Source organism: Loxodonta africana, chromosome 1 (genome assembly GCF_030014295.1).
Source record: "Loxodonta africana isolate mLoxAfr1 chromosome 1, mLoxAfr1.hap2, whole genome shotgun sequence".
In the NCBI taxonomy this organism is placed as follows: domain Eukaryota; kingdom Metazoa; phylum Chordata; class Mammalia; order Proboscidea; family Elephantidae; genus Loxodonta; species Loxodonta africana.
This window is the reverse complement of record NC_087342.1, coordinates 96,523,245-96,805,015: the sequence shown is the minus strand read 5'-3', so window position 1 is coordinate 96,805,015 and position 281,771 is coordinate 96,523,245. Positions and strand designations below refer to the sequence as shown.

Below are 281,771 nucleotides of genomic sequence, written 5' to 3'. Positions count from 1 at the left end.
CTCTGTTTCTACTCTGAGTCTTTGGGAAGCTGGAAGCTGGACTCTCTTCTCTGGTTAAACTGAGACTGTGAATGTCTCACTGTGGAGGGCCCAGAGGACCCGGGGTGGGGGGTGATGCTGTACTGAGGCAGAGGTGGGCTTTTTTTTTTTTTAATAATTTTTATTGTGCTTTAAGTGAGAGGTGGGCTTTTTGTGCGGAGGAGCTGTCTAAGCAGCTGGTTCTGCATAGCATGCTGCCTCTGGGAGGCAGTGAGCTCCCTGTGCCCAGACAAGTGTAAATGGAGGCTGGGGACTTAATGCATAAGGGAATTCCTGACTGCTAGAGGCCACACTGCATACCTGAGCAGTCCTTCCAGCTCAGACTCACCCCGATTCTGTGAAAACCCATGAAGTCCCACAGTAGCATCATTTGTCACATGAAAAAAAATTTTTTTTTTTTACTGTCTAAAGGAGACACCATGTTCTTGTCTCATTCTCTGTACCCCTCCTCCCCCAACCCTCATCTTCCAAGTGGAGAGCTCCGTGAGGGCAAAAGCTGAGCTCAAATCCCATTTTTAGTTCTTGCAGCCAGAGCCCAGCAGCCACAAAGGGCTTCGTTCAACCAACAATTGAGAAGCCCCTGTTATGAATTAAATTGTGTACTTTCAAATATGTGTTGGAATCCTAACCCCTAAATCTGTGGATGTCATCCTGTTTGGAAATAGGGTCTTCTTTGTTATGTTAATAGATCATGCCTGAGTGGGGTGGGCTCTAAACCTAATCACTTCTGAGTTATAAAAAGAGCAGACTAGACACCGAGACACCCGCACACAAGGGAAGATAGTCATCATGTAAGGATCGTCCACAAGCCATGCACCAAAGAACACCTGGGGCTACCAACTAGGAAGGAATGGACATGGCTAAGACCGTGATTTGGACTTTTAGCCTCCAGAACTTTGAGAAAATAAATCTCTGTTCTTTAAAGCCACCCACTTGTGGTACTTCTGTTACATCAGCACTTAGGAAATGGAGACAGAATCTCTGTGGACCACACTCCACTGCTCCAGGACTTTGAGGTGGACCTGGGCTCTGGAGAGCCTGGCCTGATTCCAGCCTTCTCACTGCCCGCCATGGGACCCTGAGAAATGAAGATGAGAACACTAGACCTGGCACTGGAAGTCTAGGGTTGACTAAGAGAAACATCCTTCTAGAATAGTCTGCCAGCAGCTGCGTGAGGCCAACAAAAGCGTAGTGGCTAGAAGAAGCCTGAGATAACCTCAACAAAATAAAGCCGACAGAAATCAGCCATTTCAAAGCTCAGACCTGTTTTCTATTTTGCACGAACCTGGACTCACCTGGGGCAGCGGGAGTTTCCTGGTTTCTGATAAGCCCATTGAAGGAATCTTTTCCAGGTGCAGATGTATTTTGCCAGATTGAGAAATTTTATTTTAGGGCAAGAGGCTCCCAGCAAGGGGGAAAGCTTGCCCAAGGTCACCCAGCTGGGAAGTGGTGAAGCAGGAAGGCTGGGTCTATTCTGGGCAAAATCCCCAACTTTTAGCCATTGCTTCGCATGTTCCCCAGAGACCCTCCTTTCACCCTGCGCCACTTAAGCTGAGCCAGGGAGAGCTGGGTTTTAGTTTCTCCTGAAGGACTTGAGCCTCAGTTTCCTTATCGGTGAGATGAAGTTAAATCAATGCTTAGTTGATGTTCTTGGACACCTGCCAGGCACTGTTAAGCACTGTACACATACCAGTCTATTTAATTCTCACAACCTTCGCAACGTGGGCCCTCATTATTCATGGATTCCGCATTTGTGAACTAGCCTAGTCATTAATATTTATTTATGACCCCAAGATCAATACTTGCAGCACTTTTGCTAGATTTGAGAGCAGATGCATGCTCAGAGCAGTGAAAATGTTGAGCTGCCCGATGAGGCTGGTTCAGTATTGGCTAACTCCGTGTTGTTGTTGTTGGCTGCCATCTGGTACATGTTAGTGGGGACTTTATAAACCACGTGGTTGTGTTGTTAGATGCCAGTTGATTTCAACTCATCACAACCGCATGGGACAGTATAACTGCCCCCCCATAGGGTTTCCTAGACTGTAATCTTTACTGGATCAGATTGCCAGGTCTTTCTCCTGAGGAGCTGCTAGGTGGGCTTGAACTGCCAACCTTTGTGTTAGCAGCCGAGCGCTTAACCATTGCACCATCAAGGTCTTTTATAGACCATAACTACTGTGAATAATGAGAATCAACTACACAGTTTTTGCCACTACTCCGCCGGGAAGAAGCAGAGACGTAGGTTAAGTAATGAGCCCACAAGCCTTTCAAAGTTTCTGTAGAGACCAGAGATAACACATGTAAATAGCAGACACCTACTAGGTATTCAATGGTATGGCTCCACCAAACACCAGCTGTGTGAACTTGAGCAAGTTACTTAGCTTCTCTGAGCCACAGATGTGCAAATGTGCTGTGTGAATGAGTTGAGATAATCCAGGTGGAGCACTGGGCACATGGTTTGGAGCCATTATTTATCAGCTTTATCATTGGTGGTAGTAGCAAATCTTTGTCTTCTGAAAGTGGATTTAATTTTAGAAAACAGCTAAAACTCATGTAGAATTGAGTCTGGTTACTAATACTGGTGATGAAGCTGAGAAATGTCATTTTTGGACTCAAACAAGGTATAATTATAGAGCATGGAGCCTGTTTTTCTTTGATGTCAGATCAGAAGGTACTAGGCTTTATCTACATCCCTAATCTGAATCTTACCCCAAAACCTAACCCTATTTTAATCAAAACCTTGACTGGCCATCACCATGCCACCCCTGGCCCAAAGCTAAGCATTTACGCTGCCCCTAAGTTCCCTACACACACTCACCACTCTGTTGTTGTTAGATGCCATTGAGTAAATTTCAACTTATAGGGACCCTATAGGACAGAGTGAAACTGCCCCATACGGTTTTCTAGGCTGTAATCTTTTCGGGAGCAGATTACCAGACCTTCCTCCCATGGAGTGGCTGAGTGGGTGCAAACCACCATCCTTCCAGTTAGCAGCCACCAAGGCTCCTTTCTCACTGCTAAAACCAAAAAACCAAACCCACTGCTTTGGAGTCTATTCCAACTCATAGCAACCCTGTATATAGCCTCACCAAAATCCTAAAGTTGCAGTGCCAGGAACTTGACCTGCCTATTCATTTCTCCATACTTTTACACAGGCTGTTACATGGCTCCACCCCTACCCCCACCCACCGCACCCCAACTTGAAACCATGGCCTCCACTTTCTCCTCCCCTCTAGTGTGAGTTCCTTGAAAACAGTGATTGGGTCTTGTTCATCTTTGTGTCCTCAAGACCTAGGGCAGAGTCTGGCATATAATAAGGGCTCCATACAAGTTTGCTGAAGGCATAAATGAATGAGTGTGTTTACAAATGAGGCTAAAGATACAGAACACCATGAGGCACTGGTGTGTGGCAGAAGGAATGTGGACTTTGGTGTGGAGTTGGGTTTGAATCCTGGCTCTGCCATTTATTAGCTGTGTGGCTGTAGCTGGCGCCACCACCAGGCCTGGAGTAACCAGCTGGCCTGCTAAGCCCCTCCCTGTCACCTCCCCCAACTCTGGCCCTTCACAAATCCAGTCTCCACACAGCAGCCAGAGGGACCACTTAATAAAAAGTGGCCACCCTCAGGTCCTCAAATGCAGTCCTGCCCCTGACACTGGGAGCAAATGGAGGCCCACATATCATGAGTCTAATATTTAACATTATAATCAAACTCTTCAACTGTTAGTCCAAGCATGTTCCACTACTCTACCTTGACAAATTGGCTTCATAACAACAGAACTTGTATATATTTCTTCTGTTAACTTTTTTCTCTTTTCTTAGTTTCACTGTTGTATTTTCTGTTTCTAACGTAATCTCAACCTGTACTCATTCTCGAAGGATTAAAAAAAAAAAATGTAATTGCACTCGTCAAGCGCCTGGATTGGTGAGAACATCTATGAACGGAAGAGAGTAACATGTCCCTGGGGGCAATGGAGATTCCGTGCTGGGAACTCTCCCAGACTTTGCCTGCTGTGTCTCTTCACTTGTATCCTTTCTGGTGATGATAAATGTGTAACTGTAAGGGTATAAAAGAAAAACATAACCGCAGTCAAAGTGTACAAAATTTGAATAAATTTTTTCGTAAAGTAACTAACATAAATGTAAAGACTGCAAACATTAAAGTTATTTGTCATATTTTCAAAAGTGACCTTTCTTCTAATCTATTTAAATTTTTAATTATGCATTAAAATTAAAGAAAAGTCCCCTTTATGATTAACAAATACTGAATTTTTAATCAAATTTAAATGGTTTTTGAAATTTTTATTCTCCTTAAACGGTTTTAGAAAAATAGAACTGTTTGCCAAACAGTGTTCCATGTCTGATGCGCTGCCAATATAAAGAATCGTCATCATGCTTCACACATGTTCTGTCCAGACCTATATATACATGCAAATTTAACAGTAATATGGATTATTTAATATCATAAAATGTTCCTCAGCTGCCAGTGTACCTCTTGTGAATACTGTGTTAATTCATGAGAACCTTCAGAACAGGCAAAGAAGAAAATGGACACTTCGTTATGCACGAATCTCTCACGCCCATGCAACCTGAGAGGAGAGAGGTGAGAAATTAACTTATCTTCTCTTTCACCTCTGAGCTTCATATCCCCCCCCAACACGCCAAAGCAGTGTCCATCTCTGACATCGGCAGCAGCTCAGCCCACGTACCTCTCCTGCATCTGGGTACGGGCTCCTTTGGTTTTGAGGGCAGATAAGGAAAGATATGGAGAAGTGTTCCCTGGGGCCTAAGCAGTGTTAGAATGTGGATGTTCACGTTTATAGCCCTGCTGAGCCAGCGCTGAGCCCAGGCCCTGGAGTGAGACAGATGCCCTGTGGTAGCTAGCGATAAGTCTGGAGTTTGAGATCCCCAAGAGCCCTCTGAAGTATAGGTCTTGGGCAGGCCCTGCTTGCCCTGACATAGGGGCAGCACTGCTCCAATGTGCCACGTTCTTTGCTGCCTGGAAATATTCTGCACTTGCTGTGCCTTGTGCCCTGGAACACTCATTTTCATTGTCTCTGGAAACCCTGGTGGCGTAGTGGTTAAGAGCTACGGCTGCTAACCAAGATGTCTGCAGTTCGAATCCGCCAGGTGCTCCTTGGAAACTCTATGGGGCAGCTCTACTCTGTCCTATAGGGTCACTACGAGCTGGAATCGACTCGACAGCAGTGGGTTTGGTTTTTGGTTTTCTGGAATCCTTCAAGTCTCAGTTCGAATACTCCGTCCTCAGACAACTTTGTCTGTCCTATAGATCCAGACTGGAACCCACCTCTCTCATGGGACCCAGTTCTTTTCTTTCTCAGTATTTATCACAAGTAATAACAGTGAGATCAATGTAACTAATTTGTGGGCTCATGTTCATGTCTATCTGTCTTTCTCATGAGAATGTAAGATCCATGAGGGCAGGAACCACATTGTTTTGTCCATCGCTGTACAATCATTGCTTAGCATAGTGCTTGGCACATAGTAGGTGCTCAGGAAATATTCTCTGACTCTCTCTGAGCCTCAAGTTTCCTCTCCTTTAGAATCAGGATGTTAACATGTACCTCATCAGTATTGTTGAGAAGGTAGAGAGAATGGAAGCAAGAGGCCTGGCACAAACTAGGTGATCAGTAAATGCTGTCGTTATTACATGTTCAGAGGCAGGGGAGGACTGGGGAATCTTGGAATTGGGGACTTGAGGATTGTTTCGATTTGAATAAGTTTCTTTGCGTAGAGAAGGCATTCCAGGAGGGAATTTGAACAAAGGCAGGAGGAGAGAAATTGTAAGGGCAGCAAGGAAACCCATAGGGCTGGGTAAAGAGTAGGGTCTAACAAACCTGTAGTTAGAAAGGCTGATTAGGGGTGCATCAGGGAGAGCCTTGAATGCCAACCCGGCACATTTAAACTTGGTCTTTAGGTAGTAGGGAGCCAGTGAATGCTTTTGAGTGGGAAAGTCAACTAAGGAAGTAGTATTTCCGAAAGATTAATTACGGCAAATCTATTATCAGGTAGACCAATAAAGTGAAGGGAGACAAAAAGCATGACTGTTTCCTTCAAACTCATCTCTAATTGCTATGACTGTATAATATAAGCAAGGGTTAGTAGCAAATCTCTAACAGGAGACAGTGCTAGATTCAAGCCCTGGCTCAACAAATTTTCTACCTGGCTGACACTGAGCAATTCTATTCACTTTGTTGAGCCTCAGGTTCTTCACCTGTAAAATGGAGATAATAACCTTAGCCTGCCTACCTCACTGAAATCAAATGAAATAAAGAATGCATTCATTCATTCACTCATTCCAAATTGAACTCTGATCATGTGTCAAGCTGTGTTGTCCTTGCTGGGAGAACAGAGATAGAGTGGAAGTGCTCTGGAAAAGGGCACATTTGCCAATTATTGACCACATACTGTATGCAGCTTTCTACCTATCGTCTCATTTAATCTGCACAGCATTCCTACCAGGCTGATACTATTATCAAACCCATTTTATAAATGTGGGGCTCAGAGAGGCTAAGTAACTTCTAAGTGGTAGAGCTCAGGGCTTAGACTCAGGGTTGACCCACACTGGAGTTGACCGTCTCCCCACTAGTGCTCGTTCCACGTCCTCTTATGAATCCTGCTTGAGTTTTTGGCAATTCTCTGTCAATGTACTGCTGCAGCCATTTTTTGAATTATCTTTAGCAAAATTCTGCTTGCATGCGATATTAATGATAAAAACCAAACCAAACCCAGTGCCGTCAAGTCGATTCCGACTCATAGCGACCCTATAGGACAGAGTAGAACTGCCCCACAGAGTTTCCAAGGAGCGCCTGGTGGATTCAAACTGCTGACCGTTTGGTTAGCAGCCATAGCACTTAACCACTACGCCACCAGGGTTTCTGATATTAATTATATTGCTCAATCATTTCCACATTCCATTGGATCACCTTTTTGGGGATGGGCACAAATATGGATCATTTCCAGTTGGTTAGCCAGCTAGCTGTCTTCCAAATTTCTTGGCATAGGCAAGTGAGTGAAAAAGAGGCAGGCCTTCAATGAGACAGGTTAACAGTGGCTGCAGTAATGGGCTCAAACATACCTTCTATTGTTAGGATGGCACAGGGCCAGGCAACTTTTGGTTCTGTTATACGTTGGGTCACTATCAGTTGGAATCGACTCAAGGGCCCCTAACAACAACTTCTAGTGTTAGACCTTTGAACACAACAAGCCATTTCCTACCTTTGCTCCTGCTGTTCTCTTTCCAGATACCCACCCCATCTTTTTTTGCCTGACAAGTCCTTCCTTTTCTTAATCTTTCAAGCTTTGTCTTGGGCTTCAGGAAGCCTCTAAGACCCTTCCTCAGGTGGACTCTTTCTCAGGCTTCTCAGCTCTCAACCAGCCCCCTCCCATGACATTAATCACACAGACACTATATCGCTGGTCTCCAACCTTTTTAAAAATCATTTTCCCTATCAGTTAAAAATACTTGCATGCATACTCTCAATATAGGGATATTTCTTTATAACTTGTATACACATGCTGACTCCCCAGACCATTGCCCTGAGATAACTCTTCAAACTCTGAACTGATATTCTGAGGTCACTGTCTTAGTCATCTAGTACCGCTATAACAGAAATACTACAAATGGATGGATTTTTTGAAGAGAAATTTATTTTCTCACAGTCTAGTAGGCTAGAAGCCCAAATTCAGGGCATCAGCTCCAGGAGAAGTCTTTCTCTCTCTGTCTGCTCTGGAGGAAGATCCTTGTCATCAATCTTCCTCTGGACTAGGAGATTCTCTGTGCAGGAACCGCGGGTCCAAAGGAAGGGCTCTGCCCTCAGCACTGCTTTCTTGGTGGTATGAGGTCCTCAACTCTCTGCTTGCTTCCCTTGCCTTTTATCTCTTCTAAGATGAAAGATGGCACAGGCCATACCCCAGGGAAACTCCCTTTACATTGGATCAGGGATGTGACCCCAGCAAGGGTGTTACATCCAACTCTAATCCTCTTTAACCACAGGCAGAGATTATGATTTATCACACATAGGAAAATCACACAATGGAGGACAACCACACAATACTGGGAATCACGGCCTAACCAAGTTGACACATATTTTGGGGAGACACGATTCAATCCATGACACCCACCTTGTGGTTAAATAACAAACTGGCTCAAAAAATAATGAATACCACCTATAAGTATTGTGCTCCTTTTAAAAATCACCTATACAAGACCAAATGGCCAAGAATTTCTTTAAAACAAAGATGAGAATATAAGGGGGCAGGGAAACTAGATTAATGGAAATGGAACAACCAGAACAGAAATAATGAGAATTGTTCACGCATTGTGACGAATGTAGCCAATGTGACTGAACAACTTGTAGAAATTATTGAGTGGGAACCTAAACTGCCATGTAAACCTTCACCGAAAACACAGTAAAATATTATTATTATTATTATTGATAGTACATACATGCTCCTGTCAATTTATTAAAGAATAATACAAGATTCCACCTAATATTTCCTTCCCACACTTCCATTGACCACTGAGACTGCTGGGGCTTTGAGAATAACTTGGGGGTCAAGTGCCCGGGGCCTGGGGAGGCCAGGTGGTGGATGGGGCAGGAGCACCTCCCACAGTGCTGCCGGGCTTTCACAGCTTCAGCCAGGCCTGGCAGGAGAGGGGAGGGAGGTTGAGCCGGGATTAGCCGGAGTGGGGTGGGAGGTTCCTAGAGACTCACGGTAGCCAGAGAAGGGGTGCAGATCAAGACAGTGCATCATGCCTCTGCAGGATGACACCCTCCGAGAGGTGTGGGCCTCAGACAGGTTCGAAAGCCCCCCATGTTGTCCCCTCCTGAACCCTGAGGAGCACAGATGCAGGGGCTAATTGGGGACCAGCAGGGAAGGGGAAGGGGGACTGGCTGATTCTTTTGCCACCCTCAGTGGGCATGAGGAGGAAGGCGGAAGCCCAGAGGTCCACAGGCGCCCCAAGCAGGTATGTCACCCCTCCTTGCAAAGGAGGCAGAAGAACCCCAGCGCGGGACCTAAGTCCATGCAAGTTGGGGAATCAGCGGGTGGGGAGACTCTCCCTTAGCAGCATCGGGGGTAGGGTGTCTGAACTTTTGTGGGGGAAAGCAGTGTTTGGGGTCATGGGGAGTGGAGGGAGGAATTTGGGCTTTGGGGCATTGGAGGTGGGTATGATGCACGGGAGGGGTCACCCTCTCTCACTCAGCAGAGGGGGCTGCAGCTCCTCTCCGGATAATCTGAGGTTATTTCTGGCAGCTCAAGGGATTAGAAGGTGATGGGCAGCCCTCCAAGCCCCCCTTCCTTCCTCTCCTTCTCCTGTATCCCCTCTTCGGCAGAGACCCGCCACAGGACAGAAGCTGAGGAAGAAGAAGACAGAGGCCCCCGAGTCCCCCTGCCCCATAGGATCCAAGCCCCGGAGACCTGGAGGCACGCAGAGGGTTGAGCTGGGGGGCGTCCCCCAGGATGAGGGACGTGGGAGAGGGGGGTCTGAGAGCAGGCGAGGGGTGTTGCTGAGCCACGGATTCCACTCCAGGGAAAGAGGGGAGGAGGTAGACTGGAGGGGTAGAAGCTGGGGAGGCTGAGAGCTCCGGAGGAGTCCCTCGGGGTAAGGCACCTCAGGCTTGGGAAGCCTTGGGGAGGGGAGGAGGTAGGGAGGGGCTCTGTCTCCTGGGCCCCCGCCGGGACCTGCCTGACCCTCGCTTCCCGGTTCAGCGGGGAGGAGGGGGAAGCAGCGGGAGGAGCCTGTCCCTGACCCTGCAGAGGCCCGGGTGCCTCACACCCTCTACACCAAGTTCCTCAGGGACCCCGAAGCCAAGAAGCGCGACCCCCGGGAAACATTCCTGGTATCCCGTGCCCCTGACGCGAAGGACGGTGAGAGAAGGCCTGAGGGGGGCAGGGGGAGAGAGGGCAAGGTGGAGAGAAGCAGGGAGGGGGCTAAACAGGAGCCACAGACAAAGAGAGAAAACTAGTGCAAACAGCCTCTGCTCCTCTGTCCTTGTCTTTGTGCCAGGCAAAAACCTTGTGAGGTTTTGTTGTTGTTGTTGTTTTCTCATTTTACAGATGGAGAAACTGAGGCATAGAGAGGGTACTTAAGGGTTTTGCCTTAGACTACATCTAGAAGCCAGAGAAGCCCTGGTGGCCCCAGCAGTTAAGAAGTAAGGGCTGCTAACCAAAAGGTCAACAATTGGATTCTACCAGCCACTCCTTGGAAACCTTATTGAGGCAGTTCTACTCTGTCCTACAGGTCACTATGAGTCAGAATCAAATCTACTCAATGGAATTGGATTTTTTAAAGGAGCCAGAGGTATCCCAGATGGGTTGTCAAAACAGAGAGACAAACAAGGACAGGGAGGCGCAGGTGTAGTGAGAAGGTGGACAAGGAGAAAGCAGGGAGGCACAGGAGACTGTCCAGAGAAATGAGGGGCTTGCAGAGAAGGTCCTTTCTCCAGAAGGAGATTCCCAAGCCCCAGAATTTCCCCGACTCCAGTTCACTCTCCTAACTAGGGAAAACCTGAGGACTTTGGGGTCACTCCCATTCTTCAAGGAATGTGCCAAGACTCTCTCCTCTTCCTCCTGTTTCTGAAGTGTGGGCTCCTACCCCTGGCACTATTCGCCACTTCCCAGCAATCTGCAGGGTCTAGGCTCCCCAGACAAGGCAGTCCCACCCCAACCCCTTTATGAAGAGTTTCTCCATACAGAGGATGATGATGAGGAAGAGGACAACCAGGGCAACGAGGAAGAGGAGGACGAGGAAAAGAAAGAGAAAATCCCTCTGCCTCCCAAAAAGCCCCCTAAAGAGAAAACTTCTGCAGACACCAAGGAGAGGAAGGCCAAGGCCCAGGGTACAAGGGGTGGGTGTTGAGGGTCAGAGAAAGCACACAGGCACTTAAAAACAAACCCCTGCCCAAATGGGGCTTGAAGTCTCATTGACATAGGAGTTGAGACACCAGAAAGTTACCCAGTGCCTCGCCCAGGGGATTTCTTCCTCTGATGATTTCTTCACCCTGGTGACACAATGGTTAAGCGTTTGGCTGCTAACCAAAAGGTCAACACTTGGAATCCACCAGGCACTCCTTGGAAACCCTATGGGGCAATTCTGCTCTGTCCTATAGGGTTGCTATGGGTCAGAATCAACTCAACGACAATGGGTTTGGTTTGGTTTTTTGTATGGTCCTAAAGGAGTCCTGGTGGTGCAGCAGTTAAAGTGCTTGGCTGCTAACTAAAAGGTTGGCAGTTTGAACCCACCAAATGCTCTTTGGGAGAAAGATGTGGCAGTCTGCTTCTGTAGAGATTTACAGCCTTGGAAGCCCTATGGAATCTCTACAAGTCAGAATTGACTTAGTGGCAGTGGGTTTGGTGGGCTTGGGATGGCCGTTAAGGATGTAGATCAATATGTATTCCCTCACCCCTTGCGCCACTTGCCCAGGGTGCTCTGTGAGCCAGGCAAGAATAGGGGATTTTAGTTTTCTTTGCAATTTTTTTTAACTCAATGTGAATTATTGTTGTAATTCCTATAAAAGTATCAGAGTGATTACAGTGCTGACCAAAAGGTTGGCCGTTGGAACCCACCCAACAGCTCCACAGGAGAAAGACCTGGTGATCTGCTCCCATAAAGATTACAGCCTAGAAAACCCTATGGGGCAGTTCTAATCTGTCACACGAGGTCTCTATAAGTCAAAAATGGACTCGACAGCACCTAACAACAATAACAGTGAAAATAAAACAATGAATAAATACTGTGATGGCCTGGCCTGGGTACCTGGCCCTACAGGTGACAGCAACCTGTCTTAAACACATACAAGCAACTAGAACCTTGGGCCTCTGAGGGAAGGAGAAGATGGGGTGAGAGCTGGGATTCAGAGGCTCAGTTAAAAGCCCTGACATTCATTAACCCATCTATTCACTCATTCATCCACTCGTTCAGCAATTGCTTGCTAAGCTCCTAGTATTTGACCTGCCTGTTCCTGGACTGGAGGGGGGTGGTGTTCAGGGTCCTAGAAAGCAGAGGCTTGGGAACTAGAGGAAGGATGAGTGGGTTGGAAGGTGGCCTTCAGCTCCAATAGGCCCCTTATTTGTCTAACACCCACCATGCATTTCCAGGGGACCTGGAAAGTCCTGTCCCCCCATCAAAACCTCTTCGAATTAAGAAGAAAGAGTCTCCAGCAGGGGAAGGGACCAAGATAAGAAAGACAAGGAAGAAAGGTGAGCCTGGTCTGAGGAGGAGCAGGGGACCCTGTGTGTGGGGAATTGTGACCCTTTCCCACCCACACATGCAGGGCCTGGAGAGGCTGACAAGGACCCCTCGGTGAGCCCAGCTAGAGTGAGGAAGAAGATCCCAGCAGCCATGTTTCTGGTTGGAGAAGGTGTTCCAGCTGAGAAGGCTTGGAAGAAGAAAGGTGAGTGCCAGTAACCTCTGGTGCCCTGACATCATGAGGCAGTCCTGGGGACAGGGATCTGGGGGACCCACACATCACATGGTGCAGTGAAGGGTAAAGAGTATGGGATCTAAAGTCAGAAGCTTTGGGGCACCTGGATACCCACTTTAATAACTGCGTGGCCATGAGCAAGTGTCTTAGCCTTTCTGAGTCTCTGACAATAATAATATAGGCTTGAGCCTCTAGGGTTGTGGGAAAGGTCCAAGTGACACATGGGTGTTAAAAGTTCTTTGTAAACCATCAAATGCTTCAGCAGGGTAAGAGATCAACAGGCTTGTCTCCCACCCTCCCTGCCCATACCCAGGTACTTCCAAAGGCCCAGAAGCGGAAAGGAAGGAGGAAGAAGATAAGGAGGAAGAGATGGCAACTGTGGCAACCAAGAATAGCAATCAGAAGGGAAAAGCAAAAGGAAAAGGCAAAAAGGTTGGGACCCAGAGGTGAAGGACCTACACACGTGGGGTTGCCATGAGTCAGAATTGACTCAAGGGCAACTAACACAGCAATGATAGCAGTAGTAGCTAACCCTTCCATAGCACTTACCATTGCCATCAGCTTCAGTCCCCTTGGGAAGCGATGGCAGGGACCTGAACTTGGTGGGCTAGATTCTAGGACCTCCTGGGCTAGGATTTTGGAGTTACTTGGGGTTAGAATCTTGGCTCCCCATCATGTGATGGATAGGATATGAATGAGGACCAAGGGCACCAGGACCTCCCAAACCTTCTCACGATCTAGCAACTAAAGGGCTAACTGTCGGGGCTATTAACAGTCTTCAACTGGAGGCTGTCGGCGGCCTTCAACAACCTCCTCCAGGTTGCCCAGTATCCATTCTGATCGGGGACTCCCCATGGGCACAAAACAGGGTGTTAAACCTTTTTTAATACTGTGCCTGCCCATCAACAGGGCTCAGGCCCAAGCAGGAGAGAAGGGTCCAACTGGGGAGAGAAAATGACAAAAGTCTTTGAGAAACAAGCTTCCACCAGTGGAGGTGTCACTCCTCGAGCAGGACTCAGGTCTTAGCTTTGTAGGTTTATTGATTTGTACAGGAGTAGTCAGGTCTTGGGGGGTTGATACACATTAACCAAGATCACCAGATGCTGATGTATAAACTGAAAGGCCAGTTTAGTATCTCCCAGAAGGAATATAACTGCAAAGCAACCTTCACACAGTAGACCCTTGAGATTCACAGCCATGGAAGGGTTTGAGAAAGCTCTGCTTTCTCCAAATCACAATCCAGACATAGTCTAGCATTTCTCAAGTTTCTTCTGGAGCAGCTTGGAGTGGAGAATGGACACGCTGGACCCAATGACTAAGGGCCTGCTCCCCCACACCAGCCTCACCTCACACAAAGGGCAGACCTACCCTTAGCAAAAACAACAACCACAACACATCAGGGCTTCCTAGTGGCTCACAAATAGCATTTAATTCTCCAATGCACATATGCAGGCTTGCAGTCCATTCTCTCCCTGTGGGAAAAATGGAGTTAGAATCTTGGTTCTCCTTCTGGTGAAAGATATGATATGAGGGCAAAGGGCACAGGTTCATGAGAACAGAAGGGGAGTCATGAGGTCCCCAGGCCAGGCCAGGCAACCCAACAGTCTTAAGCCAGAAAATTGTTATTGGGGGTTTCTCAGTGAGCAGACGAAAACCAAACCCGTTACCATCAAATTGATTCCAACTCACGGCGACCCCACGTTACATTGTAGAACTTCTTCATAGGATTTTCTTGGCTGTAATCTTTTTTGTGTGTGTGTGCTTTAGGTGAAGGTTTACAGGGCAAATTAGTTTCTCATTAAACAGTTAATACACATATCTTGTGACATTGGTTGCCAACCCCACAATGTGTCAACACTCTCTCCTTCTGGACCTCAGGTTCCCCATTTCCATTTGTCCAGCTCTCCTGTCCCCTCCTACCTTCTCATCCTTGTCTTTGGGCTGGTGTGTCCATTTAGTCTTGTATATATGATTGAGCTAAGGGTATTATTATTTGTTTTATGGGCCTGTCTAATCTTTGGCTGAAGGGTGAATTTCGGGAGGGATTTCAGTACTGAGTTAAAAGGGCATCTGGGGGCCATACTTTCGGGGTTTCTCCAGTCTCTGTCAGACCAGTAAATCTGGCCTTTTTTTTGTGAGTTTAAATTTTGTTCTACATTTTTCTCCAGCTCTGTCCAGGACCCTCTATTTTGATCCCCATCAGAGCAGCTGGTGATGGTACCCAGGCACCATCTAGCTATGCTGGACTCAGTCTGGTGGAAGCTGTCGTAGTTGTGGTCCATTAGTCCTTTGGACTAATCTTTCTCTGGTGTCTTTGATTTTCTTCATTCTCCCTTACTCCAGATGTATATTAGGACCCCTAGCGTTGACCCTGTTTTTTCTTCCATGATCTTTATAGTTTTTGGTTTTATATTTAGGTCTTTGATCCATTTTGCATTAGTTTTTGTGTATGACGTGAGGTATAGGCCCTGTTTCATTTTTTTATAGATGGACATCCAGTTTTGCCAGCACCATTTGTTAAAAAGACTGTCTTTTCCCCAGTTGATGGATTTGGGCCTTTGTCAAGGATCAAGTGACCGTAGGTGGATTGATTTACATCGGAGTTCTCGATTCTCATTGGTCAATGTGTCTGTCATGGTACCAGTACCAAACTGTTTTTGACTACCATAACTGTGTAGTAGGTTCTGAGGTCAGGCACTTGGTTGTTTTTCTTCAATGATGCTTGAATTATCCAGGGCCTCTTTCCTTTGGCTGTAATCTTTACAGAAGTAGGTCACCAGGTTTTTTTTTTCCCATTGAGCCACTGGGTGGGTTTGAATCACCAACTTTTAGGTTAGCAGCCGATTGCAAACCGTTTGTGTCACCCAGGCTCCAAGTTATATCATTCTTCACATAAGTTATCTATTGCTGTGTAATAAATCACCCCAAAATTTAACATCTTAAAAAAAAACATTTGTTATTGCATTCAATTTCTGTGGGTCACGAGTCTAGGAGAAGCCTAGCAGGGTAGTTCTAGCTCAGAGTATCTCATGCCATTGCAGTGAAGATATCAGCTATGGATGTGGCCACTCTGAAGGCTTGACTGGGAATGGAGGACTCACATCTAAGATGGTTCACTCACATGGTTGTTGGCTGGAGGCCTCAGTTTCATGCTACATGGACTTCTCCATAGGGCTGCTTGAGTGTTCTTACAACATGGCAGCTAACTTCCCCCAGAGCAAGTGGTCTGAGAGAGGGGTCAGACTGAAGCCACAATAGCTTTTATGACCTAGCCTTAGAAGTGACACACCATCACTTCTGTCATATTCTATTGATCACAGAGACCAACTCTGATACCCAGGGCATGAATATTAGGAGGCAGAGTTCACTGGGAGCCATCTTGGTGGCTGGCCGCTGTATTCATTAAGTATTTACTAGATGCAAATAATAATAGTGGAGTCCCTGGGTGGTGTAAAAGGTTAAGCACTCAACTGCTAGCCAAAAAGTTGGAGGTTCAAACCCATCCAGAGGCACCTGGAATTCAGGCCTTGCGATCTTCTTCTGAAAGGTCACAGCCTTGAAAACCGTATGGAGCAATTATACTCTGCACACATGGGGATTCCATGAATTGGAATTAACTCAACAGGAACTAACAAACACAACAATAATCGTAGCTAACCCTTCTATAGTGCTTACTATGCCCTCAGCTTCAGTAAACGCCCTGAGATAGTATCTACATGACAGAAGGTCTTTCTGAAGGCTCTAGATCTGACAGGAGACTGGACAGGATTCAAATTCCAACTCCTCTTCTTACTACCTATGTAAACTTAAAGTTACCTAACCACTCAAAGTCTCAGTTTCTTCATCTGTAAAATGAGGGCAACTACCTCAGTGGGTTGACAGGAGGACTAAGTGAGTTAATATTTGCAAAGTGCTTAGAACTATGCCTGGCCCCCTGCTAGACTTTATAAAAGAGTTTGTTAAATGTATCAATTAAGTAAGGTCTGTCCCAGGTGTCTACTGCCACCCCTGCCTACTTCTCAGTCACAGTGTGGTTAAAACTTGGCCAACATGGCAGTCAGTGGTAGAATTAGGATTTGAACCCAGGCTATCTGGCTCCAGAGCCTGGTCTCAGCCACAAGCTACACAAAATAATAATAAAGCACAAAGCTCCCAGAGCCTTCTAACATGGCCTTACTGGACTGGCTGTTGGGAAAGTGTGAGGGAGTAAAGTGGCCCAGCCTTAGGGGGCCCAGGCCAGTGCTTAGCCAGCCTCTCTGCTCTCTCCCCCAACAGAAAGCGGTGAGTTGTCCTGCCCATGTCCCAGCACCATGGACCAGCTGGAGGCTGGGCTGTTGATCTGGGGCTGATGCACCCTCTGCCTCCACCCAGAAGGAAGAGAGGGCCCTGTCCCCACCTGTGGAGGTGGATGAACCTGGAGAGTTTGTGCTGCGGCCTGCCCCCCAGGGCCGGACGGTGCGCTGCCGGCTGACCCGCGACAAGAAGGGCATGGATCGGGGCCTGTATCCCTCCTATTTTCTGCATCTGGACACCGAGAAGAAGGTTGGTAGGGGCGAGGTGACAGGAGATAGAGCATGGAGGTGCCAGGACCTGGGCTGAGGGAGAATCTAAGACCAGAAGGATTGAGGGGCTACAGGGCAAAAAGACCTTCTCTTTCCCTTCAGCCCACCTCCTTCCTTCACCTTGTCTTCTTTTCCCATCCTCTCACCTGTCTCTCTGTCCCCAGGTGTTCCTCTTGGCTGGCCGGAAACGCAAACGGAGCAAAACAGCCAATTACCTCATCTCCAGTGACCCTACCAATCTGTCCCGAGGAGGGGAGAATTTCATTGGGAAGCTGAGGTGGGGCTGGGCTTCCCGGGGCGGGGAAGCTTGGGTCAGCAAGAGGGCCACAGGCAGTCATCTCTGCCCGCTGTGCCTGGCACAGCGACCACCATGTTGAACATTCAGGAAATGTCCACTAGCCCAGGGTTCTTCACACTCTGATGAGCACAACTCACCTGGGGGTCTTATTAAAATGAGTCCGTGAGTCTGGAGTGGGCCTGAGGGTCTGCATTTTTACCAAGCGCTGAGGTGATGCGGACACTGCTGATTAAGGAACCTAACTTGGAGCAGGGCTTAAGCACCATGAAGGCAGGGACCGTGGCTGTTTTGTTCATACTTGAACACCTGGCACATAGCAGCTACTCAGTATTTACGGAGTAAATGAATGAATGAATGAACAAATAGTCAGCACCTACTCTATCTAAGGAGCCCTTGTGGTGCAGTGGTTAAGCACTCAGCTACGAACTGAAAGTTCAGCACTTCAAACCCACCAGTTGGAAAGATTTGGCAGTCTTAAAGATTACAGCCTTGGAAACCCTATGGGGCAGTTCTACTCAGAATTGAATCCAGGGCAGCAGGTTTGGTTTGGTTTGGTTACTCCATGCTATATCTCTGCATCTGTTATCTCATGGAGTCCTCACCACAAATCTAAGAGGTTGTGTGAGTGAACCCCTCAGCCAGGCCTGATTTATTTTATTTATATGTTTAACTAACACTTATATAAGATCTACCTATGTATCAAGGAGCCCTGGTGGTACAACAGTTAAGCACTCGGCTGCTAATCAAAAGGTTGGTGGTTCGATCTGACCCAGTGGCTATGCAGAAAAAAAAAAGTCTGGCGATCTGCTCCCGTAAAGATTAAAAAAACAAACAAACTTGCTTTCCAGTCAATTCCAACTCATTGAGAGCCTATAGGACAGAATAGAACTGCCCTGTAGGGTTTCCAAGGCTGTAATTTTACAAAAGCAGACTGCCACATCTTTCTACCACAGAGCTGCTGGTGGGTTCAAATCACCAAGTTTTCGGTTAGCAGCCGAGCTCTTAACCTCTGCGTCAGGGCTCCTTCAGTAAAGATTAAAAAAACCACAGTGTCATCGATTAGAGCCTAGAAATTCTATGGGACACTTCTACTCTGTCACATGAGGTCTCTATGAGTCAAAAATTGACTCAATGGCACCTAACGACAACAACCTTTGTATCAGATATAGTTCAAGGTATCTTCCAAATACTAACTCATTTAATCCTTTTATCAACCAAATGAGGTAGCTAGTGTTGTTATGGAAACCCTGGTGGTGTAGTGGTTAAGTGCTACTGCTGCTAACCATAGGGTCGGCAGTTCGAATCCACCAGGTGCTCCTTGGAAACTCTATGGGGCAATTCTACTCCATCCTATAGGGTCACTATGAGTCGGAATCGACTCGAGGGCACTGGGGTTTTAGTGTTGTTATGGTCATTTTACAGATGGGGAAACCGAGGCTCGGAGAGGCCAAGTAGCCTGCTTACGGTCACCCAGCTAGTAAGAGATGGAACTGGAATTTGAACACTGTGCAGTCTCCTTCTAGATCCAAACCTTTTAAAAAGAACTTCCAAATATCAGGGGACATGGATTGCTCTGTCCCAAGACATCCCCACCCTTGATTTAGGAAGTTCTTAAAACTGCTTGGCTGTAAGGAAGGGCCCTGGGACAGGCATATGGAATCCCCTCAGCCCTGCCCTGGTTGCAGGTCTAACCTCCTGGGGAACCGTTTCACCGTCTTTGACAATGGGAGGAACCCACACCGTGGAGGAGGGGGCGCTGATGTGGGGAGCCTGCGTCAGGAGCTGGCAGCCGTGATCTATGTGAGAACTCCCCGTGTCCCCCATGACAGGCCCTTCCCCTTGCATGGTCCAGCCTAATGGCCATCTCCCTCCCAGGAAACAAACGTGCTGGGCTTCCGTGGACCACGGCGCATGACTGTCATCATTCCGGGCATGAGTACAGACGACGAGAGAGTCCCCATCCGGCCCCGAAACGTGAGCCTTGTACCTCCCTAATCCCTATCCCTGAGGGTCCTGCTCCTGTGTGACCTACCCCCACCCAACCCTGGGAGGGCTGAGGGGTGAGGGCTTCCTTTACTCAATGCCCAACCGCTCTGAGCACGCTCATCACCTGCACCCACAATCCATTCTCTCTGGGATTCTTACTGCAGCCTGTTGAATGAATTCAGGTTTTTTGTAATTGAATTCACTAAGACAATCACAGCAGGTTTTTTTCATAGCTTACATCAAATCATTCATTGATATATTCATGCAACACCCATATTGGAGTGCCAAGTACTAGTCTAGGCACCTGGAAGACATCAGTGAGCAAAACAAGATCTCTGCCTCGAGGAGCTGGTATTCTAGTGGAGGGAGACAGACAGCAGACAATAATCATGACCAATAAGTAAATTATGAAGTATGTAAGAAGGTGATAAGTGCTACGGAAAAAAAGAAACAAGGGAGATGGGAAGTGTGTGTATACTTCTCAGTATTAAACATAGTGGTCAGAGGGGGCCTCACTGAGAAGGTGAGACTTGAGTAAAGTCTTGAAGGAGGTGAAAAAGCGAGACTGCAGATATCTGGGGGAAGAGCATCTAGGCAGAGAGAGAAGCCAGTACAAAGGCCGTGAGGCAGGAGGGTGCCTGGTGGGCTTCAGAGATAGCAAGGTGGCTAGAATGGCTGGAAGAAGACGAGGTCAGAGAGGCAAGGGGAAGGGGAAGACCAGGCCCTTATAACCATGATTTTTACTCTGAGAGAAATGGAAAGCTACGATGCTGATTTCAGCAGGGCTTCCAGACTAAGACAAACTAGGAAGAAAGGCCTGGTGATCTACTTCCGAAAATCAGCCTGTGAAAACCCTACGGATCACGATGGTCTGATCTACAACCTATCACGGGTATGGCATGGGACCAGGCAGTGTTTTGTTCCGTTGTGCATAGGGTCACCAGGAGTAGGGGCCGACTTGGTGGCAGCTAACAACTATGACAACAAGCAGAGTTTTGAGCAAAGAAGTGACATGACTTGACTGACATTTTAAAAAGCAAATTGTTGTTTGTTTTGTGTGCATGTGTGTGTGTGGAAGAGCCCTGGTGACGCAGTTGTTAAAGCACTTGGCTTCTAACAGAAAGATCGGCAGTTCAAATCCACCAGCTACTCCCCAGGAGAAAGACGTGTCAGTCTGCTTCTGTAAAGATCACAGCCTTGGAAACCCTATGGGGCAGCTCTACTCTGTCCTGTAGGGTTGCTATGAGTCAGAATCAATTCAACAGCAGTGGGTTTGGTTTTTGTATGTGCGTGTGGGTGGCTGGGTGGGTAAAACGGAGAGATGTCCAGGAAAGAGGTGGTTTCCTGCAGGATGTCAGCACTACAGGTCAGGTAAGCCAGGATGTCAGAGACTGAATGGCTTACGTGTCCCCTACTCACAGGAGACCAATGTCGCTTTACTAATTTACAATGAAAAATACCCCTGCCAGCAGTTCATACATCCATCCCTGCTGGAAAGTCACGCCATAAATAAAGGTCCAGCTGACCCCTACGGCACCAGTGTAGGAGGTGATGGTCTTGAGGGACAGTTCCCTCAACTAGATGCCACTTATATGGCAGGCCCAAGCTTTTATTTCCTCGCCCTCCATTTTGGCATCCCACAGATCATAAAGCCCCATCTTCACAGATGTCCATGCTACCTGTGTCTAGAGTAAACACTCAACTCCTCCAGAGGCAGTGCCTCCTGCCCTTTCTTGGGCTTGATAAGAACTACCTGGTGCTGCTTTGGGTCTCTCCTCTTCACCCCACAGTTTATTCATTCTGTAGTCAGTTATCATGAGGGCTGTGGTGGTTCGGTGGTAGAATTCTCATTTTCCATGCAGAAGACTTGAGTACGATTCCTAGACAACGCACCTCATGTGCAGCCACCACCCGTTGTCAGCAGAGCCTTGCATGTTGCTATGATGCTGAACAGGTTTCGACCAGGGCTTTGAACTGGTCAAAAAGATCCAGACTGGAATCTTGTTAAAATCTATATTCCAATTCAGTGTATTTGGGGTGGAAAGGCAAATTTTCAGCAGGGGTCAAACCAAAACGAACCAGTTCGAAGCCCTGGTTTCAGTGGAGCTTCCAAACTAAGACAGACTAGGAAGGCCTGGTGACCTATTTCCAAAGATCGGCCACTGAAAACCCCATGGATCACAATGGTCCAATCTTCAACAGATCAGAGGAATGATCCGTTCTGTTGTGCATGGGATAGCCCTGAGTCAGAGGCCAATGGCAGTTAACAACATAGTCATTTGTTAAACATGTTACTCTGTGCCGAGCACTGGAGATCCATAATCAACCCAACAAGCCTGCCTGTTGCCGTCAAGTCAATTCCGACTCATAGCGACCCTATAGGACAGAGTAGAACTGCCCTATAGAGTTTCCAAGGAGCGCCTGGTGGATTCAAACTGCAAACCTTTTGGTTAGCAGCTGTAGCACTTAACCACTATGCCACCAGGGTTTCCATCAACCCAACAGTCAACATCAAAATAATATGTTTACTGAGCCCCTACTCTGTGCCAGGAAGTGCTCTAAATAACACTTTGTGTGCTATTATTTAATCCTCACAACACTCCCATTGTGAGGGAAACAGGCACAGAGACATTAATAAAATACTGTTCCTGCCCTCATAGCATCTAATTCAGTCCATTACAATGCAGGGGGTAGGAGCAAGGTGTTGTGGAAGCTTAGAGCTGGGATGTCTAAATCTAGGGTCAGGAAGGCTTCTTGGAGGAGGTGATCTTGAGGGACCCACTCCAAGTCAAGAACGTGAACAGGTGACAAGGAGAGTCAAGAGAATATTTCAAAAGCACCATCATACCGACCCTGCTCCCTCTTTCAGAAGCTCCTGCAAGAACGCTGTATTTTAACCGCTGTTTACCTGTCCATCTCCCCAAGCTCGACTGTGAGCTCCTTGAAGTCCTAGAATGTCTGTAATCAGGTGCTGGCATTCAGCCATTTCCTGTGGCCCCTTGAGTCCTGATGGCACGGAGCACCCACTGTGTGCCAGATACCACTTATAAGACAGGGCCAAGTTTCCATTTCCTCTCCCTCCGCTTTGCCATCCCACAGACCATAAAGCCCCAACTTCACAGATGTCCATCCCACCCACAAGGACACCACAGAGACCAGGCATGCTTTCAAGGACTCTCTGAGCAGATGTAGACATGCAGGCTGCAAGGCCACATACTCGCAAAGGCAGGCACAGGCCCCGGGTCTAGCACACAGATGCTCTCTGTAGGCCCTTCCCACAGTGGGTCCTGAGCTATCTTGCCTGTCGCCTTCTTACCTACTTGCCTGGGCACCCAGGCCAGTGACGGGCTGCTGGTGCGCTGGCAGAACAAGACTCTGGAGAGCCTCATTGAGCTGCACAACAAACCACCTGTCTGGAATGAGGACAGTGGCTCCTACACCCTCAATTTCCAAGGCCGTGTCACCCAGGCATCGGTCAAGAACTTCCAGATTGTTCACGCTGATGACCGTGAGTATCTGAGGGCCCAGGCCAGGCTCTTCACCCCACCCCCAGGACCCTGACTCTCACTCAGTCCTCTCCCACCACCTCTCTCTCTCTCACACACATATTACACACAAAGCCTGGCGCAGTCTTTTATCCCGGGAGCTGGAACATCCAGCAAGGTCACCCTCTCCTCCAGAGACGTTGGTACTGTGCTTCCAGGAGCCTCAGATATTCTGAGCAGGTCTCAGAGTTTAGAATTCCAGACCCTCATCCCAGCATTAACCAGAGCCTTGGAGTATCTACTCTAAAAAAAAAAAATTTTTTTTTTTTTTTTTGGAGTAGATACTGGGGTATTCTGGGTAAGACTGTGTTGAAGGAAGGGTTGAGCTACTAGAGTTAGAATATCACTAATACCCAACTCCTTGGTGGTCAAAGAGGGCTGGGCCTCAGAGAGAGTAGCCCCTTGCCCATCATCTCTTAGCTCCTCCAGGCAGTTAGACAGGCCCCCATTTATTTCACAAACACATCAGGATTTCACAGATGTTGAATCACTTGATCATGACAACAACCTGTAAGGAAGGTACTATTATTATGCTTATTTGACAGATAGGAATATTGAGGCACAAAGAGATTAAGTGGCTTGCCCAAGGTCACATAGCTAATGAGAGAGAGCTGGGTTAGAACCCAGGTAGTTTGACTCTAGTGCTTGAGCTCTTAACTTCTTCAAGATGGCTGCCTTTTAAGAAGCAGGGAATATAGATCAAGAATTTCTGAGTGTCTATGTCTTCTCTCAAGTGAGGTCAAATGCCTGCCCTCTAGGAGTTAGGGAAACAAGATGTGCCCAGAACACAATTAAGTAAAAATGTCCCTGTTACAAGCCAGGGGGAGAGGCCCCCACTGGGGTGAGGAAGTTTGGAGATAGAAGGATATCTCCCAAGAGATTCCAGGTTCACAGGGTTGGGCTGACACTGAGTAAGTCCCCATCCCCCACTCTGTCCTAGGGCTGTCCCCTCCTTGTCACCTGTCCTGGGGCCTTGGAAAACTGCTCTCCAGATCACATTTCTGGTGGAGCCTGGCCTGCGGAGGTTGGGGGTATTTTTAGCAGCTTCCTGTCCCTATAGATGCTGGGGGAGGTGTTGGGATGGAGCTGGGAACCTGGGCCAGAGATGAGATGGAGGCTGAGTTGGGAGACTGGCTGAGGAAGGAAGTAGGGGGCTAGTCAAGGAATCAAGCCTTGAAGGTCTAAGGCGGGACTGGGGCCTGGGAATGGGAAGAAGAAATGGGGCCAGAAGACAAGAGAAGTTAGAATAGAAGGGTTCTGGGCTTGGGGAAATTTGACAAGGTCCTTTATGTGATTATTTACTTGCTGTATGCATGGCCCTGAGTGGCCCACAGATAAGGCAGTGTTCTTGCCTTTAGGGGCTTACAGTCTGATGGAAGGTAAAGCTGCAGGTGGGGCTGATTGGGGAGATAGGTACGAGGGGGGGATGGGTGGAGGGTAAATAACTGAATGGTGGCTGAGGGTTGGGGTCTCAATGCAAGGAAGACTTCTCGCAATGCTGGGGGCACTGCCTGCTAGAACGGTGGTCCCAGGAAGTTTCGGCCGCCCCTACCCCTGTCTGTGCCTACAGCTGACTACATCGTGCTGCAGTTCGGCCGCGTGGCCGAGGACGCCTTCACCCTGGACTACCGGTATCCGCTGTGCGCCCTGCAGGCCTTCGCCATCGCCCTCTCCAGCTTCGACGGGAAGCTGGCCTGCGAGTGACCTCAGCACCCCCTCAGCGCCCCCAGAGCCCGCCGGGGGGGGGAAGAATTCAGTGGGGTCCCTTTTATGAAAGCCCCCAAGGAAGACTCCTCCCTTGTCGGGGGCCGACCCTCACTGCCTCCCGGTGACCTCCGTCCACTCCCCAGCCTGGCACAGGGCGAGGCAGAGGAGGAGCGCAGAGCAGGGGTTGGACGGAGATGAAGAACATCTGGAGTTGGAGTTGCACATCTGGTCGCGGAGCTCGCCTGCCCCGCCTATCTCCCCCCCTCCCCGCGTCCCAGTCACTTCCTGTCCGGGAGCAGTAGTCCGTGTTGTTTTAACCCCCTCCGGGACCGCGCTAGGGCTCCGAGGAGCTGGGGCGGGCTCGGAGGAGGGGGTAGGTGATGGGGGACTACGGCCGGGTACCCGCATCCCGAATAAAAGCCCTGTAGACCAAGCAGAGCTGTGGTTCTTCAAGGCGTGCGGCGAGCGAGGCGACGGGAGGGTCCGGGCGCGGGAGGGGTCCGGAGGGCGGGCTGCACGCCTTCCCCCACCAGCTCCCGCCCAGGCCTCGGGCGCTCCCGCGTCCCCTCCCCCGCGCCCTCGGCGGGTCCTACCGAAACTCGGCGGGCGCGCAGAGTCCAGACGCCCCCCGCGGGGGCCCCGGGCTGAAAGGGAGGCCCCGGAGGTCCGGGAAGAGGGAGAAAGGGGGGAAATTCGAGAAACAAGCCACTCGAGGAGAACCAGACAAACCGGGTCCGGGCGAGGCGGGCGCAGCCGCCAGGGCGGGGCCGAGTCTGGGGCCCCGGGAGTGGGGGGCGGGCTGCGGGCGGGAGGGGGCGCTCCGCCCCGGCGGTTCGGGACTGGGGTGGGTAGAGCCCCGAGGCCCGTGCGCTACGGCTCGGCCCGGCTTCTTGTGACGCGGCACCCCGGGCCCCAGCACGGACGGGAGCCCTGCCCCCGAAGCGGGAGCTCTGCCCTCGGCCCCGCCCCAGGCCGGAGCCCCCAATTCCGGCGGGGCACTGGGGAGAGGCTGCAAGGCCCAGCGTTCACGGGGAGATTGGGAGCGTCGCACTGGCGGGGACGTGGGGGTGCTGCCGGGCGCGAAGGGCGGTGAGCGGCCCGAGGTCTGGAGGCCGTAGGGTAGAGGGTAGGCAGCCCGAGCCCCGGTTGGGGGCGGCCCCGCGCGGCCCCGCCTCTCCCGGCAGGTGCCCGCCCCCGGCGCGCCCCGCCCCCTGCTTCCCCGCAGCCCCCGCCCCCCGCCCCGGCTCCTCAACACAAACTTTCCGTCCCGCTCGCTCCCTCCTCCGCGCCGGGCGCCTCCTGCTCCAGCCCAGCTCATTCCGCACATTCCGGCCAGCCCCCTCCCCACGACCCCCCTCCCCGGCCCCCCTCTCAGCTCCCTCGGGCCCGGCGGAGCGGCCCGGCCGGAGCGCCCCCCGGAGCTCGGACCAGGTAAGCCGGGCGAAAGCCGGAGGAGGCCCTGCTGGGAGAGGAGGTTTGGTTGGTCCGTTCTGGATAGAGGGGGGCAGCTGAGGGGGGCTGGAGCCTCGAGCTATTGTCCAGCCTGAACCCGAGCCCTGTATCTGGGTGCCGGGAAGTTTGGAGGGAAGGGGGAGATCTCTCCGGGAAGCCCCGCCCACTACCACCCCGCGATCGGGACAAGCTGATCCGGGGAAGTAGGGGAACCAGGAGAGTGTGTCGGTGCCATCACCTGCCCGGCTGTCCGTGCTTGCGGTGCCTGGGCGAGGGTCTGGGGGCCACAAGGTTTGGGGGGCCTGCCACCGGGGAGCTTTTACCGGGGGCGCCCAGTCCCGGGCCCCGCCGCCCTTTGGACTCCCGGCTCCCCGTCCGCGCTCGCCCGGCGCCGGCTCGGCCCCAGCTCCACGCAGGCCTCGGGCCGGGCCTCTAGGCGCCCAGGCCGGCTTGGGCGCGCGGTGCCCGCGGCTGCGCTGGAGTGGGGAGGGCGTCTGGGAGCAAAGCTGCGAGTCCTGAGCGTGAGTCCCCGAGAGGCAGGGGCTTCAGTTTCCCAGCAGATCTGTCGCCTGTGTCGGGGTGAGGGTACTGAGAGCTTCCAGCGCTAAGCTCGGTCAGCCGGGTCCCAAGGGGGCTGGATTTTGGGCCTTCTCTTTGCCACACTTCCTCAGGGCCCTTGCTTAAACTTTAGAGGGTTGGAGAGCGGCTGCCCCCCCACCTCCCACTCCGGTCCCCGCCATTGTCTGTCATGTCCTTTACTCCTGCTTGGGGCGGGAGGGCAAGGAGGTGCCTTCCTGTGTCTTGTTTCCCAACCCAGCCAGGCCCTAGGGCAGTGTCATTGAGACCCTATCCTGTCACCTTTCCGGGAAAGGGGCCCTGCTTCAAAGCGGAGAGATTGTTTTGGGGCAAAGGAGAATGAGGCCTTGGTGAGGGCTTCTCAGGGGCCGCCTCTGTCTGTGTCTTCCCTCTCTCCAGGTGGAGGCAGAACCAGGTCAGGCCCAGACTTGTAGTCCAGGAGAGCATGGGATGGGGGTAGGCGCTGGACACAGCCTCAAGGGGCTAGTGCCCCTGGCGGCTCTGTGTATCTGGTCTCCTGCGGCCTACTTCTGTGTACACATGCTCCACCCCAATGCAGGGGCAAGACACCTCCATGGTGAGGATGCTGGGGGCACCCTGGGGCAAGGAGGGAAAGTGGAGCTCCCAAAAGGTTGGAAATTTGGGGGAACTATGTCCCCAACCCTTCCAAACTCCTGTAACCTCCAGTTCCAAGACCCCTTCTCTAGGGCGTACCCCTCAGGACGTGGATCTGTGGCCTTCTGGTTCCCTGCCTACTCTGTGGGCAGAGGATGGACAGATGTATCTTCCCAGGACTAGGCTGTCTGGTGAGGGTAACTTAAGGGGTCCTGGGTGCCCCCTCCTGAGGGAGGGGTGGGAGCCAGTGGGAGTCTCAGCCTCATGGGCCTTCCCTGACTCCCTGGGGAAAAAGCCATAATTAATCCTCATTAGCCCATTTGGGCTGGGGAATGACTGAGTGGGATGGTCAGTGGTTGGCAGGAGAGAGCTGTCTGGAGTGGGGGGGTGGGGTCCTCCTGGACTGTGTGCATTAGGGGCCCTGGGCCCTGCTGTCCACTCTCAGCCTCAAGTTTGCAGACCCCGGTACATATACCCTGCCAGTTGGGAACACATTAAAACCAAGAGACATCTCAACCAGGGCTTCCAACCTGTTCATTCTGATTCGAACCCCTGCTGAGAATTTGCATTTCTAACAAGTTCCCAGGCCATGCTAGTACTACTGGTTAGGGACCAATTCTGAGAATCACTAGTAGAGCCCAAACCCATTGCCATCGAGTATTCTGACTCATAGCAACTCTAGTGGTTCTCAAAATGTATTATACATAAGAATTATCTAGGGACCTTGTTAACATGTAGACTCTGATTCAGTATATCTGGGGTGGGGATGCAAATTTTCAGCAAGGGTTCAAACCGTAAGGAATCTCAACTGAGGAAGTCAAATTAGGGATCTGTTCTCATCTGGGCTTTCACCAGCTCTGTCATCTTGGTGGGCCCCTTTGGGCCTCAGTTTCCCTGCTTGGAATAGATGACTTCTCAGGTCCCTTTTTTCTGAGCTCCTCCAGGAGTCCCTGTCTCCCAGTCTGCCTTCTTTCTCCTCCCATTATGGAATCTGAACCTGCTAGGGTCTGGAGAGGAGAATGAGGTGATGGAAGGAAGATGGGGAGGACAAACCAGGGGGGCGACTGAGGAGTAACTAGATCAGCTGAGTTGGCTGAAAAGGTTGCAGGCAGCAGGTGTCCAGGGACAGGGTAGCGGGATGAAGTAGGAGAACTTACCCTCTGAAGTGGCAGTAGGGCCTGGCCGTGATGGGGTCTGGCAGGGCAGATGGCATAGATGGTAGTCAGAGGCCACTTGAATGGCCAGTCCCCCTACCCTAATCCCAGACCTTGCTGGGGGTCCTCTTGAGGGTCAGAGTGTGGAAGCTGGAAGGGAACAGAAGCTGGCAGTCCTGCCCATCTCTTTCTTGCTCAGGAAGGGGAGAGGTTTCAGCTCACAGTAAGGAGGGTGGAGAAGGTCCCTGGGGGTACGAGGCCAAGGGAGGGCTCTAAATGCTGCAGCTTTCTGTGGAGATGGCCAGAAGGTCACAATCTCTTCTTCCCACAGAGATCTGCAAAAGCTGTGGGGTCCAAGAGGTGGCCTTGAGGTTCCAGGTCTCCAGGGACCTCTGGGGCAGCCCTGGGGCCATGGAGGGAGCTTCTCTAGTCAGAGTTAAAAAGTCAGAGTTAGGGAGGTCAAAAGGTCACACTCAGCCCTGTCCCTATGCTGTTGCCCTGCCCTCCACTCCTGGTGTGTGCCAGGCTGAGGGGGGTCTGCAGGAGAGGCTGCTGCCCCTCTGGGGAGGAGGCTGAAGGAGAGACAGCTCTGCATATTCCCTCAGGGACCCCACAGGGAACTAGATGTTGGGGCCAGAGAATTCCATCCCTCTACAGATCCCCAAAGCCTCAGCCTTTGGGGTTTCCTAGAGTGCTGATTGTTTCCTGTACTCCCTGCCAGGCCTGAAAGGACAGGAAGTGATAGAGGGAAATGAGAGTACCACTGTGTGTGACATTGGATGTGTGTGTGAGAGAAACTGTGAGTGGGACTTTCTGTGTGAGAGACTGTGGTGCTGGAAGTGTGTGAGAAAGAAAAGGTAAAAAGTTTGTGTGTGTGTCTGTGTATGAGGCTGGATAGATACATGAGAGAATATGTGACATTTTCTGTGACTTTGTGGCATTCAGGCCTGTAAGAGAAACTGACATTCTCTGTGACCGAGATTGCATGGGTATGAGAGAAACTGTATAGGGGACATTCTTAGCGTGTGACTGACTGTCACACTTCATATATATGTGAGAGAAACTGAATGGGTGATGTTCTGTGTGTGAGTGGGTGTCACACTCTATATGTGTGTGAAAGAAGCTGTGTGCTTGACCCTGTGTGTATGTGCCCTGTGGTTATGATGATGTTTGTGTGTGTGATGTTCATACCATCACAGTGTTTATGGGACACTGTGATTGTATGATGCCATGTGTGTGGCTATATATAACGCTATATGCGTGTCAGAAGCAGAATGCATGACAGTGTGTGTGATGTACGATGCTGTGGTGTGACCACTTACAATGCGATATGTGTGTGAAACAGTATGTGAGATAGGCTCAGGCTGGTGAGAGACGGATGATGGTCTGTGTGTGTGACTCCAGGTGACACTACATATGAGAAAAACTATGTGAGAAGCTCTTTGATACCATGCTAATATGTGTGTATGAGAGAGAGAGAGAAACCATTGTGACAGTATGGACTATATATGGCATGGCATTTGTGTGCTGAGAGATGGTTGTGATAAGCTGAGTGTGAAATAAGGTGTGTAGGTGAAAATGTGAGCACCAGAAAGAAATTCTATGAGCAGCCCTGCATGCGAGGGAAACTGTGTGGGGTGTGACTGAGGCTGCCTCTGTGGGTGGCCACTATCAGAGATTGTTTGGGACTGTTGGACAGTATGGGTGACACGCTCTAGGGCTGTGCAAGAGAGGGTGTGGAATATGGTGTGACACATTTGGGGACCTGTGAACCTGATATATATGGTACCTACATGGAGGATAGTGAAAAAGCACTGTTAAAAGTAGAAGGGAGAGAGATGGAGAGAGGGGCAGGTAATAGGTGAGAGAGGAGGGGCAGGGAGACACTAGGACTGTGGGGGGGGGGCTTGACTGAGTGACTGGTGGCAGCTCAGTGGGTGACCCAGAGTACAAGGAGGCTGAGGTGTGGCCCACTGATGTGTGAATTGAGAGACTGACCTCAAGAGTTACCTGTTGGCTACAACCCTGCCCCGTCCCCCAACTTGTCCTCACTGGATGCCTGGCCCTGGCTGGGAGTGGGACAAGATGAGGTGACAGCACAGAGTCCAGAATGGAGCCTGAGGGCTCTGAATCTGCCCCCCACACACATACACACCTTCACTGCTCTGGGGGGAAGTGACAGTGAGGTTGAGCTTTGGAGAAGAAAGTGGACGCCCCCCCCCCGCCCCTGCCAGAAGCCCCTTCCCCAAGTAGAGGTGGTGGTGGGAGGGCGGTGGCAGAGAGCCTTGATTCCCAAATTGGAAGCATATTAGTAGGCGGGGGAGGGGGAGGAGGCCCTCACCTCCCTCCTAGTGGGCTCTGCAAATTGCTTCCTCCTGTAAAAATCTAGACCCTGCTCCAGGGAGGAGGGTGCTGCCTCCCCAGTCTGGTGGGGTGTGGCCATTTGGCAGGGTCCCTCAGGAGTCCTTGGGCTGGAGGTGGGGGAGGCAGGCACTACCCCACCCCATCCCCTGCCCCAGTCTGGTCCCAACCAGAGCGTGGCCACTTCTGGGGTGGGAGCCTCTGGCAGCTGGAGAACAGCTGGGCCTGCTGAGGAGGTGGGTAGGGAGGAGGGAGGGAAAGGCAGAGGGGATAGGAGGCTCTTCTAGCCCTCATGACTACCCTCCCCATCCCCACTCTCCTGATTGGTCAACCCAGCCCAGGTTTGGGGGCTAGGGCTTCAGGAAGCAACTGCTGATTTTACCCACATTCCCCATCGAGAGCACTTTGGGGTCTGAGGTCCCTGCAAGAGGACAACTGCTGGCCACTGGACCCTGTCAGGTCACTGGCTCAGCTTGCCCTCCCAGTGGGGCTGGCGGAGGGGGAGGGTGGGGAGGTGCCCACCTGCCCCACTTGCCTGGTCTGTGCCCCCTCCAGGGCAGCGGCTCTGGGAGAGGCCCCACTTCAGGCTTGTCCTTCCTTCCTCCTTGGAAGGGAAGACTAGGGCTGGGAGGTCTGGAGCCTGCAGGGCCCCCTGGGGACGGGGGTCCAGGGCCCCTACAGCAGCCCCAGCTCTGGCCTAGCTCCCTGGAGCTGTCCAGCCAGTTCTTCCAGCAAGTCTGGCCCCAGGGTCGGGAGTGGACAACCAGGTGCCCCTTACCTCCCCCAGGGCCCCAAAGCCTGCTCACCTAGCCTGCTAGCCCCCATCCCTGTCGCCACTCAGGGCGCCTTCTGACCCTGAGGGCTGAGGGCCCTGGAGAGGGGAAGCGGGTGTGGCAGGGTCAGGCTGAGGGTGCAGGCAGAGTGAGCTCCCAGGAGGGCTGCAGCCCTGTTGGTGGGTGTGCAGGTGGGACATGTGATAATGGGCCCTCTGCAGAGGGATATGGGAGCAAGTAGGACATGAGTGGGGAGGTTCTGGACATGACCCTGTGGTGACTGATCCTGGCCCCCAACAGTGGCCTCCCTGTCACTCTCTCCTTGTGGGTCTGCTGGTTTGCCCCTCCCTGGCTCCTCTGTGCCTGAGTCTCTTGGCCTCTCCCCCTCTGTGTGTGTCCCCTCTCTCTGGATCTTGGTCTGTACCTCTGCCTTTCTGGGTCTCTGTTGGCTGACCACTCTGTCTTTTCTCTCTCCCTTCACTCCAGCCCCACTGACGCTGTCTGTCTGTAGAGCTGATATTTTCCTCTCTATGCCGCCTGCTCTGTCCATCTCTCTCAAGATCTCCCCATTTTTGGATCTCTGTCTCTCCCAATGAGTCTCACTCCATGGTTCTCTCTCCAGGTGTCTTGTCTCTTATCTGTCTCTCCCTGGGTTGGTTGTTTTTTGTCCTCCACTCTGGGGCTCTCGCCCTCTCTCCTGTTCTTTCTTCTGTTCTCTTGTCAGTCTGTCTCTCTGGGTCTATCCATTTATCCTTCTCTCTCTCTCCATTTATCCTTCTCTGTCTCTCCATTTATCCTTCTCTGTCTCTCCGAGTCTATCTCCCCTCTCTTTACCCCACCCTAGGCTTTACCGCCTCCGCTCCTATCTGTCTCAGGCTCCAGCCCGCCTCAGTCTCCACCCACCCCCCACTTGTGTCTTCTCCCTCTTCCCACCTAGCCCAGCAAGGCAGAGGTTCTAGACACCCAGGCAAGCATCAACAAGCAGCCTGGGGACTGCCACCCTCCCAACCCCTGTCAGCACAAGGAAGAGGTGAGACCCTACCCCTGGGCTGAGGCTCTCACCTCACCCTAGGGTGGCCTGCCCTCTTGCCCCAGCCAGCCCCCTCTTGATTCCTTGCCCCTTCCCTGTGCCTGAGTTCCACATTTGTCTCAGTACAGCCCTGTCAATGTCCCCATGGGCCCACAGCCTCCTTCCTCACTCTGGACTGTGTCCCAGTGCTTTGAGATCAAGGAAGAGGAGACTGGGCACACACTGGGCCTTGCTCCCCATCCTGCAGCAGTGACTCTGGGAAGACCAGAGCAAGCAGCCCTTGTCCCTCACACAGACCACTCCCACCCCTCATGAGGGATGCGGTGGGACCTCAGTTCAGCCCAGCCTGGTGCTGCTTCTGCTGCGATGGCCCACGTGAATACCTCGCCTTGGGGGGCACAAATATTCTCATTCAAGTGTCACCCTGGGCACCACACGGCATACTTGCACATGTGTGCTCTCGTGCGTGGCTGTGTATGGGGTCACCTGCAGGCCACCGTGTTGGTGCCACTGCCCACAGGCATGTTCCTGGGAAGTGAGGCATAGTCTGCTGAAGGGACGGTGGTCCCATTTCTCTCCTTGACTCGTCCTGTAGCCGCCCCCTCAGCTCCCCTCCCCCTCACCAGCTGCCAGCGGTCCCAGCCAGGGGCCGCCTGCCCCGCCCCCCCAGTCTGTCCCAGCTCCCAAGTGCTGCTGTGTTCGCCATATTTGGCCACAGTGCTCCCGCGGGGGGCGGGGCGGGGCTGACATCACCCTGAGAAGGGGGGGCCACAGCCTGGATGAGGGGAGGTAGGCAGAGACTTGGGGGAGGCAGGAAAGTTGCTTTTAAAAGTCTGGGGCTGCCAGAGCCCCCCATGTGACCAGACCCCTGCTGCTCTGAGGGAGGCCTCAGGAAAGGATTTGGGGGGAACTGGGTTGAAGACTCCACTCGGAGGGATCAGGGATTGTAGCTCATTGTAGCTTTTCTTCTCCCTCCCCTCTGACAGACCCATGGCAACTGTCACCTGGATAGGCTCTGTATCTCTACCTCAACAAGGGAGTCCCTGGGCCACCCAGCACACCCCTACCCCCTCACATTTTTATTCTAGGAACTTTGCCCCAGGGGCTGATGAGAGGACAGAAGATCTAGATCTAGCTACAGGCTTCCTGAAGTGAGGGACAGGCTAGGAGTGGGGGCACCCTGAGCATGGCCCTCTAACCAGTCAGGGGCACAGCTTCCTTTCCCCCTGGCTGCCCACAGTCCACAGAAGGTACTTCTGGTGCCCTTGGAGGCTTTATAGTAAGCTATACACCAGTGTGGGGGTCCCTGAAGTTGCTCCAGCCACTCGGGCTAAAGCGGACTCCTGGTCTGGACCCCACTTGTCAGACTCAGGGTGGTTGCTGTGACAGCTGGACCTTCTTTCTGTCTTTAGGGATAGCTTTTCTCAACCCCAAACCCTTGCCCCACTTGGATAAGAGACTGAAGCCAGATTGCCTAGATTCAGATCCTAGCTCTAGCGCTTAGTGGCTGTGTGTCCTTGGGCAAGCTACTTAACCTCTCTGTTTCTTGGCTTCCTCATCTTTAAAGTGGGAATAATAATAGCGTCTATACCACAGGGTGATTGTGAGGATTAAACAAGTCAATGTGTGTAAAATCCCAAAGCAGTTCCTGGCATTCAGCAGGCACTGCGATGCGATTAATAGTTACATTAACTCTAAACTCTACATCTGTCTGACATTCAGGCCCTCAGACCCTCTCATTCCTCAAGTGACTGCCTCTCACGCCTCCCTCAACAATTAGCAGAATCCAGCCCCCACTCACTCGGCAGGACCTGGAATTCATGTCAGAGGGAAAAAGAGTTTCCATCTCTATCTTCTAGGGGGTTCCCTACCTCATCCCCTGCTTTCTAGGAGCCCAGGGCAGAGACCCCAGGGTCTAGTCATCATGGGCTGTAAGACACTCCAAGACCCTATATATGTTTTGGGCTCATGGGCTCTGAGGCTGAAGTGGGCTTGGGGTGGGCCAAGTGTGTTGGGACTGACTGGGTGTGGTCTAACTAATAATCCAGCCTCACATGTGCAGGGATCTCTACAGTTTACAGAGCCCTGGCCCATCCTCAATGTGGGTCAGGGCAGGGGCGGGAGTGTGGGTGGTTTATGGGCTGCTGTGGGGCCGGGGAGGTGCGGGAACAGGAAGTGGGATGGAGGGAGAGGGTGGGGTTGAGCAAGGCTGTTGGCCCAGTACCTTCTCAGCTGCTCCCTCATCGGGCTCCCTTCTTGAAGTTCCTGGAGGAGTTGCTGCCCCAAGTTTAGGTTCCTTAGCCAGTATCTCCTTAGTTATCCATTTGGGAAGGTCAAGACCATGCCTTTACTAAGTCAGAACCCCTCTTATCCCTCAGCAGGGTCACACTGATGCTGGGGGAGAGTTGAGAGGTGGGGGTCCCTGGTTGGGAATGCAGAGGAGGAGCTGACAGAATGAGAGCCCAGGAGCCCCTTTGAGAGCCACAGAAACAGCCCTGCCCCCCTCCTGTTCCTCCTGTCTTTGCTCATCATGATGCCTTTGGCAACTGGTGATCTCTTGGACCTCAGTTTTCCTCATCTGAATAATGAGGCATCTTCCTTGTCCTCTCTGCCTTACAATTTGTGAGGATTGAATGAACAGAAAAGTGCTTTTCCCCCACAAAAGTGCTGTGTAGATATTAGGGATTGTTGTTGATGATGATGATGGTCACCTTCTTGAGTGTTATGTGCCAGACATTGTGGTTAGTACTTTGATCTTATTTAAATTTTAATCCTTAACAACCTCCAGGAGAACCTTTCCTCCTTTATAGGACCAAGGCTCAGAGAGGTGAAGTAACTCACCCAAGGTCACACAGCTTTGAATAAACATGACTTCTGATGACCTCCACCCCACCCTGAAGCACCTGACCCCCGCCCCCCCCCAGGGGTGGGAGGGTGGGCCAAGGTGCAGAGCCAGCATCTGGGGGCCAGTTTGGTCTGAGAGGACACAGGCCCTGATCCCTCTGTGTCTGCTCCCCAGGCTCAGGCTGCCCAGTGGGCTCAGGCCCAGAGCCCAGAGCAACCAGCACAATAGCGTCCAACAGCTGGAACACCAGCAGCAGCCCCGGGGAGGCCCGGGAGGATGGGCCCGAGGGCCTGGACAAGGGGCTGGACAACGATGCAGAGGGTGTGTGGAGCCCGGATATCGAGCAGAGCTTCCAGGAGGCCCTGGCCATCTATCCACCCTGTGGCCGGCGTAAGATCATCCTGTCCGACGAGGGCAAGATGTATGGTACGTGTGGGTAGGCAAAGGGACACTGGACAGGCCTGGAGGAGGTGGCCTGACCCTCGCTGCCCGTCCTTTGGCCCCACCCTTTTCTGCTCTCTGCCCCTCACCTAACCGGTTTGGCGAAGTCCTGCAAAGAGGCTGGAGGCTGCCAGCCCGCCACGGGCGAGTCTGGGCGTGCAAGCCTGTGTGTCTGGATCCTCCTCCACCCGCTGCCTCCTCATAAACAAGCCAGGCTTGCCACCTCTGCCAGAGCGCAGCCCACACCTCTACACCCAGGCAGCTCCTCCTCTCTCTTCCATCCCCCCACTGGCCTGGAGGTTTCAGGATGACTCAGTGGGCCCAGGAAACTGGGTCAGTCCAGCCTGCTGCAGCTAGGCCTGGAAGAGGGTCCCTCCTCTGGGAGGAGGTGGGGAAGCCCCAGGGGTGAGGCCTGCGTGCAAGTTCCACACAACCGAGGTTCCCACTGGGCAAGTGCCCAGCCACCCTCCACAGTGTATGTTAGGGGATGGTGGGGCTGTAGGGGGAAAAGCTGGAGAAAGAGGGGACTCAGTCACTCCTTAGGCCCCCCCCCAGTCTACTGCTCTCCCATCCCCTTTCCTTGCCACCTTGCCCACCTCCTGCCTCCAGAAGGGAGTGTCCCCTCTTGTCCAGCCCTGAGAGGGCTCTCCCAGAGCTGCATTTTTGGGATAACTCAGCCCCTCTGGGCCTGGCTGCTTGCCAGCTCTCTCCAGCTATCCCTAATAGCCTATGGCTGGGTGAGACAGGCCCTTGGCTTCCCCTCTGGTGTCCAGGTCCACAGCGGGCTGGAGGGTGCAGCAGCTGGGTAATGTGGTCTGGGCCCCTCAGGTCCCTTGATCCCACTTCCTTCGCCATACTTGCTCTCAGAGCCCCACTCACGGACAGGCAGGTGTTCCCGGGTGCCTTCTGTAGGCGGGGGCTGCACACCCCCACTGCTACCTCCCAGATGGCTGGGGCAGCCCCACAGGGTATTTTTAGACAGGGTGGAGGGAGTGGAGTGGATAGGGGCCTGTGGGAAGGGAGGAGCAGCGGGGCTGGTTCTGTCATTGAAGAGGAATTTGGAGAATGTGGCCCATTCTGGGGACACCATGGGGTTGGGGGACAGGGGGCCTGGATTTAAGGGGTGAGAGGTATATGCCCTGAAGATGCAACATCCACTGAGCCCTGTGTCCCTAGCACCCTCCTCATGGTTCTGAGCCCCTGGACACTGGCCAACTTCTTTCTGTACCCCAAAAGCCCTCAGGGGTCCATGGTGCTGAGCAGAATCCCCACCCCAAGGCTGATTGATAGCTGGGCTCTCTCTCATAGGGTGGGAGAGACACTGGTAACTGGTGACATGAGGTAACAGGCACAAGGACATGGTGACATGCTCAGTGACACAAGGACAGGGTGATATACTCAGTGACACATCTTGACACAGGCTGTCAGAGCAGGAGGCATGTTGGAGACTGTCCAGTCCTTCCTGCCTCTCACCAGAGGGAAAGGGACTTGTCCAGAGTCTCCCTCCATGGCAGGGACAGGGCTGGGACAGGAACCCAGTCCAAAACTCTTTCAGAAACTCATGGGGACATGTGCTGAGAGGTCTACCACCCAGGGTGGGGCTCGTTCACATGCATGCCTGCGCGCACATGTGCGCGCGCTCACACACACACACACACACACACTTAGAGTTGGCATCACATACAGGGAGGGAGGCCGCACTGCTGGGGGCTGGGTGTGAAGGGGTGCTGTGCCAGGAGAGGCCCCCTTTGGCCCACACATACAGCCAGCTGTCCTGCTGACCTGCGGCCACACCTGGCCCTGTCTGTCTGTGGGGAAACCTGTCAGGGCCACTAAATATTGTTCTGCTCTTCCTTCGTCTGCTCTGCTCCTGAAGCCACCCCTGTGACCCCCCACTCGGCCCCCTCCCCTATGAGCAGCTTCCCAGGTCCTGGAGGAGACAGATGGGAGGGAATGACATACTCCCTTTGCCTGCCCTGCTTGTGCCTCCTGAGGGCAGTTGGGGTGAAGAGGGTGGGGGAGTGAATAGAGAGCAGTGTTTTGTGGAGAGTCCTGAAGTGGGGGGTTTCTAGCTACCAGCTCCACCCTTTGCCCACTCCTCATTTTTTCTCTCACCCCAATCCAGGTCGGAATGAGTTGATTGCCCGCTATATTAAACTGAGGACAGGGAAGACTCGGACGAGAAAACAGGTAAAGAGACGATTTATGCTGTGCCCCCCTCCTCCAGCCCACACGCACTCCTTCAGCGCCTCATTCAGCCCCTCTCGCCACCCTCCCAGGGCTGTCCGGTCCAGAACTGCCCCTGTCTCTGCCTGTTCTCTGGCCCATCACTCCCAGCCTCTGCCCCTCCCTTGCCTCAGCTTGGCTCCTGCCCTCACTCCTCCAAGCAGCTTCCTCATCCTTGCCACTTCTCTTAAAGAGATGATCCCACTGTCCCAGAGAAAGGGGCATCATCCCCGCTGACTACCCACCACCCCTCCCACGCCTTTGTTTCGGGGACTATAGAGAAACCCCATGGGCTTCAGAGGCAGCTACATGGTCACTGCCCTGAGGAGTCCACCGACCAGTCAGGGAGACAGACAGTTAGGTGGACCAGGGCCAGGCAGGGCAGCACAGCCTACGATCACAGTGTGTGCAGGGCACTGTTGGACACGCAGCTAACTCAGACCTGGAGAGAGAGCCGGGAAGGCTTCCCAGAGGAAGTGACACATGAGAAGCAATTTTATTTTTATTATCGTGGTAAAATATTTTTAACACAGTCTTTGCCATTTCAGCCATTTTTACATGTACAGTGACATTGATTACATTCACTGTAATGTGCAACCATCACCACTACCTGTTTCAAGATACATTTTTGAAAAAAAATTTTTTAATGTGGTAAAAATATACACGTCAAAACATCCACCAATTCACCCAGATGCATTGTGAAGGAGGGATGGTAGTCAGCCAGGCAGAGAAAAGGGAAAGGGTCCTTCCAGGCTGAGCCGCTGCACAGACGAAGAATAATCATGGTGAACCCATACAGAGCTTACTGTGTATTAATTTATTGAATCCTTACAGCAACCTTACAAGATAGGTAGAGTAATGATGTCCAGTTTGCAGATGAGGAAACTGAGGCACGGGAAAGTTAAGTAACTTCCTCAGGGTCACTCAGCTGGAAGGTAGTGGATCTAGGGTTCAGCCCACTGGGCAGGAAAGGGCCCTCTGTCAGCAGTGTGGTGTGGTTGAGGGAAGGGAGGAAGGGTTGAGAAGACCCAAGAGATGTGAGTGGAGGCAGGTTTCCCCTGGGGGCAGCTGGGGGCCACAGAAGGGTAAAGCAGGGAGTGGTGGTATAAAGATGGCCTTGGGGCTGCTCAGGGAATGGATTGGAAAAGGCCAGGCAGGAGACTGGCCTGGAGGCAGGGGCAGGAACTTGAATCAAAGGTGATAGGGACCTGGGAAGTGGCAGTGGGAATGGAGAAAAATGGTGATTTGAGAGATGACTGGTGGCCTTGGGTCCAGGGAGGGTGGCATGTAGCAACAAGAACCCAAAGGGGAGTATGTTGGGGTGAATTCCACTTGGGGTGCCTGGGAGTCATCCAAGGAAGTATCTCTGAAAGGCCTGGAGCTGGGAGAGGGAGGCCTGGAGGCCAGCACCCAGAGCCCTAGGATAGCCTGACCCCCCAACCTTCAGGTCTGGGTGGGACTTGGACCACACACCCATATTCCCCAGGTCCCCATAAGACAAGCTTGACCTATCCGAACCCCGCCTCAGAGGAAGGTTCTGAGGCCCCACCCAGGGCAGGAGGGGAAAGGATCCCTCATTTGTTTAAGCATTTATTAACCACCCTCCCAGGTCTTGTTACACAGCATTTATTCATTCAGCAATTTATTGAGCAAATACTATGTTCTAGGCACTAGGGATACAGCAGGGAACTGGACAGACCAGGGCCCTGTTTCCTAGGAGCCTGGAGCAATAAGAGAAGTAGTACCTGATGGGTAAGAGTCAAAACTCAGAGGTCAGACCCTGAGCTCAGTGGAGTCACTAGGGGACTGTCGGGGTGAGGTCCACACCTGGTGACACTGTGAGTGTCACTGTGACATCTATAAAAATATCCTTGTAGTGCCTCTCTGCCCTTAGCAACCATCTCAAAGATGTCACAGCTCCCATCTCTGCTTTCTGTGCTTCTGAACTTGGCAATTTGTTTCACCTGGAAAAGCCCCTGTCCCCCGTCCTAAAAATTGCTCAAAGTATCTGCAGCATAGATGCAGAAAGGAGCTGTGGTGGCACAACAGTTAAGCTCTCAGCTGCTAACCAAAAACGTCAGTGTTTCAAACCCACAGAGTGGCTCTGCAGGAGAAAGACCTGTCACAGCCAAGAAAACTCTATAAAGCGGTTCTACTCTGTCCTATAAACCTATCGCCACCGAGTCATTTCCGACTCTGCGACCCTACAGGCAGAGTAGAACTGCCCCATAGAGTTTACAAAGAGCGCCTGGTTGAACTGCCGACCTTTTGGTTAGCAGCCGTAGCACTTAGCCACTACGCCAGCAGGGTTTCTACTCTGTCCTATAGGGTCCTCTCTATGAGTTGGAATTAACTTGGCTGCACCTAACAACTATATACCTATGGATGCAATTCCATTTGGAATAGGGTTTTCCTTGTGATGTTATTGAGGCCATATCAGTGTAGGGTGTATCTTAAACCAGCCACTTTTGAGGTATAAAAGAGCAGATTGGGCATAGAGGCAAAGAAGCACAGATGGGGGAAGACAGATACCACCTGGAGATCACCAAGGAGAGCAGGAACCGAAGCTGAAAAGAGACAAGGACCTTCCCCCAGAACCAAAAGAAAGAGAAGGCCTTCTCCTAGAGCCAGTGCCCTGAATTTGGTCTTCTAGCTTCCTGAACTGTGCGAAAATAAATTTCTGTTGGTGAAAACCAAAAAACAAAAATCCCTGTAGTTAGTTGTAACAATAAAAACATTTTTCATAAGCCTTTTACATGTATCAATATACCTACAAGGCTAAAACTCTATGCTAATTTACTTTTTGAACCTTCAAATGCACTCTGGTCAGAGCTGTCATTATTACCCATGTGCCTTTGTCTGCATATGCTACAAGCACGCTCTGTTGTTTTCATTGCTGCCAGCGTTTTGATAGTTGCCGATTTTGTCAAATTCTCTGGTGTTTTAGCTACAATATTGTGATAATTAGTATGTGTGAACCTATATCAATAACTTTTTTGAGAACGAAGTAGTAATTACAGAAGGAGTGATATATGGGAATTACAATTTACAAGTAACATTAGTACAAAAAACATGACTAAGGATTCTGTTTGGTCTGGTACAGGAGGAGCTCCATGCAGGGGCTGGGGTGACGCCATGAGTTACTATGTTGGGTGACACCAACCCTAGTGACGCCACTGCCTGTGGGCTTAAATGCCAGCTCTGCTACCTAGAGGACGGGTGCTTTCCTCCAGCCTCCACTTCTTCAGCCGTTAAATTAGTTAATATGTGAAGACACTTAGAGTAAGCACTGTATAAGAATTTGCTGCTGCTGCTGTTATTACTGTAATTATTATAAACAAAGTGGCACGAACAGTCTGCACTGAACTACTAACCGAAAGGTTAGCAGTTTGAACCTACCCAGCAGCATAGTGGAAGAATGACCTGGCGATCTGTTTCTATAAAGATGACAGCCCAGAAAACCCTACGGAGCAGTTCTACTCTATAACACATGGGGTTGCCATGAGTCAGAATCGACTTCATGGTAACTGTTTTTTGTTTTTAAATTACTATAAGGGCATTGAAGGTCCCTGGGTGGTGCAAGTGTTTCAGGCTGCTATCCTAAAGTTTGGCAATTTGAACCCATCCAGCAGCACTGCAGAAGAAAGGCCTGGCAATCTGCTTCAGTAAAGATTACAGCCAGGAAAACGCTGTGGGGCAGTTACTCGGCAACACATGCAGCCGCTGTGAGTCAGAATTGACTCGATAGCAAGGAGTTTTGTTTGTTTGGTTTTAATAGTCGAAGCCAGGAGCAGATCACCCTCAGCATGCCCCTCTTCCCCTAGGAGATAGATTTACAGGAATGTGCTTGTCAGAGTGGGAAAGGCAAGAGATCAAGACATCCAGTCATTTTGTCATTATGGTAAAAGAACTCAGGCCCAGAGGTGGGACATTGCCCCAGCCTCTTCATTCTCAGTCCAGCGTCATTCCGGCTCCTGAGAAGGCTGCCTGTACTTCGAGGTTTTACAAGCCCACTGTTGGCAAGCTCAGAATTAAAAAAACCACTGTCTTTAATCGTTTTGCAAGGCCAAGCCTCTCTCATGTTCATCTTTCTTAGAACTCTGGATCTCAGTATCTAATATTCCCTTTAAAGGGGACTCAGCCTATGGTTATGAAGACAAGGCATGTCTTTATGTGTTGCAAAGAGCAGCCAGCTGACAAACAAGGTTTATTTGGTTGTTTTTATGTTGGTAAGGAAATATAGTTTTAGGTTTTTTTAGATACATACCGAGTGTAAGTCCCAGGTAACTTTCAGCTGTCAGAGAGTTAACATTTGAGATGTCAACCATCTGGAGGTGATCTCTCTGCTAACGGTTTAAAGGAGAGGCCTCAAGTAGCATAGCTTGCTGTTGAAGCAAGTGGGCTCTGGGGTCAGATTGCTTGAGTTCAAATCCAAGCTCTAGCACTCAGCTGTGTGACCTTGGATAAAGTTGTTTAGCCTCTCTGTGCTTCTATTTCATCATCTGTAAATGGAAATAATATTAGTTCCCATGATGTGAAGATCAAATGAGTTGGTTCGTGTGAAGTGCTAGGAACAGTAGGATCAGTGCTCAGTAAATGTCAGCTGTTGTCATGAAATACTTAGTAATTTTGCTGGGTTATGAGTCTGGTTCCCATGTGCTGTGGGCAGCGTGAGGAGAGCTCAAGTCCTAACCAAGCTTCAGGGGCTGCCCAGCATCGCATACATAGTAACTTCCAGTCTGTGATTAGAAAGCAAAAGAAACTGTTTCTTTGCGGATATCAAAGCTACTTGTCAGGAAAGCCTACAGCAATCGCTTATAATGAAAGTGTGAAGCAGCCTAGAGAATCAGGTGTTTCCTAGTCTTTCCTGCTGAAAGCTGTGCCGTTTAGGTTCTCCCAGGCTCAGGGTCAAGTCCTTGACAATGTCTAGGGTCTGCTGTGCGAGCCAGGCATGAGAGCCCGTGGCACACACCAAGAGCGTGAGTAGCTCAGGTATGCCAGCGGAGGCTTCAGGGAGGAGGTTGCTGGGGAAGAAATGCAATTAAAAGCACCTACTGTATACATGTGGGGTCATTGGTAGTTCAGCGGTAGAGTTCTTGCCTTTCACGCGGGAGACCCGGGTTTGATTCCACCTCATCCGTAGCCACCACCCACCAGTCAGTGGAGGCTTGCATGTTGCTATGATGCTGAACAGTTTTCAGTGGAGCTTCCAGACTAAGACAGGCTAGGGAGAACGACCTAGAAATCTACTTCTGAGGATCAGCCAGTGAAAACCCCATGAATCACAATGGCCTGATCCCATTGTGAATGGGGTCGCCAAGAGTCGGGGGCCATCATCAACAACACTGTATACATATAAATACACACATTAGTCCAAGGAAAAGGAAGGCATGCTGAGGAAGAAGCTGTATGAGCAAAGCAGGGGCAGGGGCAGGACCAGGGCTGGCTTGACAGGCCAGCAAGCTGTTGGGGTTGATGGAAGGATGTAGGCAGTGGTACAGGGGGAGCGCTGGTAAAGAACGTGGCCCTAATGCACTAATCCAGTGCTCAGCAGGAGTGCCATGGCCATTGCTAGCCTCTCTGGTGCCAGTTAGAAAAAGATGCCTCTTCCAAGGACAACAGTGAGAAAACTCCACTTTTTGGGGAAGAAAAAAAAAAAAAAAAAGAGTCCTCTGGGGCAGAGGAATCCCTGCACCAGGGCACATAGCTTGGCCAGGAAAGCTTGGGCTGGATTTCAGCCCTTGCTCATGCCCTCTGGGCCAGGTGAACAGCCTACACAAGTGTACATGGTACTCCTGGAAGCCACTGTAGGCTCTTGATCAAGGCAAGGCCGAGAGCAGAATTGGCAGGGCCAAGGGGTATCTGCCCACAGGGGCCCACAGTCCCCACCCCCACTTATATTTGGTCCCCCTAGAGATGAGGGCTGGGGTGCCCCTTGCCTGTGGCCCTGCCGCAGCTGTGCCTCCTCACTGTCTGTGTTTTCCTCTCTGGCGGGGCGCGGGGCGGCCCCTAGGTGTCCAGCCACATACAGGTTCTAGCTCGGAAGAAGGTGCGGGAGTACCAGGTTGGCATCAAGGTACGTTGGGCACCTGGCTGGGGCCTGCAGCCCCTCCGCGGCCTCCACGCTCTGTCTGCACAGCTCAGGCCTCCGCCTTGGCCAGCTCTCCGGCTCCATATGCCTCTTTTCTGGCTGAAGCTCTGTTCTTGCCTCTCCTGCTCTTTCTGCTCTTTTTCTCTCTCTTTCTCTACAGGTCTCTAGCCACTTGCAGGTTCTAGCCAGGCGGAAATCTCGGGAGATTCAGTCCAAGCTGAAGGTACGGGGTCCCCCGCCATCTGGCCTAGCCCTACCATGCACCCTCCCTGGCCCAGGCCTATTGCTACTCTCAGACCCCAGCCTGGAGCAGGGAGAGAAATGGGAGACTATAAGAGGGCCTCAGAAACACAGCGACAGCAGGAAGCCCAGAGGCTACCTCAGGCTACACCAGGCCACAGCTCCTGGGGACGGAGCAGAAGCCCAAGGCAATAGCCATTCCTACAGTGAGGGAGAGGGAGACCATCTGGGGGCCACTAAGGCCCATCTCTCCTTTTCTCCATTTTCCTTTTCCTCCTTCCTCCTAACTGCTGCTTGCTAATTGCATGGGGACTTCAGGTGGGCAGGCAGGAGGCACTGGGGGTACTGGCTGGCAGGGCTACAGTGGTGGGCATGGTAACTCCTTGCGTCAGACTCTCAGTCCTGGCTGCTCTGTGGCTGAGGATCTCAGAGCCGGGGGTTTATGCCTGGGCTGGTGTCCAGGGTCCCCAGTAGGCAGCGTCCTTGTCTCCCTGCCCACAGCTGCCTGGCTGACTGGGCCTCCCACCCTCAGGCCCCCATGTCTGTAGCACAGCTCCAGAGAACATGGCCAGACCCAAAGGGGAGCCAGCTTGGACAACTGTCCAGATCTCCAACCTGTTCCTTCCCTAGCCACCCTTTCCAGGGCACCCCTAACTGGCAAGCACTCCCTCTAGGGGGCATGTTGTGGCGGGGTGGGAGGTGGTCCATAGCTGCTTCTAAGCTTTCCTGGCCTCTTCAAGAGCTGAGAGCCAGGTGGGCACTGGGTGGAGGGAGCGGAAAGGCCGTGCCCCCTACCCTTCTCGTACAGGTGTCTCCTCTAATCCATCCTCCCTCTTTCCTTTTCAGGCCATGAACCTGGTAAGTGGCTCTGCCCCTCCCCAGGCTGGGGGTGGAGGGTAGGGAGGAAGAGTCATAGCACCTGGTATAGAATTTTCAAACTATGGACTGTGAAAACAATTATTAGCCTACAAGCAGCATTTTTTTTTTTTTTTGGTGAAAATATACACAGCAAAACCCGTTCCCATTCCGCAGTTTCTAAACGTAATGATCAGGGACATTGGTTACATTCTTCACATTGTGTCAACATTCTCATTATTTCTGTTCTAGTTGTTTCACTTCCATTTGCTTAATTTCTCTGTTGATGCTTTGGTCTTATATAGATTTTTTTTTTTTTTAAAGTAATGTAATACTTAAAGGTATTTTGGGGCTAAACTGTTATTTAGTTTAAAGGTGGGAGCATTTTTTTGAAAATAACTTATTTTTCATTATTAAAAATATACAAAGCAAAACATACACCAATTCAGTAATTTCTACATGTACAACTCAGTGACATTGATTACATTCTTTCAAGCTATGCAGCCATTCTCACCCTCCTTTTCTGAGCTGTTTCTCCCCCATTAACATGAACTCAAACTGCCCTCTAAGCTTCCTATCTAACCTTTCGAGTTTCAAGCAGCATTTTTTAAAAAAATGAAACACAGTGGTTCTCCAACTTTAGCACACATCAGAATACCCTGGGCTTGTTAAAACGGGTTGCTGAGCCCCACCCAGAGAGTCTCTGATTCAGTAAGTCTGGGGCCTGAGAATTGGCATTTCTAACAATTTCTCAGGTGATACTGATGCTGCGGGTCTACAGACCATACTTTGAGAACCACTGATGAAATAGAATAGAAAATATCAGAAATGTTGTGGTATGTATGTATTGGGTTACAGAATAAAATAATTTCTTACTGTGAGTTGGGTTGATACATAGGGATGACATACTCTTAGGGGACAGACTTAGAGAGGGGTAGAGACTCTCCTGAGAACACACAGCAGAGCCAAACTAGAATCAAGACCTGGACTCCCAAAGCCCAGATGGCCTGCTCAGACCTGCCCTCCCACAGCAAAGCCCTGGTCTCTGGCCTGGCCCACACCTCACCTGGCTCCTCCCTTCTCCAGGACCAGGTCTCCAAGGATAAAGCCCTCCAGAGCATGGCGTCCATGTCCTCTGCCCAGATCGTCTCTGCCAGTGTCCTGCAGAACAAGTTCAGCCCACCCTCCCCTCTGCCCCAGGCCGTCTTCTCCACTTCCTCACGGGTACAGGGGTCTTGGGAGGTGGGATTGGGGTGGGGTGTATCTTAAGGGCTGGGTGCTGGTGGAGGTCATGGACACTGAGGGGCCCCTTGGCTTTGTCCTGTCTCTGCAGTTCTGGAGCAGCCCCCCTCTCCTGGGACAGCAGCCTGGACCCTCTCAGGAGTGAGTATTGTAGTTCATTCTTTCCACATCTCTTTCTTCCTCCTGGGGGCCAGGCTGGGCTTTCTCCCCATCTGGATCCCAGAATCAGCTGCACAGTTTTCAATCAAAAATAAAGGGGTGGAAAATGCAAGTAAAAAGAGCTAATCCATCTGTCTGTTTATTCAAGTGTTTGTTCATTCATTAACCCACCCATTCACTTATCATCCATCCCTTTGTTTATTTTTCCCTCAGTTAATCTCCGAGTCAATCTCTCAGCTGAGTTAGGTAGTCAAATATGTCCATACTCAGTTTCGTCAATTCTAAGACAACTTTCATCGTAAGACACACCCTCTAAAAGTTTAATGAACAGCTGTTCAGGATGGGGCTGGGGTGGACGGGGTTGAAATGCTACCTTAAATATGAGATGCAGCAGGACTTCATAAGTGTTAAAATGTGAACAAGACAAAAAGCTTGTGAGTTAGCATGTCAGCATGCATTTCTGAGCTTCAGCGGAAAGGCTCAGTGTCTTGCTCTTGGGGTCTTAGATGAGGGACTGGGCCAGGTGGAAGCCTCTAACCAGGCTGTGCTCTTGTTCGCAGCATCAAGCCCTTTGCACAGCCAGCCTACCCCATCCAGCCAACCCTGCCGCCGACACTCAGCAGTAAGTTCCCCACACAGGCTGCCACCCCCACCTCTCTCCCTTGATACCTACCCCCCTGCTCAGGAGAACTAGGGACCAACTGTGTGTGTGTGTATTTGCACTGGGAGGGAGGAGTGGATGGCATCCATAGGGGGTGGGGGTAGACCAGGAACTGTCCCTTTACCTTTCACAATGTTGCTTCTAGATCTCTGGCACAAAATTACACAGCCAACACACAGTTATAAGCACACCCACCAAAAAAAAAAAATTTTATTTATATATGTGCATGCATGTGTGCATGTGTACGCACACAGATATATGAATAGAAAAAGTCCCTGTGAAGAAGTACCCCACAACTTAACAAGGCTTCATTCTGTCTAGGTGCTAGGATTCTGGGTATTTTTTTTATTTTTCCCCTTTTTACTTCTGTGTTTTCTGTCTGAACATATATCAATAGTGAGTTAATTGATGTACACACATGGCTGTATAGGTAGTACACTGTGTAAGGACACCTGGCCCAGGAGGCTGGTGGAAGTAATCATCCAACTTGTGTTCCTACTCAAAGGGGTGCCATTTTCTGTTTACACAAAGGCTCTGTGCAGGCTGGGTCAGATCCATATGTGGCCACACACCCATGCAGATGTGGGTCATCTCACCTTCCAGGTTACGAGCCCCTGGCCCCGCTGCCCCCAGCTGCTGCCTCTGTGCCTGTGTGGCAGGACCGCACCATCGCCTCCTCCCGGCTGCGGCTCCTTGAGTATTCGGCCTTCATGGAGGTGCAGCGAGACCCTGACACGGTAAAGTGTTGGGGGGGCAAGAGTTCGTTCATGCAATCGTGGACGCATTCTGGCACGGTGACCTGTGGCCACAGCTCCTGGCTAAAGATGAAGGCCCTTCAGGGTCACAGGGTGGGGGTCTGGCCTGTTCAGGAAGCCACAGGACAGCTCTATCCCAGTGCAGCCCCCGGGCCTCCAGTGCTCTCCTGACCCTGTCCTGGGCCCTCCCCACAGTACAGCAAACACCTGTTTGTGCACATCGGCCAGACGAACCCTGCCTTCTCTGACCCACCCCTGGAGGCGGTGGATGTGCGCCAGATCTACGACAAGTTTCCCGAGAAGAAGGGTGGGCTGAAGGAGCTCTATGAGAAGGGGCCCCCTAACGCCTTCTTCCTTGTCAAGTTCTGGGTGAGTGCACTCATCCCGCTCTGCTCCCAATATCCCCCCCACCCCCACCCTTACCTCCCACCCTGTGCAGCACCCCAGGCCTACCTGCTGACCCTGACCTGCCCCGAGGCCTGTGGGCAGAGCTGTCACAGAGAGATGGGGGGGGATGCTGATGCAGCTTGGTGGGATGCCTCCTTTGGCCTCTGCCAGCATGTGACACCCTTGCTGCCCTACCTCCAGGCTGACCTCAACAGCACTATCCAGGAGGGCCCAGGAGCCTTCTATGGGGTCAGCTCCCAGTACAGTTCAGCTGACAGTATGACCATCAGCGTCTCCACCAAGGTGTGCTCCTTTGGCAAGCAGGTGGTAGAGAAGGTGGAGGTAAGTGGGGGTCTGGGAGGCATGGTGGGGCTGGGAGCAGGCACACCCAGGTAACACCTTCCCTTTGGCTCTCTGTAGACGGAGTATGCCCGGCTGGAGAACGGGCGCTTCGTCTACCGCATTCATCGCTCGCCCATGTGCGAGTACATGATCAACTTCATCCACAAGCTGAAGCACCTGCCTGAGAAGTACATGATGAACAGTGTCCTGGAGAACTTCACCATCCTGCAGGTGAGCCAGGTGCCAGGGGAGTTATGGGACAGCCACAGGCTGGGGCCTCCAAGGGTGGGTGGCCAGACCCATTGCTCAGATGAGGAGAGTGAGACCCAGAAAGGAGAAGGGTCTGCTGAGCCCCCCTTCCCTCTGGCCCTGTTCTGCCTGACCTCTGGAATCTCCCTGCCTATTCCCTAGGTGGTAACGAGCCGGGACTCTCAGGAGACCCTGCTTGTCATTGCTTTCGTCTTTGAAGTCTCCACCAGCGAGCACGGGGCCCAGCACCACGTCTACAAGCTTGTCAAAGACTAGGATGCCTTCTGCCCCCCAGCACCAAGATCCAGGATGAGCATCCTTTCCACACACCCACCTGGCACCCCTGGGGGGTCCAGGATTGAGGACACATCTGTCTGCCAGGCCCCAGGCCCAGGACCCAGGAGCCTCCCCACCTACCCCCACCACACACACTCCCTGCCACTGTTCTGCGCTTTAATTGTGGGAGAAGCCGGGAGGGCTCAGCCGTGGGGCAGCCTGCCTGGGCCACCGAACCACCAGCCTCCGGCTCTGTTCCACCTCAAATAACCTTGGAGAGGTGGGATGGGAGGGTACCTTCTGGCCCCCAGGGGAGCGTGATGGGCAGTGAGGGTGAAACAGAGGCGGAGGGAGTCGGGGTGAAGAGGCCTCAAGAAGGAGAGTGTCAAGTTGGGGTTGGCTTGAGAAGAGAGGGGCCCACACTCCTTTTGCTCCTGCTATGTGCTAGGACCCCTGCACAGCTGGTGGCCCCCTCAGACCCTGCAAGGCAAGCATGGGGTCTCCATGTTTCAGATGAGATACGGAGACTCGGAGAAGTTGCAGGACCCCCAGGAGGCGCGGACAGAGTTGGAGTTATCATCCCAGGGTGCCTGTCCCCAGAGCCCAGGTTGACCTACCTCCCTGGACCAGGGGCTGGCCATGGGGATGGGGAGAGGCTGCACTAGGGGGTTGAGACAGACAGGAATGAGGACAGGAGCCTCCTAGGGGGTGACTTGGGGCAGAACAGAGCATCTCCTCCCAGAGTCCTCCAGTACAGGAGAGCAGGCACTTGTGACAAGGCAGGAAAAGGGGAGCCCATACAAGGCACCTGCTTATCAGCCCACAAGCCAGCCAGGGACTGCAGAAGCCCCTACTGACCCCTCCAAGCCCCCCAGCTCAGATGGGGTACCAAGGCCCCCAGCAGCCTCCTGAACAGGGAAGGCCCCGGGGCAGGCTTGGGCTCAGAAACAGGGTCCAGGGCCAGGTAGGGAGGTAGAGTCCCAGCCTCTGGGCAGACCAACCACCCTGGGACAAGGGTAGCAGAAGGCTTTGATATTCTCTGTTGCCCTAGATTTGGGTCTGGTGACCCCCTCGGTGGGTACCACTCCCTTATTTCCTATCCCTACCCCCCAGTCTCCTTGGCCTAGAGCAGCAGCTCCTGAGACCCAGTTCTGGGACTGAAGGTTAACCCTTCCCCTGCTGCCCCTTCTCAACACCCAGGCCCCTCAGAGCTGGCTCAGCCTGTCCAACAGCCGCCTTTGGGCGGCGCCGGCCCCCAGGCACCAGCAACCTCTGGGTATTTATGAGTTTCATATGAAGTACTGTGCCCTTTCCCTTCCTTACCCCCCACCCACCCCACCCCTGAGCTTCCTGAAGGTCCTCACAGTTTGCATATCGCTCAGGCCACCTCCAAACCCAACCTAGGTTTTATAATGTATATTATATATATTTTTGTGTATTTTTTAAATCCAGCTGTGATGGGTTGTATCATAAATGCGGCGCAGGGCTGGGGCAGGGGCCCTCCAGGCCCGGCTCCTGCTCAAAAAAAAAAAAAAAAAAAGATTAAAGTTATTTGTTTGTGGGTTAATCGTGGCCAGCCTTGTGCCAGACCTCTGGGTTAGAACACCTTCAGGTTCCCGCTGGATAAAGCTGGGGAGGACCTGGGTGCTTCTGCGTGCCGGTGTGTCACCCCCTCCCAGCTCACCCCATCTATGACAGGGGGACAGGGGCAAGCACTACTCACACAAAATAGACATGACTTGAGGGCCCCATAAAAGCTTTGCCAACTCCAAAGCATTTTCACTTACTCATACAAAGTGCAGATATAAATTTATCAATTCAGTTCAAAGAAGGGTTATTTGGGTTTTAGATTCAGATTTTTAACAACTTTATGACCTTAGGTGAGTCACCAGTCTCTGAGGCTCACTTCCACATCTGTTAGAGAACATTTTTGTGGGTTATTGAGAGAATTAAATAAGATGATGACTATAAAAATCCCCTGCTCTAAGTCTATGTGCATGGCAAACTTAATCTATCCCCTCGAGGAATTTAAAATCTAGTGTAAGTGCCCGTTGCAAGAAATTTTAGTAACTCTGGAAGGAAAAAGTTAAAATGATTTGGTTACAATGCTTTAAAAAAAGAAGCTTTGCCGACTGCAAAATTTCTCCCATCCCATTGGTGAGCCGCTAGTGAGCACCCACTGTGTGCCCAGTATGTAAGTGAGGTGACTTGCCCAAGGTCACATGGCTACCGAGATGGGAGCTGAACCACACACTCTTCACAGACCCAGGCATGGTAGCTTTTCTATTGGTTATCATCGTCCTCATTTGACATGTGAGGAGGCAATTTGCTGTCCCATGTTGATGGCTGCTGAGCAGTGGAAGCAAGACTCCAACCTGTTCATACCCAAAACACCAAACCTGTTGCCATGGAGTCGATTCCCGCTCAGTGACCCTACAGAACAGAGTAGAACTGCCCCATAGGGTTTCCAAGGAGTGACAGGTAGATTTGAACTGCCGACCTTCAGCAGAGCTCTTAACCACTGTGCTACCAAGGCTCCAACCTGCTCATACCCACATCCAAAAGTCTGCTCTTCCCCCCGGAGCCACCTTGTGCTCCAAGACCACAGAGTCTCCAGGACATCAGCTCCTGAAGATCCTCAATGGACGTTTTCCCAAAGGGGCCTGTGGTTTGGGGCATGATCTGATCCAGCCTTTTCACTGTAGTTAAATATTGGTGAATTGACTGGTCTTACTAACTTGTCACTGAAATGAGGGACCAAGCATTTGGCCCTGAGGAGCTGTGGCAACGGAATTGAGCAAGGAATGCTGAGTGAGATGAGACTGTGGGATAGCATTACATAAAATGCAGGACACCCAGTTAAATCTGAATTTCAGATAAACAACGAATAATCTTTTAGTGTGAATATATCCCATGCAACACTAAAACAAAAAGAAATTGTTTATCTGAAATTCTGAGTCTCCTGTATTTTTTCCTTTTTTTTTTTTAATTGAACTTTAGATGAAGGTTTACACAACAAACTAGTTTCTCATCAAACAGCACACACATTGTCGTATGACATTGGTTAACAACCCTACGACAAGTCAACGGTCTCCCCTCTCAACCGTGGGTTCCCTATTACCAGGTTTCCTGTTCCCTCCTGCCTTCTAGTTCCTGCCTCAGGGCTGGTGTGCCCCTTTAGTCTTGGCTGAAGGGTGAACCTCAGGAGTGACTTCATTACTGAGATGAAAGGGTGTCCAGGGGCCATACTCTCAGGGTTTTTCCAGTCTCTGTCAGGCCAGCAAGTCTGGTCTTTCTTTTTGAATTGGAATTTTGTTCTACATTTTTCTCCAGCTCTGTCTGGGACCCGCTATTGTGATTCTTGTCAGAGCCGTCAGTGGTGGTAGCCAGGCACCATCTAGTTGTACTGGTTGTCCTGTATTTTTATTTGCTAAATTTGGGAACCCTAGTCTAGACTCTTTTAAGTCATTCTGGCCCCACTCCCAGTTTTACAGCTGGAGAAACTGAGACTGAAGTTAAATGCTTTACTCATTCAGCCAGTCAGAGGCAGCTTCAGGATTTGAACTAAGTCTGCCTGACTCCAAGCCTGTGCACCTGGTTGTGATAAACCAGTTGGAGTTGATTTCCACTTCTGGTGACCCCATGTGTGTCAGAGTAGAACTGAGCTCCATTGGGTTTTCAGTGGCTGATTTTTTGGAAGTAGATCACCATGCGTTTCTTCTGAGGTGCCTCTGGGTGGAGTTGAACTTCCAACCTTCTGGTTAGTAGGCAAGTGTGTTAAGTATGGACTCCTGTGCCTGGTGATACTACAACCTAGGCTTGGTGCCAGGCCTTGGGCTGGATGCTGTCCTTCCTATTTAATCTTCACAACCATTCCTGTGAAGTAAGAATTAGTCCTGGTTTACAGAAAAAGAAATGGCTCACTAACCTTGGAAAATACAGTCTCTGCCGTGACTTGTGGGTGCTAGAAGTCCCTGGGTGGCACAAATGGTTAAGCGCTCGACTACTAACCAAAAGGTTGATGGTTTAAACCCATCCGGCGGTGCCTCAAAAGAAAGGCCTGGCAATCTGCTTCTGAAAGGTCACAATCTTGAAAACTATGGAGTGTGGTTTGACTCTGCAACACATGTGGTTACCATGAGTCAGAATTAACTCAATGGCAACTGGTTTGGTTTTTTTGTGTGTGGGTGCTTGAAGCATCACGAGGGATTTTGCCTTCACACCTTTCCTGAGTAAACAGTCTTCAAATAATTGCTTTTAGAGCAACCTGGATCTCTCATGCAGATAACTCAGAAGTGAAATATAGCCTGTGCTTGCTCATACCCACACACAAATGCATATGCACAAATGTAACAGATCCAGAAGCTGGCGATGACTAGTTCCAAGGTCCCAAAGTAGGGAAAACAAAACCAAAAACCAAACCAGTTGCTATCCAGTCATTTCCTACTCATGGTGACCCCATGTGTTACAGAGAACTCTGCTCCATAAGGTTAAGGCACCTTTTGGAAGCGGATTGTCAGGCCCTTCTTCCAAGGCACCTATAGGTAGGTTTGAACCATCAACCTTTAGGTTAGTAGTTGAGTGCATAACGATTTACACCACTCAATGACAAAGTGGGGAAGGAACTCTAACACACAAGGGTTGCCATGAGTTAGAATCTACTCAACGGTATCCAACAACCCCAATGCATAAAACCAGTTGCCACTGAGTTGATTCCAACTCATGGCAACCCCATGTGTTACAGAGAACTGTGTCCCAGAGGGCTTTCAATGGCTGATTTTTCACAAATGGATCACCGGGCCTTTCTTCCAAGGCACTGCTGGGTGAACCTTTCAGTTAGTAGCTGAGGGCTTAACCTTTTGTGCCGCCCAGGACTCCTACCCCAATACATGTGTTATTTGTCTGTTTATCATGATGCTGCTTATTGGTTCAATTGTGAGGATTTTTGTTTTCTTTATGTTGAAGTGTAATCCATACTGAAGGCTGCGGTCTTTGATCTTCTCTGTAAGTGCTTCAAGTCCTCTTCATTTTCAGCAAGCATGGTTGTGTCATCTGCATAACACGGGTTGTTAATGAGTCTTCCTCCAATGTTGATGCCCCATTCTTCTTCATATAGTCCAGCTTCTCGGATTATTTGCTCAGCATACAAACTGAAGAGGTATGGTGAAAGGATACAACCCTGATGTACACCTTTCCTGGCTTTAAATGACGCAGTATCCCCTTGTTCTGCTCGAATGCCTCTTGATCCATGTATAGATTCTTCACGAACACAATTAAGTGTTCTGCAATTCCCATTCTCCACAATGTTATCCATAATTTGTTATGGATCCACACAGTCGAATGCCTTAGCATAGTCCATAAAACACAAGTAAACATCGTTCTGGTATTTTCTGCTTTCAGCCAAGATCCATCTGACATCAGCAATGATATCCCTGGTTCCACGTCCTCTTCTAAATCCAGCTTGAATTTCTGGCTGTTCCCTGTAGATACACTGCTGCAGCCGCTTTTGAATGATCTTCAGCAAAATGTTGCTTGCATGTGATATTAATGATATTGTTCGATAATTTCCACATTCGGTTGGATGCCCTTTCTTGGGAATAGTCATAAATATGGATCTCTTCCAGTCGGTTGGCCAGATAGCTGTCTTCCAAATTTCTTGATAGACACGAGTGAGCACTTCCAGAGCTGCATCCATTTGTTGAAACATCTCAATTAGTATTCCATCAATTCCTGCAGCATTATTTTCTTACCAATGCTTTCAGTGCAGCTTGGACTTCTTCCTTCAGTACCATCGGTTCCTGATCATATGTTAACCTCCTGAAATGGATGAACGTCAGCCAATTGTTTTTGGTATAGTGACTCTGTACTCCTTCCATCTTCTTTTGATGCTTCCTGCGTCGTTTAATATTTTCTCCATAAAATCCTTCGGTATTGCAACTTGAGGCTTGAATTTTTTCTTCAGTTCTTTCAGCTTGAGAAATGCTGAGCATATTCTTCCCTTTTGGTTTTCTATCTCCAGATCTTTGCATATATCATCACAATAGTTTACTTTGTCTTTTCGAGCCGCCCTTTGAAATCTTCTGTTCAGCTCTTTTACTTCAACGTTTTTTTCTTTTATTTTAGCTACTCAACTTTCAAAAGCAAGTTTCAAAATGTCTTCTGACATCCATTTAGGTCTTTTCCCTCCTGTCTTTTTAATGACCTCTTGCTTTCTTCGTGTATGATGTCCTTCCACAACTGGTCTGATCTTAGGTATTACAGTTCAATACATCAAATCTATTCTTTAGATGGTCTCTAAATTCAGGTGGGATATACTCAAGGTCATACTTTGGGTCTCATGAACTTGTTCTAATTTTCTTCAGTTTCAACTTGAATTTATATATGAGTAGTTGATGGTCTTATCCACAGTCATATGTAGTCAATTTGATTCCTGTGCATTCCATCTGGCGAGGTCCACATGTGTATAGTCGCTTTTTATGTTGGTAAAAAAAGGTATTCTCTAAGAAGTGGTCGTTGGTCTTGCAAAATTCAATCATGCAATCTCCGGCATCGTTTCTATCACCAAGGCCATATTTTCCAATTACTGATCTGTCTTAGGCATCTAGTGCTGCTATAACAGAAATACCAGAAGTGGATGGCTTTAACAAACAGAAATATATTTCCTCACAGGAAAGTAGGCTAAAAGTCCAAATTCAGGGTATCAGCTCCAGGGGAAGGCTTTCTCTCTCTGTTGGCCTTATCATCGATCTTCCACCAGTCTAGGAGCTTCTCTGTGCAGGAACCTTGGGTCCAAAGGGCATGCTCTGCTCCTGGCACTGCTTTCTTGGTGGTATGAGGTCCTCCACTCTCTGCTTGCTTCCCTTTCCTCTCTTGGGAGATAAAAGGTGATGCAGGCCACACCCCAGGAAAACTCCCTTTACATTGGATCAGGGATGTGACATTAGTAAGGGTGTTACGGTCCCACCTTAATCCTCTTTAACATAAAATTACAATCAGAAAATGGAGGACGACCACAATACTGGGAACCATGGCCCAGCCAAACTGATACACACATTTTTGGGGAACATAATTCAATCTATGACATGATCCTTCTTTGTCTCGAACTTTCACATTCCAATCACCAGTCATTATCAGTACATCATAATTGCATGTTCGATCAATTTCAGACTGCAGAAGTTGGCAAAAATCTTCAACTTCTTCATCTTTGGCCTTATTGGTTGGTGCATAAATTTGAATGATAGTCGTATTAACTGGTTTTCCTTGTAGGCATATGGATATTATCCTATCACTGAAAGCGTTGTTCTTCAGGGCAAATCTTGAAATGTTCTTTTTGACGACGAATGCAAAGCCATTCCTCTTCAAGCTGTCATTCCTGGCATAGTAGGCCATATGATTGTCCAGTTCAAAACGATCAATATCAGTCCATTTCAGCTCAGTAATGCCTAGGCCATCTATTTTTGATGATTTCCAATATTCCTCGATTAAAACTTCATACATCTCCCTTTCCAGTTATTAATGGATGTCTGCAGCTGGCTGTTCTCATTTTGAGTCATGCCACATCAGCAAATGAAGGTCCCAAAAGCTTTACTCCACCCACGTAATTAAGGCTGGCTCTAATTTGAGGAGGCAGCTCTTCCCCAGTCACACTGAGTGCCTTCCTACCCGAGGGGGTCATCTTCTGGCACTGTATCAGACAATGTTCCGCTGCTGTTCATAAGGTTTTCACTGGCTAATTCTTTTCAGAAGTAGACGTCCTCCTTCCTAGTCTAAGTCTGGAAACTCAGCTGAAACCTGTCCGCCATGGATGACCCTGCTGGTATTTGAATACCAGTGGCATAGCTTTCAGCATCACTGCAACACACAAGCCCCCACAGTACGACAAACTGACAAACACATGGGGGTACCTTGCCTTAGTTTCCAAAATTATTTAAGAATTTTAATCCTTGGCTCATTTCAAATAGGATGGTGTGGCCAATTTTGAAGGCACTGGTGTTTGGCTGCTAACTAAAAGGTCAGCAGTTCAAATCCACCAGCCACTCCTTGGAAACCCTATGGGGCAGTTCCACTCTGTCCTATAGGGTTGGTATGAGTCAGAAATTGACTCGACGTAAACAGGTCTTGGTACATTCACGATCAAGAGTTGAGATGTTCTCAGGATTGCCTCCACTCAATCTGTCCTAAATTCAACTGAAATATTGGGGAGGACTGCTTGAATGGAATCATCTATTCCACAAGATTCACTAAAATCTATCCCCAGATTGAGCCTTACCAAGTACCTGTGTACTGTATTATCCAGCATTTATCTGTGTGCACTGTATGTATGTAATTAGGTATTAGTCACCATCAAGTAGATTCTGACTCATGGTGACCTTACGTGTGCAGAGTAGAACCGCTCCATAGAATTTCTAAGGCTGTGACCTTTCAGAAGCCTATCGCCAGGCCTGTCCTCCAAGAAGCCTCTGGGTGGGTTCAAACCATCAACCTTTCGGCTAGTAGTCAAGCCCTTAATTTTTTGCACCATCCAACCCATTGAACCCGTTGCCATTGAGTCCATTTCGACTCATAGCAACCCTACAGGACAGAGTAGAACTATAGCAACCCTACAGGACAGAGTAGAACTATCCCATAGGGTTTCCAAGAAGTGGCTGATGTATTCAAATTGCTGACCTTTTGGTTTACAGCCAAGCTTTTAACCACCAGGGCTCTGTGCACCATCCAAGGACTCCTTGTATGTTGTTACCGTTTTTTAACTGCTTGAGTACTATATGCCTGCCTGGCATTGTGCAAAGCATCATCTCCTTCACCTTAGTGTTAATAAACTCGCTCAACAGGCTCGCATGGCTCACAGAGCCATGATTCAAACCCATAGGCACCGTTGACCTTGTATGCACCAAGTTGTTGGGTATCTATCCAGGGCAAAGCTCATGAGACACGGCTCCTGAAACCTTTGTTCCACTGATGTTCCTCAAGGTGCAAACACTGTTCACTGGCTGTTCACATCCTCTTCAAGAAACACAAGAAATGCCTTTTGTGTCTTAGATTGCATGGCAGTTTGCTTTTACCTCCCGAACCTGTACATCTGTGCCCATTAAGAACCCTTAAGATATTGGCCACCACATTAACAAGTGCTCTCACACTACTTCCTCTTGCTGTACATTGTGTCTGTGACAGAGAAGGCATAAAACGTATTCACATTTGTGAATCATTGTCACCTCCTTCTAGTCATAAATTTTCTTGGCTCTTCTGATTACAAACATTATAGTACCTTTATAAAATGCAGACAAGTCCCCCAAAACAAAAGTCACTTCAAGTTCCAGTTAACCATAATTAACATTTTAGTATATAAGCTTGTTTTTACTTTGCAAACCCTTTTTCTCTCCAATAAATTTGGGTCCTATCTAGTTTTACAGCCAGTTTCTTTCCCTTGTTATCTTACTGGGAACATTGTTCTTCAGTACTAGAGGCTTATGTTTTCTGGTACTACACTAACAGACCAGAGAAAGGAGCAAATGGGGGCTATTACCTTGAAATCAAAAATCTGCCACTCATGCAGACCCAAAATTCTTGTAAAAAGACCAGACTTAATACTGAGACTGGTAGGACCCCAGTGGTCATGACCCCCAGACCTTCAGTTGGCCCAGGACAGGAACCATTCCCAAAGCCAACTCCTCAGACATGGATTGGACTGGACAAGGGGTTGCAGAGGGATGCTGGTGAGGAGTGAGCTTCTTGGGTCAGGTGGACACTTGAGACTATGTTGGCATCTCCCGCCTGGAGCAGAGATGAGGGTAGAGGGGGTTAGAAGCTGGCAAAATGGACACCAAAAGAGAGTGGAGGGAGAGAGCGGGCTGTCTCATTAAGGGGAGAGTAATTGGAAGTGTGTAGCAAGGTGTATGCAAGTTTTTGTGTGAGAAACTGACTTGACCTGTAAACTTTCACTTAAAGCACAATAAAAATTAAAAAAAATCTGCCACTCATTATGAAATGAGATTGTAGCTGTATTACCTGCATGTTTTTATAACTTAAAGGATTAAATGAATCACTCAAGGTCTTTGGTAAAGAATTCGGATTCTTCATGGTTCATGAGCAAATAAAGCTTGTTTTGAGAAGGTGCAGCATTTTAGAGCAACAATCATTATTTCAGCTTTGGAATAACCTTTCAGCTCTTAAAAAAAGTAAGGATGGACTGGTTCCTTTATTTATCTAAGTTAAACGAAGCAAATTCAAGTCAAAGTTTAAATCACAAGTATTTCCTACACCAAAAGCCACCTCGCCAGTACTGGAGGTGAGAACTCCAGGAAGTACCTCAGAAAGTTATAGAGGGGGCTGAGCCTGCGAGGGTAAAGGCCCTGGAAGTTTCCATCACTGTTGACTCCCGGTAGAAAACACCCACAGGTTCCAGGTTATGTAACTCATGCTGGTCTGTTACCTATGTTCTGAACTCTACTTGACCAATAAATGACCAATATTAAATATCCAGGTTAGAATTAGGCAACTCCACAATGCTGACTAAAGTCCTAGATTTCCCAGAGTTTGACTTGAGGACCACTCCCATCAAAAGAATCACGGAAACCCCATCCCAGCCGCACTGGAACTCAACCTCCATTTTATAACAATCTTCCTGGTGATTCCTATAGAGCAGGACCGCCAAATGGATTCTGACTCATAACAACCCTATAGGACAGAGTGGAACTGCCCCATATGATTTCCAAAGAGCAACTGATGGATCTGAACTGCCAATCTTTTGGTTAGCAGTGTAGCTCTCAGCCACTGTGCCACCAGGGCTCCGATGCACACTTTAGGGGGTGCAAAACCACCCAAGAAGCTGCTATACTGTGGAAAAAGCTTTGGGCAATCGGCTAAGAAAACTGTTAAGAGCTGTCTATGCCCTCCTTGTGAAGGTCTTACCCGTCATTCCAGTAGGCTGCCCCCTGCTAGGTATATTCAGAAAAACTTCGGGCCTGTTTGGCAGCCCTACCGTAAGTATAAAAAGAAATCTGAACTAAGATTTTGAACCTTCAAGATTTTGAAGACGGAAATGAGAATCCCCTCGAGTCTGTAGTACAGGTATTGACTACTCACCACTAGAGTGCCAAAAACTTGTACAGCTACCAGCGTAGTACTTGGCATACATTACTACGTCACAAAGGACACCCTTCTCCTGACCTCAGTCGCTCACAGACACAAAGATGACAGTAACACTAGTGTTTATTGAGCTGTGCCTTAGTACAGACGTTGGGGCTTGCCCATGGTGCTCTTGATGTACAAAGCCCGGACATTCTGCCAATTTTTCTTTAGCAGTGAAACCAGGAAGTTGACAGCCAAGTGGATGTTGTATACAAGTTCATCGTCTGTCATCTTCACATGGCCAACAGCCACTGCCAGACACAACACCTGGTGGAGGGAAAACCAGGAAAGGTCAAGCCAGGTTGGTGGATCAATGGCAGGTATGGGGGGGTAGGGTGGGCCCATACTCAAGCCAGATGGCCCATCTCAATTTCCCCAGTGACATAACAGTGTTTGCCCCAAAGGCAAACCGTGGAACACCAGGATTATTAAAAACTCTTCAATCTAAAGTTTTAAGTATCCAAAAATATGTGAATCAAGAGAAAGAGACTGCAGAGCCTCTAGTACCCTTCCCCCCGCCAACTTTAGTCTGTGACTAAGCTTCAGGGCCCTGTCACTGTCAATCCCCCTTACCTTCTTCATCTGGAACTTGATGGTGGACTTCACTTCATCTACTTTGGCCACCATGTTCTCATTGTGGGTAAGCAGGGAAGGGAATTTGCCAGCCTTATTCAGGCCTGGACCCAAGATTCGTGGGATCTGCTTGATCAGTGACTCAGAGGCCAAAAAGGCATCATATTTCTTGGCTAGTGAAGAAAGAAACCAAGTCATGAGATACTTAGGAACTGACCAATGCCTCACCCCAGGCCTTCCAAACACGGTACTCATGGTAGGGCCAAAAAAGCACCGTGAACCTTGTAATAGTGACCTTCTTACCAGCACACCCTCCAACCCCTTCCAAGAATCTTAATACCACTCCCCCCCCGCCCCCATTCCCAGCATGCTGCTTGCTTCCAGCATTGACTAGCTACATCCTCTGGGTGCTGCCTGGTCCACTGGTCACACAAAATCCAGTTTCAGAAAACCAAGCTAACCCAGCCATGCTGGTCAAGACTGCCTAGGTTCAAACTCTGCCTCCACACTTCACAGCTGTAAGACCTTGGGGCTGTGACATATCAGGGCATATACCACCCATGCCTACACCAGAGAACAGACTAAAAATAGCTAAAACTGAGACTTGGGAAACAAAAATTTCCATTTAGAAGTCAGTGACAGCAAGCCTGTTAACTCAATCTCACCTATTTAGAATCAATGCCTGGGCTCCCTCCCTTATAAAATAATCTACAGTAAACTAATGGTCACTATTTAGTTGTTCCAACCACAGATCCTTTTCCTCATGATTCTAACCACTTATTTGAAAATGTAAATGGTCATACCAGTTCTCCACTGGTTTTCTCCCATGAAAACTGTCTGCCTCCCAACCCCTCCCCAGACAGAAAATCACCAGCTGCACTCACCCAGCTTTTTGACCAGCTTCTTATTCTTGTTGAGCTTCTTCAGAGCCTCAATGTCCATGTGAGGGATATCCACAGCCTTGGCTTCATCACAGTGCTGCTGGTCCCCAAGGACACACACAGAGAACTTGGGGCGGGGGGTGGACTTAAGCCTGTGGCGAAGAGAACAGGTCATTACCGGCCCTGGGTCACAAGGGCAGGTGAAGGGGTCTGGGACCGCAGCCGTAGAGCCTTACCCAGAGTGTCCACATCACCAACAGCTAGTTTGGCTTCTCAAACTAGCCGGCGGGCTCGGCCAAGGCCTCCCCACGCCTCCCCTCATGTTTTAAGACCCAGGGTGGGGGTCCGCTCAGCCACTCCTGCCCGGAGCAGGGGGTCTGAACTACCCTGGCACGTCACTACCGCAGTGGCTGCTTGCCTCGGGCTCAGGTGAAGCCTGATGGGGCGATAACAAACACCGGGGCACTGAGGGCTGGGTGGGGTCAGAACGGTGCCAACCTGACGGTGCCCGAGAAGCGTTTGTCCTTCTGAGGATCATAGTTCTTTAGGCTAATCTGCAGCTCCACCGTTTCCAAAAACCTTAGGAAAAACGAAAACGTTAGCACCCCAGCTTTTCCAAACCTCCCCAGACCTGGCCCCCCCCGGGGAAGCCCGCACTTACTTCCGGCGCTTGCGCTGGTTCCCGTGAAGGACTTCCCGCACCGCCTCGTAGAGGGTGTCGCGAGAGACTTTGCTGCTGCGAGAGACAAGACAGGCGGACACTCAGGACCAGGGCGCCGCCGGATTCAACCGCCTCGGCGTGGTCAGAGCTTCTGAGCCCTTAGGGTCTCCAGGCTTGGAAACTGGGGACAGCCCAGGGCGGGCCGCAGGGGGCATTCCGGACACCAAGTGGGGCGATTTGGGCCCCGCAGCAAGCCCTATGGCCCAGGAAAACGGAGCCCTCTTGGGGGGCGGATCTGGCAGGAAAGGAGACAGAAGACAAGAAACGCCCAGCAGCGAAGCCGTGTAAGGGCCTCTAGATTTCACCCGTAGCATCTGCATCCCCGACCGGTTGCCTGGAGGTGCGGATGGGCACAGATGGAACTTTAAGCACCACTCACCTCATGCTTCCTAGCGCCGCAGTCACTGGAAAGAGACTAACAGAGTTCGCGCATGCGCTCAAATAGGAGTCCTGTTCTCGCGAGAAGTCCCTTGTTCTACGCGCTCCCCACCAGAGCGCGCTCGGGTTGCTCGGTCCAGAGGAGCGCCGCCGTCTACGGCCACTAGAGGGCGCTGCTGCGCACTGCACCGCTGCAAAACATGCACGGACGACCCACCCGGGATGCTGTGGTCCTGGGCGCCCGGGGGCACCCTGGCAATATCCCCATTCGTGGCGCTGCTGCATGGCCAGGGAACAGGCTGATTCCAGGACTTGAATATTAATAATCACACGTACTGTTCTACGCCTTTTGTGGTACCTTAAGAGAATATGGAATTCTGGTATGTTTGTCCCTAAAACCTCCTCTGCCCATTTCCTCCCACTCTCTGTCCCAACTTGTTCTCAAAAGGAAGCTTTATTCCTGGGCCTGACCAACATCCCTGATCATCTTGCTGTAATGGGGACTCATGGTTTCCAAGGTTTTGGTAACAGAAGTGTCAAGAAAGTTCTGTACCTGGCCCCTCAGTGCCTGCAGTGGGAAAGGGCTGGGAAGGTGCTATAAGTGACCTTTACTTAGCAGTTGTTTCAATAACATCTACCTATCAGGTGTTTACTAAGAACAAGGAGCCCAGCTAGGTGCTATGAGACTACAAAGATGTAAAACAGGTATGCCCACAGTACTGAACGCATACATTTGTTTTTCCTGCCCTTTCCTGTCCAGCAGGCCCCATCCTCTCCTCAGCCCACAGTAACCTCAGGCGTCCACATTCCTCCCCAAATGTCACCTGTGCAAAGAAGCCTTCCCTAATTCCAGCCTGAGTCACCCCCACCGTTAAGCCTCTCTTCCCGGATCCTCAATGGTAGGCCTTGCCTACCTAACAAGCAGCTCTAATAGGGCTGAGGTGGGTGGTATCACAGACTATCTGGCCAACAAAAGTTGAATGAATTACTCAACCCCTATGTTCAGAACTCGCTACCACCTTCTCACCACAGAATATTTCCCCAGGAAAAAAAATGTCCCTTGTCACTAAGTAGAAGCTGGGGTGGGGTCAACAAATACTCCACGTTAATGGGAAGGCAGACACTGCTTCTCATAAGACATCATTGAACTTGCTGCTTTTATTAAATATCTCTGATAAATTATTATTCACATCAGATATAAAAACGCAAAAGGTCGTAACATACATGTAAGCACGAAAGCTTTGAATTGAGCACACACGTCCACCCAGGGCTGCTGGAGCATCATGCATCTACTCGGGGGTCTGCTTTGACCCTGTGGTTGCTGTTATGGATTGAGTTGTGTCCCCTCAAAATGTGTGTCAACTTGGCTAGGCCATGATGCCCAGTATTGTGTGGTTGTCCACCATTTTGTGATCTAATTATTCTATGTGTTATAAATCATAACATCTATCATGTGAATAAGGCAGAATCAGAGGCAGTTATGTTAATGAGGCAGGACTCGATCTACAGGATTAAGTTATCTTGAGACAATCTCTCCTGAGATATAAAAGAGAGAATCAAGCAGAGAGGGGAGGGACCTCCTATCATCAAGAAAGATGAGTCTTGAGCAGAGCGCATCCTTTGGAACTGGGGTCCCTGCACTGAGAAGCTCCTAGACCAGGGGAAGATTTATGACAAGGACTTTCCCTCAGAGCTGAGAGAGAGAAAAAGCCTTCCCTGGAGCTGGTGCCCTGAATCTGGACTTCCAACCTCCTAAACTGTGAGAGAATAAACTTTTTTTAAAGCCATCCACGTGTGATATTTCTGTTATAGGAGCACTAGATAACTAAGGCAGATGCCTAGTGGAAAGTTTCTGTCCCTGGGGCCTAAGGTAGAAGTGATGAGGATTGAGCCCTGTGTCAACAGCCCTTGAAAAGGACAGCTCATCCAGCCCTGGCATGGGCAGCTCTGCTGGCTGGAAAACCAAGACGCTCATCCTCTCTGGAACCTCAGAAAGGAGGCAGCTGGTCTCTGGGTTGGCCAGGTTCAGTCAGCCTTTACCCTCAGGCAAGGGATCGGGGCAAGTTCATCAGGACAGAAGTGTCCTTCAGGAATCTGGTGAGGGAACACCATGAGTGGTCCCTTGGTGGATGGTCAGGAGGTGAGATGTCTTAGGGCGGCCTGTAGGGACTTCCTCAGGAAGGTGGTGTTGTGCTCTAAGGCCTTGGCCAGGCCCAGCCTCTGTGTCTCAGTGATCTAAGGAGAAGGAAGAATCATGTCAGGACTCCAGCAGCCCATCTCTCCCCTCTGCCCTCTGCCTCATGGGCTCTGTTTAGGAAGGAGAGGAAGCCAGGATGCAAGGACAATGGGAGGAGAAGACTGCCTCATTATTTTATGTGGTTAAGCAAGGTCTTTGAATTCAGGTGGACCCGGGATCAAATACTAGCTGCACAAAGTACAAAGCCAGCCATAGTAATAGGTGATGCTTATTGGGTACTTACTGTGTCAGCACTTCCCATACATTACTTCATACAATCCTCACAACCCTCCCATTTTACAGATATGTCTCAGCTCAGAGACATTCTACTGCAGCTGCCATCTTCCTTCTAGACCATACTTTTTCTTCTCTGACCTGTTACACCACCATCCTGACAGGTCTCTGGCCCTGTGTCTTCACTCTCTAATCTCCACTCCTCCCCGGGGGCCAGAGGCCTCTTTCTAAAGTGCAAATCTGACCAAGTCACTCTCCAGCTGAGGGCGCTCAAATGGCTCCCCATGGCTCACATTGGAGGTCCTTCTGGGATCCAGAGGTCCCTAGGGGATCCATGAGCCCTCTGAAATGGTGCATAAGATGTGTGTTCGTATCTCCATTTTTCTATGGGGGCAGTCTACAGCTTTTATCAAATCATCAAATGAGTCTGTGACCCCCCAAAAAACATATAAAGAGACAACAGCCAAGAACACCTGGCCTTCAGAATAGAGTCCAGAGTAGAGTTCCTACCATGACCTACAGGACCCCCCATAAATTGCTACCATGCCGTGGCAATGTGACCTTAGGCAAGTTACTTTAACCTCTCTGGGTCTCGGTTTCTTCATCTATAAAATGGGGATAATAATAATACCTCTTATAGAGCTGTCATGTGGAATAAACCATCGAGTTAACATATGTAAAGGGCTTAGAACAGCGCCTAGGACAAAGCAGGGACTAAGTAAGTATTCTCTATTTTTAGCTTTTTTTTTAACCTTACCCCCATCCCCATCCACTCTCATGTTTTTAGGCCCCAGCTACACTAACTACTTTTAGAGGTCCCTGGACATTCACTGCTTACACCATCTCTTTTGCCTGGAATGCCCCTTCCCCCATTTCTAGCCCATGACTAACTACCACTCCTCCTTTAAGAGTCAGGAAGTCTCTCCCAACTCCCAGTTACAAACAAGGCTTAGGTGCCCTCTTCCTCTGCCACCAAATACTCTATGCACACCTCCCACCTGCTCCTAGCAAATGTTACACAATTATCTGTTCATTGTATCTTTCCTCTCTCACTAGCCCAGGGTAGGGGGAGAGGGTCAACTCAAGGACAACAACTGTTATGGTCACTGTTGACTCCCCAATGCCCCAAATAGCATCTGGTCCACCGAGGCGCTGGCTGGATGAATGAGCTCCCGGGCTGTTCCATTCTCTCGAGCTGGGCCTGAACTTGTGGAGAGGCTAGGCTCTCCTGGGCCCAGCCCCCATGAACCTATTGACACTCACAATGGTCTGGTACTTGGTCATCACTGTCAGCATAAGCTTGGCATAGGCCATGGACGTTGTGGCTGCCGGTCCCTCTTCACAGAGCTTCTCCATCAGGACACTGAACTTCTCAGGGGTCATCTCCACCTGCACACAATGGGGAGATAGAGCAGTACCACAAGAAAGACCTGGGCTCTTCATTCAGCCAGCCCTGGATTTCATTCCCAATTCTACCACTTCCTAGCTGGGTGATCCTGGGAAGGTTGCTCAACCCAGCTGAGATTCAGTTCCCACATCTGTAAAACAAGGCTTGCAATATCTAACTCTGAGGACTGTGAAAAGGATTAAATGAGATAATGTACGTAAAGCTAGGTGCACAGGTCTCAGAAAATAGTGACTACACTGCAAAGGGGCAGGTTAGGACCAAGGGGAGGCAAAGGATCCTTAGCCTAGCTCAACAGTTGAAGAGATACAGGAATGAGAGGTCCCAAGGGTCACTGCCAGTATAATAACGATAACTCTTGAAAGTATTAAGTACCATTTAATAAACACCATGCATCAAGCACCAGTCTGAGCACTTTATACCAATTAACTCAATAACTCAATTATCTCACTTAAATCACACCAGTCTTATGGGGTAGATACTATCATTATACCCCTTTCCCAAATGAGGAAACTTAGGCATAAAGAGGTTAAGTCAACTACCTAAGATATAAACAAACAAGGCAGAACTTTAAGCACTCATATGGAAAAAATCACCACAATACATTGTTCAATAAAAAAAACAAAGATACAATGAGATTGTTGTTATCATTTCCATAAAAAGTAGGGGGATAAATAAATTTATACATGTCTCCTTGAATATATAAATCATCTCGGGAAGGATTTCCCTGAAACTAGTAACGCTAGTCAGCCCTGGGGAAGGGAATCTGGATGGCTGGGGGAGAGAAGTAACAGGAGTATTTTTTATTCTATATCCTTTTGAGCTTTTGAAATTGTGAACTATATGGATTTATTACCTATTCAAAAATAAAATTACATTTGAATACACACATTAAAATATATCTCCCCTGAGGCCACACAGCTAGTAAGAGGTGGAGCTGGGATTTACAAAGCAGTTAACTCTCTGCCACAGGCCTTTCAAGCCCAGGGCACAGTCACAGGGGCCCTGCTGTAAGGCAGCTGTCCTCCTTGTCCCTCCGTTCCAGAAGTAATCAGAAGCCCAGAAGCCCTATAAGCCCTATGCCCCTCCACAGCACTGCGGCATTTTCCTTGTCCACTCTTCCCCAAGGATGGATGCTCACCTGCTGCTCCAGGAGTGACTGCAGCACCAAGAAAGTCTCCTCCTTCCAGGGCAGCTCCAAGATCTGTCTGCAAAGCAGAGGCCCCAGTGAGGAAAGCCCATCCTCCCACTCCAGGCCTGGGTAACCACTGCTCCTATGCTGGGGACATCCAAGGTGCCTGGCCAACAGAGGAAGTGGTCAGAGCTGCCTGATGCTGGCAGCCATCCCGGTAGCCACTGCTACAGAGCCCATACTCAGTGCTGGGAAGGTCCAAGACCTACCCAAGATCCCCGGGAGCTGACAATGAAGGAACTGACAGTGAGATATACAAAGGCCCCCTATAAAACAAGCAGGAGTCGAGACTGCATCCGGAGTACAGAAGGTGAGGGAGAGCCCAGGGTAAAGGACGCCAGTGGAGTAAGATAACAAACATGAGGCTGCCTCAAGGAGGCCAGCCTTGCCAGCAGAGCCCAGCCCATGCTGATGTCCACTCCATCTGTGCTTCCTGTTCTGCATGATCTTCACCTTGCTTGAAGTGGGAGCACATCACAGTAGAAACAGTATAACATCTTGGGTGGAGAGACTTGGATTTGATTCCAGGCTTTATCACTTGCTGGCTGTGTGACCTTTGGCCAATTCCCTTAACCTCTCTGAGCTGCAGTCCTCCCATCTGTAAGGTAGCAGTAGTACCTATCTCATAGGATTGCAGGAAGACTAAAATGATAAATGTATAACACAGAGAAGGGGTCGATTAGGGTAAGTAATATTATTTTTGAGGTTGTCCCTTCTCATACTATCCTTAGAATTGTCTATTTCATACCTGTGTCCACTGAGTGTGTTAAGCGCTTATTCACTGTTTCATGTCTGTATCTTGATGCCCCAATTTTAATACCCAAATGTAATACCAATTTTAATACTAATTTTTGAACACTGAGTAGGTGCCAAATCACTGTGTTAAACTCTTCCCATGCATCATCACATTTAATCTCCAGAAAAATCCTACCAAGTGAATATTATCTCCATTTTTCATATAGGAAAACTGAGGCTGAGAGAGATGAAATAGCCTGTTTGAGTTCACACAATTAAATAAAAGGCAAGGATGAGATTTGAAGCCATGTACAACTCCAGAACCAGTGCTCTTAACCACTAAGATATATTCCAACTACACTGTCAACTGCTCAAAAGCAGGGACCATCAGCTTCTTCTCTGCAGTCCCCAAGGTACCTGGCATGGAGCCAGTCCCCACACCTAGCGGGGCAGAGTTAGGGAAGGCTGCAACCCTGGGCTTGAAAGGTGCATGGGATGGCAACTTGCATGAGCCCACAGGTGGGAAAACACAAGCCAGGTTCAGGCAACAGAAAGGGGAGTTTGGCTGAGCCATTGCCTATCTTTGAGGCACAGGACCCGATCCCTACCCTGCTCCAACCCCAGAGTGCCAGGAGCAGGGCTGGACTGAGGGAGGCGGTGGTGGGAGTAGGGGCAGCATGGAAGCCTACCACTCACCCCAGCATCAGAACCTGCGTGTCTGGCTCCAGAGCCTTCATAAGGCAGCACAGCAACTCCATTTGCACTGGACCTGGGCAGGGGGGAGCAGAGGGGAGAAGTCTGGGGGGGAAATGGCAGGAGAGGATGGGACTATGGTAGGGGGACAGGGGAGGGAATGCCCAGCCCATTACTGGGGGTATCATGAGGGAAGCAACACGTATATTTACCCACTAAATACCCTCCTCCTGACACGGCCACCCTGAGGTGAAGGGGCTGAGAACAGAGCAGGCAGAGCCACTAGTTCTAGGGGTAGCTCCAGAATTACCTGTGCCTGGGGCCTCGAGCACCGGGCCAAGGAGGGCTCTGCAGACAGGATAGGTATACTTGGCACAGAAGGAGATCAGGGCAGTCGTGAGCAGGCGGGAGGCTGAGGAAGTCAGGGAAAGGATCTACATTCAAGGGGGAGGAAAAAAATAATTTCTTCTTTCCTTCAGTAAATGTTTTTTCATATACATATTTCAGATGGTGGTAAGTGTTACAAAAAAAAAAAAAAAGGTTATTTTATCTGGGGTTCATATAGACTGCCCATAGTTCCCCTCTCCAGCTCCCAAAGCCCTGAAAGCCCACTGATCAGCTTCTGGAAGGGTTCTGGAGCCCAGTGGGGAGGAGTTAGACGCCATATGGGTAGACGCTCCAGGGTCCCCGACCTACCAGTTGAACAGGCATCCTTTCCTTGCCTCAGGCTGCCCAAAACCAAAACCAAACTTGTTGCCATCGTTTGTCGATTCTGACTCACAGCAACCCTATAGGTCAGAGTAGTACTGCCCCATAGGGTTTCCTTCCAAGGAGTGGCTGATGGATTCAAACTGCCAACCTTCTGATTACCAGCTGAGGTCTTAATCACTGTGCCATCAGGGCTCCTCAGGCTGCCTAGGCAGGCTAAATGTCTATAAAGTTGGGAACCCCTTCTCCCAAGCACCACCTTCTGAGAGTTCAAACTCTGCCGCCTTCATCCCTGGTGTTCCCAGTGTCTCCTAATACACCTACCCGACCAAGAAATAAGCTCCTGGTCAGCACGGTAGCATTACTGAAGCTGAGGTCCGGTGAAAGGGCCAGCAGCCAGGAGCAGAGCTGCAGGAGACTTGTGTCTGAGAGCTGGGGGAGCTGCAGCTGGGCACACAGTAGGTCCACCTGCCGGCAGGGAGGAGAGGGGAAGGAGGGAGGATACCGGGACACTCCATCTCTAGTCTGCCTCAAGCCAATTGGGCAGCAGTAAGAGCAGAGCAAGGGCACCCGAGTAAGGTAAGCCTGAGAGCTGCTCTAGGGAAGAGGGACCAAGGGCTAAAAGAAACCACTCAGAGTGACCCCTGACACTGAGGGACAGAAAAAAATCAACAAAATCCCTTCCCGAAATTCCCACATGAGATGAGAAAACATAAATGAAAAAAGGGTAGGCGTTGTGACCCCTTTTCTGGACTCAATCTTTTCTGGACTCACCTGGCTTGGACTGCATTCATGGAGAAGCTGCAGCTCAACCGGTGGGGCACCCTCCAACCCCTGGGGGGCAAATCCAGTGTTAGGGCTGACAGAGCCCTTTGAATGGTAGGGGCGGTAGCTCAGGTTCCTGAAAGTACTACCAGAGGAAGGGCCTTGCCTAGTACTAGATGGCAGACCTGTACTTGGGCCAAGAAAAGCCCCTGCAGTGACTGTACCTTCACTCCACCCTGTGCCGCCATCCCCCTCCCCCACCCGCCCCACGACTCCTCCCACCAGTCTGGGCCTCACTGCACTGGGGCTTCCCTGGGAATGGTTGAGGTCCCAGATGGAGGAATGACTATGGTAAGCAGGGCAGGGACCAGATACCTCCCCAGACGTCTTCAGCAGCTGCTGCAGCCTGGAAAGCTGGTCCTGTGGAGGAGAGTCTAGTCACTGCCAAGTCCCTACATTTGCGGCAGGGCCCCAAACCCAGGCCTGACTCCCTCTCCTGAGAAGGCCCCAGGCCATGGAAAAGATGATTCAAGAGAACCAAGAACACAAGGTCTATACATTGAAAAGTATTTAAGAACCCAAACTAGAAAAGGCCTGTGTGTGAAATTCAACTGTCTGGACTTGTCTTTTTTGCATCCAACCCTGATGAGGTAGACCCAGGCCTTGGGCTGGGAGGGCAGGCGGGATGCTGACATGACTCCTGCCCCCAAGACAGGGGACCAGAGGTGGCTCCAGAGCCTCTCCTCTTGCCTGGCACCCATAACCCCACATTATAGATCATTAGGACAAGTGTTTCCCACCTCTACTAACTCCCTTTCCCACCCCCTACTTGAATTCTGTGGAGACTAGATTCTCTCAGCCCCTCTTTTCCCCCTTGCTCTTTGAACCACAATCATCCCAATCTGGAAAGTATTCCAACCAGCTTTTGTCATAGACAAACCAACCCCCTACTCCTGAAGGCTCACCCCAAACCCTCTCCATCCCAGTACCTGGACAGCTTTGGGCAACTCCACATTCTCAACTAGGCCCTTAGCATCCTCCAGATTCTGACCAGCCTCATTGATCTCAGCCCTCAAGACAGTCTGGTTCTTAATGGGTGATGCAGCTCCTCCATCTGCCCGGGATTCCGATGATTCACGTTCAGCTCTCTCCTCCGTATGATCTTCCCCCTCCTCCCTTTCCAAACATCGGAACCTTTTGGGGGCCCTCTCCCCCTCGGGACTGGCAGGCTCCTCCTCCGGATCCTTTCTGCGTTTCCCAAGTTTCTGGGAATCTGTGTCTTCCTCCTCCTTTTCCACTTCTCCCTCTTTGGGGTCTGGGGCCTGAAGCAACTTCAACATCCTGCCCCCCTGACCCAGCCGCATACACAGGCCTCGAAGCTGTCTCTGGCACCTTGTGGACAGTGGGGATGCTCCCTCAATGGAGGCCCCAACTCCTAGATCCCTTTGCAGCAATTCCCCTAGGGCTCGTAGCCAGGGGTCAGGGTCTTGCTGGGCAATCTGCAGCACAGGGAGGAGCCTGTTTTCAGGCAGTGATGGCCAGACAGCCATCAGCAAGGACATCAGGTTCCTTTGGCATAACCGGGGCAATTGCAGCAGCAGTGGTTTCCTGGGAGGGAGCAAGCAGTTAGTGTCTTGCTGAAGTGAGCACAGGGCAGACTGGGTAGAGCTGGGAGATAGACGCAGTGGACAGGAGAAGGACTGGGAGGCAGTATTGCAGGAGTCAGTGTGGACAGACAGGGGGACAGCATGGGAATCATTCAACAAGTGTTCACTGAGCATCCTGTTCAAAATGTCGTTGACATCTTCCATTTCAGCTCAAAAATTCATGTTGGAACCTACTCTATAATAGATCCATGCTTGTTTCATGTAAAAAAAAAAAAAAATTCTATTTTTTGTGTATTTCTTTATGTACATACTTCGGCACATGTGTACAATGTATACATAAATATGCCTATGTTGGAGGCATGTGTCCATTTATTTTAGTAATGAAAGTATGCAATCAAAATCATTTGACTCCACTGACTTATTCACACCCAAAATAAGGCATGTCACGTCTTTGTATCCTCCTCGGTGTCTAGCACTGCCTGGCACACAGTAGGTGCTCAATGAAGGTCTGTTGGATGCACAGCATGGTCCCTGGGGCCAGGGCTCTACCATGTGCTCTCATGGGGGGAATCATTTAACCTGTGCCTGGAAACCCTGGTGGTGTAGCGGTTAAGAGGTATGGCTGCTAACCAAAAGGTTCGCAGTTCGAATCCACCAGGCGCTCCTTGGAAACTCTATGAGGCAGTTCTACCCTGTGAGTAGTTCTACGCTGTGAGTTGGAATTGACTCAACGACAACTAGTTTGATTTTGGTTCAGTTTCCTTGGCTATAAAAGGGGTGCAGCAGAAAGAATCCACAAAAAAACTACTGGAACTAAAAGAAGATTTCAGCAAAGTATCAGGATACATGATAACCACACAAAAATCAGTTGGATTCCTTTACACCAATAAAGAGATCTTCGAAGAGGAAATCACCAAATCAATACCATTTACAATAGCCCCCAAGAAGATAAAATATTTAGGAATAAATCTAACCAGACATAAAAGACCTATACAAAGGAAACTGCAAAACACTACTGCAAGAAACCAAAAGACCTACATAAGTGGAAAAATATACCTTGCTCATGGATAGGAAGAGTCAACATTGTGAAAATGTCTATTCTACTCAAAGCTATCTATAAATACGATACAATCCCGATCCAAATTCCAATGGCATTTTTTAATGGGATGGAGAAACAAATCACCAACTTCATATGGAAAGGGAAGAAGCCCCGGATAAGTAAAGTATTACTGAAGGAGAAGAATAAAGTGGGAAGCCTCACACTACCTGATTTTAGAACCTATTATACCGCCACAGTAGTCAAAACAGCCTGGTACTGGTACAATAGATACATAGACCAATGGAACAGAATTGAGAATCATGACATAAATTCATCCACCCATGAGCAGCTGGTATTTGACAGAGGCCCAAAGTCCACGGATTGGGGAAAATACAGTCTCTTTAACAAATGGTGCTGGCAAAACTGGATATTCATCTGCAAAAAAAAATGAAACAAGACCCATGCCTCACACCATGCACAAAAACTAACTCAAAATGGATCAAAGATCTAAATATAAAATCTAAAACGATCAAGATCATGAAAGGAGCCCTAATACGTGGCATAAACAGAATACAAAACATTACTAACAATGCACAAACACCAGAAGAGAAACTAGATAACTAGATAACTGGGAGCTCCTAAAAATCAAACACTTATGTTCATCAAAAGATTTCATCAAAAGACTAAAAAGACAACCTAAAGACTGGGAAAAAAATTTTGGCTATGATAAATCTGATCAGCGTCTAATCTCTAAAATCTGTAAGATACTGCAAAACTTCAAAAACAAAAAGGCAAAGGATATGAACAGGCACTTCACCAAAGAAGACATTTGGGGGCTACCAGATACATGAGGAAATGCTCACAATCTTTAGCCATTAGAAAAATGCAAATGAAAACCACAATGAGATAACCATCTCACCCCGACAAGGCTAGCATTAATCCAAAAAACACAACATAATAAATGTTGGAGAGGTTGTGGAGAGACTGAAACACTTATACACTGGTACAAGTGTAAATGTAAAATGGTATAACCACTTTGGAAATTGACTTGGCGCTTTCTTAAAAAGCTAGAAATAGAACTACCATACGATCCAGCAATCCCACTCCTTGGAATATATCCTAGAGAAATAAGAGCTAGCACAAGAATAGATATATGCCCACCAATGGTCACTGCAGCACTGTTCACAGTAGCAAAAGGATGGAAACAATGTAGGTGCCCATCAGAGGACAAATGGATAAACAAATAATGGTATAGTCACACAGTGGAATACTACGGAACGATAAAGAACAACGATGAATCCGTGAAACATCTCATAACATGGATGAATCTGGAAGGCATTATGCTGAGTGAAATTAGTTGCAAAAAGACAAATATTGTACGAGACTACTATTATAAGAACTCAAAAAAGGTTTAAACACAGAAGAAAACATTCTTTGATGGTTACCAGGGTGGTGAGGGAGGGAGAGAGATATTCATTAACTAGATGGTAGACAAGAATTATCTTAGGGGAAGTCAGCACAACTGGACTAAACCAAAAACTAAGATGTCTCCTGAATACAACCAAACACTTCGAGAGACAGAGTAGAGGGCTGGGGGTCTGGGGACCATGGTTTCAGGGCACTTCCAGTTCAATTGGCATAACAAAGTCTATTAGGACAATGTTCGGTGTTCCACTTTGGTGAGTGTTATCTGGGGTCTTAAAAGCTAGTGAGCAGCCATCTAAGATGCATCACTTGGTCCCAACCCACCCACAGCAAAGGAGCATGAAGAACACCAAAGACACAAGGAAAATATTAGCCCAAGAGACAGAACAAAACAAACCCATTGCCCTCGAGTCAATTCTGACTCATAGTGACTCTATAAGACAGGACAGAACTGCCCCCAGGAGCGCCTCGTGGATTTGAACTGCTAACCTTTTGATTAGCAGCTGCAGCACTTAACCACTATGCCACCAGAGTTTGCCAAGAGACAGAAAGGGCCACATAAACCAGAGACTCCATCAGCCTGAGACCAGAAGAACTAGATGGTGCCTGGCTACCACCAATGACCTGAACACAACGGAGAGTCCCTGACGGAACAGGGAAAATGTGGGGTGCAGAGCTCAAATTCTAGTAAAAAGACCAGACTTAAAGGTCTGAGACTGGAGGGACCCCAGAAGTCAATGCCCCCGGACTCTCTGCTAGCCCAGAACCGAAATTCCCGCACCCAACTCCAGACAAAGATTATACTGGACTATAGGACACGAAATGATATTCGTGAAGGGAGTGCTTCTCTTGGCTCAAGCAGATACCTGAGATTAAATGGGTAGCTCCTGTCGAGAGGCGAGATGAGAAGGCAAAAAGGGACAGGAGCTGGTTGAATAAAAAAAAAAGACACGGGAAATTCGGGTGGAAAGGAGTGTGCTGTCACATTATAGGGAAAGCAACTAGGGTCACATAACAATGTGTGTATAAATTCTTGTATGAGAAACTAACTTGAACTGTACACGTTCACGTAAAACACAATACATTAAACAAAGAAAAAAAGAAAAAGGGGGGTAACCACAGCCCTGCCTCACAGGTCGATGAAAAGAGGCGCCCCCGTTACACTAGTGAGAGCGGAGACTTACAGCTCCAGGCGGCAGTCCGGCCCCTCCACAACCGGCTCCTCCCGACACAGCGCCTCGAGGAAGCGGCCCCAGCCGAAGGGCTCCCCGCCGCCGCTGCCCAGCTTCCGCAGCACCCCGAGGCCGCCCCGCGTGCCCTCGGGCCCCGCCTGCAGCGCCTGCAGCAGGAGGCGGGCGGGGGCCTCCAGCTGCGCCCAGGGAGCCGGACCCGCGCCCTCAGCCCGGCGGATCGCCATGCCCGGGGCAGGGTGCCGCCCCGCGCTCTGGTTTTGAGCCTCAGCACGGAAGCCGGAGAAAAGGGAGAAAGGCTCCAGCGCTGGCTCTGACGCGGAGGCAGCTCCACTCCTGCGCGCACTGCGGCGCCTCCACAGCGTTTGGAAACCCGCCTCAACCCCGCGGCGGGAGCCGTGAGCCCGAGAGTGCGCGCGCGGCCGGAAGAGGAGGGGCTAGCCCCCGCTGTGGGCGGGGCCAGGGCACCGAGGGTAGGTGGGAAGGGGCGGGTCCAGTAGTGGTCAGTCCTCCCCTGGTAGGAAGAACGGCTGTGGGCGGGGCGAAACCTGAGTGTGTAGTCCCGGGACCGAGCGGAGCGAGAGTTGAGCAGTGCCGGCCCGAAAGGGGGCTGTTTGTGGGCGGGGCCAGGCGAAGCAAGCAAGGGCTTATGCTGGCAATATGTGGCTACCTACCTTCATAAGCGAGCGGAGCCTGAGTGGAGCGGTCCCTAAGCGGCTGACCCGCTGCCTCTTTCTTCCTCCAGCTATGAGTGAAATAGCGGGCAGAGTTGATGTCTTGGACTTCATTGTCCTTCAGGGCCCAAGCTGCGTTTAATTTTAACTGAGACTCACGTTGCTTGTAGATAATGGGCTTCGTGATAGGGCTTGACCACCACGTACCACCCAACCCTAACTTCACCTCTTCCATAGATCGGAAGACGGCAGCATTTAGGTTTCGGTCCTCTCCAGAATGTAAGTGGTTAAGTACTTTCAAGAAGAATATAGCAGCGTACAGACATTGTGGGAAACAGTGTGGCTGTCCTCAAAAAAAAAAAAAAAAAGCTAAGAGTAGAACTACCATATGACCCAGCAATTCCACTCCTAGGTATATGCCCAGAAGACTTGAAAGCAGAGTCAAACAGATACTTGTACACCAGTGTTCATTGCAGCGTTATTTGCAACAGCCAAAGATGAAAACCTAAATGCGCATCAACAGATTGATGGATAAACAAAATGTGGTACATATATGCAGTACTTAGTAGGAGAAATGAAGTCTTGATACATTCTACAATATGGAGCTGACGACATTATGCTGAGTGAAATAATCACAAAGGGGCAAATATTGTATGACCTCACTTATATAAAAAGACAAGAACAGGCAAATGTATAGAGACCAAAATTATTAGCGGTTACCAGGGGTGGAAGGGAGGGGAAAAGGAGGGGTTATTGCTTATGGATTACAGAGTTTCAGTTTACAGTGATGGAAAAATCGCCTTGATTAAGGGTAGGGTTAAACAGCTGATTATTGTAATTGCTTTCAATAAATTTTTTTTTCAACAAGTTATACCTGTAAAAATTTGAATTGGCAAAAGTTGTGTGATAGATATATTTGCAAGACAAGAAAAAAAAAAAAGTAGCTGCTGAGGCTGCTTCCCATTGCCGTTCAGTCAATTCCGACTCATAGAGACCCTATAGGACAGAGTAGAACTGCCCCATAAGGGTTTCCAAGGAGCGACTGGTGGATTCAAACTGCCAACCTCTTGGTTAGGAGCTGAGCTCTTTAACCACTACACCACCAGGGTGGAATTTGGTTTTGTGGTTTGGAGGTGTACCGTCATGGTTTCATGGGACATTCCAGTTAATTGGCCTAATAACGTGTTTAGTGCTTTTGTCCTACCTCCTAGTTTGCTGGGTAGTGCTTGGGGTCTTAAAAGCTTGTAAGCAGCCATCCAAGGCACAACAATTAGTCTCTATTCCTCTCAGGAATGAGAGGAAAAAACAGAATATGTGGCTACCTACCTTCATGAACAACTGCCTCCTTTGCCATGAGACCAGAACTGGATGGTGCCTAGCTACCATTACTGAACATTTTCATCAAAGATTCTATAGACGAATCCTGACCAAAAGGGGGAAAATGTAGAATGGACTTTCAAATTCTCATGGAATTCAGATTTTCTGGAGCCATGGAGGCTGGATGAACCCCCAAAACTACTGCCCTAAAATAATCCTTAAACCTTAAACTAAAAATATCCCTTGAAGTCTTAAAACCAAACAGAAGTTTAGCTTAACTAGTAAAGAATATCTGCCTCGAGCATTATACTTTAAGATCTATCTATACGGGATCAAATTGACAACAGCAACTTGAAGGATTAGACAGGAACCTTAGGGGGCAGTGAGTTTATGTTAGTGGGGGAGGAACAGCTCAGAAAAGGAGGGTAAGAATGGCTGCACAACTCAAAGAATGTAATCATTGTCACTGAATTGTACATGGAGAAATTTCAATTGGTGTATATCCATGCTGTGTATATTCTCAACAACAACAAAATAAATTATTTAAAAAAAAAAAAAGAATATAGCAGGGAAGGATCATAGGGTGAGGCAATTTTAAATAGGACAATCAGGAAAGATGAACTTGAAGAAGATAAGGGAGTAAAGCTAGGCAGATAGCTGGGGGCAGGCCTTTCCAGGGATGGGGGAACAGTAAGTGCAAAGGCCCTGGGGCAGAAGTACAGCTGAAGCAGAGGAAGCTTGATGGACAGTAACAGGAGATGAAGTCAGAGAAGTAAAGAGGCCAGATCATGCAGGGCCTTGAGTTCATAGGGAGAACTTTGGCTTTCATTCTGAATAGTATGAGAAGCCATGGGAGTATATTGAGCTCGATCTAGTTTCAAGTCAAACTTTTTTTTTCCAAAATGACTTCAAGTTGTTAATACTGCCAGGGAGGACTTAAGGAACATTTCTTAGTGTTTGCTTTGCAAAGGTCAAAATAGCAGGAAAGAAGTTACTTCCAGGCACCTTCTACCTCAGGTTAGCAGTTCTGACTTCACAGGGGATGTTTTCAGTCTTCAAATGGCTAGCTGTACAAAGTATGAAGTTGGGGTAGGGGGGTAGAGGATGAGGGTGGGGAGAGGGTAGCGGGGAGCAGGGTAAGGGGTTGGCATACTTGCTAGTAGTTGATAGGGCCAAGAATGCCCTGCCTGTCTTGAACCACCAGCTTTACTCTGTGGTTGCTATGACTTCTGCCCACCAAGGTGCATTCCAGCCAGCGCGAAGGAGGGCAGGGAAGAAGAGTTCCAAGGCAAGGATTCTCAAAGTGGGGTTAAAGGACTCTGGGGGATCCTCATGAGCCTTCCACGGGATCCATGCTGGCATCTTTTTTCATAATACTGATGTTATTTGCCCTTTCTACTCTCATTCTCTTATGATCGTACAGTGAATTCTTCCAGAGACTTCATGACATATGATGTGGCAACAGATTAAACACAGAAACTGCCTTATTCCCTTTGTCTGGGGTTGGGGGAGGGTTTGCTGGACTGACTCGGAGGAGATCACTCTTCAGACCCCAGCAGTCTGGCTCAGGTGCATTTTATTGTTTTCCTTTCAGAATTCTTCTACAAAAGAGCAAGGTTAAAAATCAAAGCCCCAGGGAACCCTCCACCCCTCCCCAAGTTCCCCAGCTGTGTCACTGTGGCAATTCATGGGGGAAAAGGGCTTGCTACTTTCACTTCCTACCATGCCCACCATAGGAAAGACCAACCACCTATGAAACTCTGCCCCTCACTCCCATAAGCTGATCTTGGTTATAGGAGGCCATGGTAAGAACTGTTGGGATCCAGGAGACGTTCTGAACCCCAGAAGGCCATGGCCAGGGCATAATCCGTGAAGACCACTTTGTCCTCCAGCTCAGAGGCCCCTAGGAATGCTGCTGGACTCAGTGCCTGGGAGTGGAGAGAGAAGTCAGGGAACACCCATCAGCTTCAACTCTAACTGTCCCAGAAACAGGGAACTCAAGGGTGATGTGTCAGCTTGGGCAGGCTGTACATGGAACAAAGATGCCATATCTAAGCCAGCACCATTAACATCATACAGAGGTTTTGCATGTATTGCAGGGGCTATAAGCCATGACCAGCAGCCTCCCCTGCCCCATATCCCTGCTGTTACCACCTCACTCCCAGAGGCCAGCTGCACACTCTCAGGCCAGGCAGGACCAGCGATCGAGGCCTCAGGAGGGAGCTGGTGCATGTAGATGCAGTCAGACTTGAAGGGGCAGCGGCCATTCCCCCGCATGAAGAACCGGCATCGGATTTGGCTATAAAAGGGCAGAAGGAGAGAACACCATCACCTTCAAGCCCTATTACCCGGGAACAAGTAGCACTCGAGGCTAGCATGAAAGGTCGAATAAGGTGTACAGAGCACAAAGGCACCACATCTAAACAGGCATCATAAAACAGCATAGATTCTATATTTATTACAACTACTTTCCAGCAGATGGCAGTACAGTGCCTTAAGGGGTAAACACCGCCCCCCCCCCCCCCAAACAAAACATTTCTATCAAGTCAATTCCGACTCACAGTGACCCTACAGGACAGAGTAGAAGTGCCCTGTAGGATTTCCAACACTGTAATCTCTGCAGAAGGTGACTGCCACATCTTTCCTTTGTGGAGTGGCTGGTGAGTTTGAACTGCCAACCTTTCCGTTAGAAGCCAAGTGTTTAACCAGTGCACCGCCAGGGCTCCTTCCTTAAGGAATAGCTTTCTCTAAGTTTCCATTTGGGCAAGCAGTGGTCCTGGGAACTTTGTTTCATTTTCCTTCCTTCCTTCCTTCCCCTCTCCTCTTTTTCTTTCTTTCCTTCACTAAAATTTCAGTAATATCACCAAAGTAGTGGCAGATAACCCTATGATGTGTCTCTGTGACCAAGTTAGAACAGTGTGCTGTTCTGAGGAACGGCTTTAGGAATTGCTGGCTAGTGAATTTGATTAAGACGTTTCCCGCTTCTGAGATTTTGACTCTCACTCTGTGAAAGGTCAGATACAGGAGGACTTTGAAGGTGACTTGTGATCTGGTTAAGTAAGACCAACTTACTTCCTGCAGAGAAGGACAGAGGAGAGGGTAGAGTGAGTGTCTGGATACTTTTTCCTGCATTATCCCCTTCTGCTTAGTTCTAATACATGGACAAACTTGTCCCGCCACGTCCTACAGTCCCAGTGTTGATGCAGGACTCCACTGACTGCCCAAGTCAGGAGCCTAGGAATCGCCCTAGATGGCTGCCCCCTTGTCTTTCTTCCCCCATCACCTGGTAGACCTAGCACCAGAACCCCCTCCCTCCAGGTGGCCTACAAAATCCCGTACTCGGTCTGTCCAAATTCCCCACCAGCTTCCCATCCCCAGCTCTCACCAGCCCCAAAGGCCACCTAAGCTAGAAATGTTAGTCATCTTAAATTTCTTCTCAACCTCATGGTCAGTTACCCTGGTCTGGGCCTTCTTCCTCTGAAGTCTATTTCTTCCCCTCCATTCCTTGAAGATTTCTACCAATTTCTGCAGTCCGAAATTGACTGAACATACAATCAGGATGCATTGATAATTACTGGTGACTGGAATGTGAAAGTTGGAGACAAAGAAGCAGTGCTGGTAGTTGGAAAATATGGCCTTGGTGATAGAAATAATACTGAAGATCGCATGATAGAACTTTGCAAGACCAACGACTTCTTCGTTGCAAATACCTTTTTTCACCAACATAAATGGTGACTATACATGTGGACCTCACCAGATAGAATACACAGGAATCAAATTGACTACATCTGTGGAAAGAGACAATGGAAAAGCTCAATATCATCAGTCAGAACAAGGCCAAGGGCCGAATGTGGAACAGACAATAAATTGCTCATACGTAAGTTCAAGTTGAAGCTGAAAAAAATTGATGAAGTCCAAAAGAGCCAAAATATAACCTTGAGCACATCCCACCTGAATTTAGAGACCATCTCAAGGACAGATCTGATGCATTAGACACTAATGACCGAAGACCAGACAAGTTGTGGAAGGACATCAAAGGCATCATACATGAAGAAAGCAAGAGGTCATTAAAAAGACAGGAAAGAAAGAAAAGACCAAAGTGGATGTCAGAAAAGACTCTGAAACTTGCTCTTGAACATTGAGTAGCTAAAGCAAAAGGAAGAAATGATGAAGTAAAAGAGCTGAACAGAAGATTTCAAAGGGTGGCTCGAGAAGACATAGCGCTATAAATGACATGTGCAAAGAGCTGGAGGTAGAAAACCAAAAGGGAAGAGCATGTTCAGCATTTCTCAAGCTGAAAGAACTGAAGAAAAACTTCAAGGCTGGAGTTGCAATATTAAAGGATTCTATGGGGGAAATATTGAATGATGCAGGAAGCATAAAAAGAAGGTGGAAAGAATACACAGAGTCACTATACCAAAAAGAATTGGTCAACATTCAACCATTTCAGGAGATAGCATATGATCAGGAACCCATGGTACTGAAGGAAGAAGTCCAAGCTGCACTGAAAGCATTGGCAAAAAACAAGGCTCCAGGAATTGACGGACTATCAATCAAGATGTTTCAAAAAAAAGATGCAGCGCTGGAAGCACTCACTCCTCTATACCAAGAAATTTGGAAGACAGCTACCTGGCCAACCAACTGAAGAGATCAGTTTTCATGCCTATTTCCAAGAAAGGTGATCCAACAGAATACAGAAATTATCGAACGATATCATTAATATCACACACAAGTGAAATTTTGCTGAAGATCATTCAAAAGCGACTGCAGCAGTATATCGACAGGGAACTGCCAGAAATTCAGGCTGGATTCAGATGAGGATGAGGAACGAGGAATATCATTGTTGATGTCAGATGGATCCTGGCTGAAAGCAGGGAATACCAGAAAGATGTTTACCTGTGTTTTCTTGACTATGCAAAGGCATTCGACTGTGTGGATCATAACAAATTATAAATAACATTGTGAAGAATGGGAATTCCAGAACACTTGTGCTCATGAGGAACCTTTACATAGATCAAGAGGCAGTCATTTGAACAGAATAAGGGGATACTGTGTGATTTAAAGTCAATAAAGGTGCACATCAGGGTTGTATTCATTCTTTCACCATACTCACTCAATCTGTATACTGAGCAAATAATCTGAGAAAGTGGATTATATGAAGAAAAACAGGGCATCAGGATTGGAAGAAGACTCATTAACAACCTGCGTTATGCAGATGACACATCCTTGGCTTGCTGAAGTGAAGAGGACTTGAAGCACTTGCTGATGAAGATTAAAGACCACAGCCTTCAGTATGGATTATACTTCAACATAAAGAAAACAAAAATCCTCACAACTGGACCAATAAGCAACATCATGATAAATGAAAAAAAAAGACCAAAGCTGTCAAGGATTTCATTTTACTTAGATCCATAATCAACACCCCTGGAAGCAGCAGTCAAGAAATCAGAAGACGCATTGCATTGGGTAAATCTGCTGCAAAAGACCTCCTTAAACTGTTGAAAAGCAGAGATGTCACCTTGAAGACTAAGGTGTGCCTAACCCAAGCCATGGTGTTTCAATTGCCTCATATGCATGCGAAAGCTGGAAGATGAATAAAGAAGACCAAAAAAGAATTGATGCCTTTGAATTATGGTATTGGTGAAGAATACTGAATATACCATGGACTGTCAGAGAATGGACAAATCTGTCTTGGAAGAAGTACAGCCAGAATGCTCCTTAAAAGCAAGGATGGTGAGACTATGTCTCACATACTTTGGACATGTTATCAGGAGGAATCAGTCCCCAGAGAAGGACATCATGCTTGGTAGAGGGTCAGCGAAAAAGAGGAAGATCCTCAACAAGATGGATTAACACAGTGGCTGCAACAATGGGTTCAAGCATGACAATTATTGTGAGGATGGCGAAGGACCAGGCAGTGTTTTGTTCTGTTGTGCATAGAGTCGCTGAGTCAGAACTGACTTGATGGTACCTAACAACAGCATTCCTTCTCGTGCAAGCTATCAGTCAGGATGCCTGGGTTCAAATCCCACTCTGTACTTAAGTCACATAGACTGTGCCTCAGTTTCTTCCTCTGCAGCAGGAGGACAGTAAGAGCCCCAGCCTCAAGGAGTTAATGTACAATGCCTGTCATCCCTTAAAAACTCTCCTCTATATTGGCTCCGTAAGGAGCCCTGGTGCTACAGTGGTTCAGTGCTTGGCTAACTGAATGGTTGGTGGTTCAAACTCACCAGCTGCTCAGTGGGAGAAAGATGTGTCAATCGACTTCTGTAAAGATTACAGCCTTGGAAACCCTATGGGACACTGTTACTCTGTCTTATAGGGTCGCTAGGAGTCAGAATCAACTGGACAGCAATGAGTTTTTATGTCGGCTCCTATCATCCCTGGTCTGGGCCCTATCCTCTAGGCTAGACCATGTGGGAGGCACTTAACTGGTGTCCTATTATCCCTGGTCTGGGCCCTATCCTCTGAGCTAGACCATGTGGGAGGCACTTAACTGGTATCCCAGTTACCAGCAGTTCTCCCACTTTGATGTCTCCCTGCCTGGAATGCTCTTATTTTTCTCCTCTTGAGAAGAATCTACTACTCATCTTGCAATACCCAGTTCAAGTGCTGGCCCTCCTGTGAGATTCTCCCACCTTAGTCTTTTCCTCAGTAACTTGGTTGAAGCAGCTATTCAGGCTCATAGGCAAACTTCAGGTGTCCCCTGAACAAGACTGAATGTCTCACAGGTAGAGACAAGATCTTCCTCTTTATCTCCACCATTTACCAAGATATCCTTTGCATATAGGAGCCCTGGTAGAGTGATGGTTAAGCGCTCGGCTGCTAACTGAAAGGTCAGTGGTTCAAAACCAGCAGCAGCTCTGCGGTAGAAAAGAGGTGGTGATCTGCTCACATAAAGATTACAGCCTAGGAAACCCCTTCAGGGTGCTGTCCTGTAGGGTTGCTATGAGTAGGAATCGACTCCACAGCCCCCAGCAATACTTTGTATATATCAAATGTAACAAACCCTTTGGGAAGACGGAATTAGGAAACCAGAATTGTAGCTAATTTCAGATTTTAGATAAATGCCTACCATCCTAAAAGATTAAAAAACCTACCCAACTTTCCCCATCTCCAACCACGGCCTTTTATTCCCGCTCTCACAAAGCCCATGTTTTGAAAGATCAGCTAAACGAGTAATATGGATTCATACCATTTTGTTTTCCTGCTTTAAAAAAAAATCAGAGATAAAAAGCAATCAGAAAAAAATCAGATTAGGGGTCCCTGGGTGGCACAAACAGTTTGTGCTCAGCCTTTTTTTACTAAATGAAAAGTAGCTGCCCTGCCCTGCATCTACACTGAGCCAAGCTAAAAGAGAAACATGGCTCCATTGTTTGTGCTGCAGTCTCAGTCACTTGCCCTTATTTGCTGGGCTTTCTGATATAGTGAAAACAGTTCACACCCTCACCTGCCATCGCAGGGTTTGGGGGACCCCAGGCCGAGAACCACATATGAGCCAGAATAGATCAGGGATCCCTTCCCCGCTTCCCTAAGCCCAGCCGCATTCCTCCGCCGGCCTCACCTGGTTCGGGCTTTGAAGCTCTGGATGAGTTGTTCCTTCTGGGGCCCCTTGCTCACCCAGAACTTGTGGGGGATGACGTAGCTGGAATGGACACGGCACTGGGGGCAGGCCCTGGGGGTGGAAGGTGGGAAGAAAAGAGTCACAAGCCCACAGCCCCACCTTTGGCACCTGCTGTCCCACCCCCCTGCCCCCATGTGCTTCCCCTCCCTCCTTCCCCCCCCCCCCCCCCGCACCACACTGACTTGATGATGTTGAGTGAGAAGTCCTGCCGGTTCATGCGCCAGGTGCGAAGACAGCCCAGGCAGTAAGAGTGGGAGCAGTTGGGCAGGATGCCAAAAACCCGCTCAGCCTCTGGCTTGCCCCACACCTTTTCCATGCAGATGCCACATACTACGTCCTGACTGTCCTGCTCCTCCTGCAGTGACAGGTGGGGTCAGATCACATCCCTTCCCACTGCCACCCCCAAATAGAGCCCTGAGGTGGGGGCTGCAGAGCCCTCCCTGGGCTCCCTCCTCCTCCAACTCATCTAGGCAGCCCAGAGGCCCAGGCATCCCAGAGGCCCAGGCATGTCATCCTCTGCCAACCTCTTCCCCCTACACCCCCAGTAAGTGCTGCACCTCAAGGTCCAGGCTCTGAAGTGAGGCCACAAGCTCCTTGGCAAGGTCTGACTTTGGCTGAGACTCCTGGGAGTAGCTGTGATCCTTGTCAGCAGCTGTTTGGGAAAACTGGATCCATTAACTCATTCATGTGAGCCTCTACTGAACACCTATTGTGTGCAAGGCTTGTGGCACAAAGTCCTGCCCCCAAGTAGCTCAGTCTAGTCAGAATTATAAGTCTCTAATATAACTATTAAACCCATTGCTGTTGAGTTGATTCCGATTCATATAGTGACCCTATAGGACAGAGTAGAACTGCCCCATAGATTTTCCAAGGAGCAGCGGGAAATATAACTATTTGGGAGTTGCTGGATGGTGCAAACAGATAAAGTGCTTGGTTGCTAACCAAAAGGTCAGAGGTTTGAGTCCATCCAGACAGATGCCTCAGAAGAAAGGCCTGGCAATCTACTTCCAAAAATCAGCCAATGAAAACCGTATGGAGCACAGTCCTACTCTGACATACGTGGGGTCACCATGAGTCAGGATCAACTCCACAGCAACTGGTTCGGTTTGGCTTGCACTGTATTTCTATCGGATAGCTCTGATTTAGAGCACTAAATAACCACTCAACATTTATTTAGTGTTTACTATGTGCCATATGGATACCCTGGTGCCATAGTGGAGAAGTGCTATGGCTGCTAACCAAAGGTCGGCAGTTTGAATCCACCAGGCGCTCCTTGGAAACTCCATGGGGCAGTTCTATCTGTCCTATAGGGTCACTGTGAGTCGGAATCTACTTGACGGCACTGGGTTTGGTTTTTTTTGGTTTTATGTGCCATATGGACAATGAATAAGGAAGACTGAAGGAGAACTGACGCCTTTGAATTGCGATGTTGGCAAATAATATCGAATATACCATGGACTGCCAAGAGAACGAACAAATCTGTCTTGGAAGAAACACAACCAGAATGCTCCTTAGAGGCAAGGATGGTGAGACTGTGTCTTACATACTTTGGACATGTTGCAAGGAGGGATCAGTCCCTGGAGAAGGACATCAAGCTTGGCAGAGTATAGGGTCAGCGGAAAATAGGAAGACGCTCAACGAGGCGGATTGACACAGTGGCTGCAACAATGAGCTCAAGCATAACAAAGATTCTAAGCATGGCACAGGACCAGGCAGTGTTTCGTTCCGTTGTACATAGGGTCGCTATGAGTTGGAACCGACTTGACGGCACCTAACAACATGTGCCAAGTGCTGTGCTAAGCACTTCACAAATATTAACTCAACATATCCTCACAACTATCCTGTGAAATAGGTACTAATATCAGTCCCTTTTTGTAGATGAGAAAGCTGAGGCCCAGAGAGGTTAAGTGACTTGTCTAAGATGACACAGCTAATAAGTGATAGAGCAGGGATTTGAAGCTAGATAGTCTGATTCCACAGCCACCATGGCATCTTGCTTCTAGAACATAGAGACCAATAGGGCCAGAGGAAAATCTCCCACCAGCTGATAATCTTGGTGAGCAGGTCAGATTACCCAACAAGCAAGGTAAGCACGGCCTTACTTGAGCTTCCTTATAAATCTGTAGGGAACAGTTTCACATGTTTTTCACCACATCTTCACAAACCGGGCAAGGCTGTGCTTATCTTGCTTACTGGGTACTCCGTCTCTGTCAGGGATTGTAAATTTAAAAAGAGGCTTTGATTCTGTAGGAAGGTGCTGTGGAGTTAGGAGACAGACAGATGCCAGCCATACTTAGAAGCAGATTCTTTGATGAGGTGGAAAAATGTGAAATTGTTCACTACAGATTATTAAGCACAAGTAAGCCCATGCTTACCTCCCTTATTAGGTAATCCACCCCTGTTGGGGAGGGATAGGGATGGAGGGAAATGTAAACTCTGCTCAGAGGCAGAGCAGAGACCTCGGTCCCAGTTCCCTGCTTGTGCCCACACCCAGTGCCCCTGGCCACTTACATGGAAGAAACAGGGGCCTCCAGGAACTGCCACCAACATCTTCCACCTTGTTAGCTGGACTGCCCAGCCTAGGCTGGGTGCCCCGCCAGGCCGGGGCCAAACTCCGACCCACAGCCGCAGAAGGCAGGTAGGTGGGCTCAGAGCTCCTCCGGGTTAGCCCCAGGCGGGGCCCCAGCAGGGCCAGGTGTGGCTCTGAATGGCATCGGCTCCACTCCAGGGGGCAGGGGGGCTGTGGGTGCTGATAGCTGTAGAGGGAAGAGAAAGGAGAGGAGACATGGTTAGCCCCTCTAGGGCCTGGAGCTAGCCCAGCCCTGAACTTGGAGCTGAGTGGGGAGAAGAGGCTCTGGGAGACGCATGGTCCAGGAAGGGATGATTCACCCAGCATCCCTCCCTCCCACCCCAGTCGGGAGAAGCAGCGATTACCTGCACTGATCTCCGTGGAAGCAGAAGCCTCGCTGGAAGTACCTGCAGACCTGGAACACCTTCTCATTATGAGCAAAGCGGCAGCTCGACCCCCAGCGACAGGCCCCACGGGCAAAGTGCCTAAGAGATCACCTGAGTCATGCCCAACCCTCAGTTTTAGGTCTTCTCTTTGTGATCCTTATGGAGAGGAGTGTGATATAGCAACAAGACCATAGGTGCTAGAGTTGGTCTTGTGTTCAAATCCTACCCCACCAGGTAACTCTGAGTGAGTAACTCAACTTCTCTAAAACTTGGTTTCTTATCCTTAAAAGTGGGGCTAACAATACCTACCCTCTCATGCGGTTGCTGCCAGGATTTTTAAAGATTTCATAAAATGCACATAGCGGTTGCTCAGTAAATCACAGCGATCACTACTTCACAGCCTGGAATCGTTGGGCTCTGGATTCAGATCATCTGGGTTCAAATTCCAGTTCCAGGGCTGGCTTCAGGGTATGGACCCACACAGTCACACAGGGCCCCACACCTGCTTTAATGTTTTGCTGAAATTCTTAATAAAATTCTTAATAAATTCTGAACAAAGGGCTCTGTATTTCATTTTGCACTGGGTCCTGCAAATTATACCACTACTTCTTGGTTGTGTGAGCTTGGATAAGTCTCTTAACCTTTCCATGCCTCAGTTTCCTTGTTTGTAAAATAGGGATAATAATAATATCTACCTCCTGGGGTGATGTCAAAAATTAAATGAAACTATATATGTAAAGTACCCGGCACATAGCAAGCTCTCCATAGATATTAGCTGTTACCATCACTCCTGTTATTATTATCATTACCTTCATCATACAGGGACCTTTGAGGGCCTGTGGCATGAGGTAGAGAAGGGTAGGGGGAGATGAGTTCAGTAAATGTTTATTAAGAAACTAGTGTATGTCTTGGGGGACATCTAGGTCAACTGGCATATCATAATTCATAGAGACTGTATTCTACATCCTACATCCTGCCTTGGTAAGTAGCGACTGGGGCCTTAAAATCTTGGGAGTGGCCATTTAAGATACAACAACTAGTTTCTTCCCATCAGGAGCAAAGAAAAGTGAAGACTGTCAAAGACTCAAAGAAAGAATTAGTCCAAAGGACTAATGGACCACATGAATCGCATAAGACCAGAAGAACTAGATGGTGTCCAGCTACCATTACTGACTCCTCTGTCCAGGACCACAATAATAGGTCATGAACAGAGTAGGACAGAAACGTAAAACAAAATTCAAACTTATAAATAAGGCCAGACTTACTGGTCTGATACAGACTGGTAGAATCCCAGAGCCTATGGCCCTTATTAGACACCCTACAAACTTGAAATTGAAATCACTCCCGGAGATCACATTATAGCCATACAATAGACAGGTCTATAAAATGAACAATAACACCAGTGAGGAATGTATACCTCAGAACAATCAACTATACAAGACCTAAAGGGCAGCATTTACCCAAAAGCAAAGTTCATAAGGATGGTAGGGGCAGGAAAGTTGGGCAAATGGACATAGGGAACCCAGGGAGGAAGTGGGGAGAGCGCTGACACATTCAGAGGTTTGCAACCAACGTCACAAAACCAGCTGTATATGAATTGTGCAGTGGGAAACTAATTTGCTCTGTAAACTTTCACTTAAACAATAATAAACTTTTTTTTTTTTTTTTTAAAGAATCTTGTGTGAATCCCGGCCTGGGCTAGAAGTCTAGGAGAGGTACAAGGTAGAGAGAATTTCTTGCCTGGAGAGGGACAAGCCCACTGGTGAAGTGGCCAGAGCACCAAGGATGGGACTTAGGCAGAATTCTACTCCCGCGAGAACATGGATTGGTCCAGCCCAAGGCTTCGAGTAGCTCCCACCTCTTCCCTGGAGCATGTCCAAGGGCAAGGCCCTGGCAGAGAAGCAGGTGGAGGGAGGGAAAGACGGGTGATAGGTCTGGGGCTTGTTGGTGACGGTGCCAGATTGCCTGTCACGTGGTCATTTACAACAGCATGTTGGAGCTCTGAATGGCTGTGGGGCTCTCGCTGTCACAAGGGAGCAGAGACCAACAAGCCAGCAGGACTAGGAAGAGATCTGTGAGGCACTCGCCTTGGGTACAGAATTTAAGGAGATGCAAAAACAAATAAATAAAACAAAAAAACCTAAGTAATTAAGATAGGTAATAGTTTAGTGCAATCTTTTCTTTTTAAATCAAAGTTAATGTAAAAAATTCCTAAACAAGCAAAATACTAAATTTTTTAAATGAAGACAGGATCCAGGTATATACAATGAATGGTGTGGACAATTCCTTCAGAGAAATTTATGTTCCTTTCATTTTTTTTATCAAACTGCAAATTTTTAGCCTGAATGTGAAAAGCATTAAAATGATAACTTTGTTTACAAAATGAAAATAATTCACTAAATTTATCTTTTTACACAAAATAAAATGTCAACATTAAAAAAAAAAAGACAGAGTGTAAACCTGCACTTGCACCCCCTCACCTTGGCCCTGCAACAAGGGCACAAATAACCATGACAGACAGACAGACTGAGCAAAGGGTTTTGACAGAAAAAAACAGGCGAGGAGCAGCTGGCAGGGTGGGGACCTACTTCAGAGGGGATGAGTAGACAGGAGGAATGGGGGGGTGGGGGTGGGCAGCAGAGACCAAGATCATTGGGTAAAGTAGGTGGGGGAGAATAGAGGTGAAGGAGTCACCATGAAAGGGGTAGGTGAGGTCATGAGAGGAGAACCCATAGGGATTGTCTTCCTAGTCCCTCATTTCATAGGGGAGGAGTCTGTAGCCCTCAGAGGAAAGGGGTTTGCCCAAAATCACAGGAGTTGGGACAAAAACCTAGGGATCCTGGCCGCAGCCCACCAATAATGAAGGCCTTGGAGACAGGGCGTATGCTCTGAAAGCTTTGCTTTCCCCCAAAAGACCACTAAGGAGGCTGTCATGGATTGAATTATGTCCCCCAAAAATGTGTGTATTAACTTGGTTAGGCCATGATTCCCAGTATTCTGTGGTTATCCTCCATTTTGTGATTGTAATTTTATGTTGAGAGGATTAGGGTGGGATTGTAACACCACCCTTGCTCAGATCCAATATAAAGGGAGTTTCCCAGTGGCATGGCCTGTACCACCTTTTATCTCTCAAGAGGAAAGGGAAGCAAGCAGAGAGTTGGGGACCTCATACCACCAAGAAAGCAGCATCAGGAGCAGAGTGCGTTCTTTGGACCTGGGGTCCCTGTGCCTGAGAAACTTTTTGATTTGACCAAGTGAAGATTGAGGACAAGGACCTCCCTCCGGAGCCGACAGAGAGAGGAAGCCTCCCCCTGGAGCCGATGCCCTGAATTTGGCCTTGTAACCTACTAGACTGTGAGAAAATTAATTTCTTTGTTAAAGCCATCCACTTGTGGTATTTCTGTTATGGCAGCACTAGATGACTAAGACAGAGGCCAACCTCCAGGAGCGCCTAGATAGGCCGCCACACTAGATCCTTCACAAGGACGTAAAGCCCAGAGACATAGCTCTTCTCAGCCCATTAGATGAACCACAAAAAAGGGGACAGGCTTTGTTAACAGGTGTTTGAGGAAAGGGCCTCTGTAATCTAAAAATAAATAAATAAACTTAACTGGACAGCACCTAACAACAGGTTTAGGCGAATTAAACAGGTTTCTTTGCAGGACTTATCAGAGCCTTTGATATGTTCATGTACAATAAACATCATACAACATGACTCTAAAAAAATATAGAAGAGTTTCTCAAATCTATTTGATCACAAAGATACCTGTTAACACACAATAAAAAAAAAAATACCAATTAAAAAACATTTGGGAAATGCTACATTAGTTCATTTGATCCTCAGAACAAGCCTTAAGTGTCAAGCCATTTTCCCTGCTTTCAAAAACTGAGGATCAGAGAGGTAAAGTAACTGGCCTTAGGCTCAGAATGAGAGCTAGGACTTGCACCCAGGTGTTCTGACTCATCCCAATACTCTCCTAGTTATCGAAGATTGACTTGTCAGGGGTTAGGACTGCTGGATTGGGGAATTTCTCAGGCCAAGGTCTGAGGCCAAGAGGTGCGGACAGAGCCAGAGGTCACAGGTAATACAGGCCTGGGGAAGCAGCAAAGGGAGTTTGGTGGCTGGGGTCCAGGAAATGGCTGGAGCAGTGGACCCCTGAGCACTGAGCCTGGGGACTCAGGACTGGACTGGGGAGTGGGGGATGAGAGATGGAAGGTGGGGGAGCATGGGGACTGATAAAGCTGGGGTTGGGGTCAGGAGCGGGGGAAGGCGGAATCTGCCAAACAAGCCTCCACTTGGGTTTTTCCAACTTGAGGGCCCCCAGACTTAGCCTAAGCTGCCAACTTCCTGGCCCTGCCCGAAGCTCAATGGAAAATCTCCTTTTAGTGAATATCCTCTTTGCCTGTCTCTTGCTACCTGTCTGCCTTTCTTCCCAGACTGGGAAAGCCACTTCATACAGAACCCCAAGATCCACAATTATCCCTCCTTTACCCAAACTCCAATTCCCTCTGGAGAACTGATCTCTTCCAGCTGTTGGCAAAATTAATTTGTGCTCAGGTATGAATGCCTGACGAAAAGCTTAGTGAGCTAGCATGCCCAGGTAGAGACGGTATACCCAAAAGAATGTATCTCTCATGGTGAAATGTCCAACCCAAAGTGTTTCTGTTCAAACATTTGTGAGCATCTAGCACTGTGCTAAGTGCTGGGGACACCAATGTGACTAGGAGATTAGATCCCACCCTCAGGGAGCTGTATGGTGTTTTGGGGCAGAGAAATCTTTGTTGGGTGGAAGAGAAGAAAGCAAGTGGAAAATTCTTGCCCTAAATGATCAGACACTGAGCTAGTCCTGAATCAGCTGTGTGGCCTTGGTATATCTTTTCCCTTCTTTGGTTTCGGTCTTGTTCTATGGATTATGAGGGGACGGGAGATGATTTCTAGTCCCCACCACTCTTGGGGTAAGGGGCAAGAAAGCCCCTTCTCCCCTCTTGTACCCTGACATTTGAGAGACTAGACTAGGCTTTCAATGGCCAGGCTGAGCTCCAAAGAATTTTTTTCCCCCACCTTCCCCATAGCCAGCCACCTACCTGCATAGCCGCTGAGAGTGAGGGCTGCTCTCCCCACCATGGCCAGTGCCATCTGCCTCTGCAAGGTCCATCCCAGCTGCAGCCACTAGTGAGAACCAGGTGGGCTGCCCTAGAGCCTTCTTTATCCCTCCCTCTCTGAGCACGACCAATGGGAGGGGGGCCCCCACAGCCAGGCCCACCCCTTCCCACAGCCTCAGACCTGCTGAGTGGAGGGCTGGAGGGTGGAGGCAGGATGGCTGGGGGTTGCAGGTGCCCAGGGGCCTATCTACAGAAAATAGCGTCCAGGGCAATTAGTGTTAAATTGCTGAATGATTTCTAACAGCTGATGATGGAAACTGTGCTGGCCAATAGAAACTGCTAGTTGGTGCCCGCCTCAGGCAGCACCCTGGGCACGTACTGGTGCCCAGGGCATGTCCTTATCTGGGCCCCCAGTCTCTTACCACATCCCCCCCAATGGCCTCTGCAGGTATCCAGTCCAGGCTGTAGGGATGTGGGCAGGGTGGGGCATGAAGGCCTTCAGGGATCCTTAATGGAAATTGGGAGATGGTCTAAGGACTTTAAATGTCTGAAATCCAAACAAAACCAGTTGCCACAGAGTCAGTTCTGACACATGGCAACCCATGTGTATCAGAGAAGAACTGTGATCCACAGGGTTTTCAATGGCTGATTTTTTTGGAAGTAGATTGCCAGGCTTTTTTTCTGAGGCACCTTTGAGTGGACTTGAATCTCTAACCTTTCAGTTAGCAGCTGAGGGCTTAGGCTTTGTGACTCAAGGGTCTGGAAAAACCAAAAGAACCAAACTCATTGCCGTCAAGTAGCTTCTGACTCATAGCGACCCTATAGGACAGAGTAGAACTGCACCATAGGGTTTCCTAGGAGTGGCTGATGGATTTGAACTGCAGACCTTTTGGTTAATGGCCGTAGCTCTTAACCACCTCACCACAAGGGTCTGGAAAGGCAGGGTGAATTGCGAGGGGCCACAAGGACCTGGGATCCAGAACCCAGGACCTGGAAGGCTGGGAGACTGGGGGTTGGAGAAGTAATTTGTGGTGCCTGACAGGGATTTCTGAGGAGGCCAGATGGGAGCCCCCTCCCCACCCCAGAGCTGCACCAACCTTTGTGAGTCGAGGTTCTGTGGAGAGATCAGAAGGTGGGCTGGGAGCCTTCAGAAGATTCCAGAAGATGGTGTGGGCCAGGCCTGGGTACAGTGGGGCGTATGTATGGAACAGAGTCCAAGGGGCTCTGGGGACCTGCCTTGAAGCCCAACATGTGCTTTTCACAACAAGTTGCTGTGGCCTGGTCTGTGCTTGTCAGTGAAACCAGCTTGGTATCTTGGCCACAAGAACTTAGGATGGTATTGTTGCCCCAGAAAGGGCCACCGTGAGAGGTGGCCAGGTAGGCTCACCTGCGGCTCTGTCCAGTGAGGACACGCCAAATTGGATAGTTGCCATCAGCCAATCAGAGCCTCTCTCTTGGGCGGTATAATTGCCTTACGCACAGAGTGAGCAGGCCACTTGGCATGGGTCTGAATCCCAAGTGATCTGAGCCTGTGTGTTGGCCCTCCACGTGGCCCGCTGCACATGTTTGCCTTGGCAGCACTTGCATGTGAGTGGCCCTAAGCCCTCCTCTCCTCCCTGTGGGTCCTCAAATAGGGTACCCACCGCATGTCTCTTCCTGGCAAACTGCTGGCTGATGCTGGTGCTGGCAGGTGGCCATGGAAACCCACCAGCCCTAAGAAACAGGCTGGACAGGACAGAGGGGAGTAGATTTAACCTCCAAAGAATATCCCTGCCCCCAGGAGGGTCAGCTTGGGCTGGGGGTGTGTAGATTCCCTATCTATCTCAGCCAGTCTGTCCCCTACAATTAGTCCTGAGAGCGGTATAATCCCCAGAATTTTGGTTCTAATAAAATAGGGCATCAGTCTTGGAGTTTTTTCACTTCTTCTTTGGAGGGAGATGTTGAGCAGTCCAGTGGGGTCACAGGGACATTGTTCTGGCTGATGAGCCTCCAAGCTTGACGACGGGGCTGCCTAAAGGTTCCATGAGCTGGTGATACCCTTTAATGACCCCTTTTTCCAGGTAAACAAGCTGATGACTTTAGTTGTTTGCAGCTAAGAGGCCTGATTATCTGATGGAGTTGTTGTGAGGATGAAATGAGGTCATGGATGAGGACTGCTTAGCACAAGGCCTGAGAGCTTGCTGCAGGGGAAAAAACGATGGGCTGGGAGCCAGGAGACCTGGTGTGACCTTGGAAAAGATACTTCCCCACTCTTGGCCTCAGTTTCTTCTATACGTGTCTGAGGGAGTAGGGAGGTGAGGGAAGGGGGGCCATGACCTCTAAGAGACCTTCCAGCTCTTAACTATTTCTAAGATCCTCTCAATTCCTGCCTTACTCCTTGAAAGCCCATGCTGTCTTCACTAGAATACACTGCCCTGTGTGGGAGAGAAGTGGAGAAGGTTACAAAAGACCAAATAAAAGGATCTCACTTAAAACTTAAAGGATATATTTTTCAATTGAATTTAAACATCTTCCTACCTATGTCTAGCAGCAAGTTGAAGTACTGGGTTGGGAACCAATAGTCTTGGGCATCTTTGTTTGTTTTACTTTTGCTAGATCCCAATCGTTTTAAAATTTTGGTAGGTGCTTCCAATCTGCCTTCCATGGTGGCTGTACCAGTTTATACTCCCACCAACAGGGGATGAGGGTGCCTGTTTGGGCAATACCCTTGCCAACCACTGTTACACTTTTTGGTATTTGTAAAGCTGATAAGTAAAACATGGTATCTTTTAGTTTCAACTTATATTTCTCTTTCTATGAGTGAGGTTGAGTATCTTATCTTACCTTTAGAGGTATTTCCTTTTTTGTTCATATCCTTTGCCCATTTTTGTATTGGATTGTTGGCCTTTTTCTCATTGATTTGTTGCTGTTGTTGTTGTTAGGTGCCATCAAGTCGGTTCCGACTCATAGTGACCCTATGCACAACAGAACGAAACCCTGCCCGGTCCTGCGCCATCCTTACAATCGTTGTTACACTTGAGCTCATTGTTGCAGCCACTGTGTCAATCCACCTTGTTGAGGGTCTTCCTCTTTTCCGCTGACCCTGTACTCTGCCAAGCAGGATGTCCTTCTCCAGGGACTCATCCCTGGGGATTTGTAGGAGCTCTTAGTATATGAGGAGCCCTGGTGGTGCAGCAGTTAAGCACCATGGCTGCTAACCAAAAGTCCGGCAGTTGGAACCCACCAGCCACTCTTTGGAAACCCTATAGGGCAGTTCTATTCTATCCTAGAGGGTCACTATTAGTCAGAATAGACTCAACAGTAATGGGTTTTTGGTTTAATACATTAAGGAAATTAGTTCTTTGCATGATTATGCCACGATGTTTTTCACACAGATAATTAAAATTTTTTTTTCCAGGTAGAATTTTTAAAATGTGCATGTAGTAAAAATTTTTGTTCTTTAATGTTAATAGACTCTAAGTCTCGTGTATACTAGAAAGGTCTATCTACTCTGCAATCACAGAAATCATTTTTCCCATCTGTCTCAGGTTGGGTTCTCTAGGAGACAGGTTTGGAAATTTACTTACAGGACACTTTCTGGGGAGTGCTCCTGAAAGGAATCGAAGGAAGCAGGGTTGAGTAAAGAGAGAACTTAACCTACAATGTAGTACAACAGAAGCCTCAGCTCTGGAGCTGCAAGGATCCTTCAAGTTGCCTCATATTGAGGCAAGGGGTCTGGGCCTTCATACCCTCAAGACCGATATAGGCTGCCGTTGAGAAATGGGGTATATACCTTTGGGTGAGGCAGCTCCCCTCAGTAAGGAACTAGCTGTGATTCCAGCAGCCAATGCTTGTAAATAGCCATGGAGATCGGTGTGTAGGCCCTGGGGGGCAGGATCTGGGTGGGACACCACAGCACGCACGGGCATATTTTAGGAGGAAAATCCTGGGTAGTAGAGTGTATGCGTCTTCAACTTTACTAGATTTTGACAAGTTGTTTTTCAAATTAGTTGTACTGAATTCTACTCCCTCCTGCTGTATATGAAAATTTTTATTGCTATTCTTCCTTTCCATATTTTTCGATATCTTGGTTTCCCTGTGCTATTTTCTGGATAATTTCTACAGATCTTTCTTGAGGTTTAAAAATTCTCTCTTTGACTGTGTCTCATCTGCTGTTTAACTCATTCCATCCCTCTGGAAGTTCCAGGCATTTCTTACAAAAAAAATTTTTTTTTCCTTAACAAGCAAATTGTTCCTTTTTATGGTTTCAAATCCTTTTATATTTTTTAAAGATATAAAACATTAATTTTCTATACCATAGTCAATTTTTTTGTTGTTTAATCCTGGTGCTCTCATTTCAGTGGTTATGTCTATTGATTTTCATGCAAGTTTTTTCATATTTGTAATTGTGATTGTGAGCACATGGTTATTTGTGGGAATTCTTACTTCTTATATCCAGCCTCGAGAAAGATTCTGCACCTTCTTCTGCCAGGCACCCTAGGGATATTACCAGCTCAGGTCCTCGTTTCTTTCTTTTTTTAATTAAAATATTTTATTGTGTTTTTGGTGGAAGTTTACATATCAAACTAGGTTCCCATTTAACAGCTTCTACACAATTTGTTCAGTGACACTCGTTACATTTTTCAGAGTGTGTCGGCTTTTTCATTATTTCTGTTTTTGTTGTTCTGTTTCTAGTAATCTGATTTCCTTGCCCCCTTGCCCTCTCATCTTTGCTTTTGAGTAAACATTGACTGTTTGGTCTCATATAGATAATTTTTTAAAGGAGCACAGTACTCACGGATGATATTATTTATTTTATGAGCCAGTCTGTTATTTAGCTAAAAGATGGCCTCATAGAATAGTTTCAGTTTAAGGTTTAAAAAGTATCTCAGGCTGCCCTGACAGGGAACATAACAGAGAACTCCTGAGGGAGCAGGAGAGCAGTGGGAAGCAGACCCCAAATTCTCCTAAAAAGACCAGACTTAATGGTCTGACTGAGACAAGAAGAACCCTGGAGGTCATGGTCCCCAGACCTTCTGTTAGCCCAAGACAGGAACCATTCCCAAAGCCAACTCTTCGGACAGGGATTGGACTGGACTATAGAAAATGATACTGGTGAAGAATGAGCTTCTTAGATCAAGTAGACACATGAGACTATGTTGGCATCTCCTGTCTGGAGGGGAGATGAGTGGGCAGAGGGAGTCAGAAGCTGGTTGAATGGACGTGAAAATAGAGGGTGGAGAGAAGGAGTGTGCTGTCTCATTAGGGGGAGAGCAATTAGGAGTATATAACAAGGTGTATATAAATTTTTATATGAGACACTGACTTGATTTGTAAACTTTTACTTAAAGCACAATAAAAAAAAAAAAAAAAAGTATCTCAGGGCGATAGTCTCAGGAAGTCCTTCAGCCTCAACTGGTCCAGGAAGTCTGGACTTTTAAAGAGTTTGAGTTCTGTTCCACATTTTGCTCCCATTCTACCAGAATCCATCTATTGTGTTCCTGATCAGAATGAGGACCTCATTTTTTTTAATTTTAGAACAGTTTTAGATTTATAGAATTATTGCAAAAATAGTAACTTCTAGTCTTTTTTTTTTTTTTCCTTCTTGTCTAGTCTTTGATTCATTTGTCCTGGGCATCATTAAAAAGAGGCTAGGAGACCAAGGATGTTCTCCCGGGTCTTGTTCATGGGTGAAATGCAGAGATCTTAAGGTCCTGGATTGAATACTTACTGGCTCTGCCTCTTAGCTATGTGACCTTGTGCACACTCCCTAATTTCTGTCATTGTACTTCCTCACAGGTAAAACGGCAGGTGATAATATTTACCTTATAAAATGTTGTGAGGATTATAAGTGATGCACCTATAACGCCTGGTACACAATAGGTGCTTAATAAAGAATAGCAATTAGTTATAGTAATCACAGGGCAAAAGAGGGACAAGACGCTATCCCTTTGCAGCACCAGAAACCAGGTATAAAAGAAACAGGCTGCTCAGCCATATTGAAAACCCCAATCAACACCCCTTCCCCCCTTTCTTTGTCTTGCTAACCACAAGCTTGTTTTGAGCAGGAAGTCACAGCAGGTAGTGGCTCCGTCCACTGACTAGCCCTAGTTATGCCTTGACGCATGCACAGATTGAAATCACATCTTTCAACTGACCCTCCTACCCCTACCCCGCCACCCATAAATATAGGCATGGGAGGGCTAAAGGCAAAAAATTCTCGGTACCAAACCCAACTGCCTGACACCATTGGAAACAAAAGGCTCTCCAGCCACCTTAGTAAGGGAGCATGCGGCCTTAAGGTCACTAGAATCCCACGTGCTCCTTGTATGCGCAAACAATAAACTTGCCGCTTTCTGTTGTAATCAGTGTCCACCTTATTTCAATCGGCTAATAAGACAGGACAAGAACCCAAGTGGTGTTTGGTTATATAACTAGAAAACTGGTACTGAGATCTAGCCTCAAGTCACTGAGCTGAATTCTATCTAATTATTAATTATTGGGTATCCTATATTCTTACTTTTCAAGACTAGAAAGAGGACTGGTCTTTAACAACTGAGACACAGTCTATTTTTCTCCCACCTGATGGTGTGGGAAGGGATAGGGAGGTGAGAAAAATGAACCAAGCAATCCAGAAAATTCCATGACAAGCAAGGCTTTCAATTTCAGAGATGCCCCTATTCCAAGTTTTCCACCTCCTCTTGCCCTCCTATTCCCCTGGTGCTGTAACTGTTCCAAGCTGTGACGAACCACATGGGACCTGACAGATTTCAGATTGCACTGCCCAGCTGGCCAGCAAAAACAGGGAGGCAAGTGTCGTATTTGACTGTCACCTTACACTGTGAGCCTGCATTTACACTTTGTGCTAGTTGTTTGCCTGCTGCTCTCATGCTCTCCTTTATAGCGCAGGGCTGGAAGCCTGCAAACTATATTCCCTAGACTCCCTTACCAGCTGACTTCTGGTTAAATTTTTTCAGTGGGAGGTACTGGCAAGAGAATGGAAGGCAGGAGAAAGGGAGAAACCGCCCTTCCACCCACCAAACTCTGGTGCCACTTTTGGCAGGAGCAGCTTCTTGCCCAAGCTGTAAGTTTCCAATGCCAGCAGCAGTGGCGAGGGCTGCACATGTTCCAGCAGCTTCAGGTGTACCTACCGTGCGCATGGACTCTGGCTCCAGCAGCTCCTACAGTCAAGTCAGTGGATGAAGTGGGTTCCTGGGTTTCTGCAGTGCCAGTGGGTATTCGAACAGCTGTGGCCTCTGAATGACACTATTTTCCATCTAGCTCTGGGGGTTGAGAGTCACTTCCTGCAGTTACTAATCTCTGGATGACCTTGCTCTGATCTTTCAGGCCTTTCTTTTCCTCATTTTAAGATATTTGCGTGGCTTTGTTTTCCTGACTAGACAAACACTGACATGCACCCTGAACTTGCCTCATACTGCAGCCAGTTTTGCAGCCAACCCCACTGGCTGCCGCGGGCTGGGCTCTCCTGGGGTCTTTATGAGGATGGTACCACGGACGTAAAGGAGGAAACTGGGGTGTTTAGCTGTCATAAGGCCAGCTGGCGGCCTACATAGTTTGCTGCCTCTACAACCATTAATTCCTCCTCGTTGCCCTTTACCAAGTTTCTGACATGGCTGGTCCTATTTTGTCACACAACATCTCAACAGTTGTGGTCTCTAATTGGCCCTCCTGGCCATGCCCCACATGGGTTCCTGAGATAAACACTTTTCCCTTGCTAATGCACTAGAAGCTTGAAAACTGACCAATACTTCAGCATGTACTAACCCCCAGACCCCACTCTGCTTACCACACATGAGTCCTCTCCTACAGTTCCAGCTTGTTGCTGGTCCCTGGGTTCGAGTGGCCCTGCGTTGAAGTGGGCTGTAGTTTCCTCTCTGGGACCCTGCGTTGAAGCAGGCTGTAGTTTCCTCTCTGGGACCTGTGCGCACTAAATTCTATTTGTTTTCTGGCCTTCCTGTCTCAGTCTCATTTTTTCATGCAGCAGCTGACCATCCAAGATACCAACAGACTCCTTTGGGTCAAAAGTAAAACATTAGCTAAGGAGGGGAACCTCAGCCTCTTGTGGGGGTGATAAAAACTGGCAGTGAATGACAGGGGTTTGGTTGTGGAGGTCCTGCATACCATTCGCGGCCCAGGGAGAGGTGCCTCCTCCAGGGCCTTCTGCCATGCCTGTCCCCCTCGCACTCTCACCCTGATTTGTGGTATCCTTTTCAGAGCTCGTGTATTCTTTTTTCCCCATCACACCCCAACTCTCTCTGCAGGGTAGGGATGGCATCTCAGCACCCCTGCAGAATCCCCACAATTCCTTGCAGACTGACAAGTGGCAAGCAGAGCAGGAGAGGGGGAGGAACAGGCAGATTCCACAAGCCAGAACTGATCCTTCCCAGCCAGCACCCCAGTCTGCTTTGCCCAACCAAGTTTCCCCTCTGTACACCAGATATGGAGGGGGAGGAGCCCAATCTGCCCCCAGGAAAAACACATGAAGGATCCAGTCAGCTTAAAGTCAACTCTTAAATATTTAATTCCCATTTAAAGTTCCGTCAGTCTGTATACACTATTTATATTAAAAACACAGGAAGCTGGGGGCTCCTAGCAAAAATATACATTTCAATTTTGGAGATTGTTCAGACACTGAGAAGAGCTGTATCCTCAGCACCAGACCCGGGTCGGGGTCGGTGCATGGGGGGAGGTCAGGTCAGGCACAGCATCTCTCCCTTTAACAGCAGTGGCCCAAAAGGGAGCACGCTGACACCCCGAACACAATCCCTGGTCAGTGAGGCTGTGGGGGTGTGGGGAGAAGGGAAGAATCTGACCAGTAGAGAGCAATCCTGGGACCTGGGAAAGCCAAAGCACGGGCAGGGGCGGGTGCTGGCGCTCGTCCTCTCTCCTGGGCATTTCCTGCCTCGAATGCAGTCAGGCTAAAAGGTCCCATGGGAAGGAGGGCCAGATAGGAACCAGGAAGCCTGTCCAGCGACAGACATGGGAATGGGGAATCAGGAGCCCTAACTCTCCCACCAGCTCTTTCTGGGACCCTAGCTACTCCCTCACTCCCCCACCCCATAGGCCAGTTTCCTCACTGATCTCCTGCTCAGACCCCCCACTTCAGGCTGCACTTCAGGCCCTCCTCTGAGGCTAGCATACTTTCACCTGGGGGAGTGGGACCCGGAAAGGTCACCAGTGACTAGAGCGTGCAGGGAGAGGTCCAGGTGACTAGCTGTGTGTGTATGGGCAGCGGGGAGAAGTGAGGGAGAGGGCAGCAGAGCTGCAGGGACAAAAGGCTGTCAGAATAAGCAGGACAAGTTTATCCCCTGTGAACAGGTGCTAGGCTGACTCAGCAGGACGCCCCTATCCCCCAGAGATCTGGCCCAGCCCTGACAACAGGGGGCACAGCTCTGCCCATCGGTCTGCAGGCCCCTCTGGATCCTCATCTGCCTCGGGAGGGGAGTGTGCAGGGTGCCAAAGCTGCAGGTAAAGTGATTTCAGTGCTTGCGGTGTGTGCTGGAGTGGCAGCTCCAGGGAGTGTGTGGGGAGGTGTGGGGCGTGTGCTTCTTCTCCTCAGCTGAAGCGAGTGCCAGTGTCTCCAAGCTAAGGAAAGGGATGGTCCTGCTTTGAGGCCAGGCCCCAGGCCTGGGTGAGGACCTGGGAGCTGCGGTGCTTACGCAATGCAGGCAGGACTAACGGCTGCTCCAGAGTAGAGGAGTGTGGGTGCTGATGGAAGGCCTACCCCACACTGTCCCTGGCCCTCAGACCCCAAGTCCTGGGTCAGGATTAAGTGTACTGCTCCCTCCTTTCCCCACCAGCCTTCACCTTCTCCCTTAGGCCTGCTCCTTGTCAATGGGGACATAGGGGGACCCCACCTGGAGGGTACCCCGCCTCCTTCCAGGCTAAGGCTGAGGGGTTCCCCCCAGCAGCCAGCGCAGAGGGCCATCAGCAACACTGGCCTGGAAGACCAGTGCAAAGAAGAACAAAAAGGATGTTGGGTGTCGTGGGCTGCAGTGCACTGTGGGAGTGGGGTGGGTGGGTCAGGGACTGCCAGGCTCATCCTTGGGAGGGCAGTGACAGTCTGGGGGAGGCATCCTGGCTCTCGACCCACGCCCCCCTCCACCCAGTGTCCTTCACAGTGGGGACCTGCTGACTACAGGCTTCTGCGTAGTCAGCCCAGGCCTTGCTTGGCTTCCCCAGGAAGCCAGGCCCAGGCTGCTTAGTGTTTCTTTGGATGGCTCCAGCCGTTGGCTCCGAAGCCAGGAGCCAGAATGAGGCCCAGCCCTGCAGGCACACTGATGGGGCAGAGGGAAGGCCCCACATCTCTGCTCCTGAGAAAAGGGGGGCAGAAGCAGAGGTCCTGTTCTATGCTGCTGGTGAAATAATACGAACGGTTTCCCAGAAAACGAAAGAAGGACAGATGTGGGAATGGGCAATCAGAGGGGGACAGGTGAGGAAGGAGGAGGGAAACCTATACAGAGAAAAGAAGAAAAAGAGCAAGAGAAGTGTAAGCACAAAGAGGAACCAAGGAAGTTGGAGAGGGGCAAGACAGAAAGAAAGAATGAGGAGGTGAGTGAAACAGAGACAGAATGAGAGTACAGGGAACAAGGGGCTGTGTGTCTGAGACCACGAGCAAGAGCTCACTGCTCCAGTCTGGTCCATACTGAGTGCCTAGGGCTGGTCAACGGCAAGTCACATGGAAAGTGCCTCTCCCACACTGTCTGCTCCCCTGGAGAGCCGTGGGGAGGCCCTGGGCACTGCGCCTCAGTACATGTCCTTGTAGATCTCCTGGAGCAGGGGGTGCAGCGAGGTCTCTGTCTCAGTCTTCTTGATGCACTGCATCATCTGGGCATGCTCAGTGACCAGCTGCCGCAGGTCAGCCATCTTTTGCAGCAGCTTGGGGAAGAGGTACTGGACGTCGGGGTGGTTGGCCTGCAGGTGGAACTCAAGGGCATGCAGAATGGTGTCCTGGATGGCCTCTACCTGTGACACGTTCATGAGGCCTGGCCGGTCTGTGGGGACACAGAGTGGAGTTGTGGGAGAACGCAGGCAACAGAGGGCCTCAGAAGGGCAGAGGGGCTCCCCAACTCCTATCCTGTGTGGGTGACTTGCCCTGGGGGACACGGTGACTGCCCCACTGAGTGCTCTAGTCCCTCTACCAGCCTTGGCCTCCTTTTTTTTTTTTTTTTTTTTGCCCATAAAGGTTTTTTGTTTTCCTGATTAGGGAGCACAGTATTGTGGTTAAGAGACTCAATGCTTGGATTTCAATCCCATCTCTACCACTTTCTAGCTATGGGGCCATGGACAGATCACTTGGCCTCTCTGGGTTTCAGTTTCCTCATCTGTAAAATGGGGATAATAAAATTATCTCCTGCACAGTGTTTTTGTGAGGATCAAATGAGTTATATAACCTATGAAAAGAAAGGAGAACAGTGCCTGGCATGAAGTAAGTTCTATGCCACTGTTAGTTATCAGTTATTATTATACTGATTGTATTAGAATTTGAAAAATACTAATAAAATACAGAAAACTTCACCAACACCCAGAAATAATCACTAAGATACCAATATAGCTTTTGGTATATTTCCTCTCAGTCTTTTTTCCACCTACAGCTATGTAACAAGATTGAGCTGATGCTACATATACAGTTAGTGCCTTGCATTTTCCACTGCCATCAGCATGTGGACATCTTCCCAACGCTGTCCAGGCTCAGGACTGGCACCCTGCAGTGAGGCAGCCCCAGATGGACTGGGTGCCCACCTGCCCCGCCCTTGCTCACCTCCACACAGGATGATGGCTGCGATGAATAGAGCCAGGTCACTGTCATCAAGTTCCAGGGCGTTGAACTTGACCGCAAACTCAAACTTGGGCTCAATGATGTCGCTGAAGGGCTTTCGGAGGCTGCGCAGGAACTCGCGGGTGACGAAGCCACTGCCATTGGCCACCAGCAGTCCGTCCTTGTTGACGATGGAGGCCAGCATGGCGAAGATGGCCTCGTGCACACCGTATTTGAGGAGGGTCACCTGGTCATTGAGGAAGAGGTTGCCGAAGCTGGGGATGCTCTTGGCGAACTCAATGAGTTCGCGCACGGTCTCCACTGTGGTGCACTGGCAGCGGTAGAAGACGTGCACGCTGATCTCCTTGTAGGGCGGCAGGCTGTTCACCAGCTGCTTCCACACCAGGCCCTTCTCTGCCTGCCACAATGTCTCGATGTCGTGGATCACAAAGGGCTGAAAACCCAGGCCCTGTTAGATGCCAGGCCTGGGAGACCCCCGCCCCATGTGTTTCCCACACCCTTGCCTGTACCAGGAAGTTAAGGGAGGAGGAGGCCTGGTTCTCCCAAGAGGCAGGCAGGAGGCAGAGGGGCCCGGAGCCCGGGGTGCTGCCAAGCTGTGCAGTGACACTCACCGCCGTGTGGCTGGCCTTGCCGGTGAGGATGGCACGGGCCTTCTTTTTGGTCATGTTGAAGTTTTTCAGGTAGGCATTGTAGATGTGCTTGGAGAAGGCCTTCAGGTCAGCCACCTGTGAGTTGTGCCGACTCCCCTCACTTGCCGTCAGCCCCGCCACCAGCTTCCTCTTCTCCGCCTCTGGCATCCGGCCAAAGCGGATGGCTGCACAAGGATGGGGGACAGTCACCAAGGCGGCCCAGGCAGGGGCCTCTCCTCCAATCTTTTAAGCCCAGGGCCCTCAGAGTCAGGAAACTGGAAATCTTGAGGGTAGCCCCTCCAGAACGCAAGCTCCAGGAAGCAGGAACCTTCTGTGTTGTTTACACTGCCCGGCACATAGGGCCCTAACTCACGGAGTGGCTGGCAGGCAGCAGAACAGGGCGGTTAGGAAGATAGCCTATGGTGTCAAAGGCCCGTGTTCTGAGTTTCAGCTTGACAGCCAACTAGCTATGTGACTTTGGGCAGGCTCCTTTACCTTCTTTTTTTCACCAGAAGAATGGGGTTGATACTCCCTAAAACTCACTGGGTTGTTGGAACAATTAAATAAGAGTATTCACAGAGTAATGAAGAACTGTAGTTATTAGTAATGGAGGAGGGTACAAACGTGACCTCTCTCAGGGAAAGAGTGAGGAGACCCCGCACCAGGAATGGGGCTGGGGCAGATATAGGCTGAGGGGGAGGACCAAACCCCACACCTGTGCAACCCCAATCACCTAGGAAAAGCTGCAGAGGGCAGATTCAGGCCCTGCCACCCTCTAAGGTGCTAGATAGTTGAGGCATCAATGGGTAAAAGCTGGCAGAGAAGCTTACCTGCCCACAAAGACATTTAAACAAGAGGCTCTCTCTTGCCCTCTGTCTGTGTGTCTGGCTCAGAGGGTAAAAAGGAGGTGAGAGGGCTTTGCAATATCCTATCCTAGGGGTCTAAAGACCAGGGTCTGCTGGAGGCCTGGAGCACCAGGCAGGGAAGGCTGTGACTCCCGAGAATGGCTAGCCTCCAGGAAACTCCCAGTCTGGCTCTGGCAGCTGACACATGTGGTCAGTTACTGGTTCCTGCCTGCCCTTAACAACCAAGAAGGGCTGAGGGGATCCCTGGCCTTGGCAGTGGCTTTTCAAACTGTGTTGGGTCATCTGAGGCAGGCCTGAGGTTCCGGGAGTGGTGTCCCCAACATCACGTGAGCTGGCATCAACTCCCAGTTCCCTTCCAGGCCAGAAAGGGTGAGTCTCAGGCACAGAGCGGGGGTGAAGGCCCCAGGACTGGGCTCTTGAGCTTCGCATGGTAGATGCTGGGCAGTCTGGGAAGTGGCAGGTCTTAGGCCAGCATGTGCTACATAAAAGCTTCAAGGCTCAGGGTCCAGAGAGGCAAAGCCATAGCCCCCTGGCCTGCTCTGGGAGCTCCCCAAACCTGACTTCAGGATGTGTGGAGCCAGCGGCCCCTGTCCTCGCCTGGCCGGCGCTCACCATTATGCGACATGCCCAGAGCTAGGCATTTCTGGAAGCGGCAGTACTGGCACTTGTTGCGGTTCTTCTTCTGGATCTTGCAGCTGCGCTCACACTTCTCGTACTCCAGCTTCATGCGGATCGTCCGGCGGAAGAAGCCCTGAGGGGCACAGGACATGGAAAAGCCATGAGGAGAGGGGAGAGGTTGAGAAGCCTGTTTGGCCCACTGGGTTATGACTTTACACATAAAGATGAAAAAATTCCTGAAATTTACAAGTAATGGGAAGAAATTTTGGGAGGGAGAAGGAAAATAAGTGATGCCAGAACCTCTAAAATAAGTAAAATAACATACCATACTTATTGTAAATGCCCAAAGAAGTCTAAAGCGTCTTGGTTAGTTTGGTAACATAAAATTGTATCATGGCTGACTTGGTTTGTGCATAAGTTTACCTGGCTCTCTGTATTTTCTAGGTGGTGGTTTGATAAATAATTTGTACAATTCTGACAGACGTGCAGTTAAGAGGAAGAACCCAAAAACAGCCTGGAAAAAGAAACACATTTCCTTTCTTCCTCAAAGAGCTCTATTCAGGCCTCACTCTGTGCTGCCAGCCTTCTCAAGTTCGGCCCCCAGGGGGCGCCAACTGCCCAGAGAGCCCAGGTGAGTGGCTGGGTCAAGGCCAGGTGCCCAGTAGGGCAGGCTCGGACAAGGGAACCCCTCCTCTCCAGCAGGACCTAGAGCTGAGGATTAGAATGGGTCCAAGGGCCTGGCTACCTCCTGGGCAGGAATTCTGCTATGGGTACCTTTAAGGCCCAGCCCTGTGGTAGGGAAGGCCTTTGTTGTAGGTCACGTCCCCATGTAACCAAAGCCCTCTACAGTCCCCTACAGCCAGCCATGCCCCCATCTCTGTACCTTGCACCCCTCGCAGGCATGGACGCCATAGTGGAAGCCTGATGCCTTGTCCCCGCACACCCGGCACTCCATGTTGAGGCTGCTACCTGAGGCCCCATCACAGCCCATCTGCAGCTGGTCCAGCAGAGACGCTGGCGAGGAGCTCTGGGAGAGGTCTGTGGACACACAAGGACAGGCAGCATCTCACTCTGCAGGGCTCGGGAGCAGGTGGGGTGACCAGAAGAGCCATGTTTCTGAATCACACAGGCCTCTGAGAGCTGTGTGGCCTCAGGGAGTCATTAACCTTTCTGGGGATCAGTTTCTTCATATGCAAGGTGGGGTTAACTAACAACAGCTTTTCTGTGAGGACAGGCAAAAGATTTTGAAAGCATTTTCTTCAGAGCTTGACACACAGCAGGTGCTCAGTAAATGGCGGCTAGCATTAGAGGGTAAGTCAGAGCCTTCCTGGGCTAAACTCACTGTTGGGGAGGAGAGTGTTGGGGGAGGGGTTGAGGGGGGCAAGAGAGAGGAAGAAGACACAGAATGTCTTTAGACAGTCTTTGGGAAACGAGTCTCTTGGCTTGGAGACTGCCACTGTGTAGGCCTACATGGAGTTTTGTGGAAATTAAAGAAGTGAAGACAGAAACAGGACAGGCCACCCTCCTAGATCCCATTTGCCTTTAAAATCTAATACCACCACCCACCCCCGGCACCAGGCCCCCCACAAAAGCCATTTCCGCCCATCAGTGGCCACATTCTGAAATGGGCGGGGGGTGGGGGGTGGTGGTGGTGGTTAGGGCTCAGGGAGCTCAACTCCCTCATCTCACAGGAAAGAACATGAGGGCCTGACCAGGAAGCGACCTCAGCAGAGCCACCTCCTGAAGGAGGTGGACCCCAGAGATGCTGTTTCCTAAAAATGGCCTGTCTAGTCCCAGTGCATAAGCTTCCTACCTTTAATCATTCCTAGGGTGTAAGCCCTGGCTCAGACCACAGACAGGGAGGGGGGCTCCCTCAGTGTCCCTGAGCCTTAGAAGGGGAAAGCTGTGCTCTGGAAGGGGGAAGCCTGCTTTACCTTTCTCAGTAGCCTGTGTCATCTGATACATTCTATGTGAGTCTACTTATTGTTGGGTGCCCCCCACTAGGACATAAGGGCCACAAGGGCCAGTATTTTGCATCACAGAGAACTGTGCACGTATCAGGCACTTGATGACTGTCTATGGAATGACTGAGTGCCTGGGAGGCAGTCCCGAAGCTGCCAGGCTGTCCTGGCCTCAGTCCCAACTGGCTAGCAGGCTGTGCAGACTCGCCACTCTGGGAGGCAATATACAGGGACAATAAACTCACATCACCAGTTGTTGGGGGAAATGAGATAACGTGGGAAAAACCCACCGTAGAGACCCGCACAGATGCTGGGGCAGGGAGGGCTTCTGGCACTTCCTCCTTTGATCTGCGTTGTCTGTATGCACTTCTTGCCATCAGTGTGGTTTTTGCGGCTCGCCTGTCAGCCTCCTCTGCTAGACTCAGAATGTCTCTAACTATGCTCTCATTACAGTTCAAAGCCCACCTCCACCACCGACCGGTCCACAGTAATCAATTGCCTTGGGTCTCTCCCATCTCATGGTGCCTTCCTTGCTCTCCCCGTGGCCCAGGATGCTTGGCAGGTGTCCGATCATTTGGCGCTGCTGGCAGTGCATGTGGCATGCCGCCCTCTCTGTTCATTCATTCAATAGACATTTGATGAGCACCTGCTGTGTGCAGGGCTGGACCCAGACCCTGCCCTCAAACAGCTGACCGCACAGGAGAGGTGGAATACTAGAACCCAAGGCAAGAACGGCAACGCCAGCGGAGGGACTGGGAGGGTGGTGAGGATTTAGAAAGAGCCATCACTCGTCCGTGGGGCTGTCCAGGAAGGTGACTGCTCCCCTGTCTGGGCTCAAGGATGAGGGCTTTGGGCGGCTTCCAAGACTGCTTCTATGTGGTAAGAGTGTGGATGCAGGAGCCATGTGGCCTCAGTTCAAACCCTGGCCACCATGTCCTAACTAGTGTTACTGAAGTAAGAGCCAGGTGCCTTTGGCTCAAATCCCAGCTCTGGCCCCCTGGGCCTCAGTACCCTCCTCTGTAAAACGAAATAAAATGGCGAGACAACAGTCTCTCTCTCAGAGAGTCAGGGTGAGGAGTAAAAGAACAGTAGGTGCTATATAAATGTCAACTGTTAGGATGATGTTTTTCAGAAAGCCACAGTTCTGTGGTTTCCAAGCTATGTGCCCTTCCCTGCTTCTGGCTGTTTGCTGCCCACCCCCAATCCCACTCCATAGAGCCCAAGGTGGGAGGACTCTGCATATGGGGCCGGGGGAGCCCCTGGAACAAGACCTACCCTCCTCTTACCTCTCCTGCCCTGCTGCAGACCCCTGGCTCAGGGGTGTCAGGACAAGGGGGAGCTGTAAAAGAAGCCAAGATGCCTGAGGGGTAGTGCCCGAGCCCACTGGCTATTTAAGACGCCCAGAGCTCTGGAGTGTAGGGAGAGACCACGGCGAGCCTCCCAGAGGGGCAGTGTGGATGGTGCCCAGGGGCATCCCGCCAGTAGGTGGTGAACAGGCATAAGCTGTCCAATCCACCAGCAGGCAGGGATGCTCTGTGAGGGCACATGCAGGCCTGTCTACTTGAGGAAAAAATGAGAACACAAATACCTGACACACAGGCAGAGAGAGGTGGGGGCCGAGGGGCTGGTGTGGGTGGGAGTATTTGCAGCCACAAGAATGCATTCTGGGCTGCATGCATATGGGGGGTACTGAGGTGCTGGTAGTTTGGGGGTAGGGTTTCCTGAAATAAAGGTTCTATTTCTTCCTGGTCAGCCACCTGGCTTAAAGGTTTATCTCAAATCACATCCTACCCAAAAGTAAAGATGGCAGAATGCTCCCCATTTTGGGGACTAGGTTCTGGAGGTCCCACCCCATCTCCCATGAGCTCCTGGTAAGAGATGGTCGCAGGGGGGCATTGAGATCAAGTAGAAAACCAAGGTTTCCGAGCCCCTCAACCAAACCGGGAATCCCTCCTCTGGGCTCTGGTGCCCCTCACACATGCTGAGTGGAAGAGAGGCTGGATTTGCTGACCTCACAGAGTCCTCTCACCGAGCCTCAGCCTCTTCCTCCCCTCAGCCTCCTTCCACTGCTCTCAGGAAGTACACTAACTCACCTGTTGAGCCATCACCCCACCCTGAGCCCTGCCTCAGAGTTTTCTCTTGAGCTACACTCTGCCCCCACTCTAGCCCCCACACATCTCCCAAAGGCCTACCTCCACTAGGAAGGGGAGGGGAACAGGAATCAGCACTTATCAGGCCCCTTCTAAATGTCAGGTATGTTACCGTTTTTATGCTTGTTATTACCATTTGTCTTTATCACCTTGGAAGACAGGATTTACCATTTTAAGATGAGGAAACTGAAGGTGAGGATGGTGGGACTGGAACTTGAACCTAAACCGGACTTGACTGCAAAGGCTCTGTGTTTGTACCAACAAGACCTCCTTTTTATCATATGCCTACTGTGCACCACAATCAATACCCATGGAAGCAGCAGTCAAGAAATCAAGCGATGCACTGCATTGGGCAAATCTGCTGCAAAAGACCTCTTTAAAGTTAAAAAGCAAAGATATCACCTTGAAGACTGAGGTATGCCCGACCCAAGCCATGACGTTTTCAATTGTCTCATGTGCATGTGAAAGCTGGACAATGAATAAGGAAGACTGAAGAAGAGTTGATGCCTTTGAATTATGGTGTTGGCAAAGAATACTGAACATACCATGGACTGCCGAAAGAACAGGAAACCCTGGTGGCATAGTGGTTAAGTGCTACAGCTGCTAACCAAAGGGTCGGCAGTTCGAATCCGCCAGGCGCTCCTTGAAAAACCTGTGGGGCAGTTGTACTCTGTCCTATAGGGTCGCTATGAGTCAGAATCGACTCGACAGCACTGGGTTTGGTTTTTGGTTTTGGCCAAAAGAACAAACAAATCTGTCTTGGAAGAAGTACAGCCAGAGTGTTCCTTAGAAGCAAGGATGGCAAGACTTGTCTCACATACTTTGGGCATGTTACCAGGAAGGACCAGCCCCTGAAGAAGGACTTGGTAAAGTAGAGGGTCAGCAGAAAAAAGGAAGGCCCTCAATGAGATGGATTGACACAGTGGCTACAACAATGGGCTCATGCATAACAACAATTGTGAGGATGGCGCAGGACCCAGCAGTGTTTTGTTCTGTCGTGCACAGGGTCGCTGTGAGTCAGAGCCCCCTTGACGGCACCTAACAACACTGTGCACCAGGCACTCTACTGGAAACTTTACACCCGTATGTCAGTCATGTAAACCTTAAAACAACCTTTCAAGCAGGTCTTCTTACCTCCTTCTACAGGTGAGGAAACTGTACCTGAGAGATGTTAAGTAACTTGTTGACAGTAGCAGAACAAGAATTATAACCTAGAACCTCCCAATTCTTGGAGCGGAGTGCTTAACCTTGGCACTGTACTACCTCCCCTATATATACGCATGTTCATTGCTACTAATCAATAATTGGTTACGATAAACAACAACCAGACGCAGTCACTGCTGAGGACGATACAGTTATCATTGGCCAAAGGCAATGACCGCTTTGTTTACAGTCAGTGTAAACACTAGCCTCTTCACCCAGAGAGTGACGTATGAGTTGCGCCATCTTTGATTACAAGTTCAGCAAATAGACACTATTGGCCTTACTCACGTAATGTTTGTGTGCTTGAGTGTTCTCCTGCATATCTTGTCTCCATCGCTGCAAGTATGTGGTTGTCATAGCTGTGAGGGCAGCCTGTTTGCAGGGCCCCATAGGTAAATGGGCCCCATAGCTTTTAGCCTTTTATGTCAGGACAAATTCTACAGGAATCTGGCGCTGGGTTACCAAGCAGCCTCCTTCCTTCTGCTATCCCACTGGCATGGACTGTGGGCTGCTCAGGGCACGTATTCACCATTGTCCAGCACTGCACTGTCGCCTCTGGCACAGTGCCTGGCCCAGCCTGGGCCCCACCAAGTGCTCACTGAGGGAGAGGAGGCACCCAGACCAGGAGGAAGGTCACTTTCTCTTCCTCAGCACCTCCCTAAGACTCTTGACCTCTTTCTTGTGTGTGGTTGGGATATATGTCACTGAAGCAGGAGAAGAGGGTGGGGTGGGGTGTGAGCACTAGCTCCTGCTGCCTGCTGCCTCTAACCAGCTGGGAACCCCAGGCAAGTGAGTCTCTCATAACCTTGGTTTCCTCATTGCTGAGTGCTAACGGGGAGGCCTGGCCTGCCTGCCTCCCGAGGGTGAGGAAGAAGTACGTGGCAGGCAGCGAGTTCTGTTCAGAGATACAGAGTCAATGCAGAGCCTCTGGAGGGCTAGAGAGGAAGCAAACTGGGCAGCTGTTCCGCTGTTTCAGGGCTTGAGGTTGCATCCCTGTCCTACGGGTCTCTAGGAGACCTGGTGGCAGTGACGGTTAAGCACGTGGCTGCTAACCAAAAGTTGGAGGTTCAAACCCACCCAGTGGCTCTATGGGAGAAAGATATGGCGATCTGCTTCTATAAAGATCATAGCCAAGAAAATCCTATGGAGCAGCTCTAGTCTATCACACAGAGTCATCACTGAGTCAGAAATGACTCAATGGCACCTAACAACAACAAGGGGACACTGGAGGCCAAAGTCATACTCGGGCTGGAGGGCAGAGCAGAGAACCAGTATGTCAGGTGTCACCCATTTAATCCTCACACCAGCCCTCAGGTGGGCAGAGTGCACCTTTTAAAGGTGAAGAGGCTGAAGCTTGAAGAGGTGCAGGCACCTGTGAGGGTCATAGGTCATAAGCATAGACCGGGGATTGCAACCCCAGATTATATAACTCAAAGCCCCCCTGCTCCCCCGAGAACAGGGGTGCCCCAACACAGGATAAGTCTGTCTCCAGGGCCCCTTACCTGCCAGCTCTTTTTTTTTTTTTTTTTTTAACAATTATTTTAACGTATTAAAGAAGGCAGTGCAATCACTTTGTAAATTACGGAACTAGTGCAGGCTTGTTGAGGGAAATACATAAGGGCATGAGTGAGAGACCCCCACCATGAGCCTACTCCTAAGTTAGCCTCACCAGTTCTTCGGCATATACTCTTCTAGCACCTTCTGTGATACACAAAGATTTTTAAACAGTGGATCTCCAGTATGTCAGGAGCTGATTTCTCTGTCAGAACCTACAAATCTACCTTACTCTTTTTAATGACCACAGAGTGTTCCACCATATGGCTCTTCCAGTTTACGTAGCGAATTCTGCACAGATGGGCGCTTGCCAATTTTTTGCTCTTATAAGCAGTGCCATGGTAAATGAGCTGGTGTGGAAACCTCTGTCACACTGAGCGAGCATTTACACAGCATACGTTCCTAGAAGTGGAACTGTGGGGCAAAATGAATGCACGTTAAAAAGCTTTAATCCACACCGCTAAGCCACCCTACCACCATCGGCAGTGGGGGCCATGTGCTCGCCCCATTACCAACACTGACCGCCAGCGTGGTCCCCTCTGCCCATCTAACAGACTAAGTAACGTCTCATCTTCAGATGCGCTTCTTGGACAGCTGATCGGGCTGAGGAACCTTTCGTGTTTTGGGGCTGTTTATACTTGTCCTCCTGTGAACTGCCTGCTTGTATTTTTCTGGCGGCTGCTTTGTCCTGTAGAAGTTGTGGGAACTTTCTATATATTATAGGTAGGGCAAATGGTTTGCACTCAACTGCTAGCCTATAGGCTGGAGGTTTGAACTTACCCAGCGGTGCTATGGAGGAAAGGCCTGGCAATCTCCCTCCATTAAGATTACAGCCAATAGAGAATCTCAACCCACCTGGATCAAAGGAGAAAGAAGAACACCAAGGACGCAATGTAATTACGAGCCCAAGAGACAGAAAGGGCCACATGAACCAGAGACTATATTATCCTGAGACCAGAAGAACTAGATGGTGCCCAGCCACAACTGATGATGGCCCTGACAGGGAACACAACAGAGAACCCCTGGGGGAGCAGGAGAGTAGTGGGGTGCAGATCCCAAATTCTCATAAAAAGACCAGACATAATGGTCTGACTGAGACTAGAAGGACCCCAGTGGTCATGGCCCCCAGGCCTTCTGTTGGTCCAGGACAGGAACCATTCCTGAAGCCAACTCTTCAGACATGGATTGGACTGGACAATGGGTTGGAAAGGGATGCTGGTGAGGAGTGAGCTTCTTGGATCTGGTGGACACTTGAGACTGTGTTGGCATCTCCTGCCTGGAGGGAAGACGAGAGGGTAGAGCGGGCTGGAAGCTGGCGAAATAGACACGAAAACAGAGAGTGGAGGGGAGCGGGCTGTCTTATTAGGAGGAGAGTAATTCGAAGTATGTAGCCAAGTGCGTATAGGTTTTTGTGTGGGAGACGGACTTGATTCGTAAACTTTCACTTAAAGCACAATAAAAATTATTAATTAAAAAGAAATTACAGCCAATACAACAAAATTCAAACTCACACACACACACAAAAAGACCAGACTTACTGGTCTGACAGAGACTGGAGAAGCCCTGAGAGTATGGCCCCCAAACACCTTCTAACTCAGTACTGAAGTCAGTCCTGAGATTCATCCTTCAGTCGAAGATTAGACAGGCCTATAAAACAAAAAATAACACACATAGTTCAACCACGTAGATGAGGCTAAATGGGCACATCAGCCCAGGGGCAAGGACAAGAAGACAGGAAAGCTGGATGAATGGCAATGGGGAACCCAAGGTCGAGAATGGGAGAGTCCTGACGTGTCCTGGGGTTGGCAACCAATGTCACAAAACGGTATGTGTACTAACTGTTTAATGAGAAACTAATCTGCTCTGTAAACTTTCACCTAAGGCATAAAAAAAAAAAAAATATTACAGCGAAGAAAATCCTCTGGGGCTCAGTTCTACTCTGTAACACATGGGGTTGCCATGAGTCGGAACTGACTTGATGGCAACTAACAACATGAACTCTCTAACACATAGTGAGGAAACTCCCTCCAGTTCACTGGCTTGTTGACAAACAGAATCTATTAGACACCACATTATACCCAGCACTGTGAGAATGACTGGGCAAGAAGGAAAAGAAACACTGCCCCAGACCTCTTCCCCAATGCCCTCAATCCCACCCACCTGATGAAGCTCCCTGAATGCCCTCACCATCCCTGCCTTACCCTGGCCTCTGCTCCCAGGTACCAGACTCTGGTTTACTTGTGAATAGTACTACGCCTACTCCTCGCTTACGGACATGGTTAGGTTCCAAAGACCAGATCATTATGTGAAAATAGGCATCATGCAAAAATGGAAGAGGACACATCAGATGACAAAATGGAGGATGACTAATCATTAACTAACTGCTGAATTACATCACTATAGAACTGCCAAATCATATCATTATGTAACTGCAAACCATTGAGAATCATGGCCCAGCCAAGCTGACAGGTAACCTTAACCATCACAGCCAGAGTTACCCTCACCTCGAACCCTGGCATTCCTCACTGCCGGACATACATCGTTAACGCACAGAATACTCGGAAAGTAGATTTTTTACTATTGTTGTAAATGCAAAGTGTCAGATAACGCGCTAGTCGGTGTGTAGAAAAGCCCAGGACAGGACATTACTCTTTGGCAGCTTCTACCTACCAGGGCCCAGGTGTGGTGGCCAGGTGACGAGATGGGCCAGGGCCAGGTGATGATGCCACAAACCCGTGGCCCTCTCTTTCCCTTTCATTCTCTCTTGGTGTCCTCTGTGACATCCCTTGCTCATCTTAAGCACCCAGTGTCTTCTGTCTGCTTTCTAACCCTCCTTGCCTTTCTCAATGCCAGACAAGTCTGTGATGTTAGTGCTGAGTAATCCATCACTCCTGGTCAGTCATCCCTTTCTTCTGAGAAAGGTTGATCTCCAAGAAAGTCTGGGCCACCTACCAACCAATAGGAAGTGGGATATTCTGGGGTATGGGGGACACCTTCTCTTTGGCCTTGAAATCACACCAGGCCTGGTTTGGTCGTTTCAGGGTGCCTGGGTGGAATAAGGGGGACTGGATGGATGGCTCTCTCCTCACCCTGCCCAACCCTGTGCCCTGAAGAGAAGAACGTCCACAAAATCCTGGGACTTCTACAGATTCAAAGGGGTATGTCTCAAAGATTCAGGCCCCTCTTAGCTGCAGGCCCAGGCAGGAGCCTGTCCTGTTCCACAGCCCCCGCCTGCCATAACACTGCCACCATTCTACCTCCCTCTGCCCCACACAGATGCAGGGGTCCAGAGCCATCCTTGTACTGCATCAGGCCACTCCCCTGCCCTGAATCACCACCTGTGGCCAGGCTCTCCTTTAGCTGAAACCAGGAGCAAGCTCAGGAGGTCCCCTCCCAGGGCAGGACATCTTCTCATGACCCTGAGCTCTCAGTAAGGGACAGGAGTGATGATCAGCTGTGTGTGCTGGCCCTACAGCATTCAGGTGAGGAGAGAGGTGGAGAGAGACGGAGAAAGGCTGGGGAGATGGGGCGGGGCCGGGGGAGGCAGGGAAGGGGTGGCATCGTAGCCAGGGAAAGCCAGGTGCTAAGGGGTGGAGTCCAGACATCCCTGAAGGTGAACATATCATGATGTTGACGAAGACGATGGCAGAACAGTGCAGGTACCACAGAAAAACGCCTCACTGCTGCTGGCAGTGGATGAATAAAGGGGAACCAACAAGTGAGATGAGAGAAGTTAAAGACTGCTTGGCTTCACAAGGGTAATACTAATTACAGTCATTCATACTAACTGCTTAGTACTTATGCCTAATTACAATGCAGCTCAATGAAGATGTGTATAATTAGCACCAGATCAACTGTGGTTTGACTGATCATAACGATCACAGGTACAATCGATCTTTAGAGCACATTGTTAAGGCAGCAGGGTCTCAGGTCCCTTGTGGGAGCAGTGGTAAAAATAATCATGATGATGATGACGACACGCATTCCAATGCTAACTCGTTTAATTCTCATAAAAGCCCATGTCCACATCACCTAAACTCCCTGTCTGTTTTACAGAAAGCGGTGACTCGGCTGGCCAAAGTTCCTTCACAGGAGCTGATGGAGTCAGAGTATGAGCCCAGGCCGTCTGGCTCAGTCCTAACTACTCTGCTACTCTGCAACCCCCATGGCACTGTTTGCAGAGGGCCAGGTTCCCCCTCCTCACCTGAGTAGCTGCTGGAAGGAAGAGAGCACTCTGGTCCCCCATTGAGTTCTGGGGCTCCTTCTGTCTCTGCCACTTCCTCTTTCTCCTCCTCTTCCCGAACCTCAGGGGCTTCCTCCTGTGGCTGCTCCATGGCTGACTTCCCCTGGACACCACGCCTGCAGGCCCGGTCATAGCTCTGGCATCATCTGGGTCTGAACGCAGATAGACCTCTACAGGGCAGTTCCCATCAGCCTGGGCAAAGGAGAACATAGAAAGAGGTTGGGAGAGGCAATGAGGGGTACAATGGTGAATGGAGAAGGTGGTGAGGTAGGACATGTTTGAGGGCTGCCACCTGCTCATTAAGAGGCTCTCCTGCTCCTGCTGCTTCAGACCAGGAACGCCTCAGTCCCTGCAACACTCCTATAGTCCCCACTCCTTGCATTGCAAGTCACTTCCCCTCTTACCCACGGGCTCTTATGGCAGGTTGGTGGGGTTCAGAGCAGGCTCCACTAATCAGAAAGGGTGACAAACCACCCTGCCACCTTTCCTGGCCTCCTTTGATGCATCCTGTTCTTTGAACCACCTCGAGTCTCCAGGAGCCACATCATAATGACTTAAGAAACTTTTTCAAACACTTCAGCCTCCTTGGAGGCTCTGATATACATCACCTCCCAAGCCCTACCTGGTCCCCACCAGCCTCCAGGCCCAAGAATGTTGCACCACCATTCTTAAAGGTCTTATCATTTCTGTGTTTGGGTGTGGAAAATGGGAAAAAGACACTGCTGTGCTAGGTTGCTGGGTGCAAATGGTTAACCTGTTTGCCTGCTAACTGAAAGGTTGGAAGTTTGAGTCTACCCAGAGGTGCCTTGGAAGAAAGGCCTGGTGATCTACTTCTAAAAAATCAGCCATTTAGAACCCTATTCAGCACAGTTCTACTCTGACACACATGGGTCACCATGGTTGGAATCGACTTGATGGGAACTGGTTTTGGCACTAGGTTCACAGGGGTTTTTTCTTGATACACAACAAAACATACCACTTCAACAATTTCTACACATACAATTCAGTGACGTTTGTTATATTCAAGCTGTGCCACCCTTCTTGACACCGTTTTCCAAACTATTTCATCATCATTAACACAAACTCACTGCTCCTCTAAGCTTCTCATCTATCCTTTAGAGTTGCTGTTGTCTATTTGATCATATATAGATAATTCTTTAAAAGAGCATAATGCTTAATGCAGACATTCTTTTCTAGTTAGGATAAACTATTATTTGGTTCAAAGATGACTTCAGGGATAGTTTCCATTCCAGGTTTAAAGATTTCTTCAGGGCAATAGTTTCAGGGGGTGATCCTGCCTCAATGGATCCAGAAGATCTGGATTCCTTAAGAACTTGAAACTAGGTTCACTGTTTTAAAGCATATTTGCAACTAGATTCTCAGGTGTACCATCAGGCAAGGGGAGACATGCTCTGTCAAGGGGTCTTTCCAAGGTAGGTGACTGGGTAATGACCCCCATGTTCACATTACCTAGGAGGAGGCCGTTCCAAACCTCACCAAGTAAAAATATTGTTCAGAGGCAGTAAAAGATCAGGAAGTCCTATGGGAGTGGAGTGGAGAAAGGGTGCTACCGGCAGGAAATGGAAAGGAGATGCCTTTAGAGTTGGGTGGGATTTTGACAATAGGATATAGCATGGAACTCGTCGTGGGGATATATCAGGAGGAAAGACTAGGAGGCAGCAAAGAGCAAAATGGTGAGGAGTGCCACTGGCTGTGGGGTGAGAGGCTAGAAGAAAGAGGATTTGGTGGGAAGACTGGGAAAGTGGGCTGTATCCAGACATGGAGGCCTCATCTCTCTGGGGGGGAGGACTGGACTCTATTACACAGCAGTGGGGGCCTCGATGCTTGATTAGAAAAGGAAAAGAACCTGCTTTAGGGAGAGTTAAGCAGCTGTGGGACTCCTCTTGGATGTTCCGTAGGCAGCTCAAACTCAACCTATCCAAACAGAGCCCACCTTCTTCCCCGAAACCTGCCTTTCTTCCAGTAATCCCTGCTTTAGTGAGCCACATGCCATCTAACCACTTATCAAAGCCAGGAACCCAGAGGTCCTCCCTCTCTCTCACCTCACTCTGGGCTTGCAAACTTGGCTATACACTGAAATCACCAGGGGAGTTAAAAAAAAAAATTTGGATGCCTGGGTGCATTCCCAGAGATCCTCATTTGATTGGTTCGGGGAGCAGCTTGGGCATCAAGATTGTCTTTAAAATCCCCTGGTGACTGTGACTGTAATGTGCAGCCAAGCAACCTCCAGCTGGTAGTAAATCCTTCCCTCTAAACACCTCTCAACTCTTCCTCTCCATCAGGCCTTCATTTTCCCTTGCTTTGACTTATACAATAACCTGTTAGTTGGTTTCCTAAAGACAGCTTATAAATTCAGCCCTAGAATTTAAGAAGTACAGGGGTGGGGAGTTGGAAATCTGTAGATTGGGAAGCATCTTTGTTGATGTAACAGCCATGGAAGGGCTTCAGTTCACCAAAGAAGACAGCTACATGGCAAGAGGAAGACAGGAAGAACAGATGATGGGGCAGTGGCCAGAGAAGCAGGAGAGACTTGGGACAGCAGGTATCACAGAGCCATGGGAAGAGCTGTTTCCAGGGGGTAGGGAACCAACCCTCTGAAATGATGCAGAGGTTTATGGTGATAAAATGACACATCGCCACTGGATTTGGTGATTGAGGTCATCAATGATCTTGTGAGATGAGGTTTGGCCAAGTGCCAGGATGGAAACCAGGACTCTGAAGAATAAGCAGGTGGCAAGGAAGCCGGGACAGTGAATAGAGACTAATTTTTTGGTATATATGCCAGGGAAGGAAAAGTACAAGAGGATGCTAGCTTGAGAAAGTAGTAAACCAGCAAGAGGTTTTTTGGAATAGAGGAGACTGAACCAAGCTGTGGATAGGGGACAGGTCAATGGAAAAAGAGTGTCTGAAGATTCAGGGGAAAGCTGGGACAATATGATTGATGGGGAGAATAATTTAAAGGCACAGGATGAGGAAACTACAAATTGACTCGACGGCACCTAACAACAACAAAAACATTATGGCAGTGGAAGGGGTAAAGTTCACATGGAATGGCCTTGCTCTTTTTAGGTATTAGAGAGTAGGGGTTGTCCACTGAGAGTAAAAGATGGGACTTCAAAGATGCAAAGAGGCTGAGGTACAGGCATTTTGGCAAACATGATAGGGAATCAGCTGGAGAGGAATAAAAAGAATTATAGTAAAGCTACAATAATTAAAACAGTATGGTAATTAGCCCAAGAAGACACACAATCAATGAAAGAGAATACATAGAGTCCAGAACTAGATGCTAACACATGTGGAATTTTAATATGTTATACAATGGAACTTCAAATCAGGCAGAAAAGAAGAATTTTTTAATAAGTGGTGATGGGACAAGTGAGCGACTATCTGGAAAAATTAAGTCGGAGCCCTACCTCACACCTTATACACCAAGACAAGGTCCAAACAAATCAAAGACTTTAAAGCTAAAACAAAAATACACAAGCTACAAGAAACCATGGGAGAATGTATATAAAAATAATCTTGAGGTGGGGGAGATCTAAACATGACACTAGCCCCCAAAAAGCATTAACAAGATTAATAAGTTCAATTACATAAAAATATAAACTTCTGCATGGTAAACACCATCATAAGCAAACAAAAAAGGCAATGAACTAGGAAAAATATTTACAGCTCTCATCAAAGGGCTAATTTCCTTAAAATAGTTCCTACAAATCAATAAATAAAAGAGCAGCGATCCAACAGAAAACTGGGCCCAGGATATGAAAAGATTTTACAGAAAAGTATACGTTTGGCTCTTTAAACATATGAAAAGAAGCTCAATCAAGAAGTAAATGCAAATTAAAACAACACTGAGATACCATTAACAATTAAATGAAAACATATGCTAACACATTGCTGCTGAGGGTGTATGGGAGCAGATATTCTCATACATCCCTGGTGGAAATGTAAACTGGCATAACCTCTATACGGTATAATTTGGCTACGTCTATCTAAATTACAGGAGTCCTTGGGTGGTGAAAAGGGTTAAGCGCTTGGCTGGTGACCAAAACATTGGCAGCTGGCGTCCACCCTGAGGCACCTCAGAAGAAAGTCCTGGCCACCTACTAAAAAATTAGCCATTGAAAACCCTATGGAGCACAGTTCTACTATGACACACGCAGGGTTGCCATGAATCGGAATTGACTCAAAGGCAACTGGTTGGTTGGCTGGTTTTTAATCTAATCTAAATTACAAGTGCACATACCCTTTGACCCAGCAATTAAAAAAAAAACAAAACAACAAAACCTATTGCCATGGAGTCGATTCTGACTCATAGCCACCCTATAGGACACAGCAGAACTGGCCCCTCATAGGGTTTCCAAGGAGCGGCTGGTAGATTTGAACTGCCAATCTTTTGGTTAGCAGCCAAGCTCATAACCACTGAACCACCAGGGCTCCTGATCCAGCAACGCCACTTCTAAAATGTATCCTCCAGCTATGCTCCTACTTAAGCAGAATGAGAAATTATTAATACAAGGCTATTCATTACAGTATTAGTTGAATATCAAGAGGTGGGCAACAAGTTAAATGCTCATTCATTGGGGCTTATTAATTAAATTGAGCCCTGGTGGCACAGTGGTTAAAGCACTTGGCCACTGACTGAAAGGTTGGTAGTTGGAACCTGCCAGCTGCTCCTCGGGAGAAAGATATGGCTGTCTGCTTCCACAAAGTTTTACAGCCTTATAGGGTCACTATGAGAGTTTGGTTTTGGTTTTATTAAATAAATTATGAAATGGAAACAAGAAATTCTATGCATCCATAAACAAGAACAAAGCAGCTGTTTTGTAGATGGATATGAAAAGGGCAATTTGCAGAATGAAGTGGTAGGACAGCCACACTTTGTATAAAAAAGCTACATTGAAGCTCTACTTGCATATACATGTGTAAGATTTCTCCAGAAGACCACCTAAGACCCTGTAACCATGGCTGTGGCTGGGGAGGGGACTGAGTGTTTGAGTCACTGATGGGAGAGAGATTTCCTACAGTACCTTTTACATTTTGAACTACAAGAATGGTTGACCTCTTCTAAAAATTTAAGTTGGAATAAAATAAAAAGGCAAAACTTACAATAATGTGGCAGATGAGAGGGAGTAATCAGCGTTCAGTTTCTCAAGTTTATTTCTCAAGAGACAGCTAGACATGCTGACTAACTTTAGACTGTAATTCAGTCAAATATCCATGGGGAAAAAAAAAAAACCTCAAAGGTAATCTAATCATTAAGATACCAGAAATCAAATGTATGATTTCCAATCTTACAGTAAAAAAAAAAAAAAAAAAAATTTTTTTTTTTTTTTTTTTTATCTTACAGTAGAGGAGGGAAAATCAGGAGAGGTCATGTAAAAATCTGGCCTTCTGACTGGGAAAGTCTCATAGGCCAGAGAAGACTCTGGGGACATGATTGAATTTGATATGGAATCCTGGATTGGATCCTGAAACAGAAAGAGGATGGTAGTGGAAAAACTAATTCAGAATAGAGTCTGTAGTTTGGTTTACAGTATTGTACGTTCATTTCTTAGTTTTGATGACTATATGATGTTTATGCATGACTTTCACATTAGGGGAAGCTGGGTGAAGGGGCGCCTACATGCCCCTGGCACTCACCCAGGAGCTGAGCAGCAGCTGCCCCTTCACCCAGACACGCACCATCTCCACTACTTCTTGTCATCTCTGCCCCAGGCTGCTTCACTCATTTATACTGCACTGAGTTGGACCACTCTTTCTGGAATTTGAGAGTTTGGTTAGCATAAATCAATTCCGCAAGGATCAACCCCTGATCACCCCTGAGTGACCACAACAAGAGCAATCTTCCAAGGCACAGCGCCCGCTATATAGCTCTTGAATGGTCTGTAAAACCAAGGCCAACCCCGGCATGCTGGAGGGGGCAGTCGCTCCCAGTTACCTACCAACTCTGTTCTCCCTCTTATTGAACTCCAATTTTCTTGGATCAGCAATGTGCCCAGTTAAAGACTCAATTTCCTAAGCTCTCCTGAAGCATTTTTTTTTTTCTTGAAGCTAGAGTGTTCTGTGACATAACTCTGACCAATAATATACAGGCACAATTGACTGGGAGGGGCTTCTGACAAAGCTATTCTTTCCTGATATAAACAGGCAAACTCAGCTGGCTCCCACAGGAATACGAAGCCTTGTGGTGTAGCCATTATCTGCCCAGCACAAGATAGCAAGCTTCAGGTTAAGAGGGTAAAACAGAAAATTGGAAGGAGGCTAGTTAGTATGATATCACTGGGCTGCTGAAGTAGCCTGGAATGTCTACCTCGAGACTACTTGTTAGGTGACAAAAACAAACTTTTATAAGCCACTGTTTGTGCCTAATTTCTGTTGCAAACAGCTGAACATAATCCTAGCTGATAAAGTAGGATATGACACTTTGCTAAGAGGAGAGCAGAGTTGTAGAGCTGTGGGGTGGGAGTTGGTGACAACACCGGAAGAAGGACCTTAGTGGTCACCAAGAGCAGTTTGTCCCTGTTGTGGTTTGTAATAAGCTCTCTAAAATAGTAGATATTACCCAAATAACAAGTACAGTAAAACCCGTGAGAGCCAAAACCTATATATAAGGTGGAAACCTGTGAGAGAAGAAAAACGCAAATACTTCCCACTAAAACAAGCGATAGAAAAGTCGAAGGCTGTACTCTGTCAAAGGCGGAAAACTTGCACAATCCAGAAAAACAAGGCTGTCCCACTGAGTTCTGGCTCTCACAGGTTTCACTGCACTAGAGATGCTGATTCTTCACGCTCCACCAGATGGAAAAGACTGGAGGTGGAGGAGGCAGGGCAGGTGAGGGGTGAGAGACCGTCAACCAGGCCTGTGCTGAAGAGACCACAGGGGGATTCTGAGGAGCGGAATCAAGAGATAGGACAGCAACAGTGACAGAAGGTCAGACTTCTGCAGTGGTGGCACTGACCATAACGGTGGGAGGGATAAGGGTGATTAGAGCAAACTCGGTTTGGGACTCATTTGGCTTTGGGTGTCAGTGGGCACAAGGGGAAATGTACCCCAGTGCTCTGGAAATGAGAGCAAGGGAGAGGGGGGAGTGAGGACTGGGGGTTCCCCCACTTAGCAGGTAGCAACAGAGGAGGAAAAGCTACTACGCTGCCTTGTATTTCTAACTGACCAAGTATCTTCCCACTAGTTCTCTCATGCCCTCTGATCCCATCCTCCTCAGAGTCACTCAGGATCAGAGGGTATGAAGAAACATGTGAGAAAATATTGGGCAGATGAGGGGTAGGATTTGAAAATCGCCCAAGAAGCCTGACTGGGTGTCTCCTGGAGTACCTGCCAAGGATGAAGGAAAAGATCAAGATGGCAGGATTCAAGCCCAGCCAGGCCCCTCGCACCACCTTCCTCATGCCCCTGAGCCTCAGTTTCCACTTCCATGTATCAGCTTGTAGTAGCTTATTTCACCACAACCAGAGCTGTTCTCAGTTTCTGGGAGCAAGTGGTTGCCTCTTCGGATCAGACGTGGTTCTGGGCTACAGTAAGAGTTCCAGATTTGGGGCCAGGGCGCCTGGAACCCATGCCAACGTGCTTCCCCAGAGTCCTCTCTTCTGACCGTGATCTCTTAGGGATGCCAGCTGAGGAGGGTGGAGAAGGGCAGGAAGCTGCAGCCTTGTTGTTCTAAACCCAAACATACCACTTAGGCTGTTTCTACCGAGATTAAACTGCTTTGCTGCAGCCTGTCTCTGTGTTTCGCGTTAAGCCATCCATTTTCACACAGCCCTAAGGATGCATCCACAGGCAGGGTCCATCTGTGTTTCCAGCAGCAAGGCGGCCCGCCCCCACCGCTGTCCTCAGCCTGCCCAGCTAGAAACAACCCTGACCCTTTAGGCCCTCCTCCCACACACCGGGCAGAGGCCCACAGTCTGGATTTGTACCGTTAACTGCCATCCCACCCACCACTACCCGTGCAGTGAACCCTATTCTTTCTTCAGAGCTGCCACTAAAAATAGCACATTCTGGCACTAGGTTTAACTTTTATGTGGCTGAAAAACCCAGGATTTCCCTATCTCCCGGTGTTGGCCATTTCCATTCCTCCTGCCCCCACCGCTGTGCCAGAGCCAGGAACCCTCCAATCATGTCACAGCTTTATCCCACTTAAGAAGCTGGCTCCTCCTCAGACAGAACACAGGGCCCTGCAGCCAGAATGAGGGGGCTGCCCTGCTGCCTCTCAGGGGACAGAAAGTAGAGTCTCTAGCAAAAGAATTTCCTGCAAAACAAACTCCTGGACTCTGGCACACATACACATGCATGAGTTTGTACACATGTACACACAAGCCTGTAGCGCACGTGTTCCAATACTCATTTTTCTTGCTCCAAGAAGATATTCAGGTCTTTTGGGAGCCAAGGGAGTGGGGCATGACTCCATCCATTTCCCATTACCCAGGTAAACCTCACAGGCAGAGATAGTTTGGGTTTTTTGAGCTCCAGAGAGGCCTGGTCTGGGGCCAGAGCAACCAAGCCACCCCCTTGGGTTTCCCACCAAGTTGAGTCATCCTCTCAGCGAGGAGCAGGAGGTGGCTCCTTTTCAGAGCAGCCTGCTGGTCTGCTGGCTGGACAACCCCTAAGTGCCTGGCCCCCTCATGGGAACTCATGACGCAGAGCTTCCCTGATGCCCATCAGCAGGCTGCATGCTCAGACTGGGGACACTCCTGCTCTGCCCAGGAGATGAGCAGGGGCCGAAGGGAGCCAATATGTCAGTGTCCGTGAGCTGGGGGCTGCTGGAGTCCTCCATGGGCTCCATCCTCCACGTGGTGTGGCTGACAGGCCCTCTCTTCCCTGCACCAGAGCCTAAGCTGGGTCCCTGCTCCAGGGCCTCAGGCTCAGCACTTCTACCACAATGGTACCAGCTGCCATTCTTTGAGGGCTTATTGTACACCAGGCTCTGTGTATATTAACACATCTAATCCTCAAAACCACCCTAAGTGTCAGGTATTATTATTACCCCCATTTAACTGATGAGGACACTGAGACACATCAGTTACATGGTAACTGGAGGGACAGGATTTGAATCCTGGCTCAGGCCTTTGGTCTTAATCACTATGCTGTGTGCCTCGCATGTGCTGCTGGTGAAACTGGACCAGAGGCTGGCACATCCTTGCCCAGCTGGGGCCCAGGAGGTCTGAAAGCTGCTCTCAGCCTCAGCCTGGAGCCATCGCCCCTGAGTGGCTGGCAGTCCCTAGCTGTTTCTGTCAAGAACATTCAGGTCAAAGCCCTTCTAGATACTCCCTACCAGAAAATGACCCCTGTGAACATAAGACAGCTACAGGCTCTGGCCCCTGCCTCCCTCTCCAGCCCCATCCTCTTGCCCTGCCCCACCTGTCCTGCATCCCAGCATCACTCCCTGAACATGAAGGCTCCCACTGGCCTCAGCCTGGAATGCCACCCCCTCTACTAGCTAAGGCCCACTCTCCTTTGAGACCCACCTGCACCTCGTCTTTCAGGAAGCTCTCCTAGACCAACCCCATTCTATCTGTCTCACTACAACTTTGACATCTGCCCCCACAGAAGTTCATTCCATGGGTTTCTGTGTCAGGGCTGGGGTCAAACCCTGGCTCCCCTCCCTGTGTGACTCTGGGGAAGACACTAACCCCTTCAGAGTTTCTCAGACCTAAAACTGGGATACTGCCCCCTAACATGGCAGCATAGTGGTTAAGAGCTCAGCTGCTAACCAAAAGGTCAGCAGTTCAAATCCACCAGCCACTCCTTGGAAACTCTATGGGGCAGTTCTACTCTGTCCTATAGGGTCACTATGAGTCAGGACTGACTCGATGGCACCTAACCACCACCACCACCTAACCTGAGGGGCCATCCTGAGGATTATATGGCCACATGTAAACTGTTTATTAATAGGGCTGGATATAGTAACAATAGTAACTGTGGGTGCTACTATCCTGATCATTATTGGCTCGCCTTAGGAGATGGGAATGGAGCAAGTGATATTCCAGGCCCAAAAATGTGCTGGCCTACTGGAACCCCAGTGACCTAAGCAGACACAGAATTTCCCAATTCCCTGCCTTATAATTGTTGGTCTGGAAAACTGTGAGGAGCGAGAAGTGGCAGGGAGCCCCCTGCTCCAGGCATACACTGTTTCTTCAAAGAAAAGAGCCCACACCCTCCTCCACTTTTTGCCCCCCTGCAGTCAACCCAGTTGCTGCCATTTCCATTCCCCTCAAGTCCCCCACTGCAGGTGATGAGGGTCAGCAGCCTCTAGGCAAAGGACAGAGGTTGCCCCCAGCTCCCTGGCAAGTGCTTTCAAAATCAGCAGGTGAGGGAGGTCATGGCAGAATAGGCCTGGTTGATTGTCTCCAACCTTTTCTACCATTCATTAATTTAGGTGCTGACCCAGTGCCCTGGTTTTCCAGGCCAACAACTCCACAGTGCTTTCTGCTCCCATGGGCCAATCCAGGTCACCCCACCCCCCTCAGGACACACAGGAGGCCTGTGTAGCCTTCTTGCCAGGCTGGGGGCTGGATTCACCTCATCAGGTAACCTGAAGTCAACCACCCAGGAATGGCCTGGGGCTGGTTTTGTTCAGAGTGCTGGAACCAAAGACGTGACGAACAAAAGGTCACCCCGCCCTCATATCCCACAATTCTTCTAATTACACCAAGAATCAGGCCCTTAGTACCAAGAAGAGGAGCTAAAGTATAGTAAAAGGGAAAACTGGCCTCAGGGAGCTACTGAGGTGTGCCTGGAGATGAGAGCTGAGTAGAAAAGGGGCGCCCTTCACCTGGGGTGGGGAAGCTGCAGCTGCTGGGGGCATCTCCTAAGGCCTCACCTGTGCCCTCCCTATGCCAGGACAGGATGAGATGGTCTCCAAGGCTCCTTCCTGCCCAGTCATTTCCTGGCTCCAGCCTCCCAGTACTGTTCTGGTCTTTGGATGTGACACACACATATCTAGGGAGCAGATGTGGCACTTGGCACTGCTTGAAAGGAGGTTGACTGACCCAAACAGCAACATTCCAGGGCCTACAAATTCCATCCAAGCCCCCCAAACTTCTGACACACAGCCCTTGTGACCAGCAAGCCAATCTGTGGGTCAGCGGCCTGGCTCTTGGTGGCTATGTGGTTACAGTGCGTGCATTAGACACCACAACTCAACCTTCTTTTTTTTTTTTAAACAAGTAGGACTAGAACATCAGCCCAGCCCTTTAATATTCACCAAGTGCTTTCCCAAACATAATCTCATTGATTAGGCAGGACTAACACGTGTTGACAGCCTACCATGGGTTGTTTCATTTTAACACTCCACTGACTGTCTCAGGGGAGCTCTGACTAACTCTTGACGGCCATATGAACAGACACTGGCTGAAGGGACTGAGGCGGGTGGCAAGGAAAGGGACAGCCATGCCTGAGTGGGAATGAAACTCTGAAGGCCCAGGAGAAAAGGCGCTTACAGTTGTAGGGGAAAAGGCAGAAGTGGGGATCGGCAGGGCTGAATGATTTCTGAACCACCCCGGGGTAGAGGAGACAAGTAAGAATCCTACAGCTAAACCATCCCTACAGTAAACTGTGATCAGTTAGTTGCGTCCAAGAACCTGGGGCTCCCAAGTTCAAGCTTCACCTAAAATGTCATGTCCTTCAACCCTGTAATTCCACTCATAGGTAAATATGCCTGGCTGTTCACTGCAGTATCATTTATAACGCTGAAAAAAATCCTAAATGACTCAATGCCTAACAATAAAGGAACAGTTAAATTATAGTATGCTCTGAAATGGAGTATTGTCTAGCCATTAAGCTCATGCTTTCCAAAGATATTTAATAACTTGTAAAGTGAAAAGCAGCAGAATCCAAAACTATATAGAAAGCATGATTCCCATAAAAGGACTAGAGAAAGAATGGAAGGCAGTTTACTTATATCAACAGAGTGGTGGGTGATTTAAAAAAAAATCTTGGACTTTTTAAGCTTTCGGTAATGAACATGTATTATCTTCATCTTATTCGACCCACCAACAGCATGTGATACATGTGATTGATCCTGCCTCCTTCACACATTTTCTTCACTTGGCTTCTACATGTTCCTCCTTACCAATCTCCTCTGCTGGTCGCCCCTTTTCTTCCCAGTCTCTAAAGGTTTCTCATTCTCCATCTTCCTCCCTCCGTCCAGGATCTTACACTGGCTTGTGGTTTTCAATGCCTTCTATGTGATGATGACTCCCATATTTATTTCCCCAGTCCCAGCCTCTCTAACATCTTCACATGGATGCTCAATGAAATCACAAGCCCAACACTTTCAACACAGAGCCCTCATCTTCCCCCACGGTCTTTCCTGTCTTTAAATGGCAACTCCACCATGTTGGAGTCAGCAAGTCCTGTTGACTCCACCTTTAATATCCACTGCTGTCCAGTCGATTCCGACTCATAGCGAACGTATAGGACAGAGTAGAACTGCCTCACAGGGCCTTCTTGGCTGTGATCTTTATGGAAGCAAACTGCCACATCTTTCTCCAGCGGAGCCACCGGTGGATTCAAACCACCGACCCCGCAGTTAGTAGCCGAATGCTTAACCACTGCACCACCAGGAATCCCCCCATCTTTAATAAGTACTCAGAATTTGATCACTTCTCATAACCTCCACTGCTATGACCCCGGTCCAAGCCAACATAATTTCTTACCTGGATTATTGCAACAGTCTTCTCTGCTTCCACCCCCCATTCCCACTTACTCACCACACACCAGTCAGAGTGATCCTTTTAACAGATAAGTTAAATTCTGTCCCTCCTATAATTAAATCCCTCCAGGAGCTTCCCACCTATTGCTATTGAGTGGATTCCAACTATGGTGACCCCATGTGTTACCTCAGCTAACAAGCCTACGCAGGCCTACAAGGCCTTCCAGAACCCACTCCCACAGCTCTGACTTCTCCTGCTACTCTCCCCCTAGCCAGGCACATGGCTTCCTCACTGGTCTCAACACGGCAGGCATATTCAGCCTGGAGCCTCTAGCTGAAAATGTTCTTCCCCCAGATGCCTATCTACCTGGCTTGCACCTTACGTCCTATGAGTCTTCCCTCAAATGTGACCTTCTCAAGGAGCCAGGCTACAAGACTAAAATGTCTCCATGAACCACTATCTCCTCTACCTGGAGACCAGAACTAGATGATGCCTGGCTACCATTACTGACCGTCCTGATCAGGGACACAATAGATGGATCCTGACATAAAGGGAGAAAACTGTGGAACAGAACTTCAAATTCTTAAAGAATCCAGACTTACTGGACCTATTGAGGCTGCAGTAATTTCCAAGACTATAGCCCTGAGTTACTCTTGGAATCTTCAACTGAAACTATCCCCTAAGTTACCTTTAAACTAAGTGATAGTTAGCTCAAAAAGTAAAGACTATTACCCTTGGGCGCTGAGTTCTTTAAAAAAAAAAAAAAAAAATCTATGGACAAAAGCTATTTTAAAGCCTAGATGAGAAGATCGTGGGGCAGGGAGTTTAAGTTAATGGCAGTTAAACAACCAGAACAGAAATAACAAAAATGTTGACACAATGTGAAGAATGTAACCAATGTCTGATCATTATGTCTAGAAATAGTTCAATGGGAGTGAGTTTTGCTGTGTATATTTTTATCTTTTAAAAGAAAGGTTTGCTTATTTATTTTATTCTGCTTTAGGTGAAAGTTTACAGGTCAAGTTAGTTTCTCATTCAAAAATTTATACACATATTGTTTTGTGACATTGGTTATAATCGCCACAATGTGACAGCACCCTCCCCCTTTCCACCCCAGGTTCCCTGTGACCATTCATCCAGTTCCTGTCCCTTCCTGCCTTCTCATCTTGCTTTTGGGCAGGAGTTGCCCATTTGGTCTTGTATGTTTGATTAAACTAAGAAGCACATTCCTCACCTGTTATTATTTGTTTTATTTAAAAAAAAAAAAAAACATTGCCATCAAGTCGATTCTGACTCCAACGAGCAGCTGGTGGATTTGAACTGCCAACCTTTTGGTTAGCAGCCAAGCTCTTAACCACTGTGCCACCAGGGCTTCTAGTTGTTTTATAGGCCAGTCTAATCTTTGTCTGAAAAGTGGTCTTTGGGAGTGGTTTCAGTCCTGAGTTAGTAGGGTATCCAAGGGCCACAGTCTTGGGGGTTCCTCCAGTCTCTGTCAGACCAATAAGTCTGGTCTTTTTTTGTGAACTTGAGGAGCTGTGTTATATTTTTCACCAAAAATCATATAAAGTATTAATTTAAAAAAGTGACCTTTTCAGTGAGGCCTTCCCTGAACTCCGTATTTAAAACCAACCAGAACCCCACCATCAGGTACTCCCATTCCACTTCCCTGCTTTAAGGTAACTCTTATCATTGTCTGGCATACTGCATATATATTTACTCATTTGTTTACTGCCTAGCTCTCCTCAAAAAAGGCTGAGATTTTCGTCTATTAGGTTTACCATTGAATCTCCAAATCTTAGAGGAGTGCCTGGCAGATAGTAAACCCCACTGCTGTTGAGTTGACTCATGACGACCCTTTAAGACGGAAGAGAACTGCCCCATAGGGTTTCCAAGGAGAGGCTGGTAGATTCAAACCACCAACCTTTTGGTTAGCAGCCAAGCTCTTAACCACTGTGCCACCAGGGCTCTGGCAGATAGTAAGTGCTTAATAAATATTTGCTGAATGAGTGAACAACTTCTTATAATTGGAAAGATTTAAGTTCAAGGCCCAGCCTTGTAGACGTCATTTGTTCACAGGTTTCAGTTTCCCAGAGCATCTGACCCTGCTCCCAGATCACTCGAGACCCTTCTTATCAGGATTATGATAAAGTGGTAGAAATGCTGTGGAGGTGAAAACAGGGACTCCAGAGACAGCTGGCCGAGGAGGCCTGTCTACGGACCCAGAGAGGGTCAGCTCTTTTGCTGATCTGCCAGGTGACTTCAGAAAAGGCATTTCATTTCTCTGGGCTTCATTTTCCCCATTTGTACAATGGGGAGAGGGTGTTGGGTGCTTCTAGCCCTTTGGACTCTAAAATCCTCACTGGGCATTAACCAGTGGAAGGAGGCCTAGATAACTCACATGCTTCAGTTCTGCCTCAAGGTGGGGGATGGGGAGGTGATGACAAATCCTTAGGCGCCTTTAACATGTTTACACTCCAGCCAGGGAGGAGATAAGAGCAAACCTGCAACTGCCCACATGAAAGGCTGGAGGGAGGAGGGTGGGGCAAGTCCTGAGGAGGAAATGGCCTCTGCTGGAGACCTCGGGGAAGGTTCAAGGCCAACACCGAGCTGAGTCATACAAAGACGTCTTAAAAGTAAAATGCGCACATTACAGAAAATTTGAAAAATACTTAAGAGTTCAAAGAAGAAAATAAAATCATGGAGTGAATAGATGACATTTTTAATTTTTATTGTGCTTTAAGTGAAAGTTTACAGATCAACTCGGTCTCTCATACAAAAATTTATATACACCTTGCTATATACTCCTAGTTGCTCGCCCCCTAATGAGACAGCACACTCCTTCTCTCCACCCTCTATTTTTGTGTCCGTTCAGCCAGCTTCTGATCCCCCTCTGTCTTCTCATCTCCCCTCCAGACAGGAGATGCCCACATACTCTCATGTGTCTACTTGAGCCAAGAAGCTCGCTCCTCACCAGTATCATTTTCCATCCCATAGTCCAGTCCAATCCCGGTCTGAACAGTTGGCTTTGGGAATGGTTCCTGTCTTGGGCTAACAGAAGGTCTGGGGACCATGACCTCCGGGGTCCTTCTAGACTCAGTCAGACCATTAAGTCTGGTCTTTTTATGATAATTTGAGGTCTGCATTCCACTGCTCTCGTGCTTCCTCAGGGGTTCTCTGTTGTTTTCCCTGTCAAGGCAGCAGAAGACATTTTTTTATACAGACTGGGGAGTAGGGTGTTCTAGGTGGGGAACTACAGGATCCCATGCTCAGAGGAGAGAGGTGGAAAGAAGTACAAGCAGACCAGGGTGGCAAGGAATGGAAAAGCCTGGCGAAGCAGGTTACAGCCAAACACACACCCCAGAAAACCTTCTACGACCCGGCCTACACGGAGCCTACCCAACTTCGGCATTTCTGTGTGCCAGGCATTATTCTAAGCTCCTTCCTTATTCACTTAAGCCTCTCAAGTAAAGACTGGGGCAGGCACTATTCTTATCCCTAAAAAGCCCTGGTGGCACAAATGGTTACGTGCTAGGCTGCTAACTGAAAGGCTGGTAGTTCGAACCTACCTAGTGGCTTCATGGGAGAAAGCCTTGGCCATCTGTGTCTGTAAAGATTACAGCCAAGAAAATGCTATGAGACAGTTCTACTCTGTCATATGGGGTCACTATGAGTCAAAATTAACTTGATGGCACCTAACAACAGCACAGATGAGAAAAACAGAGCAAGGAAGAATGGTATAACGGCTCCACTGGACTGCCTCTCTCGCTTCCATTCTGAACCCCTTCAATGCTACAAAGTTTTCCATACCCTGACACAGCGGACTCTCCTTCCAAGTAACTTCCACTGCTAGTTCCTGTCCTGCCTGCTCTCTGTTGTCTTGTTTGCACCTTCTTCCTCCCCACAGCCCTCTTCTCCAGGTAACTCCTTCTCAGTGATGGCAGCATTTGTCATTTGACAGTTTCCTGACCCTTCCCCTTCTTTACTTTACCATACCCTCTCCATGTGCGGTTCCTAAAACTCCCAATAATCGAGGTGGAGCTAAAGCGTTGAAATGGCATGTCTGGCTTATGGTCCCAGGTATACCGGCTGTCACTGCCCAGCCGTCAAGACACATCATCTCCCTGGTCTGTGCTCATGGAAACAGAAGGTAGCCCTTTGCATCCAGAAGTTATCCTGTGGACTCTGCCTGTCGTGAGAACCTGTAGAGTGTTTTCTAAGCCTTGATCCAGTTCTCCAAAGTGTGAACAATTCCTCATCTCAGATCATCTGTAGACATGAGTAGTATGCATCTTCTACCTTTTCATCTAAGTCAATAAGGGGACAAAGTGTCATGAGATGTTCTCCCCCAGGTGCTGTCTGTTTATTAACCTTTGGATAAGGCAATTCAACAAACCAGAGACTGCCCAGGCCCTGCTGAACTCCAGATGCCCAGCATCCCCCTCCCCCCTGCCAGTCTACCTCTAGGTGAAGAGATAATGGGATACCTGGAGTGAACATCAGCACTGGATTATATGACAAATATGCTCCCAGCTCCGTCTTTACTATGCAGTGTACCTCTAAGCGATCTTTAAACCCCTTGGTGGCTCAGTTTTCCCATCTCTAAGATGGGACTGACGTCCCTAAGTGGCAATTTGCACTTGATCTAAAGGAGACCTGGTGGTGCAGCGGTTAAGAACTCAGCTGCTAACCAAAGAGTCAGCAGTTCGAATCCACCAGCTGCTCCTTGGAAACCCTATGGGGCGGTTCTACTCTGTCTTAAAAGACAGATGGCAATGGGTTTGGTTTTTGGTTTTTTGGTAACTAACCTAAAGGATGGAGGTTTGAATCCACCTAGCAGCGCCACAGGAGCCCTGGTGGCACAGTGGCTAGGCGCTCGGCTACTAAATGAAAGATCAGTGGTTCAAACCTACCAGCTGCTCTACAGGAAAAAGATGTGGCAGTCTGCTTCTGTGAAGATTACAACCTTGGAAAGCCTATGGGGGCAGTTCTACCCTGTTTTATAGGGTCGCTATGAGTTGGAATAGACTTGACAGTGGGTCTGGTTTTTTGGTTTGGTGGTTCCACAGAAGAAAGGCCTGAAGATCTGCTTCCATAGATTACAGCCAAGAAGACCTCATGGAGCAGCTCTATTCTGAACTAGGTGGGGTCGCCATGAGTCGGAACTGACTCGATGGCAACGGACTTTAAGGATGGGACAAATACCCACCTGGCTTCCCTAATGGAGATAGCAGGGCTCAGATGAGATATTAAATGTGAAAGATATTCACATTACAGGCAGTCTTCGAATTAGGAACGAGTTCTGTTCCTAAGTCCATCTTTAAGGAGAATTTGTAAATAAGATGGAACTGTTAGGTACGGTTCACTTTCAACATCAGTTAGTCAAATGTTTGTCTTAGTGCAGAGTACACAGTGTGCCTTTCCAGGTATAAAAACATTACTAAAACATTTTAAACATAATGATACAGTAATAATAGTGTTTGGATGGACGTCACAAAGTAGCACCCATTTGTTATTACAAACCACTGTATGTACCTCAAATTTTTAACATAATGGGGCTTTACAAGGGTTGGTTTGTTAACTCTGGGTTGTACGCAAGTCAGGCATTTGTAACCTGGGGATGGCCTGTATAAAATTTATACACCAAAATGTTAATGAACTCCCTAGCGATAAGTTTTACTTCTTCTTTTACGCTTAGCTGACTTTTCTAAATTTTCTATAATCAACATGTGCTATGTTTAATAAGCAAAAAGCAAAGAAAAAGGGGGAGGTTCAAAAGCGCAATACAAACGTGAGACATCATTATTTTAGAGAGTAGCAAACTGAAGCAGACAAAGCTAAAGAAGTCTGTCTCAAGATACGACACTCTGGCACACTCATGTCATGAAATTCTCTGCAGACTCTTGAGAGTGGCAGGTGATACAGACGTGGTGCTGTGGCAGGACGGCCATGACACACAGCATCATCAAGAAAACACTGCAAGCAGACAAACTACACATCTTCCACACGTCCATCTTGTTTAAAATAACATAAAGCTACACACACTTGCTCAACAATATCAACAACTATGATGGTGAGCTAGGAGGGAAGAGGAGGATGGTGGGGAGATAAGTACTTTTTACCTTTATACAAAGGTTCCTGGGTGGTGCAAACAGTTGTATACTCATCTACTAACCTAAAGATTGGTGTGTCGAACCCACCCAGCGGAACTGCAGAAGAAAGGCCTGGCGATCTGCTTTCATAAAGATTACAGCCAAGAAAACCCTATAGAGCAGTTTTATTCTGTAACACGTAGGGCTGCCATGAGTCGGAATCAACTCGACAGCAATGTTTTTTTTTTAAAACCGTTATACAAATTTGTGGTTTTGTTTTTAAAACAAGCACCTATCTATGTCTTTTGAGTAGGAGAACAGCCAGAAGTCCTCGTCCTCAAACCTCTTGCTTTCTTTCAAACAAAAACTTCTGGGTCTCGCTTGAGTGAAAGCAGCTCAGGGCAGGTACTGGCAACAGGTAAAGCAAAGCTCTCTTGGTGTTGAATCTCAAAGACATTTTAATATTTGCGTTCTGGTCTCTCTTTTACTTTCAAGAGCACACCAATCTGGTTGCTTTCTAAGGTCTCAGATAAAGGCCTAGTTAACAAACATTTGAAAAGCATTAAGTTCCCAAGGGAGGAAAGAGAGAACCAAAATAGAAGAAACGAAAGGACAAACAGAACAAGAAGATTCAAATCAGAAGGAGCCCAGAAAAGGCTTTTTTTTTTTTTTTAACATCAAAAGAGATGAGTCAGAAAACTGGCCCATGTCCTTCTCTCCCAATTCTCATGCTGTTCTGCCAGCAGCTTCTGGATCTGATGACTGCCTGAGAGCCCACAAGAGCTCTGGGTGAGGAAGCTGGTAAAAACCTGCAGTCTCACCCCTGAGGACTCAGAGTCAGGAGGACGGTGTGTAGGACGTGATGGGCAAACGCCAGAATTGGAGTGACACCGCAATGACACTTGGGGAATTCACTCAGACAGCGGAAGGCCTCACGTGTCAGGTCATGTTAGGCCCCGATTCGGATCTCAGCCAGTCTGGCAGGAGGAAGAAGGGGCTCCCTCGAAAGAATCAACTGTGGCCACTGTTCAGCAAGGGTTACAGCTGCAACAGGTGGTCGGGCGGCTGTCTGAAAACACTGTTTCCCTCTGGGGCTACCTCTCCCCAGAGGCCCCACCACCCTGCCTAGTGGCTGTCAAAGCCCTAGAGGTCTCTCCAAGATTAAGGCACAAGGTGGCTCTGAGCCAGGGAAGAACTCCTAGCAGGCCGCTTTGGCCCTGGCCCTAAACCCAGCTCCTTCCCTGGAGGCCATCAAGAATGAGCAATGCAGGGAGAAGCACTGGGAGAACTTGGGAACATGGGAGGGCTGTCTCAGCTCTAAGCCTCATATCCTGATCCAGCTGGAGTCACTGTTTTCCCCAAAACAATTGTTCCAGGCAAAGACCACAGTGGCAGGTGGAACAGACACTGATCTTTCTACTCACCAAGTGTCCAGGTGCCACTTGCTTGGGGAAAGTTGCCAAGTGGGAAGATGACGGGTTGGTGGGCTGGGAGGCCACCTGAGCAGAAGGTCCCAGTGGCTGGCTCAGTCCTGAATCCTCCAGAGTCAAACCCACAGCCCTCTTTTCTGGCTGCTTCCTTGAGAACCTCTGCCCAAATCCTGGGCCGTCCAGAGCACGCAGGAGGTGTTTCCCCACCCACAGCAACCTGCTTGGCAAGGCTCTGAATACCTTTCCCCCATCAATACTTCCTGCCACCCTCCCTCCCCACAGGAACCCAGACAGGCTGAGGCAGTACCTTTCTCTATCCATCCGACTGCTCTTGGGATTCACAGGCCAATTTGGGGATCCCGGGCACTGGCCCCAGCATGGGCCAGGGCCAGCCAGGTACTTGCGGTCTGCACTTCCCCGTCCGGGCAGGCGGAGGCTGGAATGGCGCCAGCAGCTCACCTTTGTAACAGAGGCACGAAAGCATTTATTCCAAAGGTGGCTGGAGAGCATCCAAGAGCTTGCTTACCAGCTTGCCAGAGGTGCCCAGGCCTTCCTATGGGAGTGCCTGCCACGCACGGGTGAGGCACCTGGGGGAGAAAGGCAGCTCTCTCTTCCTTCTCACCTAGCAGATCCCGCGAGCGCTGGTGGTGTTCTGCTTGGTTCCAAGCACTAGAGAGCCTAGAGCTGTGAGGCGGTATCTAGCTCCTGATGCTTCTGCACTGTGGGGCCACCTTAATGACAACCAGCCCCTCAGAGGATGCAGCTTAGCAAGGGGGCTAGGGCAGGGCTTGGACCTTGAGCTGGGTTTGAATCCTGGCTCTGCCACTCACTAGCTGAGTGGCCTTGGGCAAACTGCTTCACCTCTCTGGGTGTCTATTTTCTTAAATGTACAACCGTGCTCAGAAAGATGAGGTAACTTGTCTCTAGTCACAGGAAGGGATGGTAGTATAGTAGAGTCTGGCCCCAAACTCATTTCCTGGCTCCCAGGCCAGGGTTTTTTTTTTTTTTAACTACCCCAGGATGTTTCTCAATAGCGGCTACAACTGACAGAGGAACGGTCCCTTTTCCAAAGCGGTTTTCAGCTGTTCCCAAAAGTCAGTGAAAAGTTCTTTCCAAAGCTCTCTGCCTTCAAACAAAAATAACCTTCACAGGTACCACCTTAACCAGGTGATTAAAGTTAGCATCACCTTGACTGGAGCCAAATGGCATCATCTGGCGTCCTGATATGAAGCAACAGGAAGCACACCTCACCTATTCAGGTTTCCTGCCAGAAATGTTAGCCTGAATCTAATCACAAGGGAGCAATCCGACAAACAAGGAATGTTACTACTCAAAGAATGTAATAAATGTCACTGAGCTGTACGTGCAGAAACTGTGGAAACTGGTACTGCTTTTCCTCTATATATTCTCAAAAACCAAATAAATAAGATTAAAAGTAATTAATTAAAAAAAAAAAACAGACTATGGACAATCTATGAGACAATGTCAAGCAAATGCAGCATATTGTGAACAACTGGTGAAACCTTTGTAAAGGAAATACAGAAGTTCATTGTACTCGTCCTTCAACTTTTCTGTAGCTTTGACCTTTTTTGTTAAATAAAAAACAGGGGAGGTCAAAAGCCGTTCTGCCTTCAGCTCTCCAAAGAGTCACGGATGAAGCACGTTTAATTCTCTCCCCAGTGTCCTGAAAATAAAAATCTAAGCTTCAGTGTTTGTCATTCATGGCTTGCGCAATCAGGGTCCCATATTTTCTAGCCTTATCTTTTTACAAAACTCTACAACCTGAACTATCTTCATCAGCCAAAGTTGTTTACAGTTTCTAAACAACCATTGGTTGGAATGTCATTCATTTGTTCACGCAGCAACTTTTACAGAGCAGCCTCCTGGGACAGGTACCCACTTTGGGTCAGCCACTAAGCCAGGTCCCATAGACATCCTGAGGGACAAGACACAGAGGCTGCCCCGTGGAGTTCACCCACCAGGAACCCTATGACACTTGGCTTTCCTCATGCCCTGCCTTATGACACCACTTGATTAGTACTTCCATGCAAGAATTTCTTCCCCACATTTCTTGAGAAAATTGTATGTTTTACTGAATCCCAATCCTCAGAAATGTCAGTTGAGACACTGAAAACAATGGGGAAAAGTACTATGATCCTCTTGCAAGAAAGTTTAACAATTAACCTAGAGATGTGGCCGGTTGGAAGGAATCCAATAATAAATCAAGTCCAAAGCAAGAGCAAAAAACTCTGTGATAGGTGGAGCTGAAGGTTAAGGCTGACATTTCTGGGAGCCAGGACAGGAGAAAAGTGGTGATAATCTAATCAGTTTTGCTTATAGTTGTTAACCACGTTATGTGTTCCTGACTGTCTGCTGCTAATGGTGAGTGTCATTCTTGCAAACAAAATAAATATATACATTGTATACTTTACACAAATCTTATGAGTGGTATTTTTAAAAATAACAAATTTTGGAAGCAAACTAAATCCTCAGTTCGACAATTTTGACATGTGATTCTATATAGTGCTGTTAATCTTGCTAGGAGATCTGAACGTCAGGTTATTCAAAAGTTGTCTGATAATGCCAGCATTTTCTAGTTTTCATTATTTGCTATTGAAGAAATGCAAAAAGAAGATGTGAATGTTGGGGAATTCTCAGATATAAACTCAGAAGAAACTGATCTGAATTGTGAATCAGCAAAGGCTATATTGGTTGTAATGGCAAAACCAAAATTGGGGCAGACAAAATGCTCTCATCACTAAAAAAGGAAACGAGCATATACAAAGCCAACATATACCCCTCAACAACCAACTTGAAGATACTTCTGGGCATACATTCAACAATTCAACCAATATCAATGCAAAATGAAAGAAATGTTTTTAGACCTGGAAAATGTATCTTATAGAAAAGATCAAGACTATAAAAAAGAAAGGACAATTAATGATTGGTGTCTTTTAAAATTTCATTTCGGATCCACACAAATATGGCCAATTGATTTTTGATGAATGTGAAAGGCAATTCAATAACAGAATTCAACAAAATAGTGTTGAAACAACTGAAAAAATCCAGATGCAAAAAAAGAAACCTTGACTTAAATCTTATACCCTACATAATAATTAAATAAAAATGGATCACAGACATAAAAGTAAAACTATAAACAATAAGACTTTTAGAGAAACCCTGGCGAAAATCTTTGTGACCTCGGGTTTGGCAAAGAGTTCTTAGATATGACACCAAAAACACAATCCATGAAAGGAAAAAATTGGTAAGTTGGGCTTCATCAAAATTAAGAATTGCTCTTCAAAAGGCACTATATCAAGGGAATGAAAAGACAATACTGACTGGGAGGAAGTATTTGCAAAATACATATCTCACAGAGGACCTGTATCCAGAATATACAAACTGAACCAAACCCACTGCCATTGAGTCGATTCCGACTCAGAGCGACCCAGTAAGACAGAGCAGAACTGCCCTATAGAGTTTCCAAGGAGCACCTGGTGAATTCAAACTGCTGACCTTTTGGTTAGCAGCCTTAGCACTTAACCACTATGCCACCAGGGTTTCCAGAATATGTAAAGAACTCTAAAAACTCAACAATAAGAAAACAAACAAACCAATTAACCCAATAGGCAAAAGATTTGAACCAAATACTTTACTAAAGATGGCAAATGGATGGCAAACAAGCACATGAAAAGATACTCAACACCATTAATCGTTAGAAAAATGCAAATTAAAACCACAATAAGATACCACTACATACCTATTCAAAAACCCAGTGCCGTCGAGTCGATTCTGACTCATAGCGACCCTATAGGACACACCTATTAGAATGCCTAAAACAGAACAACCAAAAATGACCATACCAAGTGCTAACAAGGCTGTAGAAAAATGAACTTTAACACACTACTGGTAATGATGCAAAATGGCACAGCCACTTTGGAAAACAAGTTAGTTTGGCAGTAAACACGTTTACGGAGCCCTGGTGGCGCAGTGGTTGAGAGCTATGGCTGCCAACCAAAAGGTTGGGAGTTTGAATTCGCCAGCCACTCCTTGGAAACCCTATGGGGCAGTTCTACTCTGTCCTATATGGTCACTATGCGTTGGAACCGACTGGACAGCAACAGGGTTGGGCCGTTTTTTTTTTTTTTCTGGTTTTTAAACGTGTTTACGGTTTGGCAGTAAACATACACTTGCCATAGATCCAGCAGTCACACTCCTAGGTATTTACTTAAGTGAAATGAAAACCTAGGCTGAAACGTAAAACCTGCATGCAGATGTTTATAGCAGCTTTTGTTCATAATTGCCCAAAACTGGAAATAACCTCAGTGGTTAAGAGCTCAGCTGCTAACCAAAAGGTCAGCAGTTTGAATCCACCAGCTGCTCCTTGGAAACCCTATGGGGCAGTTCTAGTCTGTCCTATAGAGTTGCTATGACACGAAATAGACTCAACAGAAACGGGTTTGATTATCAATGTCTATAGCGGGTAGAGGTCATCTTTATGTTATTTAAATATATAATCTTGTCACAATATATTGGTTCATAATAATAATAAGCTATGCATTTAATATTGTATCTTTTTTTTTTAACAGAAAACATCTGAAACTTTCATATAACCTTATTACGGAAAAATAATTCATAGTTTTATTGTTATGGTCACTCATTCTTTTGGAGTCCCTGAGTGGTACAAACAGGAAGTGCTAGATTACTAGCTGAAAGGTTGGCAGCTTGAACCCACCCAGACGTGCCTCGGAAAACAGGCCTGTCAATCTGCTTTCAAAAAGGTCACGGCCTTGAAAGCCCTATGCAGCAGTTCTAGTCTGTACACATGGGGTCAACTAATAACAACAACGGTAACATTCTTCTTTAAAAATTCGTAAAGTATTAGGAAAAATATAGAAAAACTTACGATTCTGGGAACTACTATTTTTTTTGTTCCAAAACCCTGAAAGTTAAACACTGTTGGGAATTTGGAAACACTAGTCTTGACACTTTCCCAGACAGCCTTTGCTATGACCCATATGGCAACCTTCCACCCATCAATGGGATTGATCTGGATAATAATCACATGCAAAAGCTTTGACCTAGACCCCTATGGAGGAGAGATACCAAATGAGGAAGACAGTCTGCCCCTGAAAAGGGCAAGTGCACCAACCACAGTGTGGAGTCCACACAAGCAGTGGACGCTGCTGGGAAAGAAATATTTCTAACTTGGAGAAGCGGGGTTGATTTTGAAAGGGGCAGCATTCCTTTCAGCTGGGCTTGATAGATAGGAAAGACCCTCCCAGGGAAGGCCAAAGTAAGCCAGGCAACACAGAGTACACCTGGGAACGGCAAGCTGTCCCCTTTGGCTGGGACATCCAGTTCTCAGAAGGACAGCCATGGGAGATGTGGCTAGGACATGGCTGGCCTTGAATTCCTAGTTACTAAGGAGCGATGGAGGGATTACAGTGGTGGTTCAGTGGTAGTATTCCCACTTCCATGTTGGAGACCCAGGTTCGATTCCCAGACAATGCACCTCAAAAGCACAGCCACCACCCATCTGTCAGTGGAGGCTTACATGTTGCTATGATGTTGAACAGACTTCAAAGAAGCTTCCAGACTAAGATGGACTAGGAAGAAAGATCTGGCGATCTCCTTTCAAATGAAAACGCTACGATCACAATGGTTCAATCCCATTGTACATGGGGCAGCCATGAATTGGGGACCAACTTGAAGGCAGCCAACGACAACAAGGAGTGTGGAGTTAATTCTGAGGCAAAGCGGAGGGCAGAATCAGAGGTGTGCTTTGATTTCAATGCCTGTCAGAGCGGATAGAGGTAAAGTGTTCACTAGGCAGCTTCTGAATCGACACTGAGCAGGTGAGGGTCTGAAATCTCTTATTCCTTCAAAATTCTACACTCTGTTCACCCTTAACTTCCCAGCACACCAGATCTCTCTACCTCTGGGCCCCAGCTTAGGCTGTTCCTCCCACTGGAACGCCTCACTCCTTCTTACCCAGCCTTCGAACCTCAGCTTTAACAGCACTTCCTTGGAACAGCATCTGCGATGTGCTCCAAAAGACCCTGTATCTCCTCCATCAGCCCTTTCCCCACTTTCCTGTTGCTGCATTTTTATTTATTGGCTTTATTTATTTGGGTTTTTATTCATTTTACTTTTATATTAAGTATATAGTATTTATATATCCCATTCATGTATATTTTGTTATTGACTTATTTGCTTACTTTATAACTGTGGTAGAACATACTTAGAGTGTGCAGTCTGAATTAATCTTAAGTATATAGCTCTAGAAATTCTTACATTTATAGACACCCACAAAATGCAGCCATGGAATTGCTGTGGGAAAAGTACCCAACTGAAGCTTTAAAAAACTGCCTAATAATAATATCAGTTCACATTTACTGAGCCCATGCTTATGTGCCAGACATAGTCGTACTTTCCACATACTAATTAAATTAATTAATTTAAATACATATACACACAAGTATGTACGTGGAAAACGTCTGGGAGAATACACAGGATACTGTGCACCTTCACCTGTGGGGGTGAGACTAGAGATCCTGAGTCAGATAAAGACTCCCTTTTTGCCCTTTAAGTTTCTATGTGTTATTTTTACACTAATAAACATTTTGAGCTTAAAAATAAGCTAAGATGAGGGGCTCCCCAGTTGCCAAGAGTTCGTCTTGAGGGTAAACTGAGGGCAGCCTGTTGAAACCCAGGCTCAGGCCCCCGTGAGCCAGGCAGACACTGCAGCAGGCCTGCAGGTAGACTTTCAGCCTCAGTTAAAGCATGAGAGGTGAGAACAGCCTGTGAGCTCACCTAGAGCAACCCCTGGAGCCCTGGTAAGGAGCAACAACTGATACAACTCCATCTTTTGTTTGGCAGTCAAAAGCTGGGGGCTGAGAGCCCCAAGCCAAAGCATAAGGGGACCGGGGCCATGGGTCAACACTTCCCACCCTGTTGTGTGGCCCCAACTGATCTAGGCCTCTCTCTGGGAGAGGCCTGGCTTCCCCACCTCCTAACAAACACACAAACTCAAGACTGAGAGACGTAGTCCAAGGAAGGCAGAAAGGACAAGGCCCTCCAGAGGGCTCTTAGTCTTCCAGGCTCTAAGAGCTCCATAGAACACAAGGCAGGTTTCCTGGGGCCAGAAACAAGCAAGTGCTGGAGGTGGTGGGAGGAAGACTGCGGCAACCAGGGAAGCTGTAAGAGCATGCCTGTCTCAGTCTCTGGGTGTCTCTCTCCTCTACAGAGGCCCGTTCTGAAGCCTCCTCTTGAACTTGAGGAGTTAGAGGGCCCTCAGGGTCAACCAACCAATTCTAGTTAACAGGTGGACAGTGAGGTGGATTCCATTATCACCTTCCTGGTTTGCACTGGGATGAACTCTTGCCTGGGGCCTCAACCTTGAAGCTAGCTAGACTCCTTAAGGTTATCTCCTTATCTCTCAACATTCTCAAGATCCAAAGAGTCACCAAGTCCTAAATACATCTCCAATGCACCTTCATGTTTCTCCCCTAAGTTTTCACAATAGTATCTGGCCCCTGTTTCCACTCTCCACCCTTTCCCCAGTCTGCAGCCAGACTGATCTTTCTAGAACACACATCTGATCATATCTGTTTCCTGCTGAAAACCCTTTAATAACTTCCTGCCACCATCAGAACAAAACCCAGACTCCTCATCATGGTGTACAAGGCCCTTACTGATCCAGGCCCTGCCTCTCTCTCTCTCTAGCCTGGTCTCCTCCCACGCACCCAGGGTCAAATGCATCTTACACCCCACACATGGTTCCAGGCCTTTGGCCATTCCCTTCCTCCTAGCCCCCTTCCTCCCTGGCCAGCTCCCTCTGTCCTTGAGGAAGTTTCTCCTTTAGGAAGCAAGCCGTCCCAGCCCAGGGTGGGTCAGGTAGTCTGGTTGGGCTTTACTTCAGCTTCTCATCCATAAAATGGGGCCAAGGGCCCCTGTCTGACAGGCTGGGCAAGAAGGCATGACACAATAAATGAGAAGGCCTTGAAAACTGTCAAGTTCTATATAAATGCAATTGACATTAAACTTCCTCCTCCACCCATTTGAATGTGCCCTCAAAGGTCCCTGGTGACCTCCTCTTGTCAACCAATCCAAGAGTCCCTTTACCACCCTGGTCTTGTTTCTATCCTGTTGCTGCACTGGCACTGCAGACTACCTTCTTAAAGCCTTCCCTCCCAGGGGCTCCCAAGACCCTGCACTCTGCTGCTTGCTCTTCCTTCACCTACCCTTGAAATTGTGATCCTCTCCAACTCTGCCCCAACTAGTTCTGTCCTTGGCTGACTTTCCTGCTCACTGCACAAACCATCAACTGGCAATTTCACACATGGTGACTGCAACCTACATCTTTGTCTTGGGCCTCCCTCCTGCTGACCATCTAAATATCACACGGAGGCCTCATATCTCTGAGCCTCGGCCCAGCAGGACCCCTGGCAGGCAGCAGGTGCTCAGTGCTTTTTTGCTGAATTGAGCTCCTGTGCCTCCTTCCTCTCCTGCCACCCCACCTGCTCCGTCTCCAGTGCTCCTTGTACCTGTCAATGGGACACTAACTCCCCATCACACAGGCTGAAACCCCATTGTCATTTGGTTCTCCCTCCCTCCCGACTTTTCAACCAGCCATTCTGACCTTCCCACCGACTGCTGCTCACCCAGCTCAGGCCCTGCCCACTCTTACCTGGACCTACCTCCAGATACTCCCTTGCTCCAGTCCAGCCTCCCACTCCTGCCAGTGACATTCCTAGGCCCAGACGTGATCCATCATGCCCTGCCCACAAATCTCCTGCACCTCTCTGTGCCCAAAGAATAGAATCTTAACATGGCATGCAAGGCCTTCTACACGCTGCCCCACCTTATTGTTCCAAGCATACAGAATGGCTAAGAGCAATAATGACAACAATCAACATGTACCAAGCAATTCCTACATGCCTCTTAATCCTGGCAGCAACCTCGAGAGGGAGGCCCCACCAGGACCCCAATTTTACAGATGAGGAAACTGAGGACATAAGGATCCAGTAACTTGCTCAGAGTCTCAGTCTAAGCTGCTAACTAGAGCACTGTGTCAGAATTACGAACATTTTAACCCTTCAGTCTTTCCTGACTCTAAATTCTTCAGGGCTGGCATATGCCTTTAAAAAAAAACTTTGTCAGGTGGACACTTGAGGCTAGGCTGGCATCTCCTGCCTGGAGGGGAGATGAGAGGGTAGAGGGGATTAGAAGCTGGTGAAATGGACACGAAAAGAGAGTGGAGGGAGGGAGTGGGCTGCCTCATTAGGGGGAGAGTAACTGGGAGTGTGTAGCAAGGTGTATATAAGTTTTCGTCTGAGAGACTGACGTGATTTGTAAACTTTCACTTAAAGCACAATAAAAATTATTAAAAAAAAAAACTTTGCAGCAAGTTTCTCACTGCCTCCCCAACTACACAAAGGCAACTGGGGATACTAGTTTAAGTCACTGCCATTTCTGTCCCTGTTTACCCATTAACTCATTGCCGTCGAGTTAATTATGACTCATAGCGACCCTGGACAGAGTCCAGGACAGAGTAGAACTGCCCCATAGGGTAAATCTTTAGGGAAGCAGACTGCCACGTATTTCTTCTGCAGAGCGGCTACTGGGTTTGAACCACCAACCTTTTGGTTGGCAGCTGAGCGGTTAACTCCACTAGGGCTCCTCTCTGTCTCTGCTTCCAAACCAAACCCAGTGCCGTGGAGTCAATTCCGACTCATAGCAACCCTATAGGACAGAGTAGAACTGCCCCATAGAGTTTCCAAGGAGCGCCTGGTAGATTTGAACTGCTGACCCTTTGGTTAGCAGCTGTAGCACTTAACCACTACATCACCAGGGTTTCCATGTCTCTGCTTGTTAACTGATAAATGTAATTCCTAATTGGTTCATGAATACACCCATTAAGCTTGGTTTTCTTAAATGACTCAGCTCTGACTTGCAGTTCACAAGGGCAGTCATCACCTCTAACCTCTGGTCCTTGTAATGTAATTTGCCTTTAATTACAGTTCACTGCTCTTCTGCTGTCTTATTTTTAAAACAAGCTTATTGAAAGTGGAATGATGGGAAGTCAGAAGGATGAAGGGATGGAAGCAGCAAAAGGGAGAGGTAGTACCAGGTGGAGAAGGAGAAGGTGAAGAAGATGAGGGATGGGGGCAAGAGGGGGAGCAGGAAAATTAGGAGCAGAAAAGAGAAGAGATGAGGGGGAAAGGCATGGTAGCAATGGAGGGCAAGAGGCCAGAGTAAAGGAAAGGGGAGGATAGGGGCAGGGCACAGACCAAGGAGAGACAGGGGAGGAGAGGAGAGAAGGAAGAGTCAAGGTGTGCTGCAGCAGTAGTTACCATTTAGAGAGCACTTGCTGGAGCTGGGCATTGTGCTGGGCACTTCATTTGCCTTCTCTCTAATCCTCAACCTCCTGAGGTAAGTATTGTCATGCCCGTTTTACAAATGAGGTAACTGTAGCTCTGCAATATTAAGTAACTTTCCCTTGGTCACAGAAAGCGGTAGACGCTAAAGACTTTCTTGAAGTCTCCTTAAAAGGGAGGAGGGACATCACTCTTGTATTTCTCTTCCTCTAACCTACTACCCAGAATGTGGACGTAGTAGCTGGAACCACGGCAGCCATTTTGGACCATGAGAACAACAGTCACATCCTAAGAATGGCAGAGCAGGAAACTGGAAAGAGCCTGAGTCCCTTATGACACAGTGGAGCTTCCACAACAAGCTGGGTCTATAGACTACCTAACCCAGTTGGAGTCCCCATCTATGAATCCATCCAAAACTGTCTCAGACCTCAGTTTGCTCCATTTTCCTCCAATCTTCCATAACAGCTTCCAGGGCCCATGCCCAGAGATTCCGATTTGGCAATCACTTTGAGACACGCTCTCCTAGAAAAATGGAAAGTCAGACTTGAAAAGTCGAGGAAACTTTTCAACAGACCACAGGACAACCTGGATGCCTCAAAAGCAGCAACTGCTGGTGACCTGCTGGAGACCCAAAATCAGCAGGTGATGCTGTCAAGTTAACGTTACTTAGAGAAATGGAAGAAAGAAGTTCATAAAGATCAAGAGAGGGCACATTTGGGGTGAATCTTCAGAAGCAGATACAAGGTTATCCTAGTAATTTCAGACTAGTCTGCAATAGTGCTAGCAAATCATTCAAGAAAAAACAAACGGATGGTTCAACCCTCAGGAAGACAATAGCTCCCTTTGGGCCAAAATACCAGGTTGTCAGAGGGGCAAATTTGCACACAGTAGCATCACAGGGAATTGCTGTCTTGTACTGCTGCCTGCAATTATGAATTATGGTGCTGGTGAAGAATACTGAATACACCATGGACTGCCAGAAGACCACACAAATCTGTCTTGGAAGAAGTACAGCCAGAACATTCCTTAGGAGTGATGACGGGGAGGCTTCGTCTCACATACTTTGGACATGTTTCAGGAGGGACCGGTCCCTGATGAAGGACATCATGCTTGGTAAAGTAGAGGGTCAGAGAAAAAGACGAAGACCCTCAAGAAGATAGGCTGACACAGTGGCTGCAACAATGGGCTCAAACATAGCAATGACTGTGAGGGTGGTGCAGGACCAGACAGTGTTTTCTTCTGTTGTGCACAGGGTCACTATGAGTTGGAAGAGACTCAACAGCACCTAACAACACTGTTGCCTGCAGCTTCCTGTGTGCTAGGAATTCTCTCCAATTAGACTGCAAGCTCTCTGAGGAGAGGGACTGTGTCATTTCTATTTTATTATCTTCAGCAATAGTACCCAGCACTATACTGAATACACACTGCTTAAAATACACAATCAAAGACTGAGACACAGCCGGAAAGAATTTCAGTAAAACCTGTGAAAGGCAGAAACCTGTCAGAGAAGGAAAACTCAAATATTTTCTACAAAAATGAGCGACAGAAAAGTGGTAAGATGCATCCTGTCAAAGGTGGAAAACTTGCGAGGGCCGGAAAAACAAGGCAGTTCCATTGATTTGGTCAAAGTTATCCGCTAACCCCTAGCCTTGTGACTGTCTGAGTTCAAGCTGATTCCTGAAATCCCAGCAAAGGCAACAAGGAATCAGTGCCATCCCTGTCCATCACTCTCACCAGTCTGCTGTCTGACAGACACTCTCTAGGGATCTTTAGAGGTCAAATGTCCTTCTTTTCTAAGACTATCCCTCTGATAGAGTTGCAAAAGTCCAGAGAATTTAGGTAAAGCACAGGAGGAATGGCACAGACCCTGTTTCACCCCTTCTGGCCCCTTTTTAGCAGCTAAAATCTCAGTGGGACAGAAATGTTCACAGGATTGGAAGTGATGGGCAGCCACGGGCACGGGCAGTGCTCAGCTATAAACACCATGGCACTGAGCTTTCAGAAGAAGCCCTAATGGTGCGGTGGTTAAAAGCTTGGCTGCTAACCGAAAGGTCAGTGGTTCACCAGCCACTCTGCGGGTGAAAGATGTGGCAGTCTAGTTCTGTAAAAATTTCAACCTTGGAAACCCTATGGGGCAGTTCTACTTTGTCCTATATGCCGCTATGAGTCAGAATTGACTCAATGGCAATGGGTCTGGTTTTTGGGTTTAATTGAGCTTTCACACCCTGGTCCCCTTGGAGGCCCCCTGCACACAGAACCATCCATTCCCACAGCAGCTGTCCCTTTCAGAAGAGCAGCCTTATTCTAAAATTAGAGGTTCTTAGCGCCTACTAGGGATTAGATTTAGTTTATGTTCCTCTGCCTGGAACTCAGAGAAGCCCAGTCTGGAGATGGAATGCAGGGTATGCATTTCTTAGGGCCGGAAATCACTTTAATTTGCAGGATTTAGTGGCTTTTTCTGGCCGCTGGCTTGCTTTAAGTCCCGGGTACCTTCAGCTAGAATTGTTATCTTCTGTTGCAGCCACACCGACTTCACTTCCATTCAACTTGCTTACCAAGAAAAAAAAAATCACCCCGGAGGTCATGGCCCCTGGACTCTCTGTTAGCCCAAAGCTAAAACCGTTCTGGAAGCCAACTATTCAGACAAAGATTAGACTGGACTATAAGACAGAAAATGATACTGGTGAGGAGTGTGCTTCGTAGCTCAAGTAGACACATGAGACTATGTGGGCAGCTCCTGTCCGGAGGCGAGAGGAGAGGGCAGAGGGGAACAGGAACTGGCTGAATGGACACGGGGAATACAGGGTAGAGAGAAGGAGTGTGCTGTCACATTATAGGGAGAGCAATTAACAATGTGCGTGTAAGTTTTTGTATAAGAAACTGATTGAATTGTAAACTTTCACTTAAAGCACAATAAAAATAAAAAAATCAGACTTTCCCTGCTCCCTGTTATCTGTACCCTACAGCACTTTCAACCTTTACCTCCATTGGACCAGGGAAATCCAATGTAATTCAACTCGAGAGGTAATGCTAAGCAGCTACCAAATGAGAGGTGAAATGCCAGGAGCTTCAGGCACCAAGAAAAACAGGACCTTTAAAAAAAAAAAAAAAAAAAATTTTTTTTTTTTTTTCGCTCTCAAGGGGCTAAGAGTCTGGTAAGGAAAAGAGACACGTAAACAAGCATAGACGCACAGAGTGATAATTACTATAGAAGGAGACCACAGGAATAGCACAGGCCACTGTCTGGAGGGATCAAGGAAGACAGCCAAGCAGCTCCCAGGAGGAATAAGCATGCGCAAAGAGAGGCCTGGGGTGTGGCCTACTGCAGATAGCAACCACCAAGCAAGGGAGTGAACAGGAATTGGGTTTACTATGTGCTGGATGCTGCCCGCAGGGCTAGACAATCCCATTTACTCCCCAAAGTAAAACTAAAAGGCAGAACTGCAATAATTACCATTTTATAGGGGAGAAAATGCAGGCACGGAGAAAATAAGTAACTTGTCCAAGGCCATAAGTTACCAGCAGATGAAGACAGGTTCCAAAAACTAGGCAGTCAGACTCCAAAACCTGAGCTAATGAACATTTCAGTATATGGTATACAAATTGTTCCATTTCCTCAAGTGTAAAACCCAAGAGGTAACTAAGTTTATGCAAGAGAGGTAGACAGGGACTGGATCATAAAGGGCTTTGCATGCTATGCTAAGGATTTGGACTTGAATTTCCAGCAATATATTGGACTGAATTAACATGAAAGAGCTGCCCCTTCCCACCACAATCACATAGAAATACTAGCATGAAACAAAACAAATGACGTTCTGAAATGTAGAGCCAAACTTCAAAGGAGAGGAAATCTCCCCCATGTGCCAGAAATGACCAGAAAAATCAAAGCATGAACAGTAAGTGGAACTGATATCACTTTTACATGAAGCGATTTTAATGCTGGGCTGGTCCCAGAGATGTGACTTTGAGCCACACAGGGTGGGGGCACAGGAACTGAGTCCCGGTATCAAGATGAGAGCTTCAAAGGGCTACCCTGGCTGAGAAAAGAAGCCCCTCAGGGAAAGCAACAGGAAGCTGGCCATTTCTCCAAGGTTCTGTGGAGGGCTGGGGTAGGAGTGAGAGGAGGTCACCCATAAGAAACTAAACTGCTAAACTAGCCCCACCCATGAGTGTGAATGAATTTACATTTCCAGAGTGGTGGAGGGGGGGTGCCAAACAGAGAAATGAGCACAAAAACTGAGCCAGGACCACAGAAACCCCAAGGCCCCACCAGAAGCAAATAAGCTGCTCCTAGGGACACGTTGACAAGCAAGGACACAAGACTTGACCAGAAAATAGAATCCTCTGAGCTAAGTAATGAACAAAGAGTGGGCACATGAGGAGAGCTGTGGCAGGAAGGCAGAGAGGGATAGGCTGGATTTGAGTCAGCGCTCCCAAGTTTGTGAGAGCTTGGGATACTCGGTGTATAGGCCGAGTGATTCAGCCAACCCCTGAATCTCTCCAACTATAAAGATAACAGTGTGAGACAGCATTCCAAAAACCAAACCAAACCCAGTGCTGCTGAGTTGATTCCAACTCACAGCGACCCTATATGACAGAGTAGAACTGCTCCATAGAGTTTCCAAGGAGCACATGGAGGATCTGAACTGCCGATCATTTGGTCAGTGGCCGTAGCACTTAACCACTACGCCACCAGGGTTTCTGGTATTAGACGCTATATAATCTTATCCTCACAACAATCCATTACCCCCATTTTCCAGAAGAGGAAACGGAAGCTCAGATGGGTTTCCAATTTGTCAAAGGCCCTCAGCTAATGGGTGGTAGAACCAGGATTCAAACCCAGACCCACCTCTGAGGACCACATTTGTGGCTGCTGTGCACGCAGCTTTCCACATCTCCTGGCACAGCCACTATTTCAGGCCAAGAGACCAAGAAGGGCCAGGCCCAGAGCCGAGGCCGCTATCACAGGTTTGTACACAGCTGCAGCTCAAGAAAGGATCCCTGCAGGCTTTTGTTCAAGCCGCCAATTCCAACTCACCCCAATTAATCAGGTAATTCAACACAGGCTGTATTCAGGAACTGTGTGGACCAGGCGATCCTGGGTGGTACAGCTAATGAGCTTGGCTGTTAACCAAAAGGCTGAGGGTTCAAGTCCACCCAGCGGTACCTTGGAAGAAAGGCCTAGCGACCTACTTCTGAAAAATCAGCCATTGAAAGCCCTGTGGAGTAGTTCTACTCTGACACACATGGGGTCACTACGAGTTAGAACCAACTCGATGGCAACTGGTGGCAGTGGTGCGCCAGGCACTGTCCTAGGCGCTAGGGATATGGCAGTGAGTGAGACTGATTTCCCAGAGGTAACATCCTGGGGCATGGATGACAGACAGCAAACAAGTAAGCCAGGTAATTCCAGATGGAGCTAAGTGCTATGAAGAGCTTACAATTGAGAGATGTGACAGAGAGTGAGCAGGGGTCCTGGGTCCCACAGAGTGCCCTGCTAGCCCTGGACTGCCTGTCTCCAGAGAGAAGGCACCTTAGTTTTAGGCAGACGTTTGGGGTTTTGTGTTAAGCCTACCCCTGATAGCACAAGGGCACATGTATTAGTTTCCTAGGGCTAGTGTAACAAATTACCACAAACTCCAAGGCTCAGTTCAACAGAAATTTATTCTCTCACAGTTCTGAGGAGCGTGACAGAGAAGTGGAGAGAGGGCAGAACACCCACATGCAGGCAGTGGAAAGAGGAAGAGGAACCAGGACAGCAAAAGCACAGTCAGAATGGAGGGAAATGGGGGCCAAGGGAGGACAGAGATGAAAGCAGGGGCTCGTCTTGTTCTCCTGCATACTTCCAGAGTCTAACAAGGTACTAGGCATAGAGGAGGCACTAGGAAATCGCTGAAGTAGTAATAAAACAATAAACAATTACGTGAGAGAGATCGAATGTCTAAAATTTCTGAGATGCAAAGAAAAGAAGTTAAAGCATTTATAATGCTTGCAATCTCCACAAGTTACAAGAGGCACCATCTTCTTAGAGGGACATGGTGAGCGGGGAAGGCTTGGAGCAAATCCTAAAAGGGAATGTGATAGGAAAACCACGAGAGATGAATGAAAGGCAGACCAGCCAGTTGTTGCTGGCGACGGTGAATTTCCAGGGCCTTGAGTGACCCCACCACCGGGTACACACTGAGCTCTCTGGTACAACAAGAGCGGCCTCAGCCAACCAGCTACTCCTTCATTTCCCAAGTGTATATTCCACATATTGACCTACAAAAACAAGCAGATACCACAACTCATTTTTGGCAGAGGAACTGCCCAGAGTGAGAGGCTGCTCTTGTGACCCAGGGAGACCTGCCCTGTGTCCCTGGCGAGCTCTCTGGGATGGCTCTTCATCATGGGCATGTGGCAGGCTTTTCCAGGCAGGAAGTGTGCAGAGGGGAGCAGGAACTGTGGCTAGCAGGTGACTAAGACAGCGTTTACCAGATGTGTGGGTGCCTACCACCTTCACAGAGGGCAGATTGCGTGACTGTGTCAGACTTCCTGGAAGCATTTCTTCATTTCTATTTTTGAGGACATACAACTTCCAGAGTGATGTCTCTCCTGATGACTTCAAAAGGCAGTGCAGTAAAGGGCTGGAACCAATGTCATCTTGCATGCACTTTACCAACCCAAATTTACTCCCTCCCCAACATACCCATACACGACAGAGGAAGCGGCGAGAGAACACCACACAGTCTCTCTGAAGGCAACAGGAAATAATGCAATAGGTCGGAATCGACTCTACGGCACTGGGTTTGGTTTGGTTTGGTTTGGTTATGGGGTCACAAGGAGGCCTCAGGAGGTCAGAGCTCCCAGACACAACCATCTTTCCCAAAGGCAGGCCTTTCCTGGCCCACAGAAAGGGGCATGTGAGTCCCAAGCCTGGGTAACAGGTCGGAGAGTGGTATTAATTCCAAAGGATGACAAAAACCCAAACCAAACCCACTGCCGTCGAGTCAATTCCGACTCACAGTGATCCTATAGGACAGAGTAGAACTGCCCCACAGTATTTCCAAGGAGCGGCTGGTGAATTCAAACTACCGACCTTTTGGTCAGCAGCCGTAACACTTAACCACTATGCCTCCAGGGTTTCCCCCAAAGGATGACAGAAATACGTAATTCCAAATGGTCACAGGTTAATTCTTACAAATTAACCCAGATTCAGGGGACTAGGGAGTCAGGTACTCTCGCACACTGCAGTGAGACAGTAAATTAGTATAACTTCCTGGAGTTTTGCAAAATTTATCAAATCCTTATATTCTGATTCATTAAAATTATTATCTATCTATTCACATATCAAAAAAACCCCTTGTGGAGTGGATTCTGACTCATAGCAACCCCATAGGACAGAGTAGAACTGCCCCCATAGGGTTTATCCACATATACACTCATACATTTACCTACATACACATTTTCTTTTAACTGAATACCTACAAAGAGCTAGGAACCATGCTAGGCAGTGGGAAGATAATGTTAAAGAGATAACCAAGGTCAACAAGGTCACTGCCCTCAAAGAGCTTCTGTTCTAGTCAGACATTCAGACAATAAACCAATAAATAAACAAACAAGATGAGTACAGGGAGAGCTCTGAAGGCGACAAGGAGTGATGGGGAAGCCACCACAGACAGACAGACAGCTCAGGGGAGCCCTCTCTGAGTTGGGGACATCTGCGGTGAGACTAAAAGGTAAGCTGGCTGAAGGAGGAGCAGGAGAAAGAGCAGGGGGCAGGGTGGGCTCCGGTGCAAGGCTCAGAGGCAGGTAAGGAAGAAGGACCCAGCGCCCCGGGTCTCTGCATCACAGGGACCCAAGGGTTTGGGTTTCACGGAGGGGAGAGATAAAATCTGACTCACATTTTTTAAAAGATGGCTCTACTCAAGCTGCTCCTAGAGAATGGATTGTACCTGCAGGAATAGATAGAGGGAGATAAGTCAGGAGGCCATTGCCAGAGCCCAGGTGAGAAATGATGGTGGGGGGAGGGAGATAGAAATGGAGGTAGAGGGAAGAGACAGGTCAGGACACCTACACCTACCAGATACAGAGTGACCCCTAAGCTTTTTGCTAGACCGACTGCCTGCATGGATGGTGGTGCCTTCTCCTGGGAGTGGAGAACTGGGGGAGGAGAAGGTTTGGGGCAGAAAGTTGGATTTGGACAGTTGTAGTTTGAGGTGCTCAATGATTTCAAGCAGCTGGATGGATGTGGGAGTCTGGAGCACAGAGAGGTCTGGAGCCCACTAAGAGAACAAAACCACATGCCCTTTGACCCGAGTAACTCCACAGCTAGGAACAGATCTTAAGGAAACAATTGGGGAGATACACAGTCACAGAAAAGTACTTAGCCACAGCAATAGATACAATAACAAAAGATTAAGATAAGCTAAATGTCCATCAGCAGGACTGGTTCAATAAGATCAAGTACACTCCTAAAGTATACTGCTCAGCCATTAAAATACCTTCTTGAAAACTATGTTCGACTTGCTCATGATATAAAATTTTAAAGCAGGTTTTAAAACAGTATCACAATTATGCTCAGTAAAAGAAGCTAGTCACAAAAGACCACATATTTATATGAAATGTCCAAAATAGGCAAATCTATAGAAACAGAAAGTAGATTAGTGGTTACCTGGGGCTGAGGGGGAAACCCTGGTGGCATAGTGGGTAAGTGCTAAAGCTGCTAATCAAAAGGTCAGCAGTTTGAATCTACCAGGTGCTCCCTGGAAACTCTATGGGACAGTTCTACTCCGTACTATAGGGTGGCGATGAGTCGAAATCGGCTCTATGGCAACAGGTTTTTGTTTTTTTTTGGCTTTAGGGCTGAGGGCCAGGGAGCCCTGATGGTGCAGTGGTAAATGCTAGGCTGCTAACCAAGAAGTTGGTGGTTCAAACCCACCAGCTGCTCTGTGAGAGAAAGATGTGACCGTCTGCTTCCATAAAAATTACAGCCTTGGAAACCCTATGGGGCAGTTCTACTCTCTCCTGTAGCATCCCTGAGTTGGAACTGACCCCATGGCAAAAAGTTTTTCTTTTATTGGGGGTCGGGGGTAGGGCTGAGGGAGAAGCAGGGAGAGAATGGGGAGTGACTGATAATAGGTACAAGATTTCTTTTTGGAATGATGAAATGTTCTAAAATTAGATTATGGTGATGATTGCACAACTCTGTAAATATACTAAAACCATCAAACTGTAACTTTTAAGCAGGTGAACTTTATGGTGTCTGGGTTATATCTCAATAAAGCTGTTAAAACCTATCACAATACGACTTCAATATTGTTTTCAAAAAGAGTGTTTATGGCAGGATGGAAAGGCAGGAGGGGACGGGAACTGGTTGAATGGACACAGGGAACCCGGGGTGGAAAGGGGCATGCTGCTATCACATTGCGGAGACTGCAACCAATGTCACAAAACAATACGTGTATAAATTTTTGAATGAGACACTTGACCTGTAAACTTTCACCTAAAGCACAATAAAAATAAAAAATAAAAAAGAAACAAGCAAACCTAAAACCTTCCTCTCAGAAAATCACAACTGTTAATATTTTGATGGATATTCTTCGTGCTTTTACACACGTCCCCCCTTCACTTCCTGGTTGTGCAGTAGAAGGCGCTCAGGAGGACTCATTCTCAGGACCCATGTCGCCTCCTCTAATCGAGGACCTCACAGGCATCTTTCTAAGCTGGCTGCACAGAGTGAAGGATGCCACTGACTGGATTTCAGTGGTTCCCCAACCAGGATGCACCCCAAATCAATAGGGAGATTTAAAGTGCAGATTCCTGGACTCTGTCCCTGGAAATTCTAGCTCAATAGGGCTTGGATGAGACCCAGGAATCTAAATTTTTTTCCAAAACTCCCTGGCGAATCTGCCAGCTGGGCCACGTCTGGGAATCACTAGACTGAACATCACCTGGGCCAACTCAGAACCGGGCCAGCCTGCACATCTGACTGCAACGCTACACGTATCCCACATGGCCAGCGCTGTGTAGCAAAAGGCCACAAAGTGCAGAAAGGGAAACTCCAATGGGGAAATTCCATGCACGTCTGATAACGCTGAAGCCTGGGGGGCAGCTAGCAACCTCTTAGAGCAAAGCCTATTCTGGAAGGTTTCCTCAGGCCCAGTGATCTTGGGTGCTAACCCATGAAAAAAGGCAACTAGTGACTTCCACTTCAGAAAAATCAGCTCCCTCCCCAATGCACACAAGCTGGCAAGCTTTGCAGCCCCCAAGGAGTCAGAGCAAAAAGGAACGCAGAATGGTGTGGCAGAAAGAACCCTGGGTCTGAGTCACACAGATCTGCATTCAAATGTACAATGTAGAATGTGGCAGACGTGATGTTCTCGGCCTTCAAGGCCAGGACTTAGTAGGACTGGGCACTTCTGCTTCTACCCTCTTGGCCCCCAGCTGCCCCATATTGTAAGGAAGTCTAGGACAGGCTCCTAAAGATTTAGAAGACGTCTGGAGAGAGGTCCTGGAAGATGAGATGACACCTTGGACATTACAGGCCAGCTGAATGCAGCCAAAAGAGTGAGCCCAGCTGACTTCATGCAGAGCAGAACCAGCCAGCTGGGCCCAGCCAACAAAGAATCCAGAGAAAGGCCAAATGGTGTGGTTTTAAGCTACTGAGTTTGGCAGTGGTTTGTTACACAGCAGCCGGTAACTGAAACAATGATTCTTCTTGAACAAATCAAATTGACTCTGAGCCTCTGTTTCTTATCAATCAAATGGCAAATGATAATAACTTCACAGGGTTGTTGAGAGGCTCAAAAGAAGTGAACAGGCTTTGAAAATCTAAAGCCCAGCCAAATGCCAGTTACCATCACTCTCTGCACAAACCTATACCACACCAGAGTGACACTGGAGGACCACCACATGGTATACTGGCTGTTGAGGGAACAGGGAACCCAATATTCAAACAAACAACCAGCCCACAGTACACTTTCACTGACTGTGCTCCCAATTTTGGAGCCCCTTTCCCTACTGACCAAGGGTACAGCTTTGTATATAGAAGTACAAGCGCTGTTTATGTTCTCATCATTGGGAAGAACCCAGGTGCAGTGATAATTAAAAGCTTAGCTGCTAATCAAAGGGCTGGCAGTTCAAATTCACCAGCCACTCCTTGGAAACCCTATGGGGCAGTTCTACTCTGTCCTATAGGGTTATTATGAGTCTGAACAGACTCGATGGCAATGGGTTTGGTTTGGTTTGGTTTTGGGTAATTGGGAAGGACCTGCCAAGAAGAGCCCCATGTTCCAGGATGACTCACCTTCTCCCACCATTCCAGTGTCCTCTTGGCCTTCTCTTACAGTGAAAGAGTATCACTTCTCCTCCTGTAACAGGGTCATCTTTGTGTCAGCCACCCAGTTTCAAAAAGTCAACCTCTTAGACTCCTCTGTCTCCCTCCAGCACCCTGTGAAGGGCCACAACCTCATCTCCCCAGTCCCTCCCACCTTTCTACTCCCACTGCCTCCAAAAGGCACAGTCTTTGAAGCCAGCCAAACTTGAGTGCTACTCTGCAACTTATTAGCTGTGTGACCGTATGCATGTTTCTTAACCTCTCTGAGACTAAGTTTCCTCAGCTGCAAACTGAATATAAATCAGTTTATATCTTCTTTCCGTTGTTGTGAAGGTTAGAGAAAATGCAGCAAAAGTATTTAGTACAGAAAAGTTGGTAAGTAGTAACTGTTACTATAGGTGAGAAACTTTTTTTCACCTAGGCTACTATAAAAAAAAAACAAAAAAACAACCTGTTGCCGTCAAGTCGATTCCGACTTGTGGCAACCCAATGTGTAACAGAGTAGAACTGTGCTGCATAGGTTTTTCAATGGCTGATTTTTGAAAAGCAGACTGCCAGACCTTTCTTTCACAGCACCTCTGAGGTAGACTTGAACCTCCAACCTTTTGGCTGGCAGTTGAAGGCATTAACTGTTGCATGGTTCCTCCTAGGGACTCCCAGATTACTATGGATATTTCTTTGTTTAGGCCTCTACCTGTGTATCTCTCTCCACTTTGATCTATCTAGTAAAATGCTTTTAGATTAACTGTTCTAGATGATAGCTATCAGGTTATTCTTCTACTCAAAGAGACCTTCTGTGGCTCCCACTGTTCTCAGATAAATTCGAACTTCTAAGTTGGGCATGGCTCCATCCTGCCACCGTGGCCTTCTCTGGCCAATCTTGTCCTCGCTGCAACTTGCCACTGGAGGCAGCCTTCTAAAATGATTCCCAATAATCCCCAACTTCTGGTATTCATGTCCTTGTATAATTCCCTCCCTTTGAGTGAATATACAGTCAAAGTGATGGGATGTCATTTCTAAGATTAGGTTATAAAATCCAGTGACTTCATCTTGTATATGGTGCTGTTTCTTCCATAGCTAGGATTCATGGGTCCAGGCATCAAAGGGTGGAAATGGGAGTGGCACTACAGAAACCCAACTCTGACATGACTATTAATGGCCCAGATCCTTCAGGAATGAAGGTTTGGGTCACCCCACCAGGCAAAGAACCACAACCAGCTGAGGGCAAAGGGAGTGGGTGATGAAAGAAGGTCATTCTAAATACCAGTTACGACCATGTGATCAGTTGCAGAAATGTGGATTGTAATCATTATGAGTATTTCTGCCTTGTATGTGTGCATCAAATATTTCTGCTTTCTTCACTTATAAACTATAAGATGTAAACAGGACTAGCGCATATTCGGTTGTATGTGCCTTTGTTGTATTGTGTTAGGTGCAAGTATGACTTCATAATTGTTTTTTTCAGAGCTTATGTATGGCTTAAGGAGATATGTAGAGGTGCCAAGTTGACAAGGAGTGGACTGTAATTATCAAGGTTGTATGTCAATTTGGCTGGGCCCTGATTCTCAGTGGTTTTGCAGTTATGATGTAGTTTGGCAGTCGTGTGAAAGTGTGATCACTTCCATGATGAGATCTGATATAATGTGATCACCTCCATGATGAGATCTGCTGTGAATAGTCAATCAGTTGAAAGGGAGTCTCCTTGGGGGTATGACTTGCATCCAATATAGGTGGACTTTCTGGCAAGGCTTGCAGGCTTTCACTTGCTTTGAATCTTGCAGCTGGCTCCTGTTCATCTGACTTCCAGTTCTTGGGACTTGAGCTAGCAGCTTTCCTGTCATCTTGCCTGCCGATCTTGGGATTCATCAGTCTTCCCTGTCTGTGAGCAAGAGCTGCGCTGTTTGACCTGCCGATCTTGGGTTCACCAGCCCCTGTGGCTATGTGAATTAGGAGAAGCCTCCAGCCTGATCCATGGACTTGGGGCTTTCCAGGCTGTAAAACCATGTGAACCATTTCCTTGATATAAATCTCTCTCTATATTGTATACTTATAAGCTTTACTGGTTTTGCTTCTCTAGAGAACCCAGCCTAAGACAGGTACCCTCTCTCACTCGCTCACTCAGATGAAGCCAGCTGCCATGTTGTGAGCTGTCCTATGGAGAGGCCCACATGGCAAGGAACTGAGGGTGGCCTTGGGCCAAAAGCCACTGGGGAGCTGAGCCGCTGAGTCTAACAACCTGCGAGAAACAGAGTCCTGCCAATGACCACTGAGTGAGCTTGGAAGCAGATTCTGCCCTAGATGAATCCTGAGATGGCTGAGGCCCCAGTCAACATCTTGACTGAAGCCTTGTGAGAGACCCTGAGCCAGAGGACCTAGAAAAGGTGCACCCAGATTTCTGACCCACAGAAACTATGAGATAATAAATGTGGTTCTAAGCTACTAAGTTTTGGAGTAGTTTGTTATGCAACCATAGATAACTAATACTCTTGATCTGCCCAATCACACCTGGCTGCGGCTCCTCAAAAGCCCTTACTCACATTTGCCCTTCCTACAGCAGCTCAGCTGCTGAAATTCTGTCCATCCTACAAGGCCTCACCCAGACCTTCCTGTGGATCTGTCAACCAGAGTCTGAGACCCTTTTCCTTCCTCCTCCCAGTGTCCCCACACACATTTCCATCACTGCACCTATCACACTGTATCATTATCAATCTGTTTGTTTATCTGTGTGTGAAAGACTCATGTCACATTGCAGCAAAAGACTGGAAGTCACCTAAAAGTCCATCAATAAAGAGGGGATAAAGTCATAGAAGCTTCACAAACACATCCAAACTCCCTGAAGGACCGAGTTACTGGGCTGAGGGCTGGGGACCGTGGTCTTGGGGGACATCTAGCTCAACTGGCATAACAGCATATAAAGAAAATGTTCTATATACTACCTTGGTGAGTAACGTCTGGGGTTTTAAACTCTTGAGAGCAGTCATCTAAGATACGTCTACTGGTCGCACCCTGTCTGGAGCAAGGGAGAAAGAAGAAATTCAAAGATATAAGGGAAAGATTAGTCCAAAGGACTAATGGACCACAATTACCACAGCCTCCACCAGACTGAGTCCAACACAACTAGATGGTGCCGGCTACTACCACTGACTGTTCTGACAGGGATCACAACAAAGGGTCCTGGAGAGGGCTGGAGAAAAATGTAGAACAAAGTTCAAACTCACAAAAAAAGACCAGACTTACCGGTCTGACAGAGACTGGAGCAACCCTGAGAGTGTGGCCCCCGGCCACCCTTTTAACTCAGTACTGAAGTCATTCCTGAAGTTCACCCTTCAGCCAAAGATTAGACAGGCCCATAAGACAAACAATAACACACATAGTTCAACCATGTAGATGAAACTACATGGACACAGCAGCTCAGGGGCAAGGACAAGAAGGCAGGAGGGGATAGGAAAGTTGGACGAATGGAAATGCGGAACCTAAAATCGAGAAGGGGAGTGTTGACACGTGGTGGGGTTGGCAGTCAATGTCACAAAACAATATGTGTATTCATTGTTTAATGAGAAACGAATTTGCTCTGTAAACTTTCACCTAAAGCACAATTAAAAAATAAAATAAAAAAGAGGGGAATGGCACATCCATACAACAGATGAGGCAGCCATGTAAAAGAATGCGGAGGCTCTCCATGTACTGACACGTAAAGGTCCAATAAGTGAAGCAAAGGCCAGGCCGGCAAGTACAGCAACCAGCGATCTGCACATGCCTGAGAAGTAATAAGACAACAATAAGGACTATACACGATCGCTATGAGTCGGAATCAACTCGATGGCAATGGGTTTGGTTTGGTTTATAAAGGTGCACGCTCACAAATGAAAGTTGTTGTGGGGTATCGGGTGGCTGAGAGTCTAGGGAAGAAAAAAGGGAATACGTTTTGAATTTTGTGCCACGTCACAAATTACCTGTTCAAAAATAAATAAATAGCTGCCATTCTGCCTCGTGGCTCAGTGGTTCAGAGGCCTGCTGTCCACGCCTTCCCACCCCGCCTGTCTGTCTCATCCATCTCTGTGCCCCTTGGCACTCCCCGGCTCCCCAACTGCTCACCCAGCCCTGCACCTCTCCCATGACTTACCACTTTGTGACTCTTGCGCAAGGCCTGCCCCTGCCTCACTGGACCTAGCCCTTTTCTGGCGGGTCCCCGCCACCTACTCAGACCCACCCAAGTCTGTCTGGAGGCCAAGACACCAGCCCCAGGAGTCACCCCAGACGAGCTGCCCAATGATCAGGCCTGTGGTTACAGCATGTGTCAGCTGAGGGATAGGGTTTCACATAGGAACTTAATTATAGCTCAGGAGTGGAGGAAGGGAGGCAAGCAGTGGAGGCTTCGAGGAGGCGGACAGGAAGCTGCTCTGTCTGAATCCCCCAGACGGTATGAGTCTCGCCAGGGCCAGGATCCCAAGGAAGTATGCATGATCCAGTCAGGCCCATGGGAAACACAGAGCATATGAAATCAGCCTGAGCTTGAGTGTGAATTCCTGGCCCAGCCAGTGTGCAGACCAAAGCTGCCCAGAAAGAAGCTGAGATGCCAAATCTCACTCACTATTAGGGCTCAGAGAGATAGGCCTTCTCCTCTCCTACCGCCAGAGACTCCATTTCATTCTACCCCCTCCCCCCACAATACGCCATCTTCAATTTTCCCCCTGACTCAGAGTTGTGTTTCTGGAATGAAATCTGAGCTATTGATCCTAAGGATGCTGGGAACATCTTTCCCCTTGCTGTCCAGTGACTACTATGCTCAGATTCCCATCCATTGTCCAGGGAGGTGCCAAGGAGCCGTGCAGCTGCTGGTACAAAGGTGTTGGTATGGCATAGTGGCTAGATACGTTGGAACTTGTCAAACCACCTGGCCTGCGCACTGCCAGGTGGGGAAAGCAGACCAGGTGGAAGGAGAAAGAACCTCTCTGGGAGGTTCATGGAAAGAGCAGGACCCAGGTAGAGAGAGGAGCATGACCCATTGAAAGAGGTTATCTTCTCTACTATTTCTGGCCCATACCTGGGCCAGGAAACCCTGGTGGTGTAGTGGTTAAGTGCTACAGCTGTTAACCAAGAGGTTGGCAGTTCAAATCCGCCAGGTGCTCCTTGGAAACTCTATGGGGCAGTTCTACTCTGTCCTATAGGGTCACTATGAGTCGGAATCAACTCAACAGCAGTGGGTTTTTTTTTGGTGCCTGGGCCAGAGTCTAGAAGGGAAGCTGTGACACAGAGATAGCCAGACTCCTCATTTCTTTGGCTTCTCAGAAGGCCGTGAGCTTCCCCTTGGAGCATAGCAGGAAGTAGCATGTGTTACCCTTGTATCTCTAGCTCACTGCCTGTTTCTGAGGGTAAGGACTGCAAGGGCCGGCAAGATGGGCAGGTAGGCACAGTACCAGAGCCCAACCAAGGCCACTTCTGAGACGCCACCTCTGCCTGCTTCTTTTGATTCCCAATGCCATCCCTGCACCCCAAACCCTGTCTCCAGCCAGGAAGTGGGAACAGAAATAGAAAAGGTGCTCTAAAAATAAACCAGGAAGGCAAGGTGCAAGAAAGAGAAAAACATAATGCTATTGCTAATTTGAACACAGTAAATCTTGCTGGTCTGGATAAGGCCCGTGTTGCTGAACAGGGCAGGGACCCAAGAGCCCTGACCCCCCGCAGCCTCTGCTCACAAGCCTGTGGACACCCACTTGCGCGCGCGCACACACACACACAGGCTGTAAAGTCCAGGCTACAGATGACAGCGGCAGGATGGGCAGAGTTGCTGAGCTGAGAAGAATAGGCGCCTCAAAGGGCCCGAACCCCAGCTCTGCCACTTGTTAGCTGTGTGACTTGAGCAAGTTGTTTAACCTCTGATCCTTTGCTGCTTCATCTGTGAAATGGGCATACTAACACCCACATCTTGCAGGCTGGTATGAGGGCAGGTGAGCTCATCCATGGGGAAATGCCTGGCCCAAAGGAGGAGCTGAATACAGGCGATTTCCCTTCCTTCCTTCTATCTGTGCACATTTGGGTCATGTTTTTCTCCACTCCCCTTCCCAGACTGAAAGCAGGCTGATTAATCACTTAAAGCAGAGATTGTTTTTTTCTGCTAGAGCCCCCCCGCCCCCACCCCACCCTCCAACATGCCTGGCTCACATGTTGGTTGTTCAGCTTCTTACAGTTCTAGGGGGCTGCTGACTGCCTTGGAGCAGATCCAGGGAGCCACTAAGCATGGCCCTTCTCAGGGCCTTCTCTGCCCAGTGACCTGAAATAAGACTGCAGGGGGGCCAAGGCCTGCCCAAGTTTTGTTTCTGCTCAGTGATCAACAACTCGGCTGTGCTCGAAAGCAGGGAGTGTTCTTTGAAGCCAACACCAGTCTAGCCAGTCAAGCAGGTACTTTGCAAACTGAAACAATTAGATTCAACCAGCCATTTGTCTGTCAGCCCCTGCTGTGTGCTGACTAAAGAAAACACGGGCTTTTATCACCAGGGTTCAAATCTCAGCTCTGTCACCTATTAGCTGTGCAACTTTAGGCAATTTCACTAACCAGTCTGAGTTTCAGCATCCTTATCTGTAAAGTGGGTACAGCGACTCCTACCTCTCAGGGCTGTGGTGTGGATTAAACAACGTGATGCATGTAAAGTGATTAGCACGGGGCACTCAAAACACGGGAGCCATATTCTACTCAGACAGTTACTAGGTATCTACTGTGTGGCCGTGCTGGGGATGGAAAGGGGGATTAGACACAGGTGGGGAGCGTGGTGAACCTAGCTCCTGAAGAGCTCACAGTCCAATAGCAGAACCTAGAATCTGGCAATAACCCCAATATACTGTGGTAGGTGCTGAGCCAGAGGAGTGAGAACGGAGCCCTACTCATACCCCTGGTGGGGACTGGGGTAGGGGGAAGAGGAGCAGTGATGAAGCAATTGGGAAGGCTTTGCCAAAGTCAAATATCTCGGTCGTTTTCATTAGCTTCAAACAAAGTGAGGGACAACAACTAGGAAAGGGGTCCTTAGGTGAACAATTGGATTACACTTCCTACAGAGCAAAAGCTTCGTCTAAAGAAGTCTGACTGTTACCCCATGACATGGATTCCCAGACAGGCTCTGGTGTAGGCTAGTGCCAGGGCCACTCTGTGGGAAGGCCTCAGAGTCCAGCCATCCAGTCATCCTTCCTTCTGACAAATGCCTGAGGTACCTGAGGCACTGGAGGGCTCTATCAAGGAGCCGATTTCTGGGGAGATGGCCTTTGGTGTTGGCTAAAGAACATCCATCACGGCTGAGGGTGTTGCGGGCTGTTCACTCGTGACTCAACATGGAAGGTCTCAGGCTCACAGAGAACATCAGTGGTGGATGAACCAATTCTCTCACACGATGGAGGTGGGAAGCAGAGAGGACGAGGCCCAGGCTACAGTCCACAGAGAGAAAGACTGGAGCTCTGGGAGTGCTGGAACCAGCCTGTGAAAAGTATTCCTTGGTTATCTACAACATGTCCAGGGTGGAGGCACAAAAGTGAACCAAACACAGGTGGTCCTGCTAGAAAGGGAAAAGACACAGCTATCATAAGCTTGCAGGGGACAGAGGCAGGGCTGGGCTTGGGTGCTCATATGCCTACTGGGTCAGGGATGGGCTAGAAAACAGACTACCTTTTTCTGAACGGTGACACCCTGAAAGGTTGTTGTTGTTAGCTGCTGTCAAGTTGACCCCTGACCCTGGTGACACCATGCACAACGGGATCAGACTATTGTGATCCTTAGGGCTTTCACCAGCTGATTTTCAGATGTAGATCGCCAGGCCTTTCTTCCTAGTCTGTCTTAGTCTGGAAGAGCCACTGAAACCTGTTCAGCATCACAGCAACACACAAGCCTCCCCTGACAGACAAGTGGTGGCTGCGCATGAGGTGCACTGACCAGGAATCAAACCCAGGTCTCCCTCATGGAAGGCGAGCACGCTATCACTGAACCACCAATGCCCCCTCCCTACGAGGTGATGAAAGGCAAACTGTATATATATGTTGTAAATACACGAGAGTGTTAAGGTGACAATAAAATTACTTTTCATTACAAACGAAAAGCCGTGGAAAACTGCACACTACTATAACCAAAAAAAAACCCAGTGCCGTCGAGTCAATTCCGACTCATAGCGACCCTAGAGGACAGGGTAGAACTGCCCCATAGAGTTTCCAAGGAGCGCCTGGTGGATTCGAACTGCCACCTCTTTGGTTAGCAGCCATAGCACTTAACCACTACGCCACCAGGGTTTCCGCACACTACTATAATGGAATATAAACATGGATGAATTACTACAATTTTAGCTGGATGCATTCTGCCTGTAGTTTGGGGATTTATTTCTTCACTTGGGAACTAGAAATTACTATTGGTCAATTTGTTTCCTACTAAAGATATTTTTGCCCCATCATTTAAAGTAGGTTTTGGACAGTCACCTAAGAATATAAAATCAGGGACACAAGCATGAAGGATTTAATCCACGGAGATCATTTGTACGCTGGCCTCCAGATGACAAGGAAGCTTACCATGGAACGTTGACAGACTGGCATTTTGGAAAGTGGCCAGAGCACCAGAAACACTCATGGAGTCACTATCCAGGGGGACAGTGGGTTTTCAACCTGGGCTTTACTTGATATTTTGGGATCTGATTCTTAGAAACTAAAAACACTGTGAGGACCTAGAGGCAAAGGGCTGATATCAGGCGGGTAGCTGGAGGGCTCCACTCATCTTTGGAAACAGAAGGAACGGGGTAAGGATGAGCATGAAAGCAGGATCCCCTACTGAGGCTGATGAAGCGGAGTCCTGAGGGTTGGTGTGGCCACCCCCAGGGATGTGGAGTGGCTTGTGAGGACTGAGGGACCAAGCGATAACCATAAACGTGCAGTGGCACCAGCCATGTGCTCATGTTCTCTCTCTGGCAGTCCCCAGCCACCTAGGCTGAGTAATAGGGAAGGCTGACCACTGCTGCCCTGGGAGGAGGACCTGGCTGCCCAGCGGAGCAGAGGGCAGGGATGTGAGGTGACTGTTAAAGCATCGCAGGTGGGCACACATCCAGGTGAGACCCACATTGGATAGACCAGGAACAGAGGAGTAGGAAGAAATGGTAGACTGAGGGGCCTGGAGGTCCTCATGGGGCTAAGAAGGAGGATGATGGCAGTGAGGACCCCTTGACACCGCCTCAGCACTGTCTGGTGGGAGCAGCTGGCCTGCATCTCTAGGTACACAGTCCCGCATCACCACTAACAGTGGAACTGCTTCTATAATAAAGAAGGAGGATATGGCTTTTTTTCTCTTCTGATATTTTAAGTTGACTGTTTTTTCCTGCAGATATTCCCTAGGTGTGACATGACAAAGATTCTATAGAATGGAGTTGATGAACAAAAGGCATAAAGGTGGTGTGAGAAGGGAGGAGGGATAGAGCAAAGGATCAGCGTAGTAAAAGATCATACAGTGCTTAACGGTCATGGTGATCTGGCTCCAAATCACGTCTCTGACCTCATCTCCTCTCTTCCTCACTTGGCTCCAGCTATGCTGGCCTCCTTGCTAGCCCTCAAACACACCAGCCACGCTCCTGCCTCAAGGCCTTTGTACTTGCTTTCCCTCTGCCTTGAAGATTCTTCCCACGCATGGCTCACGCCTCCTTCAGCCCAAATATCACCTCAGTGAGGTCTTCTCCAAGGCCCCTTATTTAAAACTGCCACTACTCCCTTTTCCTGCTTTATTTTTCTATATGGCATTTATTACCATCTGACACGCCATTTTATTTAATGCCATCTCCTTCCTCTCCTCCCACCACCACCATGAGATTTTTAAATTTGCTTTGTTCATCCTTTTATCCCCTGTGCCTAGAACAGTGCCTAGCACCTAGTACCAAACCAGAAAAACCAAAATCCGTTGCCATAGAATCAATTCCAGCTCCTAGCAACCCTATAGGACAGAGCGGAATTACCCCACAGGGCTTCCAAGGAGTAAGTGGTGGATTCAAACTGCCTTTTTGGTTAGCAGTCGAGCTCTCAGCCGCTACACCATCAGCACACAGTAGGTGTCAATATATGCCTGTTGAATGAATGGAAGGAAGAGAGATGGGGAAAATGGCACTGGAGTTAGACTTGAAACTAATCATGGAACCTCAACAGTCTGATCTAAAGGCGTGGGGGATGGTTTCCAAAAGAAATGATCAGATACCATCCGAGGCCTGCTCTTTTGCTCCCAAGAACTCCCTAAAGGTCCCCCCCGCCTCCACAGTGTACAGATTCTTAAATCTTAGTTCATTAAAGGACTGGGTCTAGAACTTCCTAGTTGCATAAAAGTGAGGGATGTTCTAAGACTGCCTTAAAATGAGAGCCAGGATCAGCCAAGTGCCCACCTATGCCTGGGAGAGGATGAGCCCTGTATTAGTTTCCTGTGGCTGCTATAACAAATCACCACCATCTCAGTGGCTTAAAACAAAACACATTTATCCTCTTACAGTTCTGAAGGTCCCAAGTCCAAACTCAGTTTCACTGGGCTAAGATTAAGGTGTCACCAGGGCCACACTTCCTCCAGAGGCTCTAGGGGAGAATCTGTTTCCTTGCCTTTTCCAGTTCCTAGAGCTATCGTCCTTGCATTCTGTGGCCCCTTCCTCCACCTTCAAAGCCAGCAGAGTAGCATCTTGCCTCAATGGTCACACTGTCTTCTTCTTCTGTGTCAAGTTTCCCTCTTACAAAGACATTTGTGACTGCATTGAGGGCCTACCTGGCTAATCCAAAATAATCTCCCTCATCTCAAAATCCTTAGCTTAATCACTTCTGCAAAGTCCATTTTACCATATACAGTAACATTCACAGGTTCCAGGGGGTTTTTTAGGGGGTTAGGGCCTGGATGTCTTTGGGGGCCATTACTCAGCCTACCACCAAGGAAGACAAACTTCAACAGTTTGGAAGAGATACAGTTCAGTTCCTAGGCCACACGAGAGTCGGATCGGGAGTCTTCGCAGCATCCCTGGGCCAGGGTCTTTCTTTTGCTGTAATTGCTTGCTACTAATAGGGAGAGTGGAGTGATTTTTTGGAACTGAGCATTTTGGCCCTTGGAAGACCTCTTTAGAAGGGAGGGGCAGTTTTCTCTTCTCCAACCTGATGCCCCCAGTGGCCACTTCTAACACCAACTGCTCAGGAGTCCATCCCAGGCTACATGTACTGAGGGTCAAGGGGAACCCATCAGGATTGCTGGACTGTCCTGAAGGCTTTTATAGGAGAAGGAGCCACAAAGGAATGGCCTGGGCCAGACGAACAAACTCTAGATCAGAGATAGCAGATAAGCTCCCTCTCATGGGCCAACTGGCAGAGCTGCCTGGGATGGAGGATTCTGAGGACTCATCTGGGCTTGGAGAGGAAGAGTGCTGTCATTACAGTGCCAAGATCACCTGGTAATGTCCAACACCAGGAATGGACAGGTTAACTGTAGTGCACATGCCACAAGTTACCAACTCTGTTCTCAATGGCACTCTGAAAGCTGTAGGACACTAAAAGACTTGGAAAGCAGAGCTTGAGAGGCACAAACACTCCAGGAGATGTGCACCTTGGACACTTCCTATCTATGGTTTCTTACCTGGCTGGGACATGCTGTTAATTATGAACCATTTTACTCCTCTCCAAAGCCCTCAAGGATCCCAGTAAGGTAACTGAGGCGGGTAATGTTCACCAGGGACCCAGCTGGGCAGCAATATCTAGTAGAAAAGTGATTGAACAATTGGTTCTCACTAGGGGTGATTTTGCTTCCCAGGGGACATCTGGCAATGTCTGGAGACATTCTTGGTTGTCACAACTGGGGAGATGGTTGCTACTGGCATGTAGGGGGTAAAAGCCAAGGATGTTGCTAAATATCCTACCAAACACAGACAGCTCCCCCACCAACAAAGAATTATCTAGCCCCAAATGTCAATCATGCTGGGGCTAAGGATCCGTTTGCTAGAGTAAATGGAACTGGAGGTAAAGACAGTGAGAGTCACAAACAAGAAACTGTCTTAGGCAATTAAGGGAAACTGGGAAAACCAACCTTGCCTGTTTAGAAAGGGAACGAGGAGTAGAGCTATGTGTTTTGGCAAATTCAACGTCGGTGAATAAGCTTGTTTGTGAGGAGACAGTGGGCCCACATAGCTCTGGGTATGCAGAGAGGCCTGCTCAGCTAATGCTGCCGACTGGAAGAGCAAAGCTGGCTTGTACTTCCATCATAGTAGCAGCTAAGTAACTCTGTGCCTCTGAGGCCACAAGCTGTGGATGAGGAAAGTGCCAAAAGCAACGATCAGAAGATAAGGGTCAAAGGATCACAGCAGACCACAAACAAAAGCAATAAAAATCAGTTTTCAGATATGTATTTCTATATAACGATACAGGAGGAATTTAAGTACAAGGCAATTTTCCCAGGACACCTAAGAGCCTCTCCCTTCAGTTGCTATTAGCTGTGGAGAATTCAGTAATGACTTTCAAGAGAGCTGCTGACAAGATTGGTGGAAGTTAGGCTTTAAAGACTGGGTTCTTTGGACTTGAAAGAAAAACAGGGGGTTGCCGCCACGCACTGCTCTGAACACCAAGAGCTGTTTAACTGCAGATGGGGACTCCCCAACCTGAGGCTGGGCTCCCAGGGCCATCCAGTCAGGGAAGGGCAGCCTTCACCTGGTTCAGAAAATCATTTCTCCCTGAGCTCACCAACTCAGAACCTAGCTCAGCAGGAAGGGACAAGCCAGCATTTATTGAGGTTCACGTTAATCACTAACAGAGAAGAAACGAAGGCGCAGAACATTAAGTCACAAACGCATGGTCACACCCAGGTCTGCCCAACACCAAATTTCCGTAGGCTCTTCCCATGGCCTCTTCACAGACAATGGAAGAGCTGCAGAGAAAGGGCAAGGACACTAGGTGTTAACACCCAGAAGCCAGGGCCTCTGGGAACCACAGGATGAGCCAGCTCTGCGAGCACTTCATCCTATACAGGGTCTTCTCTCAGCCTCCTTAAGTAGTTCTCCAGACTTGTCCTCCTTCAAATTAATTTTCTTTGCTCTCTTCCTCTCTTGGTATTCCCCTCTCTGTCCCTCTCCCTGCGATTCTCTTAATTTGTCATTCCCTCTCCTCTTCTCACTTAATGGTCTATGATACTGATAGAAACACTGTTAGTGGGGGTAGATGAAGTTTTATCTTTTTTTAATTGTACTTTAGATGAAGTTTTACAGAGCAAATTAGTTTCTCATTAAACAATTAATGCACATATTGTTTTTGTGACATTGGTTGCCAACCCCACAACATGTCAACACTCTCCCTTCTCAGCCCTGGGTTGAAACCAGCTTTCCTGTCCCCTCCTGCCTTCTCGTCCCTCCCCCTGGGCTGGTGTGCCCATTTAGTCTTGTTTTGTTTTATGGATCTGTCTACTCTTTGGCTAAAGGGTGAACCTCAGGAGTGACTTCAGCACTGAGTTAAAAGGGTGTCCAGGGGCCATACTCTCAGGGTGGAGCTTTAGCTTTTTATTTTTTAATAGCTTGTGTTTAAGTTTCTATGTGTCCTGACAATAAAACCTAAATTTAGTTGCCTTCTAACTTTCTGAATCCTCCAATTACTCTCTCCCGTGAATCAAGAGCCCTAAATGGGTGGGGGCGGGAGTTACTCCATCCATGCCTGGGTACTTAATCTGTGTGGCTAATTAAAAGTAATACGCTTAATCGCAACCAGAAGAACTCAGATTTAATATGAAGAATTTTCTCACATTTAGACCACTGTAGCTGTCTCCCACCCAACATCTCTACCTCCATACAATCTACCTTTTTGTAATACTGTGTTAGTGTCAGTCCTTGCTCCAGAACCATCAATGGCTCCCTGCTGCCCAAGGACCGAGTACGAACTCCTTCACCGGCATTCAATGGTCTCTATCAACTACTAGAAATTTCCTAACAGTGGTTTCTAGAAGTGGGTATTGTGAGGAGGTATACTTTTCCCCTGAAATATAATATATACAGGCGAGGTATATGATCATTGTTGTTAGTTCTCACATTAAAAAAAAAAAAAAAAAAAGGCAAGAAAAAAAGAAGCTACCATCAAGTCAATTCCAACTCATGGCGACCCCATATGTGTCAGGGTAGAATGTGCTCCACAGCGTTTTCAATGGCTGATTTTTCAGAAGTGGATTGCCAGGCCTTTCTTCTAAGGTGCCTCTGGGTAGACTCAAACTGCCAACTCAAGCCAAGCATGTTAACCATTTGGCATCACCCAGGGGCTCCAATATCTCACATCAAAACCCAAACCCGTTGCCATCAAGTTCATTCCAACTCATAGCGACCCTATAAGACAGAGTAGAACTGCCCCATAGGGTTTCCAAGGAGCAGGTGGTGGATCCGAACTGCTGACCTTTTGGTTAGCAGCCAAGTTCTTAACCACTGCACCACCAGGGCTCCATATCTCACGTAGGCAATAATAAAAAGAAGTAATAGCTGGTCTCTGAGGAGGGCCTTGCCCATCAATGAACCAAGCTGACTAAATGTCCTCCTCTTCATTTTCTTCTCTGTAAGGACTAAAAAGAACCTCACTAAATACTGCTTTGTCCCTTATTGCTGAGCTGGGCTCTAAGGGAGAAATACTTTCTGAACCAGATGAAGGTTGCCCTTCCCTGACTTAGAGTGTATGAATGGCCCTGGGAGCCCAGCCTCAGGATGGGGGTCCTCATCGCCCATTACACAGCTCTTCATGTTCAGGTCAGTGCATTACGGCATCCCTTCTTTTTCTTTCAAATCCAAAAATCCCAGCCTTCAAAGCTTAACTTTCCGATTGGGTTCCACACCCCTGGGGTGTGGAAGTGGGAGCCAAGAACCATGTCAGAAACATCTGTCACAGCACCTAGTCCACAAAAGTGCCTCATATGGGAAAGACTAAAATGGCAACTATCACAGCTTTTTGAGATTAACACTCAACAATCCAATAAAGCTATAGCCTCACTTTTGCCAGTGGAAACTAGGAAAGAAAACTAGCTGGGACTAGAAGCTCAAAGCTAAGGGATGAACTGGACAACTGGCCCCGGACATGTACAACTGCTGTCACTGTGGCAAGCTTCTGCTGAAACAAACTTCAAAGCAAATCAACTCAACTCATTAGCTCTCCCTGCTCAGGGAAAACTTCTACCTCCTTCCCTCTCAGGGAACCTCAGAGCCCTTCAACCCCCCTTCTTCCTCCCTCACGTTTCCTTCAGAGGAAAGGACTTGGTATGGGTTTGGGAACAGGAGAGGCCCCTACCCAAGGCCTTCCTGAAAGAGCCACAAACAACCTGACCTGCACAGACTGACAGACACATGGGCTCAGCACCCTGTTTGACAACAGGAAAACCCACAGGGTGTTAAAGAAGGGAAAGGGAAGTGAAGCTCATAAACAGCTGCTAGAACCACTGAACTTCAGAGATTCAAACAAATCAGACAGGAGCCCCACGTTTCCCCTGCCCCCCAGCAGGGACCCCATCACAGCCCAGCCTCCCAAGCAGTGGGTACAATGAACATCACATTCCCTGGAGCTCCCCTTCTGGGAGTTTATAAAACCTGCCAGGCATCCTGAGAACAAACAGGGACACAGCAATGGGAAGCCCAGCGCATTGTTCGGATGCTGGTGGAGACCCACTGCCCCAGTAGAAATGGAGCTCCCCCACATGCCGCCAACCACAGACCTGTGAAGCAGGGGCTGTATCTGCTTCTTATTACCATCAGTTCCCAAGTACCTAGTACTGTGCCTGGCAAAACACTTGCTCCATAAATGATAGGGAACAATGGACACCATCTTTGTGGCCTGGCACCCCAGGCACCCAGATGGGCAAAGAAGAAAGTTTATTCATTTACTCACTCAACAAATAACTTATTTGTTCAGCGACTCCTCTGCACCAGGCACTGTCCTAGACACAACAGGAAACCAAGTAAGTCCCTGACCTTGTGGAGTTTGTATTTTAGTGGGTGCAAAGGAGAAAATCTTCATGCTCCCCACAAACTACTTAAGCCATGTTGGTTGTTATTGCTGGGTACCGTCAAGGCAATTCTGACTCATAGTAACCTTATATAACAGAGTAGAACTGCCCCATAGGGTTTTCTAGGCTGTAATCTTTATGGGAGCAGATCACCAGGTCTTTCTCCCACAGAGCTGCTGGATGGGTTCAAAATACCAACCTTTCAGTTAGCAGCTGAGCACATAACAACTGCACCACCTAACCACAAAACAAAACAACAAAAAAAAAACCTGTTGCAATCGAGTTGATTCTGACTCAGTGAACCCATAGGACAGAGGAGAGCTGCCCATAGGGTTTCCAAGGCCATAATCTTTACAGAAGCAGACCACCACATCTTTCTCCCGTGGAGTGGCTGGTGGGTTCAAACCACTGACCTTTCCATTAGCAGCCAAGTACTTAACCATTGTACCACCAGGGCCCCAACTCAAGCCACAGACAATAATAATTACTTAATAAGCCTACTATGTGTAAGCACTGGGTAGTAGATGCTTTGACAGGCACTGGGATCTGGGGCTCAGCCCCCGTGAAATTATTTCATCTCCTAGGCCAGGATCCTAAATCTGGGATGTATCAGTCAGTTGTGGGAGGCCCCTGAGTAAGGGAAATGGGATTACCTCTTTCGTGTTTCTGTCCTCATCTGTCGGTGAGCAGAAGCCACTGTGTGAGTGCCACGTGCATGCCCAAACCACCACACAATGCTGTGGAATAGAAAGAAACCCCAAATCTTCAGCTGAGAGGCTCCAGGGGTCAGAAAAGCAGCTCCAGTAAGTTATACTTAAACACCAGGGCTCAGAGTCCTCCCAAGGCAAACTGCTCCACCCCTGTCCCTTATATACACACACCCTAAGATGTTGTTATTCCGAGCTGAGTCAGCAAATATTTCCCAATCCTGGAAGGAGCCTACTCACTACCAAGTAAGCAGACATCAGCTTTATTGATTTTACCAAGGTGGGGCAGAAGGAGCTGGCAAGGTGAGGAAGGAGCTGGGGGCCATCACCTCCCATGGGTTCGTTGTAGTTAGGTGACATCAAGTTGGTTCTGACTCATAGTGACCCTACGTACAACAGAACAAAAAGCTGCCCGGTCCTGCGCCATCCTCACAATCATTGCTATCTATGTTTGAGCCCATTGTTGCAGCCACTGTGTCATTCCATCTCACTGAGGGTCTTCTTCTTTTTCACTGACCCTCTACTTTACCAAGCATGATGTCCTTCTCCAGGGACTAGACCCTCTTGATAACATGTCCAAAGTATATAAGACGAAGTTTCACCATCCTCGATTCTAAGGAGCGTTCTGGTTGTACCTCTTCCAGGACAGATTTGTTTGTTGTTCTGGCAGTCCATGGTATATTCAATATCCTTCGCCGATACCATAATTCAAAGGCATCAATTCTTCTTCGGTCTTCCTTATTCATTGTCCAGCTTTTGCACGCATATGAAGCAACTGAAATACCATGACCTGGGCCAGGCACACCTTAGTCCTCAAGGTGACATCTTTGCTTTCTAACACTGTAAAAAGGTCTTTTGCGGCAGATTTGCCCAGTGCAGTATGTTGCTTGATTTCTTGACTGCTGCTTCCCGTGGGTGGCAGCTCATAAATGGAGACGCCCTGAGTCATGCTTGATTCCTTAACCAAAGCCCCATGGATACAGGACCAAAGTCACATCCTCATCACCAGCCTGCTGAGTTATGATGGCCAGGAGCCAGCTGCCAGCGAAGAAGACCCACGTGTCTGAAACCTGATGCAAGGGGCCATTTCCTCCATGCCAGGCTCACGCCAAGTGCCCGGCTCTCCTCTGCCACCCTGGAACCTGGCTCCAAACACAGAGAAAAAATGCTCAGGGGCACCAAGCCATCTCCAAGAAGCACTGGGCAATCTGGGACAACATGTCACAGACAAAGGGCATTATGCACAGGGACTCTGACATGATATAAGCAAGGGCCTAGCTGGACAAAGTATGCAGAGATGCTGGCTGGGGAGAAAGAAGGTGTTTCCAGTGTGGCCAATGGTGGGTAGAGGAGCTGGCATTTCCGGGCCTTACAGAAGCAGTTCAGCCTTCCAGCCTGCAGGGAGTGCCAGGGAGGTGGGCCTTGGCAACAGAATGCAGCTGAAGCCCTTAGAAGTCACAAGTTCAACTCTTCCTGAAAGAAGCGCTGCAGTGTCCAAGGACATACCAGGAGCCTCAGGCGCTGAGGACGGCTTGCACAACAGCCAGGACAGCTGTGTTCTGTCCAAAGCAGAGCGCTACTAGCTTCCCAGGCCAGCACCCAACACTGGCTCTCCTTTTACCAGGCCCTCATGGAAGGGCTCTGAGGGACCACAGGTGGGGTTGGAAGACTGATTCAGGGCAATTCTTCCTGAGTGGGCTAAGGCATACAGCATAGAGAGGAAAAAAGCAGTTGGTGGAGAGACAAGGAGAAAGGTAGCCAAGCAAAAGAGTTCTCAGTTCATTAAACTAGGGAGCTGAAGGATTTCACCGTCTGTAGAATAATGTCAGGGGCCTGTCCAGCCACACCTTTGAAACAGAGAGGCGGGCTGACCCAGGTGTTGCAAAAATCACTGAATGGGAACTTGATAATGGATAATCACAACTATGCACTCAGAAGGTGATGGAGTGCACAAACTACAAGAAGCTATCTGGCCAGGGTTGCTGGTACCCAAGCTGCTCCAAATGGACGGGCTTGTCTTCTTCTCAAGACCTTCTCTTCTCACCTGCCACCTTGGCTAACAAACAAAGACAGAGGAGCAGCAAACTGTTCAAAAGAATCAGGTAAAGTCTTTGGAAGCCAGAGATTGGACTAAATTACTTGACTTCAACCTCATTAGAATAACCCACCAAAACTCCGGGAGGCTGTTTTTCATAGGAACAAGGGACCCTTCAGGCCTATTCTGTCTAAATCTTCCCCAAGTGCTATGTAAGAAAGGGTTCAGGGGCCAGTGGAGAAGTGGATTGGCTCTGTCATCCACAATCCCACTCCTTTCACAGAAGAGGGTCAGTGCACAAGAGAATTCCAGACTTTAATGTCTGGTCTAGCTGGTTCCCTTGGCTCTCCAGCGCAGCTCCCGGAGGTGGCCAATTCTGTGTCCAATTCTGGTTCAAAACCAGAAAGCACGATCCTCAAAAGAGGAGACCTAGAAACACGGAGCCAGGTGAAACAACAGGCCTTCATTTCTAAATGTGAGAGTGAGTCACGCTTTCAGAACCCTCCTGGATCAGATTGGGTGGAAACAGTGGCTATGTTATTTCCTAAAGAACTCTCTAGGGGACCAATGCAGGATAAAGGATCGTGAATTGAAGGCATGGGAAAAGAACTTTCTGACAAGCAAGAAGGTTAAACACCCAAACACTCCATAAAAGTGGTGGTCACTCTAGCCCCAGGAGGATGATCTATGTGACTGGAAGCAGACAATTCAAGTTCCTGATATGGTCTAAATAATGCAATCCCACAACCTGCCCAGGCAGATATCAACCTGACACCCCATGTTATACCTGGGCAAAGGGAAGAGAACATCGCAAAGGGAAGAGAACATCAGGTTGGGCCTCTCTCTTGGCTCCACAGGGAATTAAGCTCCCATGGAAAAGAAAGGGAGAAGGGTCTCCAAGAGAAACTACTCAGTGACTGACATGAGAGGCCCTGGCACATTTAGTCAGTCAGGGGATATGGGAGGGAAGATCAGCAGCTGGTTTCAAGCCACGAACAATAAAAGGGACATATGCTGGCCAGCCCCAGGCTATGGGGACAGCAATCTATTTCAAAACCCAAACAGAAAAAAAATGTTCTGGAGCCAATACAGAGGAAAAAACGTTGAAGACCTCAGGCATTCTCTGGGGCATACCTTGCAGAGACTTCCCTCAGCTTTTTGGGATTGGGTATGGGAGGGGGAGATGAGAAGCAGGGCAGAAGTAGGCTGGGGTATCATGATTGAAATGTGTTTGATACTTACAGAGTGAAAAGGCACAGAGCCCTGTTATGAGGAAGGGGAAAAGAGTTGGAAGAGGCCTCCAGCTACCGCTGGTATACACCCAACTCAGCGGCCAGTCTCCCCAAGGGTTCCTGGAAATCCACAGGCCCATAAAGGAGAGCTATTAAAGCCGAGATCTGAAGAACTACAAATTGGGCATCATCCCTGATGCAATACTCCAGCAAGTTCTCCCACACAGACAAACCTGCTATTTACCTCAGACATTCAGCCACTAGCCTCAATCAGGGGCTGAGGACTCCCACTCCACCCTATGGGTATGTCAACTGTAGGTCACGGGACAGCAGGGTAGTGTATGGAGCTAATGTTTCTCCCTGAAGCAGAGGCAAGAAATTGGGAGAGAAGAGGAGGTGGGCTACAGGAACACAGGGAACAGGGGCTCAAATGAGGGAAATCAGAGAGAGGACAAAAAAGCAGGGCCTCCGGAGGGAGCCAGGATAGAAAGAGCTTAGGTAGACAGGGATTGCAGGCAGGGGCTGGAAAAGCCTAATAACACCTGGGAAAAGACGATGGGAAGAAGAGCCAGAGGCAATGGGAGAAGGGGCAAACAGGGATGCGAAAAGAGCAAAGACTGAGCCGGCAGGGATGGGAGGACCAAGACAGGAGACAAGGGAGTGGGGCAGAGGGGCACAGAGGAGAGGACCCCCAAGAAGAGCCTAGGCAGAGGTGGGAGAGATAGAGCTCTGGCCCAGGGATTTGCCGACACCAGAGCAGGGGTGAAGGGAAAGAGTCAGAGGCAGGAGTGAGGAATGGGAAAGGACTCCGGGTCCCGGGACAGGGCTCTCAGTGCACAGAAGTGGGAGACGGAGCCACCACGAGGCCCAAGAAGGGACAGAGTCGGGTGAAGGAGGCCGGGGCTTCAGGCTCAAACAGCGATGGAGACCCAAGGGCTGGGGGCGCAGGGGCAGCACAGATGCCACCAAACGGCCGCAGACCTGCCGAGCCGGAGCGCGGGGAAGCGGCCGCAGCGCGGTCCACCGACCCAGATAGCTCCCCACACCCCCCGCTGGGCCTTGCGCCCGAGCCGCGATTGCAGCCTGGGTCCCGGCCTGCCGCTTCCCTCCGCCGCCTGCCCGCACGTCTTCCTCGGCCCGGACTGACCTGTCCCGGCCACCTCCAGTGCCGCTGCCGCAATCCCGCACGCTCCGCAGGATCCCCTGGTTATTGCCAAAACTTTTCCCATTAATCCCCAGCTCCGCTGTGGCCGCAGCGTCACCGGGAGCGCGGCCCGGCCCCGCCCCCATCGGCGTGATGTCACCGCGCAGCTCGACCCTCCCTCTTCACGCCCCTTTCCGCCCCAGCCGCCGCCAATTACTGCGCTTTCTGGCGACTAAACTGACTCTGCGACTCCGCCCACCACACGCTGCCTGGGCGTGCCTGCAGCGCCCCCTGGTGCACGGTGCGGAAGCAGCCGGCTGAGGAAGGAACTGGCGAGGAGCAGGAGAGCTCCCGCGGCCGGTGAAACAAGTCGGTCAGGTATCACAAAACGGAATTTAAAGTTGGAAGGGAATTTAGAGGCCATGTAGTCCTACCTCCTTATCCTTCCAGTGGAGAAACTTAGTCCCAGAGAGGATGCGTGACTTGCTGTAAGAAGCAATGCTGAGGCTAGAACCCGGGTCTCTATCTTAATCCAGTGCTCTGTCCACTGGAGGAGACCGTGCTACCTGTAATTTTGGTGAAACGACTTTCCTTCTTTGAGAGACTTTTGCAACTGGAAGCTTCTGGTCCTGGAGTTTTTACCTGTCTTCCTTCGTGCTTATGTATTATGCTCTCCCACCTAGATGAGGAGTATCCTCCCGACTGTTGTAGGAAATTTTCAATTTTTTTTTAAGTTTATATACACATCACTTTACTAATTAAAGTTAAGTACTCCAAACATTTAGTAGAGTATAGCAACAAAGAGAACAAACAGTCGCGTACCCCCACCCAGCTTTTGTTCTCACTTTTCAGCCCAGGTCTTTAGGAACTGGAAGGGTCCTCTCCATCCCGTCCTGTTCCTTAAGATATACTGTTAAAAGGTACCTAGCAACCAGGAGGCAGTCTGGTGAGAGAAGCTTGCCTTATTCTCTGGCGATGAACAAAACTTGGCTCTTAACTATATGATCAGAGGGTAACTACCGCCTCATCATTAAAGTAAACGTTACCTCTCCCCTCCCACACACACTCCTCAGGCCACACTCCTCAGCTATCTGAATGGTGGAACTATGAACGATTTTTAGTTCTTTCTGCTTCTTGTTTTTGTTCCTACTTTTTGAAGAGTGTGCATTACTTTTGTAATCTAGATATCAACCCCCTTGCCCTTTGAGATTGAAACAAAAGTGGCTCAAATCCCCAATGCCAAGGCCTGTGGGAGTCCGAAGCCCTCCCTAAGATTTCTGCAAATTTCCGAGGACTTATATTTTCACAAATACCCTCTGCTTCCCGACTCATGCTCCTTGCCAGGCTGTTGCTTGTCCACAGTTCAGAAACCCAGAGCTGGAACTTAGCCTTTCCTGAGGACTGCCCACACCTCTTCCCACACAAAGCATTCATGAATACAGAAGACACTATGATGCTTTGGAGGCCTGGGGCAGAGTCACATGACCCATGTCAAACGTTTTAACTCATACATCAGACATTGTTTAAAGTCCTTTCTGCACCCCTCCACTGGGGTATTCTAACTGGCCCTTCACCCCTTAGGACTTGGCCTTTTCCCAACTCACTCTTTTCTTCTCCCCTCTCCTCCTTGCCTCACCATTCTCTCCTCTCTCTCCCGCTGGCTTTCCAGGCAGAAAGAGACATCTTAACCTTATCTCTTCGTTACTTGCATTCCTGCCAACACTCATGCTCTGAACATCTCACTTTTTACTCCTAAGAAGCTTATTTTCCCCAAAGACGTTCCCTCCCTGTTAAAGATCGAATTGTGTCCCCCAGAAATATGTATTGTAAACCCTAACCTCTGTGCCTGTGGTTATGATCCCATTTGGAAGTGGGTTGTCTTTGTTATGTTAATGAGACAGGATTAGTATAGGGTGTGTTTTGAGTCAATCTCTTAGAAAATATAAAAAGAGCAGATTAGACAAGGAGAGATGGAAAGAGAAGCTCAGAAGAGACAAGGACATTCCTCCAGAGCCAACAGAGGAAGAAAGCCTTCCCCTAGAGTTAGCACCCTGAATTTGGACTTCTGTCCTCCTAAACTGTGAGAAAATGAATTTCTGCTTGTTAAAGCCATCCACTTGTATTTCTGTTATAGCAGCTCTAGAAAAAAAAAAAAAAAAATTTTTTTTTTTTTTCCCTAAAAGAAATTCTGGGAGTACTGTTAAGGTATTACATTTTCCACCTAATTTCATTTTCATATATAAAAAAAGTTTATATACATAAATAAATATGCATGCATATATATATATTTGTATATGCATATTTTAGACCTTATAATTCCATTTTGGGTAATTGGGCCTAAGGAAATAATTCTAAATACAGAAAAGGCTTTATATACAAAAATGTTCCTTGCAACATTATTTCTAACAGCAAAGGAAACTAGAAATAACTAATTGCCTGACAACAGAGAGATGGTTAGGTAAATTATGCTGTATCTTTGTGATGGAATATTATCCATCCATTAAAAATAATGCCTACAAAAGATTTATAATAAAGTGGAAAAATTTGTGTTCTAATATTAAGTGGGAAAAGGCGGAAAATGAGTGAGTATACTTGTAGAGCGAAATCACAGTTTGGAAAACTAAAATCTAAAAATTAGCATAGCAAAACAATTGGAAGGAAACACTAAAATGCTATCAGCATCGTCTTTGGGTTGTGGTTCTATGAGTTATTTCATTTCTATATTTTTATTTTTAGCACTTTTCTCTCATAGTGGAACATGATTTGTTTTTGAGATCTAAAAAGAAAAATCTTCCTTAAATGGAGCAGAAATTTTTATCTCCTGGTGTCCAGCCAAGAAGCCCTGGTGGCGCAGCAGTTAACCACTCGGCTGCTAACCGAAAGGTCGGCGATTCAAACCCACCACCCGCTCCTGGGGAGAAAGATATGGCAGTCTGCTTCCATAAAGATTTCAGCCTTGGAAACCCTGTGGGGCAGTTCTACCCTGCCCTGTAGGGTTGCTATGAATCAGGGCCAGAGAAAGGCAACTCCACAGGCATTTCAGCCCTTCTGCCTGGACAAACAGTGAGCTTGAAGAAGAGGCGACTTGCATATCCTACAACACTCAGTTCCCAACATGCCTCTTGCACCCCAGCCAGTCACCCCACCTTCCCACCCTTCTCACATACAAGGGATAGAGAGAAAGAGGTTACCACCTGAGCCCAGTGTTTGCACTTTCCACGTGGATGCGGCCCCCAGAGCTTATGGGTGTCTGAAGGCATCACAGGCAGGACACACTCTTCTTTGTCCAGAACGTTGGAAAGGACAGAGTTATTTTCTAATCCTGGAATTAAAAGACTGGAAAATATATCCTGCACCCAGCAATGTCTCCCAAGACTGACAGCTTCTTATGCCAGTCCCAATGTGGACTGCATTCAGGCATCAGGGTGGTCTTTCCTACACTATAGCATGCCTCAGCCATCAATGTCTCCCTGTGTCCTACCAAGTAACATTAAAAAACCTGGAATGGACCCTATTTGCGGGTGAGGAAACTGAGGCCACAAATCTAAACTCTGACTAGCTTTCAAGAATTTCTATAATCAGGCCTCACTCTACCATTCTAGTCATGAGTCCTTCATAACAGTGGTCTTTAAAAAATTTTGCCCAAAATAGGTAACTGTTGTTGCTGATTTTAAAAGTTACCTCGACTCACCTGTCAGTTTGTTGTTTGTTTACATAATTTGTTTATATAGTTTGTATATATAGTATATGGTTTGTTCAATTAAAGGAAATTTTATGTAATGGTTCTGACTAGCTAAGTAAAATAAACTCAAAAACATTTTTTCAAATCTTAAAAAAAAAAATGGGAAATGAAAATATGTGTTTACAAAATGCAGTGTGCTTAAAAATATAGAAAGGACTTTTGGAATGGACTTATTAAGATAAGAAGTGCAAATGGAGATGAAAAAGAATTTCTCTGGCTCTTTCGCTAGGAAAATTATCTTTTTCCATAGTGAGAATAAGTATTTTACAAGTCTGTATTTCCAGATTGAAAATATAGAGGTATGAACATTGCTCCCCAGAAAAGTACATCATGTTTGGTGAAGTAGAGGGTAAGCAACAATGAGGGAAACCCTCAATGAGATGAACTGAAACAACGGCCACAACAATGGACTTAAACTACCAATGATCTTGAAGATGACACCGAACCAGGCAACGTTTTGTTTTTTTATACATAAGGTTACCATAAGTTTGAGCTGACTTGATGGTAACTAACAACAACAATATGAAGTTTGCAGGTTGATTTCCATGATTGTTTGTGCTAGACACAGAAAGTTTTAGGAAGTACCAGTGGGGTAGGTACTCCCAGGAATCGATTATTTGAGAGTCTAAAAGACCTCCATGAGGACATAAGAAATAGGAGTGGTGTGGGAGTAGACAAAAGATATGGGGAATTTAAATAAAGCTGTGAGACATATAGATAACGTAAAGTAATGGCATGTGATACCCGGGGAAAAAAATTTTTTTTTTGCCCGTATACTCCTAAGAGAATATATAAGAACCATGCAGCCCCTTCCTTGCACATTTTTAAGGTGACATCTAAAATGTTTCATCATTAGTTTAAAACTTAATAGTTGGCAGAGGATGCAATTTCTAGTATTTTATAGATATTACCATTTTAAAATAAAACTGCTATATTACCCATTTTAATGTATTCGATAAGACATCCCATAGTGATTTGATACTCAGCATCATTCATTTAAAAAATACACAAATAAATTCTTTTTTAATAATCAGAAATTTTACATTGTCCCTTTGTTAGGGATTGAATTGTGTCCCCCCAAAATATTTTTTGTAAATCCTAACCCCTATACTGTGGTTGGAGCCCTCATGGCACAGTGGTTAAGATCTCGGCTGCTAACCAAAAGGTTGGCAGTTTGAACCCACCACCTGCTCCTTGGAAGCTCTATGGGGCAGTTCTGTTCTGCCCTATATGGTCCTTATGAGTTGGAATCAACTTGACAGCAATGGGTTTGGTTTTTTTGTTTTGTTTTGTTTTTACTGTGGTTATAATCCCATTGGGGAATCAGTTTTCTTTGTTATGTTACTGAAGCAGTATTAGTGTAGAATGTGTTTTCAGTCAACCTCTTTTGAGATATAAAAAAGCAGATTAAGCAAGGAAGCAAGCAAGCAGAGATGGGGAAGATAGATGGCTAAGCCACATGAGGATCACCCAGGAACAGAAGCTGAAAAAAGACAAGCACCTTCCTCCAGGCTGACAAAGAGAAAAAGCCTTCCCCTAGAGCCGGCACCCTGCATTTGGACTTCTAGCCTCCTCACTCTGAGAAAATAAATTTCAGTTTGTTAAAGCTACCCACGTGTGGTATTTCTGTTATAGCAGCACTAGATAATTAAGATACCTGTTTTCTCCTTGAACTTGTGTTTCCATTCCACTGTCCCCTCAAAAATTTAGTTCTAATGTAACATTTTTATGCTTGAAAGTCTTTTATTCATCACCATTATATCTCTGCAACCAAAATATGTATTGAAGTTGAGTTTAAAAATTTTTTAAGTTCCATGTAACTATAAAGCTGTAAGTGAGACATTTTCTTCTGCCTTGAGTGGCCATTACAAATATTAGGAATATCCAGCTGAACAAAACAACATGAATATTACAGTTTTTACAAATGGTAAACACAAATACTAAAAAATACATTGGAAATATATCTCTTAATAAACGAATGGGCTACTTTTTTCGCATAGTTTGTTCATTTACTCATAGTTGAATACCCAGGGATGGATTACCCAACAAGCAAGGTACACATGGGCTTGCTTGTGCTTATTTACTAGTCTGTAGTACACCGTTTCACCTGTTTTTTTTTTTTAACCCATGTAAAACTGTGCACCACAGATTAGTAAGTAAACACAAGTAAGCCCCTGTGCACCTTGCTTACTGGTTAATCCGCCCTTGTGAATACCTATAACTGGACTTGAGGGAGGGAGGGAACGGCAGAAGAGATGGACAGCAGACCTGAACCAATACTTCTTTTCAAGAGCAGTTTTTATTTAGAAATGTGCCTCCATAACTTGGTGGCAGCCTGGGGGCAGATGGCTTCTCCTGCTTTTTTCACTCCCAGACCAGGTCATTGGGTCCTTGGGGCTAAGGCACATGGCCAAGTTCTCAAGGATCAACATCCCAGACAGCCTCAGTAGTCTGGGGTCTGGGGCCTGGGGCTGGAGCGAAAGATGAACCAGGCTTCGTCCTGGACTGTTTCATGATTAGAGGGCCTGGGCCCCTGGCACCAGCAGGGGCCAGAGTCACCCACAGGCCAGCTGTGGCCGGGTTCTAGTGGGCATGAGACTGTGGGGAACGAAGGTCTAGCAGAGGCTAATTTTCTGGTGCTGGGTCCAGTTTATCTTCCTGCGGGGTGGAAGCCAGGATGGGAGGGTCCAGTTTATCTTCCTGAGGGGTGGAAGTCGGGATGGAAGGTTCATCTCCACCGTTGAGGGACTTCTGCCGCTCACTGCTGATGGGCGAAGGGGTCCTATTGCCCTGGGATCCCCAGCGGGTCAGACGCTTTAGGGAAGAGTCACGGCGGGCAAGCAGAGGGGCCTGGAAGCCTGTGAAGGAGCTGCTGCTGGTGGGACGCTTGTCTGGCGAGAGAGAAGGCAGGTGTGAGTAGAGACAGGTACGTGTGGAGGGGAGAGGTTAAGGGGTCTTACCTCAGCCTTCAAGGGAGCAGGGAACCTCCTGACCTTTGGTTCCACCTCTGCTGGCCCTGGAGATCTGGAGGTATCCCTTTCTCCCTCCTTTTTTACTCCACCTTCCAGGGAAAGCTCCAGGCTCTACTCTTTCTCACCTCCGGGCGCAATTGGATGCATGAGCCGGTTCATCTGGACGTTCCAGTGTTTCACGTTGGTGCTGGCCTGGCGCAACTTCCGTTGGGCAGCCTGTGAAGGCAGGACCAGTGGGTCACGGGTCAGAACTACCATCCATGGCAGAGGGTCTTGACCCTTTTAACTTCACTGACCCCTTAGAGCCTGGCAAAGGCTACTGATTGTCTCCCCAGAAAAAACTGCATATGTACATGAATAGAGTTTGCATTCAGTTTGGGGAGGCTCATGGACCCCCAAGGATTCAACAATAATAACAGTTTCCATTTATTGAGCACCTATGATGTGCTAAACATACGTATTATCTTATTTAACTCCCAGAATAGAAGTTAACAACAGAATCTCTAAAGAGGTTAAGTGACTTGCCCAGGGACACCCATTGAGCTCTAAACCACTGAACCACACAGCTTTTCCAGAACCTAATGCAAGAATCTCTGCTCCAATGTTCACAAGCCATTAGCCATGGTGGTGGTGGGGGTCATGGGGAAGTTGTCCCTTTCTGTATTACATAGTTCTATGTTGTTTGAACTTTTTACAATGGACAAGCAAGCCAACAAAGCAAAATAAAATAATATCAATATAAATAAAAGATGAAAAATTAAAATCATAATAATTTTTTTAAAGAAAAAGAACCCTTCTGCCATCTTTTTTTTTTTTTTTTTAAAAGACGGGCTTCAGGGAGTGGCGCACAAGCACAGGGATAGCAGGGTATGGGCTTGGAAGAGTAGGAGGAAAAAGCTTTGCCCAGGTTAATAAAAATGACAACAAAAAAAGCAGCTAATGTTTCTTTAGCACTTACTACATACTAAGTATCAAGTATTATCTTGCTTGATCTTCGTAACAATGCTATTGTTTGTTAGTCACTCTCCAGTCAGTTCTGACTCATGGCAACCCCATGTGTGCAGAGTAGAACTGCTCCAGAAGGTTTTCAAGGCTGTGACCTTTTTGCAAGCAAATCGCCAGACCTGTCTTCTGAGGTGCTTCTGGTGGGGAGGTGGGGGGGGAGGGATTTTGAACTGCCAACCTTTTGGCCAGTAGTGGTATTTCAGCGTTTTACCACTTACCTGTTTGGCCATACAGGGATCTGACAATGGTATTACCAGTTCCTTTTTCCAGGTGTTAGGTGCCATTGAGTCAATTTTGACTCATAGCGACCCCATGCAATCAGTAGAATTGGCCCACAGGGTTTTCTAGGCTGTAATCTTTATAGAAGCAGATCCCCAGGTCTTTCTCCCGGGGAGCCTCTGAGTGGGTTCAACTACCGACCTTTCTGTTAGCAGTGGAGCACTTAACCATTGCGAAATTCAGAGAGGTTAGGCAATTAGCCTACCCGTCACACACCCAGCTGGTGACCGCTAGTGTTTGAGGGAAGGCTGCCTAGCCTAGTCATTAAATCACTCACCCCGCCAGCCTCTGCCGTATCCCACGCCAGGCCTCACTCACCTCCACGTCCTCATCCGCCCGCTGCCGGTTCTGCCGCACCTCTTCTAGTTGTTCCTGGGCTTCCTGCAGGGAGCGGCTCTGTTGTGCCATCTCCTGCTGCAGCTCTTGCTTCTCCTGCTGTGCCCTCTCGATGTAGCGCTCCTGCTCCTCCTTCAGCTGCAGCAACTGCTTCAGTTTCTCCTCCTCCTCCTCCAGCAGTCTGCCAGACGGACATGCATTTGATTACCTCCAGCGCCTCACAGGTGCTCAGTAAGTAGGAGGATGGAACAGGAGTGGGGGAACCAGGAGGGGTCCCTCAGGCCTACCTGGTCTGGGCAAGGCGCACCGCCTCCTCGTCCCGCCGAGCTTTCACCTCCAGTTGCAGGGCCTCCTGTAGCCGCTGCTGCATCTCCTCCAGCTCTTCAATGCGCTGCCTCTGCCGGGCAGCCTCCTCCTTCTTTAGCTCCATCTCAGCCTGCATGGAGGCCCGGGCCTGCGAAGGACCAGAGCCAGGTCAGAGGGAGCTCTGGGGAGTGGGAGTGGGCATGATGCCCTGCTCCCAGGGTCCGGTCAGCCCGGCTCAGCTAGGCTCTCTGGAGGTGAAGGTAGGGGAGAGTCCCTCCATGTCAAGGTTTCCTGATCGGACCCCTTCTGACAGCCTGGCTGGGTTGCATCATGGTCAGCAAACAGATGCCACATGGGGGAAAGGAGCTCAGGTCACCTTCTTCTTAGCATCAGCCTTAGTAACAATTATAAAAAAGAAAACTGTTGCCATCAAGTTGATTCCAACTCATAGTGACCCCGTAGGACAGAGTAGAGCTGCCCCATGGGATTTCCAATGAGCAGCTGGTGGATTTGAACTGGGGACCTTTTGGTTAGCAGCTGAGCCCCACCAGGGCTCCAATAATAATTACAGCAATAATAATAATTATTATGACAACTGGAAGGTATTGAACATTTTACAGATGTTTTCTCTAATCCTTGCTTCCACTGTCCTATAGGGTCTCTATGGGTCGGAGTCGACTCCACGGCAAAGGATTTTTTTTTTTTTTAATATCTCTATGGGAGAGCCCTGGTGGGACAGTGGTTAAGCGTTTGGCTGCTAACCGAAAGGTCGGCAGGCAGCTCAACCCACCACCCGCTCCTGGAGGGAAAGATGTGGCAGTCTGCTACTGTAAAGATTACTACAGCCTTGGAAACTCTATGGGGCAGTTCTACTCTGTCCTACAGAGTTCCTGTAAGTCTGACTTGACTGCAACGGTTTTTTGTTTTGTTTTGTATTTTTATACCTCTCGACCGCAACTTTTTTTTTCTATGAGCAAAGTGCTATTAACCCATTGCCACGAGTCGATTCCGACTCAGCATCAACATCTCAGCGACAAGGAAACTGAGGCACAGAGAGGCTAAGTAACTTGCCCGACAACATAGGGCCCCTAAGAGAGCCGGGACTGAATCCACGCGTCTGACTCCAGACCCAGATCTCTTAAACCCTAACCCTAATTACCTCCACATCCTGCATTCCCCAAACTGGTTTCACTGTAAACTCAGCTCAAGTCTAGTCCAACCTAGTCTAGCCTTGGTCCAAACTCATCTCCAATCAAACGGTCTTTAGCTTTTCCTTCAGCCCAAGCTCCGTCCCCCAACCAAGTCTCAGAATTGGGTCTCACTCTACACCTATCACTCAGCTCCATCGTTTCAGGCCCCGCCCCACATCATCCCTCATCTCAAGTATCCCTCAGCCTGGTTCCCGCCTCCCTTACCGCCTCCTTAGCTCACAAGTCCCGCTCCAGGCACAGGCTCCATCCCCTCTTCATCTTTCAAACCCACAGGCTCTGTCCCGCCTCCACACGCCTCTCTCCGCCCACGGTCTCCGCCCAGGCACAGACCCCGCCCCCAGCCCCTCCCCTCGCCCCTCGCTCCCAGGCCACGCCCCGCAACATCACCCCGCCCACAGCCCCGCCCCCTGTGTTGGCCCCACCTGCTCCGCTTCACGCAATTGGCACTCGAGCGCCTGCTGCAGCTCGCGGTGCTGGCTGCGGCGCCGTTCCTCCTCCTCCTGCAGCAGGCGCTCAGCCTGCCGCTGCGCCTCCTGCAGCAGCTCCAGCTCCTGCAGCTTCCGTTCCTTCTCCTCCTGCAGCTGCTGCAGCCGCAGCAGCTCCTCCTCCTTGGCTGCCCGGCGTCGCTCCCGTTGCTCCCGCTGCTCGCGCCGCTTCTGCTTCAGGTCCTTGTGCAACGATGTCTTCCCCTCGGCCTGCAGCCGGATTGCGGTCTGGATGGCTACAGAGGGAGCAGGAAGGGGTCAGCTGGCAGCAAGCGGAAGGTCTGAGGCGGCCCATCGCCCGAAGAGGACTTCGGAGTTTCTTGGGTCCAGCCTCCTACAGGGCTTTTCACAGGGGAGGCCGGCCTGGCAGACCCACGCCACGCAGCCAGCACTCACCAGCCGTCCACTCCTGGCGCTGGCGCGTGTCGGAGGCGCTCATCTCATACGTGCGGGAGGCAGTCTTCACGCAGAACATGCAGCGCTTCCCTTCGCGGTCGGGCAGCACCTGGGAGAAGGCAGCTGGGCTGGCCTCACTGGGGTCACACCCACCCCTGGGGGACTGCAGCTCAAGCCCTACCCCTTCTGGCTGACCACCTTCCCAGGGCGCCTCTGCCACCCTGCCAGGAGCCTGCGTGGCCTGTCCTGGACAGTTACGGGGGGTACTCGTGTCCTCACAACTCTGTAGCTTTGCTCTTTGAAGCTAGGGGTGAGGCCATCTTCATTTTGGTATCTCTCCACAGAGCCTAGCACATAGTAGCCACTTGAGTAGTGTTTATGCTGTTATTCTTAAACATTCCAGTGACAGGGTCCTCACCACTCCAGAACATAAATTTGCACATAGTCCCGACTGTTAAGAAAATCCTCCATTCATTCATTTCATAGATATTTTTGGAGCATCTAATGGGTGCCACTCACTGTTCCAGGTGTTTGGGGTACTAAGGCCTATCTAACAGACCAAATTCCTGCTTTCGCTAAGCTTCCATTCTAGCGGAAAACAATGTTGTTGCGTTGTTGGGTGCTGTTGAGTAAATTTCGACTCATAGCCATTCCATGTGACAGAGTAAACTGCCCCACAGGGCTTTCTTGTCTGTCATCTTTCCAGAAGCAGGCCGCCAGGTCTTTCTCCCTCAGAGTTGCTGGGTGGGTTTGAATTGCCAACCTTTCAGTTGGCAGCTGAGCACTTAACCTTTTGTGCCATCAGGGTTCCCCGTGGGAAATAGTAGCTACCACTTACTGAGCTTATGTTTCAAAATCTATACCAGTATTTTACGTGCATTATTTTGTTTACTCTTCCCAATAACCTTACCAGGCAGGCATTATTAGCTCCAAAAAACACTCAAAACCAAACCCATTGCTGTCGAGTCAATTCCGACTCATGGTGACCCTATAGGACAGCGCGGAACTGCCCCACAGAGTTTCCAAACAGCACGTGCTGGATGTGAACTGCTAACCTTTTGGTTAGCAGTCAGCACTTAACCACTACACCACCAGGGTCTCCTTATTAGCGCTACCATATAGAAAAAGAAACAGGTACCAAGAGGTCCAGGAACTTGCCCAAGTCACACTGGCTGTTAGTGGCAGAGCTAGGATTTCTGCTGCCTAGATCTGTGCTCCTTCCTGTTTTGTGACAAAAATGGATGGAACCAAGGGAGAAAAATGGAAGGGAAGAGGGAGAGGAGAGGAAGGTGTGGTGTTGCCAAAGAGAATGGAATTAGGGGAAAGGAGAGAGACCTTTAAAGGTTTTTAGAAAGTTCTGGTGTGTGCTGTGAGACCTCAGCCATCTCCTCTGAAATCTTTAGCAAAATCCACACTGTTCACCAATGCTTTGTTGCTTGATTTGTGGTTTTAGTTTTTTAAAAAGTGCTGACACAGGTAAAAAGGGGCTTGAGTGCCCAGGTGTATTTGGTTTACATTCATCCAAGCAGAAATTTGTATCACTGTGGCTTTTCTCCATCAGCCTGACCCCTGAGCCCCTTCTTGCCTTCACACCATCCTAGAGACCCTCTGAGTCCTGAGCTGTCCTCCACCCCATCGCCTGCCCCCTCACCTCCACGCAGCAGTGCTGGTCCAGCGGGATAGTGCCCCTTTTCTCCTTGCACTCTTCACTCGCAAAGTAGCAGAGACAGCTGGGCTGCAGCTGGAACCAGCGTTCTGCCCAGTTCCTCCTCAGGTGCCCTCGTTTCCACAGGTAGCCCTGCCAGCCAGAGCAAAGTCAGAGGCTTCACAGGTCTCCATTTACCCGTCCACAGGGTCCTCCCCTAATTTCCAGTTTGGCCTAACCTGCTTCAGGACATCCTGGATGAGCTCCTGGTAGACCTCATGGATGGCCATGCTGAGGGTGTCCCGCCCCACGCCCCGCAGGCAGCGGCCTGAGTTGAAGAGCTCCAGGAACTGCCAGACACTGAGCCCTCCGGTGGTCTGGGCTGCCTGGGCCTCCTGGGCTAGCAGCTCCTCCAGCTCACCCAAGCCCACCTCCAAGCTCATGCTGCTGAGCACCTTCTTCAGTAGGTATTCCACCTGGAGGGGGAGAAGGAAGCCCTGGTGGCTGCAGCAGGCCCTGTTGCTGGCACCAAACACCAGGGGGCGCTCCCATTTGGCTCCCAGAGCCTGGGCAGAGGGCATCAGAGGTAGGGAGTTTGGGGGCCAGAGGACCAAATTTGGTGGAGACCAGGGTAGACATTTAGGAGGGGCTTCTGGAGCGCCAACCCCAATTCAGGCATCCTCCTTCCTGTCCCCAACCCCCCGTCCACTCCTTCCAGCCACAAATTAAGGGCAGGGTAAAGGTGGGAGCTGAGGGCTGGGGGGTGAGGCAGAGATAGTAAATCATAGAAAATGTCAGACTGGGTGGAAGGGCCCTTTAATCCAATACCCTCACTTTGCAGATGACAAAATCGAGGCCCAAAAGGGGAAGCAACATGCTCTAAGTAACACAGTAAGTTGGTCACGGCCAGAAAGCAGATTTGGATCTCCTGAATCCCATTTGGGTCCTTATTCCAAGTCCCAATCCCCAACCTTGCAGACCCTTCCCTTGTGGGGGGCAAGGGGACTGGAGGGGAGGTGAGCAGGGTAGGGACAGGAAACCTATCACAGAGGAACAGGAAGTGGTGGTTGGGGTACATCCTGCTGCAGTTTGTTCACATTGAATGTTGATCATAGCAAGCAAGCAGCTGCCTGGCCTCTGAGAGGCCACCTTGTCCTAACTGAATGGCATCTGACATGGGTGGCCAGCCAGGTGTCTGCAGATGGACACATGTCCCTCTTCTGCCCCAGCAGCTTCTGGAAACTCTCTCCAGAACTTTCACTCTGGGCTGTACTGGGTCACAGCTGGGGGTGGATTGGGGGCAGGAGCTCCAGTTCAGGGCTCAGGTGCCTCCCCTCACTCTTCCCACAAACATAAGTAAGGACACAAATCCAAATGTGGTTGTATATGCCAAAACACCTTCTTATAAGCCCAGGGGCCCCTTCCTTGGTATTTCCTGCCCCAAGACCTAAATTCATCCTGACATGTCCACAGCCATAAACAGGGCCGAACGGTCAGAAGGCAGAATGAGTAGGAGAGAGAAGAGGAGAGCAGAAGGAGGGTGCACATGAACAGGAGAAGGGGGACACCTGCCCTTGCTTCACCTATGTGTTGAAGAAGTAGGGGCCAGATTCCAGGCCTCTTCTCTCATGCTGCCCTAGCGGTAAGGAATCCCTTCCTTTCTGGGGCCCTGAGTTGAGTCTGCCCCCGCTCTCCCCCATATTGCAGAAGATGGAAAGGGAAAGGTCTAGAACCTGGGCCAGACATGATCACCCACTTGGAGTAACTGGAAGGATGTCGCAAGCATGTCTTCCTTCCCCTCATATAGCTCCTTTCCTAGATTGCTATAGTGGCACAAATCCCACCATTTGATCCCAAATGTTCTCACTTTATAATGCTCAGTAATATGTCAGTCATTTACCACTCTGTGTAAATAGAATTTGCAGATCATGAAGAAAAAGGAAGTGTAATTTTGGTTCTCCAAGAACATGCACACTTGCTCTGATATGGGCAGTTGTAGGCATCTGGAGCTGGGCATAGACAGCTACTAGGATGGGAAGACAGTGAAGGAAGGGGAAGTACGAAAGTACAGAAAGCAGCTTTGGCCTTTTTCATGGTTTTGCTAAGGACTGGCCCCAAGTGACTCAGTCTCTGGGGCTGACAGTACCCTTACCTCATCGGGAACCATGATCAGAGGGTACTTGTCCTCAGATAGGAAGTTGAAGAGGCACCAGAGGCGGAAGGCATCCTGATTGGACAGCAGGCTGGTCCCGTTGCTGTCCAACCAATAGTTCTTCTTGGCCGTCAGGGTCCAGCAGAGCTCATCAAAGTGCTCCTTAACAAAAGCCCCCTCCTCCACCTGCCACCAGGCCTGCAAGTCAGCCAAGATGGCTGCTTGACAGCCAAGATGGCCACCCCATCCTTGTTCTCCCACCAAACTAGGCTCTTGCTTGGTTTCTTGGATTAATCTATGCCCCTGCTCCCCACCCTGCCGAGTCAGGGTTCTAAATTCAGGAATCCCTGAGCTGATTAACAGGCATCTAGCTGGTTCTAGCCCTCATAACCTCCCCCCAATCCCCAATACACACACACACAAATCCTCTGTCAAAAGAGAAACTCTAGTCCATCGGCTCAGGGGAAAAAGGAGGGGAAACCCAGAGGGAGGTGGCAGTCAAGAGGAACTTGGGAAGACAGTGACAGCTGGGAGCAGCAGACAGAATGTTATAGGGCAGGGACTGTGTAGGGCTGGAGAGGCCTTTGTGAAGTTTACAGCTGGAAACTGGAGAGGGGCCTAGGTAGAGATGGGTGGAAGATTGTGGGAAGGGTGGAGGCTAGGATAGAGTTGACTGGGATTGAGGGTAGGTTGAAGGGGACAAGGAGAGGCAGGTGACTAGGATGTGAAGGATGGAGATAGGAGAGCAGAGACAGAGGGGGTAAAGTGGGAGTTTATTAGGGCGGAGGAGTTGGGGTGGCAATGTATTAGAGTACTGGCCAGACTGGGGAAGTCGGAGAGTTTAGACGAGGCCCTCTGCCCTCCACAGTGGGCCCCACCTTGTCCAGGATGTACTTGTTGAGGTAGGGCATGTAGCCCTGGCTGGACACGGGACCATCGTCGTCATCTCGGAAGTGCTCCTCCAGGGCCACGGGGTCATGGGGGATGTGCAGAACTGTGTACAGGTTGTGGGACAGCACCTGAGGCAGAGAGGCAGTTTGCTTTCCTGAGTCTCACCCAAAACTGGGCCAAAGGACTGCTCTTCACCTCCCTGCTTGCCCCTCCCCCCATCCTGGCTAAGTTCTCTGCACTTACTGTTAGACAACTCAAATTTCTATCTTTATCTCCAGGCACTGTGTTAAGCACTTAACATATAATTCACGTAATCCTCAAAACAACTATTAATATCCCCATGCTACAGATGAAAAAACCCTTGAGACCCTGAGATGTTTAGTAACTCACCCAAAGTAATACCTGGGATTCAAACCCAGGCAGCCAGATATTGGTATATCCTCTTTCTACAGACAAGGACACTGAGGCTCAAGGAGTTCAGTAATTTGCCCAAGGAACCACAGTGATAAAAAGCTGGGATTCAAATCCAACTCCATGCGGTTCCAAAGCCCAACACTTCCCACAATGCTTGGCTGCCTGAGCCCCAGGACAAAAAACCAGTTGCCTTCAAGCCAGCTCTAACTCATGGCAACCCCACGTGTGTCAAGAGTAGTATTGTGCTCCATAGAGTTTTCAGTGGCTCATTTTTCAGGATTGCCACGCCTGTCTTTCCAGCGGCCTCTGGATGGACTCAAACCTCCAACCTTTCCTCTTAGCGGCTGTAGAATTAACCATTTGCACCAGCCAGGCACTTGGGAAGGGCATAGATGGTACCAGTCTCTGACCCTCAGGAAAGGCAGCTGAAAAAGGCTCACTGAAGGGCCATGAAAAGTGGTCCATGGCATGGGGCGGGTGGCCTTGATGGTGTGGAGAGGAAACACGGGTATTGGAAGAGACCCAGGATGTTGGAAGAAAAAGGTTGAAGTTTGAACAAGGAGATGAAGTGAAAAATAAAATTGCCCTGGGGTAATTCTATTACAGCACTTGTAGATAGCTTAAGTGATTAAAAATCCACTACTGTGTACTTTGAAGGAACCCTGGTGGTGCAATGGTTTGAGTGCTTGGCTGCTAACCTAAAGGTCAACAGTTCGAGCCCACCAGCTGCTCTGCAGGAGAAGATGTGGCAGTCTGCTTTCATAAAGATTTACTGCCTTGGAAGCCCTATGGGGCAGTTCTACTCTGTCCGATAGGGTCGCCATCAGTTGGAATCCGACTAGATGGCAATGATTTTTTTTTTTTATTGTGCACTTCTCTATGGCCAACCACTGTATGAAGTGTTTTTTATACCCCATTTCTGGTCCCCACAATGACCCTGATACACAGATACTATTATCCCTGCTTTTCAGAGGAAGATACCAAGAGAATTGGAGAATTTAAGAGTAAATGGCAGAGCTGAGGTTTGAGCTAAGTGTGCTCCCTATTAGAATACTGACCCTCGGAGCATCTCTCCCCAGCTGGACTGTGAACTCGAGACAAGGTCTCTGCTCAACTTCACGTCCAATAGCACTTAGACTCTCTTCTGCACACCAAAGGCAGCCCATAAACACTGTATTTAAGGCTGCTCCCATCATCAGCAGTTAACCTGGAGATCATTCCTCTGAGGCAGGAGCTGGCAATGTTTCAGAGGTGGTGTGTGCACCAAGGTTTCACTTATTTATTCTCTTTTGAGAGAGGAGATGGAGAAAGGTTTGGGGCTTCTTTTCAGTGTTCTTCTGGACCTCAGGTTCTCCTTGGCAAAGTGGGAAGTTGGAGGGTCCACTGAAGGGGTCAGTTGTTCTCTTTTCCCTCACTTCCCTCTGGGCAGCTATCTCTGACCCTCTCCTCAACCCTAGTCCCCACGCTCTTCAAATTATCCTGTGTGACATCTTTGGTTTTGCCTTCCCTTATTCCAGAGGACATCTGAGGTTTCTTCCTGATGAACTTCCACCTCCCTTTATTTTGGTGATGGAGCTTTGATTTTGCTTTGGGAAAGATCTTTCTCCCATTTCCCATAAGGTTGTTATGAGTTGGAATCTACTTGACAGCAACGTTGTTTTTTTTTTTTTTTTTTGTATGTTTCAAGTTACAAGAAGAACCAACCATTTGCACCCCCATCCCACAGGGTGGGCACATCAGAGTCATGGTGATTGGTTCATGACCACATCTGGGCCAGTGAGAATCAGCCCTAGGTTTTTGGCTTTCTAGGTAGAAAGAGGTATACTTTTTCCACGAGGTTGTTGTTAGAAGGTAAACCTGAAGCACAGATGGCTTCTTTGTCCCTGTGTGGGAAGTGACTGCCTAAGGATAAAACCAACCATCACTGTGTTTTTTTTTTTTTTTTTTTTTTGTCAGAAAAGCAGAGCCAAGAGGTAAAGTCATCATTTGAGGACCTGGGTCCAGTCATGCCTGAAACCACTTCTGTGCTTGGACTTTTAAGTATGTGAGCCAATTCTGAGTTTGGTTTTTTATCACTTATGTCCAGAAAAGTCCTGGCTAATATACCTTGGCCATAGGACACCAATCCCTACTCTAGGAAGTGCCACTGGCTCAATTCCTAGCACTTAAAATCCAGGATGACCAACTCAGGAGAATAATAATGACAAACACTGGCCACTTCTGAAGTGACGGGTGTTATTTTAAGTGTTTTACTTCCATCTCTTGCCTCTTTTCAAACTTCCCATGTCCTTGTCTCGCTTCATGCCTCTTCAGGCACTTCAAGAAAGCCTTCTCATGTAGCCCCAGTCAAATGGCTGTGCTCCAATGGGGGGACATGGAAGGTCAGGAACTTTCATTTTCTAGTTGTGGGGTCTTAGATAAACCCCTTCACCTCTCTGAGCCTCAGTTTCATTGTCAATAAAATGGGGAATAATACCTGCCATCCAGAGGCTGTGAGGATGGAGTGAGATGAGATATATGGAGTTCCAGACTTGGGTCTGCACAGAGCAAATGTTAGTTCCCTTCCTGTAAGGAAAGTACTATTTTTTACCTAACAGATTGACAAAGATGCAAAAGACTAACAATGCCAAGTGCTGAGGAGGTGGTGAAGAAGTGGAGACTCTAATGCCCTACTGGTGAGGTATCAACTGGTACAGTCTTTCTGGAGGGCAAGACTCTCTCAAACTTTAAATTGGGCATGACCTTTGCCCCAGCATTTCTAAGCAGCTACAGATGCTCAAGGGAACAAGGCTGCCTGTATAAAGGTGTTCATCGTAGTATCGTTTATAATATGAAGAATTGGAGGCAACCTGAGACTTCTTCAATATGGAATGGTTTCAGAATTAGGGTGCACCATGTCATAAGCCACTATGTGTGATTGGAAAGATAATAGTTCTGCCACTTGTGTGTTCATGGGCAAGTGATTTAATTTCTCCAAGACCTCAGTCTTCTCCTCCAGGAGGATAATAATAATAGTGCCTGCTCCACCGGGTTGTTTTGAGTGAAGTGCTTAGCATGGTACCTGGTGCATAGTGCACTGCTTGATAAAATTTGTGAACTATTTTTATTATCTGCATGAACAAACATGGAAATATATACACAATATACTGGCAGGTGAAAAAAAGCAAGCTGCAGAAAAAAATGCCTGTAAAATAAGTATGTTGTAAAGGTTAGGTTGAACCATATGAAATTTATTTTAGTAGGTCAGCAATCTCATATGGTTCAACCTAATATGTTTATTCCTACATACAAAAAAGCGATCATTCCCCAGGGAGAGAAGCGGAGCACGCGGGAGGGAATTTCAACTTCCTTAACATTATATTCTTCTCTATTCTTTGACTGTTTCAGCCAGGTACATAATTTACTTTTATAATAGATTTCATCCTCTTTAAAATTATATTCTCCTGCATGCTGATCTTTTTCTAACAAGCAGCATATATTGCTTTTATGACAAAATTTTTAAACAACAGAGATGAAAGACAAAGGGTGGCATTAGCCACTGTTATTAATATGCCATTATTAAGTTGCTCTGTCATGATATTCTTCCGCCTTTCTGTTTGTGTGACCACTTCTGGTATTCTACATTCCTTGAGGGCAGGATGGCCTTGAATCCCAACCCTGACTCCGGAGCTCAGTACAGTGTCCCCCACATGCTGAATGTTTTTGATGAGCTTCTCAAATCTAGCCTAAATGCTCCAGTGGCTTCCCATCATTCTTAGAGTAAAAGGTTGAGTCCTTCCAGAAGTGTCTGGGCCCATGTGAACTGACCTGCTGTACCTTCTTTGATCTCATCTCTTTTGCTCACTCCTTTCCAGCCAGTGTGGCCTCTTTGATGTTCCTCAAACAGGCCAGGCATACTCCTTGCCTCAGGGCCTGTGCACTTGCTGTTCCCTCAGCCTGGAACATTCTTCACCCAGGTCACTGCATGGCTCACTCTCTCCTCCTGGTCTTTACTCAGTGTCACTTTCTTAGGAAGGCCTTCCCTGACCATCTTCTTTAAATCATAACTCCCTTGCTTCCCCACATACATACTCTCTATCTCCGTTTCTGCTTTACTTTCTTCAATGTCGTGTATCATCTTCCATTACACCACACATTTTATTTATTCATCTACCATCTCTCTGACTAGAATGCCAGCACCACAAGGGTGGGGATTTTTGTCTGTTTTGTTCACTGCTCTATCACTGGGCCTGGCATACATGGACACTCACATGTGTTGAGTGAAGTTAAACCCTTTTTCAGAAGAAGTAGGAAAAAAAAAAAAAAATCAAAGTCAGACAGACATGGACTGAATTTCTTCAAGCAAATTAACTCCCCAGGGGCTCAGTTTTCATCTCTCTAAAAAAGGGTGTTAAGGGACCTCACCTTCATCCCAGAATAGAACCTGCCACATAGGAGCTTTTCAGTTATTTGAGGGGCTCCTTACCTTTTTTGGCTCACTTGTCCACACTGTCCTCAAAGACCTACTTAGCTCATTTCTCTCACCTGAGCCTTTTGACTATGGATTCTGAAGAGCCCAAGGGAGAGGCTCTGACCCCTGTGAGTTGTCAGGTGTCAGGATAAGGGCAGAATTAAAGGCTCCAGACACTCAGGGCTCAGGGCCTCTCCCCAGAGAGCTGGGCCAACCTCAGACTCCCAGGCTTCCTGTGGTGCAGTGGTGGGGAGGGAGGGGGAGGTGAGGGTGTGACCAGGGGAGGAGCCATGTTGGAAAGGAAATGGCAAGGGTGGAGACCAGTGATGAGCAGGAGCTCACCTGCTGATCTCAATCAATCCTCAGCCCTGAGGCAAGGCCCCTCATTATCCTCATTTCACAGATGAGGAAATCAAGGCTGAGAGAGGTCAAGGATTTTGCCAAGGTCTGACTCCAAAGCCCTGTTCTTGATCTCTAAGCAATATTGGCTCTTAACACAGGCTGGGTATCGGAATCACCTGGGGAGCTGGTGAAACTGAAATATGCTGGTCCGCCCAGGCCTACTGACTCAGAGTTTCCAGGGGCGGGGTCCAAGTGTCTGTATTTTCCACAACCTGCTGGGGTGACTCTGATGCTTAGCCAGGGTTAGGAACCACCACCCCACGGAGGTCATCTGAGATGGGCCATGGTGTGAACCAGTGACAGGCACAGCGCCCCTATTTAGGCCCCTCAAAGAGAACTCTCACAATCTCCCCACGTACCCAGGCAGCCTCTGGCCTCTGGGTGGGCAGCTATCAACTTTTAAAAGGCTTCATTTATTTACTCTTCACTCTGGAGGCACGTAGAGGGTGGCTCTCCCCGATCCATAAACCAAAAAACCCACTGCTGCTGAGTTGATGATGACTCACAGAGACCCTACAGGGTAAGAGTAGAACTGCCCCAGAGGGTTTCCAAGGCTAATCTTTACAGAAGCAAACTGCCACATCTTTCTCCCATGAAAAGGCCGGTGGGTTTTAACTGATGACCTAAAGCCTTAACAACTGTGCCAACAGGGCTCCTTATCTGGGGCTTAGCATCCCCTAAAAACTCAACTTTGGGGATAGGGACAGGTGTCAGGCCTTATTGACAATAGCTGTAAGGACTGGGCCTGTAGTTTCCAGCCTTCAGAACCTCGAGCCCCTGGCTGGCCAGAGAGTAAATGTAGAAGGTTTGGCAATCCATAAAAGGACCAGTGCTGACTGCAAAGAGAATGAATAATCTCTCTCTCCTAGATGGGCTGCAGTCTTTAAATGTATCTAGGTACTAAGTGACCCTTTTTAAAAGAGTTACTGACTGGATTTTCTCAACTAGTGGGTACTAAGGCAAAACTCCTATCACGAGGGAAGAGCACCAGGAATTTGGAAAGGTTGGGAATCTCTGGATTAGTTGTGTGTCTGCTGAGAGCAAAAAGGGGCCAGAGAGGTTGGGTGTGGGTATCAAAGGAAAGACAGAGGCCTGGAAAAGAGAAAGGGAGGCTGCATCAAGGACCAATTTCAATTACTTGAGGTTTTGTTTTTTTAGTAGGCTAGCTAGACGGCTTGGCAATCACCTAGTTCAACCCTCCTGCTTTACAGATGAGAAACCAGTGGCTCAGAGCTAGACAGTGACTTTCCCAAGGTTAGCCAGCTGGGAAGCAGTATTAGGACCAAGCCTCTCTGGCTCTGAGTCCAGTGCTCTGTGCATCATTAAATCTTCCTCCCTCTCCCCCTTCCCTCCATTTCAAGCCTGAGGAGACCAGCAGCATGTTGGGGTCGGGGCAAAGCTGAGACCCCAGCAACTAGGTTCTTAGACTGGCATTGTTTAATATCCCCCCACCAAGGGGAAGATTGTCTTCCTTCCCCCAGGGGGTAGAGCCTGAAGCTCAGAGAGACTCTCAGTGGGCAAGAGATCCTCCCTAGGCCCCAGGACGAACCTGAATGCCAACCGGGGGGCTCAGGAGCCTGGGAAACTTGACAGGACCAAGCAAGGAAGACCCCTGCACACCCTTCCTGCCTTACCCCTGTTCTTGCCATCAAGGGGAAGTGCTGGGCTTGCCACCTCCTAAGATTCTGTCAAGCTGGAGACACACTGCCCCATCCATATCCTCATCCCCCGACATCCAGACGTGAAGTAGAGGAGGAATGAGGCCAAATTCTTAGCGGACCTCTCACCAGGCCTGAAAACAAAGCTGCTTCCCTAAGTTTTTTAGAGAAGGGGGTTCTGGGGACCTTGCAAAAACTCATAGCCCTTCATCCCTGAGAGGTTCTTTGTGTCCAACTTAAGTCCATGCTGGGCAGATGTGCCATTCCTATTGGTCTATATTCAATGTTCTCAACCCAACTGGACAAAGACCATCTCACTTCCTAAAATAATTTGAAGGGTGGAAAACCCTTCTGGTCTCTCCCTCAAGCCTTCACTTCTCCAGGGAAAACAATCCTGACTTCTTGGGCTTTTTCTCAGAGGACTTATTCTTCTTTCTCCTCCCTCTGGCTTCATCATGGGTTTTCTGGGACAGCAAATGGCAACACATAAGGCGAGAAAAGGTGACTGTCACAGACAGATAAAGCTTTCCCTGGGCTGGTGCTGGTCTCCTGCCCTATCCCAGCTGAGGACCCCTGGAGCAGTTCTAGTAAGAATAAGTTAACCTCAAGATCTTTTCCTTTTCCCCAAGTCTTTTTTGGGGAGCAGGTGGGCCCTGCTGATATCTCCCTCATCTGCTTCTTCCTCTGCCTTCTGACCACTTCTCTATTGCTCCTTTGACCTTTCTGGCACCCCTGCCCCCAACAGTGTCACCACTTCCTCCCATTCCAGTATCCTCCACTATGTGCTTGGGGGAACACAGCCTCCCATCCTTTCCTCCTATGGCAGGGGCCCTGTCATTTCTGCTGCTCTCCTCACCTGGTCCCTGAACCTTCCACTGCTAGCTCAGATTCCCAGAGTAGATGCTTCTGGGGAAGAAATCTACCATTGGTCCTGTGTAACCAGAGGTGCTGCTGATAGTGGGCTTAAGATTATGCTGGGATAATGTGGTCCAAAGACAGTGGACAGTTTAAGTATGCAAGCTCCCATGGAATCCTCACTGGAAATACTCAGCTTCTTTTGTTGCTGTGGGGGTGAGGGAGGTGGGCGTCAGTCCGGTTAAAGACTAAGACAGAGGCTCAACCCAGGAGGCCTAACTGGCTAAAGGCACCAGGGAAAGGGGAGCCACTCCATATGTGAGGGGCACAGAGAGCCTAGAGAGACCACAGGGGCCACAGGTAATGGAAAAGTGGGAAATGGTACTTCGGAGGCAGTAAGCCACAGGTGTTGGCATTGTTCCATCAAGATATTAAATGGTGGGAGGTGGGTGTGGGGCACAGAGTTTCTGCAGTGATGGATTCTGAGTTATCTGTTTTACTTCCATCTATACTGAGGACCCGATTAGATGACATGATCTGTACGAAAAGGGATTTAAGTAGGATGTAAGGAAAAACCTGTCTATTAGAAGGTTCTCCCCAAGTGACCATTAATTAGATGCTCACAAGTCTGGTATATTGAATATACCATGGACTGCCAGAACAATGAACAAATCTGTCATGGAAGAAGCACAGCCAGGATACTCCAAAGAAGCAAGGATGGCAAGACGTTGTCTCACATACTTTGGACATGTTATCCAAAGGGACCAGTCCCTAGAGAAGGACATCATGCTTGATAGAGGGTCAGCAAAAAAGAGAAGACCCTCAATAAGACAGATTGACATAGTGGTTGCAACAATGGGCTCAAGCATAACAATGATTGTGAGGATGGTACAGGACCTGGCAGTGTTTTGTTCTGTTGTACACAGGGTTGCTATGAGTCGGAACTGACTTGACAGCACCTAACAACAACACAAGTTCAGCTAACAAATAGGTTGGTTATAGTATAGACCAGTTTGAGACCAAGTTCAGCAAAGTGGTGGGTTGAAATGGAGGTGGAGTATAATGCCTCTCCTGTTCTACTAGCTTCTCTCAGGTTTCCAGGTACCACCTACTCTGGTCATTAGCATGGAGGTTCCTTGAGACTGTACCTCTCCTTGGCAGGGAGGGGCTCCAGGGAGACAGTCATGCTCAATAAATATTTGTAGAATGAATGAATGAATCCCTAGGCAGGTCCCAGAGTGCTGAGGCCTACTTAGCTTTCCCCAAGTGTTACCCGATTCCAGTCACGGAGGGCCCTGCTTCCTCCCCAAGAAGTAGGGTCTTTTGTGCCACTAATTAGAGCGGGGAAGGCAGTACTAACCCAGGACCAGAAGAGGGAGGCGGAAGAGAAACTCTTTGACCTCACAGAATTATCTAGGGCCAGTGATGAACTTTACAGCAATCACTGATGGGGATTTTCCTGGGCTCATATCCTGCTCCCTCCCTTCCTGAGGTCCCAAGGCCTAAGGAACCAACCTGGTGCGTGCATGCCTGCGGGAGTGCATGTGCTGGGTAGCAGAGTAACAACTTACTCAGTCCTGGACCCCTTCCCACCTCTGTCCCGCCTGGGGACAGCATTCAGAGAAGCTCTTTTGCCCATGGGTGACAGTGTGCCGGCCTGGTCTGGGACTAGGAGAGGCCCTTTCTGCCTCTCTGGCTCGGGAGGAAGTAACTGACAAGTACTGGCTAACAGTGTCTTCAAAGCCAAGAGGAAGCAGCAAGAAGGAGTAGGGTGCGTGCCCAAGCATGACTCTAAGGGTACATGTGTGCTCATCGCACGCCCGTGATGTGGCCTGGCCCATGGCCCTCAAGTCCCATCATTCCCTACAGACAGTCCCAGGCCCGGCTCTGGGTGGTGTCTCTACACATACCTTTCTTGTACTTCTGAATGGGGGGCAGCAGTGTCTGCCTGGCCATGCTGACCCATTTACCCAATACTGCCCTCCCTGCCCCCTAGGCCTGGGCCTTGTGATGGCTGGGTGTCCCAAGTGGCACCGTGTCCACGCCTGGCTCCCAGGCGGCAGGGGCCAGTGAGGGGAGTCTGAAAGCTTCCCCTGGGCCCCAGGTGCCCCTCACCTTGAGCTGAGACTTGGAGACCTTGCCGCTCTTCTCCACGTCCAGCGCGGTGAAGGCATACCAGATGGACTTGAGCAGCTCCTTGCGCAGGGCCATGGCTGAGGCGCCCGCCCGCCTGGTCTGGGGGCGGCTCTGACACCAAGATCCGGTTTCAGGAAATGCAAACGGCTGCAGACCGCAGAGGGGCCGTGGCGCGGAGCAAGAGCTCCACCTGCCTGCTTACACGGGCTCCCCGTGCTGGCAGGAACCAGCCTGTCGTCCTGGCCTCAGTGGCCAAGCTCCCTGCTCAAGAACTAGAACCGATCCGTGGACAGCCACAGTCCCCATTCTATATCGGCCTGGTTCCTGGGGTTTGTGAAGTCCTGTAAGAGGCCCCTAAGCCCCAGAGTCTTTCTGGGCTCTCAGGGGCAGCTTTCTGAGGGAAAAAGAAAGCCCAACCTGACTGTGGAGCCAGTTCTGATTCCACACTTATGAGATGGGAGGTCTTGGATAAGTAACTTAATCTCCTTGAGCAGTTTCTTCGTTGGCAAAACAGGAAAAATACCAACTTCGCAGAGCTGTAAGAATGTGTGAAGATGGATGTAAAGCATGTAGTAGGTGCTCAACAAAGCATTTCTTTCAGTGCCACCTAATATTACAGCAGAGGAGCCCTGGTGGCACAGTGGTTAAACGCTGGGATGCTAACTGAATGGTCTGCGGCTCGAGCCCACCAGCTGTTCTGTGGGAGAAAGATGTGGCAGTCCGCTTCTGTAAAGATTTACAGCCTTGAAACCCTAAGGGGCAGTTCTACTCTGTCCTATAGGGTCCTTATTAGTCAGAATTAGACTCAATGGCTTGGGGTTTTAACATTACTGCAGTACTGGGGCTCCACCCAAGAGGAAGAAAACAAAGGCAACAACACAGAGTTGGAGGAGGAACTTGCCCAGGGCAACTTTCCAGGTCAGCCGGACTTGGCACTTGATTTGCTGGCTCCGCATCGTCTGGCCACTGGCTTTAAGAAGGCGCTCTGGGCACTGCGCACTCTGGGCCTTACCGGCCCTGAAGACATTGCACTGTTTCTGAAGAACGTGGGAGTGGGCCTTGTGGTGGACCCAACCTCAGGGTCATGGCAATGGGACTCCAGACCACTGCTCCCATTTTAGATCCAATGCCCATGAGGGATGGGACACCCCTTCCCCACCATGCCAGGAAAGTGGCTTGTGGATTCCCAGGTGGGGATCGTGTGTGCCTAAAGAAGACTGCCTACTCAGGCAATTCTGAGACCCCTTCCCAGGGGCATGCCTCAGCCCCCTCTGCTTTCAAAGAGCTTGTGGCAAGAATAAGTGAGAAATTCCTCAGCAACCCAAGAGAGGGTGCTTAGGTTGGGTTTGGGGGTTCCATTCCTGGGTGGCTGCATGGGGCTTGAAGCTCACCTATCACAGCAGAAAGAAGAGGACAGAGGCAAAGAGCCATCTCCAGTCCTGTGATGTTCTCCTCCAGGTGGGGTCAAACCCAGAGGACTCTTTTCCATCAAGTCCCTTCCCCTGCACCTACTTCTACTCACTACTCAGTGGGGTCTGACTGTGGCTCTGGAATCCCACAGCATGACCCCTGGCACCTAGGTGGGTGCCCTCAGAGCTGGGCAATACAGCCAGGACTGTTCAGCGCCAGAATTGCAGCGGCATCAGATTCTGCTCCCTGAGCCTCAATGGCCTTGGCAAGGGTAATCCCACCTCCACTTTAACCTGGGGCTTTGCCCACTCGGAGCAGCTGACTGTGCAGGGGGTGGCCTGAAGGGGTTCTGACTACATTCCGCCAGGCAGAAAAAACAGTTCCTCCAGCCTGACCATCCTGGGCCTGGGATTCAACCAGAGTCTCACAGCAGGGGTCACCCTGGTCCTGTCTGGCCCCTACACTGCCATCTTGGAGCCCATCCACTCAGCTGCGGGCAGAAAGCCACTGGCAGCTCCTCAGGGCTTCTCTTGTACCTGGGGCTTCCTCGCGCCTGTGCCTGTGCTAGGCTAGTCCACCAGTCTGGTATGGCGCTTGTGCCGGGGCTATTTTACCAGCCCTACCACTGTTTGTTTTTTTTTTTTTTACCACTGATTACCACTGGGGCCCAGAGCTGAAAGGAGGGAGGGAGAAACCCAGGTGGAAACTTGGAACTTTTATTAAATACTCATTCGCCCGTTTGCCACCACCATCCAGAGCAGGAAAAAAAATTACCAAAATGGAATTAAAAAAAAACAACAAACTAAACCCAATCCCCAGCAGATTATGTACAAGGCCACTCCCTGCCTCTGCCACAGAGAGGTTGGGGCAGCTGGGGAATGGTGGCGGCTGGGCACCCTTCCTCCAGCCACAGGCCCCTGAGGAATTCTGAGGAAGTCCCTGCTGCCAAATGGCCTGGCATCTTGGCTGGTCTCCAGGAGGTGGTTATTGCTGGGAGGGGGAGGGGCTAGGAAACCCCTGTGTGGCAGGCCCGGGCCTGCTCTGCCCCTACTGGACCAAAAAGCTGTCTGCCCTCTCCCATTGTGGGCAGTGACCATTTGGGGTGGAGGACCAGTCCCCATAGCAGCCCCAGTCTCCACCTGAGGAAGGGGAGAGGATTGAGGCAGGAAGGATGTCATCTAGAGAGAGTAGAGAGGGCACCCAGCTGATTTTGAGGGGAGAATGCCCTGGTGCAGCCCGTGATCAGGCTTATCCTCCTCAGCTCCCGAGGATGACGCTCCCTCTATTGACTGCCTGGCCCTCCTCTTGGGCAGGAGCCCCGTTCTCTTCAGTTAGGTCGCTTTCCTGCTGCCTTCTCGCCCCAGGGACCTTTGTGGCCACCTTCCACGTGTCAGCCACAGCCTGGGCCCTTGGAGGCAAGGATGCCTGTACAGTGTGGCACCTCCTCCAGCATGGTGTGGGACCCAGCCCTCTTGGGCTCAGCAGCCACTCTCTGATGCTGCTGTCTCCAGCGTCACGGCCCCTTGCTGCATGGCAGCAGTGGCCACACTGAGGGCCTCCTCTAAGGTCTGCTGCTCCTCCAGCTGTAAAGAAGAAAGGGGGAGACAGTGAGACTCTTCCTCCTAGATTCTGCTGTTTTGGGCATAGATTGTGTGGTCTACTCTTGTGAATCTCTGCCATCTATCCTGTGCCACACATCGACCACTTAGTAGGACCCGGATAAACAGGACACTAACTAATAGAGTTCTGTTAGTCTAGGCATGGCCAGGAAGCCATGGAATGGCCCAGGTCAGAGAGATCAGCTCACTTAAAGAATGGATAGCTGGAGAGGAGAGCAACCATCTACTTCAGTCCACTTCTTTTCCACATAAAGAAATGTAGTCATGAAGAGACAAAGGTCCTGGACCACCAGATGGATGGCCATCAAAGCTATCCTAAAGGCTCAAAACGGCTTCACTACGCTGCCTCAACCAAGAAGGAGCCCAACACAGGAGTGTGGATATAGGCAGAAAGGGATTTGTCCTTTGCAACCGGCTCTTTTTAAGCCAAATACCCTTCTCTTCGAGACTCCCGCCTCATTTCCCCACTTTGTTCCCTGGTGTAGGATTCCTATTCCTCCCACACCTGTACCCACCTGCACTGCAATGTGTGTTCCATTGGCTGTCGCCAACAGCGCCACCTGTTGATGATGAAGGGATGCTACACTTGAGTCCTCAGCTACCACAGCTCCAGAGGTAATGATTGTGACCTGAAATACAGAATGAGGTTTTCCAACCCACCTGCATGATTCTCCCTCCCCCAACTCGAAATAAAAATGACTCGGAGCAAGGTGGCTGAGAACAACCTAGAAGGGACTGGAGAAAACCATTATGGGTCAGATTAATTAGCCTGGGGCTCACAGCTAAGTAAGGGTAGGTTTTTCTCCAACTTAGTTTAGCGGTTTTTGAATCAGAAGGACAAAGTTGTAAAAGACTCCAGAAATAATTTAATCCCCTAATTTGAAAATGGACTGAAGTCCATGCAAAAGTGATTTGCCTATGGTTGCAAAGAAAACTAGGGATAGACAGAGATTTAGAAATTGTCTCTTGCCTCCCAGTCAAATGCTTTTAAGGACGAAAGTTTCCGATGGCTCAGAGGAGCTGTGGAGAAGACCCCTTTTTGTTGGGGGATCACTGTGCTTGAAAGAAAGCCTGGCTGCTTAGCCTGTGCTTTAATGCCTACCCCATGCAAGGAATGACAAGAGAACAAGAAACCCCAAGCAAACTGCCTGGTCATACGGGCTGTGTCTGGGTGCCATCGGCGCTGACCATGGTGACCGTATGCGTGCCAGATGGGACAAGTTCGTTGTCATCACTGGGGATGGTGAGGGTGGTGCTGCTGTGCTGGGTCACCATACTGATGGCACTCCCCAGAGCCTGCAGATCTTCGGGGGACAGGCTGACCTGCCGATAGGAGGGGAGTAGATAAGCTGGAAGCCCTAGAGTTGGGCTGTCTGAAAGTCCCCAGTGAGGATGTATCTGCTCTCCCAGACAAGGTTAGTTTGTTGGTAAGCTAAAAGGTTAGCTTTGTGTCCCAGGGGTGGAGGACAGGCAAGTAAAACTGGTCCTAGGTTAGAGAGAGAAGTTACTAGAAGAACACAGCTGACACTTCTATTTACCATCTCTGGGCCGCTGTGCTCTACTCTATGCAATTCAGGGTCTCCACCTAATTTCATCCCCATGACAACTCCAAAAGGCAAAGGCACATCTAACAGTGCCTATATGCCCGGCACATAGGGAGGGTGCTGACATGGGTCCGGTTATACTGCTGCCTAGTCACTGGTGGGACTGGGCCCCAGGCTTCCAGACCCCACGCCATGCTCTGGCCTCTACACCAATGTGTCTCTCTTGAGAAGGACATCCAAGTGTCTCATACAGATGATCAGGGCTCTCTCAGCCTCCAAGTAAAGACGGAAACTACAAACTCCCAGAGCCTGAGTTGGAAGCATGAGGAGGAGGAGGAGGGGGAGGAGGAGGAGGAGGAGGAGGGGGAGGAGGAGGGGGAGGAGGAGGGGGAGGAGGAGGGGGAGGAGGAGGGACTGAGTTACAAGATTTAATCCCTTTAGCCTCAGGCGTCAGCTGAGGTCCATACGGCTAGAAAGGGAAAGAGGGTGGAGGTGGCACTGTTAGAACTTCAGGGCTCCTCAGAGAGAGTGGGAGAAGTCAGCCAGAGTGGCCGATCCCCACCCTTTCCCCCCAGGGCCTGTACCTGCTGGGCACCATCCTGAGTGATCAGAGCCACCTGAGGGGCCCCATCCTCCTCTGTCACCATGGCCACTTGGGCTGGGATGTCATCGCCCTCTTCCTTCACCTCCGAAAGGTAAGTAATGCGAGGTCGTTTGGGTGGTGGGCTCTCCTCAGCTACAGAGGTGGCTGGGAGAGGAGAGCCCAGGCTGACACTTGCCACCGGAGGGCCAGGGGGAGGCCTGGCTTGCCCCCACTCTCACCCCTGCCCACTCTCCTCTAGCCACAGCCCTCACCCTCGAGCTGTTGTTGCTCATAAAGGGCCTGCTCACTCTCCTCTGTGGCCTCCAGCTCGCCGTGGGCACTCCGCTTGTGCATGGCCAGAGTGGAAGTCTGCCGGTAGGTCTTGCCGCAGGTGCTGCAGGTGTAGGGCTTGCAATGCGTGTGCACCACATGGTGTTTGTACAGGCTCGAGTACTCGGTGAAACGCTTCCCACAGCCTGGCACCGTGCAAACGTATGGCTTCTCCCCTGGGGACACTGAGCTGTGAGGGGGGTGGGAACTGGGGCTGGCAAGGGGGAAGCTAAAGGGACAGGGGTGGGTACAGAGTTGGTGAGGGGAGAGCCACAGAGGGAGGGAGAGGGACTGAGATCTGGGACCATGGACGGACAGAGTTGGGGAAGATGGCTGGTGGAATGCTGTGAGGATGTAGGTGTGGGACCACTGAGCCCAGAGCCAAGATGAAAAGAATGGGGGACAGGGCAAGGCCGGTAGGGGAGTCGAGGGTTTGTAAGTTTGAAGGTGGCAGGGCAGACAGTGGAGAACAGAAGAGGCAGGAGACAGAGATGGGGTAAGTGAAGTATCAGGTGAGATGGGAGAGTGAGGGGAACACGGAGAGCCGAGAGGAGTTCACACAGAGGGCTGGACGAGGACATGACACTGGGGAGGGTGAGGATACGCAGGAATCATACAGACACTGGATGAGGTGAGGGGATGAAGGTGACATTGCACTCTGTCTTTTCCCCATTGTCCCTGGCCTCTTTCTGGGAGCTCAGCTGGAGGAGGATTCAGGGGAGGTGCAGAGGGGTGGCAGAGAGCTGAGGGGCTCCAGAGAGGACTAGCAATAATATCTGTTGGATTGGACCTAACTGCAAATAGAGGAAGCCCTCACTGCAAATGAAACGGTGGTTCTGGGGATACTGCTGGAACCACAGACCCTCCTGCCCTCAGACTAGCCTAGAAGGGCCAGCAGAGAGGAGCTCCTGGGCTGGGAGTTGAGAACATAATTCAGATCAGAAGCTGGTAGAGGGGTCTGGGCCTCAGAGGGAGTGGTCCTTGAATGCCAGCTGGCCCACCTGTGTGGATGCGCACGTGATTCTTGTAGTTGGTGGCGCTGGTGAAGCCACGGCCACAGTGGGGCTCGGGGCAGGTGTAGGGCCGCTCGCCTGTGTGGGTGCGCACATGTACCTTGCGGATATTAGAGGTGGTGAAGGAGCGGCCACAGCCCTCGAAGGGGCATCGGAATGGGCGTTCACCTGTGGAAATGAGAGGGTGTGAGGGGTGGCTCAGGAGGGAGGCCATGCTGGAGCAAGGAGCGGGGATGGCACTGGGTCAGACCCTGAAAGGCGAGTGAGTGCCCCCTCGCAGGGAACAGGACCCAGCCTACCAGTGTGGGTACGGACGTGCTTCTGCAGATCTCCTGAGGTCTTGAAGGCTTTGCTGCATAGCTCCTCTGGGCACTTGTATGGCTTCTCACCAGTGTGGGTACGCACATGGCTCTTTAGCCCGTATCCTGTCCATGGAGGCGGGGCGGGGGATGGGGGGAGAGGTGAGCAGAGCAACCAGTGGGGCCTCAAGCTCCAGCTTCCCACCTTCCCACCTTCCTAGTCCAGAGATGCTCCTTCTTAAGATGTGCTCTGTGGGGCTCCAGAGCTCCTCTGGCTCGAGAGGTCCACATAGGTCTCTATCCTACCTCAGCCTGGGAGTTAAGAAGGGCTGGAAAAGTTACTCTCCCTCCTTTCCTCTCTAGGGGCAGCTGGAGCCAATGCAGAACAGAAGCCTGAGAGGGAACCTAGAGACCCTGTGTAGAAGGGTGCCTGCTTCACACAGGAGAAAAATGAAGCCAGAGAGGTGCCTTGGCCCACCCAACGCCCCCCTAGCTGGTGGGTGTCAGAGCTGACATGAGTGGCAGGGCCCCTCTGCCAAGGCCCCAGGCTCCTCTGCTAGCTGGATCATGCTGACTCTTGCTTCTATAACAGGATTTCCTCTAGAGAGGGTGCCCTTTGAGTTGGTGCCCTCTGGACAATAGTTTCTCTGGGAAGACAGCCTGGTGTTGAGTTTCCTTTAGGGAGATCCCAAAGCTGAGCTAGAACCCTCTGCCCTCACTGGAAGCAGTCCAGCTTTGGTCTCCATTCAGGTAGCTTACCTGTGGCAAAGGCCTTTCCACAGCTGGGGAAGTCACACCTGTATGGACGGTCACCCGTATGAGCTCGTTCATGTACCTGTGAAGACAAGCAAACACAGGATTCAGAGGGACAAGGGGACGGCCTGGGCTCGGTGGTTCTCTTTAGGGCTCAGGGTGCCAACATCTAGATATTGGTCACCGCCTTTGTTTTTTCTTCAGCTGAGGACCCTCCTTCTCCAGAGGGCCCTCCCTTAGTCTCTTCCCTTCCAGCATGCTTCGTGTGGCTCACATCCCCCTGTGCTGACATTTCTGTATGCTCATGTCTTCCCTTTAGTAGGCAACGAGTAACTTGAGGGGGAAGAACCAGTTCCCATCAAAGCTTGGTGGGGAAGATGGCACAGCTAAAAGCTGTCTGCGGGCAACCTTACCTTCAAGTGATGAGCGGTGGTATAGAGCCGTCCACAGCCCTTGTAGCCACAGCGGAACGCTCTGTCCCCAACCTGCTGCCCTTTGCCGTTATGAGGAGCCTGGCTGTCATGCAGAACCTGAGGAAAATATCTTGGGATCCCACATGCATTCATCTCAATGAAGAGAGGGGAAGGGTGGGGCACAGGGCCCAGCTGGCCGCTTAAGACTCAATAAACGTTATGTAAGCCTGCCAGGGGCCCCTGGGGAAGAAGGGCAACCTGGGGTGATATATTCAGACAGGGAACAGATACTGGGACACACTGCAGATACAGGGCTGGCATGTGGAGCCACCCCTCCCATCTTGATGGACAGAGGGAGGACTACATGTTATAGGGGCTGTGACAGCTGCTGAAGAAAGGACATTTCCTGAGCCAGCCAGGTAGGGGAAGGGGTGTCTCAATGGTCACACCTGAGCTAGGCTGAGTGCTAGAATGCCCCCATCTGAGCACACACACCTAGGAGGCTGCAACTCTGGATGCTTCCATCTTCTCATGAGAGGGGGCCCCTTCCTCCCGTCAGAAACTTATGTCTAGAAGGAGCATTAACAAGGGCGCTTGCTAGATGAGCTTACCTAGACTCACTCAGCAGCATATGGAGCCCAAAGTGAGGCAGCCGCAACCAGCAAACTGTAGAAGCGGTCTAGCCCAGGGCAGGGGGCTGCAGGTCCACACCACTAACCACAGCTCCCAGCTAACAATTCCTTCCTTTTTATTTCTTTTCCTGGGACCATTGCCAGAGCCACCCATTTCACACCAGCCTCTGGCCACAGCAAGCCCTTACTCCTCTTCCTTCCTATGCAGGGTGCTGGTGGGCCCCTCCCTTAGTCTTTGTTTCTGGGATGGCGCTGGATCACACTTTGGCCTTTCTAGGAGCTCCTGAAGCAGAACTTGAGAAATCATGGTAAGTAGGGGATAAAGGGGTGAGGTCAAATTCATGGTGAGGCCTGTCTAGTCAGGCTCCAGGTCAGGGGGTCAAGTAGCTGACAACACCTCCTGGATACTTACGCAGCTCGTGGGGGTGAAGGGAGAAGGGTCATAGGCAGCCAGGCCTGCTTGGCAGGCTAACCCACTCAGGCACTCTGATTTCATGACCATGTCTCACTAGCTCCTGGGGTAATTGAGGGAATCAAGGAAGATCAGAGCCGGGAGTGACCTCTGAGGTCATCTGGTCCGATCTCATTGCATTAGAGAGGAACAAGCTGAGGCTGTGGAGGGGAGTAACTACTGCAAGGTCAGACCAGGTAGAGGCAGAGGTGGCACAGAGTCCAGGGCTCATGATTTAAAGCCTGATTCCCTTTCCATCAGCAGCAAGTCTCAAAATACACCTCTGGGAACGAGTGGGAGGGGCGGGGGGGTGGGGTGGGAATGAGGAGTAATGAGCATAGCCCAAAGAGGTCTGCCATAAAGCTTTATGCTTCACTTTAAAAAGACAGGTCAATTTCCTCTTCTCCTCTCTGATTAGAAAAACACCTGCCCCCCACTTTTAGGCAAAACTGGTGGTCCTGGAAGCTGGGGTGGAGGGAGCACCACGGTTTGGAAAACTCATTGATCTCTGTACCCTAGTTTCCCATGTGGGCAGGACCACAGCTCTGGCAGAGAGCTCAGACTGCCTGACATGTGGAAAGCCAGGCGCCTTCTCCTTTTCAGCTGAGCTACCGTGCTGGCCTGGCGTTCCAAGAATCCCAGCTGCTCTGTTACATCTACCCTCGTCATTGACTACTGAGGTTACTTTCCCACGTGACTAAATGAGTCGCAGAGAAGAAATAAACACAAGAACATCTGACCTCAGTGGACTGGAAAACTAATAAAAGTCACTGGCATGGCTGTCCCAGACAGCACAGAGGATTATTACAACAGCCAACGTGAAGCTGGGGCTAAGTTCCCACCAGCCGGATGTCACTGCTTCTTACAGCTGCCTCCCCTCTGCAGGGACAGCATAAACAAGGGTGAGTGCTAACAGCTGTCATCGGCCCCAGCCAGGCTGTGATGCACACCCTGGACATGATGTGTGGGGAGAGATGGGGCAGAAGGGCAAAGGGAGGAGCCTATGCCTTGCCAAAGCACAGGCCCGCCCTGGTACTAGAGAGGTAGAAGAAAGGGACAGGGCCAAGAGGTGGTAGGCCTGCAAGGTCCCACTGTCCAGAGAGCTGACCAAGGGGAGACAGTTGTCAGACCCTGTGTACTCACCTTGCTGGCATACTGCTCCAGGGCCACCACTGTGTCTGCGCTGAAGCCCTCGTCATCCTCTGTAGCCAGGTCCTCCAGGCCCACCTCAGCCTGCACAGCCAGGATGGTGCTGTCAGACGGCACAGCCACAGGGTGGTGAATGAAGGCGGTGGAGCCGTCTTCCAGCTGGACGGCTTCCAGGGCGCTGGGGTCATATCCCTCTGCAAGGAACCCACGGTCAGGCCAGATGCCACACAAGGGGAAGAGACGCAGCAGGGACCCTGGTTTTAAGTTAACCAGAAAGTTACCATGGAAGGTTTTCAGCACTGAGTTTCTCCTGGAAGGACTTTTCCTCTTGTCCTTCTACCTTGGTGACTGGCCCTCCTCCTGGGGCTGCCTCTAAAGAAGAGGTCTCCTATGAGCACTGACTGGGAACTCACAATCTCCTTGAGGACCTGACAGAAGACCATTGTCATCTTGGCCTAGACAACCACGAAAGCCTCCTGACTCCTTTTTTTTCCTGCAGGCTATATGGCATCCAGAGGGATCTTTGAAGAACACAAATGTGATTGTGTCACCTGCCTGCCTAAATAGTTCAACTGCTGTCCACAGAAGAAAAACTCAAATCCTGATCCTGACACTCAAGCCTCCAGGCACGCTGGCCCGTCTCTCTTTTTAGCTTCATCTTACTCATTCTGCCCTCAGTCCCAGCTCTCTAGCTGGTAGCAGTTCCTTGAACGTGACACTCTTTCTTTCTCCCATCTCCAGGTTGCGCACGCTGTTCCTTCTGTCTAGAGTACTGAACAATCCTGCCAGCCCTCTGCCCTTAGCTAACTCCACTTAATTCCTCAGCTCTCAGCTCCTACATCACTGAGCAAGAGCCTCCCTCAGCCTGATTCCAGTTTTCAACAGTGAGCTCATCAGTGGTGGTTCCTTCCACTTCTGTTTCCCCCACTAGACGCTAGGGCAGCAGGGACTGTGTCTGACTTTGTTCTGTCTTATATCCTCCATAGCTAGCATGCTGTCTGGAATGCAGTAGCTGCTTAAGAAATTACTTGTAGAAGGAATAAATTATTATTATTCAGTACCTTACAAGCTTCACTCTTAAATATTACTAAGTTTTTGCTCCTGGTCTTGGATGATATTCTCAGGTCCTGCTTAAAGCTCTAAGACTTTAAGACTGTACTAGAGCCAAAGCCACCATCAGGATCTGAGCTACTGACCCCCCAAAGCTTAGCCTCCTGGTGGCAGAAACAAGTACTTCTGTGGTTTGCACAAAGGAAGGCAGGCGAGGCTGCTAATCCAGGTGAGTTTGTATGTACCTCAGGGACCACAGCTCTCAGGTCTGAGCCCCCACTCCAGGAGTGTGCCACTCCATCCCCCCAACCTCTGCCAGTTATGTCTCCCTTCCTTTCCCACCAGTCCTGGTGACAGTGACCCCACCTTTGGGTGTGCGATGTATATAGGCCATGCTGCCATCTTCCAGCTGCACAGGCTGTCCATCCTCAAAGGAGAGAGATTCTGAAATGAGAGCAATGCTTGCTTTTCTCTGGAGCTCAGGGCCTTGGAGGGGTCCCTTGGTGGGGGCTGCTTGACTTCCCTCCAGAAGGCAGGTGTGTGGCGGGACCCTCACCTTTCTGTACTGTCACTTGGTGAATATATGCAGTGGTCCCGTCCTCCAGCTGGATCACCTGCCCTTCAAGCAGCTTCTCTCCTGTCGGGGTGGAAATGCAGAGAAACAGGTCAGGACCAGAAGAGAGTTCAGTAATGCCTGCTTTTAGCACAGGCCTACTGGAGTCTCTAGGCACTAGTCTGCTTGCCTAAGCACTGGTAAAGTAACATTCTCTGAGGCACCTTGTTCCATGCCTCCCTGGGCCCGGGACTTGGAGGCTCTGGGGATGAAGGCACTGTCCCAGAAGGGAACCCTATAGTTCCCAACAGAGGGGCACTTAAGTGGGGACTTCTAACATAATGGGAAGCTGCTAAGATTGAACTTCATGGAGAACAAAGGATACCCTTTGTTATGGATTGAATTGTGTCCATCAAAAATATGTGCTGTACTCACTCCAACAAGGCTGGCATTAATCCAAAAAACACAAAATAATAAATGTTGGAGAGGCTGTGGAGAGACTGGAACTGTTATACACTGCTGGCGGGAATGTAAAATGGTACAACCACTTTGGAAATCGACCTGGCATTTCCCTAAAAAGTTAGAAATAGAACTACCATACAACCCAGATATCCCACTCCTCGGACTACCTCCTAGAGCAATAAGAGCCTTTACATGAACAGATATATGCACACCCATGTTTGCTGCAGCACTGTTTACAATAGCAAAAAGATGGAACCAACCAAGGTGTCCATCAATGGATGAATGGATAAAATAAATTATGGTATATTCACAAAATGGAATACTACGCATCGATAAAGAACAATGATGAATCTGTGAAACATTTCATGACATGGAGAAACCTGGAAGGCATTATGCTGAGTGAAATTAGTCAGATGCAAAAGGACAAATATTACATAAGACGACTATTATAAGATCTTGAGAAATAGTTTAAACTGCAAAGAACACATTCTTTTGTGGTTATGGGGGGGAGGGAGGGAGGGTAGGAGAGGGTTATTTACTGATTAGATAGTAGATAAGACCTATTTTATGTGAAGGGAAGGACAACACTCAATACAGGGAAGGTCAGCTCAAGTGGACTGGACCAAAAGCAAAGAAGTTTCCTGAATAAACTAAATGCTTCAAAGGTCAGCAGAGCAAGGGTGGGGGTTTGGGGACTATGGCTTAAGGGGACATCTAAGTCAACTAGCAAAATAAATTCTATTAAGAACACATTCTGTATCCCACTTTGAAGTGTGGTGTCTGGGGTCTTAAATGCTAACAAGCGGCCATCTAAGATGCATCAATTGGTCTCAACCCACCTGGATCAAAGGAGAATGAAGAACACCAAGGTCACAAGGTAATTATGAGCCCAAGAGACAGAAAGAGCCACATGAACTAGAGATTTACATCATCCTGAGACCAGAAGAACTAGATGGTGCCCGGCCACAACTGATGACTGCCCTGACAGGGAGCACAACAGAGAACCCCTGAGGGAGCAGGAGAACAGTGGGATGCAGACCCCAAATTCTCATAAAAAGACCAGACTTAATGGTCTGACTAAGACTAGAAGAATCCTGGTGGTCATGGTCCCCAAACCTTCTGTTGGCTCAGGACAGGAACCATTCCAGAAGACAACTCATCAGACATGGATTGGGCTGGACAATGGGTTGGAGAGAGATGCTGATGAGGAGTGAGCTACTTGTATCAGGTGGACACTTGAGACTATGTTGGCATCGCCTGTCTAGAGGGGAGATGGGAGGGTGGAAGGGGTTAGAAACTGGCAAAACGGTCACAAAAGGAGAGACTGGAAGGAGGGAGCGGGCTGACTCATTAGGGGGAGAGTAAGTGGGAGTATGTAGTAGGGTGTATATAAGTTTATATGTGAGAGACTGACTTGATTTGTAAACTTTCACTTAAAGCACAATAAAAATTATTAAAAAAAAAAAAAAAGGAACTTTGGAAGAGATATGGTAAACAAACAGGACCATGGGAAAAGAAAAAGAGAAACTAGGTTTTATTTTATGTAACTTAAATCCTTCAGATGTATTATATTGAAATACATATCTAATGTTCCACACTCTTGCAAAGATAAATACATCTATTATCAAGGGGGGAAGTGGGTGCAGGTAAAAGGGTAATAAGGGCTAATTAAAAGTAAATTGGTTGATGAAAACGTTTTAGAAATGGCCGCACAACACTGAATGTAATTAATGTCACAAACCGTACATTTAATGATTAAAACAGCAAATGGTATTTTGTATACAATACAAATTTTTTAAATAAATTGGAAAGTATTAAAGAAAAAAAAAAATATGTGTCGTAAATCCTAGCCTCTACTCCTATGTTTACAATCCCATTTGGGAATGGGTTGTCTTTGTTATGTTAATGAGACAGGATTAGTGTAAAGGGTGTCTTGAGTTACTCTCTTTTGATATATAAAAGAGATTAAACAAGCAAATAAGTAAGCAGAGATGCGGGAAGGGAGATGCAAAGATAGGATAAGAGAGATGCTGGGCCACAAGATGACTGCCCAGGAGCAGAAGCTCAAAGAGACAAGGACCTTCCTCCAGAGCCAAAAGATAGAAAAAGCCTTCCCCTAGAGCTGGCACCCTGAATTCAGACTTCCAGACTCCTAAACTGTGAGAAGATAAATTTGTTTGTTAAAGCCACCCATTTATGGTGTCTGTGTTATAGCAGCACTAGATAATCAAGACACCCTTAAACCTGGAAAGGCCCCAAGAGGTCAAAATTCAGACATGGCTCCAACTCATTAAATCAAAATACATGCTACCACACAGAGCCCTTTGAATCTTTCAGCTATGCTGTAACATTTTCAATAAACCTGGGGACACTTAAAAAAAAAAAAAGCAACCAACATTCCCTCATTTCCCCCTATGAGAGTGGGCCAAGACCCAGCCCCTCCGATGAGGCAGTATAACATAACGGCTAAAAGCAATAATGGGCTCTGGAACCATGCCAGGCCTCCTGGGTCTGAATTCCAGCTCTACCTCTTACTGTGCGTCCTTGGACAGCTTATTTAACCTCCCTGTGCCTCAGCTTCTTCCTTCTTAAAATGAGGATTAAAAGTTGTGTCTTCCTCATAGGGTTGCTGTGAGGGTTAAATGGATTAATGAATACAAAAACACTTGGAACAGTGCCAGGTATGTGATCAGCCTTCAATAAATCTTAGCTTTTATTAGAATAATCTCAATTTGAATTTTTGAACAAATGGAGGATAAAACCATACAGAGCTATGTGAGTGTGACTATTATGGGGCCATCTAGGTCTTGTTCCACTGTCACTGTTGGGTAATAGTTCCTTCATTGATTTCTGGTATCTTCATTTCAATTTTCTAATAAAAAAATCAACACACCTAAAGTAATACAACAAGCGATATAAAAATTAACAAGATTCTAGATTTCCTAAGACATTATCCTTCTTTTATCTCAGACCCTTACTGGAAAGCAGTTCTAAGGGCAAAAAGTTCTAAGTGAAGAATTAGACAGGCTCCTCCCAGTGTCCAGCGAGTCTCAGAGAAAGAGGAAAGGAGAGAGGGAGGGAGTGAGGGAAGGGGAAAAGGGGAAGAGGGAGGGAGGAAGGGAAGGAAGAAAGAAAAGAATGAAGGACAGAAAGAAGGTAGGCAGGCAAGTTAATGAAAAGTAGTTTGCCCCTTTCTTTAGAAGGGTCAGGTTTAGGAATTTGAGCTCTTATGATGTGGGAAAAGGACCAGGCGCTACTTCGGCCCAGTTCTCTGCTGATGCTTCCCCATCAGAAGAATCTACAGCCTTGTCCCCAAATGGAGTCTTCTTGGGGTCAGTAACAGTCCTGCAGCACAGCTGAAGGTAGGAGGGGTAGAGATAAAGGTAAGAAGTAGGACAGAAAAGGGGCTGCGATGGGAGAGGGGCTCGCCCTCTTCCCTTCCACCAGCGAGCATTTGAATACCTCACCTGCCCTGGCAAGGATACTGGCTACTTGGGACCTGAACGCATCAGCAGAGCTTCTGCTAGTAGAGTGGGTATTGTCTCAAGGCAGAAAACAAAATGTTGAGGAGAGTTGTTTGAAAAAAAATTTAATCTAGAATTTCCTCTAGCAGCTAGAGACTACAACGGGGAGAGGTGAGTGGGGAGAAGAACTGAATGAAGTGACCCTCACATCCCATTACGGACAGGTGACCATATATTCCCATTTAATGGAACAGTGCCAATGCATTTATTAATAGCATACTCTTCCACTCTTAAAAATGTCCAGGTTTGGTTGACATATTTTATGCTCACCCTAATTACAGATGGAATTGTAGCGCCTGTGAGTTAAGCTGAGCTCAGACAGAGCTTCCTGCTGGCAGCGACAATGGTGCTGGAAACAAGAGGTTCCAGAGACTAATCAGTCAGAGACGCCTTTCAGGACAGTGTAGTGCGGGTTCCTGAAGGCCAGGTCTACGCTCAGCAGCATAAAATCTGTTGTGTGTGAGTGTGTGCGCGCATGTATGTACACGTGCACACTGCAACACTCTGGAGGAGGTAGGGAAAGCGAAAAGAGAAAGATATAAATGGGGAAAGGGGAAGGCAAAGAGACCCAGATATAAGAAGAAAAGACATGAGTGTGGCTTCCTCAGGCCAAGTGTGGCCACTTGCTTTTTATTCATTCATTCCACCATGAATTCACAGCAGAAGACTGAGGCATGGAAACTGGGTCCCAGGAGCAAACACAGCCCTATCTACAGTTCCTAAGCTTTTCCATCCAGACTGCTGAGACTGCAGCAGAAGGACAAGATCTGAGGTGGGAAGTCTGCGAAAGTATTCTAGAGCCTCAGAAAGTTAAACCTAGGACTACCATATGACCCAGCGATCCCAATCCTAGGTATACAGACAAAAGCAGGAAGCAGGAAACAAACAGAAACCTGTACACCAATGTTCATTACTGACAACAGCCAGTAGGTGGAAACCTAAATGTCCGTCAACAGATGAAGAGGTAACAATGTGGTACATACATGCAATGGACATTACTCAGCCATAAGGAGAAATGAAGTTCTAATACATGCTACATCATGGATGAACCTTGAAAACATTATGCTGAGTGAAATAAAGTCAATTACAAAAAGACAAATATGGTATGATCCCACTTATATGAAGTAGCCAAATGTATAGAGACCAAAATTCGTTAGTGGTTACCAGAGTGGGAGGGAGGAGAAAAGGGGGAGTCATTGCTTAGGGAACATTTCTGTTAATGGTGGGATAATCTGGAAAAGGACAGTGTCAACGGCTGCATAAGATGAACATCATCAGCATCACTGAATTTACATGTAAAAACTCTTGAATTGGAAAATATTTTGTTATATACAAATTTACGGGAAAAAAAAAAGGATTCTAGAAAAATTTCATTATCAGAGAATGAAGCCAGCTGGAACACACACATCACAGATAGCTCTTGATGAGAAATCTTTCCAAAAGGAACCCATTCATACTGTCATTTGGAAAGCACTTACTGATGAGACTGAGGGACCTCTTAGTCATCATCAGGATGCAGACAATTTAAAATGAAATAAACAGCTTATCTGTAAACTTGGAACTGAAATACATGACACTGTGTTGACATGAAGGAAGGCAATGTTGCAATGACAATGCAATCATGGGGATGGTGGCACTCATGAACTCCAGAAAGGCAAAATAAAGAGTATGACTAAGGCAGTGTTAAGAAGCCCTGATGGCAAAATGGTTAAGTGCTTGGCTGCTAATGGAGGGGCTGGGTGGAACCTACCAGCACCCCTCCACGGGAGAAAAGACCTGGGAGTCTGTTCTCAGAAAGATTACAGCCTAGGAAACCCTACGGGGCAGCTCTACTCTGATATATAGGGTCACTATGAGTCAGGAAACCCTGGTGGCATAGCGGTTAAGTGCTACGGCTGCTAACCAAAAGGTTGGCAGTTCGAGTCCTTGGGAACTCTATGGAGCAGTTCTACTCTGTCCTATAGGGTCGCAATAAGTCCGAATCGACTCGACGGCTAATGGTTTGGTTTATAAGTCAGAATCAACTTGATGGACACATAACAAGGCAGCGTTTTTGCCGAAGAATACAGGTAAGAGAGGAGAGAGAGGAGGAGCTGGGTGTGAGGGTGGGGGTCCCTGGCACGAAGCCCCTGCCCTTCAACAACACTGTTTGTTCTGACTCAACACCCGCTTTGATATAAAATTCGCTATGAGTTGGAGTGGACTCAATGACAACGGGACTTTTTTTTTTTTTTGGTCTGACAGTAGGGGTAGGTTGCTAAAAAAAATACGGGACTTCCAGTTAAATCTGAATTTCAGATAAACAATGAATATCTTTTTAGTATTTCTTAGTATTTTATTCCATATTTATGCATGTGAAGCCTTCAATGAAATGGCTTGACACAACAGCCACAACAACGGACTCAAACATAGCAACAATCATGAAGACGCGCAGGACTGGGCAAAGCTTTGTTCTGCGTAAGATCACCAGAAGTTGGAGCTGGCTCGATGGTAACCAACAACAGTCCATGCAACGTCTGGAACAAACTTATACTAAACATTCATTCACTGTTTATCTGAAATTCAGATTTAACTGTGTGCCTTGTATTTTGATTTGGTAAATCTGGCAGCCCTGGTGTGGACTAAGGAATGAGAGCTATGCTTGGGTGTCTCCATCTGAACCCAGAAACGTATCTTGTATACAGTAGATGCTCACTAGATGCTGTGTGATGCTTAACTTGAATTCAGATGATGATCTACTTCTAGAAAACACTGAAGAACTGGACAGGGAATACTTAGAAAACAGGAAGTCATAACTACCACTGTACTCATTCATTCCAGAAATATTTATTTACTCACTACATGCAAGGAATACTGCCTTCGAGAGGCCTTGGTTCCTAGGGCTGGGGATGTTTGATTTTCTAGCTTGCTTAAAAAAAGATGGGGTTTTATTTTAAAGAGTTCCCTTTTCATTAAACACCACATGAGATTCTCATGCAGACCAAACTGTAATGGGCAAGGGACCTTGGGCAAGAGGACAAGGTGGTGGTGAGACCCTCAGAAGGGAGCACTCCTCTCCCAAAGCTGGGGGGCAGGACCAGGTTCCCAGGCCCCTGAAAACACCCACCTTTGACAGCTTGCTGGATGTAGGCTGTTGTCCCGTCACTGAGGGTCACCGTCTGCAGCCCCAAGCTCTCCATGGCAAACTGCTGCTCGTGCACACAGACATGAAGTTGGTTTCTGGCCAGCACTGAGAGCCACAGCTGAGGTCCAAAATTTCCTTCTAGGTCACAAATCTGAGAAAATAAGTGTCCCATTATGAGTTGCACAGCTTTCTCCAGTTGCAAAGATACACAAGTAAGGAGTGAATGAGGCCAGCCATGAAGAAAAAGAGAATTCTTCAAAGTAGAGAACTATGTCAGTATTTACGAAGAGGATAAAAAAAACACACGTTCAAGAATTCTGAAAGTTGTAAAATCAGCAGAGAACCCCTCAGGGAGCAGGAGAGCAGTGGGATGCAGACCCCATATTCTCCTAAAGAGACCAGACTTAATGGTCTGACTGAGACTAGAAAGACCCCGGAGGTCATGGTCCCCAGACCTTCTGTTAGCCCAAAACGGGAACCATTCTCAAAGCCAACTCTTCAGACAGGGATTGGACTGGACTATGGGACAGAAAATGATACTGGTGAAGAATGAGCTTCTGGGATCAAGTAGACACATGAGACTATGTGGGCATCTCCTGTCTGGAGGGGAGATGAGAGGGCAGAGTGGTCAGAAATTGGCTGAATGGACACTAAAAGAGAGAGCGGAGGGAAGGAGTGTGCTGTCTCATTAGGGGGAGAGCAATTAGGAGTATATTGCAAAGTGTATATAAATTTTTGTATGAGAGACTGACTTGATTTGTAAACTTTCAATTAAAAAAAAAAGAATTATGAAAGTTGAGCATATTAGAGAGGCCTGTCAACCAACTGGTTGTACAGTAGGCATTCATTATTCAAAATCTACTTTTAAACTCAACTCGCTTCCCTTAGAAGGGAGGCCCTGTCGAAGGCAAGCAGCCAATCCCATGGCCACTGGTTCTTCCTGCCTGCTCCGACATCTCTCCTGCATTTAGACTCACCCATCGACTGGCCCCGTTGACCATCCTCATTGAACAACCCACAGGTATCACGTGGAACGAGTCCTCAACGGCACTCACAACGTCCCTCCCCACCTGTTCCATGTCCCGTATTCCCTACCCAAGGGATGGCACCTCTATCTACCCAGACACAGTGGAGCCATCTTTGATTCCTCTCTTTCCCTCAGAAGTCCAAGAACCTATTTCAGACTACCATCACCTCTCACCTCTTGACTATCTATCCCAAGAGCCTCCTAACTGAAGTCCCCAGATAAAACTCTTGCCTGTTTCCAATCCATTTTCTAACATGCTGTCAGGGTGATCTTTAAAAATAAATGAAACCCTAAATATTTCACTTTCCTATTCAAATTCTTCAATGGCTTCCCTTCACACTTAGAATTCACCTTGCAGGCAAGGCTGGGTCCTCCCTGTAAGTTCCTACAGTCCTGGGCGCCACCCCTTCCTAGTACTCCCACCGCTGGAGTCACTTACTTCAGTCCTTATTGCCACCTGTTTAACGTTTGTTGCCTACATGAGACTTTGGGCTCCAGTCTGGCTTCTGGCTCCCTGTGGTTTCTCCAGAGCCTCCAATGGTGGGCTCTCTACAAATCCTTGCTGAGTGATTCACCAGGTCGTCATGTTCAAGGTAGGAAGCACTGGAGCTTCCTGCCAGCAGGACTTCCTCTGCCTGGCCATGGAACCTGCCTCTAGCTGTACATCCCCACCTTGTGAAGCCTGCAGGAAGCCCACAGTCCCTGCTCTAAGTTTAGTGGTTAAGATTCTTTTGGCCATCCAATCCACAGAATTCTCCTGGACTCAGAATCTGGATTGGCCATTTGCATTCTTACTACCCACCAGCTGATCTCCTCCATCAGTGCTGCCCTAACAGCTTTCAAGACAGGGTACCCAAAGAGAAGGTATTTGTATGTCCCACTGCAGACGCTGCTGCCTGAAGCTAGAACCAACCAGCTGGGGCTTTGGCAGCCTTGAGGGCCGAGCAGATCAATATCTTGGCTTAACTATAACCCATTTGTGACACATAGGTTGGGATGCTCTATCCTAGGCTTGGTGTCTCAACTAGAATTATTCATACTGTTCACAGACATTTACAGAATGGGCTAAGCTCTAAGGATACCAATACTACTACTATTAGTAGTAGTAACAGTGAACATGACTGTAGAGCTAACCATGTACCAGCATTTTACATATATTAACTCATTTAACCCTCACATGGATCCTATAATTAAATATTATTATTATTATCTCCATTTTACAGTTGAGATAATTAAGGCCCAGAAAGGCTCAAGGTTGCACAGCTAGTAAGTGAGAAAGCTGGATTTGAACCCAGGCTGTCTGGCTCTTATGTACCCTATTAAGGTCCTGCCTAGTACAGAAGTTCTTGGCTGGGGGGTTATGAACACTAAAGTCACCTAAAAATACTTTTTTTGGCATGCAAGCCTGGGCATTTTTCTCATGAGAGGAGAATTCAAGGTTGTCATCAGTCTTATAAGGACTTAATGATAAAGAATCACTGGTCTAGGTGGGAATTCTTACCTGGTCTACTAGGATCTTAGCAGTGACTTGGCATTGCCCAGAGCCCTGATAACTCCCAGAGAGCCTCTGTCTCACGTAAGTTCTGGTCCTTGACTCTCCTTGTCTGCCCTATGACCTTTAACCTTTTAACTAGGTAGAGAAATTGTTTTGGTAGCCTGTTTTACAGTAACAATGTCTTTTTCAGAAATAAGGACACATATAGAGATCCAGGTCTAAAAACAAAGTAGACTGTAGGTTGAAAAGAGATCACAAAATGGCTTCAAATCTTCACAGCTGGGCCCTGTGACTTCTGCAGCAATGCTTGGTTTAATTTAGCACATCTGCACTCTGTTGGGGGTTTTCAAAGAAAATCAGTGGAGTGGTTACAAGCACGGGTTTTAGAGTCAGACAGCCTGGGCTCCAATTGAGGCTCTGTTTCTTAGAAGCTGTGTAGCCTTGGGCAAGTAACCAAACTTCCCTGAGCTTCAGATGCTCCTTCTAAAAAAATGGGGATAATAGTAGAAGAACTTGCTTCACAGGTGGCTGTAAGCATTAGATGAGGTCATATATGTAAGTATTTAGCACAGTGCTGACACATAGAACCAAAACCCCAAACCTGTTGCCCTGGAGTTGATTCTGACTCATAGTGAACCTACAAGACAGAGCAGAGCTGCCCTACAGGGTTTCCAAGGACCGGCTGGTGGATTCGAACTGCTGACCTCTTGGTTAGCAGCCATAACTCTTAGCCACTGCACCACCAGGGCTCCAACACATAGAAAACACTCTGCAAATACTGCCTCTGAGGAGGAGGGAAAGGAAGAGGGACCTAAAGGAAATACTCAGAGTCACCTTGTATTTCCAAAAGATAGCCAGGAGTAGTAGCAACTGTCCTGGGCTAAAAGGCAGCAGAAGTAGCTTCTAATCTTGATTCTACCTCCTGTGTCTGCCTCCTCATGTGTAAAATGAAGCTTTGGCCTAGAAGATCTAAGATCCTTCCCAGTGCTCATGCTAATTATACCTACTACATATTAAACAAAACAAAACTTATTGCCATCAAGACAATTCTGACTCACAGCAACCCTACAGGACAGAGTAAAACTGCCCTATAGGGTTTCTAAGGAGCGGCCGGTGGAGTTGAACTGCCAACCTTTCGGTTAGCAGCCAAATGCTTAACCACTGCACCACCAGGGCTCCCCATCACATACATTGCCCTTGATATGTACCAGGCACTATTCGAAGCACTTTACCTGTATTAACTCTTTTAAATCTTAAAAATAAGCCTATGAGGGGATAGGTACCATCATTACCCACGTTTTACAGATGAGGTAACTGAGGCTTAAGAGGTGGAATAATTTGCCCAAGGTCACATCTAGTCAGTGCTGAAGCCAGGATTCTAACCCAGGCTGGCTGGCCCCCGAGTCTGTACCTCTCTTCCTTCTGCTAATCCACTGTGACTGATACACTGTCAGCACTCAAACACTTGAATGTTGGTTAACTTTCATCTCACCCACTTAAACCCTGTTCTTCTTGACCTGCCTATGACAGAAAGAGGGTGGCCATATTTCCCAAAACAACCCTTCTTAGGCACATAGAAAACAAATCTCAACTCCTTTGGATGTTCTTACATCCAGGTAAATAACCCCAAATCATTCCATTTTCCTCCTTAAGCCTCATAATCCAAACCTTGAAAACAGTGTACTGTTGCTCTCTATCCTTTCCCAATCTCTGAAGCTTCCCTCCAACACAGCCTGAGCGTGGTGAAAAGCATGCTTTGTGGCTGCCAGGCGTGTACCAATGTCTTGCCTGCCATTTCTCACCCTTTCCTTTCTTTAAGTGATGCTTTTCTCTGAATCCTCCTGTCCAGCACTAAGCTACCAATAGTGACACTGGTAGAGCCAAAGAGAGACTTGCCACTACCTTAGGAAGGCTGGCTGAGTAGTTTCTGCCTGCACTTGACATTTCAGCTTCATAGCCCTCATGGCCCATGGAGAAAGGGTGGAGAGGCAACAGGGGCAGCTGCTCTATTTTCTTCTTGGAGAATATAAGGTTTACCACTCACCCAACAACATGGGCTGAGTGTAGGGGAGAGCAAGCTGGGGAGGGGGGAGAGTAAGTGTGACGATGGGGGTGGAAAGGGAGCACCCCCGACGCTCCCAGAACTAGCAAGTCAGTTCTCTTGCAGTTATAAATGAACTTAAACCATTGTTAGGTCCCTGGGTGACAGAAATCGTTTGCTCTCAGCTGCTTGAGCAATTGCCTCTTGGTCTATGTACGTGTTCTACATGAGCACCATTAAGTGTTCTGGAATTCCCATTATTTGCAATGTTGTCCAAAATTTGTTATGATCCACACAGTTAAAAGTGTTTGCATAGTCAGTAAAACACAGGTAAACATCTTTCTGGTATTCTCTGCTTTCAGCCAAGACTCATCCGACATCAGCAACTGAAAGCCTGGTGGTTCGAAGTCACTCAGCAGTGCCATGGAAGAAACGCCTGGTCATCTGCTTCTGTAATAATTAAACCAAAACCCGTTGCTGTCGATTCTGACTCATAGCGACCCTACAGGACAGAGCAGAACTGCCCCTATAGAGTTTCCAAGGAGCGCCTGGCGGATTTGAACCACCGACTCTTCGGTTAGTAGCCGTAGCACTTAACCACTACACCACCAGGGTTTACAGCCAAGAAAACTCTATGCAACAGTTCTACTCTGTAACACTTGGGGTTGTTATGAGTTGGAATCCACTCCATGGCACTGAGTTCTTTCGTTGTTTAAACCCATTGTTGCACAGATGGCAGGAAATAACTATGTCTTCATAATGTATTGTGTTTCCTAACGGAAAAACGTTGTTAGGTGCTGTCAAGATGGTTCCAACTCATGGTGACCTTATGTACAACAGAACAAAACACTGCCTGGTCCTTTGGCATCCTCACAATCATTGCTGTTTGAACACATTGTTGCAACCGCTGTGTCAATCCATCTCGTCAAGGGTCTTCCTCTTTTTTCCTGACCCTCTACCTTACCTTACCCTGATGTGCTCCTTCAGGGACTGGTCCCTCCTGATAACATGTCCAAAGTACATGAAATGAGGCCTCGCGATCCTTGCTTCCAAGGAGAATTCTGGCTGTACTGCTTCCAAGACAGACTTGTTTGTTCTTCTGGCAGTCCATGGTATATTCAATATTCTTCACCAACACCATAACTCAAAGGCATCAATTCTGCAGTCTTCTTTATTAATTGTCCAGCTTTTGCATGCATATGAAGCGACTGAAAATATCATGGCTTGGGTCAGAGGCACCTTAATCCTCAAACTGACATCTTTGCTTGTCAATACTTTAAAGAGGTCTTTTGCAGCAGATTTGCCCAACGCAACATGTCATTTGATTTCTTGAATGTTGCTTCCATGGGCGTTGATTCTGGATCCAAGTAACATGAAATCCTTGACAACTTAAATATCTTCTCCGTTTATTATGATGTTGCTTATTGGTCCAGTTGCGAGGATTTTTGTTTTATATTGAGGTGCAATCCATACCGAAGGCTGTAGTCTTTGATCTTCATCACTAAATGTTTCAAGTCCTCTTTGCTTTCAGCAAGCAAGGTTGTATCATTTGCATATTTCAGGTTGTTAATGAGTCTTCCTCCAATCCTGATGCCCTGTTCTGCTTCATATTAGTCCAGCTTCTCAGATTATTTGCTCGGCATAAAGTCTAAGTACCTTTCCTGATTTTAAAACATGCAGTATCCCCTTGTTGTGTTTGAACAACTGCCTCTTGGTCTATGTACAGGTTCTACATAAGCACCATTAAGTGTTCTGAATTCCCATTGTTTGCAATATTATCCATAATTTGTTATGATCCACACAGTCAAATGCCTTTGCACAGTCAATAAAACACAGGCAAACATCTTGCTGGTATTCTCTGCTTTCAGCCAGGATCCATCTGACATCAGCAATGATATCCCTCATTCCACGTCCTCTTCTGAATCTGGCTTGAATTTCTGGCAGTTCTCTATCAATATACTGCTGCAACATTTTTTTGTTTGTTTAGTAGACTGTTGTTTAGAACACTTTTAGATTTATAGAAAAACCAAGCAGGCAAAACTGTTCATGTACACACAGTTTCTGCTATTATTCCTATCTTATGGAGAGTTATTAGGAACGGGTGTTGGACTTTATTGAATGCCTTTTCTGCACTGACTGAAATGATCATGTGATTCTTTTATTTATGTGGTGGATTATGTTGATTTTCTAATGTCTGAACCATCCTTGCATATCTGGTATGAATCCCACTTGGTCATGGAGTACTTTTTTTTTTATGGTGCTGAATTCCATTAGCTAGAATTTTGTTGAGAATTTTTGCATCTATATTCTCGAGAGACAATGGTCTGTAATTTTCTTTTTTTGTGGTGTCTTTGCCTGGTTTTGGTATCAGAGTTATGTTGGCTTCATAGAATGAATTCGGAAGTATTCCATCCTCTTCTATGTTCTGAAATAGTTTGAGTAGTACTGGCGCAAGCTCGTCTCTGAATGTTTGGTAGAATTCTCCAGTGAAGCCGTCTGGGCCAGGACTTTTTTTTTTTGCTGGGAGTTTTATTACTTTTTCCGTCTCTTCTCTTGTTATGAGTCTGTTCAGATTTTCGACCTCCATTTTTGTTAGTTTAGGCAGGTAGTATGTTCCTAGAAATTTGTGCACTTCCTCTAGGTTTTCAAATTTGTTGGGAGTATAGTTTTTCATAGTATTCTGTTATAATTTTTATTTTAGTTCAATCTGCTGTAATGTCCCCCATTTCATTTATTGCAGTTATTTGGTTTCTCTCCTATTTTTCTTTTGCCAATCGGGCCAATGGTTTGTCAATTTCGTTGATCCTTTCAAAAACCAACTTTCGGTTTTGTTAATTTTTTCTATTGTTTTTCTATTCTGTATTTATTTCTGCGCTGATGTTTATTATTTCCTTTCTTCTGGTGGTTGTGGGCTTTTTTTGCTGTTCTCTGTTTGTTTGAGTTGTAGGGCTAAGGTTTTGATTTTGTGCCTTTCTTTTTTGATGTGTGCACCTATTGCTATAAATTGACCTCTGAGCACTGTCTTAGCTGTGTCCCATAGGTTTTGGTATGATGTGTTCTCATTCTCATCGGATTCCAGGAATTTTTTATTCCATCTTTGATTTCTTCTATTACCCAGTGGTTTTTAAGCAAGGTGTTATGCAGTTTCTATGTATTTATTTTTTTCCTTGCTCTTCCTGCTAGTAATTTCTACTTTTATAGAATTGTGATCAGAGAAGATGCTTTGTATTATCTCATTGTTTTGGATTTTGCTGAAGGTTGCTTTGAGATCTAAGATGTGGTCCATTCTGGAGAAAGTTCCATGTGTGTTGGAAAAGAATGTATACTTTGCTGCTGTCAGTGGGGTTTTCTACATAAGTCTATGAGGTCAAGGTGGTTGATTGCGGCCTTAAGACCTTCTGTTTCTTTGCTGAGCTTCCTTCTAGATGTTCTGTCCTTTACCGAGAGTGATGTGTTGAAATCTCCTATTATTACTGTGGAACTGTCAATTTCTCTTTTCACTGCTGTTAAGAGTTTATGCACTTTGGAGCCCTCTTGTTGGGTGCATATAGATATTTATTATGATTACGTTGTAACGGTGTATTGTCTCTTTAATCATTATATAATGTCCTTTGTTTTTTTATGGTGGATTTTGCCTTAAAATCTATTTTTTCTGAGATTAATATGCAACTGTTTTTGATTTGCCTTCAGCAAAACTTTACTTGAATGTGATATTAATATTTTGATAATTTCCACATTATGGAAAAACATAAATTATAATTATTGAGGGAATAACAGAAAAACTTTGGATATTTAGATCTCCAGATTTCTCCATGAAACAAGATGTACTTAAATTGCCTCCTCAAAGCAAAAGAACAAGGGATATGAAAGACAGGAAACTAAAGAGTAGCCACAGTATTTGTGTTTCTCCACTTTGTCATGGTTGAAATCTAATCTCATCCACCCCTGAACTGGGCTGTGCCCTGACTACAGGCACCTGCTCACTACTCCATCATCTTCCATCAACCAGAACTCCCCGGACATTGGGAACAAGGCTTTCTGTACTCTGCCTCACTGAGCCCAGAGGGCAAATGCATTAAGAAGCTGAAAGAAAAAAAGAAAAACATTCATTTGGAAAGAGAAGGCTCAGCTTTGGCCAGAAAAAAAAATTATGACTTTATTTTTACTCAGAAAATTCCTCATTTGGAAACGCAGAAAACTTCTCATAGAAGACAAATTTTAGGTTGGAGGGGATGAAGGCTGGGGAGAGAGGTGGCAAACAAATGAGAATCAGATTTGGAAGAGCTGCGGTGAAATGATTCAGTATTCGCTGTTACGGAAAGAGACTTCAATGCACACACAAAAACCTAGAGAAATGGGCTTGGTTCTGTGGGTTTCTACATACTACAGAGAAAACAGGAAATTAATGCAAAATCCTGCATTAACATAACACAAATTTAAAACATCAGTTGACTATTTGTAAAAGGCACACTGATTTTAAAAACCCAAATCACTCTTCAGTATGGTTTCCATTTGGCTACTGTAATTTTTTAGAGAAGAATTAGTCACAGAAAAAAGATTAGGCAAAGTAGATTATTTCTAATTCCAAAAGGGCATTGAAAATGTAGGCCAGAATTCATTTAAACTAAAAAAATTAAAAAAAAAACTGCTTTTCACCCATAAAGTTAAGTGAATGTTAACACCTTAGTTTGTAAACACCTGATATGGCAATCATGGTTGAGTTTCAAATCCACCCTTAGTCCATGAAAAGAAAAAGTCCAGAATACAGACATTTTGGAAGGACTGTCCCAAGGATAATGGGCCCCTCGTGGCACAGTGGTTAAAAAAGCTCAGGGTGCTAACCAAAAAGTCGGCAGTTTGAATCCACCAGCCCCTCCTTGGAAACCCTATGGGGCATTTCTACTCTGCCCAATAGGGTTGTTATGAGCCAGAATCGATTCCAAGGTAATGGGTATGCCCAGGATAAGCTTTTATATGACAAGAAAATCAGCAAAGACATGATGAAGTTATATCTGAATTGTTTTTGGAATTCAGCTTGGGGTCACCACTAGCTTGAAAACGGCTATTAGAAAATTAAACATCTTATCAGCATCAAGGAGGGACTGGGTTATCATACCAAAAAAAAAAAAACCCAAACCCATTGCCGTCAAGTCAGTTCTGACTCATACTTACCCTATGGGACACAGTAAAACTGCCCCACAGGGTTTCCAAGGTGCGGCTGGAGGATTCGAACCGCCGACCTTTCAGTCAGCAGCCAAGCTTTTGGCCACTGTGTCAGTGGCACAGTGCCAGCATTCTGGGTTATCATAGCCTAATGTTATTTAAAGACATCATTCTGGGACAAAAAGCTTAGACTTATATTTCATCGATTCATCAAAATGGAACAATGTCTAGATTCCAACTAGGAAGAGAAGCTAGTTTTGGATTTTTGAAGCAAAGAAAACCAAATGAAAAGAAGAGCTGGTTTTAAAAAATAAGAAGATTGACAGTAGGGGAAAACATTGAAAGACATAAGACATAAAATACAATATCAAAAACACATACGAACACATAAAAACAATATCAAATTCCCACTGGACAAATGAATAAAGGCTATAATATGAATTCACACAAGCAAAAACCCTAATAGTAAACAAACAAGGCAAAAAAGGCTCACTTCACTCTCACTAATAATTAAAGAATAATAACAATCATGATATATTATACTAATCAAATTACCAAAAATAAAAGTATAAAATCCAACAGTCGATGCTGGCGATGCTGGGAGAGAGGCCCAGGCCCGTGTTATTGCTGGCACTGGAGGCCGCTCCAGGTCCTCTGGGGAAGAATCCATCGATGCTCAATCCCACCATGCAAGGTTCAGGGCCTGGGATCTAGTAACCTCAACCTTCCTAATTCATCCCACTAAAAGAATGCCCAGAAAACAAGTACCACTCACACAAGAATGCCTGCTTAAACGTTTTAGTTGAGAACCATAAAGACAACCTGGATTAATGAAGGAGGAGCAACAAATTAATGCTAATTTGTTAGAGAAAGCCAAATAAAGTTGAACATTTACTAAATTCCAACTCACAGAAACCTCAACTCTAAGTGAGACAAGGTCAGGAGAGGCTAAAAAGAAACGAACATTTGTGCTAAAATGAAAGAATTAAAAAATAATAATAAAATTGCTTTAAAAATAAAATTGCATTGAACTGAGAGGAAGTTCTCCAGTAGATACGACCTGCTCGCTTGGTTGCCAGCCCCCTCCTCCCTGGGTTTTCCTTTATGATCCCCACAGCCTTCCTATTACTACCTCTACTTCAGCCTTGTAAAGAAAGCTACTATTCTTCCTCTGATTCATACCAGCCTAAGTAAGGTCCAGAACTTTTCCCTTTAGGAGTTCTCCTTTTTTCCTCTCATAACCACCTCTACCTATAGGTCAGTTACCTCTTCTGGATGTATTTTTAAAATGTGATATTCTTGTGTATGATATCCTTGTGTGTCTTGTGGAGCAGAGTGTCACTGGGGATCCCATGATTCAGCACCCTATGTTGATCTCTAGGGAATCTGCATATTCTTAATTTGTACCTGGCAGTATATGTAGCAACCATTTACTTTTTCAGCCTCTGAGGTTTACTGGGAAGCTGTTTTCCCACTGAAAGTACATACTGCCACAAGGCAGAGGCCTTTATGACTGAAACAAAACAAAATGGGCAGGTTCGGCAAATTCTGTTTCTATAGGGTGTTCTGTAGGGTAAGACTGCGTCTTACATACTTTGGACATGTTGTCAGGAGGGATCAGTCTCTGGAGAAGGACATCATGCTTGGCAGTGTACAGGGTCAGCAGAAAAGAGGAAGACCCTCAACAAGGTGGATTGACACAGGGGCTGCAAAAATGGCCTCAAGCATAACAATGATTATAAGGATGGTGCAGGACCAGGCAGTGTTTCATTCTGTTGTGCATAGGGTCGCTATGAGTCAGAACTGACTCGACAGCACCTAACAACAAACAACAACACAGGGTGTTTTATGAGATGTGTGCATTTTTGGTGGGAAAATCTGAAATTCTGGAAAAAGATTTTGGTAAACATGTACCAGTGGACTCTAAGGATACTCTGGGGTACAATTAGTGGGACAATGTATGTTGTGGACTCTAAGGGCAGATTCGTGGGAAGGGACAAGAAAAAAAAATTCATACTACCTACCAAAAATTCAATAGTACTCAATGATTCAGCATGCTTCCATTAATGAAAACAACTGGTATCAACAAAAAATTCAAAGCAGAAAACAACTGGGTCTTGAAAGGCTTAACGCAAAGCAACATCCTTGAGAAAGTCTTATATTACTGGTGATAGTATAAATTAGTATAACCTCTATGGAAGACAATTTGGCAATACTGATTAAAATTACAAATGGACATACCGTATGACCCAGCAATTTCATGTCTAGTCTACACATGTGTGTAAAACGGCACATATCCGTGGTTATCAAGGCATCTCTGCATGTAATAGCAAAAAAGTTTTAAACATACATATCTATTAATACGAGGCTTGACTGTGGTACTTTCATGCTCTGTAGACGTAATATTATTTTAACTACATGGGTCTGGTGCTTCCAACAAATGAACAGTTATTTCTTCAATGGTTAAAAAACCTAGTGTGTCTTATGCAGTGAGAAATAGGACCAAACTAAAAAGTTATATCTGAGCATCTCAGAGATGCACCATTTACTGGAGGGCAAGCTCTAGGTGAGTGTTAACCCAGAGTTACTAGAAGAAGCTCTCTGATTTCTAGCTGGAGATAGAGTAACATGCTGTGAGGCTTGGATGACCATTCAACAGTAGAGCTTGACCTTTCCAATTCCAAACTGTTAAGTGAGGAGTCTGAGTAAGTCCTGTACTTCTACCAGCAAAACAAAGATGACTGCACAGGATTTGTCAGACCCTCACACGGACAGTCATGCTTCTATACCTCGATTAACAGCTGCCAGGGCAATAGGTATTCCAAGATTTGGTCAGCAGCTTCAGGAAACAGCATCTGAAGCAGGGTAAGGCGACCAGTTAAAGGCAATGGCTTTAGTTACACTGGGATTTGTATCTCAGTTTTTGTTTTTTCACTCACCAGGACAAAATTCCCCCATCCCACGAAGTGAGAGATGCTGATTACACGTCCACTCTAGTTTTATAGGTGACCTGCCAATTAGGATGGGACCATATTTTGTATTCTTGTTTAGCTGGTCAAGGAGACGCTCTTCACAATATAAACATTGAGGGACACGAGCATAAACACAGCAGAGGGACTGGGCTTCCAGGTGCAGTTAAGGGCTTACACTTCCATGGATGTGTTTTCCTTAACACTTGACTCTTTCGGGGGAAAACAACACACTCCTACTTTCTGTTATACTGATTGTAATTTAAGTTCCTGAAGAGGATGCCTTTCAGCTTAACCAGCACCTAATGTGCCCACAGATACTAAATAAATAATGCCATTAGGACACATGGCTAACTAAGCTTTTCAGCTCAAACTTGAATCCTGAGTCAGGGCCGCTTCTTGTGAATTAGATCTACCTGAAGCATCTAAGACCAGATCTGAAACCCTTCACCGACTGTATAACTATGAGCTGCTTATGAGGAGTTCCCAGCAGTAAATGAGGAGGAAATGAGTAAATGTTGAGTGAAAGAATGAAGTGGGGAAAGAACTGAGGCCTGCCCACCCTATCCCTTCCCAACCCTATCATATCATTTCAACTCTTTTCCCAGATTCAGCTAAGCTAACCATCTTTCTTCATCTGAAATACCATCTGGTCTCGATGCTGTCATCCATGATCACTGTTTCCTGTCAGACTTAGGTCAAGCACAAGCTTTCCCTGGCTGTCACCCCAGACCGTGGACTTCAGCCCCCCGCCCCATTCCCTCTGCACTTAGCGGTGACGCTGTATCACTCCATGACAGCACATATGTCATCCATCATCCTATGCTCTGTGTCCAGCCAGTGGCCTACGTGGCCCAACATGATCTGTCTCCAGTTCCCCCACTCAACTCTCCTGCTGTTTCCCTTTTCTCACCCTACTGCAGCCATGCTGGTTAGCTTCCTCCATGTTTCTCAAATATACCAGGCACACTCCTGCCTCAGTGCCTTTGCACTTGCTGTTCCTTCTGTCTGGAATAAAATGGCTCATCCTTCAAATGCTACCTTTTCAGTGAGACCTTCTTTAACCACCCTCTTCAACATTACAACACCCTGACTTCTGGCATTCTCAAGATCTTCCTTCTCTGCTTTATTTTTCTCAATATATATTTTTCCTGTTTGTTTATTGTCTGTTTCTCCCTCGCCCAACTCCCAACAGGTGAGTTCCTTAAGTCCTAGAACTGTGTTCACTGCTATATCCCTAGAGTCTAACACAGTACCTGGCATGTAGCAGACACCAAGCATTTGTGGAATGGATGAATGTCTCTACCTTAGGATCTCCTAGTAATCTGGAGGCTTTAGGGCAGAAGAGGAAGATCTTGGTTGAGTCCTGGTCTCGCTCCAGCCCTGGCCCCCATCTCACTGCTTCGCTTTCTTCTCAGGTCCAATCCAGCTCTCTACCACCAGAAACTACCTGGCTGAGAAGCAGGAAAGGGCCAGGGCAACAGGTACTCGTTACAGGATGCTAATAATCCCCAGGCCACCAGGTACAGAATTCTACAGGGTGCCAATTTTTATATTCAGCATCCTGGTTATCTCAGGACGAATGCAGGCCAGAGACAGATTAGGACTAGACAACCTAGATAACAGCACTGTCTAAGTAACAGGAGCTCATTTGTTTTGAGGTGTTTCCCAAGCAGCAGTGCTAAATGTGCACTTGTTCATCTAGCTGCTTTTTAAAAAGTTACTTAGCTTTTTATTATGGACATTTTCAAGCATATACAAAAGTAGAAAGAGTAGTATACTGAACCCCATGAACTCATTATGCAATTTCAACAACTGCCAACGTTTTGCCACTTTTGTTTCCTCTATTCCCTGATTGTCTCTGCAACCGCCATAAAATAAATATTTCATCTGTTTTCTTGTGAACTAGTCTATATAAGACAGACTCTGGTCTTGTTACCACTGCATTCCAGCAACTGTGTCAACCAATCTCTCTAGTAGTACCAGAAATAGAGTAAAAATAACACTTAACATCCATTCCCCTACCTGAGGAATGGATGAAAAGGAAATGTCTAAACTCCAGCCTGTTTAAATCAAGGGATTTTACCTATTCTCATGTTGGGAAAGGCTTTGGAAAGGGGAGGGTGTTGTGGCTACAATATGAATGTGGACACAAACTATTTTTGCTTGGTTGTACCTGCTACAGAATGAGTTCATTCAATCCAATAAGTATTTACTGACGACCTGTTGTTGTTAGGTGCCGTTGAGTCAGACCTACTCCAGAGACCCTACAGGACAGAGCAGAACTACCTCACTGGGTTTCCAAGGGGTGGCTGGTGTATTTGAACTGCCGACCTTTTGGTTAGCAGCCGAGCTCTTTACCACTCACTATTCCACCAGGGCTCCACACTATCTGCTAAACATAAATTAAAACCCAAGAGAATAACATTTGACCAATTACATCTATCGGAATCAACTTGACTGCACTGGGTTTTTGTTGGGTATACCGAATAACATGAAGCCCAGGTGGCGCAGTGGTTAAAGAGCTCAGCTGCTAACCAAGAGGTCAGCAGTTTGAACCTACCTGCCGCTCCTTAGAAACCCTATGCGGCAGTTCTACTGTGTCCTATAGGGTCACTATGAGTTGGAATTGACTGCAATGGGTTTGGTCTGGTTTGGTTGCAAAAAAGGAGAGACAGGGTTAAAGTAAGATAAATAAAAGACAGCTTTTGTTCTTAAGGAAGTCACAGTGGGGGAGGAGAGGTGAGAAAAGCACACAGATAACTAGGATACAAGGCAGAATATGTTCTGTGCTCTAAGAAAGATTAAACATGCCTGAGGCAAAGGCTCCTTTTTTAAATCCATCACAGAATTTACAGACCCCAGGATTTTATCCATTCCATTGTTGCATAGCCAATTAGTCCAGCATTATAGGAGACCTGGGGATTTGCTAACCCGTGGATCCTTAAAGTCACATTTTGCTACTCACTCTCCAGTCTTCCTGTGGGAGGGGACTGCAAAGTCCTCCCAAGACTTGGAAAACAATGAGGCTAATTCCGTGAGTGCAGCAGCAGACACTCAAAGCATTCCACCCTGGGGGCATATACAGCAAGCAGCTTAATAAACAGGATAGGATCCTAGGATTGTCTCATGGAGACACAACTAGAACAATCCTGAAGAATTTCCAGGGTTTCCCTCCTTGCTACCCAAAGGACTGAGAAGCCATCAGAGGTTCCCAATGAAGAACTTTCATGAAGGGTAAGACGGTGCTGGGGAAGTCAAGACAACTTGTACAAGGCAAGGTCATGGAATCTCCAAGGACATACCCAAATTCCCCAAAGGACCGATTTGCTGGGCTTAGGGCTGTGGGGACCATGGTCTTGGGGAACATCTAACTCAATGGGCATAACATAGTTTATGAAAAAAAAAATTCTACATTCTACTTTGGTGAGTAGCGTCTATGATCTTAAAAGCCTGTGAGTGGCCACCTAGGATACTCCACTGGTCTCGCCCCTTTGGGACCAAGGAAGAATGAAGAAAACTAAAGACACTAGGGAATGATTAGTCCAAGGGACTAATGGACCACATCTATCATTGCCTCCACCAGACTGAGTCCCGTACAAATAGATGGTGCCTGGCTACTACCATTGACTGCTCCGACAAGGATCACAATAGAGGGTCCTGGACAGAGCTGGAAAGAAATGTAGAACAAAATTCTAACTCAAAAAGAAAGACCAGACTTGCTGGCCTGACAGAGACTGGAGAAACTCTGACAATATGGCCCCTGGACACCCTTTCAGCTCAGTAATGAAGTCATTCCTGAGGTTCACCCTTCAGACAAAGATTGGATAGATCCATAAAACAAAATGAGACTAAAGGGGCACACTGGCCCAGGGGCAGGGACTAGGAGGCAGGAGGGAACAGGAAAGCTGGTAATAGGGAAGCCAAGGTTGAGAAGGGAGAGTGCCGGCACGTTGTGGAGTTGTTAACTAATGTCATAGAATAATGTGTGTACTGACTGTTTAATGAGAAACTGGTTTGTTCTGTAAAACTTCATCTAAAGTACAATAAAAAATAAAAAAGAAGTTCCCAAAGAAAAGCACAGTTCTTTGGATAAACCAAAGAGGCTGATGAGGTTTGGTTGGACAGTGCTGTGTGTAAAGGAAGGAGGGCTGAGAAATGAGAAGGTCATTCACTTGGCCCCAGGGTTAGAGGCACAGTCAGACTGGAGGAAGCAAGGGCAGGGCTGGGGTGGAAGGGAGGTATACATGGGTGAGAATGGCTGGGGAGACAAATAAGAGGAATGCATCTGGCAAAGAGAAGGCAATGTAGGAAAGACTAAAGCCAAACTCACTGCCACTGAGTTGATTCCAACTCACAGCATTCTTATAGAACAGAGTAGAACTGCCCCGTAGGGTTTCCAAAGCTGTAAATCTTTACGGAAACAGACTGCCACATCTTTCTCCCCAGAGCAGTGGTGGGTTCAAACCTCTGACCTTTGGGTTAGGAGCCCAGATCTTTAACTACTGCGTCACAAGGGCTCCTTTTGTGAAAGAGAGGGAGAGGGAAAGGATGAAAGATGATTCTGGTTTGAAAAGGAAATTAATGAAGAAAATGAGGAAGATGCCATGAGATCTGTGAATAAGAGACATAAGATCTCACCGGAAATCGGAACAGCGTTATGAAAAGGAGGGATCCTGGAATGGGAGGGTTTATAGGTTAGGAAGGATGGGTTCGTGTGGGGACAGAAAACGCTCATAACACTGATGCTGGGCACATCAGGTCACTAGATGAAGTGCAATTTAGATGAAAGTTTCAGGTAACAGGATGTGGGTGAGGATGGCAGAACGGGGTGGGGAGAGCTAGAGCTCTGAGAAGAGACTGAAAATAGGAAGGGATCATAGGGTGAAATGATATCGGACTAGAAGGTTTCGGAGTATATGGACTCCTGAAGGTAAGGGACTTAACAGGATGAATGGATGAGGGGTAAAGCATCAGTGAGGTGGAAGATACTCCAGGGTGAGGTCACAGGAGCTCCAAGGGCTCATGGGATGAGAGGATATCTGAACAAAGGATAAAGAGAAGTATTGAGGTATTAAGGTGCAGGAGTCTCAGGGCATATAGTGCCAAAAGTCACGAGCAATGGGACAAGGAAGTCACCAAGCCATGAGGCAAAAGGTAATAAAAACCTTGGGGTTCATGGGATGAACTGATATTGGGCTTAGAAAGTACTAGAAAACAGGAAATAAGGGGCCGAGAATGACATGGAAACCAGGTGGAGGGGGGGAAGAGGCAATATGGCAAGGTAGCGAGAAGTATAGGATTTGAAGACTGTAGGTTCAAATCCCAGTTCTACTTTTAGAAGCTGTATGAATTTCATGTTCTTCATCTATTTAAAAACGAACAAAAAAAGTGAGACGGGGACATGGTGGTGGATATAATAACAATTGCCTCTTGGGGTTGTTGATGGTAAACTTAATTTACATACACAAAGCACACATTAGGTGTTCAGTAAGTGCCAATCATTATTAAGGAGACATCAGGATAAGAAACCAGAAGAGTGAAGCAGTCACAGCAGAGATGAGAAGAGGGCAGACATTTCAAGAGGTCAGAAGTAGATAATGCAAGGTATGGGCCACTGTGCTCATCGTTGAATCCCTAACCTCCATGACAGAGTAAGACCCATAGGAGCTTCTCAGTAATAACAACAATTTATACTTAAGGGCTCCCCACGTACCAGGCATGGTGCCAAGTGCTTAACATGCATCATCTCAAAAAAAAAAAAAAAAAAAAACAGTGCTATTGAGTCGATTCTGACTCATAGCGACCCTATGCAACGCCCCATAGGGTTTCTGAGGAGCGCCTGGTGGACTTGAACTGCCGACCATTTGGTTAGCAGCCATAGCACTTAGCCGCTACGCCACTAGGGTTTCCAAACTACTTGTTTTTTTTTTTTTTGCATCATCTCATACACTACTATTATCCTCCCTTAGCAGATGTGAAGATTGAGAGCTCAGACATGCTAACGGATATCCCTAAAGTCCCACAGCCGAAGGGCCAGAGTCAAAGTGGAACCCAGGTTTCTTATGACATCAATGTCTTGAATTGAAGCACAGTGCTTTGCAAACATGTTAACTGACAGGACTGGATCAAGGGAAACGAGTGTGGGCTATTAAAACTGTGTCAGGGGTCATGGGGGGCAAGGGAACAAGGTTCATGAAGCAAGTGGACCCTGGGGTGGGGTGCAAAAATGATTGTAAACAAGTATTATCTTGCCTAGGAATTGCAGAATTTCACAGCTGGAGGGAAACTGACATGGGCCAACCCAACCTCATTACTATACAGAAGAGAAACTGAAAACTAGTGTGAGGAGGGGACTTCTCCAAGGTTCCTAAAACACAACAACTGCAGCGTTGGGACTTGAACACACTCAATCCAGAATTCTCTGATGCCTCTAATTATTACTACTTCATATTCATGTCTATATCCTCCGTGGCACTAGCATGGTGCTGGGGCACTTATAAGTAATGTGCTGATTGACATAAGAGGAGTGGGGTGCAAAGAGGGATGCCTGTGGGGGTGATTTTAGGACGAAGGGGGAACATGGAATGAGGATCATGTGGCAAAGAATAAATTACCAATCAGACACCGCGGGTAATGTAGATGACTGGGTGGGAAACTACTGAAGTTGGGTTTAGCAGTTATCATACAATGTTTGAGGGAGTCGCCGAGTTTGTGGGGAAGACAGGATAGTGTGGGGTCAGTAGGAAGGTTTGGGGATCACAACGGACGACTGTGGGAATCTTGGGATCCTGTGAGTCAGTGGACTGGAACTGAGTGAGTCACTGAGCTGGTGGGTCCCTGGGCAGTGGTGGGGGAATTCCTGGGTTAGCACAGTCCACGAATAAGAATTGCGGGTTACCTGGTGAGGTGTTGGGTCAGTGGGTGTGGTGTGGGGTCACCGAGGTGGAGCCGGGCGTAGTCACGAGATGGGGTTTGGGAATCATGGGGGAGTCGACGCAGGGTCAAACGAAGGGGTAGGGACCGGACCAGGACCCTGGGTGGGGGAGGTGCCAGGCCGCTCTTCAGCCCTCCCGGCCGCCTGGCTAGGGCCGGAGGAAGGTGGGCACACCGGGCTCGGGACCTTCCCGGGGCCCGCGCCCGCCCAGCTCCCCGCCCTGGGCACGGTGGACCCACTCTTCCCGCAGCCACCAACCTGACAGCCCCAGAGGCCGACTCCGCCGACAGACCGCCATGCACCGGGCCCCGCCACCAGCGCCGGCCCCGCAACCCGCCTGCGCCATAGCCCGCCCGCCCGCGCGCAGCTTGCCTCGCGCGATATCCAGGTTCCAGGGCCGCTCCCCTTTCCTCTTCTCTCGACGCGCCTCTATGGGACCCGGGACCCCGTATAGAAAATACAGGACACGCTCCGCCCCGCACCCTCCTTCCCCGCGGTGGCTGTTCCCCTTATCCTAGTTCCGGGGCCCCTAGAGCCTCGCCACCGGGACTCTGAACTGAACCTGCCGGAGCTCCGCCCCGTCCCCCGGTCGGAGACACGCACGGCCCCCGGGGCCGAGCGCCCGGGGGAAGGGCGTGATGACGTCACGACGCCCCGGTCAGGGCTGGGTTGCGGCTTCCGAGCCAGGTCGTTGCCATAGCAATCGGGAGCCGCTACCTGTCCCGCCGAGGGGCTCGTTGCGCCTGAGGCCTGAGGAGGGGGCAGAGGAGGAGCCCCAGGCCCCGAGAGTTCCGCGCCGTCACGTCTGCGGCCTGCGGGCAAGGCGTGCGCTTCTAGAACGGAAGAGGACAGCAGGTTGTGAGGGGAACAGGTCACGGGGGTCCCACTGCCCTTGGTGGGGCTGCCGACCCGACCCTCCCCTCAAGGCCGAGAGCCACCAGGCTTCCTCCTGGCAGCCCGGGCGCACCCTCACCGCGAACTGCGCCTTACCGTCCCGAAGCGCTGTTCTGTGCGCAGTCCGCAGGCGTTGCATACTGATCTTCGAGCCAATCCTCTGAAGGAAGCAATTGCAGGTATTACTAGCTATAGCTTCTTGTTGAAATGATGGTATTGAGGAGCCGTGAGGGTCTTGCACCCTTAGGGAAGGCGCCCTGACTGTCTTCTTAGGTTCTCCCACCCTCATTCCCCCATCAGCCCCACACCCAGTCTCAAAACCAGCTACTCCCCCTTAAAGGCTTGCTTAGGAGTGAACGAAACTAAGCCCTTTTACCGCTTTCCTTCCCTGCAAATTGGGGAGTTTTTCAAAAGTCTGGGGGAAAATTAAGAGTGAGGTTTGGTTAAAAACTATATGTATAGTAATAAATAAAAGGGAGGGGCGTTAGATAAGGACCTGGGAAGGACAGGAGGAACTGAACTGGGTGCCTGGGGAAATGAGGTGGGAGAGAAACTCCCTTTTATGTCCTTTTAGACTTTAGAATTTTAACTTGTTTCTTAGGTACCCGCCCTCAACAAAACAAAACTAACTTAAAAAAAATTAAAGAAACTATTTCCATACGCTAGAAACATTTACAAAGTACTAGGTTTAGGTTCTATGGTAGCTAAAAATGCCATTGGGGGCACAGACATCCTCCTCCTCTCCTCCCCTGTCTGAAGAACTTTACCAGAAAGACCGTCTCTCAGTTTTAGACAGCCTCTTTCTCCATCTTTTTATTTGTTTTGCCACCTCATTTCCAGAGGTGGGCCTGGGGCAAGAATTCTCATTAGGTTCCCAATTTAGGCTGGCAGTGAATGACAATTCATGGCGCATGCCTGTGATTAATAATTAATCCTTTATATATACCTCCTGGTGGAAACCCTGGTGGTGTAGTGGTTAAGAGCTACGGCTGTTAACCAAAAGGTTGGCAGTTCAAATCCACCAGGTGCTCCTTGGAAACTCTATGGGGCAGTTCTACTCTGTCCTATAGCGTCGCTATGAAGGGTTTGGTTTTTTTTTTTTTTGGTTTATACCTCCTGGTATAGAAATAAACAATCTGACCACTATGGGGCCCTCTTTCCATCCCTTTTTTGTGGGAGTTTGACAAGTTATTTCTTATAGTTACCGAGAGACGATAAATAACCTTGTCCTGACATTAACTGCCATTAGGAACAGAGCAGAGGATAGTAGTCAGGATATTTTTCTAAATCAAAGATACTTCTGTCCTTTCTCACAGTCCCTGCAGATCCTAATTTGATAGGCTAATCCCCAGTCCCATTACAGATTTAACAAAAATTATGGAAAGCCAATGTCTGAGTCTGAAGTCATAAGATTCTAACTGTGGGGGGAAAGAAGCCCAGGTGGTGCAATGGTTAAGCCCTCAGCTGCTAACTGAAAGGTTAGTGGTTCAAACCCACTCAGCAGCTCTTCAGGAGAAAGACCTGGTGATCTGCTTCCATAAAGACTGAGAGAGAGTTCCGTTGCTGTGGAGTCGATTCGAAGTCATAAATAACGACCCTATAGAACAGAGTAGAATTGCCATGTAGGGCTTCCACGGAGCAGCTGATGGATTCAAACTGCCGACCTTTTGGTTAGCAGCCAACTCTTAACCACTGTGCCACCAGGGTTCCTCTTAATGAGAAAGATGGTGTTTTCTCCCAATTACTTCAGTTATTCGTGGATGAATATTACCTAATGGTAGAAGGGGATAAGGTACGTCAGTTCTCTACCTGTCTTTTATTTTTATAGACATAGCATTGAGAAACCTTGTTTCTCAATAAGTATTTGGGAAAGGAAGAGCTTTGTTACAATGGTATCCTCTGAGTCTTTGAATTTGTAAATTATATGCCAACAGTCACAAAGTGATCTATTTACTACTAAATACTACTATCAATTACTATCACCTAGAGCCCTTCCATAGGGTCACTGTGAGTCAGAATTGACTCGAGAGCAATGAATTTGTTTGTTTTTTTACAGCCCGTCTTTAATTTTATTAAAAGCAAAGAATTGGAAACCACTGAACTTGCAGAAGGATTTGTTATTTATTCATTAGTCTCAGTTTCGGTCTTATAAAAATGATTATTAATTTTTAACCTTTTCACTCAGAGGAACCTGCTTTCTTAATCAGATACTGATTTCCATACTCTTTCTAGTGCAATATTTTATGATAAAATGCTTTTATAATTACGTGTTTTCAGGATCTTTTTATTAAAACATTGAAGTGTAGATTCAGCTCGTTCATTGTATGTAAAATATCTGCTCTTTTCGTAATTGGCAGAGCATGTCCTCATTTCAAACCAATCAGCCAAATCAGGCTTAGTTTTTGTCAGGGAAAAAGTCTAACTTGATTTTTCAATTCAAATAAATATGCTAATATTCATTTTGAGGAATATTGTAAAAACCGATGGAAAATAAATTATACATTGCAGCTGATAAAATAGATTACTAAAAATCGGTCAAGATTAAATGATATAGATTTAATATTATAATTTATAAAAACAGGACAGTACTATGTCTTATGTCATTTGCAGTTTTGGTATATAATATACAGCTAAATTCATCAATATATTTATTAAGTGAGAAGTAAGATAGAAGGAGTGTTATCCCCTTGGTAAATGTGTGTGTGTGCTTGTGTCAAACTCTGGTGTTTGGCTTTTGGGAAAAATTAAATAAGAATCGTGTCAAAATCAGAAATAACTCCAATAGTTTTGTTAGACTTTGTGATTGAACTCTTTTTAAAAAATGTGCTTAGTAAAAAGAGAAGGTGTATTTGCTAAGAAATAATGGGCTAAGCGATATTATTTTTTGTTAATGGGAGGTAGGAAATAGACATTTTATAAGATGAAATAAAAGAATTGATTATAATGGGCATATTTTATGATATGATTTGATAATGAATGATGCACACCTAATCGGAAAGAAATCACATAAACTTTCTATTTTACAGCTTTATCCACTGTACCTTGGAGAATTTCATAGTTCTGAGAACCTTCCAGATAGATTTAAAAGAATCAGCCTTATTAATCTATATTGCTTTGACTGTTTGAAGATCCTTTTCTTTTCCACTAATGACAAGTCTTAGGAGTGAGTGCTGAGGAGAGCTGAAAATAATTGCTTGCCTTTAGATGAAAAAAGCCCTTTCTAGCATTTGCTGCTTTCTTTGCTTTGTTCCCAGGGAACTCTTCCTCAAAAGCAATACATTCTTGAACAGTGGTCCTAGAACCTCTGCCATGTTTTACATATATCTTAATTCCAATCATCCCAACATTGGCCATAGTACCCTGGTTCTTAGGGACAACTTCACCTTTAACAGAATTATAAGAGGGGAAAAAACAACTCCTTCCCACTACTTCCCGGGCCCTTACACCCTGAGCCATGCATCAAGACTCAGTGTAGGTGAGGAATATGCCTTCTTTTGTATAGTGGGATGAGGACTATGGTAAAAGGGGAGGGAATAGAGAGTGTCAAGAATATATTGAGTGGCTCTCAGACAGGTTGATTTTAGGAAAGATATCACACAGACGTTGAGGATCTAAAAATTTATTCCCTTAAAATTCCTTAGATTGATTTCTTTGCCCATGTACCCCTCGGAAAGTCTTTCTTGAAAAGTTTTCATGTACCCAGCTTTAAAGACTGCCTGATATAAGCAGACCCATATTCCAACAGCCCTGGCTATACATTATTCTGGAACACCATTAAAGGTGTTCTAGGAAGTAAGGAAAAAGATTGGTGTTTTTGTCATAGAAGAGAGTTCAGAGAGAAGTCAAATAAGATGACCCTAAGTTGGTGTAGTTATTATGGTCCTGGATATGGTGTTCAGCTTTGCAGTTGTAGAAACATGATTTTATAAATACACAGAGAAGTATTCATGTTAAGTCACACAAAACCAAACTCACAGGAAGTTAATGTATAAAATAGAATGTCAGTGAATGAACTTATACTCATAGCCACCGAGTAGACTGGATTCTCCCTCCTGTTGGGAGATCTATGCAGGATGATCATTTACAATCAGAAAGTTACATGGGCAGTATGTCTCTTGAGCATGGCTGTTATCAAGCTATAATAGGAGCTTACTAAATATTTGTGGAATGAATGTACTTGTCTTCATTATAGATGCCAAAGGGTAAGTTCAGGATTCTGGTACGCCAACCCAGTATATTTTTTAATCAGGTAGATTTTTCATTGTTCCTCAAGTCAGATTCCTAAATGGCTATATCATATAGATATTTAACCCAATAAGATTTCATGTCAGGGAGTTATGTAACTGCAATTACGTTTTATCTGTCATCCCGGAGCCTAGAAATTGGGACCCTTTATTTATAAAAGAGATTGGGGATTGCTTTCCCTTGCCCTGTAGGAGTAGTGATGATGGTAGTGGCTGAACGGTCTGTATTACAGAATTCTACCATTGGGTGGCCAGTAGTGTACTGCACATAAAAAAAAAAGACCTCGGTTGGCCCTCAGTGCTTGTACTTTGCTAGAGTGGGACATCTTAATTAGGGAGGTGTCTGAGCCACCTGTGACCTGGCGAGCTTTTGGGGTCTGCATTATGGTGACGAACAGTGCTCTGAATTTATCCCATTCCCTAAACACTTCTCCCTCCTCCGCCTCCCAGGAGATAATTCTTGATACTGCTTTTTAAGACAAAGGGATGAGCCTTTCCAAATTCTAAAATCACTGGGAAGAAGATGGATCACGGAGAAACTTGGATAAGTCCTATCTGAAAGTTAGTAGACACTATGTCTGCCCAAGGCTTTCTCCAGCTCTAGGATAAGCTATTGAGGCAGAGGAAAAGATGCCAGGTTGAGGAGTTTCATTTAGTATTTTAATAATAATAATAATAAAAAAAGGACAATACAAAATCCAAACATTTCTTTTTACAAGTTCAGATACATATTTTTCCCCAAGTGCAAAATATTCTATGAACTGCATCATTTGCTGCTTATTGTTGATTGTGTAGATGTTTACTATATCTGCAGTGGTGGAAGGCAGGTATAAATACAGTATTTTGAGATTTCTTCTGCATTAAAAAAAAAAAAAAAAAGCCTACCACATGGTGATGATTATTCTCTGAAATTTCAGTTCAACTCTCACAGAATAAAATTTTCAGTTTGTCCAAACTGCTACAGTCTGCATTGCCTAGATAAGCTGATCACAGAACTGGGAGCTCTAGTCCCTCTAATTATATATTTTCTTAAAGGATTCTTAGTCCAAATAATGGCCCAAGGAAAGGGTGTGTTACCTTTGAGATAGGTCAAATCTAAAGATATTCTTGTGTTGTTTGCTTTTACTTTTTCTGTGCTTAAGAAGGAAACCAGGCAGGTTAACATTATTTTCTGCTATGGTCAGTTATACTTTGTCTTCCTTCCCCTAGTTAGGCTGTTACATTGAGGTTAAACAGCCAATACAAACATTTGAATGCTTTATAACGTTTCTGACATTTTGAGACATGACTTCCTAATCCCTTCCAGTCACCCAAAATATGGAGAACACTCCTCAGATATAAAAGGTTTCATGAGGGCCAAAGACCAGGACTGTATTAACTGAACTTGCAGCAACAAATCTGAGCCACCACCTCAAACTGACCAAATCCTGGGGAAGTCACAGCAGGCACAGCTCAATGTCGGTATGCGGGGATTTCTAGGTGTGGGGTGGGCAGTTCAAGTCCAGGCTTTGGTTAGTTTTCTCCTGACTCAGTTCTCTCAAGTTTAGGGATAATACAGAAAGAAGGGGCAGAGAAGTAAAGAGGGATTAGCAGGTTGCTGAGGATATAAGTACCTTTCTATGTATCATTTGGTGCTTGGTGCTCTTGGGTAATGGCTTCCCATTTCCAACTGAGATCAGGGCAGGTTTTGCACTAAAATGAATGGGGCGCCACAGCACTGTGGCCCATGACTGCCCCACCCTGCAGAGGCCTCTGAGCTGGTTCACAAAGGGTTCCCATTAACACCATTTTCCCACCTTTCCTACACTGGTAAAATACCTCCTGTCTGGCCTGTAAAGGCCTAGAGACTCCCTGAGTGTTGATTCCTCATTTCCAGTCCACTTAGCCCAGAGTTTGATGCTCCAGGGCTAGCTTCCTCCATGGGTTCAGCAGAAACTGCTTGGTTTCTTAATTCCCAACTTGAATAATCTCTAAATTAAGCTCTGTGGACAACCTCAGGTCTTCACCTGCTTCTCAAGATCTGTCTTGAGAAGCATAGTAGTCTTTACTTTCCATACTGTGGAAATCATTTGCAGAAACTAAGGAATAAATGATTAGAAGAAGTGTGTTTATGTGTATGCCTGGGGTGACAGGAAAGGGAGGCAAAAGAAGCCAGACTTTGAAGGCAAAAATTGAGAAGCATCTTGTTTGGCCTTTCAAGAGAGGTGTGTAATGGCAGAGAGGAATCAGAAATCCCAGTGCCTGGTGGAAAAAGTTGATTAAAGCAGTTTCCATGGCACTTTCTGACCATTTCCACTGCTTGGAAGCAGCCATTTTGCATCTTTATAGCAGCCCTCTGACCCAGAGAGACAAAGGCAGCCAGACACTACTACAACCCCAAGGATCATGGCTAATGGACGAGAGAGGACATGAGAGAATCTAGCTGTGACATTGGTTACCCGCTGCTAAGGCTCTTTTGGCTGGTGAATGCTACTCAAGGGGGGTAGGTGGGGGCCAGGCTCCTTTATTTAGTGTTGAGTCTCTTGGGGGAACAGTAGTCTGGGACAGTCACCTAGAAATGAACTCTAACAATCAGGTGGTAGCGTTTGATTGACTAGGACTACAGCTTTGGGGTAGCTGGAAGGAGCAGATGGAAAGTGATTTCATAGGCAGCAATTAGATTGAGGGTGGACTGTGTGCAGCATCTGGGATTGGGCATGAACTTGCTTCTTTTTTGAAAAGCAGTAGTTGAAGAAGCTAGGCTTGAAGTCAATTCCGAGAGGGAATGGCAAACAGGTAAGGTATAGGCAGAGTGGCCAAAGTCAGGCAAACTACCTAGTGCCTTCACCAACTTCATACCTGGGTAACTGTCCTGTTCTTGGCTCTCACAGCCTTGTCTCTGGCCTCAAGGCCCTGAGACACCCCATCTCCAGGTGGCTTCTCCTGATCCTCTTCCATTGTAGGCTGGAGATGTGCATATCAGGAGAAAACAGGATGAAGAAGGGAAAAGATGGAGGTTTTCCCTACTTGGGGTCGAAAATTATTGACCAGTTCCATTGGTCTCCACAATCATGAGGTCCGTGCTGAATCCATGGAGAGACACAGGGATGGCAGGATTGGTTTAGCAAATACAGGTCTCTCTCCTTCCTGCTCCATTAAGTCTTCAGAATTCCTGTCCTACACTTCAGGTGCCTCTGAGCTATAGCCCTGGAATGCCCCAGCCCAAGGCCCTAGAGGTCTGGGTGGCCACTGGTGGTGGAGTAAGAAACAGATGCGTCAGCACTCAAGGTTCATGAGATTCAAAGCCTTTTTTCTTCCACTCCAAACACACACTCTTCTCTGTTGGGCAGCTATAAATAGGGTTGTTCTAATAGAGGAAAAAACAAAAAACCAGAAAACAAAAACCCCTCCATCTAGACAACATAGAATTACTCAAAATGATTGCACTTATTAGATGTGGACAAGGTGGGCAGAAGGCTTGCCAAGTGCACACACATTCCTCTTGCTGCCCATGGCCTGGGGCCAGAGGTAGGCGGCTCTGGGCTGGCTGCTAAGTGGGGTCCTCTTTGGTGGAGCCCACAAGCCACCTGGGATTACAAGGGAAAGACAACTGTGGGGCAAGGCCCAAGCTGGCTTCCTGTCAGCAGCCATGTTTCTTTAAGGACAGCACTTAGCAAGGGGAGTAGGGCTCCCCCAGGGAGCACTTGAGCAGGGGTGAGGGGATGGCTGGGCCAGGGGAGACGAGTAGGAAAAGGGATTAATGTTTGAGGCTGGCTTCCAATTGTTCTGTAGTCTAGTCCTTTAGATATATTTTCTTTTCTTTCTTTCTTTCTTTTTTGATGATGCTTTAAAACCTGGTTTCTGTCCTGCAGAGCTATAGTCTTTCTCTTGGAGAGCCACAACAGCACATTGACCATGGTAAATGCCTGCTGCGCTTCCTCATTCAGCCGGTGTCCGCTAGCCCAGTGGTATGGGTCATCTGTAAGCCCTTATGGAGTAGGCCCCAGGCAGACATGTGGGGAAGGAAGGAGATTTGCTATACAGACAAGAAGGCTGACTGCGGGTAGTCTAGGGCTCAAGCCATGTACCCCAGAGGTGCTGGCATTAAGCCTGTAAGTCACAGTCTTCTTTGGCAGAAGTCTGGGCTGTTAGAATCACCCTGGGGGACACAGCCAGGGGACGTTTTGGCTCCTGACTAGCAAGGCACAACCCTACAATGGCAGAAGCCCCCTCGTCCCCCTCACCATCCCCCACTAGACCCACTTCCTTCGTGGGCCTCCAGCACCCTTCCAAGCTGATGGGGCTAGGGATGTGAGCTGGTGAAATGGGCAGTTTAGTTGGGGAGGGGGTACATTCCTTCACCCCTCAGGGGGAATAGCCAGCATGGAATGACTTTTCCGGGGAGTATGTAGGAAAAGGGAAAACAGTAGAGAGAGAGAGAGAGACACGCAGAGAGAGACAAGAAGAGGAAACTAGAGACAGAAAGGGAGAGTGCCTGGTCTGTAGAGTGATTTTTTTTTTTTCTCTAAAAAGAGAGGAGAGAATTCCTTGTCAGTGGGCGGGGGGCTGCCGGCTCTGAGGACTAAGGCATCTGGGAGCTTCAAAACAGGGGACTCTGAGTCAGGGTCACTATTTGTAGGGCCTCAGGAAGCTGGAAACTTTGGAGCGGAGCAGCTTGATGAAAGATTTTGGCAGCATCTCCTTGTGCTTCTCTGTGTATTTGAAGTAGTTTTGGGGGTGGGCCAGCACCTCAAAGAAGGCCTTGATGAGCTTCTTGTCCTGCAGAGAATGGCAGTATCGAAGTCAGCCTCAGTGTTGGGGGTGGGGAATGAAGAACACCAGCCTCAACTCAACATCCCCTCTTGATGTTTAATAGGCATCTCAAACTGAACACATCCAGAGGTGAACTCAATTCCCATCCCCACCACCCGCTCCTTCTTCAGAATCATAGGATGCAGTCACTGCTCCCTCTTTCCATTGCTCAGGCCTCAGTACTTGGAGTTATCCTTGACTCTTCTCTTTTGTTCACAGCCACAGAAAACCTCGTCAACTCCACCTTCAAAACATATCCAGGTTCTGACCACTTCTGACCGTTTCCACACCTACCACCCTGGTCCAGCCCACCGTCATCTCTGACTTGGACTACTGGGACAGCCTCCTAACTCTTGCTCCTCTACAGAACATTCTCCCTTACAGCAGCCCAAGTGAGGTTTTTGGTTTTTAAATCAGATCACATCCTTCTGTTTGCAAACACTTCTTTCGTTTTTTGTATCACTAAGAGTAAAGCCTGAGTCCTTCCTAGACCACAGGCTGAATGTGATCTGTCCCGTTACCTCTCCTACTAGCCCCCGGCCTTCTGCCTGTTCTCGAACACGCCGCAGACTGCTCCCATGCTCCTTGGCTTGGGATGCCCCACTCTGGTCTTCTGATGGCTAGTCCCCCTCTTCTCAGAGAGGAGAGGCTTTTCCTGACCCCTTGTCTGCAAGAGCAACATGCTCTGCAGAGAGCCTCCTAAGCGCCAGGCCCTGTGAATGAGAACACAGATCTCCTGGCTCCTAGATACTGTTCTTGCCTCTGTGTCAGTGGTTTTTGTTTTTTTTTTCAAATAAGAGGTGGAGCTTGTAGCCTCTGCCAGTTTAATCAGAACAACTGCATTTCCATCTACTTTATGTATTGGGGTTCTACAGTACATTTTATTTGAACTCAGGGTTCAGATGCCTAAAAAATGTTTGAGAAGGATCATTGAAATGATATTCTTTGAAGTCTGCAAGTTCTGGGAGATTTTTGTCATTATGGTTTTTATAATAATATAGAAATTATTTTACTACTAATAAAGACAAAACTTCTTATGCAGTGATAATATAATGTATGAAGGGTGATTCTTTGATTATAGTTTCTTAATTAAGATTTTCTCAAACTGAGATTCACAGATCCAGAGTGTCTAGTCCATTCTTCAATATTGGAAACATTTCTTTATCTCCAGAAGAGGTCTATAAATTTATTCTAGGAAATGCCACGCTAGATCTGCTACTTCTTTGTGGAGACGGGGGAGGGGGTACGGGAAGGAAGGGATTTATGCAAAAGCATCTTTCTATGCTTCATTTTCCATATTATGTCTTGGGAAGATGTAGGGACATTTCATCTCCTCATCTTCCTTTTCTCTTCCAAGCTTTTCCCGAGGTGTAACATAGTGTGAGTGACACTGGGGATCCAGAATGCACTGCAGTCAGGTAGGATTGGGCTCCAATCCCAGCTTTACCACTAGGCAAGTTCTTTAACTCTCTGTGCCTCAGTCCTCTCATCTGTAAAGTGGGAATGATGAAAGCACCTACCTTCCAGAGTTACAGGGTGTATCAAATGGGAACATTCATGGAAGCACTTAGCATGTTGCTTGGCACATTGTTACGTGCTCGTTAAATGCCGTCTCTTATCGTTGTTGTTAATATTCACTTGCCTTTAAAATCTCCTGGTGGTTTTCAGAGGCATAGAGCCGGCCGTCTCGTACAATATCTTCTACCAGCTGCTCATAGTCCTCTGCAAAGCCAGCCAAAAGGAAGGACTTAAGTGTGGGAGTTCTCCCTGCTCCCCTGGCACCCTCCCAAGACCCATGAGCCTCTCCTTTCTTACCCTCCCTCCCTAGCTCTCCTGGCCTTGCTCACCATCATAGGTAACATAGGGGATCTGGAAGCCCCGGGCACTGTTGGCTTCGCTCGTCTTGAAGTTGATCCAGAGCTTTCTGGAGCGCGCTGTGAAGGCGATGGGGCGCTCATAGGTCTGGCAGGTCTCGTAAGTGGTAATGGAGGATGGGGAGGCTGGGGAGGCAAACAGCAGGTCAGAACAGCAGGGCAGGCTACCCCAGCCCTCCTAGAGTGAGGGCCTTCGGGGGAAGGAATCACACTGACAGGCTGTCCCCATCCCCACCCCGCCATAACATACACACACATACGCTCTCTACCGCTGCCTGGGTTTGGTCTACAACTCCTCTTTGACATCTGGGCACTCACATAGTATAAGAAATTTGACATTTAAATGGATGAAATGGCAAAAATCCTAGGACAGGAAAGTGACACACGGAACACCAATGAATTTCCAGCCCCAGTGCTGGCTTCCTTCTCTGCTCCCTGAACACGTACCCTTCGCTGCTTTTTTCCTTTGTTAGTTTCTCTCCTTTCAAGACTTCCCTCACTATTTTGCCCTCATGGATCCCTAACTTCACTGCCCCAATTCTTCCGGTGCCCATCTTCTTTTTCTCTCTCCCTCCCCACCAGATTCCAACACCCTTTCCCTGGCCCAGCTCTGCAGCCACCCACAGTTCTTTCTCATGACGAGGACGTCCCCACACTCGTCCTCAGATGGCAGGAAGATCTCGGGTACCACGATAAGGATCTTGCGCTTGGGTGGGGGGTTGATGTTCCAGACGCACTCCACGCTGGCTGGGTAGTTGCCAGGGTAGTTGGGAGATTCAATATAGCCAGTGAACTCACCCAGCTCCCCGCCACACTGACGATCTGCAGCCGAGCCCCAGTGGACAGAGCAAGAAGGAGAAGGGAAGTCAGTGCAGAAATCAGTGGGGAAACTGAAGAGTTCTGAAGTGGAAGTCAGACATATCTTTCTAGTTAATCAAACTCCCCAAGTTCTGGGTTCACCTTCCTTCTTGCCCTTCTCTGTATGTTGTCATCTCACCTGTCTCTGCCTCCCCCATTACCTAGCTCCAGAGAGAGAGACAGTGCTGCAGGGCCCAGTTTAGCAACTGTCCTTGAGAAGAGTGGGTCAGGGAAGAGGTGGAAAGTGGGACTTTCTTGCCCGTCCACCCCCAGCCCTGCTCCCTGTTGGTTTGCCCCAGACCCTTTTCTTCCCCTGCCCACTGCTCCCAGGCCTCTCCAGCCCTTTCCCACAGCCTGGCCTGCCACGTACTCTTGCACTGGGCCACACTGGTAGAGCCATCAAAGTCAGTGCTTGTGTTGCCTGGACAGCGGGTGCAGAAGTTCTGGCGGAAGTCGGGCTGGTAGGAGCCCAGGGCACAGCGGATACAGCGGTGGACGCTGATGTTGTAGTAGTGCCCAGGAGAGCACTGGACTGCAGGGACGGGGAAAAGTAGGAGTCAAGGATGGTGGTCAGGTAGGAATTCTGGGGTATGAGATGGACAGGACACACTTATCATGGAGACTCAGGAGGTCAAGGACACCAAAGTTCTTTCCAGGGTCCCATCCTTTCCCAGTCATACTAGAGTTTTTCAAGCCCAGGGAAAAATAAATTTCACAGAGTGGTTGGCTACAGTGCCAATCCTTTTTCTTCTGGCACTGAACACAGTTCCGAACCTATAGAGAAACTCATTTGGGGTGCCAAAGGAATGGGCCGGGCCATCAGCTCTCCACGCAGAGGGGTAAGGGGGACTGTTAATTATTCCCTCATTTCCAGGTTTGGGACTGGTGGCGAGCCAGGATGGGTCCTATAAGCAGGATGGTGTGCTTGGTCAGGCAGCTGGGCTTTGCTCAGTATAGGGAAGATGGTATGGCAACATATTCAGGTCTGTTCTAGGGACTTGAGAGTTTTTTGGGATCATCTGAGGTTGGGGAGTCTCCAGGGGGGTGAGTAGCCTCTCACCTTTGGTGTCACAGTCTTGGAAGGAGATGGCCCCCTCATGCTTGGTGGTAAGGCCCCCACCACATGGGAAGCACAGTGTCCGTCCTGCTTCAGGCTGGTAGGTACCGCGGGGGCATGGCTGGCAAGGCTTGAACCCATCTATAGAGTGTTGTCCAGGTGGGCACTGACCTGCAATGAACCAAGGGCCCAACTCTGATGGGGAGGGTCCTGCGTCACCCCATGGGTTCACCCCGTCTCAAGGAGCGGAGTCACACAAACAGGACGTTGACTAGGAGAGTGGCCTGGAGCGTGGGCCTGCCCTTTGGGAAGTCCCATGCCCGCGGGCATCCCAGCGCCCACCCTACCCCAGCCTGTGTTGTTTGTTCCCCTGGCACCTGCACACGTGGTGATGTTGGTGGCTCCGAGAGGCCCGTGAGCATCACTCCCAGGGCAAAGGTCGCAGGAGAGCTGCCCTTCTCTCTCCTGGAAGGTGCCCGCTGGGCATGGCACACACTGCTCCGTCTGGCCGTGGTAATACGTTCCCTGCGGGCAGCTGACTGAGAGAGAGTCGGCCGTGCTAGCCACCCACCCCCCACTTCCCACCACCCAGACCTGAGACTCCACTTCCTGCTCCCCCAGATTTAGGGAGAATGTCTTCAGGGAACAAATGGAATCCTGCTTGGGGGGCATGGGGGCCAAAGTTGTGTGTAGGAGGGCTGTTGGCCCAGCCTGATGTCCAGGATTTCAGCTTGGGACCCAGGGAGGGGAGGATGGCAGGGAAGAAGGTCTTGGCTGCCTCACAATTTGAGATGCAACTGAAGTTGTAAAGGATCCTTTCTGAGCTGGGCCCAACTTGAGCCCTCCCTGCTCCCCTGCCCTCTAGCTCCCCGCCAATCTTCCTTACCACACTTGGCCCCAGCACGGTGCTGCCCGGGCCGACAGGTCTCCACCAGCTCTGCTCGCTCCCCAGCTACTGGGCTGGACTTGTGGGCCAGCTCATAATCAAGGCCCGCCAGGCGCAGCAGGAAGCGGTCCTGGTTGATGGACTTTCTGAGCATCTTGAGGGTCCCTTTCAGCCGCCGTTCCATCCTCTGTCGGAGGCAGGGCAGCCCACAGCCAGCTGGTGATACGTGGTGGTACGAGTCAGGCAAGGAAGGGAATGAAAGAATGGCTGTAAGCACAAGAACTAGGGGAGCAAAGTTAGGAGCCAGGAGGGGCATGGTAAGAAAGGTATTAGCTCCTGGGCTTGGCTTAGGTAGTATCTGTCCCTAGTACAGGCTCCACCCCTTCCCTTTGATGCTGGGGCCTGTTTCCCCACCCTGATCCTCCCCTTCCAGCCCTCCTCCCAACAGTACCCTCAGTCCTACCTGTGCTTTCTTCAGCTTTGACCTCTGCCTCGAGTTCTAGGGTAAGCCGGGTGACCTCCTTGCCTGGAGGGGTCCGGGCCCGTCGGCCCTTGCCCTTCCGAGAGGAGTCACACTTGAGATGGATGAAGGTGACCTGGCAGTCAGAGCAGGGGGCACCACCTGGGAGAAAGGCCTTGTCAACCTGAGGGTACCCCCCTTGGGGCAGGGAACTTTCTCACTCCCAGCTCTCACTTCTCTGCCCAACCCAGACCTCACCAGATCCCTGACTGCGACTACCTTGCAGTCCTCTCTTAGTCTCAGATCCTAATTAGTTGGTGTATATGGGGATATCCTGGGTTTTTCTTGGGCTCTGTACCTGCAACTGGTTTTCCCCCTTGCTCTGTCCAGAGTTCAGGGTGCTGGTGAGTTCTGGGGGGAGGGGGAGATCCTTGGGAGCCAAGGGGAGGAAGGTTTTGGTGGCTACACAGCCCATTGGGGTGGGGTGCCCAGTTCAGACCTGGCCCCAGCATCCTGCTGGCCTCCTCCATTTTCCCCTTGTTTCGCAGGTGCAGACGGCACTTGGCGTCCTTGATCTTGAAGGAGGCCCGTTGTTTAACTGACAGCGCTGCAGCCTCTAGAGGGATGGGAGAAGCTCAGTGCAGCCTATGGGCCCCATGTGGCTGGGGGCTACTGTGGAGGGTGTTGAGAAATTGGGCAGGAAGCTAGGGGCTTGGCTGGGGAGAGGGATTAGGCAATCAGATGTTAGGGACAGAAGGAGGGAGGCAGCAGGGCTGGAGAATTGCAAAGCAAAAGGGGGTCCAGGAAAAAACAAGGCAAGGTAATTAAGGAAGAAGAGACATACAAGGTGAATACAAAGGGAGCAGGGTCAGAACAAGGTCTCCAGACTGGTGCTCACCATGGCACTGATTGGAGTTTGTGCTGTTCCCGGTGGGGCTGGTGCGGGCTGGAGCAGCCCTCGGGCTAGGGGTGCCACAGCTCACAGTGAAGCCATTCTCAGACTCTGAGAGAAGGGGCCTGTCACAGCTCTGATCACTCCCCAGCCCCCACTGGTTGGAGAATCCAAGGGGAGTAGAAGGGCTGCCAGAACAGCCAGCCTTCTCTCTCTTCTTTCCCCAGCCCTCCACACCCTTCTTCACATACCTGGCAAAAACCGGGCCTGGGAGGGGCAGCTCAGGGCACAGGTGTCCTTCTTGCCGGACCGGCTGCAACTGAGCATAGCTTTCGAGGCCCCAGGACTTCCCTGACACTTAACGGGCTCTAGGGATGGGAGAGAGGCCTGAGGAGACGGGGGAATTCCTCTCCCAGCCTCTCCCTCAGTTGGGTAATCTGAGAGAAGAGAATTAGCTACCGGAGAGCTATTATCCTACCCGCAGAGACTGATGAAAGGATTATTTACCAGAAACTTCATGTCTCCAACTTAAATGGCTATGTCCTCCACCCAGGTCCACCTCAAACCTTCCCCAGCATATTTTCCAAGGCCCCAGCTTCCTCCTGAAACTGCAGTGCCAGTTCTGGCCGGCAGAGGGTGCTTCCCACCTGTACAATCCTTGCCGTTCCAGTGTAGTCGCCCCTGTCCTGCTGGACAGGTACACTGATAGCTGCCTGGCGTGTTGACGCAGCCGAAGCGGCAACCTCCGCGGTTGATGCTGCATTCATCCACATCTAGGGGACACAGACAATGGTGGGGGCGGGGGAGGAGCCAGGGAGTGGGCATGGAGTGAGGACTTTTGGTTACAGTTGTAGTTATCCCAGGATGACAGCTGACCCCAGAGAAGAATTCAAACCTAGGACCTTCTCCCTTATCTCTGCCCCAGTCAAAGGAACGACTGAGAAAGGGCCTTCCACTCCTACTGACTCTAGGGCTATGGTCTGAGAGAAGAGGATGGGAGTCAGGGAGCAGTGATGGGGATGCCCTGGTCTCCCAGCTGGCCTCCTTACTTCCTTCTGTTTCATCATGATGGGGCTGGGTTGGTGGGGATGTAAGCTGGCTGGCTTACCCCCACAGTGGGTGACACCATAGAGCAGGTAGCCACGATGGCAGAAACACTGGAAGCTTCCTGGCGTGTTGACACATACGTGGTCACAGGTTCGATCAAAGGAACATTCATCTATGTCTAGAAGAAGAAACAAGGATTCAAGACACTGAAACTGTCTTGGAGCACTTGACCCTGAGATCCCTGCTCAGGTGAAGGACCCAAGTGAGGGACTTTGGCTCTCCTCCTCAAATTGAGAGTCCCTACTCATGGCCCGGTCCTAGGATCAGCAATTCAGCAGTGCCTACCCACCCCTCACGCTCCTTCACGTGGAGTCTTGGAGTCGGGAGCTGAGAGACCTGGTGCCTGTGGATCAGGGCCACCTCATGTGTTTGTACAGGTCACACCACGCCAAGGATAGGAACTGGGGCAAAATCCATCCCTCCCTCCTTATCTGCAGCACAGGATGCTGCCTATGGAGACTCTCCGTAGCATCCACAGAGTCCCTGAGACTCTGGGCCTCTGGCTCTCCTACCCCAAGTACCTGTCCCAAGGCTTTCCCCTTGGCCTAAGTCTGCTCACCCTGACAGTTCCTCTCGTTGATGAGAAGCTTATAGCCTTTCTTGCAGCTGCATTCGAAGCTGCCCACTGTGTTGCGGCAAATGTGGTCACAGCCCGCATTGTTCAAGCGGCACTCGTCTATGTCTGGGGAAGCCAGGACACAAGTAGAGAGGGAGCAAAAGGTAATAAGGCTGAGAACAAACAAGGAGACAAGATCCCTCCCACAGTCACAGTGATGGGAAAACCAGGAGAGCCCTGGGCCTGCCCCTCTGACTCCTCTGTACTCTCCTGTCTCCATTCTTCCCTGTTCAGGAGACCTGTGGCCATTAGTAACACCCTCTCTCCTGGGACCGAGTCCACTTAGCAGGGGACAGGGAGTTGCCAGGAGCAGGGAGCAGGTGGGCATTTGACTTATAGGGCTAGCCTAGCCTAGTCCAGTGGCTACTGTTCAGCTAATGGCCATTCCCAAAAAGGCTGGTAGGTAGGGTACATCCCTTCCTTGCCCCCTCCCCAACCCTGTCACAGGAGCCATGAGGGGGGCCAAGGAGAGGTGGGATTCAAGGGGACTCACTTGAAAGGGACTGCCCTTCAGAGAGGAGGAGCTGGGAGAGAGGCCAGGCAGGGAGGACCTCCAGGAGAGCCAGTGAGGCTGGGTAGCTGGTGGGGGAGGGTGGGGGGCCAAGCAGGGGGCTGGACTGGGAGAGGTCTGGAGAGACTCAGGCCTGAGGCAGCTTTCAGCACTAGCAAGGGAAGGGGGGCGAGTGAGCTGCTTCCTTCCTGAGGTCAAGTTCCCCAAGCTGGTGGCAGACAGGACCCAGGCTACTCACCCCTACTTGGGGAAGGGGGCAGGGAGGGCAGCCTTCCACTTCACTCTTAGCATACCTGTCAACAGTCCTTCCCAGCAGGAAACCTCTCAACTCTGGCTGTCTGACCTGCTGCCCCAGCCCTCCCCCTCTGGCAGCTGTTGAGCCAAAAGACACAAAGAAAGAGCCCAGTCCTCCTCCCAGTCCCCATTCCTTGTGACCAGGGGACACAGACCTGAGCAATCATTATTTTCAGTACAGCTACCCTCCCTTTTTCCTCTCTCCACCCATCCCCCAGACCTGGCTAATTTAAAGGAAGGGAAACAGAATGGACAGTGTGGGAAATTATACCATAGTAATAGCTATGAGTTGGAATCAACGGCAACAGGTTTGGGTTTTAATAGCTAACACAAAATACTATTTGCCAAGCTCTGTTCTAAGCACTTTATATATGATAACTCACGTAATCCTCACAACAAACCTATGAGGCAGGCACTGTTAGTGTGGGGAAACTGAGGCACAGAGCAACTAAGTAACTTGCCTGTGGTCACAGAGCTAAAAGAAGCAGAGCTGGATGTGAATGCAGATAGCCAGGCTCCAGTGACAGTGCTCCTCATTGCCACCCTATTCTCTCTCTAGCTATCACAGCCTGTCTAGGGGGAGAGAGAATTTCCCCAGAGCCCACTGGGAAGGCCTGAGGAATGTGGGTTAAGAAGGTCATGGAACACACGTGTGACCTCATGCACACACAAAGTCAGGGCTCAAATATCCTTCCAGACCCAGGGACAAATGTGAATGGCAGGTTCATTAACCAAGAGAGTTAGGGAACCGTAGGAGGATGAGAATGACAGCAAGGAAAACAAGGTAGGGTGGGGGCAGGGGACACCAAGGAACTAGCTGCTTTTCTGTGCCCCTTTAATGGAGATGGGAAAAGTGGACAGGAGACAACACCTTAGGCACATTCTCTGTTCTTTATAATCAGGAGAGCCTCGAGGGGGTCAAGGGCGATGGTCCTGTAATAGGTACCCTATTTCTGGTCACGACCTCAACCCCTTGCCAAAGGTCTCCACGCTCCTGTCCTTGCAAAGCCCTTACCTTTGCAGGTCTTCCTGTCTGGCTGCAGCATGAAGCCCACAGGGCAGCTGCAGTGGACACCAGTAGCTGCATCGTGGCACTTACTGTCGCAGCCCCCGTTGTTGACAGCACAGGTCTCTGTTTAGGGGGGTGGGGGAGGGTAACTGGGTTATTGGCCTGAAGAGGTCCCAACCTCGAGGGCAGTGGAGACCATAGAGGCCCGAGGGTAGGCCTCAGCTGCCTCCCTGTGCTTTAGAAGGAGCGTTCAGTGGAGGCTCCCAACCCCCATCCCCTCACAAGTGCAGCCAAGCAGTCCGCTTCCCTGCCCCCTACTTGATTGAAACAAGGTGGACAGCAGTGAGGCAGGTACAAGCCAGAGCTGTCAGGCAGGAATGTGCTGGGGGGTGGAGGAGGTGGAGAAGGGAGAGAAAAGGGAGGGATGGGAGCTAAGCAAGGGTGCTTCTGGCTGCCAGGGAACAAGAAGGGCCAAGAGGAGTTTCCCTCTCTTTCCACCAACCACCTCTTCAGTGGGTAGGGGGTCACAGTGGGATCATCTTACTATAGGTGGGTTGGGGAGAGTGAGGCTGGCGATTCCTGACAGCTGAGGGATGGCCATCAATCCATCTCCCCCTCTTCTCTGCCCAACTGTCTTAAAGAAGATCCCAGTTCAAAGCCTGACTGCTCATCCTCAGGGGAGAGGGCACACACGGTCATTTCCTGGCCCCTTCATGTCTGCCTTCAACTTCTCCCAAGCCCTTTTTTTTTGGTCCAGATGGAGATAAGCTGGTTGTTTTGTTGTGGTTATTCTACTTCCCTAATAGCAAGGTATTGTCTGGAGTAGGAGGGGGGGCAAAGGGAGCAGAGTCCAGACGAGGAGGAAGCTCTTGAGTGTATGTAGGTGGAAGAATTACAGAACCTCAAAGCTAGATAAAACCAAAATCCTTATTTCAGTTAAGTCCCTTCCGCTGCCACCTCTCGACTGAGAGGTCAGAATGAATGTGCTCTCCCTATTTTCTGAAGTCAGAGCAGGAGAAAAACAGGTTTAAACTGCAGTCTGAGAGAGAGGTGAATCCAAGGGAAAACCCTCAGCTCACAATAGTGCACAGCCCTGGCAGAGGGACTGTGGGGAGATGCCGACTGTCCTCTAGGGAAGCCTAGAATTAATTCTTCCATCAAAGAGAGAAGAAAGTGGTTCTCGGAATCAGGGTAATTGGATGAATAAAAGTACTGGAGAGTACTAGTGTCTTCTGGGATCTCTAACTCCTAAACTCAGATCCAACCCTTGTCACTGAGGAGACTGGAAGGGCCAGCCTCCTCAAAAACCCCAACTGTGCCTGTGAGCCCTGGCCATGCCCTGGTCCCTCAAATGCCCAGGTTTAGGAGTAGCCACAGTAGGATCTCCTGTGTGTCATTCCCACCTTAGTTTCTCCTGAGGTTCTGCAAGACCATGGGAGGAACCTGGGAAAGAACCTCTAGTTCAGGCTCCAAGCCCAGCCATCACCCCTAAGAGTGCTCTTAGCATAAGAAGAGGCCCCCCAGACACTGGGGCAGGGCAAGGGGAACAGAGATCCTGCCTCAAGTCTGGGTAGCTTCTGAGGGGTCCAGGATAGGGAACAGCAGAGCTGTTCCTCCCAGGGTTGGACCACGAAGCTGGGCAGAGTGCCCACCCCTCAGGGCAGCCTTCTTCAGGGCAGGGTGGGGCCAGCAGGTTGGCATGCTCGTAGCCCTGTACCCTCCAGGTCGCAGTGTTAACAACCAACAGTTACTCTGTGCTTCCTCCGTGCCAGGCGCTCACAAGATGCTCTACATGCACTATCTCAACTATCACAGTAATCTAAGAGAGGACCGTCATTCTCCCTATTTTGCAGAAGTATAAACTGAGGACCAGAGAGGAAAGCAGCTTGTCTGAGGTCATACGGTTAGAAGGTGGCAGAGCCAGAATTCGAACTCAGGTCCGTCTGAACCCAAAGGTCATGCTCTTAGCCATCATGGTGGGAGAGAATGGTGAGTAATGCCAGAACTGAACCAATGTGGGCAAGAACCCAAGAAAGAAGCTCCCAGGACGGGATGGTATCTAACCTATCCCACCCCTCTCCCAAGTGGTACAGTGGGCATGATGGTAAGATGAAGCTGGCTGAGTCTGTGGCTGTGTAGAAAGGCAGAGAGAAGGGCAGATGGCTGGGGAGGGGCTGGGGTGTTAGAAGGTGGGAGGCAGGAGCAAAAAGGAAGGAGAGAAGGAGAGTAACAGGGCAAAGACAAGACCAACGTGAAGGCTCTGGGCCAGTGCTTGAGGACTCAGGCTTCCTGTCACCTGGTGGGCCCAGTGCCTGGGCTGCCAGGGGCCCTGCTGGCAGGCTGGAGCCCAGTCAGGCGGGCCCAATGGGCATGCGGTTAGTGGGAGCCCCAGCAGGTTAGCCCTTCCCCTAGCAAGCCAGTGAGAGCAAGCGGTGAGAGCAGACATATTTACCATTAGAAACGGCCTGAGGGGGGATGTGCTGCTCTGGCCGCCTTTCCCCTGTTCGACGTTGTAAAAAAGCTGTTTAGATGCTGGGCAGCGGCCACTGTGGCCCAAGGGGCCCCAGACCCCTCCCCACCCCCTTCTCCACCCTGTAGGCTCAAACCACTAGCCCCAGGGAGCCCTGGGACCCCTGCAGCAGCCTCACTCCCAAGCCCTATTCCGCCTGGTGTCCTCAAAGAAGCCTGACTCCTGCCAAGTGACTGAGGGGAAACTGAGTCTCAGAGAGAGGGAATCATGGGCCCAACATCACACAGCATTCCATCACAAAGCTGGAATGCAACCTCAAGCCTCACAGACTCCCAAATCTGAATGTCCTGATGGCCCCAGACAATGACGTTTTCTCCACCAGAGCTGGCGAGAAAGATTAGACAGGGCAAGAAGGTCAAATAAGTTCTGCTGGAGAAGAGGGAAGAACTAGGAAAGAAAGTAGCTGTGAATCCTAGAAGAGCCTCATGTATTCTCCCTTACTTGGCCACGGCCCAGATGGTGGAATGGGTCTCGGGTTAGAGGGAAGCTCAAGCTTAATAAGGGTATCTTCACAAGCAGCCATGGCCAGGGCCATGTGAGCAGAAAGAAGCCAGAGAGGGACCAGGCCTCACACCCACGGGCCCCCAGCTCTGTCCTGCTCCATGCAGCTTTTCTTTGGGGCCTGCATGCAGTTTTTTTTGATTATGGGGATGCGTGTGAGTGAGTGTGTCCAGGGGGTGGCTGGAGGTTTAGAAAGCAGAAAAATTAGGCCTATGAGGAAAAATGAAAGGAGCCGGAACAAACCAGCGCAGAGAAGACCATGTGAAGACCTAAACATGTTCCAGGGTCTTTGAAGAGTTAGCTTAGAGCTAAACATGTAGCAGGAGAGACCTTAGTTAAAATAAAGGAGAACTTTCGAACCAGGTGTTCAAGCTGTTGAACTGTCTGGAGCAGGTCCCCAAGCATCACCTGTTCTTATGTGTGGGAAAAAGCAGGGGGGCGGCTTGTTCTCAAACTGGGTGCCATGTCCCTGGCATGCATGATTTCCACCCAGAGTGACTATGTCCACACCTTCCTGTACCAGGCACATTGTAGGCCACCAGATGAATGGCTGTCCATACACACACATGCCTCCAAACTCTTCCCTTTCATTTCCCACTTCTCCAAAGGGACGCCTTGTCCCACCATCTTCCTCAGCACTCTGGGAGCCCAGAGTAACCGGCCTTCACAAAAGACTTAGGGAATTAGGAATTAAACTTAAGGAATTTAGAAATTAAACTCTTCTACCATAGCTGAAGACTTGTGAAGAAAGGCTAGGAATTCAGGAAAAGGAGCCTAGGTGTTAAGAGGGCTCCAGCCCAGGGTGGTGAGAGGGAGGGAAGGCTGGGGTTGGTAAGGAAGTGAGAGGCCTAAGCAGAGCTGAGAGGGAGTACCACTTAATTGAGTGGAGAGAAGGCGGTAGTAGTGGGCTAGAGTAAGGGGAGGAGAAAGGGGACTTAGAGGAGGAGAGTGAGGAGAGAAAGGATACAGAGGAAAAAGGTACCTGGAGCCAGAAAACCCCATCTGTCAGCTTAGGGCTGGTGGTCCTAGAAAAGAGGACCTGCCCCACCCCCAGTCCCAGAGTGGGGGCAGTGGGCTGTGGCAGGCCCCAACTGACCGTGCTAGTCAACCAGAGCCTGTGGTCAGGCCATATCAGCTGTGTGTTCCCAGCTCTCTGCCCCCTTCTCAACCATAGCCTTGGGAGATAAGGCACCTCTGCTATTTATTCTCAATTTGGCAACACCTCCTGGGATGAGAGGAGGGTGAGACTCCTAGGGGTGGGGCAGTAGAAGCAAAGGTTTGGGGAGTAGGAGGGAGCCAGGTTAGCCTTCAGTCCCTCTCAGAGCTGTCCTTACTAGACCTGGCATTGTCTGGGTCTTTAGCCCCTTCACCATCACTTTGTGCCCAGTACCTGGGCCCCATCTGCCCCCCCGCCTGGTGCCCTGTACCCCCACCCCCCATCACAGGTGGACTGGGTTCTCCCCTGGCCTCACCCACCGATGCATGTCTTCCCGTCCGTATGAAGCACAAACTTGACGTGGCAGCCGCACCGGGGGCCCTGCTCTGTGTCGTCGCATGTGTGCTGGCAGCCACCATTACCATAGTTGCATGTCACTGTGCACAGAGGGGGCAGGAGCCTGTCAGCTTTCTTCTCCCTGGACACCATGGTTCTCCACAACATGGATACTGGGCCTCTTTGCTATTCAGCTCTCCCATGCTTCCTTTTCCTCAAAGCCCTGTGTTATTGCTGCTAAGGCCCCACCTCCCTCCTCTGTCTCCCCTTCTCCCCCACAGCCATCCCCACTATCCCTGTTATCTCACATTTACAGTCGCGCTGATTCTTGGTGAGCTCAAAGCCAGGGCGGCATTCACAGGCAATCCCCCCCTTGGGTGTCTCCCGACAAATGTGGGCACAACCATGGTTCTTGTTCATGCAATTCATTCCTTCTAAAAGGGAAGAGGAGGGGGGTGAAAGCTCTGTGTCCTGGGATGCATAGAGAAGGGTGGACTAGAAGAGGAGGTTGAGGGCCTAGGAAATTGGGAGAATTCCACTGCGGCTGCCACATGTGGAGGGGCCCAACTCTCCCCCTCGCAGGCCTCCTGTTCTGCTCATAGAGCTGGGTGCTGATAAGCATAACTTAGCAGCCATTTTGAATGATGGATTGATAGGTATTGATACCCATTCCCAGAGAACACCTGCACAACCACCCTCTCCTTCAAACAACCAAAAAACATGTAATAGTTGCCCAGCACTGTGCTAGGTACCGGGTGGATTTAGGATGGACGCAGAAAAATATAAGACATAGTCCCTTCCCTCGAAGAGCTTGTAGTCAAATTGAGAAGGAGATAAAATAACAATCAAATCTATAATGTAAGTGGGGCGTGACAGATACAGACAATAAGTACTGTGGGATTTTATGCGACATTTATTAAATTCCCACTGCATGCAGGCACTAGGTTAGGTGCTGGGGATACAAAGATGAATAGCCATAGTCCCTGCCCTCAGGGAGGTCACAGTCTAGTGGGGCAGGTGAGAGACATAAAAACAGACAACATGTACCCCACTATTCCTGCCTGATCCCCAACCCAACGCCAGGGATAAGGCATTGATGAAGCCCTCTCAGGTAAATCAGCAGCTTAAGATCAGCCATCCAGTTAGGACTGTCAGATACCCTGGGTCTGGACACAGAAGACACCCCACTGTAGCCTCAATCCCACACTGACCCCAACCCCAAATGAATTCTCCCTAACTTTGTTCTAATACGGAGTGTTCATGGAGCCCTTAAGGTATGACTGGATTGAGGAACAAGTGAGTAGTCTGAAAGACAAGTGACTAGGCTGAGGGACAAGTGACTGGGTTGAGAACAGAGGGTGAACCTGGGCGGCAAGGAGGGAAATGTCCCAAGCAATCTGGCAGAGAAGTCTGGCCAGGGCAGGGCAGGGGCTGACCTTCTGGTCGCTGGATGCAGGTGTGCTGGTTGTCGCTGAGGAAGAAGCCTTCCCGGCAGTGGCACTCGTAGCTGCCCATCATGTTGATGCAACTCTGCTGACAGCCGCCATTGCCTTCGGCACACTCGTCCACGTCTGTGCAGGAGAGGTGGTCAGTGGGGCCCGGGGGTGCAGGCCAGGGTCTAGGGTGTGCCCTGGGACTTCAGCACCAAGGGCTGAGAGCAGTCTTAAGAATCCAACACCTCCCCCAAGCCCAGTATTAGGCCAGGCAGGGCAAGCCAGGCAGTTCTCACCCCCTCATTAGCTAATGTTCCACTGAGCCTGGGGAGGCCACCCTGAGGTGACAGAGCGGGAGAGCTAGAGAAGTAGGGAGGGGACATTTGAGCCTGGGTCATCTAGGTGAGGACTTTCGTCCCTTGCCCTCACCTGTTGAAACTGGGTCTAGGGGCAAAGGAGATCATCACAAGGCAGGACAGAGATGACGATAACTGAGAAGGGTAACTGTGAGTGGTAGCTGGTTGTAATGAGCAGTCACTCCAAGGGCCTGGGGAATGGCTCTGTGTTCTGGGAGAGCCATGGTCATGGCGCTGAGGTTGGAGGGGCAGGGTGGGGAAAGGCAACCAGAGCCTCGACTCCTCGTGGGGCAGGGACCATTTCCGTGGACAGGCCGTGGCCTGGTCCTCTCTCCCCTCCCCCTATGCCTGGGCTTACTGCCATATTCCCTAGCCTTTCTCCTATTTTGGTTTAACAAAACAAAGTCTGGCAGCTTGGCGGAGAGGATGGGGGAGAGTTGCCAGGCCACACCCCAGATGGGGGAGAGGGAGAAGTAGGCTCTCCCCCCAAAATCATATCTCCAGACCCCAGAGCCAAGCTCATCCTGGGGCTCCCACTGCAATGCCTTGACTCTGTCTCTACGTTAGCTACTGCCCTCCCAAGTCCACAGCCTCCTCCACTGGCCCTGGCCCAGGAAGCATAAGGGGAATATTGGGCCCCAAATAGAACAGCTGGAATCTGGGTTCCTGAGGTCTTCATCTGCCCCTCTTTTCCCATCTTGCTGAGGGAAGCCCTGACCTTCCCTTCTGATCAAGGGCAGAGGGGCCCAGCTGGCTCCTGTGTGGCACAGTGCACCTGTTGGAAAAGCTTTATTCTTGCCTCAGCCCATCTCTTGCTACACCCGTGACTTCTCCCCATTCCCATCTTCCTGCTCTTGCCCTATCCTATATTCCACCCTTCTGCTGTTTGCTCTCTTCTATTCCAATCTAGTAGCTTTGCTTTCCTCCAGTTCTCAGTGGGGAAACTGAGGCAGGGCATGGCCAGCCTTCTCAGAGTTCCCCTAAGAGCTAAGAATAGGGTTGAGATTTTGAGCCTGAACTGCAGATAGCCCAGCCTCAAGGCTATGACATTTCCTCCCTCTGGCCCCTTTTCTACCTACTCATTTTCTTATCTTTCTGGTGTAGTTCTCCCCAAAACAAGTTTAGGGAAACAATGCTTGATGAGACTAAAGGGCCTAGAAAGGTCAAAGGCAGCAAAAGAACTGAGGAATTCGTGTTTTCAGTCTTGTAGGCAGCTCACTGTCCTGGTCCAAATGTTTCAGCTTCTCTTCCCAAAACAAAACAAAAAAATCAAACCCATTGCCGTTGAGTCGATCCAACTCATAGCGAGCATATAGGACAAAGTAGAACTGCCCCAAAGGGTTTCCAAGGAGTGGCTAGTGCATTTGAACGGCCGACCTTTTGGTTAGCAGCCCAATGCTTAACCACATCGCCACCAGGGTCCCAAAAGAGGCCATCAAGGGTGACTGGGAAGGTGAAGAGTAAGGCCCTTCCTGGTAGCTAGAGTGGTAGGAGAGGTGGCCAGGGCTGGGGAGAAGGGCCCAGAAGGACCAGGGGCTGCAGGCCTGGGTTTGGAGTGGAAACCTAACAGCCTGGTCCAAGTGTGGGATGTGATTGGGTTTAGAGGCAGCTCTGTAGTAAGGAAGCTCTCCTAGGCCAATGGGGACTCAGAGAATGGATCTGTTTGGTCAGGTGACTGCTTTCTGGGCATCACTCCTGTCTTCTGTTCTTCCAGTCCCGTATTTTTGTTTTGGCAGAAGTAAGATTTTGGAAAAGGACCCCTGGGTTCAAATCTGAAATCCTTTTCTGCTATGAGTTTCAGTTTTTCTACTTGGAGAAGAGTCTGACTTGGTCCCCAGTAATTTCCCAAATTGGCAGAGACCAAAATTGAGTTTAATTCCCTAGAGATCCTCCTTTGTCTGGTCCAACTCTTGGGATGAAGGGGATCAAGACTGACTGAGGCCTCAGAAGAGAGGAGGGGGTGAGACTGGAGGTTGCAGGGAAAGCTGGGGAAGAACCAGCCTGGCAGGGCCAGAGTCTCCCCAGGGCACAAGGGAAGCACCATCATCATCAACAGTCCTCTCATTTATTGAGCATCCACTATCTGCTAAGGACCGTGCACAACCCTTTCTGCATGTTCTCTCATGGTGATCCACCTGGCAGCTCTTTGAGGGCACATTAAAAACCAGTTGCCATTGAGTTGATGCCAGCTTATGGTGACCTCATGTGTGTCAGAATAGAACTGTGCTCCCTAGGGTTTTCGATGGCTGATTTTTTTGGAAGTAGAATGCCAGACCTTTCTTCAAAGGTGCCTCTGGTGGACTCAGACCTCCCACCTTTTGGTTAGTGGCTGGGTACATTAACTGTCTGCACCACCCAGGGACTCCTTATCATCCCCATTTTTGAGATGAGGAAACTGAGACTCCCAGAGATGAGTTTATTTGCCCAAGGCCTCATAGCTGTAAGCCACAGAGCAGGGATCTGTCTGAAGCCAAAGCTTCTTCCCTCATGCTTCATCCCCCTGTGGCTAAACACATCTATTCTCAGCTCCTGACCCTCGCAAGCAAAATTTTGCTGAAGATCATTCAAAAATGGCTGCAGCAGTGTATTGACAGGGAACTGCCAGAAATTCAGGCCAGTTTCAGAAGAGGACGTGGAACCAGGGATATCATTGCTGATGTCAGATGGATCCTGGCTGAAAGCAGAGGATACCAGAAGGATGTTTACCTGTGTTTTATTGACTATGCAGAAGCATTTGAGTGTGTGGATCATAACAAATTATGAATAACATTGCAAAGAATGGGAATCCCAGAACACTTAATTGTGCTCATGAGGAACCTTTACATAGATCAAGAGGCAGTTGTTCGGACAGAACAAGGGGATACTGATTGGTTTAATGTCAGGAAAGGTGTGCGTCAGGGTTGTATTCTTTCACCATACCTATTCAATCTGTATGCTGAGCAAATAATCTGAGAAGCTGGACTATATGAAGAAGAACGGGGCATCAGGATTGGAGGAAGACTCATTAACAACCTGCGTTATGCAGATGACACAGCCTTGCTTGCTGAAAGTGAAGAGGACTCGAAGCACTTACTAACGAAGACCGAAGACCACAGCCTTCAGTATGGATTGCACCTCAACATAAAACAAAAATCCTCACAACTGGACCAGTGAGCAACATCAGGATAAATAGAGAAAAGACTGAAGTTGTCCAGGATTTCATTTTACTTGGATCCACCATCAACAGCCATGGAAGCAGCAGTCAAGAAATCAAAAGATGCATTGCATTGGGTAAATCTGCTGCAAAAGACCTCTTTAAAGTATTGAAGAGCAAAGATGTCACCTTGAAGACTAAGGCGCGCCTGACCCAAGCCATGGTATTTTCAATCGCATCATATGCATGTAAAAGCTGGACAATGAAGACCAAAAAAGAACTGACGCCTTTGAATTGTGGTGTTGGCAAAGAATATTGACTATACCATGGACTGCCGAAAGAACGAAGAAATCTGTCTTGGAAGAAGTACAACCAGAGTGCTCCTTAGAAGCAAGGATGGCGAGACTGTGTCTTAAATACTTTGGACATGTTGTCAGGAGGGATCAGTCCCTGGAGAAGGACATCATGCTTGGCAGAGTACAGGGTCAGTGGAAAAGAGGAAGACCCTCAACGAGGTGGACTGACACAGTGGCTGCGACAATGAACTCAAGCATAACAACGATTGTAAGGATGGCACAGGACTGGGCAGCATTTCGTTCTGTTGTGCGTAGGGTCGCTATGAGTCGGAACCGACTCGACGGCACCTAACAACAACAATCTGACCCTCGCCCAGGGAGCACTTTCTAGCAGCATCTCCTCTGATGCTTTTCATCCAGTAGCAGGATTATTTCATCCTTAGTGGCCAGTCTCAAAGGGGACTGACCTTGTTCTTTTTGTTTTTTTTGTGGGAATGCGGCTCTTTTTGATCACTTTTCCCTTCTTGCCTGGAAAATGGGAAATGCTGAAAACACCTCCCTCTGCACAAGACACCACCTCCCCACATTCTCCCTTGCTCACCCAGACAGTTGTGCCCATCGTGTGCCAAGTGAAACCCATCATAACAGGTACATCGGTAATTGCCAGGGATGTTGACGCAGTCGTGCACACAACCTGCGTTATCCTCTCGCTCACACTCATCCACATCTGTGGGAAAAGAAAAACAGAGACAGGGCTCAGCTAAACCCTCCTGCGCACCTCCCACCACCCACACCTGGGATTGGCCTTGTACCTTTTTAAATATATCCTTCTATGTGTGCGTGCATATGTGTGTGTCTGTAGGTACTTTCATAGCCTATAAACCATTTTCTGTTCTGCTGTTTTCATCTAAACTTGTCATAAACAGTTTCTCATGTTTCCACCCAGCCAATTAGCACTGTAAATGGTTACAGAATATTCCATTGTGTTGCTATATCATAATTTATTAATCCTTTTCCTCTATTGTTAGACATTTAGATTTCTTCCACTTATTTTACTGTCATAAATAACACATCAAAGAATATCTTCATCCATATATTTGGTTTTTTTGAATAAGTCCCTTAGAGTGAGATTCCTGAGTCAAAGCATATAAATATCTTTTAAGATTACTACTAGGTATTACAGAATCACTTTTCAATTTATCATGCCAGGGATTAACGAGTGTACCTCTCCTCTGAAGGCCATAAATTTAAAATAACATCTCAAGGCTGCTTTAATCTGCATTGCTTTAATTATGAGGGGAAGAATAGTGTTTGTTTACGGCCTGAGCTTCCCTGGGGTCAATTGTCTGTTCCCATCCTTTGGGGCCGTGGCGGAAGGGTCTGAACATGGAGGCTCCAATGTCAAGGAACCTCAGGCCTTAGTTCCATGATTCTGATCCCTACCACTCCACCCCCGAGTCGGGCTGTGGGGCTGTGTGCTATTCCCATCAGGGCCTCGGTGCCTTTTTGCAAATTAGAAAATGTCGCCACCCTCTCTGAGAAGATGCAGCCCTCTCCCACGCCAGCGGAGATTTCAGGTTTGAGTGTAATGCACTGTCTGCCCACCTGCCCACAGTGGCACTGGTTTCCCCTCCCCAGCAAGCGCCCCTTCTCCAGGCGCCCTCCCAGCCTCACCTTTGCAGTGTTTCCCATCTCCTGTGTAGCCAGACTTGCAGATGCATTTGTATGACCGCGGGGTGTTCTGGCAGATGGCATCGATGTGGCAGTTGTCGGTCCCTTCCACACACTCGTCCACATCTGGCAGGGGGACAGAGCACATAAGACCCTCTGTTGGTGCCTCCCAAGGGGTGTCTTGAAGGTGGGCTCCTCCAGGGCAAAATCCCCTCTTCTCTAAAACAGGAGCAGCTACTGTTCCGGAAGCAGATGCTCCCCTACAGCCCTCTGGGATTTCAGAGTAGGCAGACTCTGTAACTCCAGGAATTCAGAAAGAATCCCCACTGCCCTCAAACATCCCTAATCCACAATGACAGCTAAAACTCCTTAATTTGAAACACTCCTCTGTGTAGGGTTTTGTTCTTTGATTTAGAAACAAGCAAGCAAACAACGCTTGGACTGGGTAGCACACTTAACTTGATTAGAAGTATTCAACTTAGTGTGAATTAGTTTACCTTTCTTAGGAACAGACTTAGGAGGGACAAGAGGAAAAGGCTGGATGGGGACAGTGGCCTTTGGGAAGGTGACAAAGCCCAGGGCTGTTTTAAGAAAGGAAGAGAGACTGGGCACCTGAGGAAAACCTCATCAGCTTCAAGGTTTTACTTGAGACCAAGCCTGCTTCCGCTTGCCCACTATGGCGCCAAAAAGCTTTAGAGGAAAGACGTTCCATCCTGGGAGATTTTCCTAGGCCCCTGTGCTGCCAACAGTGGAGCACTGGGAGCTGGCGAGGGTCCCCTCTCTCTGGGCACTTGCTGTAACATGAGCCCTACATACAGGGTATACTAAAGTATACTAAAGGCAGAGGCAACCCAAGATCTAGCAAAAAAAAAAAAAAAAAAAGAGGATGGTTAAGAAAGTAGAGAAGCGATTGTGTCTTTGGGGAAAAAAAATATCGCTTGTGTCTGAGGCAACAGTATGGTGCCCATAAAGCTGAATTGAAGTAGGGCAAAATGTTTCATTCAGTTGAAAACCCTTTACTGCGTATGTTTGTGAAAGGCACTATACTGAGGATGGTAGAGGCTCAAAGATGACTCTCATTGAGCCACAAGAAGAGACAAAAAACAGGACGTAGTTAGAGCCATGAAGGCATCAGAGATAAGGGAAGGGGGCCTCACCTGGGCTGTACAAGACTCCCCCTACTCTCCTAGAAGATGCCCAAGCCCTGCCCCTGAGATTCTGGTAAATTGGGCAGGGCGGGGCCTGGCCACAGTATTTTTTTTAAATCTCCTCAAGTGCTCTAATGTGCAGCCAGGGATGAATTCCACTATTTAAGGAAGAAGAGATTACTTCTAGCTGTGAATGGGAAACCCGAGAGTATATAAGTAGCAACATGCAAGTAAGTGAGATGGGATTTGAAACCAATATTGTCTGTCTTCCAGGTGTGATCAGCGAACCACAGAATCACCTGGGTTTTATTAAAATGCAGACACTCCAGTAAAAACCCAGTGCCGTTGAGTCGATTCCGACTCATAGCGACCCTATAGGACAGAGTAGAACTGCCCCATAGTCAGGCCTCATCACAGACCTTTTGAATCAAAATCCCTAAGGTGTTGTACATATTTTTTACTGAATGAATAAATGAGTAGACCATTTGTCTCCCCAATATACAGATACCCAAGAGTCCTAGCTGGAAACAGTTACCTATCCCCTGCTCCCATATTTCAAGAAGTACTTCGAGGCAGAACTGAAGCTTCCTGGAGCTAAAGAGAGAACTGGAATTTGGGAGGGTGTACCCAAATGCCCTGCCTCAAATCTTCTGGGCTACTTTTACTCAGCTCTGCACTCTACCCGCCAACCCTCTTCTACTCCTTTGCAGCTGATTCTAAGTGCTGGGGTCTTCTGTCCACACTCCCCACCTCACTCAGACTCTAAAATCATAGTGGTGTGCTTGCTGGTCCACCCTGGGAAGTCATCCCAAAATGAGAGAAGAGGGGGCATGGAAGACAAGTTGCCCAGAGAGGGCAAGTGGGACCTGAAGATGGTAAGGGACAGAGTGGAGAAGCAGTTTACCCAATTGATGGAGAGAAAGAGATACAGTAAAACCTGCAAAAGCCAGAACCTGTATAAGGTGGAAACCCGCCAGAGAAGGAAACCTCAAATATTTTCCACTAAAACAAGCAATAGAAAAGTCGTGAGTCTGCACCCTGTCAAAGGTGGAAAACTTGACACACTCAGAAAAACAAGGCAGTCCCATCGAGTCCAGCTCTGACAGGTTTCACTGTATTATGAAATGAACTATCATAGAAAGATCATAAACTCTGGAACTAAACCTAGCTCTACCACTCTCTAGGGAGGCTTTTCTGATTCTCCATTTCCTGATATACCTCCTCATAAGAGCCTGTGAACAGTCAATGAGATCATTTATGTGAAAGCCTAATGCAGTGTCTGGTGTACAGTAGATGCCCAGTATCTAGAAGCTTGACATAAATATTAAATCACTGGTTGCACTAGCCACACATCAAATGCTCAGTAGCCACATGTGGCTAGTAGCTACCAAATGGACAGTACAGATATGAAACATTTCCATCATTGCAGAAGGTTCTGTTGCACAGCACTGATCTTAGAGTTATGAATAAGGGATACTGCTATCCCTGGGTAGACTGAAAAAACTCCCTGAGTGGAATTCAAGCTGAGTTTTGGAAGTTAGATGAGAGTTTGACAGTCAGAGGAGGTAAGAGGAAGTTTCAAGTGCAGTTAAATAGGTGAAGAAAGACAAGGCACCTGGAGGTCCAAGTCCTTGCTCTCTGTTCCCACATCTCATGTATGCCCTCCAGGAGGGGAAAAGATATTTCTTTAATGACCAGTTCCAATCTTTGAATGGCTCAAGGCTTAGTCTCATTTGTTCTTGTTCAGTCCCTGGAGGAGGAGGGACTAACTGATCACCCCTTCCCTGTGGTTACCTTGTGAGTCTTAGAGGCACACATGGAGTCCCTCACAGCTTTCTCTTTTTGGCATCGGACAATCCCGGTGACTAACATTGACCCTTTTAATCCTGCTTTGAGCCCTGTCATCATTCTTGTCTCTCTCCATCCCTTCCCCAGCAGGGTGACTTGGAGACTTATCTGGAAGCCCTCCTCTAAGGCTGTCTCAGAGGCATGTATCGGTCCCTGAATCAGCTGGTGCTTCACTAGGGCCTGCAGCAGGCTACCTGAGCTCCCACTTCTTCCTTTTGCCTCCTGCTCCCACCCCACGCCCCAGGTCTACTAGTGGTCTCCAGTGCTAGAGCTGACCTTATGCTGATTGAAGCAAGCCCAAGCTTCCCGGCAGAGCCTTAAGACCCCTCCGGGAGCCTGGCTTTTCCCTCCGTCTTACCCCTCTCCCTCACTCTCCCTGCTCACATCGCTTACCCCTCTCCAGAAGTCTCTGATCTGGAAAACTTGATCTGTTCCCTATTCCCTCTGCCACACTTAACCACTCTCCCACTCCTTTCTGAGTGTTTGTACACCTCACATTCCTCACACATGAGATGCACTCTTTTCTCTTCCAGCTACATTGTACGCGGCTTTCCAAATGTAGATTCAAGTTGTCTTCCTACAAGCTCCTCCTGGTGAGCCCTGCTCTTGGTGAGTTCCTGGTCCTAGGGGACTGTTTGCCTTAGCTCATTTGCAGCTATTGCTGAGTCGCTCTGTTAAGACTTTAAAGCCATCTTGTGTAGAGTGTTCATCTTTCCTCATTTGGCAGGGCACTCACTGAGGAGGGACCCTTCAACTGTGTATGGAATCTTTTGAAGCAGAACTGGCCTAAAGCAGTGAGATAGGGCCCCAGATTATATCCCGCATCTCCTCCTTCCACCACTTCATTCTTCTGGAACTCCCTTCCACCACACCTGCCCCCCTAGAATTGTACTGGCAGGGGCTCTTTCAGCACTCGTGGCTCATTCTCTCAGGGCACAGGTGGTTACTAGCTAGCCCCACAAACCGGTGGATACTGTTGGGAATGGATTGGTTTAGACCAGTGGTTCTCAACCCTGGCTGCACACTGGAACTCCCTGGGAAACTTTTAAAAAACTGAATTTCCAGGTGTCCCCTAGACCAGCTGCATCAGGATGTCTGGGTGAGGCTGGGACTGCTGTCTGTCTCCTTCCTCAACTCAGGAACAGTGATTGAACTCTTGGCCCAAGCTGGAAGAGACCTGGGGGCAGCAATGTGACAGAGTGGTTAGAGAAGGAGTTCTAGAGTGACACTGTGTCAGTTCAAATACAGTTCCACCCATGGCCCTGTGGTCCTGGGCCAGCCTCTCAACTGACCTGTCCTCCTCTGTAAATGGGAATAATAATAGCACCTCCCCATGGGGCTGTCATGCGCATCAAATGAGTTAATCCTCATCAAGCACTTAGTACTGCAGTGCTGGCAAGCGCTCAGTAAAGGTGAGCTATTGTTATTTCTCCTTCCCAAGAGTTCTCCCCAGTATCCCTTCTGAGCCCCTCTCCCTTCACACTCTTCTTATTAAAGTGTGGGCCATAGGAAAATGCAGCACTAGGAGCACTTGATAGTGAGAATTTCTGGAGGATACATCCCTGAAGATGCCTGCTCCACTGTCTACTCCACCTTGCTGGGAAGGGGCCAGTTGGGAATCAAAAAGCTGCCCTCCATAATCGTTTGTGAAGGCGATGGAGATCTCCCACGCCAGGCTGAAGTGGGGGAGAGTGGCAGCTGCAGAGGTACCAGAGGAGCTGAGACCTCCCTGCCACACCCTCTCCTGGCACCAGGGCACAGGTTCCGTAACTGCAGCAGCTTCTCCCAGTGCCATCGGACAGTTATTCTGGATTTGCTTCAGTGCCTAGTAGAGAGCTCCACAAGCTCTGCTATGTGTACAGAGAAAGACTGGGATATGGGCAGGAGACATGGGGGCCAGACAGAAGACCAGAAAGGGTAGATTACTGTAAAATACCAGTTGCCATTGAGGCGATTCTGATTCCTGGCAATCCCATGTGTGTCAGAGCAGAACTGTGCTCCATAGGGTTTTCAATGGGTGATTTTACAGAAGTAGCTCACCAGGCCTCTTCTGAGGCACCTCTGAGTGGACACAAACCACCAACCTTTCAGTTAGC

General features: G+C 48.4%; 9 protein-coding genes across 43 annotated transcripts; 2 read left to right on the top strand and 7 right to left on the bottom strand.

Moving 5' to 3' along the window:
* Window positions 1–8,555: 8,555 nt before the first annotated feature.
* On the top strand, window positions 8,556–25,006 carry TULP1 (TUB like protein 1). 3 transcript variants are annotated; one of them, XM_003421020.3, is made up of 15 exons: window positions 8,556–8,860; window positions 8,978–9,029; window positions 9,397–9,487; window positions 9,773–9,931; window positions 10,759–10,911; window positions 12,161–12,262; window positions 12,337–12,456; window positions 12,800–12,918; window positions 16,762–16,767; window positions 16,858–17,028; window positions 17,213–17,325; window positions 19,032–19,146; window positions 19,222–19,320; window positions 22,669–22,840; window positions 24,448–25,006. In XM_003421020.3, exons 1-15 carry the CDS (start codon window positions 8,814–8,816, stop codon window positions 24,579–24,581), a joined length of 1,653 nt encoding a protein of 550 aa, XP_003421068.2. In that variant the 5' UTR covers window positions 8,556–8,813; the 3' UTR covers window positions 24,582–25,006. The 3 variants fall into 3 exon arrangements, 2 of the variants coding, with proteins under 2 accessions (XP_003421068.2, XP_010598872.2); XM_010600570.3 differs by lacking the exon at window positions 9,773–9,931; XR_010321988.1 differs by lacking the exons at window positions 8,556–8,860; window positions 8,978–9,029; window positions 9,397–9,487; ... (9 more) ...; window positions 19,222–19,320; window positions 22,669–22,840 and adding an exon at window positions 23,664–24,256 and having other exon boundaries at window positions 24,448–24,511.
* Window positions 25,007–45,193: 20,187 nt separating this feature from the next.
* Window positions 45,194–51,623, top strand: TEAD3 (TEA domain transcription factor 3). 2 transcript variants are annotated; one of them, XM_010600571.2, is made up of 9 exons: window positions 45,194–45,246; window positions 46,330–46,467; window positions 46,577–46,626; window positions 47,205–47,266; window positions 47,909–48,042; window positions 48,256–48,429; window positions 48,649–48,789; window positions 48,868–49,020; window positions 49,201–51,622. In XM_010600571.2, the coding sequence occupies exons 1-9, from the start codon at window positions 45,238–45,240 to the stop codon at window positions 49,312–49,314; spliced, it is 975 nt and encodes a 324-aa protein (XP_010598873.2). In that variant the 5' UTR covers window positions 45,194–45,237; the 3' UTR covers window positions 49,315–51,622. The 2 variants fall into 2 exon arrangements, with proteins under 2 accessions (XP_010598873.2, XP_064141175.1); XM_064285105.1 differs by lacking the exon at window positions 45,194–45,246 and having other exon boundaries at window positions 45,259–46,467; window positions 49,201–51,623.
* Window positions 51,624–60,504: 8,881 nt separating this feature from the next.
* On the bottom strand, window positions 60,505–63,294 carry RPL10A (ribosomal protein L10a). The gene is made up of 6 exons (XM_064285110.1): window positions 62,996–63,294; window positions 62,557–62,631; window positions 62,394–62,474; window positions 61,899–62,047; window positions 61,015–61,187; window positions 60,505–60,708 (listed from the first exon to the last, which is right to left on the bottom strand). Exons 1-6 carry the CDS (start codon window positions 63,277–63,279, stop codon window positions 60,538–60,540), a joined length of 933 nt encoding a protein of 310 aa, XP_064141180.1. The 5' UTR covers window positions 63,280–63,294; the 3' UTR covers window positions 60,505–60,537.
* Window positions 63,295–64,133: 839 nt separating this feature from the next.
* Window positions 64,134–76,642, bottom strand: FANCE (FA complementation group E). 2 transcript variants are annotated; one of them, XM_010600573.3, is made up of 10 exons: window positions 76,218–76,642; window positions 71,952–72,570; window positions 71,338–71,382; window positions 70,972–71,031; window positions 70,522–70,665; window positions 69,800–69,923; window positions 69,493–69,565; window positions 68,011–68,077; window positions 66,728–66,853; window positions 64,134–65,229 (listed from the first exon to the last, which is right to left on the bottom strand). In XM_010600573.3, the coding sequence occupies exons 1-10, from the start codon at window positions 76,448–76,450 to the stop codon at window positions 65,128–65,130; spliced, it is 1,593 nt and encodes a 530-aa protein (XP_010598875.2). In that variant the 5' UTR covers window positions 76,451–76,642; the 3' UTR covers window positions 64,134–65,127. The 2 variants fall into 2 exon arrangements, 1 of the variants encoding a protein (XP_010598875.2); XR_010321977.1 differs by lacking the exons at window positions 64,134–65,229; window positions 66,728–66,853 and adding an exon at window positions 68,515–68,703 and having other exon boundaries at window positions 67,981–68,077; window positions 76,218–76,630.
* A 3,405-nt stretch (window positions 76,643–80,047) lies between these two features.
* Window positions 80,048–88,734, bottom strand: LOC111748117 (uncharacterized). The gene is made up of 5 exons (XM_023540137.2): window positions 88,350–88,734; window positions 86,396–86,490; window positions 86,021–86,193; window positions 85,779–85,889; window positions 80,048–80,513 (listed from the first exon to the last, which is right to left on the bottom strand). The coding sequence occupies exons 1-5, from the start codon at window positions 88,732–88,734 to the stop codon at window positions 80,162–80,164; spliced, it is 1,116 nt and encodes a 371-aa protein (XP_023395905.2). The 3' UTR covers window positions 80,048–80,161.
* Window positions 88,735–102,393: 13,659 nt separating this feature from the next.
* PPARD (peroxisome proliferator activated receptor delta) lies at window positions 102,394–182,048 on the bottom strand. 22 transcript variants are annotated; one of them, XM_064284969.1, is made up of 12 exons: window positions 181,902–182,048; window positions 177,434–177,517; window positions 163,744–163,817; window positions 160,778–160,841; window positions 157,374–157,424; window positions 118,861–119,091; window positions 115,437–115,511; window positions 108,672–108,826; window positions 107,783–107,921; window positions 106,287–106,489; window positions 105,658–106,108; window positions 102,394–104,890 (listed from the first exon to the last, which is right to left on the bottom strand). In XM_064284969.1, the coding sequence occupies exons 6-12, from the start codon at window positions 118,988–118,990 to the stop codon at window positions 104,643–104,645; spliced, it is 1,401 nt and encodes a 466-aa protein (XP_064141039.1). In that variant the 5' UTR covers window positions 118,991–119,091; window positions 157,374–157,424; window positions 160,778–160,841; window positions 163,744–163,817; window positions 177,434–177,517; window positions 181,902–182,048; the 3' UTR covers window positions 102,394–104,642. The 22 variants fall into 22 exon arrangements, with proteins under 22 accessions (XP_064141039.1, XP_064141045.1, XP_064141086.1 ...); XM_064284975.1 differs by having other exon boundaries at window positions 163,744–163,813; XM_064285016.1 differs by lacking the exon at window positions 157,374–157,424.
* A 5,693-nt stretch (window positions 182,049–187,741) lies between these two features.
* Window positions 187,742–209,966, bottom strand: DEF6 (DEF6 guanine nucleotide exchange factor). Of its 3 annotated transcripts, none has more exons than XM_064284913.1 (11): window positions 207,213–209,966; window positions 197,306–197,446; window positions 196,428–196,625; window positions 194,515–194,751; window positions 194,282–194,428; window positions 192,631–192,739; window positions 192,172–192,470; window positions 190,520–190,686; window positions 190,215–190,413; window positions 188,738–188,828; window positions 187,742–188,531 (listed from the first exon to the last, which is right to left on the bottom strand). In XM_064284913.1, exons 1-11 carry the CDS (start codon window positions 207,306–207,308, stop codon window positions 188,266–188,268), a joined length of 1,950 nt encoding a protein of 649 aa, XP_064140983.1. In that variant the 5' UTR covers window positions 207,309–209,966; the 3' UTR covers window positions 187,742–188,265. The 3 variants fall into 3 exon arrangements, with proteins under 3 accessions (XP_064140983.1, XP_064140984.1, XP_064140990.1); XM_064284914.1 differs by having other exon boundaries at window positions 196,428–196,613; XM_064284920.1 differs by lacking the exon at window positions 207,213–209,966 and adding an exon at window positions 200,209–207,198.
* Window positions 209,963–246,286, bottom strand: ZNF76 (zinc finger protein 76). Of its 8 annotated transcripts, none has more exons than XM_064284930.1 (14): window positions 246,147–246,285; window positions 226,125–226,293; window positions 219,036–219,116; window positions 218,846–218,923; window positions 217,424–217,683; window positions 215,198–215,314; window positions 214,791–214,866; window positions 214,032–214,157; window positions 213,721–213,900; window positions 212,662–212,895; window positions 212,391–212,554; window positions 211,451–211,585; window positions 210,778–210,891; window positions 209,963–210,226 (listed from the first exon to the last, which is right to left on the bottom strand). In XM_064284930.1, exons 2-14 carry the CDS (start codon window positions 226,195–226,197, stop codon window positions 210,122–210,124), a joined length of 1,743 nt encoding a protein of 580 aa, XP_064141000.1. In that variant the 5' UTR covers window positions 226,198–226,293; window positions 246,147–246,285; the 3' UTR covers window positions 209,963–210,121. The 8 variants fall into 8 exon arrangements, with proteins under 8 accessions (XP_064141000.1, XP_064140992.1, XP_064141004.1 ...); XM_064284922.1 differs by having other exon boundaries at window positions 211,421–211,585; window positions 246,147–246,280; XM_064284934.1 differs by having other exon boundaries at window positions 211,421–211,585; window positions 217,424–217,623; window positions 246,147–246,279.
* Window positions 246,287–251,609: 5,323 nt separating this feature from the next.
* On the bottom strand, window positions 251,610–277,016 carry SCUBE3 (signal peptide, CUB domain and EGF like domain containing 3). Its single transcript, XM_023540154.2, has 21 exons — window positions 276,683–277,016; window positions 275,610–275,735; window positions 271,227–271,361; window positions 270,099–270,224; window positions 269,775–269,891; window positions 265,274–265,390; window positions 263,397–263,519; window positions 262,839–262,955; window positions 262,378–262,503; window positions 261,982–262,098; window positions 261,737–261,841; window positions 261,338–261,454; window positions 260,842–261,000; window positions 260,379–260,594; window positions 259,870–260,031; window positions 259,496–259,663; window positions 258,806–258,967; window positions 258,202–258,399; window positions 257,551–257,703; window positions 257,346–257,425; window positions 251,610–255,670 (listed from the first exon to the last, which is right to left on the bottom strand). Exons 1-21 carry the CDS (start codon window positions 276,825–276,827, stop codon window positions 255,521–255,523), a joined length of 2,919 nt encoding a protein of 972 aa, XP_023395922.1. The 5' UTR covers window positions 276,828–277,016; the 3' UTR covers window positions 251,610–255,520.
* Window positions 277,017–281,771: the final 4,755 nt, after the last annotated feature.

What these genes read in the sequence shown, in the direction of transcription:
- TEAD3 (XM_064285105.1), top strand. Translation starts at nt 46,246, where the DNA reads ATGGCCTGCTCAGACCTGCCCTCCCACAGCAAAGCCCTGGTCTCTGGC. An exon ending in TCTTCTCCACTTCCTCACGG is followed by an intron (nt 46,468 to 46,576) that starts GTACAGGGGTCT and finishes CTGTCTCTGCAG; the next exon opens with TTCTGGAGCAGCCCCCCTCT. An exon ending in TGCAGCGAGACCCTGACACG is followed by an intron (nt 48,043 to 48,255) that starts GTAAAGTGTTGG and finishes CCCTCCCCACAG; the next exon opens with TACAGCAAACACCTGTTTGT.
- RPL10A (XM_064285110.1), bottom strand. Translation starts at nt 63,279, where the DNA reads ATGCAGCAGCGCCACGAATGGGGATATTGCCAGGGTGCCCCCGGGCGC. An exon ending in GCGGCGCTAGGAAGCATGAG is followed by an intron (nt 62,632 to 62,995) that starts GTGAGTGGTGCT and finishes TGTCTCTCGCAG; the next exon opens with CAGCAAAGTCTCTCGCGACA. An exon ending in CGCTTCTCGGGCACCGTCAG is followed by an intron (nt 62,048 to 62,393) that starts GTTGGCACCGTT and finishes TCTTCGCCACAG; the next exon opens with GCTTAAGTCCACCCCCCGCC.
- PPARD (XM_064284969.1), bottom strand. Translation starts at nt 118,990, where the DNA reads ATGGAGCAGCCACAGGAGGAAGCCCCTGAGGTTCGGGAAGAGGAGGAG. An exon ending in GCAAGGCCAGCCACACGGCG is followed by an intron (nt 106,109 to 106,286) that starts GTGAGTGTCACT and finishes CTGGGTTTTCAG; the next exon opens with CCCTTTGTGATCCACGACAT. An exon ending in AGCCATCATCCTGTGTGGAG is followed by an intron (nt 104,891 to 105,657) that starts GTGAGCAAGGGC and finishes GTGTCCCCACAG; the next exon opens with ACCGGCCAGGCCTCATGAAC.
- DEF6 (XM_064284913.1), bottom strand. Translation starts at nt 207,308, where the DNA reads ATGGCCCTGCGCAAGGAGCTGCTCAAGTCCATCTGGTATGCCTTCACC. An exon ending in AATTGCGTGAAGCGGAGCAG is followed by an intron (nt 190,687 to 192,171) that starts GTGGGGCCAACA and finishes GGTCCTTCGCAG; the next exon opens with GCCCGGGCCTCCATGCAGGC. An exon ending in GTGCGCCTTGCCCAGACCAG is followed by an intron (nt 190,414 to 190,519) that starts GTAGGCCTGAGG and finishes TCCGTCTGGCAG; the next exon opens with ACTGCTGGAGGAGGAGGAGG.
- ZNF76 (XM_064284922.1), bottom strand. Translation starts at nt 226,197, where the DNA reads ATGGAGAGCTTGGGGCTGCAGACGGTGACCCTCAGTGACGGGACAACA. An exon ending in CATCCAGCAAGCTGTCAAAG is followed by an intron (nt 219,117 to 226,124) that starts GTGGGTGTTTTC and finishes CCACCCCGACAG; the next exon opens with GAGAGAAGCTGCTTGAAGGG. An exon ending in ATGGCACCCAGACACAGCCC is followed by an intron (nt 210,892 to 211,420) that starts GTATGACCAGGC and finishes TCTGTATTTCAG; the next exon opens with GTCACAATCATTACCTCTGG.
- TULP1 (XM_003421020.3), top strand. Translation starts at nt 8,814, where the DNA reads ATGCCTCTGCAGGATGACACCCTCCGAGAGGTGTGGGCCTCAGACAG. An exon ending in CAAGCCCCGGAGACCTGGAG is followed by an intron (nt 9,488 to 9,772) that starts GCACGCAGAGGG and finishes TTCCCGGTTCAG; the next exon opens with CGGGGAGGAGGGGGAAGCAG. An exon ending in CAAGGCCCAGGGTACAAGGG is followed by an intron (nt 10,912 to 12,160) that starts GTGGGTGTTGAG and finishes ATGCATTTCCAG; the next exon opens with GGGACCTGGAAAGTCCTGTC.
- LOC111748117 (XM_023540137.2), bottom strand. Translation starts at nt 88,734, where the DNA reads ATGCTGGGTGAATCATCCCTTCCTGGACCATGCGTCTCCCAGAGCCTC. An exon ending in TTCTCACTCAACATCATCAA is followed by an intron (nt 85,890 to 86,020) that starts GTCAGTGTGGTG and finishes TTCCACCCCCAG; the next exon opens with GGCCTGCCCCCAGTGCCGTG. An exon ending in AGCTTCAAAGCCCGAACCAG is followed by an intron (nt 80,514 to 85,778) that starts GTGAGGCCGGCG and finishes GCCCTTTTATAG; the next exon opens with CCAAATCCGATGCCGGTTCT.
- SCUBE3 (XM_023540154.2), bottom strand. Translation starts at nt 276,827, where the DNA reads ATGTGCTCTGTCCCCCTGCCAGATGTGGACGAGTGTGTGGAAGGGACC. An exon ending in TGGTGTCACCCACTGTGGGG is followed by an intron (nt 262,504 to 262,838) that starts GTAAGCCAGCCA and finishes TGTGTCCCCTAG; the next exon opens with ATGTGGATGAATGCAGCATC. An exon ending in CCAAGACTGTGACACCAAAG is followed by an intron (nt 258,968 to 259,495) that starts GTGAGAGGCTAC and finishes CCGTCCCTGCAG; the next exon opens with TCCAGTGCTCTCCTGGGCAC.
- FANCE (XM_010600573.3), bottom strand. Translation starts at nt 76,450, where the DNA reads ATGGCGATCCGCCGGGCTGAGGGCGCGGGTCCGGCTCCCTGGGCGCAG. An exon ending in ATGAATGCAGTCCAAGCCAG is followed by an intron (nt 70,666 to 70,971) that starts GTGAGTCCAGAA and finishes CCCTGCCGGCAG; the next exon opens with GTGGACCTACTGTGTGCCCA. An exon ending in AGTCACTCCTGGAGCAGCAG is followed by an intron (nt 66,854 to 68,010) that starts GTGAGCATCCAT and finishes CATTGTGTGCAG; the next exon opens with GTGGAGATGACCCCTGAGAA.